This window comes from Abrus precatorius, unplaced genomic scaffold, assembly GCF_003935025.1.
Source record: "Abrus precatorius isolate BTA unplaced genomic scaffold, Abrus_2018 Scaffold11, whole genome shotgun sequence".
Lineage (NCBI taxonomy): Eukaryota > Viridiplantae > Streptophyta > Magnoliopsida > Fabales > Fabaceae > Abrus > Abrus precatorius.
The window spans coordinates 27074048-27354851 of NW_020874303.1; the positions used below are offsets into that span (position 1 = coordinate 27074048).

The 280804-nt window shown below is 31.5% G+C and overlaps 35 protein-coding genes, 1 non-coding gene and 1 pseudogene across 69 annotated transcripts; 22 read left to right on the plus strand and 15 right to left on the minus strand.

Moving 5' to 3' along the window:
* Positions 1–3638: 3638 nt before the first annotated feature.
* LOC113856172 (E3 ubiquitin-protein ligase WAV3-like) lies at positions 3639–8279 on the plus strand. 2 transcript variants are annotated; one of them, XM_027487887.1, is made up of 2 exons: positions 3639–4018; positions 6101–8256. In XM_027487887.1, exons 1-2 carry the CDS (start codon positions 3800–3802, stop codon positions 7979–7981), a joined length of 2100 nt encoding a protein of 699 aa, XP_027343688.1. In that variant the 5' UTR covers positions 3639–3799; the 3' UTR covers positions 7982–8256. The 2 variants fall into 2 exon arrangements, with proteins under 2 accessions (XP_027343688.1, XP_027343689.1); XM_027487888.1 differs by lacking the exon at positions 3639–4018 and adding an exon at positions 4617–4680 and having other exon boundaries at positions 6101–8279.
* Positions 8280–10740: 2461 nt separating this feature from the next.
* LOC113853867 (receptor-like serine/threonine-protein kinase NCRK) lies at positions 10741–16033 on the plus strand. 6 transcript variants are annotated; one of them, XM_027484551.1, is made up of 11 exons: positions 10741–10860; positions 11210–11326; positions 11397–11714; positions 11888–11998; positions 12464–12577; positions 13027–13305; positions 13484–13725; positions 13845–14141; positions 14447–14680; positions 14933–15163; positions 15373–16033. In XM_027484551.1, the coding sequence occupies exons 3-11, from the start codon at positions 11597–11599 to the stop codon at positions 15631–15633; spliced, it is 1887 nt and encodes a 628-aa protein (XP_027340352.1). In that variant the 5' UTR covers positions 10741–10860; positions 11210–11326; positions 11397–11596; the 3' UTR covers positions 15634–16033. The 6 variants fall into 6 exon arrangements, with proteins under 6 accessions (XP_027340352.1, XP_027340353.1, XP_027340351.1 ...); XM_027484552.1 differs by lacking the exon at positions 11210–11326 and having other exon boundaries at positions 10814–10860; positions 11397–11466; positions 11635–11714; positions 15373–16003; XM_027484550.1 differs by lacking the exon at positions 10741–10860 and having other exon boundaries at positions 11003–11560; positions 11635–11714; positions 15373–15965.
* A 3139-nt stretch (positions 16034–19172) lies between these two features.
* On the plus strand, positions 19173–22820 carry LOC113855950 (protein CNGC15c-like). The gene is made up of 7 exons (XM_027487579.1): positions 19173–19296; positions 19445–19994; positions 20087–20299; positions 20600–20898; positions 21077–21188; positions 21548–21784; positions 22152–22820. The coding sequence occupies exons 1-7, from the start codon at positions 19268–19270 to the stop codon at positions 22818–22820; spliced, it is 2109 nt and encodes a 702-aa protein (XP_027343380.1). The 5' UTR covers positions 19173–19267.
* A 13434-nt stretch (positions 22821–36254) lies between these two features.
* Positions 36255–40010, plus strand: LOC113854180 (cytokinin riboside 5'-monophosphate phosphoribohydrolase LOG1-like). Its single transcript, XM_027485065.1, has 7 exons — positions 36255–36440; positions 37082–37179; positions 37261–37291; positions 38012–38111; positions 39403–39473; positions 39584–39727; positions 39813–40010. The coding sequence occupies exons 1-7, from the start codon at positions 36321–36323 to the stop codon at positions 39876–39878; spliced, it is 630 nt and encodes a 209-aa protein (XP_027340866.1). The 5' UTR covers positions 36255–36320; the 3' UTR covers positions 39879–40010.
* A 2258-nt stretch (positions 40011–42268) lies between these two features.
* LOC113854219 lies at positions 42269–48506 on the plus strand. Of its 2 annotated transcripts, none has more exons than XM_027485113.1 (15): positions 42269–42432; positions 43306–43415; positions 43562–43670; positions 43754–43906; positions 44885–44989; positions 45467–45550; positions 45649–45764; positions 45948–46049; positions 46141–46254; positions 46373–46429; positions 46542–46608; positions 46739–46792; positions 47249–47326; positions 47981–48016; positions 48238–48506. In XM_027485113.1, the coding sequence occupies exons 2-15, from the start codon at positions 43396–43398 to the stop codon at positions 48337–48339; spliced, it is 1197 nt and encodes a 398-aa protein (XP_027340914.1). In that variant the 5' UTR covers positions 42269–42432; positions 43306–43395; the 3' UTR covers positions 48340–48506. The 2 variants fall into 2 exon arrangements, with proteins under 2 accessions (XP_027340914.1, XP_027340915.1); XM_027485114.1 differs by having other exon boundaries at positions 47252–47326; positions 48238–48448.
* Positions 48507–51222: 2716 nt separating this feature from the next.
* LOC113855328 (UDP-xylose transporter 1-like) lies at positions 51223–54399 on the plus strand. Its single transcript, XM_027486930.1, has 9 exons — positions 51223–51388; positions 51509–51586; positions 51792–51917; positions 52029–52213; positions 52340–52407; positions 52500–52632; positions 52787–52948; positions 53584–53859; positions 54135–54399. Exons 3-9 carry the CDS (start codon positions 51797–51799, stop codon positions 54237–54239), a joined length of 1050 nt encoding a protein of 349 aa, XP_027342731.1. The 5' UTR covers positions 51223–51388; positions 51509–51586; positions 51792–51796; the 3' UTR covers positions 54240–54399.
* Positions 54400–61985: 7586 nt separating this feature from the next.
* LOC113853772 (protein ENHANCED DISEASE RESISTANCE 2-like) lies at positions 61986–70166 on the plus strand. The gene is made up of 21 exons (XM_027484375.1): positions 61986–62453; positions 62654–62728; positions 62815–62868; positions 62959–63024; positions 63111–63172; positions 63297–63403; positions 63505–63551; positions 63634–63734; positions 64908–65003; positions 65118–65182; positions 65268–65339; positions 65665–65811; positions 65958–66262; positions 67781–67844; positions 67935–68110; positions 68332–68433; positions 68552–68602; positions 68684–68827; positions 69161–69256; positions 69526–69627; positions 69802–70166. Exons 1-21 carry the CDS (start codon positions 62277–62279, stop codon positions 69892–69894), a joined length of 2202 nt encoding a protein of 733 aa, XP_027340176.1. The 5' UTR covers positions 61986–62276; the 3' UTR covers positions 69895–70166.
* Positions 70167–75621: 5455 nt separating this feature from the next.
* LOC113853859 (GATA transcription factor 11-like) lies at positions 75622–79835 on the plus strand. 2 transcript variants are annotated; one of them, XM_027484537.1, is made up of 3 exons: positions 75622–75900; positions 76089–76557; positions 78664–79835. In XM_027484537.1, the coding sequence occupies exons 2-3, from the start codon at positions 76234–76236 to the stop codon at positions 79372–79374; spliced, it is 1035 nt and encodes a 344-aa protein (XP_027340338.1). In that variant the 5' UTR covers positions 75622–75900; positions 76089–76233; the 3' UTR covers positions 79375–79835. The 2 variants fall into 2 exon arrangements, with proteins under 2 accessions (XP_027340338.1, XP_027340339.1); XM_027484538.1 differs by having other exon boundaries at positions 75625–75900; positions 76300–76557.
* A 6990-nt stretch (positions 79836–86825) lies between these two features.
* On the plus strand, positions 86826–90581 carry LOC113853858 (auxin response factor 18-like). The gene is made up of 6 exons (XM_027484536.1): positions 86826–86998; positions 87076–87338; positions 87467–88659; positions 89169–90043; positions 90141–90206; positions 90332–90581. The coding sequence occupies exons 3-6, from the start codon at positions 87559–87561 to the stop codon at positions 90411–90413; spliced, it is 2124 nt and encodes a 707-aa protein (XP_027340337.1). The 5' UTR covers positions 86826–86998; positions 87076–87338; positions 87467–87558; the 3' UTR covers positions 90414–90581.
* A 5308-nt stretch (positions 90582–95889) lies between these two features.
* LOC113856349 lies at positions 95890–96109 on the minus strand (annotated as a pseudogene).
* Positions 96110–97058: 949 nt separating this feature from the next.
* On the minus strand, positions 97059–106319 carry LOC113855000 (serine/threonine-protein phosphatase 6 regulatory subunit 3-like). Of its 5 annotated transcripts, none has more exons than XR_003502814.1 (20): positions 105989–106231; positions 105055–105158; positions 104754–104840; positions 104584–104659; positions 104400–104474; positions 104233–104286; positions 103957–104016; positions 103751–103867; positions 103306–103400; positions 103012–103220; positions 102033–102130; positions 101557–101660; positions 101274–101439; positions 100917–101039; positions 100247–100329; positions 99752–99893; positions 99556–99585; positions 99338–99408; positions 98639–98866; positions 97214–98302 (listed from the first exon to the last, which is right to left on the minus strand). XR_003502814.1 is itself a non-coding variant. In XM_027486411.1 (20 exons), exons 1-20 carry the CDS (start codon positions 106025–106027, stop codon positions 97486–97488), a joined length of 2418 nt encoding a protein of 805 aa, XP_027342212.1. In that variant the 5' UTR covers positions 106028–106230; the 3' UTR covers positions 97214–97485. The 5 variants fall into 5 exon arrangements, 4 of the variants coding, with proteins under 4 accessions (XP_027342210.1, XP_027342212.1, XP_027342211.1 ...); XM_027486411.1 differs by lacking the exon at positions 98639–98866 and having other exon boundaries at positions 97214–97913; positions 98049–98305; positions 105989–106230; XM_027486409.1 differs by lacking the exon at positions 98639–98866 and having other exon boundaries at positions 97059–98302; positions 105989–106319.
* Positions 106320–118544: 12225 nt separating this feature from the next.
* Positions 118545–123426, minus strand: LOC113854931 (double-stranded RNA-binding protein 2-like). Its single transcript, XM_027486274.1, has 3 exons — positions 122970–123426; positions 121287–121506; positions 118545–120852 (listed from the first exon to the last, which is right to left on the minus strand). The coding sequence occupies exons 1-3, from the start codon at positions 123213–123215 to the stop codon at positions 120086–120088; spliced, it is 1233 nt and encodes a 410-aa protein (XP_027342075.1). The 5' UTR covers positions 123216–123426; the 3' UTR covers positions 118545–120085.
* Positions 123427–128556: 5130 nt separating this feature from the next.
* Positions 128557–134560, minus strand: LOC113854591 (vacuolar fusion protein MON1 homolog). Its single transcript, XM_027485684.1, has 14 exons — positions 134154–134560; positions 132505–132584; positions 132306–132377; positions 132125–132164; positions 131762–131863; positions 131457–131578; positions 131111–131243; positions 130944–131035; positions 130600–130681; positions 130450–130514; positions 129969–130265; positions 129770–129861; positions 129231–129295; positions 128557–128864 (listed from the first exon to the last, which is right to left on the minus strand). The coding sequence occupies exons 1-14, from the start codon at positions 134481–134483 to the stop codon at positions 128769–128771; spliced, it is 1668 nt and encodes a 555-aa protein (XP_027341485.1). The 5' UTR covers positions 134484–134560; the 3' UTR covers positions 128557–128768.
* Positions 134561–137411: 2851 nt separating this feature from the next.
* Positions 137412–138260, minus strand: LOC113855413. The gene has a single exon (XM_027487049.1). It carries the CDS (start codon positions 138142–138144, stop codon positions 137683–137685), a length of 462 nt encoding a protein of 153 aa, XP_027342850.1. The 5' UTR covers positions 138145–138260; the 3' UTR covers positions 137412–137682.
* Positions 138261–142502: 4242 nt separating this feature from the next.
* Positions 142503–143152, plus strand: LOC113856053 (60S ribosomal protein L12). Its single transcript, XM_027487675.1, has one exon. It carries the CDS (start codon positions 142523–142525, stop codon positions 143021–143023), a length of 501 nt encoding a protein of 166 aa, XP_027343476.1. The 5' UTR covers positions 142503–142522; the 3' UTR covers positions 143024–143152.
* Positions 143153–145127: 1975 nt separating this feature from the next.
* LOC113856581 lies at positions 145128–145333 on the plus strand. The gene has a single exon (XM_027488454.1). The coding sequence runs from the start codon at positions 145183–145185 to the stop codon at positions 145318–145320; it is 138 nt and encodes a 45-aa protein (XP_027344255.1). The 5' UTR covers positions 145128–145182; the 3' UTR covers positions 145321–145333.
* A 4017-nt stretch (positions 145334–149350) lies between these two features.
* Positions 149351–151098, plus strand: LOC113853540 (aquaporin PIP2-7). 2 transcript variants are annotated; one of them, XM_027483949.1, is made up of 4 exons: positions 149351–149815; positions 149947–150242; positions 150342–150482; positions 150710–151098. In XM_027483949.1, the coding sequence occupies exons 1-4, from the start codon at positions 149503–149505 to the stop codon at positions 150821–150823; spliced, it is 864 nt and encodes a 287-aa protein (XP_027339750.1). In that variant the 5' UTR covers positions 149351–149502; the 3' UTR covers positions 150824–151098. The 2 variants fall into 2 exon arrangements, with proteins under 2 accessions (XP_027339750.1, XP_027339751.1); XM_027483950.1 differs by having other exon boundaries at positions 149371–149815; positions 150342–150486.
* Positions 151099–154375: 3277 nt separating this feature from the next.
* Positions 154376–154877, plus strand: LOC113856453. The gene has a single exon (XM_027488271.1). The coding sequence runs from the start codon at positions 154391–154393 to the stop codon at positions 154808–154810; it is 420 nt and encodes a 139-aa protein (XP_027344072.1). The 5' UTR covers positions 154376–154390; the 3' UTR covers positions 154811–154877.
* Positions 154878–158532: 3655 nt separating this feature from the next.
* Positions 158533–161453, plus strand: LOC113855951 (probable serine/threonine-protein kinase PBL28). Its single transcript, XM_027487580.1, has 10 exons — positions 158533–158630; positions 158694–158776; positions 158980–159102; positions 159668–159898; positions 160003–160238; positions 160377–160503; positions 160580–160651; positions 160734–160911; positions 161021–161153; positions 161223–161453. Exons 1-10 carry the CDS (start codon positions 158533–158535, stop codon positions 161451–161453), a joined length of 1512 nt encoding a protein of 503 aa, XP_027343381.1.
* Positions 161454–163386: 1933 nt separating this feature from the next.
* Positions 163387–167436, plus strand: LOC113854747 (protein disulfide isomerase-like 1-4). Its single transcript, XM_027485938.1, has 12 exons — positions 163387–164002; positions 164147–164276; positions 164423–164588; positions 164682–164800; positions 164906–164986; positions 165662–165748; positions 165877–165951; positions 166080–166148; positions 166234–166314; positions 166394–166528; positions 166704–166760; positions 166910–167436. The coding sequence occupies exons 1-12, from the start codon at positions 163500–163502 to the stop codon at positions 167090–167092; spliced, it is 1686 nt and encodes a 561-aa protein (XP_027341739.1). The 5' UTR covers positions 163387–163499; the 3' UTR covers positions 167093–167436.
* A 3469-nt stretch (positions 167437–170905) lies between these two features.
* Positions 170906–171490, plus strand: LOC113856422 (early nodulin-20-like). Its single transcript, XM_027488221.1, has one exon. The coding sequence runs from the start codon at positions 170956–170958 to the stop codon at positions 171406–171408; it is 453 nt and encodes a 150-aa protein (XP_027344022.1). The 5' UTR covers positions 170906–170955; the 3' UTR covers positions 171409–171490.
* Positions 171491–172263: 773 nt separating this feature from the next.
* LOC113856118 (4-hydroxy-3-methylbut-2-en-1-yl diphosphate synthase (ferredoxin), chloroplastic) lies at positions 172264–178305 on the minus strand. 5 transcript variants are annotated; one of them, XM_027487796.1, is made up of 21 exons: positions 177865–178028; positions 177750–177763; positions 177346–177573; positions 176999–177156; positions 176750–176856; positions 176552–176652; positions 176366–176442; positions 175791–175910; positions 175464–175694; positions 175221–175334; positions 175045–175119; positions 174851–174928; positions 174606–174665; positions 174368–174430; positions 174074–174218; positions 173729–173867; positions 173431–173508; positions 173193–173352; positions 172998–173096; positions 172771–172875; positions 172264–172639 (listed from the first exon to the last, which is right to left on the minus strand). In XM_027487796.1, exons 1-21 carry the CDS (start codon positions 177996–177998, stop codon positions 172538–172540), a joined length of 2388 nt encoding a protein of 795 aa, XP_027343597.1. In that variant the 5' UTR covers positions 177999–178028; the 3' UTR covers positions 172264–172537. The 5 variants fall into 5 exon arrangements, 4 of the variants coding, with proteins under 4 accessions (XP_027343597.1, XP_027343596.1, XP_027343598.1 ...); XM_027487795.1 differs by having other exon boundaries at positions 175218–175334; positions 177865–178026; XR_003502861.1 differs by lacking the exon at positions 177750–177763 and having other exon boundaries at positions 172975–173096; positions 175218–175334; positions 177865–178130.
* A 3084-nt stretch (positions 178306–181389) lies between these two features.
* LOC113854271 lies at positions 181390–185609 on the minus strand. 6 transcript variants are annotated; one of them, XM_027485178.1, is made up of 8 exons: positions 184636–185609; positions 184016–184510; positions 183523–183670; positions 183018–183297; positions 182700–182772; positions 182536–182626; positions 182206–182285; positions 181390–181925 (listed from the first exon to the last, which is right to left on the minus strand). In XM_027485178.1, the coding sequence occupies exons 1-8, from the start codon at positions 184699–184701 to the stop codon at positions 181785–181787; spliced, it is 1374 nt and encodes a 457-aa protein (XP_027340979.1). In that variant the 5' UTR covers positions 184702–185609; the 3' UTR covers positions 181390–181784. The 6 variants fall into 6 exon arrangements, with proteins under 6 accessions (XP_027340979.1, XP_027340981.1, XP_027340980.1 ...); XM_027485180.1 differs by having other exon boundaries at positions 184034–184510; positions 184636–184934; XM_027485179.1 differs by having other exon boundaries at positions 183018–183312; positions 184636–184934.
* A 6447-nt stretch (positions 185610–192056) lies between these two features.
* On the minus strand, positions 192057–194912 carry LOC113855952 (probable E3 ubiquitin-protein ligase LUL2). Its single transcript, XM_027487581.1, has 3 exons — positions 194554–194912; positions 192793–193267; positions 192057–192173 (listed from the first exon to the last, which is right to left on the minus strand). Exons 1-3 carry the CDS (start codon positions 194871–194873, stop codon positions 192057–192059), a joined length of 912 nt encoding a protein of 303 aa, XP_027343382.1. The 5' UTR covers positions 194874–194912.
* A 1087-nt stretch (positions 194913–195999) lies between these two features.
* LOC113854755 (F-box/kelch-repeat protein At5g60570-like) lies at positions 196000–199697 on the minus strand. Of its 3 annotated transcripts, none has more exons than XM_027485954.1 (3): positions 199518–199697; positions 199228–199289; positions 196000–199016 (listed from the first exon to the last, which is right to left on the minus strand). In XM_027485954.1, the coding sequence occupies exon 3, from the start codon at positions 198961–198963 to the stop codon at positions 197800–197802; it is 1164 nt and encodes a 387-aa protein (XP_027341755.1). In that variant the 5' UTR covers positions 198964–199016; positions 199228–199289; positions 199518–199697; the 3' UTR covers positions 196000–197799. The 3 variants fall into 3 exon arrangements, with proteins under 3 accessions (XP_027341755.1, XP_027341756.1, XP_027341753.1); XM_027485955.1 differs by having other exon boundaries at positions 197505–198927; XM_027485952.1 differs by having other exon boundaries at positions 197505–199086; positions 199518–199696.
* Positions 199698–208985: 9288 nt separating this feature from the next.
* Positions 208986–214266, minus strand: LOC113855267 (serine/threonine-protein kinase GRIK1-like). 4 transcript variants are annotated; one of them, XM_027486835.1, is made up of 14 exons: positions 213772–214213; positions 213373–213564; positions 213132–213298; positions 212908–213077; positions 212465–212539; positions 212338–212382; positions 211985–212059; positions 211508–211595; positions 211239–211363; positions 210708–210803; positions 210010–210076; positions 209797–209912; positions 209608–209686; positions 209010–209452 (listed from the first exon to the last, which is right to left on the minus strand). In XM_027486835.1, exons 3-14 carry the CDS (start codon positions 213223–213225, stop codon positions 209292–209294), a joined length of 1191 nt encoding a protein of 396 aa, XP_027342636.1. In that variant the 5' UTR covers positions 213226–213298; positions 213373–213564; positions 213772–214213; the 3' UTR covers positions 209010–209291. The 4 variants fall into 4 exon arrangements, 3 of the variants coding, with proteins under 3 accessions (XP_027342634.1, XP_027342635.1, XP_027342636.1); XM_027486833.1 differs by having other exon boundaries at positions 208986–209452; positions 212908–213298; positions 213772–214266; XM_027486834.1 differs by having other exon boundaries at positions 208987–209452; positions 212908–213289; positions 213772–214212.
* A 709-nt stretch (positions 214267–214975) lies between these two features.
* On the minus strand, positions 214976–221395 carry LOC113855266 (beta-galactosidase 8-like). 3 transcript variants are annotated; one of them, XM_027486830.1, is made up of 19 exons: positions 220659–221395; positions 220492–220587; positions 220202–220314; positions 220060–220126; positions 219894–219986; positions 219544–219687; positions 219326–219414; positions 219087–219192; positions 218884–218971; positions 218616–218734; positions 218077–218238; positions 217635–217837; positions 217450–217544; positions 216952–217061; positions 216669–216782; positions 216273–216374; positions 215926–216137; positions 215503–215839; positions 214976–215421 (listed from the first exon to the last, which is right to left on the minus strand). In XM_027486830.1, the coding sequence occupies exons 1-19, from the start codon at positions 220821–220823 to the stop codon at positions 215314–215316; spliced, it is 2523 nt and encodes an 840-aa protein (XP_027342631.1). In that variant the 5' UTR covers positions 220824–221395; the 3' UTR covers positions 214976–215313. The 3 variants fall into 3 exon arrangements, with proteins under 3 accessions (XP_027342631.1, XP_027342633.1, XP_027342632.1); XM_027486831.1 differs by having other exon boundaries at positions 215019–215421; positions 216952–217052; positions 220659–220952; XM_027486832.1 differs by lacking the exon at positions 220659–221395 and having other exon boundaries at positions 220433–220558.
* A 5133-nt stretch (positions 221396–226528) lies between these two features.
* LOC113855268 (fasciclin-like arabinogalactan protein 12) lies at positions 226529–227493 on the plus strand. The gene has a single exon (XM_027486836.1). It carries the CDS (start codon positions 226582–226584, stop codon positions 227326–227328), a length of 747 nt encoding a protein of 248 aa, XP_027342637.1. The 5' UTR covers positions 226529–226581; the 3' UTR covers positions 227329–227493.
* Positions 227494–229657: 2164 nt separating this feature from the next.
* Positions 229658–230698, plus strand: LOC113854899 (fasciclin-like arabinogalactan protein 12). The gene has a single exon (XM_027486218.1). The coding sequence runs from the start codon at positions 229707–229709 to the stop codon at positions 230562–230564; it is 858 nt and encodes a 285-aa protein (XP_027342019.1). The 5' UTR covers positions 229658–229706; the 3' UTR covers positions 230565–230698.
* A 2427-nt stretch (positions 230699–233125) lies between these two features.
* LOC113854693 (fasciclin-like arabinogalactan protein 12) lies at positions 233126–234183 on the plus strand. The gene has a single exon (XM_027485848.1). The coding sequence runs from the start codon at positions 233189–233191 to the stop codon at positions 234050–234052; it is 864 nt and encodes a 287-aa protein (XP_027341649.1). The 5' UTR covers positions 233126–233188; the 3' UTR covers positions 234053–234183.
* Positions 234184–236488: 2305 nt separating this feature from the next.
* Positions 236489–237470, plus strand: LOC113854977 (fasciclin-like arabinogalactan protein 12). Its single transcript, XM_027486359.1, has one exon. The coding sequence runs from the start codon at positions 236563–236565 to the stop codon at positions 237445–237447; it is 885 nt and encodes a 294-aa protein (XP_027342160.1). The 5' UTR covers positions 236489–236562; the 3' UTR covers positions 237448–237470.
* Positions 237471–240120: 2650 nt separating this feature from the next.
* LOC113854202 (fasciclin-like arabinogalactan protein 11) lies at positions 240121–241316 on the plus strand. Its single transcript, XM_027485089.1, has one exon. The coding sequence runs from the start codon at positions 240220–240222 to the stop codon at positions 241126–241128; it is 909 nt and encodes a 302-aa protein (XP_027340890.1). The 5' UTR covers positions 240121–240219; the 3' UTR covers positions 241129–241316.
* A 3542-nt stretch (positions 241317–244858) lies between these two features.
* On the minus strand, positions 244859–248167 carry LOC113853929 (zinc finger protein BALDIBIS-like). Of its 5 annotated transcripts, none has more exons than XM_027484650.1 (4): positions 247770–247924; positions 247390–247656; positions 246896–247295; positions 244859–246493 (listed from the first exon to the last, which is right to left on the minus strand). In XM_027484650.1, the coding sequence occupies exons 2-4, from the start codon at positions 247541–247543 to the stop codon at positions 245500–245502; spliced, it is 1548 nt and encodes a 515-aa protein (XP_027340451.1). In that variant the 5' UTR covers positions 247544–247656; positions 247770–247924; the 3' UTR covers positions 244859–245499. The 5 variants fall into 5 exon arrangements, with proteins under 5 accessions (XP_027340451.1, XP_027340452.1, XP_027340449.1 ...); XM_027484651.1 differs by having other exon boundaries at positions 244868–246493; positions 247390–247584; positions 247770–248167; XM_027484648.1 differs by having other exon boundaries at positions 244868–246493; positions 247390–247591; positions 247770–247930.
* Positions 248168–259322: 11155 nt separating this feature from the next.
* LOC113855953 (NAC transcription factor 29-like) lies at positions 259323–261078 on the plus strand. The gene is made up of 3 exons (XM_027487582.1): positions 259323–259497; positions 259607–259893; positions 260491–261078. The coding sequence occupies exons 1-3, from the start codon at positions 259323–259325 to the stop codon at positions 261076–261078; spliced, it is 1050 nt and encodes a 349-aa protein (XP_027343383.1).
* A 3246-nt stretch (positions 261079–264324) lies between these two features.
* LOC113855901 (syntaxin-71-like) lies at positions 264325–266226 on the minus strand. The gene is made up of 8 exons (XM_027487531.1): positions 266071–266226; positions 265793–265918; positions 265216–265378; positions 265037–265122; positions 264818–264886; positions 264672–264716; positions 264489–264551; positions 264325–264405 (listed from the first exon to the last, which is right to left on the minus strand). Exons 1-8 carry the CDS (start codon positions 266224–266226, stop codon positions 264325–264327), a joined length of 789 nt encoding a protein of 262 aa, XP_027343332.1.
* Positions 266227–269226: 3000 nt separating this feature from the next.
* LOC113856449 (protein transport protein Sec61 subunit beta-like) lies at positions 269227–269897 on the minus strand. Its single transcript, XM_027488266.1, has one exon. It carries the CDS (start codon positions 269809–269811, stop codon positions 269491–269493), a length of 321 nt encoding a protein of 106 aa, XP_027344067.1. The 5' UTR covers positions 269812–269897; the 3' UTR covers positions 269227–269490.
* A 3610-nt stretch (positions 269898–273507) lies between these two features.
* On the minus strand, positions 273508–273579 carry TRNAP-AGG. The gene has a single exon. It is a non-coding gene; the product is annotated as a tRNA-Pro (tRNA).
* Positions 273580–280804: the final 7225 nt, after the last annotated feature.

Here is a 280804-nt window from a genome sequence, read left to right on the forward strand (position 1 = left end):
TTAACTAAATTTTAATAAACATTTAAAATTAATATTATTACTATTTTTATTTATTTTAAATAATATAAAAATAAAAACATAATTTAAATAATACAAATTATTTTATTATATATAACTAATAAAATATTTATAAAATTTATTAGAATAACATATTATAAATATTTATTTTATTATATATATATATATATATAACTAACACAGAATTTGATTTTCAGGAAACTGAATTATTGATAGAAAAAAATGAAGTATATTCCTGTAATAAAATTACAATAAGTTCTATTTTCAACAACATAAAATAATAACACATAAAATAATTTTACTGTAAAAAACTCACTTAACAACATAAAATAATAACACATATTATAATATTTAAGAATTTAAAAAAGATTTTAATTTTATTATTTTTATTCCCGCACTAATCAAATGCTCTCACCTAAACCATTCCTTCTCTTCCATGTATATTCCTTTCACTTTCACAGCCCCAATTATAAAAAAATAAAATAAAAATCATACTTTTGTGATTGATGTGAAGATTTAATTCTTTTAAACTAAATAATACCTTATAGATAATAAAATACATTTATAATTATTAATTATAAAATTAATGATTAAAATTTTATTATTTTAAAACATATTATACATGTCTACATTTTATGACTTTTTAATGTGTTTATGGGTATACTAAATAAAAATTAAAAAAATATTTTTTTATCAAAATTATAATATTTAATATATCCTCAAGAACCAAAATGATAAGCAGGTAAATTCTTTTAGGTCATAGAATCACTCGTTTAAGTTACAAGAAAATGTTTTGATAATACGTTTATAAGAAAAAATTATAGAAATAAATAAATAAATTTATTAATTTAACTCGTAAAATAAGTGAATATATTTTAAAAGGTAGAATATATAATAAAAAATAGTCCAAATGATACAAACAATCATTCTTTACAATTATATGGCTTACTCACTAGTACTCCAAAGATACTAGTTAAAGAATTAATAAATGAAAAACTAGGATAAAAATATATTAATAATGTCTTTTTAATATAAAACAACATTTTAATCTGATAACAATTGTTTGTGAATATTTCAGCAGCACCCTTTCAAACTAAGTGTATGTATTAGGAGACTTTTTGTATACAAAATTATTTCCCTTTAATATCTACCCAAAAGCAATCTGGTCGAGAACCCATGCCACTTGATAGTTGATTTTGCTATGCAGTTGTAATTGATTGATATGTATCAACTTGTATTTCACAATAATCACTTTTTGAGGTTTTTTTTTTTGTTAAGTGTATCTTATTTCCTGCGTATTATAACATTTATTTTAACTAGATACTTTGTGTTCATATTATAATTAACTCCCTTTTTATTTATCTACTAGAAAGAAAAATTAATTAATTAAAACTTATAGTTAATACTGGTAAGTTTCTTATATGTTGTTCCATTAGAAAAAGAGTCATTTGACATGATAAAAAACATATTTAAAAATATTGAAATAAATAAATTATTTTTCTCGTATATTATTACTTACAATATCAGAAAAATTACATATATATATATTCTACCGTTTTTTAATTAATTATATATAAAAATGTGAAATAGATTTATTGGGAGAAGGAGGTGGGTGGTCAAAGTAACTGATTCAAAAGCTATAAATAAACCAAAATGTGAAGTTTGTATTAATGGAGGGAAAGCTAACGGTAGACACCGCAGCCTGAAAACGACGCAGTAAATTGAAAACCGATAGACTTTACATTCAGTATTATAGATATATTTAGTATTATTTTTAAAATTTTAATTTTTGTAATCTATATAGTAAAGTTAATATATTTTATTTACATAAAATTTTAGTTTAAATTAAAGAAAGATAATAATAAAAGTAATTATGACATTATATTTAAATAATATTTGTTAAAAAAATAACTACATAATAGCAAAAATTAAAAAAAAATTTACAATGTATTAAAAGTAAGGTAGATGTCATATTTATATTAATGATCTCAAAAAATATTAGATTATCAATATACTTTGATTAAATTATAAAAATATAAGGTTTTAAATAAGTGTAATATATTATTTCAGTGACTTATTTTTTCCTGCTGAATCATAATAAAATATTTTTTTATTGTTTTAAATCTGCAGTCTCAAATTTTATAAAAAGTATATATTATTTTGTCCACTTTTAAAAGCACATCCATGCATAGAAAAAACTTACAATTAGAGATATCAATTGCTACAATGAATTCGAGATTTTTTATAAATATTTTTTAAATATATTTTAAATTGACATATTTCTAGAAGTTGTTTTGTTCTCAATTTAAATACTTTTTAAATACTATTTTTTTAAAAATTCAGTTCAATTTAAAATTTGATATATTATATCTATGCAGCGATATACTTTTAAAATAAATTTCAAGTTTAAATAATTTTATTTGAAATTATTTTTTAAATTTTTACGTACCATATTAATAAATACGTTTCCTTAAAAGTTAATATCGATTTTAATTCTGATTTTATATAATTTTAAAATTTAAAAAAATTTATTTACTATTTTATTTTTTAATATTATAACAAATTTATTATTAATAGTCAAGGTATTTAATTTTTAATTCACAAAACATGTTAAATTTAAGAACAACTATAAGAACGCATTTAAGTCAAACAGAAAAGGCCATACATTTTTAATGCCTTTATTAATGAGCATGGGCATTCCATGTAAATACGGGTGGCTGGGAAAAATAGTAATGGAATAGGTCATTCACCGTTGGTGTTTGTCATGTGCATCAAATATTAAATATAAGTTTTTTAATGTGTGATTATAAAATATATTGAAAGTTTAAAATATTTTATTGATTTAAAATTATAAAAATATTTCATGCTTATTTTATAATAATTAAAATATTTAATATAATATTTATTTATATCCTTACGTATATATTAAAAGATTATATAAAATATTAAAAATCTTGTTAATTTAACTGTTAAAGTTAATTTAAACATTTAAAAATATAAATGTTTATTAAAAATAACTAATACAATTTTTAAATTTAATATAATAAATATTATTTTTAATAAAAAATATTTAAAATAAGACAATCAAACTAAAATAAATATTAAAACAAACTATTAATTCACGCTGGTCACAAAGCAGAACACTAAAGGGCAGTTTTGACTTGTAACGAGGGAGAATGTTAAAAGCTGTTTAATTATTATTTTAGAAGTTATTTATTACTTATGAAAGTTTAAAGTATTGAATAATATATTTTATTAATATTTTATAGAGAATATTAATGAGTTTCTTTCAAATAATGTTTAAAATATCAAATTATAAAAAATGTATTTTTTATAATTTTTTATTTTATTTAAAACAACAATACATAAATGATAAATATAATTATTACTTTTATTTCATTGAAATTATCTATAAACTTCTTAAAATTTAATCTTTACTGCTATTAATCTTTTAATATATATAACCACAAAAACATTTAACACAAAACAAATTAAAAAAATAAAATATCAGCAGATTCCTACTGTTTTTCAAATATACTTATAATAGCATTAGGTGTTGAGATATGGTTATTAATTAGCTACAAATTAGTGAATTGTCAACAAACTCTTGCCTCTATCCCAACACCACTCACTGCCCTCTCTCTTCGCTTCATTATTCTCTTCATCCGTTACCTTACTATATCATTCATAGCTCTCTCTCTCTCTCTGTTTCTCATCAATGCTCAGAGCAACCCATTACTCGAAGATCTGATCATCGTTTCGCAAACCCTTTTCGATCAAAATGGGAAGCAAATGGAGAAAAGTGAAGCTTGCTATTGGGATCAACATGTGTGTTCAAGTCCCTGAAACTGTTGAACATTCCTCCGCCTCCATCCCCTCCGCCACCACTTTTTCCGACTGTGTTTCATCCTCCGTCCATTCCTCCGGTTACCGTTCACTCACTTCCACATCCTCTTCCTCTACTCTCCGACTCTCCAGATCCCAATCCAAATACTACAAGGTTTGCATTACCCATTAACCTCTTCCACCTTCATCATACAAAGTTACACTCTTTTTTATTACCCTTCTCTTAATTCGCTTTTTTTTTTTTGCTTTAGATTTATCGTTCTAGATTCTGATTTCACTTTTTCAGTACATGGGGTCTGAAGATCATTCATTCCAATTCTTTTTTTTAAGGCGTGAGGGAGGTTACGGGTTAAGATATATAAAAAAAGCAAATTTTTATTAAAAGTTTAATTATTTAATGTTATCAAAGCATTATTTAATGTGATATTTTATTTTTTAATTTAATATTTTGGGATTACAAAAAAGATAAGCTAAATGTTAAATAGTAAAATAGGCATTAATATATCTGATTCCAATCACTGTTTAGTTGTTTTTTTCTTCTTCTTTTTGTTTTGGCCTTTCTATTGGCTTAATCCTAATATCAGAGTTTGACGTATCTGACTGTTGCGGTGTTGCTTTCGTCTCCATTACTTTGTGTACCATTTGAGGACCAGTTGCTTAGTTGGAAATGATTTGGATCGACAAAAAATAAATTTTGGGGACCCTATACTAATAATGATGGGTTTTGCTGCAATGAATTTTTTTTGGGGATCTTCTAACTCGATGATATTAAATAATAATCTGGACGAGAGCATCCAAACTTATATGGGAAAAGAGGTGCATTGCATTTGAAGCCCTTGTTTTCTGTACTTTTCATGTCTTTCCATGTTTTGCTGAGCACTTTCATGTCTTTTCATATTTTGCTAATTCCCAAGTGCATCCCCTCCATGAAGAGTCAAACACCCTTTAACCGTTGATTGAGAAAATTGAACCTTTGTGAGCAATGAATGAATAAGAATCATCTTTGATTTGTCCTCCTTTTGATGACGTTTTTATTTTACCATTATTAATTGATTTCTCGAAAGGTTCAATGTTACAGTTGCAATTTGCCTTTGCCTTTCTGAAAGTTCTTTGCCGATTGTTTATTTTTCCCTTTGATTATGCTTGATCACTGTTTGTCTTTGACCACTTAACGTTGACTTTTTTTAAAAAAAATTTTGTAGAATTGCCTAGGAATCCTCGAATGTTGGTAATTGGGCATTCTATTTCTACATCTATTCCATCTTTTTATGCACTGGACTTAGTGGACCTGCATTGAGTCGAGACACAAAGGGGGCCAGTGTTGGACAATAATGTAATTTTGCATTTGTATATGAATACTTTATTGAGGCATTGCTCCGATTGGCGGTTTTAAAAAACAGTTTTCTAAATCAAAATAAAAAGATATTAAATAATGAGATTTGATATTTTAAAGTTTAAACAATATTTAATACAGTTATTAGGGAATTATAATATTTTAATAAAAATATAAATATTATTTTTAAAACTTGCCCTGGGTTTTCTTTTTTCTTTAAGCTTGACTAATGAAGCATTGGTCTTGAAGCCATGGCCTTATCGATGGTCATTCACTCGTGTGACCACTTTTTCCTCTAGTGATTTTTTTGTTTGATAATGATTGTAATTAAAAATCGCCAATGCATAAATGAGAGAAAATAATAGATGATGTGAACGAGTACTCGAAAAACGAGTTGTGAATGAAGAAAAAAATATTGTATTTTGTCAATCACCTGTATATACTTTTCAGCTTCACTTTTTAATTTCCCTCCTACCATAATTAATTATAGGTATAGTATCAAATAGCTTTGCAGACAATGTTATCACTACCATAGGTGAGATTTATGTGGTGGTGTAGTGACCAGATGTTGCTACTGTTTGAGCTACCTCTCAAGTCTCAAACATATTTTTAATAGTGTTCTAGATGACATCAACTTGGTTGATTTAGCTAAGCCAGTATCAAAAAATGGTTAGAGATTCACATTTCTATGTAAAGTTGTAGACTTCTAGTTGACATCAACATATCTCTTTAACTCTTCCTCCCTCTTGGTTCAAGGGAAGTTTGTAGAATCTTGTTTGACATCTACTACGAAATTTGTTGATAAAATTCCATCATTGTGTTCTATATCTTGTATTTCAATCATGCTAAATGCCATATTAGCACTTATTACTTTCCTCACATTTTTTTATGCATTATCTGCAGGGGACATGTGCAATATGCCTGACTTCAATGAAAGCAGGGCAGGGACATGCCATTTTTACTGCAGAATGTTCTCATTCTTTCCATTTCCATTGTATCACAATCAACGTAAAACATGGGAATCATATTTGCCCAGTATGCAGAGCAAATTGGAAAGAGGTTCCTTTTCCGAATCCTGCTTCTGATGTCTCTGGTATCCTTCAGAGGATTCCTTCTCAACAAGTTGGTACAAGTAGATCAAATTCATCAATCAATAACATTCCTGAGCCAGCTATATTTGATGATGATGATGAAGTCTTGGATCAACAAACTTCAATTACCCCCATCACGAATGAGGTTGATCACAGCATAATAAGCACAATGGAGATCAGAACATACCCTGAAGTTTCGGCTGTTGCAAAGTCAGACTCTCATAATAACTTCGCTGTGTTAATTAATCTCAAAGCTCCTCCTCGCTCAGGGATAGAACAAAGCAATGACACAAACGACACTAACTCATCGTCCTCTTTGGCTCAAAATTCTCGTGCTCCAATTGATCTTGTAACAGTTCTTGATGTGAGTGGTAGCATGTCAGGCACAAAGATAGAACTAGTAAAACAAGCTATGAGTTTTGTCATACAGAATCTGACTTCATCAGACCGGCTTTCTATCGTTGCCTTCTCCTCCACCGCACGCCGCGTCTTTCCTCTTAAGAGAATGACTGATGCTGGAAGACAGCAGGCATTGGAAGCAATTAATTCTTTGATTCCATGCGGTGGAACAAGCATTGGTGAAGGCTTGATGAAAGGTGTCAAAGTGTTTGATGACCGCAGATGGAAGAACCCAGTTGGAAGTATCATATTACTATCTGATGGACAGGATACATGTAGAGGCTATGAAAGGTCTGACGCTAGACCTTATTACGAGACACTTGTTCCTTACTCCATTCATCGTAGTAATTATGATGGTTTGCATATACCAGTGCATGCATTTGGCTTTGGTGCTGACCATGATCCTATTTCAATGCACACAATATCTGATATATCTGGGGGTACTTTTTCTTTCGTTGAAGCTGGGGATGTGATTCAGGATGCATTTGCACAGTGCATTGGGGGACTCTTGAGTGTGGTGGTTCAGGAAGTAAAGGTAGAAGTTGGGTGTGTTCACCCTAGTCTGCAACTTGGTTCAGTAAAAGCAGGAAGCTACCAAACTAGTTTGACTGACGATGCAAGAATGGCAACAATCAAGGTAGGAGATTTGTATGCTGAGGAAGAAAGAGACTTTTTGGTGACAGTCAGTGTTCCAGTTGATAAGTCTAGTGATGAGATGCCTTTGTTGATAGTTAAAGGTGTTTATAGGGACCTCATCACAAAGCAAATGGTGGGTTTTGGAGACAATAGTGAAGTGAAAATTCAGAGACCTGATGTAGCTAGTGATGTAGTTGTGTCAATAGAAGTAGACAGGCAGCGAAACAGGCTTAGAGCTGCTGAGGCAATGGCTATGGCTAGAGTTAGAGGTGAACGTGGTGATTTGGCTGGTGCAGTTTCTGTTCTAGATAGATGTCAGGCTTTATTGTGTGAAACTATGTCTGCTCTAGCTGGTGATCCACTATGTGTTTCTCTTTCTGCTGAACTAAAGGAGATGATGGATAGAATGGCAAACCGACATGTTTATGAGCAATCTGGAAGGGCTTATGTTCTGTCAGGATTGAGCTCTCACTCAATGCAAAGGGCAACTGCAAGAGGTGATTCCACAGAAAGCACAAGTTTTGTCCATGCATACAGAACCCCTTCTATGATAGACATGGTTACCCGTTCCCAGACCATGCTTTTGAGGACTCCATTATCTGGAAGTAGCACCCCTAGATCTACTAGATCCTATTCTGACCGGCAAAGAAGAAAATGATAATGAAAACTGTGTTTTAAGAATTTCTGCTCAGCCTTATACATACTCATATTTCTGTGGAGAACTTTTAAGTTTCTTGTTTTACCTTGTGTTTTATTATTCCCTTTGGTTTTGGCAAGGTGGGGGGTTATAATGGAAAGTGGAAAGGAATGAGTTCTGACTAGTAATTATTTGTTTTTAGTTGAATAGTACATTTTTGGAGAGGAGGGTATAGCAATGTTACAGTGGAGATTTCTTCATTGCTTTACATATCTACTATATACTTCTGATTCTTTTATTAGTAATGCGCCTTCTTTTGCTCTGCTTGTCTCATTTAGTTATATGCAATTCTGTTTCTTCCAGGTGTATCAATGGCTTGACAGGTTTCATTAGTAAAATAGTATTCTGTTTTAGGTGATTCATTTCGAATCATGCACAGCATGGGATTTCATATACCAGCCACATATAAAATATATTATGTTTGATTCATTACAAGAACCAGCGGTTTTGGATTCTAAATCGATAAAATTATAGCAAAATAATCATTTTGATTTATCTTAAAAAGTCCACTTTGATTTTGAAAAATTTAAATTCACTTTACTATCGCATGTGTTTAGAGACATGCTAGAAATAAATTATAAAAATAATTGAAATCAACTTTACCTTTTCAATGTTTTTTTTTCATACATATATTCGGAAGTTAAATCTGGTCAACATGTTTAAGGGACTAACTATTTATAACTTGGTCAGACTTTATTAGTGCTAACTGGGATTAAGAAAAAAATGGTTCATTGAAAAATGTTTATATTGCACAGTGAATCATGTAAAAGTTGATATACGTGTCTACGTTGATTGCAATAAAAATCAATTTAAAGATTATGGACTTAATTTTTTTAAAAATTTATTTAAAGGGTAGCTTATTTAAGTATTCTTAATAAACAAATAGGTATATGCTAGTAAAATCCATAGCTAAATAAATCAGAAAAACGCCAATTTATTATTTGTTTTTTTAATATTATAAATTTAAATTTTATTTTATAAAAATACTTTTTATAACTTGTTTTCCTTTCATACTGTTATATATCTCATCATTTGTAATTTATAATTTTATATAAAATAAAATAATTTTTTTATTTTAATATTTATTAAATAAAAATATTTTTTACTTCTTCAGTTATTTTGAATCTAATGACACTTATATTATTTAATAACTTTTACAAAAAAAAATTATTAGATAAATTTTATAAAGTTTCATAAAAAAATAAAATAAATATCAAATTTTAAATAATATAAGTGTAATTTGACATTATATATATATATATATATATATATATATCAGTCTTATATATTCGTACCTACATGGTGTGCCGTATACTTTCTAGTTTTAATTTCTTGTCCACAGAAAAAGTTACGAAGCAACAAAAGCCTAACCAGGGGAAGACAGGCCCAATACAAGCCCACCATTAGAAAAGACAAAACCTGGAAGGAAGAGATAACTGGCGAAGCCTCGCTGTTCTTTTTTATTTTTCGGTTGTTTTTGTGCCGACACTCTTATTATGCACTTAAAGCTTTCAAGTGGGCCCATAGCGACAAACAGGCAGATCATTGGGACCAGCGCCTCGTGCTCTTCTTATTATTTAAATGCTAAAAACTATTTTGTTTTTGTAGTTTCATGTTTTTTTTTAATTTATCTTCTATATTTTTTTCTATCAATAATATTTTTATGGGGATAAAGTAATATAAAAAAAATAGCATTACACTCTTAAATGACACACAAAAAAAAGAGTTTAGTGATGCGAAAAAGTATAAAAAAATTAATTATAAAGACAAATAATTATGTGAGAATAAAATATAATTTGTTCCAAAACATATTAAAAATAATTCTGTCAATCCAAACATAATTCAAGTTAATATATACATAATTTATAGAAGTCCTCCTCCTAGCCAAGAAGACCAAGGAGAAAGAGCCCTTTTATTTGATTTATTTCTTTTTCCTTTCTCACTTTTTTCTCATGGAATAAACTAATATTGCAATTGACATAGCCTAATGAATTAAATTTTATACACATGTTCATATAATTCTTGCACCAATAGTTGTTAGAGGGGGGAAAAAGAGAGAGTCTACTATTTGAAATGTAAATGTTGTAAAAATAACGTAACAATTTTTTTTCCCAATGTTTTCGTGACAACTTTGTGTCTATGATGGCTCACCTTGACCTTGGAAATGTGCTTATAGATGAGCATGTGATACATTTTAGATTCGGATTATCAGAAATTGAAGGTGTTAGAGGGTCCCTGTCTCAAACAAAGAAGTTGTTTTCAAAGAGGTGGTAGACTAAATGGTTTCTTTTTGAAGCCTAATTTCCTTTCTTTTTTTGTGTGGATAAGCTTTCTAAAATATAGACCAATCAAAGTTTGTTGAGCCATGCACTTTTCTACTTCTCCAAAATATCATTTGTAATATGTTCCTTTCCATTTGTGAAAAAGTTAACTAAAATATAGGTAAAGGTAATGTCATGTATGCATGATCAAAACATGCAGCTTAGTGAAGATGAGTTCCCTCCCATAGTCCCATTACTCTAAAATTTCACCTACTTTTCCCTTTATTTTATTTTACTTCACAGAGCTAGTTATAATAAGTAACATGTTCACAAAAACTAGCATCATACTTTTAGACTTCAGTACATTCTCTGTCATCAAGCAAAATTTATATTGATTCTGGCCCCACTATTAGAATGGACTAAAGTTATTTAGTAGAAGCATTTGGAGAGTGCTATAGTATAGTAGCATTCGTACTCTAAAAGTAACATCCACTGACTCTGCTAGATATAATAATTAGCCTTTGCCTTCTCTGAGACACTAATCATTCTGCTTTGACTTTCCTGTTTGAAGCTGTCTTGGTAAGCTATGATTTGCACTCTCAGACGAAACTCCTCATTCTCAAGAGTTTGCAAGGGAAACTAGGATGTTTTCTTTTGGTAGTTGTCAAGTTCATTCCATTTGTAGGCAAAAGAAGTTCTTGTAGTTCAGTGCATATATTTATTATATGATGTAACAAACCATCGATGAGTTTGCATGTATAACTTCTCCTATTGTATCTGTTATGTTTAGGCATATATCAGTTGTGGGTTGATGTTCAATTATGGATCCGTGAATATAGTTTCTATTACTCATCCTACTTTAACTGTCCTATGCTACTACTCAGTCAATATAGTTTCTAATTGTGTCATTTTATCTTTGTTTTTTCAGTACTTTGGTGCTTAGGGTGGATAGAATATCCTTAGCTCAATTGTTTGTTGGCTAAAAGTTCATTTCTTCTTTCTTACTGATTCTACCTTATTCACACACAAGGCCCACAAAATTGAGGTCAGACAAAGAAGTTCACATCTACTTATTTAGTATGAAATGATTCCCATTCATTTTTTCTTTTTTGCAGCATATGGATACCTGGAAGGCTGGAACTAAAACCTGGGGGGTGCTGTTTCCTATTTTTATCTGTACATAAGGTAGAATCAGTATTTATAAAATCTTTATCTGTTTGATCCACGGATGAAGATTTTACTCAGGAGAATTGAAGATTGAGTTTGTCCCCCTTCACAGGTTCACCGCTTGATGCCAAGATTTGTGTAGAACTAAATGTTCCTTACTTCCTTTCCTTTACGTGCTTTGTATAGGTTGCAATATATGAGGCCTCAACTCAATATTGTTGTGGCTCTTGTTATTAGCTTGCTCTGGATTCAGCACTCAATTTGTGGTTAGTATAATAATTTATAATGCATTTGGTACTTGACTTTTATGCTGTTACCATTAGTATACCTTGTGTATGATATTGTTACATGTTGCTTCTCATTCATAGGTTGAAGCCAAGTGAGCCATAATACTTCCTATTTTTCTTTGTTGCATGATATTGTTACTTGTTATCAACAGATGAACCTTCTGATACTGGCCTAAACAAGTGGAAATGCAGATGCTCTTCTATCCAAGGGAAACATAAATATTCTCTTGCTAATTGTTCCAAGTCATGTGATTGCCATTCAGGTATACTGGTAATTCTTTATTGGCATGACGACTGTGAGCCTTATGCTTATAGTGTGTTGATAAAAGTTTCCTTTGTTAGTAAATTTAATTTCTATTTATTGAAGGCATTTTCATGGTAGATTTCCAAAAACTAAGTGGATAAAACATGTTAGTCACGGGTCAAAAATCTCCAAATGTAATTTGTAAAATTTCAGGTTTAAAACATTGGCACTTTAACATGAAGAACTCTATCCAGCCAACATTTTAGTTTTTTGAGTTGGGAGAGTAGAGTTGTGGTCATTAATTGATATGCTTAAGGTAGGAATGGTGTATGTGTTTCCTACTTAGGTGAAATAGGGAGATTGTAGTTACAAACAGATATGCTTATGAAAAAAATGCAATATTTGTTCACCATTTTAGGTGACAAAGGGAGACTGTGGTCACATCCTGAATATTTTTTGGTAACTGTTTTACCTTTCCATTTAGATGCTGAAGAGAGTGCATCCATATGGACATGCATATGTGGTCCGAATGGGTTTCCTAAAGTGAAAGCAAATGGACATAACCTTAGTTGCTTTAATGCCTGCAACTGCACCTCGGGTAATTTTCCTTCTTTCTCTTTTACTTTCATCTTGAAATTTCACTTATTGATGCTTTCCAAAATTGATTTAGATGGACAAACGCTAAACCAGTTATTATTATGCGAAAAGAAAAAAAATGCATATTTATATATGCAAAAGACTTGATTTAAATTGCAGTTGCATTGTAATTATAGAAATTGTGCTTGATGCAACCGCTATCATGGTATTGAAACTTCCAAAACTGCAACATTTGGCCCACAATTTCAATTTCTTTAAAACCATTCTGAACTCTCAATAATGGAGGTTTAAAACAAAAATTTCCCATGACATATATGAAGAATGATTTTCTCTTCAACATATTTGTGTCTTATTGGAGATGGCATAAATCCATGCCTTCTTATAGAAATTCAGTAGCATTTTTTCAGATCAAGATATTCAGAATAGTTTATGATTTTTAGTGTTCTGCAGGAACTATCAGGATGCCACTAGGTTCAACTTCAAAGAAACAAATTTCAAGCAATATTGTAGTAGTTATTTTATCAATTTGTGTTATATGCACAACTATTGCATTTCTTACCTCAGTTGTATGTCATGTATGGCGGAGGGAGAGATGTCCTAGTCAATCACCAATGATATCATCAGACAAGGAAACAAGTTACAGTAGTACCACAAACTTAATTAGTCACAGGACTTCTTCAGTTCCAGAAGCAAAAATTTCTATAAATTCTTCTATCAGTCATATTACAGGTAAGTTGGTTTTGCGTTCATTATTCTTTGGAGTCTAATTTCTTAGTTGAAGTGCATTTGTTTCAAGCTAGATGTCCAATTTTATCCACAAGCTCCAAAGTTCTGTTTCAAACAAAAGTAGTGCTATTTTGCCATTATGCTTTGGTTCTTAATTACCCTTTTCTATTTATTTATTTAGGATGCTTTCGGAGGGCCTCTTTCTTGTTTGGGAGCCAAAGAGAAACCTTTCATGGAAATATCATTCAATTTTCGTTTGCTGAACTGGAAAATGCCACTGAAAATTTTTTGGCCTCCAACCTAGTTGGACTAGGTGGAAGTAGTTATGTATACCGTGGCCGGTTGAAAGATGGTAGCTATGTGGCAGTCAAGAGACTAAAAGATCAAAGAGGGCCTGAAGCAGACTCAGAATTTTTTACAGAGGTTGTACATAATCGTGGTCCAGTTTTCTTTGGTTGGTCATGCTATAGTATAATGTTCCATAGTGTCTAGAAGAAAAAACGAAAAAATTATGATCCGAAAACACTCTTTTGTTTGTTCAGATTGAACTGTTGTCTAGACTTCATCATTGTCATCTGGTGCCATTGGTGGGATACTGCTCAGAATTAAAAGGAAAAAATGTTCAAAGGTTACTAGTGTTTGACTACATGACTAATGGAAATTTGAGGGACCGCTTAGATGGAATTTTTGGAAAGAAAATGGATTGGTCTACTCGCGTTACAATTGCATTAGGAGCTGCAAGGGGGTTGGAGTATCTTCATGAAGCAGCTGCCCCAAGAATTCTGCACAGAGATGTCAAATCCACAAACATTCTTCTGGATAAAAATTGGCAAGCAAAAGTACTAGTCTTGGTTGTCTATATGGTTCTAACTTCAAACAAATGGATAATTGCTTAAGAAAAGACAATATAGCTTGATACACGTAGGAATCTAACCAAGTAAACATGGCTTGAGCCTGTAATAAGACAGTGAAAGCAAATTCTAATTTTAGTGGTTTTAACATCTTTGTGCTGTGAAGTTTCTTTTGTAAATTTACGTTAAGTATGTTTCTTGGAGAAATATAAAGTTAATGATTAAACTTTAAGTTTTATTAGTCACTTAAATCATGTGTGCTTTTATAATCCTTTCAAATAATCAATATGCAGATAACTGATCTTGGTATGGCTAAAAACTTGAGAGCTGATGACCACCCTAGTTGTTCAGATTCTCCAGCAAGAATGCATGGAACATTTGGCTATTTTGCACCTGAGTATGCAATTGTTGGGAGAGCCTCTCTTGAATCAGATGTCTTCAGTTTTGGAGTGGTTCTTCTTGAACTTATTAGTGGTCGGCAACCTATACTTAAATCTGCAGGCAAAGAAGAAAGCCTTGTTATATGGGTATGGGTATTGTAAAATTAATTATCCATTATTACACTAAACCTCAATTTGTTCTTATTTGGAGGATTTTCCATGTCCTCAATTTGGTGCTCATATATACTAACATGTAGTTTGGATGATTGAGTTTACTGATAATTACCTGCATCAGTTTGAACTTCCTGCATAGCTTGCTTAATGAATCTATTATTCTACTAAGAAAGAGATTATGAACCTTAAATATTGAAATATATGGCTTAACTACTTCTGTTTTAGGCTGCTACTCGCTTACAGGACAATAGGCGAGTAATTACTGAGCTGGCTGATCCACAATTGAAAGGAAACTTCCCAGAAGAAGAGATGCAGATAATGGCATTCTTAGCAAAAGAGTGCTTGCTTTTGGATCCTGACACTCGACCAACTATGAGTGAAGTTGTTCAAGTTCTTTCAAGTATTTCCCCAGGAAAATCTAGAAGGAGAATAAACATTCCAATGAGCATTTTTCAGGTCCACACATTCACTGTCATGACCTTATTTCTTAACTGGAGTGTTCTAGTTTGAACATGTTTCTTATTTTTCACAATCTTTGGTTAATTTATGTTTTGTTTGTCTGATTGTTACTTTACATCAATCAACTGCCAAACCATCAGCCCATAGCACACAAAATGAACCATATCTCATTTTTATTTTCCTTTTTCATTTCTGGACATGTAAAGGAACCGGAGGATGCAGAGAAGCAAAGGCAAGCTCCATCGAGTAGATTTTTAGCTCATAATTTATTGCCATTGGGTGTTGACCACAATTTTCATGTTGGTAATGAAAATAAAGATGTATATATAGCTTCATTGGGGCATATGGAGAGTTTGATCCTCTCAACTTCAAAAGGTGAAAGCCTGCATGCATCAGAAGACGAAATGGTAGATTTAACCGAGCCTCGTTTTGAATCATTTTTCATGACCAACGTTAATTTCCCTTGATAACATGCTCCTGAATGATGAGCAAAGAAGCAGAGAGCACAAGTCTGAAGAATAAGGAATTTATATTGTGAATTTGTGACTGCTGGTGCAGTCAAATAATCAATATTGTGTATGGTTCAGTCCTATAGGATGCAATCAGATGATGAGTTGTGAATATGGCTTTTCATTTTACTTTAAAAGGCCTTTCACATAGGTGTTGCTTTAAATATGACAGAAATAGATTTGTTGTACAGAAATGCATAGGTGATGTTGCTGGTTGTACTTTATCTGGAGAAGAATCGGATGTGATACTTGTACAGTAAAATTAAACTTGCAATGCTATTTTGCAGTAGCATTGAAGTTTGAACCAATTGAATTGAACTTATTACAGCCCACAAACCTAAATTAAATTTTAATTTTTCTAAACTGTGCAAGATTGTTCATAATAATCTATTTTATTAAAAAATATAAAATTCAATGTATTGATGTTATCAATTGATTAGGTTTGCTGACTTCAAAAGATATTCATAAAGCCAAGACATTTGTTTATTGGTATCTATCTGTCTTTTGATAACATGTAGTTCTTGCCTTACTGGTGTGAGTGTTAACCAATCAAAGGGGATTGATAACACGTGTCAACAGATAGACTCATCAGCCATGAGGTTATCTACATCACTACATTCTCTTATCTTCTGAGTTAAAGAAATTGGAATTGTTGTCAGTGAGTACCTTCTAAAGAGTTTATATGTTAGTTGGGATTTGAATGGTAGATGTGAAGTGTAATTGTGGAATGGATGGTTTGGACTAGTACATGCATGTTACATAATACGAAACCTATGTAACTGAGTGGTAGAAAAGTGATGGATCCACCTCCATCTCCACCTCCACCTCCAAGCACACCGTTGCTAAGTCCAGCTCCACCTGGTGGAGGGTTCTTGGATTCATGGTGAGGAACTTTAACTTCTCTTTACTTAATTAAGTTTTGCAAATGCATATTAAACTAAGCAATTCTTGGTTTGTTGTTTTGGTTTTATTTTATGTCTTCCAGCTTATGGTTTATGTGTTGCTGTGGTCTATTTAGTTGCTGCTTTCCTCCCCTCTTCGAGCCAGGACCTCCTCCTCTCTAATGTTCGCTCCATTGTTTTAGGATTTTCCTTTTCTATGATCCATGCCACAGGGGATAAGACTATTTTGTCAATCTTATAGTTGTATTTCTCATGTTAATCTGTGTCCGGGTTGAAAATAAATTCAATTTCTCCATCGGGTATGTCTCTTATAGATTATTTGAAGGAAAAAAGGTCATTTTCCATCCTCCCCAAGGATCAGCATTATGATTGTAAATTAGTGTTTGTTTGGTTTATATTTTAATAGAACTAATTTTAAATTATGGTTCTCGACAATTCGCATTGTGGTGAGTCGCAACATCAATGGCCACGAGAATGGTTTTATACTCAACTTTGGTTGAAGGTTGGATTAAACTTGATTTGGTTACAGAAACAATGGACATAATAATTTTTATTAACTGAATAATTATTTCCAAGAAATCATATAACTAGAAATAACTTAATGTATCAAATAATCTTTTATCCAAAGCGTCCCTCGTAATGCCAATTTCCCTTTTAATAGAAATGAATTCAGACAGATGACTCACTAATTTACTTATAATACTTCTTTTGATTGGTAATATTAAAAAACAAATTAATTAGTAGATCAATGGCTATTCAAACTTTAGAAGAAGAACTTGACATAGAAAGAAGATTCAAAGAAGAGAAAAGTTAAAAGACAGAATCCAATTTCAGAACTGAATATCTCTTATTAATCTTTTGCTCCTGTGACACTGTAACCCCCACACAGAATCTCTTGGGGTGGAATTGGAATTTTAACCCAACTTGGAGATGAAAATTTTACAAATTTTGAAAATCTTCATTAAAGAAAGAAAATTTAAGCCTCGATTATCTCACTCATTAGTCATTGCCAATTTTTATTATTATTGTTTCGACAGCCGTTCCCTGCCAGCAATTTCTTTTAGACAAAAAAATCTTATTGCAAATTTAATCAATTTTAACTCTTTGTGTAGCTAACGATTTTGAACTATAAAAAATAATTTCACACCGTTGACCATATAAAAATTAAAGTGTTAAAAAATTGAGTATAGAGGGTTATTCTCCCTTGTAACCTTAATGTTTCTCTTAGTTTGAAAGGAAAGAAATAAAAAGAAATTAGGAATAATAATATTTTTTTTATTTAGTTAAAAAAATAATTTTGAAAATAAAAATTATTAGTTTTTATTTAGTTAAAAGGTGTGAAGGTGAGGGAGCATTGAACGCCAGTTGTAGCAACCTGAGCTGGGCGAGTGGATGTGGTGAAGTGTGAGTTACAAGGAAGGAACACGTGTCCAGATTCCATTGCAGCGTACTAACGCAGTCAACTCTTCCTCGGATCGTTCGCACGTTAAAATATGTGAAAGAGATACCAATTTCTATCTTACTCTCTCTCTCTCTTTCCAACTAACCTGTTGCCTGTTTGGTTTACCTAAACTGGTACGACCCTATATGATTTATTGAGGATGAAAATTATTATGATTTCTCTTAGTTGTTTATAAGATAAATATTTTTATTTAAGTAAATTAATTATATTTTATTATTTTATTTAAAACGAAGTTATTTATTTTATGAGATAATTTAAAGAAATTCAAATAATGAATATACAAAATAAGGTGTGGATAAGTGTAACAATGAAGCATAAATCTTATTTTCCCCTACTTCATTGGTAATTGCCAACATGTCAAACATCAACGTTACATTAAAAAAACTGGCATTTGTTTTATTTTATTTTTAGTGTTGTACTTGTTCATTTATACGTTAACTTCCTTGCATTAGTTTTTCCATTAGGATTATTTATACGTTTTTTCTAAATAAATCTCTGTTTGACATGTTCTGCTACATTTAAGGGAAGAGTGACAACTACTAGGAAATGAATATACTACTCTTTATCACTCACTCTGCAACTGGTTCTACTTTGCCTTAATGACCCATCTGTTTTTCAATCCTCAAAGTGGTTTCTAGTTTCAATGAAGAAAACAATACTGGAGCTGCAGATGTGAGAAATTGATTTAATGAGACATGTCTTTGCTTGAAGCAGAGGGAAATGCTCGGGAATCTGTCTCTCCTTTACAATCCTTTTTAGTTGGAACAGTTGTAAGAAACCAAATTTAGCTTTTGTTAGCATCTTCTTTAAATGCTTTTGTGGATCTACACTATGTTGCTATAACTAGTATTCAGAGCAGCTGTTGGATATCCAGTAACATATTTGATAAGAATACAAGTGTCAATGATTAAAAATTTGACATTTGATGTGATAAGTACAGTTGCGGAGTTTATATATATGAACTTATTCTCTGCCTTTACGTAACGAATTTGTTTTTATATTAAGCTAGTAAATTGGAGAACCTTTCTAATGCTTCATCTCCAAGTTGTGTTCTATTCCATTGTTCTCAAAATATTCATCATTGGTCAAACTCGGTTGTTAAATGTCCAACATTCTTTAATGATTGATTTAACAACTGATAGCTGTGATTTAAGATTTAACACATTTTCCTTGATCCCTAGATTCAAAATTTTGATTGAAGAGAAGTTGATACTTGTGGAAAATTGACATGGGTTTTGGTCATTCAAGATCTGAAAGGTTTGTTTAGTTACAAGCTATTTAGTACTTGTTTGGACTATACTGAACTTCTATGCTAGTCCTCAACAATCATATGCATGCTTTGAGTGACTCAATGAATCCATTTTTCATAATTTATTAACTTTTGATTCCAAGTTTCATATTTCAGGTTTGAAGATGATCCTGAACAAGCAAAAGTTCCTTCAAACAAGGGTGACAATGGGATTAAGATTAAATACCACATTGATGGAACACAAATACCCAAGTCTAGTTCCAAAATGGCTCAAAAGAAGGTGACAAGGAAGAAGTTCTTGCAAGCTAGAGTGTTGTCAAGAGTATTCTCAGAGGACTACGAACGAGTAAAGAGAAAAGTATTGGATCCTAGGGGACAAACCATTCAGCGCTGGAACAAGATTTTCTTGGTAGCATGTATAGTATCTTTGTTTGTGGACCCTTTGTTCTTTTATTTGCCAATGGTTAGAGATGAAGCATGCATTGATGTTGAAATAACTCATGAAGTGATCCTCACATTGGTGAGATCGGTGGGGGATTGCTTTTACTTGATTCAGATTTTGATGAAGTTTCGCACAGCTTATGTTGCTCCTTCTTCCCGGGTTTTTGGTAGGGGTGAACTTGTTGTAGGCTATTCTAAGATTGCATTTAGGTACCTCCGAAAGGGTTTTTGGTTAGATTTTGTTGCTGCCTTGCCCCTTCCTCAGGTGCCTTGTTGAAAAGTTTCTTTATTATATTATAAGCAAAATTGTGTTTGCTTTGACATGCTAAATATGCTATTATGTTATGTTTATTGCAGGTGTTAATTTGGATTGTTATCCCAACTCTTAAGGGCTCAACCATGGCAAACACAAAAAATGTCCTTCGCTTTTTCATCATTTTCCAATATTTGCCGAGGCTATTTCTGATTTTTCCACTTTCATCACAAATTGTGAAAGCTACAGGGGTTGTGACACAAACAGCATGGGCAGGGGCTGCTTACAACCTGATGCTTTACATGCTGGCAAGCCATGTAAGTGGATGAAACTCTTATAAAAGGCCTATACATTAGTCTGCAAAAATAAAATAAAATGAGCAGAGCAAGAAATACGCTCTTTAATGTACTTTTTTTTTATTGTTAAAATGTCTCACGAGTAATGAATATAGTTAGAGTATTTCTTGTATGGCTTGGATAATCCATTTTTTTTAATTAACTTTTGAGAGTAAGTTAGGCCTAAGTTTTCTTGAACTAATCAGTTGAAACTTAAAAGAATTAAAGTCCCAAACTTAATTACTCATACCTTTTTTGTTTTTTTCAAATGGGAAATATTCTAAAAAGATTTTAGGAGCTTGCTGGTACCTTCTATCAATTGAACGTCAAGAAGCATGCTGGAGAAGTGTGTGCAATCTAGAGAAGTCATTTTGTGAATATGGATTCTTTGACTGCCACAGGGTTAAAGATGCCCTAAGGATCTCTTGGTTTGTAGCAAGTAATATCTCGAATTTATGCTCACCAAATGATAACTTTTATCAGTTTGGTATATACGCTGATGCCGTGACTTCCCAAGTTACATCCTCTGCATTCTTTAATAAATACTTTTTCTGTCTGTGGTGGGGCCTAAGAAATCTGAGGTAAATCTTATGCACCCTTGTACCTTGTTACCATCTCTACCCTTGAGTTAAGCACTAATAATTATATAATGACCTTGCTAACATTTTAATCTTTCAGTTAGAAACCTTGATAAAATGCTGCCCATGACTAGTACTCTTATTCCTTTAGCATTAATGGTTTTCTGATTGGAGGGTGCAGCTCTTTGGGACAAGGCCTTCTTACTAGTACTTTTGTTGGAGAAATCATGGTGGCCATTGTTGTTGCAACCCTTGGATTAGTTCTTTTTGCGTTGCTAATCGGTAATATGCAGGTAAGGGCGATTAAAGTACGTTTCTTTAAGAATGTTTTGAAAATGTGAAAATGTATTTCCCATACTTCTATTGTTAAGATTGAAAATCAGCGAGCACATCTGTGTGTAGAGTGCATAGTAGGAAGTCTTAATTAGCAAAATTAGAAAATGATAAATGCATTTTAAGCAAGAAACTTGTCCTCCAAAAAGTTTAATAAAGAACTTCTTAAAAAATAAAATAACATAAGCTGACTTTAATTTATGGGAAGAGTTTTATTTATTTTAGAACTTAAACTTTTGATTTTATAAATACTTATTAAGAAATTGTGCCTAAATTGAGATTATTAACAAGGCATACTAATAGAAGGTGAATTTTGCAGACATACCTGCAATCAACTACTGTTCGCTTAGAAGAGTGGAGGGTGAAAAGAACTGATACAGAACAATGGATGCATCACAGGCAACTACCTCCAGAATTAAGAGAGTCTGTGCGTAAATATGATCAATATAAATGGTTGGCTACACGAGGAGTAGATGAAGAATCTCTTCTCAAAGGACTTCCCGTCGACCTTCGGAGAGACATCAAGCGCCACCTCTGTCTTGATCTAGTTCGAGGAGTACGTACTATGAGACATCAAATTTTACTTCTTTACAAGATAGTTCAGCTAAATTCATATGCATGATTACATCTAGAAATCACGGATAAAACATGAAACATACATTTACGATACAAATATATTAAAAAAATGAAAAATTTCAAAAAGAAATGCTAACAATCTTCTAGTCACACTCTTCAGTATACTGTATATAATTCATCATCAAAATATTCATCTAATAAATTACAAGAAATGTGTTGAAAAGTACATTAATAAATCTATAGAACTAGAAGTTTACCCGTTATCTAAAATCATTCATGCATATTAGTAATTAGTGATAGTACTACAATTGAAGTTAATTATGAAATAACTCATTGATTATTAACAGGTGCCGTTATTTGATCAAATGGATGAGAGGACGCTAGATGCAATATGCGAGAGGCTAAAGCCAGCATTGTGCACTGAGGGGACCTATCTTGTTCGTGAGGGTGATCCTGTGAATGAGATGCTCTTCATAATTCGAGGTCATCTTGATTCTTACACCACCAACGGAGGCCGTGTTGGGTTCTTCAACTCGTGCCTCATTGGGCCAGGTGATTTCTGTGGCGAGGAACTATTAACTTGGGCCTTGGATCCACGGCCCAGTGTGATACTTCCTTCATCAACTCGAACAGTTAAGGCCATCTCAGAAGTAGAGGCCTTTGCACTCATAGCCGAAGACTTAAAGTTTGTTGCATCTCAATTTAGAAGATTGCACACTAAACAACTTAGACATAAATTCAGGTTTTACTCACACCAATGGAGAACATGGGCTGCTTGTTTCATTCAAGTTGCATGGAGAAGGCATAAGAAAAGGAAAGAAGCTTCTCAGCTTAGGGAGAGAGAGAGGGAGAATGTGCAAGTTGCTGAGCCTCAAACACCAAGTTCAGGGTCAGGCTTTGTTGGGTATGGAAGGAGTGGTAGGAAAGGTGTTAATATGCATTCTGGGACTGCTTCTTCTGGAGTAGTTAGCTCTTTGCTGAAGCCAGCAGAACCCGATTTTTCTGTTGATGAATAATGCATGAATGTAGATTCTTAACCTAGTCTTGGGGTCATGTGTATTGTTTTTATTATTTGTTCATGTAAATTATAGATAGAATTTTTTGTTACAAATTAAGTAACTCTACTTAATTGGTTAAATTGCATTTTGAAAAATGTTTTGTAGACAATTGAGAAAGTGTTACGCTATTAGAGAGAAAGAAATAAGTAAAAGAAAGAGAAGTGACAAATGTGATAAGTGATATTGAAAGATAAAAAGAGCTATATAAAAATATAAGAGAGATATTAAGATAGCATTTACGTACTTATAAATTATAACTCGTATAGTTTTATCCTCATATTTTACTCTCTGTAATTTTAGTTTTCTTTATTTCAATTATAGGAATTGCACTTTTTCAAGCCACTTTTTTTAAAGAAAACAAGTGAGCCGATGAACTGGCCTGTTTGGCCTGCATGCAAAAGAATTGGTAGGATTTGCATATTTTTAACTTGAAAATGACTTATCTCAGCCTAACCTAACTTGAAAATATATTGACTCATAATGCATATACGCAGGGGCAACTCGAATTGACTACCCTACAAGAAACCTCCACGCATTTGTTTTTTATATGCAAGTTGTCATATAAGCTTTCGCATTGGTTCTTCTCATGGTTTGAGTTCCAAATAGCTTTACTTTCAAATGATTGAGTCCATTATTTTCAGAGCCATGGTTTAGTAAGAGGTAAAAAGGTTAAATTTGCTTGGCAGCACTTTTCGCACTCAGAGATGTTACTTTAAAACAATAAAAGCAAACATAACTATCTTTTGGCTAACTTTAGGAGCCATGAGTTTCACTGTTCGTTAGGCTATCGAGCAAATTAAAGTAAAGGAGTAATTTTGTGAAAAGTTGAAGTTTTCAGTTAACCTATGATCTTCCTAGCTTAGTTTATGATTGCTTTATGTAATATGATTTTATTCATCTCAATTCTTAACACTGTATTCAAAAGTCATAAGGTTTAATCAAAAAATGAATCATTTATTATATTAAAATTACAAAGAGTTAATTGTACCATTCTAGCTATTTGCTAGTTAGTTGTAAGAGATTTCCAGAGTTGTAAGAGATTTCCAGATATAGTTTAGCTTTGGCAATTATACATTAAATATGACTTTTCTCCATGTGCACATATTTTCTACCTGATATAATAATATTTTTTGAGTTGAATGAATGTTCGTTTTCTCTCCCGATTTTGCTCACTTAAATTAAAAAGTGTGATAAACACTTTTGTAATAAATTATTATTATTTGTTAAAATCCATTCTTAAAAATCAGATTGATACTTTTTTGTATAATATTCGTGCTTGTTATTGTTATAAAGGTTTTCTAGAAAAAAAAAGGGAATGATTTATTAAAAGTGGCAATCATTTATATTTCATTCTGCTATTTTGTTGTTTTGTGAATTGTGTAGTTCTTTTCATACCAACAAATGGATTCATGGTGTATGCCACCAACAATACCCGACTCTTTATGTTTGCATGCATATAGAGTTTGGTTGGGCAAAATCATGAATGAGTGTGTCCACCAAAACACTCATCATGTGCATCCCACAAAGATATAGTGCCACGTGAAATTCATTTGTGAAACTTTAGGATAAAACTTAAATATAATATTTTAAGTATTTTTATTATTTATTTAATTATAATTATGATTTTATATTAAAAATCAGCGTAAAAAAATTAATATTGATATTTATTATATTATCTACCCAAGTAATATTCTAATTTTAATTAAAAATAGCACTCAAAACATTTAAGATAATGTCTCTAAGTTTTGTATACAATTTTATACAGTAAGAAGGAAACGCGAGCACAACAGAAATGAATGAGGATAATAATTCGATGCCAATATATTACTACCCAGCTTCTTCAGTGCTCTTATATAAACCTAATCATGTTTTTTCAATTATATAAATTTTGAAAAAGAAAAGAAGAGAAAAGCATGTGCATTTATTCTAACCTTGATTTTTATGTGCCAAAAGTTTTTTTCTTCAAAAAAAATAAAAGAAAAACATTTGTATGCTTTGTTTAAAACAAGATAAATAGGGAGATTAGCTTTTATACCCTTAACCTCAAACCCTTCAAAATTCTTTACAAATGCATGAAGTCTTGCAATGTTTGAAATATAAATAAAAATCTAAACAGAGACATTATTATTATTTTTTTGTGGTTTATAAGAGGAACAGAGGGGGACGCCAATAATAATTATCTGCAGCGCCTTAAGGGCCTTTTCACTTTAATGGGCCATTTGTCTTCTCAATTATATGCAAACCCACTCAACATTTTCCTCTATAATGTAATTTGCTTTGGACCCACTTTGAATATTGACCTGCCTATTGGTTTCAACTGAGATTGCATGTTGACCAAACAAAAAACTCAGATTGCATGACATTTTTCGTTATCCCACGTATGATTAATTTTTAAAAAGTAATTTAAAGTGAAACTCAGCTTAAAATAAATAAGGATATATTTATTTTAAATTTTAATAAATTAAAATTATGACATATTTTAAATTAAATAATACTATACATCTTATTTATTTTATTTAAAACATTTTCTTAAAAATAATTTTACCTAAGTATACGTACATCAACGGGTGATCACTTTAAAATAATATATAGTTATATTTTATATATACAATATATTAAATTCAAACTTATTAAGAGCCAATAAAATAAATCTAAAATGACTTTGTCTAATAAAATATAAAGTTTGAATTCTAAATTTTAAATTCGAAATAAAATTATATTTTTTAGTATATCCCGTTGAGTTTGATATACATCAAGGAAGTTCAAATTTTACTCCTTTGAAGATTAGTTTTACTAATTTAAATTAAATTAATTTTTTTAATTCAAATTGACAAAAATGGTCGCCCACAATGGACTCTAAATAAACCCTGTTTTATCAGCTCTAAACCCATTACAGTTTAAACAAACGAACAAAAACACTAAATATAGTAATATCCTCAGGCATCTTAATAATTCCATGGAGCTTAGCCGGTGTAGTTTTTTTTCCCCCATTATTATATTGAATTTTTTTCAAATTTTATTTTTCATATTTTTATATTGAAATATATTGTCTACTAAGTATATATACTCATGTTGAGTCGAGTAGAATTATTCTGAGTGATTTTATTTTATTTAAGATAATAAAATACTTATTATTAATAATAAACATTATTTTTAAAAAATTTATTAAATTTAAAGAATAATTTAATAAATATTTAATTTTTTATTTAACAATTATTTTAATTTAATAATAAACACGTGAGACATGAAAAATTCTCTAGGTTAAACTTTAAAGCCACATTCATTGTATAAATGCATGTGAACTTTATCATTGACAATGAGCAATGACTTAACCGGCAGGTTAGGGAAGGAAATAGAGCAGAAAATAACGAGAAAGAAAAAAACAAGAGTTGTTAACCTAAGACTCTGTTGTCATAGAATAAATCCATCCTTAAAGCTCGCCAGTGATCCCAGGTGTCCTTCCATTCGTAACCAAATTAAGATGAAGAAAACAATCAATATTGTCCATTAATTTGGATTTTTTTTTCTGCTTAAATGATTTAAAACATTAAGTCATTTAATTAATAATACAATTGGTTTTGTTTTGTTTTCAATGCACTCGTCACATGATTGCTTCTTTACCGCTTGGAAAGTTCAATTAAAACGTATATATTCAATTCAACTAATTTGGCTTCCCTCCATTCCCAGTGCATTTCTATTCCTTTCAATAAACATGATATTGGTAAAATTTCCAAAGGGTGATCTTCAAGAAACTTAAGAGCCATAAACCGTTAAACACCCAAAGTTTTATAATATATTCTTATAAGATTTCAGCTATCATTTTAAAGGTGATAAATTAAGCCTGATCTATTTTTAATTAATATGATATAAATGCTTATTTAATTTTAATGTTAACCCATATGTAGATGTAAAAGAATATCCCTTTACAAACTCCAAATGCTTCTTCTTCCATTGTGGAAGTGCGTCCACAGCTGTCAAAATTGAAAAAAACATCATAGTAACAAAACCCAGAGACACCACCAAGAAAAAGAACAATGATAGCAGCCAGACAACAACCTCTAAGTGGCAAACCATTTTGGCCTCAACGGAAGCTGACTCACCTAAATGTTATCATAAATCAAAACTTTCAACACTCTGCGCCCAACCTTACACGATGCTTTATTGGATTGTACATTTGCACTCACTTTAATAAGTAACACCCAATTTCATCAAACCATTTTCAATTTGGTGCATATGCGCTCTACTTGCTCCAAAACACATTCCATCAGTTGACAAAAAAGTTTCTATCATCATAATTAGCAGTTATTTGTACATTGTCAGCGTCTATGCAATCGAATGCAACACAATGTTCAGATCCGGCAACAACTAACAATTTGATCCCCAGTTATTATTACCTTTTAATTACTTTCTATGTCACATCATTATTTTTTGTTTTCCCTTAAAAAATATAATAACCATGTCAGGTATATAGCAGCGTGTTAAGTTAAGTATTTGAGAATAATTAAAAACAAAATACATGTTTCTCGTGTCTCTCAAATATATCCTAGATCCCATGAGGATCCTTTTGATTGTCTATTTTGAGTATTGGCTGAAAATCTATCTTTTCCATGTTTTGCAACCTCACGTATAAGGTTTTTTTTTAAGTATTACATTGAATAAAATAAGAAGTTTAATGTGATATTGAAGAGTTTTTATTTATTTATTTAATGAATTGGTGTTTTAGGTAATTGGTATTTTTTAGTGAGAAGTGTGTTAGAAAAATATTATCTACTATCAATTTTATTAGGGTGCAATGTGTCGAGTAATAACAGGTGAATAAAGTTGTCAAAGATATGTACATATTATAGAATATCATGAGATGATTCAGTGTCCATAGTGCAGTAACAAGAAGATCTAGCTGTTAAATATGTGGTATATTTTGTGCAGTAGGATTGGACAAAATCCGACCTTAGTCACGCGAGTAAAGACAATTTTTAAAAATAACTAAACTCTTACTTTAATTTTTGAGAAAGTTTGAGAAAGTATTTTAGTCTTTAATATATTTAAAATATCACATTAGTTCACAACTTTATTTTTCATTATTTATTGTAGTTTATGATCTAAAATTTCATTAAAAAACTGTGATAAAAAACTAAGTTGTCATATTAAGTGTCATGTCAAAAGTCCAGTTGACAAAAATATTGTCGTTTGAAAAGTTAACGTGGCACATTTAATTGTCAAATGACATCATTTTGATTGAAACTATTAGGTTTCTTCCTTTCTTCTATTATTGGGGTATCTTGCTTCTATTGATAGGTTCCTTTCTTTCTTGCACAATTTAGATTTTCAACACTTTATATGTCTGGCTTTTTTCTTAACAGGTTGTGAATGTTGCAAAGTTTTGGATCTGTCTTAGAATTTGTTGAACGAGACTGTGCCTTTGAATTTCGATGGTGACACCCCCATTGACCTCTCCTTCAACACCTCATCGACCAGGTTTCTGATTCTGCTATGTTGTTGAACCAAAATCACAAGTCCTTCAATAGGAACGTTGATATGTGTGGAGAAGCAACAATGAATCGGTGTCTCATTCCTTCTTTGTTGTCGTTTGAACCCAAAGCGGCTTCTCCTTCTATAATTGTCGTGATGCTAAAGACGTTTGATTCTCCAATGGCGCCAAGTGAGTCTTCGAAGCAAAAATAGAGTAATCTTTTTATTGTGGTGGGAAATATTATTGGCATTGAAATCTTAGCAATGATTTTCACGTGGACTGGTTGAAGAGAAAGAAAGACGTGTAGAATGAAATAAAGCACGAAGCAGCCATAGCAAGGAGTGAGAGTTCATCATCAACCTCAGAGTCAATAAAGTTTATGAGGTGGTGGTGTTTGAGAAAAAGAGCATAAGAGAAAGAATCCTCGAAATCAACAAGCTTTTCTAATGGTGATATAAAGGGGTGGTAAACTTGAGGGGCAAAGCAGAAGGTAACAAACAATAAGAGAACAAAATGGAAACTTTGGTTATTGTTGATGAGAGCTTCAATCAAAACAAAATCGTTTAACAATTAAAGGTATTACGTTAGCTCCTCAAAATGACATCTTTATGCTAAATGGGCTTAGGGATTAAAATGAATAATGAAGGAGAAAGTTAGAGACTACAGTGAAATATCTCAGATACTAAAATGCTAAACTCAAACTCTCTTAGAAACTAAAATTAAGGTTTAGTCTTTTAAAAATTATTAAACAATGTCCATTAAACATTTAACCTTAATAAGTACTTATTTGATAATGATAAAATTTTTAAAAAATAAATTTACAAAAAAAATAAACGTATAAAAAATTAAGTTTTTTTTTCCAAATTAAATACATGCTAACGTTGTTGTGAATTAATTCCTCCCACTACATAGCATACATTTTAATAAAAAAAATTCCTAACTAATATTAATTTAGACAAACATCGTATAATTATGTTTAGGGATTTAAATTTATTTTTATCAGAATTAGTTTTACAAAAAAAAAAAAAAACTAATTTTATTTAACTTTAAAATAATCAGATCCTCCATCGTTGACTTTAGGGCAAATGATTTTCTGTTCAAAGTAATAGGAAAATTTAGCCTGTCAAACTATTGATTGTTACGTTTGCCCAAAGGGAAAAAAAAAACTAAAAAAACTAATAGTAGTTACCATTTGTTTAATAATCTAATTATTGGTTGTTACTTAATAGTGTACGCGTTGGATGAATTACGAGTTAATAAGTGCATGCATCATGCAGGGTTATAATTAGGTTTGGGGTTTTGAATATAATTAGTGATAGTATTAGTCAAAGAGGGTTTAATCTGCTTTCTATTCGTCAACGCAAAAAGCATATTTAGCTTATTATTTCCCCGTAGGCTTCGTAACATACTCTGTTCAATCCTAACCAAAAAGAAAGCGAAACAGAGACTACAACTGGACGAGGGAAATACGTGAATAAATTTATCTTATATATATATATTTCAACTTAAAAAATTTATTTTTATTAATTATATCAAACCAAAAATTTTTATTCCGCTTTCTATTTCAATATTATTTTTCTTACAAAGAAAAAAAAATTTAATTAAAAAAATACAAAAAATACTCTAACCTATTGATACAACTTGATTACCTTATCTTACATTGTTTCAAGATTAATTTATTCGCATAATTTTTTTAATAATTATTTTTTTTTTCCACTGGCTAGCCATAAATTAACTATGATTTTTCACCTAACAGCTTAATGAATCAATGATGTTAGTTTTCAAGACAAAATTTGGGGGCAATATTTTAAGTTTTTATAGAACAATATTGTTAACAATTAAAGTAAAAAATTACTTCAATAATTAGTATTAAATTTTATTTTTAAACTTAATAATGTAAATTATTAAAATAAAATTTTAATTAAGAATAATATAAAAATACCTAAAATATTATATTTAATTTTATTTTAACTCAAGTTCTAACTTTCGTATTTTGATAAAATTAAATTTATAATTTTTTTGGTTTGATATTAGTGCTTATTAATCAATTTTTAATTTAAAATAAATATTTATAATTTTTTATGTAGAAATATTAACATAAATTGAATATCATTGAACACATAAATCAATTGATAAAAGATCATTTTAACTTAATCTGCAATTGAAATTAAATTTTAGATAACATAACAGACTTAATCAATAAGAAGAACAACTTTACTGCTTATAAGATAATTTATTGAGAGAAAAAATCATGTATTTTATTAGTCTCATTATATATGTATTGAACCATAAAATGAATTATCTAAAAAATAAGAGTGCACTAAGGGAGTTATTTAATGAAAATAGTTTATAAAATTTTAAAGTTTATTACATTTATTTTAATACTTTAAAGCTGCTTGCATGAGGCATGGGGGAGCTGCATGAATACGCAGTGCATGTGATTGTTTCTCATTCACAGAATGGTGAATAACATTAATATCAAGATGTAACGACAAACGGATATGCCAATAATGGCAATGTTATTTTTCCATTTTTCTTTTATTTGGACTTTAGAGCGACAGAAGACAAAGCAAAGCGCAAATAATTAATGGCTGCTCCCTACTGATGGGGTACTGCAAAAGAATGTCTTTTCTGTAACCCATTTCTCACTCAAAATTGATTCAATTTATTATCTTTCCTTCTACCTTTAAAAAGTTTCTTCTGCTCTTTTTAATCAAATTTCTTTCAAATTATTTTTTGTATTATTTTTTTATAAAATACAAAATACAGTATATGTATTTTATTTTATAATATAACCTTCAGGGACCGTTCAAAAAGCACACCCAATAAATACTGATCAGGCATGTTTATAAACGGGGTAACGAAGACTGGGAAGTGAGTTTAAACCACACTGAAAGCAACAACATGCATGTATTCATTGGTTGACCAAGTGGGATTTCCCTCATGAAGACTGGGTTATTTATTTTATATTTAGAAATGAGGCCTTAGAGAGAAGGGGAAGGATGGTGATTTTTTTAATTTTAAATAAATATATTTTAATTTGATAATATTTTAACATAAATATTATTATTATTATTATTATTGTACAATTTTATTAGTTTAAAAACAATTTTTTTATTCTTTCAATAACTATCTCAAACAATTCTTAAGAAATGACACCTTTTTGCTTAACCTATATATGCCATCAATTTTGGATTTAGTTAATCTAAAGTGAAAGATTCAAAAGTAGATTGACAAATTTTAATTGATAATTAATATGTTTTCGTTATAAAATGTTACGTGAGTTAAATTCCAGAGATTCACTAAAGTTAAAGATACATAGAAATTGGTCACATGTAATTAAGGTTATCACATCAGAAATATAATTTAACTTGTATTTTTGTGAGATACAAATTTAATTTTACCAGCTAAACTAACTTTTGATGAAAATTTAATTGATGATTGAGAACTTAATACGTAGATATTTACTACAAATTAAACTGTTAAATTATTTAGTTAATAAATATAAAATCTTTCTTCATCCTCGAAGTGAAACCTGTAATTTGTCAAAATTTCTGTTGTCCCAAACAGCTGAATTTCTGTCCCCTATTATAGCCCCAAAGGAGGGAACTTTTACTTAATTTGGAAACAATAGGGAGAGCCAACAAAGCAAAATAAATTATTTATAGCGACCCAATGAGAAGAGAGGTTGCAAAACCACCCTTGATTACGTATAGAACTTTGCTTCTCCCACCATATTTGTTAAGCATTCACCAATAAATGACGATGTTGGATACTGGAAGCTTTGCTTGGACGTTGATTGAGGGTGAAGTGGCCCTTCAAGAAAATTATGACACACATTCCTCTAAGGACAGATGGGAAGTCGGGGGTTCATGAAGTACTATTTATTTATTAACGAAGTTGACAACCACTACTCTTCTTCACCCATGTTCATTAGCGAAGCTTAGGCCTTGGTTAATTGAATCATCATGAATAACGCGCGAAAGTTTATATACAATTTTTGGCTTAACACATGTAATATGTTAACCAGTGTTACTAGAGTACTAATTAAGAAAATGATTATTTTACTAAAAAGCTTATTAGATGCAACACGGCAAGATTAGTGGTTAATGAAAAAGCCCACAAAGAACTAAAAGCGAAAGTTTGACATGTTTTTAGTTAGGCAGACTTTTGCATCACAGTCCCTGAGACTTGCTATGAAATGGACAAGGTCCATTTGATTAACAAAAGTGACCCCATTTTCTCCCAAATGCTCCGGACAAGGTAGCAGCATGTAAGGATTGGCTAAAACAGTAATTCTTGCGTTGCGTGAGCAATGTGATGAAAGAGATGTGTGCCTTATCCCAAAAGGCAACTCTTGGACAAACGTTTTAATCTCTTATTCAATACAGTGGATTATAATATTTTCATAATAAATTATTATAATAATTTCTTTTAGTTATACCACTTATTATTTTATTTTATTTTCTCCTTTTTTCTTATCTTTATCTAATCTTTATCTAATTTATAAAAATATATGCACGTTTATTGTATAACTATCATTTTCTAGTGAATACGACGGAATGCCGACTTGAATTTACCTCTGCAATATTCATATTCACCAGTTCTGTCCAGAACATGTAATTCTTCTTGTGGGAATGGAGATCAAAAGCTACCACAGTTCTTAAGTGAATCCATTGTCAGACATTTTAGTTTTTTTTTTTTAAATACATTTTTTGTAAAGTATTAAGAATAAGAGGGATGATTATTATACGCTGAGCTTACATAAAGATGTAATATTATTCTTTTATTTATTTGTGGCACAACCCCAGAAGCGAACTAGGTTCGGTGTCCTTCCTTATAAGTGAACAATCTTGGACCCAGCATGGAAATTACCTTCCACATCGATGTACTTCGAAAAAAATACAACTTTATAAATCTGTACCGACAAATCTACAAGGCATGAGGAAAATAGCATTACATAAATAAAGAAAATGGCAAGGGGATATGTAGGGGTTATTAACTTGTACGTGGATGATCATCTGAGTGGGATACCCACCATTTGGTTGCGGAAGGAACTCAATGATTCATTCACTTGCAAATGCACAAGATGATGTCTCCTTGGCAACTGCAACTAAAAGGGCAAAGAGTGAGTGTTAACACTTCTTCCCTCCACCCAAGAAAACTTCGAGAAAGATATAATTAGGGACGAAGAAAATAATTTAATGAATTTTATAAAATTTAAGCCTGATTCATGATAAGATCTTTTAAATATGTAAAAATTTTATATTAAAAATTAACGAGTCTAAATTTATATATAAGTTAATAAATTTAAACATAGATCAATAATTATATGTTCACAAAAATATTACATTAAATTTTGAATTATTATTATCATTACTTAATAGACTTTTTCTTTATAAGCTTTAAAAAAATTTACTTGATTTTTTTAAAAATTAGATAAGCTGTTATATACATTAATTCGACTTATTTAATAAATAAATTTGAAATATATAACTTAAACTTGATAGAGGTTAGATCATAAATCCTTGACAAGAGTGTAAATTATTTAAACCCATGATTATAATAAAACTCAACAATTCAGATTGGACCAATGGTTTATCTACAAGTTTGAGTAGTTTTTGTTTAATTACTTCTTTTATTTGATGAAAAGCCAAGTTCACAAACCTAGAGCACTAAATTAACGACAACCCCCCATTCTTTCATTGAACATATTTATTTGATGAAAACACAATGTAATGCTTTCCCCCAACAAAGGATAAAAAAGTGAAGGCTAATCGCAATTGTTTGCCAACATAATGCCACACATCTTATCTGAGAAGAGATGGGATACGTACTTTATTGCTAATCGATTAACATAGTCAAAAAAATTTGGCTGATTGTAATATATGAGGGAGACAGAAAGGGTAACATCATTCTCGAGTCTGTGACTGATTAAACGTTTCCAAATTTGGTGAAACCAATCTGGTCATGGGTTTTATAGGCGTCGAGTTCTTATTGGCCTTGAAGGTGTTTCTTTCCAATAGGACTCTGACTGCAGGTCATAATTTTCTTCTCAAAGAATGGCTGGGAGTGAATGGCACATGCTTGTTCTTACCACCTATACTCTAGACCAAAGCAATATTGGTGTCAGTGAAGTACGCATTCACTATTTGTCCTCTCTTTAAGCCCTGCTCAACATCTATTATTGCACGGATGAATCCACCAAAACCATGCATCCAAACTTGAGCTTTTAATTAATCCATCTTACACATCTAGTGGGTTAATCAAAAACAATTTTAGAAACTTGTGTGTGGATACTTAGGTAGGGATCAATTAGGAAGCAACAAATGACACATCACTGTAATTTGTTTGTTAACCTTTATGAATTTTCTTTTAAGGATGGCATATGTTGTGCAGACCAAATGGGTATGTAGATATGTAACTGTTTGAATACTCATATTTTTACATTTATGCCTAGGTTACTAGTTATAACACTTTTACATTAAATCTAAATCTATGTCTACATAGTTGTTACATGCACGAAATTTTTTAAATTACTAATATATTCACTTGATAATTTAAAATGCTCCTTAATTACATGGTTAATGCAATATATATTTAAAAATTCCTAATCAGTAAAGTCTTTAAAATAAAGATACCTTGGTTTTAGAGCAGAAAATATACTCATTATATATTATTAACAATTAATTACAGGCAGCTAAGGCATGAAAAGACAATAGAGTATGAAAAAAATATATCTAGGGACAGCAAGGTTGGCCTACGAACGATAGAAAATGAAATGGAGGTGAGTTGCTTCTCTTATGTTTAACATAATAAATCGACGGATAAAAAGTAATGAGTGTTTCCTAGGCATGCATCAAGTTTGTCCGGTGAATGAAGGAGGCTGAGGGTACATACATTACAAAGTGGGTGATGGGTCACCAGTGATCACCACCATGCCAATGCAAGGAGCTTAATGTAAACCTTGTCGAACTTTTGTATCGTACACATTATAATCCATGGCATCATATGTCGTACAAAAATAAGTATTGGCAAATGGCACCACTGTATGTGCCTCTAAGACTTGGAAGTATTGCTATTAATTTTTGATTGTGAAAATATAATTATCGATCGTATATATGTATATATTTTATGTTTTTTTTACGGCATTAAAGTGAACAGTGTGACAGTGGGATTATAGGAGTTGGTGGGTGGGCACGATTAGTTGGATGGAAAAAGGATGCGAATGTGACAAAGTACTAGATTACAAGTCAACCAAGATGAAGATACCTATGGTTGAGCTAGTCACAACGGAATTGACATTGTATAAGGCAAGAACGGTGGAGCGGGAAAGGGATTCACGAGCTGATAAAAAACAGTGCATTCCAAACTGTGCGTTAAGAATTAAAAGCATTTATAACAAATAGATTTATGACAGAGTTGAAGATTACCCATGTTTTGGTCAACTTGCCCTTGCAATTAATTAGCTTACATCTAAATGTACTAGACAGGCCGGCAATGCCTCAAATTGAAGGACCTTAGATAATATGTGTGCTTCACTTGAATCTGACATTTGAAAATTCTAGGATATATATCCTTTAACGGGTTGTTGGGTGGTGGTGTCATTAGTTATTGATATTTGAATCACGAGGCAATAGGGCATCCATTATTCCTATTTCCTCGAATACACATTTTAATGAATAAAAAGGCACAATATTGATCTTGATATAGGACCACGGATTGTGCCTAGTTTTATTTATTTATTTATTTTGATTGGTGGTAGAGACACATCATTGGATCAAGTGTGGCTCACTCTCACTTACGTACACTTGTCTGAGTCAGCGTCATCTTGGGTGATGTTAGTGAGGACGTGTGCAAGCTTATACCTGTGTTGCCGTTATATATAGCATAGTCGTGCGTTTACACCATCAACCGTTCATCCATTTTGTCAAGTTGTGGGACATAGAAGCTGCTCCAGTTTGTGTGTGTGTGAGAAAGAGAAAGAGATGGAGAAAGAAACAGAGATGAAGCAATCCAAGTTCAAGAGGATTTGTGTGTTCTGTGGCAGTAGTCCAGGGAACAAAACTAGTTATAAGGATGCTGCTATTGAGCTTGGAAGGGAATTGGTAATGCCCCTCGTTCTCCTTTTGGATTATTTCTACTCAAACAAATTTTTGGTTCTCTGAAATACTCTTTTTTCTAATGTCATCTTACTTTTCTTTCCATCAATTGGGTTTCTCATGTGCTGCTTTAAGATTTTCCCCCCTTATTTTATCTTCAGCGACAATTGATGACTTTGAATTACGTCAACTATTCTCTCTCTCTCTCTCTCTATTTAACTTTGCTTATTTTTGTTTTCTAATGCTTGTTTTCATTTTTCAACTCTTCTGTGCTTGTATCTTTTTACTGTCTACATGATATTGTGTTATTGATGTAGCTAATTTTACTTAATGAAATAACAATTGATTGTTGTTATTGATATATGTATTTTAACTGATACAGTAGGATTTACAATCCGACATAGCTAACTTGTCTTCTGGTAGGTGTTCTTTGGTGCATGATATGTATCCAATCCTTTCATCTGAAGTGGGGGGGAAATTGTCATCTGTGACACCGTCAAAACTACAACCTTTTTGAAGTTTTCATTTAGTTTCTCGGATTTTTCATGAATTTTCGTGTTTTTGTCTAATCACAGGCATATATAACTTGCTTAGTTTCACTGAATAAGAGTTATTGACATGTATTAATATTCTTTGGTATTCAAAAGGTGTCAAGAAATATTGATCTAGTGTATGGAGGGGGCAGCATTGGTTTGATGGGGTTGATTTCTCAGGCTGTTTATGATGGTGGTCGCCATGTAATTGGGTGAGCATTTTCTGCATTGGTGATGATATATTTATCTATTTTGTTCAACTAAACTAATTTTGGTCTTCATTTTGTCTGCAGAGTTATTCCCAAGACACTTATGCCAAGAGAGGTAATGTCAAGGTGTTTTGGAAGCATTTCATTAACCATCATTCATATTGCAAATAAAAAGAAAATGACCAAACAGATGTGCAGGGGGACACACAGAAAGGGAGACAGAGATAACTATCTACATCTTTTTGGCTACCTTACCACAATATATATGCTCTTCTTCCTCACTTGTTATGCTATTTTAAGTGAATTCCCACCATTCTTTTGTTATCTCAAAATTTGAGTTTCACACTTGTCTTTTGTTGTCATTCAAAGTCATGTGCGGTTCAAATGTGGAACTTGTTGTATAGAGTTCACATTTGAGACTCTTCATAAACTTATCCATTAATACACACCTGGCAAACTGGGGTCTTTCCATCTGAGTCATTTTGTCCTTCTCTCCTAGTTCCATATACCCACTTTAGATTCTTATGGCATTTTAATTCTTATGATTGAAGAAGGTAACTTTCTCAATCTTTCTCTCTTCTGACTCTTATTTGTTTCTTCCCCCGAGGAGAAAAGCTTAGCCTACTTATATTCCATGATTTCCAATTGAGCCCACTTCTGCAAGGACTGCAACACTCATCATTGCACCGCTCCCTCTAGCTAGCTTCTTCCCTGATATACACAACATGGCATTGGCATGCATGATGCATTCTTTCTCTCTCACACACGCGCAAAAGCTGCTTCTACTTTATTATGTATCTGTTTCAGTGATAATTTGGATTGATTTGTGTGGCAGCTTACTGGAGAAACAGTGGGGGAAGTGAAGGCTGTAGCAGACATGCATCAAAGGAAAGCAGAGATGGCTAGGCGCTCTGATGCCTTTATTGCCTTACCCGGTTGGTACAATCTCCTCCCACCATTTTTTTATTCTTAAATGCATTTTTCAATTAATGTTACATGATTCAATATTATTATTATTACTATGCCCCTGTTTAATCAACATCACTTGTTATGGTAGGGGATTAAATATTTTTTTATTAAAAATGTAATGTTTTTTATGTATTGAATATAGTGATTTTACATATTTTTTTTCTTTTCTTTTCTTTTGATGCGTTAACCATTACAAGATAATAATTAATGGAAGGGTTTTTATGTTATGCCTATGTTTAATTGATATAAAATTGACCTGCAAAAATCTTATATTCAAATTAAACATAATGATGTTCGTGGGTATTGTACGAGTATTTCTTCCTTGATAGTGTTACCTCCACAAAATTTGTACATGTGACTAGTCAATTTCAAATCATAGTGTGTTGGAACACGAGAGTAATAAAGCATTAATTGTAAGGAAGAAAAAACCCTTTTTTTTATATATACTTTACTAGGACTACTTAATAGAGTTGTGAATCATATAACTAAATCAAATGAATTTTAATTTCGTAATAGCCTCCATTTTTTTTTTCTTTTATTGATTGTAAATTTATTGTAGCGATGAAAATTAAAATAAAATGAAACTTCTTCAAGAAGTGGAGTATAGAGTATAGACAAACTCCGTACATTATTCATTGAGATTTTTTTAACTCACATGACGGGATGCATCACTTCGATAATGCATCGCATGACGAAATTTCTAAGATGAGATTCAAGTATAAAAATATCAAATATCCGTTCACACGAACCGAGTTCAAGCCCAAAACGATGCATCGTGTGTAGCAAGAATTTCCTCATGCTTTTAAATTTACCCATTTTATAACATGAAAATTAATTTAATTATATTATACCATATTAAACTGACATTAAATTAATTAAAATTTTAATTTGACTCACCTGAAATTAGATTGCACGGTTCATATTTTTGTAATCTACCGTTAAAATTTTAATCACAATTTCATGATGAAAAATAAAAAATTGGCAAACTTTGGACCTTTTTCTAAGCTGATAGCCCAAAAACGATTTGCACAAGTTGCACTGTACAAGCAAGTGGGCTCATTTGATGATAATAATAATCGAATAGTGAGATTACCCTCACAAGCCCAAAAAATATGGTGACAGGCCGTTAAGCCCATCTCCAATTCCCCATTTCTATTTCGATATCTTGTACTGGTATAACAATCTTTTTAAGCGGGCAATGAATGACACCAAAAGAACATTTTTTTAAATATACATGTATCCTTTATGTGCATGAAGGTGGTTATGGGACACTTGAAGAACTCCTTGAGGTGATAACGTGGGCTCAACTTGGCATCCATGATAAACCGGTAAAAGTCTCCCTCAACTTCCATTGCATCACATAATTATAATTATTAAATTGCTGCCTCTTAACAATTTATGGGATACAAATGTGTAAAATAAAGTTTGGTTTTGGAAGGTGGGATTGCTGAATGTTGATGGATACTACAATACATTTTTGTCTTTCATTGACAAAGCTGTGGAGGAAGGCTTCATCAGCCCCACCGCACGCCATATAATTGTATCCGCCCCAACACCAAAAGAGCTTGTCAAAAATATGGAGGTAATAATTGATAACACATTCTTTGTTCTACCTTGCCACAAGCAAATAGCAACTTATGAGATTTTGTTTTATTTTACCCTTACAGGAATATTTCCCACAACACGAAAGAGTTGTATCCAAGGTTAGCTGGGAAAATGAACAGCTACATTAGTCCTCATATTGTGAAAGTTGAGGATGATGGAAATTTGATGTAGAAGATAGTTGTTAGTGACAATGTCAAATAGTTAGACTATTATCTTAGATGACCACAATTTCCTCAACCCGGATTCTTTCTGCTCTTACATTTTCCTTGTTAGTGTAAACTATAAATTTGGCTAAAATCTAGCTATGAAGGTTAACTCTTGTGTCCAATTTGAATTCTGTTTTTCCAATTTTTTTTAAAGACTCCATCCGCTGATCAATATTCAAAAAGACAAAAACAGAGAAATTGAGCAGAGCCTAGAGAATTTAAGAAGGGGTTGGGTGGTGCTCCAAATAATAATAAAGATTATAACCGATTTTTTTCAAAATTATCTTTATAATTTTTTTTACATAATCAATAAATACATACTAGGACAAGCACGGAGGGAGAAATTTATCTGGATGACAGATGGAGGGTCAATTTTTTTAATATAGTTTCATATTTTAATGTTGCAGGCTTGAGCTGGTTTCCACAGAAGGTTGTTGGCCATGTGTATTCGAAATAGACAAGTTTTGTTCAGTTCGATAGTTTATTTGTATTAAAATGTAAACACTAAAATAATAAATGGCAGGATTTATTAATCTATAATGTATTATATCTAAATTACAAATACTAAGCTATAATGAATCAATCATGCTTCTTTTGTTCTCTATTTCTGGAAGCTGTGCTTGATTTGTATGTTTAACTGGTGCCACCTCTGTGCTTGAACCCCTTCTGATTTAAAAAAGTGATGAGTTGTTGGCGATGCTTAACAAAGCGATCATATGCTACCACACATCTGCGAAGAAAACGATAGCTTGGCACATCAACTCATTAACTTTTAGGAAGTACATTAAAACTGTACGAACAAAATACCCCTGCCTGTGATATTATTTGTTAATTTAAGAGTTTTGACTAGTTTCGGGATTTTTGTTAATTTATAAATTTTTAAAGGTATTAATTAATTTTAAATAAGAAATTTTGGTACAAATATTATTTTGTAATAATATTTTTTGTAATTAGTACTTTCTAAAATAGCACTCAAATATCAAATTCAATGTTTTCAATTAAAAAAACATTTTTAAAACCAAGGAGTTATTTGGAAAGGAAATTTTTTAAGAGAAGGAGAAAAGATAAATTTAATGTTTTAAATAAAAATATTTTAAACTAAAAATATAAATTAATACGTTAATATAAATTTAATATATTAATTATGTATTTATCATAATAAATTATATATTTTTAGTTTAAAATTAAAAATATATTCTCTTTTCCTTTTTTTTTTTCAAAATTCCTCTCTTAAATATAGTATCTTTCCGAAGAGAGCTTGTATGACATTATTTATATTTAAAACATTAATGTTCTTAAAAAGATATATCATGTATTTGTTTTTATGACGAATTCATATATTTTTTTATAAAAAATATATAAAAACTTAGATTAAAAAAAATAGAAACTGTTATCAGTTCATGGGTTTTTTTTACAAAACAAAGAAAAACTAATCTCTAAATTAATACTAAATTAAAATCTTTTTTGTCTAAAATATTTTTATCACATCAATGTGAAGTATCACACTTACATGTGCAATACAAATTTTATATTATTATTTTAAAGAAGTATCGCTTTTTGTGATATAATATTTAATTTTTTATATTTTTATTAAGTATGGCAGCTAAAAAGATAATATTTAAATTATTTATATTTATTTAAAGTATCATCTAAGTAATGTACAGGTGAGAGTGGAGTGGGGTGCATGAAAAAGATGAAGCTACATAGTTAATTGGGTGAAAGACACAATAGGTGAGGTTGTCTCGTGATATCATTTTTATTGAAGTGGCGTGTTTATTATCCCTTCAATCATTCAAAGAGGAGTAGAAGACCTAGTCTTCTTGCAGCTATTTGACATATGCGATCTGGACCAGGTGTAAAAACATTAAATGATGAAAGTATATTCATTCTTTGTATCCAATTTGAATAGTCTTAGAATTTTAAGTAAACAATCGTTCCTCTTTTAAATAAATAAATATTATCTTTATAGTTGTTATCCTTACAAAATAATAATAATAATAATATTAATATTAATATTTTAGGAAGTAATATTTATTTTTGAAAAATAATTATAAATTTATATAAATAAAATATTAACATTGACGCGGTAAAACAATTAAAAGAAAATTTAAATTTAATAATTAGTTTTTTTCAATAAAATAAAAAGTGAGCTAACCTGAAAGGCACTTCTGAATTTTCTGGACCATCCGATGGAAGTTGTGAGCTGAGGAGCAGAATCAAACTCATTAGAAGATACACACGTGTCAGCGACATGGCACGATCTCATAGGCCGTTAAAAAAAATAGAGAGAAACGAAGGTGAGGGTAAATTACGAGAGCGGAATTTTGAGTTTAGGCAGCAGAGCCTCAACATTGACATTGACAATGGCCACGCCTCTGTTTGTTCTTCTATGATTCTTCTCAGTGTATAATCGATCGCTCTCTATTGATTCGATCGAGATCGAAGGAGAACCGGAAGCGCTTCTCCAACCGATTCTGTAAGAGTCTCCGAACTCTACTTTTCCTCTTCATGAAGAACGAGTTTTGAAATCTGTATTCCGCTGTAATTTATTGAAGCTCTAGAATACGGCGTCGTGTGCTGTTCTCCCTATCGTTTTACCAGACTGTAGTGTGCCGCGTTAATTAATATGAATGTTTGTTTCTCGTTTTTGTTTGGTTAGATTCTGTGACGCAGATCAACGATGCAATGTGCCTGTGAAATTGCGCACTTGCCTTCTTCGATGGTTGTTTAACGCCATATCAGTTTCGTTTTGTTCGTTTAGTGGATTTTGCTTTTGTTTTTTGGGGGCAACGTGCACTGTGATACGTTGTGGCTTATGATACGGTTTTTCAGTTCTAGTTTGATAGAGAAACAGAATTCGGAATTAGAAATGCTTCGTAGTCAGTAATGACTGTAGTTAAGTATTAGCGCTAAAACCACATTAGGTTTCTCTTGTTTATGAAAATGCTTGATCCATTTGTTTTTGGTGCGATGGTGATATTGACTTTGAGGTTTGAATCTGTCACATCATGCAAAGCCCCTCATCACTTGCACAATCTTTGTAGCTTGAACTGGTTGATATTGTCTTTTCTTTGGAAGTAACTGGTTTCAATGTCTTCAACATATTACTGAAAATCTACAATTACTTTTCATCTTTTTCATCGCACAATTCCTCTCTCTCTCACATACACACACGCGCATGCTCACACACCTTTGCATACACTTGGGTATATCCATGTCTGCCTTCATTTGAATGAGAAGACAGACAGATAGATACGTTCATAGCACACAAATGATAAATTCACATTCAGCTTGACTACTACTCTACATCTACCTGTGTCTTACTTAGTCACTCTTTTGGTTGTTGAAGGATGACATATTTGCGTCAGTGTTTGCATGAAGGTTTGAAGCTTTTCCGGGTGATAAATATCTTGACTTGATTGTGGGTGATACGAACTGGATGGGAATAATGCATCGCAGGTGAGGACAAATTTGCTTTGTAGAGCAACGATGCCTTTCTTTGTTTTGTATCTTAATATTAAGATTTTGTTTTCCGTTTACTCTCACTAGCTTTTTGTGTCAATATAGCCAAAATTCCTGAATTTAGTTTACTGTTTCTTCTTTAGTGCTCTTAAAAGATCAAATGATAGTACCAGGATTCTCATCGCAGCAATTATGGGAACTGCCTTTGGATTTTTTGTTGGTATTTCAATTTCATCCGTCCACTTGACTAAGGTAATATTTGCAACCACAATTCTTTTCAGTGTTGTGTCACACATTTATTGCCCTTTTATTATTATTATTTCTATATCTTGCAGATTAGCTTACTTTCAGGTGTAGGGAATTCTTTAGATGTACCTACAGCTGAAATAGACAGATTTTCAGCTGAAGTAGACAAATCTCCTGCTGTTATTGACGAGTCTTCTGGAACCAAAAATCTTGAAGTCCTAGGGTCAATTAGATTACCAAAGGTAATTTCCAGGCTTATTCTTTACTAGATGTGAATGTATGCAATCATAGTCTCTGAAATTTAAAGCTGCAGGTTTACATTTCATTGGTTGTTAACACAGATACATTTGGTACTGTTCATTTGAACGGTTGAGTTTGATCTTTGTTTCTTCCTTTTCTGAATGGGTACTACTAACCTTTCTCCGTGGCTAATTGTTGAGGTTGAAAAAATCATGAACTAAACCTTCTTGAAAATCCTATTCTATTAAGATTCTTAAGGTATACAAATTGAATTGTCTACTTATACTCTGTTAATGTTTATACTTTTAATTGATGGGTATTTTAAAAATTATTTTTGGTAGATAATTTGTGATTTTCTGTCATATTTGGTTATATTTAGATATGACGTAAAACTTACCAGGTAGAAAATTTGTCAAAAACTTTAATTCCAGCAATGAAGGTAAGTTCGCTTGTTTGTTGAAAATTATGTGAAAGTAAGCTTTTATTTGAACTAATTTAAGCTTATATATTGCTTATGAAACAATGATTAGGTGCAGGTGCTCTTGAGCTTGTCAACTTAGAAAGGTGTCAGAGTGATGGGCAATTTATATAATTAGATGAAATGGTCTATTATGTGAACTAATATCATTCTGTAGTTGTTTGTAAAACAACGATTTGGGTGCCAATATTCACAAATCAGAAGCTTATCAACTTTGAAAGTTGTCAGAAGTATTAAAATTCAGTACTTAAGCAATCTGGTGAACATTAAAGTTGAATGACATTCACCTGTTGCTCATCCATGAGGGATTGTCAAGTGTTTGTTAGGATTAAACTACTTTCTAGAATTATTTTCTGTGATTTTTGTTGGGTGTGATTCTTTCTGCATTGCAGCTATGGATTTCATTTAGCATGTTATTATTACATAATTATACTTGCTTTAGGTTTGCAGCATACTATTTGTCAAGCAAATCAAATCTGATTCAAAACTGCTACTTTCGCAGATACATGTTCCATCAAATCCCCGCGGAGCTGAATCACTACCCCCTGGAATTATTGTATCAGAGTCTGATCTTTATTTACGCAGATTATGGGGTGAACCTAGTGAGGTATATTGAAACCATGCAATAAGTTATCTGTAACTTGTAGTTGTTAACTCTCATACAGTACTGTAAACATGACTCACAATTTGACCGATCAGAAATTGAAGCTAACCCCCAAGTGCATCTCTCTCTCTCATTTGCTAGTGTTGTCTATCATTGTGACACAGCAGGTGTGTCATGGGAAAACAGAGAGCCACATGTAGCATTTTTTTCTTTCATTCTTCCTTCCATGTTGCTCATGATATATCAGACAAATTAAAATTGTCCCATGACACGTGCCCATATTGGTTAGAGATGTGCACTTATCTCAATTATGTCTTTATGCAGCTTTTATTCATGCATGAGACAATTGCATGTGAGTGTGTCAGGAGGTATGCATGTAGATAAGCTGGTGTGGACACTGGAATAGTGCTGACATGTTACACATCTATTTATTCAATATCTATCTTGCAAAATCTTACAATGAAACCATGAATGCTGCAGGATCTGAAGAAAAAACCAAAGTATTTGGTAACATTCACTGTTGGTTATAATCAGAGGGATAATATCAATGCTGCAGTACAAAAGGTTATAGAGATTGACAACATTTATATATGTGAATTTATTTGTATATTTAATATTTCATATTTTATTCAAAAAGTGCTGACTATCATATTGTTCTGTAGTTTTCTGATGATTTTGCCATTTTGCTCTTTCATTATGATGGTCGGACTAGTGAATGGGATGAATTTGAGTGGTCAAAGAATGCAATCCATGTTAGTGCAAGGAAACAAACGAAGTGGTATATGTTTTTCCTATATCCTTTTGAATTTAAATTATGAAAGTATTGAGCAGTTGGAAGCCTATTTTTTTGCTCACATTTTAACTATTGAATTCTTAAAAAACCTTATCATTGTTACGGGTGGTGATCTTACTGCCTCACTCACTTTTATACAATTTTTTTTTCACACTTAATGTTATGCAGGTGGTATGCTAAAAGATTTTTGCACCCTGATATAGTATCAGCCTTTGAATATATTTTTATTTGGGATGAAGATCTTGGAGTAGAACACTTTGACGGAAACAAGTATTATTTTTTTCTGCCTAGTCTGCTCAAATTTGACATTTATGCAACTTTTAGTTTGATTTTGATCAATTAACTGTATTATATTCACCAGGTATATTAATTTAGTGAAAAAGCATGGTTTGGAGATCTCTCAACCTGGTCTTGAGCCCAATAATGGATTGACATGGGAGATGACAAAGAGAAGGGGTGACCGAGAAGTTCACACGTATTCCTTTGGCCTTGCTTTCTTTCTAACTTCAGTCATTGATGTAATAAGGTTCTTTTTATCATGCTTTCAAATGTTTTCTTAGGCCTAACACATTTATGCATGTATTGGCAATTAGGGTTACAGAAGAGAAACCAGGCTGGTGTAGTGATCCACATTTGCCTCCTTGTGCCGCGTATGCTCTCTTCTACCCTGGTTCAAAGTTGAATTTTTGTATTACAATATCATTTACCTAGGCCTTTCTTTTTTTTTTTCTATTAACAATATTATATCTTTTGTTATTTTAGATTTGTGGAAATTATGGCACCTGTCTTTTCTCGTGAAGCTTGGCGTTGTGTCTGGCATATGATTCAGGCATGTTTTATTTTCCATATCACTTATGATGGTTATGGTAACACGCCTAGATGAATGGGTGATTTTTTCTTTTGCATAATATATAATTGTTTTAATTACACTGACAGACTTTCCAAATATCGATTTGTAGAATGATCTAGTGCATGGATGGGGATTGGACTTTGCTCTCAGAAGATGTGTAGAGGTCAGCAGATTCTATCTATTTATGTTTACCCCTTCCAAATGTTGCGATTTTGTAGCCTTTTCATTATTAGCCTTGTTGATAGCTGGGTATGCTTCGATTGGTAATCTATATACATTAATTTTTGCTTGTGTTTTGTCTTAAATTACTATATACATTAATTTGTCAGGAATATTGACGACCAATTGTAATTCTTAAAATGCATTTTATGGTTTTATTTATTCTTGAATTACTCAAAGAGGCTTCCACAGTTCTGTTTATGTCCTTTTCATGTTTATAATGAATCTTCCTCATTTTGTTTTTGTTTTTGGTTTTTGTGTGGACGGCGAACCTATATATTTTGTGCTAAATTATAAAGAGGGGGTTACGAGCTCACAACTCAAAAAAAATCTTCTTAGAACAAGCAATTTGTTTTAGCTTATCTTGCTTTAATTGGAATCCTTTTTTGCATGCTTTTAGCAGCCAGCACATGAAAAAATTGGGGTAATTGATTCTCAATGGATTGTTCATCAAGTAATTCCTTCTCTCGGGAGCCAGGTTAGTCCTCAATAGATTGCAATATATTTAGGGCCGTTTAATTTTAAATTAAATGTGTTTTTATAAATATATGTACTTGTTGGGAGTACATGTAGGCTAATTCTTAACTGATCAGATGGAAAATAAAATGTAGTTACTCTAGTGGTGTTCTATCCATGTGACTTAACAAATTATGTCTGAAAGATATCTAGACTTTGTTGTTTCCAGTTATATTTTTATTTTCCTTTTTCTTGTTTTCCACCTCCTTAACCAAATATAGTTTTGGTGTGAATAGTAGAAGTTGATTCTGAACAATGTTTCAATGAAGTTCATATTGACCAGAGGCTGATATAAAGAAGGTTTTAGTGGGGCGGGGTGGGGGTTTTGAAGGGGTTTATATAAATAAAAAAATAACTAAAGGTGTAGATTGGAATTCCAAAACATTTGGGGGGACTTCAAGTAGTTCAGCCCCTGCTACTGGCATTCAGTCTGAATCTGATAGCCACTATATTTTATCATAAAAACCTTTAGCATTGTACACTTTGCAATGTTGATTATAATGCTTTGATAACTAGAGATGTCTTCAGGAATAACAGTTTGCTATGATTTTAATAAATAGAGCCTTTACTTCTTTTGCAAGAAATTTTGTATTAATTTTCAAATGTAATTTTTCAGGGAGAGGCTGAGAATGGAAAAGACCCATGGGATGCGGTATGTATATTTAGTTATTTACATGCAATAATGCGAATATTTGCATACACAATTGCTCAGTTAGTTTATCTTTTAAGTTTTGAGTTCCATATGCAGTTTTGTGGAGTAGTAAATACAAGAACAGATATATTTGTTGGATTACCATCTGACATTTTTTTCCCCACTGCAACACCCTTTTTCGTAAATAAACATATTTTTTTTGCTTGTCTGGTGACTCTCAGGTTAGAACCAGATGCAGAAGTGAATGGGCCCAGTTTCAAGTTCGCCTAACCAATGCTGATAAGGTTTATCTTGAAGGACTTAAACATAATGGGAAGGGTTGAAATATGGATCATTCTCCCTACTGTACATGTTTTACATACACTAGGTGCTATTTGTTTTGTATTGGGTTTTCCCCTCAGGTGCCGTACGTATTTCTCAGTAATCTTACCGAGGGATTAGTTTATACCATTGTAATTTAAAAATTACTTTTATTATTAAATAACTTTTTATCAAATAATTTTCTTCCAATATTTACTATTAGATTGAAACTCAAAATTTGTTTAGTATTTCTTAAGATGTTTTAAGATTAACGTAATATATATCTTAAAATTTATAAAAATAAGAATCATTTGAATATATTTTTGTTATAAGATTTTATACAAATAATTAATATAAGAGAATGGTTAAATCAATAAAAAAAAAACATTTAATGGTTAAACGATGTAAGAATCTTTAATTTCTGTACCTGTGTTTATTAAATGCACGTGTGTAGTAACGTAAAGGAAAAAGGGAAGCGCCTCGTGCAAGAATCAGGCTTATTGCGGCCTCTGCATGTCGTATGTGCTCGTTTTTCCAGTCAGATCTGCAGCGCCATTCTCTCAGCTATAAGCCCTCAATACGAAGATTTTAATCAGTTACAGTATACATGATATTTTTGCTATGTTTTTATTATTACATCAATCATCTTGTTTTATACTTCTTGTCTTTCCTCTTTATTTGTTGTTCAAAAATTCGTAAAATAAAAAAATGAACAATACTATTTCTCTTTGGATAAGCTGTGTGGGTCTTGGGTTTGTGCATAGCTCTATCTGAAAAAGCACTAACAATTCCTGAATCGATCTTGCGGTTTTTCGGAAACTTCAAATTTTAGGTTCCAGCAATGGTGACAGGTTAAAAATATTCTAAATCCGAAGATGCCTTGGCGTAGAGTAGTTGGAACAGAAGTTGCAAACTGCACTTGGTTGCAAGGTAGAGTAATTTGCAACGTCGCTTCCCATGAGGTAAGCTAGTGAACCCCGTCTCCAAACCTTATTCCTTAGGACCGAGGAGCCCTGTTTTACTACCATTGCCTGCAGCTCAGACATGTGAACCTCTTTTATGGGTTTCAGCTACGGCTTGGAGTTGCTCTATGATTTTAATTGGAGTAGTCTTCGAAAATAGAGGACGATGATGCAAAGGTCAGTGTTGTTACAGTGTAGCGTTATGCTCGAAAGAGTGAAAATTTACATTTAAAGATCGATAGAACGGAAAAGGGTTGAACGACGAGTAACTTTATTAGTCACTTGTCTGCCATCTACAAAAATTTGACACGCATGATTATTGAATATGATTTTTTTACAAACAACCCTTGAAGTTAGTTTTCAAAATTGTATGGTTTAAACATTTTAATTTTTGAATATTTAAAGATTCTCTATTGTTTTTTAGACGTAGTAAAAAAAATATTTTATTTTTGCAGTCACTTTATATTTAAAAAAAGATTGAAGAACATGTCATTTTATAAAGTTAGGGATTAAAAAAGGATTTTTAAAATATTTAAAACTCAAATGTTCAACCTATATAATTTTAAATACTAATTTAAGAATTTACTTTTTTGTAGTCATAAAAAAACAAAGAAGAAAAAGGACAACTGTAAACAATCTAGAGAAAGGTAATGGAAGACAGGGAAAAAAAAAATCAATCATCGAAGATTGATGAACATTCTTTCTTCTTAACGATGGTTCATGTGGTCATGGTGCGGAATCCATTTTACTATGAGGAGTGTTATTTAAATATTTAAAATTAATAATTCATACAATTATTAAATAAGGATATGAATAAAAAAAAATTGACCAAGCTTTGACTTTCTAAAAGGACAACAATTTTGAAACAAAGAAAAAATGTCTACAATTTTGAAATGATAATGATTTTTAAAAAATATTCTGGTAACGTTCCTCTTGCTTGCTAGGTTGATAGAAATTGCAGTAAAAAACACAGTATGTACCTTTTTCAACTTTTAAAAAAAGGTTAAAATTATGTGAAGAGGTAAATTAAAAATAAGAAGAGTTGTAAATTGAAATGAATAGAAACCTACGTATATAATAGCAATTCACTGGTCATGTTTTTTTTATTGTGTATTTTTAGTTCGGACTCACATATTGCGCATAAGCTAATAATCCGATACAAACTAACCTGAACAACACCAAAACAATGGTCTATAAAATCCATAAATCATCTTCAGTCCTCTACTCAAAAGGATAGTCAAACAACACAAAATTTGAGGAAGAAATACTAGTAAAATGTCACTCAACATCTCTAAACTGCATACCACGGTTTTTTGTTAGCTACATTTGATTACATCTAATAGTTTTTTGATGGAGCCAGAAGGAAACAAAAGTTAATTTTGAAAAATAAAATGAAAGTCTCGTATGGCAATTAGGAGTGAGGTTGAAGTCTATTGAATGGGGTTGGAGAGTCTTGCTTGAAATGCCAGATAACTTGCCTAAAAGGAAATGTTGGTTTCACTCACCTTCCTGACTTGTAAGTCAAGAATCGTTTAGTATACAATTTTATGAAAACCATGTGGGACAAAAGAGTTTGGTAATGACATTAGTTATAGAATATGCAGCATCCAATTGGACCTAAACACCCTCTTGATTTTAACATCTTATCTGTCCAATCTTGCTGTTAGCTGCTTTGGCAATTTCATAAAAATGTGATTTTGTTTGTCCACAACCACAAGGACCCAAAGGATAGCACTTGCAACAACACTTTGGTGCATACTACATGGGCATTTTGGTAATTCAAATCACTGTGACAAACCATGTCTTATGTTAATCGTGAATGTGATTTCTATGTGTTGACTATCTTGCTTAAAATGGCCGTTAATTAGGCACCAACAACCCATCAAAAAATATAAAAGCCACAGAATCTTCATTCTCATTCAAGCTTACCCTCCAATCCACACTGTGTCACTCACTCTCTATTCTACCTTTCTTTCTCTTTAGCTTTGACTTCTATAACACAACTCTCCCTGCCTATAAACGCTGCCGTTTAACCTGAGAACTTGGGTGATCTTTTGGAGTTGTAGGAGCCCTTACACCTTCCAGGGTCATTCATCTTTCCATAGTTAAGGTATGTGATGAAATCATGAAAGCAATTAACTTAGTTCTATATGGATGCGAGTTATAACCATTTTCATTTTGTTCTTAAGTTTGTTGAATTTGGTTACCTTATCTTGTGTGATCCTTTCAGGGCTCCTACCACGCAATAACCCCAAGGTCGATCTCAAATTAATATATCATTTATTCCTCTTAATCAATATTAAATAAGGTACAACTTAATTTCTTTACCAACCGTAGAGTAAAGCTAAGGAGCACATTAATGATCACTGAACTATTATGCATTTTAGAGTATCTTATAATAAATTTATAGATGATGTTATACTATTATGAAATTGAAATTTATCAAGGTAACATTGCTACAATTAATAAAAGATCAGTGTATGTCTCATTGGTCTTGAAAAATATGTTGACAGCAAAGATGGGAGAGATGTCAAACTTCCAATTGGGTGTTATTGGGGCACTATTTCTCTCGGTGGCTTCTTCAGTCTCCATTGTCATATGCAACAAAGCCTTGATGAGCAACCTTGGCTTCCCTTTCGGTATTAATCATCTTGTTCCCACTTTAAGAATCAAATAATCTTGGTGATTAATTAATACTCAAATTTATTAGTATCCCCATAACATTAATTTTTTTTCTCCATTTGGAATAGCTACAACGCTTACTAGTTGGCATTTGATGGTCACATTCTGCACCCTTCATGTGGCTCAACGCTTAAATCTGTTCGTGACCAAGTCCATTGACATGAAGACAGTCATGCTCTTTGGCATTCTAAATGGTGTCTCCATTGGATTTCTCAACTTGAGCCTTGGCTTCAATTCCATTGGATTCTACCAGGTTTACCTCAATATTTTGCCATCTCAAATTAATATATCAAGAAATGCACTTCTTTTTTAATTAAATTTTATAAAGTATCTCTAAAATATTTTTTAATTTAACAAAAAAGAATTGATTATTTTGCAGATGACAAAACTTGCGATCATACCATTCACCGTATTATTAGAAACTATTTTCCTAAAGAAGCAGTTCAGGTAAAAGGTTATTGAAAAATATTACGTAGTAGTAATATTAAAATTAAACAATGATCAAGTGTTACTATGAAGCCTTATGCTAATACGTGCAGCCAGAAAATAAAATTCTCATTATTCCTATTACTTGTGGGAGTTGCCATTGCATCTGTGACAGACCTTCAGCTCAATTTTGTGGGAACCATTCTTTCCCTTCTAGCAATCATAACGACATGTGTTGGCCAAATTGTATCCTTTACTATATTCAGTGCTCACTCTATCTTTATTACATCATGTAATTATTATTGTTACTAATAATTATGGTTTAGACTCATTAATTACCTGAATGAAAGCTGAGGAAGATTGGTATTAATTTGGATTCTTAACCCAGTGCTTAATTTAGCTGACCAACACAATACAGAAGAAGCTTAACGTCTCCTCCACACAGCTACTCTACCAATCTGCCCCATTCCAGGCTGCAATTCTCTTTGTTTCAGGCCCTCTTGTGGATCAAATGCTCACCAAGCAAAATGTCTTTGCCTACAAATATTCTCCTGTAGTCTTGGTAAGATTTAATCCCTTCTACTCATTATAATCACTCCATTTCAAAATATTAACAAAGAACTTCTTTTTTTCTTAGAAAACACTCTCACCTAAATACTTAACTATCTAATTTACAATTACTTTATTTTTTTAATATAGATATAAAGAGGATATATTATATCAAATGCATTTTATATTTTGAATCTTTCTAATCTGTATTGTTAGATAATATATTTTAGTATACAAAATTATGTTTGGAGTGCATTAAAAATTACAATAAAATACATTAAAATTATATTTATAAATATTTTAAATTCATTGACTAATGTCTTAAAGACACTAGTTTAGTACTGTTTGATTATTAATAGTTTTGTTATTAAGTTAGCAAAACTAATATACTAAATGTGTGTACATGTAGAAGTATTGACAATGTATAATTTAGTACATTTTCTAATATTCTTTTTATCATTAGTTAAATTTTATTAAAATAGCAATAAGTTTCATGAAATGAAGAATAAAACCCATTTCAAATCACGAGTCTAATAAATTTTAGTTAATAAAAAAATATTTAAAAAGTGATGTAAATATTTAAAATTACCATATGAAACAATATGACTGATATTCTTTGGTCTTATTTTTATTAACAAAACATTTCAGGCATTCATTGTCCTGTCGTGCTTGATAGCTGTTTCAGTGAACTTCAGCACATTTCTAGTAATAGGGAAAACATCTCCTGTAACCTATCAAGTGCTAGGCCACCTCAAGACTTGCCTTGTTCTAGGGTTTGGCTACACATTACTTCATGACCCTTTCACCGGAAGAAACATTGTTGGAATATTAATTGCCGTTTTTGGAATGGGCTTGTACTCTTATTTCTGCACTGAAGAGAACAAAAAGAAACAGTTAGCTAGCGATCTCCCATTGGCCTCTCAGGTACATTTAGGTTTTTTCTGCCCATTTAATTTAAAGTTGAGAATAATTAATTTTAATTAAATCTTTTTTGAGCTAAATATGATTGAGATGGGGATATAATTTAATTTAAGTCACACTTTTTATTAGAACATGAGTTTTTATTGGAAAAATATAAAAGTTAACTTTGTAGCTTTGAAACAAACAATTCTTTCATCCTTCTATCATTGCTTCTTCATTTTTATTTTTATTTTGCTCTTTATAGATATATATTAGAATTTTATTTTTATTTGTTACAGGTTAAAGACAAAGATAGTTCACCACTTTCGGCTGGGAAAAACATGGGTAATCAAAACGAGGAAAATCATGAGCCTAAGAAGTTAAGCAAGGATTCTGTTATTTAAAAGAACAGGCTCAGTGTCTTCTAAGATTTGGTGTATTTTGGGTTTCTTTCAATTTAATTTCTAGGGGAGTTGTAATGAGTGTAAATCAAATTTTGTTTAATAAGTTTTCTGTAACTTCAAGTCAATGCATTCCCTTTACCAACCATATATGTACGTTAAACTACAGGAAATACAGATTTCATTGAAATTGTAATCTTTTAGACATCATTTATTTTGTGATTCGTTGTTCTGTTGATCTCAATAACAATCATAGAAGGTAGCTGTTGCATTTCGTCTTATAATTACTGTGGTCTATCATTCTCAACTTTGTTATGAAAGCTCAAATTCAGCATAGTCTCGATAATATAACTTTATGTCACTTAATCTATACACTCAACGGCAAGTTTACATTCTTTCAAAATTTAAACAAAGATTTTAAAAGATAAAGCTAAAATATTGAAATTATAAGAAAAATATGTATAATGAAATAAATAAACGAATTTCCTATACTCTGTATTTGACGTTTAAATTAAGGAATTAAAAAATTTAAAATAGAAAATAACTGTTATATTGAATTTATATATATAAAAAAAATTCATTACGGAAAAAGTTTTTATTTTTCGATCCATTAATCTATACGCTTGAAAGATAATATCAGATAAAAAAAGAAGTTAATGTTATGGTTACAGTGACATTTGGTGCTGTAATTTATAAACTATTTTGCGGCTATTTAACTTCAAAAACCATGACAAATGTGATCTTCTATTTTCATCATTAATAGTACTTAAGCATTCCCCTTGTTTTTAAGTGTTTTCTCTTGTAAAACTTGAGTTTGTGGAAAAGGCGATACACATTCATTTATTTTGAGGTTTATCGTTAATCCATTGTTCCCAATACCATCATAAGCGATATATTTTTGTGTTACTTTAATACTCTTTGGGTAAAGCGATAAGAATCCAAAGACAATTGTTAATTATTAATAAATAATTAAATTAATTAATTAAACAAAGAAGAGAAACGCAAAAAGATGAGTTACCACTTTGAAAGAATCATCAAACTTAAAAAACCATACAAAAATTGGTGGGCCAATGGTGATTGTGTGTGTAACATGTTTATCATTATAATTAGTTTACAATTTGTAGTCAAACGCTTGAACATTAAGCATCGCAAGTTTAATGGGCTCAGCAAAACCAGCCCAGCAACGTAGTTACCACGTTGAAGAATGAACTATGGAGTTCATCCCTTGCCAACTAATTTCATTAATTAATTATTATAATTATAAATGATAAACGAGTGTTTGATTAGTAGTTGTTCATGGATTAGGTCGGGGAGATAATAAATTGATTGATGAATGCACAATTTAATATCCTTACCGTGTATATTAATTGTCTCATGAAGTATTTAGTAATCAACAATTTAGCACCATACAAGAATAGATTCAGATTCCCCATTTTGTTTACCATAAAGCAAACATTATAAAAAATTGTCACATATATGTAATAATGTATATATAGTTAGATACTTAAAGTCGATGACCATCTGAATTGATGGAGATAATGACCGTTGGTCTACTTGTGACTTCAATATTTTTCAAAGCTAACTCCCTCAGTTGGTAGCTAGACTTTAGTTTGTCAGGGTCAACCTTAATTTAAACCTAATCATCATTAAAAAAAAATTGCATTTGACCTGAACAGATAAAGTGAACTAGGATATATATTATTATGTCACATGGGCTCCTTTAAATTCTTTTCAAATTATTATACTGAATGTTGTGTTAAGCTCCGCCACCAGAAAAAGCCTTTAGCCTCTTTTCAACAAATGGTTTGGAATTCTCTGAACTGAATTGGTCTAAGCTCCTTTAATCAATTCAGATAAATTGAATTGATGAAGAGAGAAACTAGACTCTGGCATGTTCTTTTGCGAAACAGGTTATTTGGGTGATTATATGCAAATATAAGTGAAATTTAAAGAAATCCCTATTACTTTTATTATATATATAAAAACTTTGTTAAAAACATATACTAATTAATGAATTAAGTATTTCACTATTATAATTAACGATTCTATTTATAATAGTTAGAATTACATCGAAAATTCATTCTTATATTGTTAATAACTTAATATAAAAATTATTTTTTATTAATCTAATCGTTGAACTATATTTATAAATTATTTATATCAAATTTTATCAAAATTGAATATTAATAAAATTATTATAAAGAGTCTTTATTTTTATAAATTTTAACAATATATATTACATTAATTTTAATATATATAAATAGAGAATTAAATAATTTTAAATTAATATCAAATTTTACATATATAATTTAATGTAATTGAAACTTTTAATTTAACTATTGGTTTTATGATTAAATTATTTAATAAAAAATTATTAAATAATATAAAAAATAAATAAATATAACTTATAGAAGTATGGTTTTATATATATTTCATAAACTATTCAATTATCTTGATAAACACGTACATTTTTTATTTTTTTAATTTTAAAAAAACACTCTTTTATTACTCTCTGTACATGATAAAATTGGTTCGCAGCTACCCATAATACGTCGAATTATTACAATTAAAAGTACCACATACCTGCAGCAGTTTATTATAACACTTGTTGACATTAATTAGCACGTTAGTTAAAGATAAAATTTGTAAATGCATGCGTATGCTTTAATTTGAGAACTTAAAGAAGAAGAAGTGAGGTAGGTAAGTATCAGAAGGTGAGTGATAACAATGTACTATAATCGATTCTTGCATGCATGCTCCATGCATATGCTTTGAATGTTGTTTCCTTTTGCAAAACAGCTTTTTTATATTGGTAGCTGTATTTAAAGGAGGACATGGCGCAGAATGGGGAAGAGGATATCGATAACTTTGATTTCGATGATGCATGCCAGACAGAGAAGTGGTTATTGCAATTCAAGTACACATCATGACCAAATAAAAACTAGGCCCTACCAAACTTATTCCTTTTTAACAAAAAATTTTAAAAATACTAATGATAGATTTAAGAAACATTTGCTTCTCGTACATGTTTGAAGATACGTGTATATCGATTATGAGATCTTTGCATTCAAAAATTTATACACCTATTCCTACATTTCCATTTATAATAGATGAGAGAAAAAAAAAAGTGAAACTCCCTAACTTAATAATAATAGTCAAATATATTAATGTAACTATTAAATTAAATTTTCTTTTGAATGCTTATAATTTGGGTGAAGGCTAAGTAGGTTAAAATGATAACTCATGAATAAGTAAGTAAGCAAAATAATATGTTATAATAAGTTTTAAAAATTATAGTATTTATAATTAAATTTTTATTAAATTTTGTAAATTTAATATTTTAATATCTTAAATATTTAAAACAGATTCTTTAAAATAATTTTTTAAAATAATTATCTTTTAAGAATATAACTGTTCATCTACATAAAACTTAATTATATTCTTTTAAACTATCACTCTTATATTTGTTTCTGAAATAACTTTAATATTTTTTTTCTATTTATATAACTAATTTGACAATAAATTGAGTAATTATAGCTGAAATTTAACTGATAAAAGTCTAAAAAAAAATATATTCAAAGAAAAAAATTAAATAATCTTCATTTGAAATATTGTTTTAGAACTTTTGTTCAATTTTTACTTGTCTTATTTCAATTTTTTCTCATTTCGTACAAATATATTTCATAAATCTATCATAAACTTAAATAATCATACTCTCTTTATATTATCATACTTTGAACTGTGATATTTGTAATTAAAACTAATTAAATGTAAAAACATTATATACCTATTTCAATTATCTTAGAAATTAAAACTTTAATATAATCATAATAGAAGTAATGACTAAAGAGATATAGTTAAACAATAACAATTGCAAAGAATTAATTCACTATAATTTTGGTTTAAGTCACATATTATTCGTTTAAATGACTTATAGACAGTTATGAACCTATAATTTTTATTAAAATTAGTTTAAGCTAAATATTATTCGATTAAGCAAATATTATAATATCTTGTGTGATTTAAGTAAAATAATTTTAGTGAGTTATTTTTTTCCTATAATTTTTGTTTAAACTAGCAAAAAGTGATTCAAGTTAAAATTACAGAAATTGTACGATGCAAAAGTGATTATTATGCACAAAAGATATGGGGTTTAAGTAAAATAATTCCATTGAGTCATTTTTTTATTGTAATTTTCGCTTAACAAAAAATGGATTAAGCAAAAATTGTGCAACCATTATGCAAAGAAGACATAGGGTTTAAGTAAAATAATTATAGTGAGTCATTTTTCTACTGTAATTTTTGCTTAAACTAACAAAAAATGGCTTAAGCAAAATTTGTAGAAATTGTGCGATATAAAAGCCATTATTGTGTAAGGAGGACAAGGAAAAGATCTAAAGGATATTAAACAATCTATCAATACGAAAGTTTATTTTTGTGATAAAATGAGATTATGTGAGATAGTTGATTTAAAAGTTTTAATTATAAAAATCATTAACTTTATACATAAAATTTGTAAAAAATTTTGAAAATTTTAAATGACATTAAACATTCTATTAATTTAAAAATTATTTTTATTATAAATTAAAATTATATAAGTGCATATAAACACATACCTTCTTAAAATCATCACATAGATACATAATATATACAAGAGACACACCTTGAAAAAATAACATGTTTTAAAGATAAAAAATAATAAATTTTAAAGATATAAAGAGTAGTTTTATAAATTTTTATAAAATTAAATAATAAATATATAAAAATTAATATTATTAAGTTCCAAGTCAAAAATATAAACTGATTATTTTTTTTAAAATACATTTAACACTTTAAAAAAATTCACACTCATATAAGTTAGTTAGAACTTATAATTTATTTAAAAGGTAAAAATAAAATAAATAATAACTAACTTTCAGTAAACTTAATATTACTTGAGTAACTTTTCATAGGCTAATTTATAAAAAATTTATATTGTTATTATTATTTGTTTAATAAAAAACTTTGGAAGCTTTTTTAAAAAAATATATAATTTTATGTTACTGAGTACACTCAAAGTCTACAAAATAAAATATAAATATAATACTGGAAGTATTTTTAACATTGTTATCTAATTAAAACTAGAGTTTCACTTGATAATTTACACTATAAAAGTTGGTTGATAATTTACGCTATAAGAGTTGATGTCCTACTCATGCGTTAACGTAAGTAGAACAATACATAAATTCGTTCACTCTTTTAATGAAAAATCTGTAAGCAGCGGGATTTTCATCTTAAGAAGAATTTGCGTAGCAGCGTGGGTGCATTTGCGTATTTGGTTATCTTGGTCCCATTCAACTACATGCTGTCCTTTTTTTCAAATAAATATAATAAATGACAATAAAATTAAAGATGGACTGATCCATATTCTTCGCTCGCGATTATAACATTCAATATCCATTTATGAAAGAAATATATTTTCTTTTAATTAATTATTCATTTGAAGATATTTACAATTAACTTTAAATATATTATTGAAATAATATTTTTAATAGTTAAACTAAAATATGAAGTTTTTCAAAATATTAAATGTCTATATATTTGTATTTTAGTTATTAAGAAAATAATATGTTTCTAGTTAAATCAATTTCTAGTTTCTATTTTTTTTTTTTTATATACTTATATATACACTTGTAAAACACGATAGGTGATTGCGAGTTTAATACACGTGTTGTAGTTGGGTGAGTAGTTTTCTATTTTATTTTCCATGATTGTGCGCAAGTTGTACGGTTATTTTGACTCTTGGCTATAACTAAAAGGATATTTGCCTTTTAAAATACAGCTTGCACCTATGGTAGAGGTAGATATTAGTTCGGTTCATCCAATCATTTTACCTACAAATAAACCAATTAGATTAGTAAAAGTAAAAATAATTTGCATCTATTGTTCAAAATCCTCGTTAGTTTAAAAGCTTATATACAATATACAATGTCCTTTATAAATGAAAAATGTTAGTAATTTTTTTTAAAATTATTATTATTAAGAGAACCTGTGTGAATTATACTAAAAATCAGAATGGGTCCAAATCTTTTAGTAAAACACACATGAGAATCACTTAATAATTAATTAGTGTATCAAAAATTGTATAATTAGTAATTTTTTCTGTATAATGCTTTATTCTAATTTTTTTATGGTGTATTTCATGACCTAGTTATTCAACAAATTAATGTAATTAAATTTTCATTATATTTTAAATTTTTTTGTTTTAAATATATTAAATTGTAACTTTCATTATTCATTATCTTGTTATTATAATTTCTTTTTCATAGCCTAAGACCATTTCTCACATATTTTTTTTTATATTTTTTTAGATATTTTAAACTAAATAATCTTTTTCAGTCAAATACACAATGAGCAACTTTCCTTTTTAAATTAATGAGTATCTTTCTTGACAAAGATTTAGATTGTAATTAGTTACTTTAAGAGAATTATCTCGATAGTTCTTTCCATTAAACTAAATCCATATTTCGTATCATCATGTAATCTATGCTTTAAATAAAAACTTGCAACTTTATTTATTTATTTAGCTTCATTTTATATATAAAAAAAAAAAACTCAACTCAAAATTACAGTACTATATAGCGATTTATTTATGACGAAATATACAATGCATATTGCCGTCACCGAGAATATTCCTTTTAATTTTATCAATGATTTGTAGGTTTCAGGAAAGAAATACACGGCTCTTAGCATCGTAGTTTTTATTAATTAATAATAAATTGGATGGATAGGTAACGGCGATCTTTGTTACGGAAAATGGATGACGACCAAATCATATACTCCAGGCTACAGCTGTTAACATCATTTTGAAAATTATTTTTTTAACATGCATATAAAGATAAATGATAGTTTTTTATTTAAAATATAATATTTAATATTATCAATATGTTATATTTCAAATAATATTTTTTTATTTTTTAAAAATTTCGTTTAAAAATAAATACATATTGACAAGCAGAATAATATATTCTTCATCATAAGTAAAAGATAAATAATATATATGGCATGGAAAGATACATTCAACAAAAACAGGTTTTTGGATCTTTAAAGGTTTCTGCAGATATATTAATCGGGAGATTCATTCTTGTTTCCATGTCATGGACTGGGGTCAATATTCTTCACCCGAGGTATAAGCAATTTAATATTTTTTCTGTATACTTTAATTATTAGATAAAACATAGAGGCAGTATTTTATTTAAAAAATATTTAAAATTGGGTCTACATAATTAATAATAATAAATTTTATTAAATGAATTCATTATATTTTTATATGTCAATGTAATAAAATTTTGATAAAAAATATAAAATACTTATTTTAAGGACTGAATTTTAAAAAAATTATGGTGTTAATTAATATCATATACATACTGTTTAAAAAGTAATTTTTTATTAAAATCATGTTAAAGATACATTAAAATCCTAATAAAGGTGTATTTATGATTTTTATTTTTAAATAATTAATTAAAATTAAAATTTTACTAAGAACTTATGTGATAAAACATGGATACTAATTATTTTTTAAAATAAAATTAAAAGTACATTTATATTCTTATTAATCCAATGAAAATGGTGGGAAGAAAAGAATAATTAAATGTAGAAGAGTAGAAGAGAAGAAAAGACAGGGGTAAAAACGTCATTTGAAAGGTTGTGGAATTAACTTGACAGGCAATCTTTGTCTCATATGCAATGCAACCCAATAGAGTTACACCCAAGGCACAGCACACACACACCACACGGCACAGCACACACACACCACACGGCACAGCCAAAGCAACCCAGCCAGAGAGAGAGAGAGAGAGAGAGAGAAACAGAAACAGTTGCATTGAGTGGTTGCAACTGCAATCTGCAACTCCATAGAGTTCCCATACCATTCTCTGCTTCAGGGATCGAACCATCAACATAAACCTTCCTCCATATTCATTTCCTTCGATTTCATAAATTCCGGTAACTGCAACGCTCAGATTGGAATGGTGAACAGTGAAAAGTGAATTCGATAAGAGAATGGGAAGTAGCACTGCTACATCGGCGTCACAGAGTGATGGAAGTAGTAGAATGGAAGGATGGTTGTACCTCATACGTTTCAACCGTATTGGACTTCAGTTCTCTCGGAAGCGTTACTTCGTTCTCGACGGTAACCTTCTCCGAAGCTTTAAATCCGTTCCTATTTCTAACAACCAGGTTCGTTTCCAAGCTTTTTTTCACCGATTTTCTTTATTTTATTTTTTAAAATTTAAATTGCTTTGATTCGGTGGCCAATGAAGGTAGATAAAGTTCTGAATTAAGCGATTGATTTGTTGTTGACTCTTTCTGAATATGTTTTGGTTCTGCTTGATCGAGCGTAAGGATGTGAAACCTTTTTTCTGGAACTTTCTTCTCAGGATCCTGTTAGAAGTGCTATTGTAGATTCCTGCATTCGAGTCATGGATAATGGGAGAGAGAGCGTTAACAGAAAAGTATCTGCACTCTTCCGATTTTGATTTGTCTTTGGTTTTGTGCTCAAACCGGCGTGCATGATGCTCATTCTTTTTGCTAATTGCAGGTTTTCTTCATATTTACTCTCTATAACACTTCCAATCACAATGATCAGTTAAAGGTGAGGCCAACTATTATTTTGTTCGGAATACGAGTTTTTTTCGTTATTTGAAATTACACGTTTGAATTACAAAGCGTGAGTGTTGTGTAGTTAGGAGCAAGCCGTCCTGAAGAGGCAGCAAGGTGGATTCAGTCCTTTCATGAAGCGTCTTTAAAGGTTCGTGATCTAAAACGTTTCAAGCAAGTGGTGGAACTGTTTTTTTTTTTCCTGAAGGATGAGACTATTGTTACAAACATGATCAGGGTGCCCCTGATGGAGGAGATGACGCTGTAGGTTGTTCTAAGAGGAGATGGCAATCCTTTAGGTAGACTAACCTAATCTTTAATCGGATCTGTCAGCCATTTATGCTGCAACAAAAGCTTCGTATTGTCTGAATTAACAATTATTTGAGCTGTTTTGTTGATATATTTACTGTGTGATGCTTACAGACTAACTGGATCTACCAGTAGAAGTCACCCAAATTCTGTAGACTGGACACTTTCTTCTTCTGATGTTATTGCCCCTTCACCCTGGACAATCTTTGGCTGCCAAAATGGTAAGAGTTTGATTTGTTGTTTTCTGAATTTTTTTTTATAGTCTTACAAATGTACTAGAGCTAGCTAAAACTGGTATGGATGTTTTATGGGTGTAATGCAGGATTACGACTTTTCAAGGAAGCAAAAGACAGGGATTCTGGTGGGAAGGTTGGCAGAATTTGTTTTCAGTAATTATTGTTTTATATTTATAATAAAAATATAAATTCTTGAATATGGTCCCTATATCCAGAAATGGGATGATCACCCTGCAATAATGGCTGTTGGTGTGGTTGATGGAACTTCAGAAGCCATTTTCCAGACTCTCATGTCACTTGGTCCTTCAAGATCAGAGTAAGTTCATTAGGTGCATGTGATCATCTGGAAGCGGTAGTTATATTATCAAGACAAATTCATATTTGTTGTTTTATATTTTGTTTTCAATACAACTTTGAATCAGAATACTGACATTTTATCTTTCTCATCTTTTTTGCATAATTACTTGTTTTTTTAAATTCTGTTGAGTAGCACTACGTCATCCCAGCGTATTACTTTTATGCAATATTATTCTTACAGTTTTATTAATCTCAACCCTTAGAAGTTTAGAACTCATCTAAAAGTAATAAACTTTTATTGAAAAAAGAAGTATCTGTTATATTGGAGATATAAAAGTGCAGTAAATATTTCTTTTCTAATAATTCTTGTTACTTTTCGTTGCTCAAACTCAATTTTAAGGGCTGAGATTAAAAAATCACTATTATTGTTATTATTATGATTGGATAAATAATGAAATATTATGGTTCAAGAGAATGAAAAAGTACCAGAGACAAACGCATAAAACCAGAACAAAGAAGAAAAGATAATCAACTGAATAAAGCTTACTAATCTCCTTGTGCCCCATCTTGGTTAGCCATTAGCTTATCACCATAACAAAGCTTAAAAGGCCACTTTATCCCATATAACAAGTGACGACAAAGATTTATTGAGGTTATGGCATTTGTCATCATTCATAAGTACCAAATAAAATAACAGCATAATTGCACTTGGCCAAAGGGTCTTTCCCACTTTATTCTCCCTAAAACTTGTGAAATGACATGTGAGAAAGGGCTCCAGAATTCCATCAACAAGTTGATTATTAACCCAAACTGAAATCAAGATCACATGGACTTTTTAATTGGACATTCATGATTCAACAAATTGTTGTTTAATTTTGTGGTCAATGATCCTTGCCATTGGCTAAGGTGAAAGGGAGTGTTTTTTTTTTTTAAAACAAATTGTGTAGGAATATGGGCCTTGTATTGTGTTATTAAATTTAAAATTTCAATTAACTGCAAATAAAAGTTTAGGCATACTTATGTTAGGTTTTAGTGAGGTGGTGGGTGAGCAATATAATTATGATGCAATTTTATAAACCATGATCGTCAAGTGCCTTTTGCATTATTATATTATTGAGGTTGTTACTATAATCCCTGACAAAAAACAAAAGGTTGTTACTGGTTACTATAATCATAAAATACTGGCTTGCAGATGGGATTTCTGTTTCTACAAAGGGAGGGTGGTGGAGCACTTGGATGGTCACACTGACATTATTCACAAGCAGCTATTTAGTGATTGGTTGCCTTGGTAAGACCCAAACCTTAAGTGTTGATCTGACCATGTACCACTACTTGTTTTAAGGCAGTATCCTACCAGTTTTCTAGAGTTAAAAGTTTTTTAATTTGATATAATGTTTTACAGGGGGATGAAACGAAGAGATCTCTTGTTGCGACGCTATTGGAGGAGAGAAGATGATGGAACCTATGGTAGTAGTGAATTATTGAAGAATATATATATATATATGTCATACGTTGTGAATAAAAGTAACTTCTTTGGTTTTCTTTGTCACAGTTATACTTTACCATTCTGTGTTTCACAAACGATGCCCTCCCCAGAAAGGCTACGTTCGTGCCTGCCTTAAAAGTAATGTATGCTTAAACTGTAGAAATAGTAAACATTTCTAGTCCCTTCTTTTAAGCTGGTCTTGTATTTTACCCCAGAATCTTGTTCTTTTCTTTCAATCATCTTTATTCTGAACTTTTAATAATAGATCACTGATTCTTGAATCATCTTCCTTCACTTTATCACTGTTGTCATCATAATATCCAATTTATCTATACTTCAGAACTTATTATTTTGTTCTTTTATATCGTAATGGCTTTGAAAGTTTCTAGGTAGGCAATTTAGTGGAAATAATTGTGAATAAGAGTAGTTGAAGGATGCAAACTTTCATTTTTTTTTTTTATAGGTGGAGGGTATGTTATATCACCAGTGAACAAAGGAAAGCAATCAGTTGTAAAGCATATGCTTGCTATTGATTGGAAATGCTGGAGATCTTATCTTAAATCTTCATCTGCGCATTCCATAACTATTCGAATGCTTGGCAGAGTTGCTGGTAATCTTTTGTTGATAAGTTTATATTGTTATGTAACAATAATTTTCCTGCTGGCCTACATTTATTTTATATCACGGGCTATTAACATAATTAGAAGATTAATATTCTATTTTGTATTTTGCTTATTAATTTCTTTTGCTGTGCAGCATTACGGGAGTTATTTAGAGCTAGACTAGGGAATTGTTCTCCGTCTGATTTTTCATCTGGTGAGTTGACAAGAAACAGTGACCTTCATCTAAAGGAATCGGACATCAATTCTGATAGTCAAGTTCAAGCAGAGGTGAACAATCATGATAACTGTGTTGGAGAAGTAGATCAAATACAATCAGAGCATGCAAGCCTTGTTAGTCTAAATGATGCTGATGATGAGTTTTATGATGTTCTGGAGCCATCAGACTGTGATGAGTCAGAAAATGTATGGATGCCTGAATGTAGTCAGCAGAGGTCTCAGGTAACAATATTGTTTTAAATATTAGCCTTTATTTCAGAGAAAAGAAGTGAACAATGTAAAGTTATAATGCAGTTTGTGTCTTCAAAATTAATATTGAAGGATTTATAGAAGGTATTTCTTTCAATATATATTTGGTAACGATCAATCAAATGCCATGAATGGGCTTTAAAATCTCATTTATTGTTTTCAGTCCTGTATGTGTCTTTTTTTTTTTGGGGGGGGGGGCTGTGTGTGTGTGTGTGGTGGACTGCCTTACTTTAAACATTGCTTTAGCTCTCAATATTTTTGAAGACCTAAGGTTTTATAACAGTCAAGGTGTTGTTTACTTCATAATCTAAAATTAAGTCAAAAGACACCCAGCTATGTGTTTATGGATCGTTGATATGCTCTCAAAGGCTTCAAATCAAAAAGTAGGAGGAAAAATGCAAGTCGGTCCTAGGTGGACTCTTCCAAAGTTGCATCAGGATTCTCCATGACTATGTTTGGAAAGATGGCAAGGGTGGAAGTGGGAAGGAATGGAGTGTCAAAGCTTAAAAAGTGTGTTTCGGAATTAGTTAAAAGGGAAGGAGTGGGGGGTTAGAAATGGGGGGACTCCTAGTCCCTCCATTGCCACTCAAAAAGTTTTAACCAACACCCCCCAACCCCAAATTGGGGTCAAGGAGGGAATGACATGAATTCCAACCCTCTCCCTCATCAAACTTATTAAACAATCAAACAGTGGAGTGTAATGTAATGCATATTCCTTTTCCATTCCATTACATTACCCTTCCATCCTCAAAAATCTCCCAAACTTACCCTAAGGCAATCATGCCAAAGGAATAAACTATTATAGCAGATAAACTAAATGTATAATTCTGAAATCATATTCATGTGAATTTACAAGTTTCAAAAGTCAGAGATAATCTTGAATTTGTGACCCTTTTGATATTGGATCATGTTTATTAATTTATGAATAAGTTGTTCACATTATTCCCACTTCCAATCAAATCATTAATCCTTTGAGATTGTTAAAATGTAATTTTATTCCCTTTCGTTTTATTATATTGTCCAGTTTTGTAAGAATCTTCATAGACAGTTCACATAGTTTAGCAATTTAGCCTTTTAACTTGTCAAAACTCATTGGGTGCTTGATGCAAGCATGTTCACTACACTGCCAAGACATTCCAATTTCCAAGAGTTGCATTTAAAGGCAGGGGCTTTATTTTGGCATATTTTAATTTTTGCATTTTTCTTATAGCCTAGCAGTTAATCTTGCCAAAACACATTGCATGCTTACTGCAAGCATGTTCATTACTGCTCATGACATTCCAAGGTGTGCATTCAGAGTCACAGCTGCATCCAGGCACATTTTAACAGTGTACCTCATAATGCAAATATTACTCATCAGCATTTTTATGATGCTGGACTGCCCATCTTATACTTTTCTCATTCTTTTACCATTTTGCATCAGAAATGTTCAACTTTTTTGTATTTTGACTTTGGCGTTTCCATGTCCTGCTGTGAATTTGAAAATTTCAGGATGTTCGTCATCAGAAGTTATCAACTGCAGCTAATTTTGTGAAAAGATTACATGATCTTGCAGGTGATTTGTATGCTCTTAGATGGCATATTATGATTAACGATGATTTTATTTCTTCTTTGATTAACAATGTCTAGAGGCAATCTGCCGCAGTTCAGAAGAGGGGTTATGTGGACTTGCAAGAGATGGTCAGGGAAGAGAGTATTGCATGCTCATACGGATCAACTCTTCCACAAGATCCTACTTGTACTTTACCCTGCAGTTTGACAGAAGCAGATCCTTCTACTTTCCTGATTCGTGGAGAAAATTATCTTGAAGACCGCCTAAAGGTATTTGTAGCAGCAATGCATCATCGCTTTTATGACAATATTGTTCTCAAACATAATGGAGACAAAAAAATTGCTTTTGGTTTTTCCCAGTTGTGTACACATTTTCTTAAAAATACTGACTTTCAGGTTAACCACATTGTATGCAATAACCTTTTTGCTGTTTTTTGGTGTTAGCCATTGACATATTCATTAATCTCAAACATCTGGGTATTAATTGCTAGGTGAAAGCAAAGGGAACCTTGATGCAAATGGTTGCTGCAGATTGGCTGAAATCTGACAAAAGGGAAGATGACCTTGGTGGTCGTCCTGGGAGCATCGTGCAGGTGATCATTGCCTATGATTTTTTGGTTCTTGACTTTGATTGTATTCAGCCATAGAGTCGCAACTTATGATTTATATTATTAAAAAGATAATGAATCTGATGAAACATTTTACTTGCAGAAATATGCAGCACAGGGGGGGCCGGAGTTCTTCTTTATTGTAAACATTCAGGTTAATTGATAGTCTTGTGTTTTAGGTTGTTCATACATAAATTTAGCATGACTCTAACTTATAGATGTTCCTATGAACCAGGTTCCAGGTTCTACTACATATAGCCTAGCACTATACTATATGATGAATACCCCTGTGGAAGATGCTCCTTTGCTGGAGAGTTTTATCAAGGGTGATGATGCCTTCAGAAATTCAAGATTTAAACTTATACCTTACATATCTAAGGTGAGTAAAAGCTGCAACCCAATAGCTCTTTTATGTATTGTCGCTGAGAAATTGTTCTTTCCCCTCCTTCGGTTCTCTCATAATAAAACAAACAATTCCTTGATCTCATATAGATTTTGTAGATGCATTTTTATCTGAGAACATGCTTTCTTTCTTCCTGGGTTCAGTAATCTGGCTTGAGTTCAATTAATCATTCAATTTTAATTAACTCTCTATATTAGACTCTCTGACCCCAATAACCATACGCATATAGTCCACGTTAGGAAGGCAAAGCGTCAACAATTCTTTGTTTGTTTATCCCCTGGATTGCAAGTGTTGACGTTCCTTTTGCAGGGTTCATGGATAGTAAAACAGAGTGTGGGAAAGAAGGCGTGCCTAGTTGGTCAAGCACTGGAAATCAATTATTTTCAGGGAAAGAACTATTTGGAGGTATATTTTACATGACTATCAGTTGAAAAGCAACTTGTTAGGAAAACCAAGATAGATCGTGTTTGCTATTTTGAGTTGATGCATGTGAAAAAATCTTTATGTTCTCGCTGCCTTGGTGTAATCTCCGGGAAAGAATTATAAATTGTAGAATGAGTCATGGGAATTAATAAAGAATTCGGTTCGATGGATATTCATGATGCATCAAAACATTTTGCTGTCAATCGTCTTTCATGTAATGCTTATCTGGAAATCATGTCAATACATTTCAGCTTGGGGTCGACATTGGATCATCAACTGTTGCAAGAGGTGTGGTGAGTCTTGTCCTTGGGTACCTCAACCATCTGGTTATTGAGATGGCTTTTTTAATACAGGTAAATTGATCTTGTTATTCTTCTTTCCTTTAAATTAATTTTTGGGCTAAAATGCTAAAACTAAATATCAATGATCTTGTCGAAAGAGGCTCCTGTAATGACAATACCAGTTGCTTCTGAACATATTTTTTAGTTTTTGTTCATGAGATAATAATTGCTATATATCTTGTTCAGGGAAACACACGTGAAGAGCTCCCTGAATTTCTTCTTGGAACCTGCCGCCTTAACCATCTGGATGCCTCCAAATCAGTTTGTCTGAAGCCGTGATTATCAATGAGACTCATGACAACTACGTTGTGGAGGGAATTTCCAAGTTGCAAATGTAGATAATTGAAATTTTAGATTCTTATCTCCATAAACTTACTTTCAGAAGCCATTTTTTGTACAATCTATTTGAATCTTGCAGCATTTTATGTGCTGTGAGCATTGTTGGGATGGATGGTGTGTACGAATCTTTGTAAAATAAAAGTTGCGTCTGTTCATTAGAACTGATCTTTTTAATTCCTTTGATTTAAATACGCCGTTCATTCCTTTCGCCTGTTATCCGAGTAAAGATCGAATCAAGCATATAAATCTTTCTTTCTATTTATTTCTTGGAAAGAATGGAGTGTGCTGCTGGGAAGAAAAATTATTTCATATCACGTCGTGTAACTTTTTAAAGGGTAAATCGTTTTTTTAGTTTTATTAACCTCAGCCAGTTGTAAAATTTTTAAAGAATTTTTTATTTTAAAGTTTGTGATTAGATTTTTTAATTTAGGACTACGCAGAATTTGTTTCAGGTTTAGAGCCGAACGAAAATTAAAACCAATCAAAATTAAGTTGCTTTAGTACATTTTTAAAAATATTCCTGAGCAAATTTAAACCAAACTAACTTTAGTAACAATTGGTTGGTTTCGATCGAGTCATCGAATTAACTAGATGTGTGTGTATTAACCTGTAATAATAAAAGTGATAAGATTTAAAATCCAATTTTCATAGTAGTTGGATGTTAATTCTTGACTGAGTAGGCGAAAAATGCATGATCAAGAGGGAATTTTTCATACATATATATGTATAGTGATTGGTTTGAGTTTTAGTTTCTAACGTATGAGTTCGAGAATACAAACTTATAAAACTAATTTATTTGATTCAGTTTGAATTCTTCGGTTCATTGGGTTGATCCCAATCAATAAAAATTCTTGCTCTCGGGGTTCCATCAAATTAGATAAAATGTTCTTAATATTTGTTAAATTACATGGATTTATTTTTAAAAAGTTAAATAGTTAAAAAAAATTATTGAATAATTAAGCTAACATTTAAAATGTATTTATAAATTTGATTCTTAAATTATTTGAATCTTTTAAACATGTCTTTTACTTTAACAAGGATTAAAACTGTTTCGTCCAATTTCATGGAATCATAATCCAGGAAAACAATTAAGATGTATTTAAAAATTTAGAAATGTAATTACAATCTTTAAAGGATTAAGATCTGTTTAAAAATTCTAAAACATTCTAAAAACCAACAAATTAATTTTACTTTTTAAAACAGTGATGTAATTTTATTAAACAAAATGTAATTATTTTACATTAAACATATGGTATCATTTCATTAATAAGTTATATGAAGTATAACGGTCTATTGTTTTATCCGAAATTTTCTCGGATCCCTGTTTATCTTTTTTACCCATAGAAGAGACAAACAGCTTGGACAAGAGGACGTATGCACGCATGTATACAAGCATATTTCACTATAATTTTTGTTTTCTCGTCTTAGATTATATATCAATAACTAAATAGAAACTTGATCATGAAACTATAACTAAAAGCTATCTAATTAAAGACAATTACTAGCTATAATTAATAAAGAGTTTAATAAATAATTAATTATAAAAAGTGTCAAATTTCAATTTTTTTAATCATTAAAACATAAACATACCAGGTGAAAGTATGATTTTCTAATCATAAAATGTGGAAGAACGAGCAGTTGGGCAGAAGTGCAAGTCTCCATCTCCATTTTAATCCTGTAGACTGAAGCAAAAAAAGGCAGCAATTCAGATGTCCAAGTCCATTCTTAAATGTACACTCTCAACTGAACCATCTTTTTTTCTCTTCTCTATTTCTGAAAAAAAAAATATATTAAGAAGACAGGCGCAAGAAAGATTGTAACTAATTTGGATACAAAAAAATATAAATTTATTTTAAGCAAAACTAATTTAAGTGAATTTTGTGTATTTAAAAAGATAAAAGTTGAGTGTGAGGAAAAAAAATAAAAATGGATAAAAATAAAAAAAGCAAGTGTATAGAAATGACCGTGAAGAGAGAGAAGGATGGAGAGTGAGTTATGAAAAAAAAAAAAGAAGATAAATATGAAGTAAGGTGAGAGTGATAAGAAGAAGAAGTAAGGTGAGAGTGATAAGAAGAAGAAATAAGTTGAGCGTAAAATAAAGAAAGTTGAGAGAAGAAGAGAATAGTTGAGTAAAAAAAAGAAAAAAGTTAATTATAAAGGTTAAAAATTAAATATAAAAATTGAGGAGAGAGTGTTAAGCATGAAAAGTTAGAGAAGAAAAAAAATTAATAAAGAAAATACAAAAGCCAAAAAAATTATTTTAAACTAATTTTATATAAAATATTTTGTATAAGTGAAAATGGAAGCAAATATAAAGTTGAGTTACAACACGAGAAAATAGGGATTCATTTAATAATTGGGTGTACTCTTCACCCTTTATAAAATTACTGAATAGATTTATAATACGTTTTGCAAATACTCAGACAATCAGAGACATGCTTTGTTTCCTAGTTTCCTTTCTCTGTGTGACCTGGACTCGTCTGTCATGTCTCTTTATATTCTGATAACTGCGAACTGCGAACTGCGAACTGCAACAGAGATGGCACTAACAAAGCCTCTTCCGTCGAATTGCAGCAGAGATGCCATTAACTCAGCCTCTGTGTCCTTTAGCAACTATGCACTTTTGTTTATTTGCATCATCTTCCCGTTTCTCCTGATCGTAAATGCAACCAAAATAATGCAATGTTTCAAAAGATGTTTTTATTAAAACCATTTCTTACATACTCACATCAATTATTCGCATCAAACCCTGTTCGAGAGTTATTCTAAATCTTGCAATTATATTACCAAAATATTCAAGAGATAATATATTTTAAAATTATGAAACATGTGCACAACCAATACTTGTAGTCTAAAATATATATTAATAGATATGTATTTAAGATAACAAACGGTGCATATAATTCACTTAAAAGTAAAAAAGACAAAAACAAACTATTCTCATGGATTTAATAATAATGTAAAGATATTTCCCAGTATAGATTAATTGAATTAAAATATATTTAAAACAAAACGTGTTTTTAAATTTCCTTCCATCTATTTTACTAATCAAAGGTAGATTTGAATGCTTCTTTGTAGTCAGATCTAACAAATGTTGTCTCTTTTGCTGATCAACGATTGAAAGTTTTCTTTCTTTTGTTTTCTCTAATACTTACTTTTATTTTTGTTTGTTGCAAAGTGTAGATTTATGTTGTCACATATATAGTGTCGTCTCTTTATCAATCAGAATACTTGGCTCTGGATTGTTATTGACGTAGAACTATATTTATATATCATCAGTTTTGCCAACCAAAATTTTTAGAATATTGTTTAAAATATTAATAAATAAATAATTTTTATTAAAAATTATGATAAAGACATGTTAACCATTAATTAAAAAATGCTTTATTCCTTGCCTCTTACAGTTGATAATTGGTTTCTTATTTGGATTTGAATTTTGTATATTAAAAAAACATCAAGAAAACTTACTCTTATGTCTGGTGGGTTTATATGTTTTGAATCGGCTGGCTAATATAATTAAAATATAAAGTTGCACAGTAAAGAATACTATTTATTAATATTTTAATATTGAATCAATCTTTATTTTAATAATTTTTATTTTCTAAAATACAGGTTGTTTCAAAAAAAGTTGATCTAAAATACATTTTACATTAGCAATACTTTATTAAGAATGGTTATTTCAAGACAGCAGGATGCCAAATAATTTTTAAATTAAAATTTTGATAATAAACTAAATTTCACATAAAAATAGTTGAGACTCTATTCAAAATTTATTTTAGGAGTAAATTTCAGTGTGTTATTACATATTTTTGAATGTATGTAGAAGTTAAATAATTTTTACTACAGGTGGACAGAAAGTATAGGAGTATCGTATTTAACAAGAGATAGAAGAATAGTATATTAAAAAAATTATTGACATTTTTTTTATGAAATTTAATAATTAAACATATTTTTAATAAGTGTAAAAAAAATCATTGATGTTTTTTTTATAAAATTTAATAAATTAATCATATTTTTAATAAGTGTGTAATAACTTTAAACGACTTATATTTAGAATGCAGAAAGTATTATAATTATTATAAATTAGTATTACACTATATTAAAAACATTTTAATCAGTATAGATGTTATATATTTAAAGTTTTATTTCATAATATATTTTTATTTAAATTTTATTTACTGATACATCGTATCTTTTAAAACTGTGTTAGTTGTTGAAATATAATCAATTTAAATTTGTATTTTTAAAATATTATAACATCTTTTATTTTATTTATGTAAGATGTAACTTCATCGTCACTGTTATTAATTATTATTTATACATCTTAATTTTTAAATGGTTATTTTTTATGTTTTTTAATCTAAACTTTTCCAAATTGATTGTTTTAAATTTTTTTTACGTCAATTTTGCTTGTTTATCTTAATTCTAATTACTCGTAATTTAACATTTATTTTCACAAGAGACTAAGAATTTATGTTTTTAGATATTGACTCTGCAAAGTTCTTTTAGTTATGTAATTGAGTTAGAATTTTACTTTAAACGAAAATTACACTATATCCATTATACTGATTAATGTAACTATGGTTATTGAAGTAAAAAAAAAAACTGTAAATTGTAATTTCGAGATAATGTGATGAAAGTTTTAGATTACCATAATTACAAAAAAACTCAACGTTAATATTTTTGTCACATAGATGTTGTGAAGAGTGCCTTCATTCTCTTGATCTGACAAAACGCATGGTCCCAGGTTGAATAATAGTCCCATGAATTATTAATATGTCCATTTCTTCTTTTTGCAATCACAATAAAGATAGATTTGATAACATGATATTAATATTTTAAAAAATCAAAATTTAAGTGAAAAAAAAGTTTAAGTTTTTAAACGTTAAATAAGATAATTACTCAAATGGCTTTTAAACTGCAAGTGTTAGTGAAGTAGGTTTTATCATTTATTTTGAGTTTTTAATTAAAATATATCTAAAAAATAAATAAATGTTATGCATCTTAAGTTACATGCAGAATAAATAAGATAAAAAACAATATTATAAAAACATATTTTAAATTTATCTAAACTGTTTTATTTGGCAGTAGTATTTGCATTGATTTAGGGTTAAAAAATGACTCATTTATTTGAAAAAAATAAAATAAAAGATGTGTAATATTGTCGTTGGTCCCGTGTCTATCGTCGGTGATCGCTCAATCAATTTTTGTTTTGTTGTGCAAATCAGTGTACCAAATCTGGAACGATACAATCATTCAAATAAATATTAATTTTTTTTAGATCCACCTATTTTTGCTTTTAAATAAATCGTTTTAGATCTATAGCTCATGCCCCATCACTGTTTCCACCTCATTTGACCAACCTTCTTTATGTTTTTTTCCTTCTCCCCTTCTTGTTGGTGTTGCCATACGACTATATTAACTACGATTCATCCTCGTTTTTACAGGAAAAAAACGTATACAATGTGTATAACATTGCTTATTTCAAATATAGCATAATTCAGAAAAAAAAAATGTTCATAAAACATGTACCATTGCTATTATCCATTTTTTTTCAAACAATAAAAAAGGCATGTGAAAGTTCAAATTTCATTCACTAAAGCTGAAATCTTATAAATTTCGAAGTGTTTACACGTGTAAAAAAAGGAGCAATAAGAAGGAAAAAAAAAATAATGAAAATTTGGTATGAAATAGATGAAAATAATTTAGGAAAGAAAAATATTTATTCAATTCACGAGAAGAGAATGAGGACTTCCGCATAGTAGCAGCGCCACTGGCGCAGAAAAATAAAACCTAATTTACCAAATTCAGACACAGAGATTCTCATTCCTGAAGATCTTGTTATGTGTTGTCTCAAATTTATCCTCAAACTCACCTCTGTCTCTGTCTATTTCCAATTCACTGCAATGTGCTCCATTTCCTCACTCAAGCAAAACCATGTCTGAGGTCCTTCAAAGTTCTTCCTTTATTTTTTTTTCTCTTTCATTTTCTCTTTCCTCTTTTGGGGTCTCTTTTCTTTTTGTAAGTTCAAATATTGAATGCATTTTCTCTGTTTTATCATCTGGGATTTTGTTTTTCTTCTTCAAAATGCAATAAATTGTGAAACCTTAGCTGGGTTTTTTTGCTGTGTGTAGATACAATGTGCATTCTCACTGTGACAAAGTGAATTAGATGATTATCCAAATTGGGGTGTGCAAGAGAACATGCTTAGAGCATACATTTTGAATTTTTGGTGATTTTAACCATGACGAGTATTAGTTTTGAAATATCTTGTGTTTTATGGAAGCAAGGAATGACAATGTTATGTGTTTGATGCCTTTCATGCACTGTAATGTCTTGGAGCAGGATATTGCTAAAATGAAGGACTCTTGGTTTTTTGACAATAATTTTAATGGTCTGTCGGATGAGATTTTTGATGATGTCATCAAGTTTTTTGATTTTCCACTGGAAGATGTGGAAACTAATGCTGCGGAAGAAGACTGGGATGCTCAGTTAAAATCCCTTGACGACCCTCGTTTTGATGTTTTTTCGGTATCATCAGCTGGGCTGTGCGCCAAAACTCAAGATGAAAATCCCCAACTTGGGATGGGTTTCTCTGCTTCTGTGAGTATTCTGTCCACAATTATGGTGTATAGGAATTCACACTTTGATGTCTTTTGCTTTTGCCTGCTTAAATTTTTTTTTGACATATTGACCGCCCCTGTCGCAGTAGTTATGTACATGGAAAGTCACGATAATACTTCAATGTAGAGCTCTTATATTTGATGAATTAACTATGTACACGTTTTTATTTTGTGAATTTGACAATTTTTTATGATTTAGGTCCTGTTTTTAAGTTCAGTTACTAGCAATGGCCGTTTTGCATGATATATATAATCTAACACTTTCTGAATGAAATGTTTTTTCCCTGAACTTTCATCACTGACCTTTGATAAGAAATGTTAATTTTGTTACTTAGACAAGTACGAGTTTTTAGGGTTGGAATTTTTTGCTCGAGCTGTGTCTTCTAAGGAAAACTAGATTGGTGTTATCTAGGAATTCTGACAGATTGACAAAAAGTATCAATGTAATCAAAATATCAAATTACTTCTTGGGTAAGAGAAGAGATTTGTAAAGTGAATCTGGTCTGATCTAGGAGAATTGGACAATTGGTCATTGGTGTAAAAACGTGGAAGATACAGCGGTTAGAGATTCAGTTTTCATGCATTTACTTATTAGCCAGGATTATTGGGTACCTTTAATTGCAACGACATGGCTTCAATGTCTACCCATGAGCTGTTTTCTATAAGAGTAGGAAAAGAGGCAATGCTTTGTGGCAGTGCTCTGAATTCCTTGAAAGTTTGCCGCTAATGTCCAATGACATTACTCATTCTTGGCAGTAGCAGGATATCATAACAAAACATGTAATAGTTAACAAATTTGTCAGAAAAGTTGCTTTAATTCATCTGCTACTACCCAAAATGTCCTGGAGATGCTTCCATTATTCTGTCTGTAGTGCTAAGCCTTGTATGCACCTAAAGTTGGAACTATTCAGGATAGAAGGGAAGAGGAAGGTAGGAAGCTGGTGGTAATCTCTTTCCTCTCCCATTCAGGTTGCAGAAACTCCCTCTCTTGTCTGCATTTTTCAAAGGCATTAGAAGGTTTAGAGAAAGAAAATGGAGAGAGAAACGGGAGGGAAAAAAAAAAAAAGAAATAAATGAGTCATCTGATTAAATTTTAGTTATGTGATGGTAAAGAGATTTATCAATTTTCCGTAATGTCAGGTTCTTAAATTCATTTTTTTTTTGCTGTTGTTGTTTCTCTTATATTATATATATATATCTTACTCATCATTTTTATTCAGTTAAATGTGTTTCAAATGTTTGAATGAGGTCTAATTATATGAACTATATAATTAATTTTCAGTTAAGTTGATAATTTTAAAAAATTTAGTGGACACCATATAGGTGTTTAAGTCTCAACAACACCTTGAAACTCATGCGTTATATTTTTCAGGATGTTGCTCTAAGAAAGTGAGAAAGTTCCAGCAACAATGCTCGGAATTAGTAATAAGTATTTAGTTATTTAGAATGCTGAATAGGTGATGTGCATTCATAGAAAGATGTTAAAATTTACTTTCCTAAGAAGTGGATGGTTAGGCAAGTGCATGTCTTGTGTGCTTCTATTTGGTAAATGGTGGGGTACAGTAATAAATAACTGACCCCTTATCCCAAGCTATTCCCTTGTCTGTATGGATTTAAATCATAGAAACTTCTTGTGTCAGCTGGTCAGGTGGCTGATCCAAGTCGGTTGGGGCTTATTATAGATACTGGGCTCTCCTCAGTGGATATTGTTTGATGGCAATGAAACCAAGAACCATTTACAATCAGTGTCCACTGTTGCACTTTCTTAAGAGACAATACTATTATGATATTCATTTTCTAACTGAAATTGCAAAAAAGCACAAGTAGTTTGAGTGACTAAGCCTCTTTGGTCCATGATATGATGATTTGACTTGATCTCATCCTATAGTTGATAACTTTATATGTTTTAGAGCAGTGGAAGTCCTTTCATGTGATTAACTCTCTGGAGTATAGATGAAATGTTGTAAGAAATCACATAGATTCCTCCTTCACTTATTCAAATAACCACATCCACTGGTGTTGCATCTGATTCTTGTTTTTTCTTTTCTATTTTATTTGTTGGCTTGATGATGGTTTGGCATTGCAGTGTAATGGGATTTCCCCAATAAAACAGCTGGCAAAAGCTCCTGGACCAACATACGAAAAAACCATTTCCCACCAGACTGTCTCTTTCAATGGAAAAGATTTGCATCAATTCCAAACCTACAGCCCAGTTTCGGTTTTTGAAAGCAGTAGTTCTTCCTCAGTTGAGAATTCCAACTTCGATGTACCTGTCATCCTGAGAAAGCGTGCTCGAAGTAAACGCATGCGTCCTTCAAGCTCCAATCCTCTATTCTCAACACCTTTCGTCCTCAGTTCACCAGATTTGCTGAAACATCAAAGGACCACTGCCTCTGAATCAAACTTTGAAAAGGATGTTGCTGGCAAACTATCAGACAAAGTAAAAAGGCTGAGGAAAAAGGACATGTCCCTGCTATCAGGTGATGTTGGGACGACGAAATCGTCGTTACTGGAGTCAGTTGCCTTCAGAAAGTGCATGCATTGCGAGGTGACAAAAACCCCGCAATGGAGAGAGGGACCTATGGGTCCCAAGACACTATGCAATGCTTGTGGTGTTCGATACAGGTCTGGCCGCCTCTTTCCCGAATACCGGCCTGCAGCTAGCCCGACATTTGTAGCATCACTGCACTCAAACTGTCACAAGAAGGTGGTAGAGATGAGAAGCAGAACCATGCATGAGGGTGTTAGGGGTTCAGTGTTGGCTTCATCAAATCTCTCTGGAAATTCTGTAGGATAATATTATGTTGGATTCTATATTGAGGAAGAAACGGTGGTGTCCTAAGAAGGATTCTCCTTGTTTGTTGTTTTCTTCATAGTCTAATGTTATATTATATTGGTTAGCATCATTTGTTTAATGTAAATTGATTGGTTAAATAAAAGTTAGTTGCATCATTCAGGAAAACATAGTGTTGAAAATTCGAGAGGTTGAGAATGGCATGTAATTTCATATGCCAGCCAGCACTTTTCTAACTGGATCGCATCATGCATGGTAGTGGGATTAAATGGTTAAAGTAGGGGCTATATAGAACCTTTGCCATTGCTGTTGCATGTGCTGCAAGAACATCAAATCAAGGATCAAATTGAAGCAAGGACATAATGTCACATGGCACAACGGTGTTGTAGTTAAATTAAAAGCACATGCTTGATTTTTCTTCTTTTCTTTTTGTCATGATGCATGGCTTTTCTACGTAAGACCTGCAGGCTGGAATAACAACGCCTCTCTAGTCAGCTTCAGAATTGGTTTGCCCATACCAAAGCCCAATCTCCAGTGTGGGCTGACCTGGGATTGTTTTTGAAAATATTGTTTTTTTTTTTTGTTATTAGGATTATAATATGTATTTCGTAATTTGTATTTTCTATGTTCAATACATTTATACTAAAACGATATATACGTTTCGTTCTCCACTTTTATATTGAATCAAATATTTTCTTTTTCTACTTAACATATTAAACCATTCATTTGAAAGACGTAACGATGATTAACCGTTCATCATGTCTTGAAACTTTCTTCTAGAGTGTATTATTTCTTCTGTTTAAAGTAAGATACTTAGTATGTATGATTATTTTAAAAAATTACAAAAAAATTGCTGAAAGGTAATATAGAAATATCAAAGATTTGCTCCTCTTTTAGGAGGACCCATGTTGGGAATGATTTTACAATTTTTGGATAGAAGCTGCAAGCGCTAACCGGGTCAATCTAATTGCAAAGGGTAGAAGGCCAATAACTTTTAAGATGCAGCCCATAGTTTACCTTACAATACGACTGCAGCCAAACTAGGACACCAAGAAAAATGAGAGCATAACCCAAACATTATAATAGTTGCATAACTCATTAGGATGCAAAAGTAGTCATGCATTTCAAACTCTTTTTTAATGCCTAAAGCAAGGATTAATCTAACACCCAAAGGGTATTAAAAAAAACTCGTGATGAGATCGAGAATGATAAATTTTTCCCCCACAAACTGTTATAGGAACCTCCCCGCCTACTTGATTTTAATTTGAGGAGTTGGTATGATGTTTTTATTCACCGTCAACGAGATTTCAGAATTCAATCTAGCATGCTATTGTAACAAAGTGTTATACATTGTTTTAAATTTTCACAAGCAGGTTGTGCTCAATGCTTACAGGTAAACCATTCAATGAAAAGGGTTCAACAATTGTACGACAATTGATATGATGAATCTGTTGCTCCTGCTAATGCTGCCGTGTTGGTACATCCGTTATTTTAAAGGATTAATGGCAATGAATTATAGTGGTCCTACGTACTCCTAATTAAGGACCTCGTGTGTCTTTGCCTTTTTTTCATTCTCCCATTGAACCCCACTCCCTAATACCTATTTGGCTATTTACATACCCATCTACCTCTATAGTTTAATGGACTTAATATCTGCCCTAACCACTTAGGTTTAACTACAGTTGGTCGACATAATATGGAAGTACATGCATTAACCCAGTGTAAAGGCATTGATTTATTCCATCCTTGTACCATGCCCTTTTCTTTTTTCACACCAACATTCTACCAATTACTTTTCTATATGCGTAACATCCCACTCCTCTTATGGGATAATCAAGGAGCATGGGATGAAACCATTTACTTTTTCTTATTTCTGTTTCTGTTGATAACATTAAATTCGTTATTTGGTGTCAGACTTTTTTCTGCTGGGTATTTCTATTCAATTCAAACGAAATAAATAGTGTTTTAGGTTGAAATGTACTTAATTTAGCTGATCAGTTCCCTTTGTTCGTAATATTAATTTTGTATTGATTATGTCGTTTTCTTATTTGGTTGAGGACAATCAATAAAATTAAAGTGACCAAGAAAAAAGATTACCACTCCATTCTTCTCTTTCATAATAACAAAACTAAAAGTAATGATTGAGTGGGATGTGGTAGCTACTATTCCATTCTATAGGAACACAATTGAGTTGGGGTTGTTAAAGGAAAAAAAAAGAGAGTTGCAAATGCAAATGCAAATGCAAATGCATGAGTGATATAAAGAATTAAACGACTAAAAGTTTATTCAATGGGTAATTAAACCAAGTAGCAATCAAGCAAGCCCCTGATCCGACATTCTAACTCTCCTGAGAACGAAAGGGAAGTGTGTGTCTCTATCTTTCGCATGAGAGAAACGACACGTGCCAAGTGGTAGTGCGATGGGCCAAAGGGCAGTGCCATAATGGACCAGTGACACTGCCACACTCATTGATTATATTTAACGCTAACGCACAGTTTGGTGTAGTATGAAATTATGAATCACAACTCAGAACAAGGGAACGTCCGTTTTGGCGTTGCAACTTTTTTGTCTCTTTACAGGGACGTGAGCCCTGTGTAAGGCTATGTATTGAAGCTCTAAGTGAATTTATATGAATATTATAAAAAAATTATATTTTTATTAAAAAATTACACGTATTTTAAAAAAGAAAAAAATATCAACAGTAAAAACATTTAAAACATAAATTTGAATTACGAGATGTTATTATGGAGACTAAAAAATGAATGCAATGTATCTGAGAAGAATAAAAAGGAGGAAACAGAAAGCTAGTGACATGATTGAAACAGAAAGAGACAAAGATGGTTAAATGGGTGTATTGACTTTGAGTGGTTGTATTGTAGTATTAGGATTACACTGTGAAAAATTACGTTATTGTTAATTGCTATGTCTCACCCGTGACAGAGAGAACACAGCGACAGAGATTCCTGAGAGGGACTGCGTCCACATCATCATCACCATCATCATCATCATCATCATCATTCATGGCCATGCTTCGTGGGCCCCTTCCTTCATCAATGTCCATGCCAACCAGCCACAGCCATAACCCCTCACACGTGTCTAACCCGCCTCCTGCTCGGGGGGGTTGTTGTCTCTTTACTGTTCCTATTTCTATTCCCATCTGTTTCATTCTTCTCACCTTTCATTTATCCTTATTTTTTTAAATTTATCTTTTGATATTATGTATCCTCTCCTTTCTTATTTTATTATTTTATTTTCATTATATATGTTTTTTTTTTTTTTGCTTTTTAATTCATTGTAGTTGCTGCACTTTGTATATACAACATTTACACTTTATATACATCCATTTAGAAATGTTTTAGACTCGAGAGTTGGAGAAAAAAATAAATATTTTTTATAATTTTTTAAAATTATTGAATCTAATCCGACACTTAATCAATATTTTAAAATTAAAAATCTATTAATAAAAATTACTAAATAATAAATAATAAAGTTAAAAAATATAAATTGATATAATTTGAAAGTAAAAACAAAGTGCTTTTTATTAAAAAGCACTCAACATATTTTGGAGGTGAGCATGAAGGCATAGAGGCAATTGGATCGAAAAGAGTGATTGAATCCCTCTGGTAATGGTGGTGTCTCTGAACTAAAGTGTATTCTATTCTGAGTGCAAACAGCATAGAAGACAAGGAGTTGGGTGGGGAATGGGGAACTGGTCCATGGCAAATAATGTGTAGTTGACAAATGGATATGAAACGTGGACATGGCTATGGTTTGATAAAACCATCCACTCAAAGCCTTAACCTAGCAACCTTTTATCATCAATTATCGTTGTCAGTCTCAGAACACATCAGAGGACACGACAGTGACACCCTTTTGCCTATTCTTTTCAATTCTCTATTTTTTTCATCGTGCCATCTTGTTTTGGCCACTCACAAACAATACAATGCCCAAAGTTTTGCTCTTCTGTCAATTTCTCCGGACCCAATACTCGGTGGGTCCGATTTCCCCTTCAACATTCACAATTCCCGTTAACCTAAGTCCACTCTTCCATCTACCTTTTCGGATATACATGCATGTGCATTTTGAAGGAGCATCCCACCTTAATTAGTCATAACCTAACATTCCTTTAAATAATTAAGCAATTTTTTAACGTGTAAGTGTAATTTTTTGTGTAATCAGTTTTATTAAAAATAATAAAACATCATAAAATTAAAAATATTAATAATAATGGACGTTAAAATTTTAAAAAAAGGTATTATTTTCAATTTTTTAAGGTATATCTTTAAATACACATTAAACGACAAATAAATAAAATATCTTGCTAATTAGTATCTTTAAGGTTATCTGATGGAGTTAAAGAAAATATTAAAAAGTGTGTTAAATTATGTTGAAAATTACATAAAATGTACAATATTTTATATATATATAAATTGAGTTCTTTAATAACACTTTTCAATAAATATGAAGAAAATGTTTATACTTTATAGGATTAGGAGGAGACACAGTCTGATTCTGCTTGAAGATTATTTATCAACAAAACTGGTAAATTCCAGAGGGCATGGACCAGTGTTTTTCTTTTTCTTTTATAAGCAAAAGACTGTTTAAGGGGTACTGTTACAATTACACTGAATTACTAATTACTAATTACTAAGCATTGGTGAATGAACGAGATTCTTCACTTCAGAATATGGACGGCAAAAATGGGAGAATTGTTGAGTTATATGGCCTTTGAGCAAAAAAGATAAGAATGAGGGCCAGGGGGGCTGCCTATACAATTCAATTCTTAAATTATTATCCCAACATTTCTACATTCATTGTCCATCATTTCATCTTCGTGTCTTAATTGTCTTGACGTTGTATGTCGGTATCAATGTTGATTCTTAACCAACCTATCCAATTCTTCTTCAACCACATCTTTTTGGCTGATTTATCAAACAACCCTTTTTTACCTTTTGTTTATAATTATCCTGGTCTCTATGTTGTGGCCCCTTCTTAATATAAATACCAAAACATATATTAAGCTTGTTTAAATGACATTTTAACATTATTATTATAACAATTGACCCTGATTGAATAGAATATCATAGATTGATGTTACACGCAGGCTGGTACTATAGATGTTGTCGATTTACATGCAGTAAGACCAAGCCTGATTGATTCCTAAGCTTTTGCCACAGCATATCAGAAAGTTATTCCTTTTAACTCTTACACGATGCTATAGCATATATGACTATGACTATATGCCCTGACAATGCTTGCTGAAATCGGCTATATCGTACGTGCCGGTTGTTTCCCTTTGTAGTTGTACCTATTGCTTTTGTCGTCTTGTGCCTAGTTATAACAGAAACAGGATTATCTTTCCCTTTTCCTGAGATTTTTTTGGCTTTTAATCGAAGCTTTATTGATTTGATATGTCATCATAATAAAAAAACTAATATTATTATACGTGTACAAGCGACATAATTTTGTTGTTCTGATGGACAATGGAATGTTTTCTACACGTATACATGGAATAATTAGGAGACTTATTATAGTGCAAGTAAATTAACAAGTTATTGGCACTATTTCTTTGTTATTTTTTGTATAAAGTCAATAGGCTCTAAAGAGCAATATAAACTTTGTGTGTTCTCACAATTGGTCATAACCAAACGAGGTTTTGGAAAGCCAAATATAGGCATAAGGGTAGCGTTTGATTAGCACAATCATCCAATAGACAAAAGCTACCTTCACCATGTGGACATCTCCATCTTGCTTGTTGTGATCAATGTCCTTTTCAGTTTCAACAAGCGACATGTTCTCATCTTCACCATTTGTTGATCTCACAAAAAAAAAAAAAAACGATTTCATCAATATCTTAGTTTGTTGACAATTTCACAATCGTTTGATTAATTCCAAATGAAAAATATTGAGTTCAAAATTACAGCTTTTGAACATGGGAAGCTTCACAAAGAAAAAGGGTTGGATGAAGGCTAAAAGCGCCTGTGTCAATCATGCTTCGCAGTAGTAATGTAATCCCTTTCATGACAGATAGAACAGGCAAGTGAAAGAACCAGCCCATGCCCAAGACCAAGAGCATGCGCCACACTTTTGTAATGATTTTTTAACGAGCAATAAAAAATACATTAACAGTAAATTTTATTAATTTATAATATTATGTAATTTTAATAAAAAAATTATTTATTTATGATGAGTATTTATGTGGAATGCAATGGAAGTATGGATTAGACACGTTGATTTATGAAGTATATATGAAAGTCCAGCAAAGGGCATCCATTTCCACGAAGGCTCGCTTTCCAATTAACCTCATCCGACAAAAAAATCGCGGGCCCTCACTTCTCTGGCCACCACATTCACAACCCTTTTGACGCGTGTGATATACGCGCTGCTGCCACTGGCAATGTCATGGACTTCTCTTTTTCTGAAATTGTTATTTAGTAAGGTTTTGATATTATCTGGCTAGAGACTTAAGAGGCAGAGAGAGAGAGAGAGAGAGAGAGAGAGAGAGAGAGAGAGAGAGAGAGAGAGAGAGAGAGAGAGAGAGACAAGTTCTCATTTGTGTTGTGTCTATTATTATAATTATGAATTATGAAATGAAAATAGTAAATGTCCAAATGCGTTTTGTCAGGATATGGCTTAACGCTGCCATTGGCATGCAATGTAAAGAATCGACAATTAACGCTGGCAGCAACACAGGTATGTGGTAAGCGGTAACTTTAACTTTACCACTTTTCCTTTTCCCTTAACTCGCCATGTTTTCTGACACCATACCGTCACATAATGCTAATTACCTTTCTTTCTCTCTCTTTCTAAAAAGAATTTACTACCATATAATCAAAAATTACAAATATTTTTTTATTAAATTTATATTAAACCATATTAAAAATTAAAGAATAAGAGATATCAATAGTTTTTTAATTTTTAATTAATATCTTAAAGGTTCTCATTTATTTTATAATTTTTTTATTTTATAAAAACAATTAAATATTTTATTAAAATTTATAAAAATAACCATATGTTATAAAATTATATTTTATTTTAAATTTTTTATCATATTGATTGACTGAATAATCAATTTTAAAATATAACAGAAAGTTTAGTTATTAATTTATTTATAAATTAGTTGGTAAACTTTTATAATTCAAAGATTTATTAAAAAAATTTATATAGAAAAGTCATAAGAAGTATTATATTATTTTTTGTGTTTACTTTTTTTTGGTCTAAAGATAAGACAGAGCCTATTCTTATTTAGTTATTTTTTTTATCTAAAAGTTTAACATAATTTTGTCTTTATAAAAATTACATTCCTTTTAATAAAAGAATTATTTTGAGTTTCTTAGCGAATAAATTTAAGACGACTTTATAACTATTTCATTCCTTTTCTCCTAGTTTATTTATTTATCATTAACAACATTATTAGATTAAATAAATAGACGCAATGTTTGGTTTGGCTGGCTGAGGGAATAGGCTTCGGTTAGTTTATAGGCTCCGGAGAGTGTCTGTGTCGTTGTGTGTGAGAAAGAAAAAAAGTTGTCCCTTTCTTTCTGTCTCTGAGATCTGAGGGAAACCAAAAGATAGAGTTTCAGCTGAGAAAGGTGAGGTCTTTGCGTGATGGAACCTGATTGCCCAAGTAAGAAGAATCTCTTGTAGTAGTAGCTGAACAGTTTCGGATTGATGAAAGTGAAAACTCGCTGTCTCATGTTTCAGATTCTGTGAAATGAAGGGGTTGTTGTGATTGAGTAACCCAGAAGAAAACCAATTGGGGAAATTCAAAGCCTTTGAATGGGAAAAAACATGATGCAGTTCGGAAACTGAGTGTGCAATCAAACTGCTCCCAGGCGTTAAAGTTTCTGTCTTTCTTCTGTGGGGTTGGAAGATTCGACCCCTGAAACTGTGGAAGCAAGCAACCCAACTTTCTACGACACATTTTCACTCTCTTTCTTTTTCTGCGCATAACAAATAACCGAAAGGTAACACAAAGCATTCTCTCTCAACAAATAACATTGTTTTTACTTTTTGTTTTACCTTAAAAGCAAAATCAATGAAGAAGTGACTTATAAGGTTGTGGTTTTGGATCTCTTATGATTTTGTCTCACAGCATTCACTGACATAGAGAGAGAGAGAGAGAGAGAGAGAGAGAGTCATCAGCATCATCACTGTTTAATCGCTTTGCTTAGTGCTGCTACAACAATGAAGGAAGGTGAAAAGAGCTTGGATCCTCAACTATGGCACGCATGTGCGGGTAGCATGGTTCAGATGCCTCTTGTGAACTCTAAAGTGTTCTACTTTCCACAAGGCCATGCTGAACACGCACACTGCAACGTTGATTTCGGAGCTTCCTTGAGGATTCCACCATTCATTCTCTGCCGCGTGGCAGCTGTGAAATTCTTAGCTGACCCAGAAACCGACGAAGTCTTTGCAAGGATAAGGTTGGTTCCTCTGAGGAATTCAGAGCTTGATTATGAAGATGGTGATGCCCTTGATGGTAATGCTTCACAGGGTTCTGAAAAGCCCGCGTCTTTTGCCAAGACGCTGACTCAATCTGATGCCAACAATGGTGGGGGTTTCTCTGTTCCAAGGTACTGTGCTGAAACCATTTTTCCTCGGCTTGATTACTCGGCGGAACCACCGGTTCAGACGGTGATCGCGAAGGATGTTCACGGTGAGGTTTGGAAGTTCAGGCATATTTATAGGGGCACGCCACGGCGACACTTGCTAACAACCGGATGGAGCAGTTTCGTGAACCAGAAGAAACTGGTTGCAGGGGATTCCATTGTTTTTCTGAGGGCTGAAAATGGTGATCTTTGTGTTGGGATTCGGAGGGCTAAGAGGGGGATTGTCGGTGGGTCGGAGGGGCCATCTGGGTGGAGCTCTGGTGGTGGAAGTTGTGGGCTTGGGCCTTATGGGGCCTTCTCTGCTTTTCTGAGGGAGGAGAGCAAGGTTTTGAGGAATGGTTGTGGGAACTCGGGTTTGAGTCCCGGTGGTGGTGGTGGTGGTGTGAGTGGAAGGGCTAAAGTGAGTGCTGAGTCCGTGAGGGAGGCTGTGACATTGGCTGCTACAAATCAGGCATTTGAAGTTGTTTATTATCCGAGAGCAAGTACTCCTGAGTTTTGCATTAGGACTTCGGCTGTGAGGGCTGCTATGAGGATTCAGTGGTGTTCTGGGATGAGGTTTAAGATGCCTTTTGAAACCGAGGATTCTTCTAGGATAAGCTGGTTCATGGGGACCATAGCTTCTGTTCAGGTTGTTGATCCTGTCCGTTGGCCTAATTCCCCTTGGCGACTTCTTCAGGTACTCTCTCACTTGATTTTGTTGTTAGGAACTTAGGACTCTGCAAATTTTGACACTTTGGATTTTTCATTCTGTTTTCAGTAATCTTGTTTCTATTCTATTTGTTGATAACTTAATATTGAACACTATTTTTTGTCAAGGCTCGTGAAAGATTATTGAAAGAGTATGGTTCTGTTAACGTATGCAAGCAAAACAAAATGCTTAGATTGAAGTTGATCTAGTAAAAGGTTTTATAATCATGTAACCACCCCACCCCCTTTCTTTCTTTTTGTGGGGGGTAAAGCTCTACCTTAATTTCCTTGGAATTCTTAATTCATGCATTTTGTGGTTCTATCTATGCTAATACTCTTATTCCATAGTTTGAAATGCCAAATTTTATTTGAGTTGGAAGGGTTGTTTTTTCTTTTAATGCTTGATTGTACCCAAACCATAGTTCAGGTCAGTTTAATCTTGTAGACTAAAGCTTATGATGCAACAACGTTGATTGATATTTGGCAATATCACTTCAGGTTACTTGGGATGAGCCAGATTTGCTACATAATGTGAAGCGCGTAAGCCCATGGTTGGTTGAGTTGGTATCAAACGTGCCAATCATCCATCTTACACCCTTCTCTCCACCAAGAAAGAAGCTTAGGTTTCCACAACATCCAGACTTTCCCCTCGATGTTCAGTTTCCGATACCAACATTTTCGGGCAACCCCGTTGGGTCTAGCACTAGCAGCCCCTTGTGTTGTCTTTCTGATAATGCTCCTGCAGGCATACAGGGAGCCAGGCATGCACAAATTGGAATATCTTTGTCAGATCTTCACCTTAACAATAAACTGCAGTTGGGGTTGCTTCCAACTAATGTCCACCACCTTGATTTACACACTGGGATTTCTAATGGCAACACCACCAACCATGATAAGAGTAAAGAAAGTTTATCATGCTTGCTAACCATGGGAAATTCACACAAGAATTTGGAAAAATCTGATAATGCAAAGAGACACCAATTTTGGCTTTTTGGTCAGCCAATACTCACCGAGCAACAAATTTTTAGAAGCTCTTCTAGTGATATGTCGTCTCAAAATTGCACTGGGAAAAATTCACCTTGTGATGAGAGCAAGGACAAGAAAAACGGGTTCTTTAGTGACTCCCAATCTTCAATTTCACCTTCTACTGCTGAGTTTTCTTGGCAACTTGGTTTGGACAATGGTCATTGCAAGGTTTTCATGGAGTCAGAAGACGTGGGACGGACCCTAGACCTGTCACGGCTTGGTTCTTATGAAGAATTGTACATGAGACTGGCCAAAATGTTTGGAATAGAAAGGTCTGAGATGTTGAGCCACGTACTCTACCGCGACGCAACAGGTGCTATTAAGCAAACTGGAGAAGAACCCTTCAGGTATCCATTTCTTATTTATGTTTTTTTTTTTTCTCTCTCTTTTTAGATGGATATTTTGTAGGGGGGTCATGTTTTTCTTTCTGCCATCTCATTGCAGTGAATTCATGAAGACAGCAAAAAGATTGACAATTCTGATGGATTCAGGCAACAAAGATAACAGAAGGTGCGACCAAAAAAAATAAAAATAAATTTCTATTAGATATGGTCCTTTGATAACTGGGAAAGTGCTACAAAAATGTTGGTATGTGCTAGTGTATGTAACTTTAATCTTTAATGTCTGTTTTACAGGGTGTGGATTACAGGAACACGGAATGCTGAACGTGGATTGGATGCATCAAATAAGGCGGGTCCTCTGAGCATATTTGCATAACATGGTGACTTTTTAAGATCTTAGAAGTTGAAGGACATAGTTATTTCTCTTTTGTTAGGGAGGTAGGATATGAACTGAAAAACTCTGTTTTCTCCAAGTGTAGAAAATAATGATTATTCCTGTAAAATGGGCAATTGTTATTCTAAATATTAATCAAGATTTGGTTACCATTATCGTTTTTACTTTTCTTTAAGTTGCTGATCCACATCATTAGTTCTGTGTGGGGGAAATTGAATATAATCTGGTGTGTGTGGGCACTCAAAAAAACTGTGGTCTGCCATTTGTTGGCGTCATGGTTACTGTATTTGCATGATGTGGGGTAAAACATTTCTCTCCCTGAGAACCATTTATTGGATCTTATACTATGCGCCCGGTTCATTACACGTTAAGTGGCTTATAATCGATTCTAAACACACGATTGTTGTATCAAACAGATCCTCTCTGCATCATTTGATCCCGGTTCATTTAATTAGCTAGTAGCGCGTTAATTACAGCATTAGATATACAATTAATGTGAGATGATAATCACACGTGGAAACTAAAAATACGTTACTTTAAGGATCAAAGAACTTCTAACAGTGAAATTAATCATTTTGGGCCCTGCAATTTCGTTGTCCGCTATAGCCTGGTGGTGGATAGTGTCACAAGACCAAGTTCTCAACTTGAGCTAAACTTGATGATACATGAATTATATTTAGCGCTTGGATGATATGCAAACTATATTTAGGTTAGGATGGACCAACTCAATTACAAGCCAAAAAATTACGTCAATTCTAATTTCATTAATACTCCAATCTCCAATGATTAAGTGTTTTTATAAAATCTAATTTTAAAAACAATAATATATATATATAATGGACTAACCCAAATACAATCCTGAAATACATCAAATCAAAATTTCAAATTCAAACTAGAATTAAACTCCCTACCACCGCCATTTCACAACCCTCGAACAACGTTTTACGCTATTATGGTTTTCAAGGTTTCGTGCTGAAGTTTTTTCTGCATCTATCTTTCCCCCTTACTATGAGGATTCATTGAATGATAGGTAGTACGAAGAACAGATTAAACGTCTTGTCGAGGCTTCGTTGTTTGCTAATAATGTTAGAATAAGTCCACAGGGGGATCCATGCGATTATACACATTCTGGTTTTTGAAATTGTATTCTAGTTTAGGATTTGACTTAATTATTCGCATTCGGTTTCTAGCTTTTGTCTGTATTTCGATTCTTTCGTATTGGCGAGTAACAAAATATGATTATAGAAAAAATAGTATTTATCAAATATAATTAATGAATCTGAACTAATTATAATGAGTTTTTATTTAATAAAAATTATGTACCTCTCATCATCATAATTATGTAACTCAACAACAGGGATTCAATTCCTTTTGTTGCTGTTAAGGTCTCAATTTTTGGATGATAAATATGAGGCATGCTACTATCTTGAGTTCCAATTAATTTGTTAAGTAATAGATGGAACTGTCTCCTCTACCATCTCTCGATAATGAAATTAATAAATGATAAATAAAGGGATATGGTAAAAATGTAAAAGGAAAAGTTTGTCCCTTGTGAAATTAGAGTGAGGTTACGTGAGTTTGTTTTGGCACTTGGAAGTTAGCACAAACCCGCAAGCTACTCACTTTTGGTGGAATATGTGGGCAATATACCTAAACCCCACGTTGAATTCTTTGACTAGTGCCTCCTAAATTTTCAGATTCAACCAAAGCCAAGAAACTGGAACCATCCTTTTATGTTTTCAATGTTCGTATTCAATCATAAACTTAAACGGTCATCATGTAGGTCCCCTTCTCCTCCTGTCAACAGTGTCTTCTCCCTTTATTGAAGCAAATATTAAAAGATCATCCAACAATTGTCGACGTTATGTTTATGTTTCTATAATAAGGTTTGGTTTAACCAGCAAGACATTATTATAATTAATGGTAGGTTAGCTCCCATCCCCATCACTGATTAGGAGTCAATTTTATAATCATCTTGCAGTTTTTCAAAGAAAAACTTGAAAATATCATTGAACCTAGTCCATGCCAGTAGTATGTATGTTGGTGCCATGGTGGCAAACTGATGAATAATCTTACCGTTTTGGGGTATTTTGATGTGAAGTGTGAACAGATGTTTGGACAAAATTAACAAGTCGTATATATAAATGGTGAGGAGCAAAATTAATTTTGTTACCTCAAATAGTGAAAATGCGTGTTGTGCAAGAGTTGATGAATAATCTTACCGTGTTTGGGTAATTTGGTGCAAAGTGTGAACAGATGTGCAAAGTTGAATGTTCAGCAATAAGTGAATAAATTTATTTTAACCTCTCAAATTGCATGCAGTGGACATTTTAATATTTTATAAAAATTTTATCTTAATTCTTGACTTATAAAAAATAAAGTAAAAGTTATTAAAATAAGTATTCATCTTTACACAGTCAAATATTCATCTTGATTTTGTTAATTATTGTCCTAAGTATAATATTTTTAGAAGTAAATATTAAAATGTATAGTATTTAATATCATAAACATATAAGTCTTATTAATTGTGAAATGGTTAATAGGATGAGAAATAATGAATGATTCAAGTGATGAAGATATTGAGGGTGTTTGGGTTCACAATAGAGAGGTTGGGATCTGAAAAGATATTGTTGTGGCAAATTGACGGGCAAAGTGGGTTTGGTCTGAAATGTGAAGTCGAAAAGAGAGGAATAAAAAGTGTGTATTTGCAATTGCAATTGCATGGGGTTTGTGAATTGAATCCCATTATTACGTGAGACGTTGAAGACTGAGGGTAGACAGGTCCATCCCAATCCCAAGAAAAGCACCTTAACAAAGCATTTTGCTGAGTCTTAAGCCAAAGCCACACGTGGGAGTGGGACACACCTGACCAATAGCAAAGCAAGATATGTATGAGAATTGAGTGTCATTATGAATAACGCAATTCTAAATTTGACACAAACAATTTCACGTGTTATGTCACCGTTTTGATGGCCGAGCCTTTTCCTCATTTTTGTGACGTTTTGGGATTTGACTCCACCCTCCCCCTCCCGCCTACTACACCATTTTACTCCAAATCAATATTAAGGTCCTCAAATTGCCATTGTGAACCATAATTGAGTACACATTGACACTTATCACCTAAAATTGTTATGTTAACTTGGCTTCGTTTAGTCACACATGAATTTAAGTGCCACTTATGTCACTTAAATGGGGATCACTGTCAAATTGCAAATTGCAGAAATCTATGGATGGAAATTTAGCTAAACATTGTGAGTCAAATGGTCAAAGGGGCAGGCATGGGAAGTGTGTGTCCAAATAAGAGGATAATTATGGAGGCATGCCAACGCACAATTTGCAAAGACAAAGAAAACTCGTTCCGAGGAGTTGAATTCCCTTGTTTTCAGTTCCAAAACCGTAGTTTCTGGAACTTGTTTTTTTTGCATTGGGATAGAGAGGCATCTTCTCTTTTCATCATCTCACATTTCAGTGATGAAAATCATGTCTCCCTCCTTCTTCTTTTCCTAAGTAACAATTAATTTCCTTTCTGTAGTTTTATCTACCCAAGGATAATTTCGAATATTATTTACCAAATTTTGTAGATTAAGGTAATATTTTCAAATACAATTGTTATTTATCATAAATTTATTATTTCTCAAATTTCATAATCTTTCCTGATACCAAAGCATATTAGATTAAGAATAATATTTTTTGTTTATTTTTTTACTGTATAAACTCTTGTTTGCATTCATCAGAATACAATAATTAAAAAATTAGTATATAAGTAATTTTTTCATTCTAAAAGTTTTTCTTATAAGTAATTTATTAGTGTTCTTCGTGCCCTCGCCACTATATGGAGAACCATTGATGCCACGATATCATTAACTTGATATGGGATGTAAATTTCATACTATTATTATACTCAATACTTTTTTATATTATTTTTAATAAAAAAATTAGAATACTATTCTCAGATGGAAAGGTAATGAGGATAAATTTCTCATAATACAGTGCAACATTAGTGCAAGTCTCTCCCAATTTATTTTTTCTTTCCAAGAACCGATCTCAATATAAAACCAAAGATCACATGTCTAGACTCTTGGTTATCATTAATCAATCTGCTTTTTGTAGTATATACAAAGCCATTATGATTTATGATCGTGGTGATTACTGTTGTTATTCTCATCAATACAAATGTTTAGTTGATTTAATATGCTAAATCAGAAAGTGAATATATCTCAACGTGGAAAGGTGTATCGGAATTTAGAAAACATAATCATATAAAAATCGCAATTCCCACGTAAGCAGTCTAATCAACCAGTTAAAAAGACGTAACGATAAGCATTAAATAGAAACCATTTCTTAGAAATACTGGATTGGGAGAAAGAAAAAACGTAACATATATAATAAGAACGAATTGAAAGTGCAAAACATAGGGTTAGTCAAATGTGTAACGAATGCATCATGCATGCAATGATCCCATTTGTCAACAGAAATGATGGAAGTTGTGTTAGTCAAATGTGATATTATGAAGAACATGAATAGTTTTGGGACCCCAAAGCGTCAAAGCTTGGAATAATAACCCTACTCAGATCCCTCTCCCATTTTGGAATTGGACATAAAGCATTAAAGTTCTTCTTCATCTTCGTCAGGTCAGGTACTCATAACGGAATTATAATTATTTCATATTTGACACCAAAAGTTAAGATTGAGTTTAAGCACTTATAAATTATAAAATTTATTAAATTTTCACATTTTAATGATAAATAATAATTTTTAATAAAAACTTATTACTTTTAGTTAATTATTCTTAGAGTAACAGTTTTTTCTTTCACTCAGATTGTAATGATTTAGAGTTTCAGAAAAGAATTATCTGTGCCTACAATAGGGTTAGGCCCATGGGCCAAGGCTTCCTTTTTAATATAGTTTTTATTTTCAAATGTACGAAATTATAACTAAAGTTTGTTAAATAAGAAGTAAAACTTACATATATGTATTATATTCAATAAATTTAAAGTAATAATAAAAAATAATTAAAAATATGATAGTAAAATGTCTCTTCGAGGACTAATTGTAGACTGTAATTATGTTAAATTATTTTAAAAAGTCAGCAAATGCTCTTTCGCACAACATAACTGGAACAATTTTTATTATGAGGGTGTTTGTCAGATGTTTATTATTAAAAAAGTAAAAATAATCATACCCGAGATTTTGATTGCTTCAGTTCTATTATCCCTTCAACTTTATTGCGTCATATAAAACACATTCTTAGAATTGCTTCTATAAATTTTACTGTTAATAAATCTCCCAAAGGACATAAATTAACAATAGAACCCTTCATTAATTTATGGAAAAGTAGGCATGAGACGGTGAACTATGAAATATACACATTAGTAGCAAAACTTAATTAAAAAGCGTTGCCATGCATGTATACATCGTGACATTGTTCAGTTGAAGAATTATAATCCATATATAGTAATCAGTTACAATAGAGCTCGAGGCCCATGCCATCGTGAATCTCGTATTCTGAAAGTGATGTGATCTTTGTAAATTGAGTACCATTTCTGAATGCGAATCTTGTCGGGCCGGGTACCCGTTTGGGCCTCCACAAGTTTCTTCAAGTCACCGATGGTGTCATCTTCGTTGCACTTCACACGAACCTTCTTCCCAAGTCTGTCGTCGAGCACCACTTCTATCATCTTCTCCTTTTTTTATTCTCTTCTTCTTCAGTATTCACATTTTAACTTGCTTCAGAGCCTTCTAGTTCTCTTTGCTCATTGGCCCAGCCTTAACTTTGGGCTGGAACCTTCTAGTGCATGTCACATCCTTCCATTCTCTTGGGAGAACAAATTATATTTTAAAACATTAAGATTGTGTGTAAATTTAAGGGAAAATTTTGTTTATATAACGGGATCTTTTATATAATGACACAGCTTTAACTATCCATATATAAATTAGAAATATATTTTGTATTGTATTGTATTTTTTTAAAAAAGAATTTAAATTGATCTTCTCTCTGAAAATGCAACCCTTTTATTTTAATCACAACCCTTATTGAAAACATTTGCTTTATTTGAGAAAAATTAAAAACATTTATGGTTATTTTAAAATTAAAAAAAAATTGATCTTTAAATGGAATAATATTCGTGAGTTGTATTTAACTAGCTTGAGGTGGTGCCAACTTGTTTATAAAATTAGATTACTTCGACAATTATTATATCCAACACAAGTCAAAGAACTGCTGATTTTTTTAATGTATATTGCAAGACAGTTTTACAAATAATATAGAAATTTGTTAATAATAAAAAATATTTAATACAATAAAAATTTTTTAAAATTACTTTTTGTTTGATAATTTGCACATTTATTTCCGGTCCTATATTTCTACACTCATTACAAATTACAATGCAGGAGAATGAATGAATCAATAAACAAATAGTTATTCAATTTAGTGGCATTAAACTCGACTTAGTTATATCAAGTTATGGGGTCATTAAACATAAACTTTAAATTTGCCTTTTACGTCATTTTAGTTATTTGACTTTGCTTTTATGAGCTTTCAGCCGTTTCTTTCTTTTACTATAGGTAGAATTATTTTTTTTATAATACAAATTGACAAATAATTAAACGGGGAAACTTTGGATTATAAAAATATAAATCGCTTTCAGAACGAAAGGGATGCAGATAAACTTTTTTTGGTGAATTTTCACTTGACCAAAGTTTGCTGGCCGATACCCAGCATCCTCAAAATGAATTCAGAAATAAGCCATCTAGCGAACATTTACCGACAGCCGCATACCCGATGGCATTGGCATCGTCAATGTTGAACCCATTATGAAGAGCAGAATAGATTCGATAAATGTGGGAAACACCATAAATCACTTACAGGAAGAGGCAAAACTTGAAATAATAAACAAGCTTAATATCTAATAAGCGTGAGCAACAGAAATAGGACAATTGAAACAAAAATACAGTACATTAATTTGCTGCATACGCCCCTGCGAACCAAGAATAGGGTCCATGGTGATGGTCTAACTTTTCATACAAACAGAAACAAGATTTACTATTATGTCCATCACTCGAGAACAGCAACCTCCTGGTCAACCCTCCAGTAATTTGCATCATTGAATTCCTTCATTCCAGGACCACCCTCCTCGGAATTTTCCTTTTCCGGCACTTTAGAAACCATGTTTCTTTTCAACGGCCCTGCTTCCCCAACTATCCCTTCTTTCAGAGCCTGTTCCATAGCCTTCTCGGTACCTTCTAATTCTACCCCTACAAATTCCACATCCTCTTCGAAGAGCGAAGGTACTGCTACTGATTTTTGACTGGAGTCAACACCCCCCTCAACTGAATCTATAGGTGACCCATTTGATGTAACAGATTCCCCATTTGAAGGAGAACTGGGATCAGGGCTACCTATTTGAGATTTAGTAGAAAGGTTGCTACCAGAATCATCATGATCTATAAATGGATTCATGCTTGAGCCGGCATCTTGTATATCTGATGGTTCGCCCCATCCCACCCAATCAGGCAAAGGCCTATCACCAAACAACTCCTCATTGTCCGATGCCTCAAACCTGAAGAAGCCCATATCATGTGATGCGCTTGCCTTTTCCCCCTCAAAGTTCAAAGTGCCTCCATTCATGGAATCGCTGCCAGTTAATCCACTGAAGAAGTTTGTGCTTGAGCTTGATGTACCATTCAGATTGTTTTTGCTTTCATCTAATTCTTCATCCTCTCCAACGACTACCTCATCATCACTACTATTACCACCATTTGTAGCACCATTCAAGTTTATCTCATCCATCATCTCTGATGAAGTTGTGCCTCCAGCCGCATCACCAATTCTGTCGTCTTGGAATGCAAACCAGTTGGAGTTTGTAAACAGACTACTACCAAAAAAACAAAATCTTATATTAACATTAAAATGTTGAATTAAACAAAGAAACAGAAATGGATTTCCATGAAATTCCAGTATTGTCCGGACAACAGAAGTAGGAGGATTAATAATGCTTTTGAATGTTTTCTAATTTTATCCATACAACATAGAAAGCAAAAACATAAACATCCATAAGGAGATTGTGATTTGTGCATAATACAACAATCATATGTTTCCACTTCCCCCTCATCAAACTTTTTTTACAATAATTTAAACTCTGTACATCTGCCAAATTCAATATCTAAGCATTATGTTCAAATTAACTATATTGCAACAATTTCCTGACCTTGTGTTCCATCCGCTGAAAGTCTGAACGCACCGTCACTTGATGCTGTCTAACTTTATCACACTAATTTTTGTATATGATGGGGGAGAATAGAATAGGGAGGCCAGGAGACAAAGACACACCATGAAGCAGAAAACCAAAACCGAAATATCTTCATGGATTAAAGAAATGAAAGCAAATTCTATTTCTATCACAGGATGTGAACATTTTTAATCAATTACTGTTGTCCTGACAGTAAAAGGAAAAGGTGAGGATCAAATGAAAATAAAGAAATGCCCTATTAGAGGATCTATAAGCAATTCACAAAGTAAAGAAGGCTGATAGAGTACGTTGTTTCTTCAATATCTAGTGCATATCTCATTCTTCCTTAGTTACATTAGAAGGATAGTTCTCTCTCTAATCTCAACTTGATCCTACAAGGCCTATAGTAATATATCATCTTGAAACGTGCATAAAAAATTAAGGACAGAACAGGATACCATGTGGAAGATGAAGTATACAGGACAACTTAGAAACGTATAGGTCATCATAGCACACTAGTAATATTATATCACTTATTTTATTTATCAAATACACCGGTAAATAATGTGTACACACAAAAAAACTTTGCTTAAAATTTAGCCATACTGCTTGATTAATCCGCGTGAGAGATTCATCCTAACAAAATTACAAGTTATGTGACTAAATAAATAGACTCACCTCCCTTGGTCATCACTGAGTCTGAGGGATGATATGACTACTTGAGCAGAGTCGTCATCAAAATAGACATCCTGCAGTTCATACAGCAGAAAAGATTAGTAGATATTTGGTTGACAATTTGACTACATCCCTATATGACATATAAGCTAGACTGGTTCTCAAAATTCCTAAAATCAACCACATTAAATTGCAACGGTTACCAAAAAATAATCTACTACCTCATCATCTCGATCATGGTTGCCACGTTCCTGCAACCAAGCCACAATCAAAACATTACTCAAGCATTTAGTTGCAGCGCCTAACCCAAAAGGCAAACTAGAGAAACTAAAAAGGGACAAGGATTTAAAAATGCACAAATGCACACAAATGGGCAACTATACATGTAGAGGTAAAGAGGGGCCAACAAGTACAAACCTCTTCGTTATCCTCATTCCCATAAATTTTATATCTAAAAGCTTGGCTCAAATTATTTGCTAAAGCTGTAACATCATAGTCCCTGTCATGGAGGTCATCATCATCACTATCCCTCATCCTATCATGTAAAGCAGTTGGTCGTCTGCACAGGAAAAGGAAAAATAAAGAGATAAATCAAAATGAGAAAAAACCCTACATAACAAACTGAACATATAACCAAAACATAAAAGACACAACTGGAGATCACAACTTCACTTAATATGTTATATAATGAAGGAAAAAGTGCATGACAGATCGCAATTGAACTAATAGCATTACAGGTTTATCATAAAATGTTGACCAAAACGGCATATACTCAGCATTACAATACCTAATTGGCTTCCCTTCAACATAGTCAAAATCGTATTATAATACACTTACATCCACCGCTCTATATTTTTAATGTCATTCCCTAAAATCAAGTCCTCCAACCTTTACTACAAGGAATGGTCTTACCCGCAAGCCCAGCGGTGAACATTCTCAACCATGTTACGCTCCTGCAGAACTGTAGTTTGCCATTCATTCCACTCACTATTTTCCTGTAGATGTTAAACATATCAGGTTGAAGTATTTAAATAAAAGTTTTATCCCAAAATAATTTAAAGATTTAAGTTCAGCTTCATGGTCTTATATGCAAGAATAATTTTTTTTTCCCAAAGCTTGGTTAGCTTGTTCATGATTTCATAAGAAAAAAAAAATCAATATATGGGGAAAAAACAGCAAAGAAATATTCATCATAGAGGGAGAGGAAGTCCTACAAGAACAAGCCAAAATGATTTTTGCCCATTGAATAATGGGTACCAAACAATAGCAATAGCTCAGCAGAAAAACCCTCTCCAGAATCTAACTTCTAAACTAAAATGTTAATGTCAGTGTTATTTAAAAAATTACTATCTGAATTAGGTACATCAAGGACACAAATCCTTGATGAAAAGCAAAACAATGGACTTTAGCGGAAGAATCCAAAAGCTTCTTTTACATATGTCTGAGCAAATTTACAAGTCTCTAACAAGGTTCTTAAAGGGTAGAGGCATAATTTACGTCTTTATAGATTTATACAAACAGTAAAAAATACTGTGAAAACTATGAATCTTTCCTGAAGCTATATATATGTTACACAGCTAACCTGAAGACATGTCAGTATGTGGCTACGATTATGTGCCAAGTGAACAAGTTTGTTAACAATTCGAGTAATATGCCCAATGTATCCTGCTCTTGGTGCCTGTTTTCCTGCAGCAGGTACAGTTGGCTGCACAATAACACAATTTAGCGAAGCAGTTCTAATAATCTTGATGACAGTATGGAGATGAAATATTATGCAATTCATATAAGTTCCATTGCTTCAGTCAAGTATGTTTTCTTTCCCTTTGTAATTCAATACAACATTGAAGAAAATCAAGATAACTTGATCTCAACAATTATACAATATACAGTAGTGACCAAGACACAACATCCAATATATCAGTTTGAAGCATCAACTTACCAGATTTCTGTCAGCAGAGAGAATAGAACGTTTGTCTGCTTGAAGAATTCTCCCAATTAAATCACAGTCTCGAAGAAGATGATCGACAATGGCATCAGTTTTGCTCTCCAAACATGATACTATGATACTTTCTACATGATGGTGTAATGAGTTGTTATATGGATACCTGTATTAGCAGGATATTATAAGCAATAAACCAATATTCACACAGATCTGGAAAAGATATCAAGATTTCTCTAAACACATACAACTCTGCCAAGCAAAAAGAAAATTAATTACTTACTCGAAGAAAAGGTCAATGACTCGTTGAACGGTTCCTGTATTGACCATTTCTTTTTCTGCCACTTCATTTCCAGTTTTTAGAATGACTGCAATGAACTCGACAATCTGAAAATAAATTGCAGACAGATCAGAAAAATAACATATTCAAAGCTCATGTTAGTGATACCTTGCATAGGAATACAACAATTGCATAAAGAAGTTTGAAGTACTCAGCAAGGTGAATTTTGGGACAAGAACTCAAGCTTAACTGGCCAAACTGGAACCTAAATTTGGGAACTACTGAGGTACACATCTTTTTTCAGGGGCAAGTTGTCCAGCATTCATTACATGTTGATTATGTTTAATGAAGTTGCAAACATTTATGATAAAATCAACAGCCAAGAAATGTTTGACAATTCAGTGTAGGTACGATACTGCCTAGATTATGGGTACCACAGCAACTCCCCTAGATTTGGTGGGATGGCCATAACAACTAACCTTTAATCGATGCTTCCCAAGTGGAGGTCTCAATTCTCCATATGTTGTAGGCAATACTTTTTCATCGGATGATACATTTAAAAGCATAAGCAATTCACCTGCAGACATGAAAAGCAACCTTATCAATGATGTGATATGGACACTTGAACAAAATTTAACAGATTTTGTACCAAACAAAACAAGATGCGGCACTACCATTTCTTGAATCTTCAATCATGGAATAATCACAAGACACAAATAGCACATAAGACGCACTACCACTCAAACAACCTCAACAGAACTGAAGTGCACACCATATTAACCAATAGTACTTTGATATTTATTGATGACTACAGGAATTGGGAAGGGAGAGACGCAGGGAGCTATAACATTAGGAAACATTCTGGCAAAAAAGAACATATGAACTACAAAGTCTCATATTTACATGTTCATAAAATAGAACTTAAAGCACAGCATATTACAACCTGGTTTATTGGTAGACCTCCAGGAATCTTACTTCTAGAAGTACTCATCCCCTTTAAATAGCCAAACTTCTGATTACTCTAATATTGTTAAAAAAGCATAACTGCCCAACAATCTATATTTAGCTGGACAGAGAAAAGAAAAATAATTATTATAATTTACTATATCAAAAGAAACTCATAAATTCTCAAACAGCAACCTACAAAACCCATAGCATTCATAGCATTACAGAGATAGTATAAAACCCAGTAAACTAAATACATCATACCCCTTCTTGAAGGGCTGCTCTGTATACTTCCGAGGTGGGAACACCTACTTAATATTTTTTTTTATCTTTAATTACAAAATCAAATTAGATACACAACAGACTTCAAAATTAAAAACCCTGTGAACTTTTAATCATAATTTCAGCATCCTATAGTATTCCACAACATTCTGAATAATAAGTAATATAACTCAACCGAAAACCATGATAATGAGTAAAGGATGAACCTAAAAAACATGAATTCTGACTTACTAAGTTTAGGGAGCATCGCACCAATAGTCTCTGGGTTTACAGGAATTGGTGGCTCATACATGTGTTGACTTCGGAATGAATGAAAAAGGGGAGATGATATAGCAGATCTTTTGGGATCCAACAAAGAAATACACACTGAAAGTGAATTTACAAGGCTAGAATTTGATTGGGAATCTTCCAAAGCATGATCCAAAATTTTTGCAACAAAACTGCATATTTAAACATATATGTAATAGTTATTTCAGAGGTACATATTAGAAGAGAAAAAAAAACATAAAACCATGGATTACAGACCTTGGGCTTGAAAGTTTAATTGCTAAAGTAGAGGAGGGATTTCGAGTTATTGTACATAATGTTTCAGCTGCATTGGCATGAACTTCAGGAGGACTCTGGTTTAAATAGGGAGAAAAAATAGTCAGATAATTTGCAACAAAAGACAAGGCAGCAAAGAGCATACAAATTCAAACACCTAAACAAAATTGGATCACTTAATCAAACTTCATTAATTGCATCTTTATGTCACAGGAAAATAAAGGTGTTGGGATGAACTCAAAGCACCATTAGCAATCATTAGTGTGGTCAATGTCAAGCTTGTAGGATACAAAATCCCCAAATCAGACGAGAGTGTGTAGCTTCATGTAATCTCATTCATCACATCCAAAAGGCATAAACCTAATCACACGCGAAACAAGTAAAAGCTGGCTAAAGGAACATAAACCTGGGTAGATGCTTCACTTACCGATGGATTCAATTTATCAACAATCATCTCAAGCAGATTGCTCTCAGCCAACCATTGCATCACATCTATAAAATTGGGATACACGTGGTCATCAGCACCTACTAATCGAACCAAAACCTGTCAAAGAAGTTATCTCAGAATCCATTCTAAACAATCAGCAAGATCTCAAATTTGTTACAATATCTACTGAAAAGATAAAATTTTACCTCCATAATGGATGTAATTCCTATCAAATCAACCAGTTGGCAAAAAACATTCTGATGGGCCTGCAGAGTTTACACAAATTATGACTGAAAGACTTCACAAGGAACACGCACTAACTGTTGTAACTTGTATAGACTAAAAATTGTTTCACATAAAGGTGCGGGAAATAAACACGGTTCGATAGCCAGTCAAGCTTTGTTTTTCTCCATAAAATTGTAAAATATCAAATTGAATAAGCAATCTGCTCTTGTACCAGAGGAGCACATTGTTTTGCTTACTTGAACATAACTCATAAGCTGCACTGTCTTTCGAATCATTAGGCAAACAACAACCTGTAAAATGGTATAGAAACAGGCAAAAAAATAGGTGATTTTAATATAATCACATAGGTCATATTGACAAAAATTCCACACAAACTACAGTTCCAATTTCATCTAACATGTACCTTGCTAAAGTAGCCAGCCAGTAAGGTACTATGTGAACGATTAGGCTCCAAAAAGGAGAATAATAAGTTCATCAGCTGAAATTACAAGAATGCAAAGGGGAAATCAAATAATCAATACAAGTAAGACATTACTATAGGAACTGAAACTAAAAATAAAGTGTCACAAACAGAATGAAGTACAAACCTCTTCTTCATCCACCAAGGTCTTCAAAATGACATCGATTTCACAAGTAAAAATCTCGCAGGCAATGAATGGAAACCTAAATTACAGACAAACAATCAGATGGTTACAAGAAAGTTGAAACATCTAATAAGAAGTTCTTTTGCAACAAATTTTCAGTTACAGCTGCATACTTGAATGCCCGTTTATTTTCAGCATCTTCCGGTGGTTCTTCAATGATGTATCGTAACAATTGCTCAACCTGAGCCTGATCTCTCAAACTAAAAGAGAAAAAAAGTAGCAAATTGTCAATTAACTTTCTGCTGAATCATCTATATGATTGTCTATCCAGTCCATGCTTTTATGTATTTCCGTTTACTTGAAATTATCACCAAAAATAGAAACTGGACAAAACAAAAACAAAAAAAAAAAGGCACAAAGGAGATTGTTAGGAGAATGAAAGACTCCATTGATTCAACTTGAACAGATACATACAAGTTGATTAGACGACTGTTTAAGGCCTTGCATTCTTGGATCACTTCCTCTTCATCCAGCAGCTCTTCCAAAGTGAAATTCTCCTTGTCTAATATTGCCTCCACCTGCACAACACCAGAAATGAAAAAATGCACGACAATGATTACAAAAGGAGGGCAGGGAGGAAGCAAGAAAATAAGCCACAAAATATTAAGCTACTCGAGATTTTGATTCAATTAAGTTGTTCTCTCAAAACTTTTGGCTATCAATTACAAGGCATTCAACCACAAAATTCCACTATAAGCATGCATCATCATACCTGTCAAACGAAATACTGAAACTAAACCATGTTGTCACCAACTGACAGTGACTTCAAATTCAAGTTATCAAAAAAGGTAAAGCAAAAATTTCAAATGAATCACGGGTTACCTCTTTCACAAATTCAAACTAAATTCTCTTTGCTTTACCTAAAGCTGGAGTGTTTTTCATTGATTATCACGAAGACCTTTAAAGTACCCATTGCTGAGAAAGCAATACAAAGAGGCAAATTACAGAAAATCATTAACTAATTAACCAGCTAAAATATATCAATTGTCTTGCCCCGAATTGAGATCCTCCTAACAGAGTAAGCCACCAAAGTAGATTCGTCAAAAACAAACAAGTGATTAAAAAAGTCGCAGTAATACAAAACTCAAAAGCGTGGAAACCTAGAATAGCGAAGGGCGATGGGTGAAATGGAAATTAAGAAAACAAGGCGCGGTTAACAGAGTAAACAACAATTAATTAATCGGTAATTAAAAAAGGAAAAGGAAAAAAAAAGAGAAAGCAATGGTAAATAACAGGGAAACTAACTGATGCTGAAATTATTGAGGGAGAGAGAGAAGAATTGAAGTGCAGTATAAATGCAGCAGAATTGACGCAGTTAAAGTGAAATAGGAAAAGGAAGAAAACTCACAGGGGAGGAAGCAGAGAGAGAAGCGAGCTTCCAGAACATGTGGGAGGAAGCAGAAGGTGGCCGGATCTGTACAGAGAAATCTAGGTGTAGGTGAAGGTGTAAACCCTAATTTTGTGGGGGAGAGATCGAAAAGAAACCGAGCCGTGAAGATCGATAGAGGAAAAGACAGAGAGAGAAAGCCCCAAAATAATCGTAATCGCTAGCGCTAAAGTACTAAACCATAGAAGTAGAACTACGGAATTGCCACACGACACCACGCTTCATAATAATGCTAACTAATCCATGTTTAATTAATAAATAAATTAATTATGCAGTTGCTGTATGTGTGCATCATCATGGATGTACGTCTCATGTTATATTATTACATGTCATGGCCATGGCTATGCCCATATCTTCTCAGTTGTCATTGTCACATTCTCTGTTTTTCGTCAGGTCATACATTTCAATTTCAACTATGATATTTCCTTTCTTTTTTTTTTCTCTCTTCATAAATCGCGATTCGACGCTTCGCTGCATTAAACCGTCAACTGAGATTACCTTGTTCTGAAATTTTAAAACATATCCATCCTTATATTGAAAATTACAAGTTTTCTCTCTACAAGTTGATAAATTTTATTTTATTTATAAGAATGAATGATATAAATTGATATGAAAATAAAATTTTTATTTTTAATAATTTTAATAAAAAATTATATGAGATATAATTTTAAAAATTGCCCAGATTAATTTTATAATATAAAAATATAATAAATAAAAAACTTATCAAATTCTTAAAACATGCTTCTAAACTTAATCGAGAGTTTAACCATACTCGTATAGCAACAAACTATATTAAAGTTGCATTTAAATAATAACTTGTTTAATTTTTTAAAAATAAATTATTATGATAAATTATATAAAAAATTATTCAAATAAATTTAAAATAACTTATGAAAATCATAAATTATGTTTCATAAATCTTAGACAACATTATATAACAATAATATTAAACAACTTGTTTATCAAAAAGTATAACAAAATAATAAAATATTTAAATCAAACAGAAAGAAACAAAAAGTAAAAAAATAACAACTCTAAATATTTTAGGCTATTTTTACTCCAAAATTTATCTGCTACCTCATTTTTTTTATGTTGTGTGAGCTTTTTTTATAACACTTCAAAATGCATTTATTTCACAAGTTGTTTATAAGTTGTTTTATATAGGTATTAAATAATTATAAAATAATAATATTAAACAACTTATTTATCAAAAAGTTGAATAAAATAATAAAATATCTAAACCAAATAATAAATAAATAACAACTCTAAATATTTGAGATTACATTTACTCCGAAATTTGACTACTACCTCATTTTTTTGCTATGTTGTGTAGTTCTTTTTTCTTTTTATAACACTTCAAAATACATTAATAATATTAACAGTGTAATAAATTTTTATATTATTATTTTACAAAAAAATATTATATAGTAAAAAATTATTAATTTTTATAATAATTACTTCATATATATAATATTCATCTTCAATTATTATTTTTATCATTGAATTTTTTTTAATTTAACCCAGTTATATTTAATTTGAGACTTCAGATTAAACTGAAAAAAATCCCAGCCAATTGATCTACCTATTTGGTGGTATAATTATTTTAATTTAGTTCATATTAAATTAAAATTTTAAAAACGATACATCTTATAAAATTTGAAGAGTTAGATTTAATATTGTGTAAATATAAATTAGAGTTTACGATTAACTTAATTAAAAAACAAAAGTAAAGTAAAAAAAAATTATATAATGATTGAATGACCTCACGTTAATTAATCAACGTATTTAGTTGTTAATTTACAACACAGTACAATAGATCATATTTAACATTAAATTTTTAGAATAAATCTCGTAGGTTTTTTTTGTAATTATATATTTTGTAATATCATTAAAATTAATTTTAAATTTCGTATGATGTAACTTTAGTATGCACATCAAATTAAAAAATATCCAAGCAATCAGCTATTAAAGGATCACTGCCAGTCAAAAGGTCAACATTGGGAACACGTGTCAGGTGATGCATCCATAGACTTCTTTATGTCAAGTTTGAAGTGTAACAATCGCTACAAGAAAACTTGGTTATACTTCGTCGGACCGATGGTCATGTATGGATGCATCATCCGTGCATGTTCGTTCCATTGTATCTCAAAACAATTTTGTTGCCAATGTGGTCCTAAAAAGTGTAATGCTATTATTGTATTATTTTTCATATACACACCAAAAAAATTTAAAATTTAAAATAACAAAAAATGTCACAAAAAGAGCACAAAAAGGTTTGGAATGGCACGTGTTTTCCTCTTCGGTTCCTTTTCGAATGGAAATGAAAAGTGCGTTGGCTTGGCTCTACCAGTGATCGAGATTAATAAAGAGCACTAGCAAAAAGCTTAGCGGGAAATACGATTTTTAATTTGATTTAACTGAACAAAGTTAGGGGCAGTTATCATTCGCTTTGCTTAACCTAATCTCCCTTGCATTTATCGTAAAAAGTTTTTTTCTCTCTTTTTTCCCCTAATAGAACACTACAAAAGTGCGCGATTTCTGTATGTACCTATTGGTACGAAGAAATTTGTAAACTGCTTAGTTGAAATTCGTAAACCAAAAATGTTACATCCAGCGTCCTTTAACTATTAATCTTACTTGTAATTAAAATTAGTCTCGAACTAACAATCTTAAATCGTTAATTAATTAAAGTGCAGTCTATCATGGGTTAGCTCTTAAATAATACACGAGTGTATCAGTATATTTTAACCATAGGATATAGTGATACAAATCAATGAACGGTTGAGATTTATTATTGGTACTTGATAATATCTGTTGTAAAATTCGATACGTGGTCCTTAAATGAATTTCTTTAAAAACCTAAACATTGCCACGGAAGAACTGTTCATGACAGTAAAATTTGATGACAGAACCCTTCTCCAATTATTGCCAATCACCAAGTTCCTCACCCTTGTCATATTTTTATTAATATCAACTAAGAATTTGATCTCATGAACACCACCACCCATGATCATCTTGGTTAATTTCAACAGCCTCAATTAGCTAGTAATACATAGCTAATAATCAACGACGAGGGTTTTGTTATTTGGATTTGGCAGAGAGGTAATGCTCATTATTTTCCTTTTCTTGTCTTTGCGTCACATATTACATTTTTATTCATCTTTTTTATGAATATGATTTCACTTCTCTTCTGGATCATCAATTTGGCATTTTCAACCAACATCTATTATCAAAACCTGCACATTCTCTTCATGATAAAACAAGAAGGAACAAGAGAGTGCAATTAGATGAAAACGACAAGGCCTCCTAATACCACTCTAACGAGCCTCTCCTTCTTGCAGAACCTATGAAGATTAATTTACTACTCGTCCTTGATGATGTTAAGTATATAATTTAGAGCTTAATGTTATCGATGCGGAAGTTAATCACAGTGAAACTAAACTCTTTCTTGTAGATTTGTAATAAAAATGTTAATAGGAAGTGACACTAGGATTCGAATAGATAAGAGCAGAGAGGAGGAGCTAGAGACTCTTTGGTTTTTTCCATGATTTGATGAACCTTTGCAAAAGGGATTCTTCTTTTCTAGGATCAGCTTTGCTCTTGAAGCGGGTTTTCTCTCAATTATCGCTTACGATGACGATGACTTCACGTCTTCGACTGATTTGAAGAAGCGCATCAAATTTAGGTAACGGGGTTAACTTGCTAACCCTGTTATTGGTGGCTTATCTCAGCCATTCATTTTATTTATTATGACCTTCCATGCCATTGGGACACTGAAAGTCTGTCAATCTCTATCACAACTTCACAACAACAAAAATTAAATAAACAGGCTACAAGACTTTCAACGACGTGACAAATGGATAAAGAATATTGAGATTAATAGTAAATTAACCTAATATTTTTTCCATCTAGAATGAGTACAAAATAAAAACAAAAATATTAGTCTAGTTCTATCATCAAATTATAAAAATAATTCTAAAATATTTAAAAAATACAAACACTAAAATGGAGTTAACAAATAAAATACTAAAATAAATAATATTAACAATTTAAATTGAAACCTACCAATGAACCTGACTCACTGCATATTAATCCATATAGTTAATGAATAGGGTGAGTCTTGTTAAAAAAAAAAACTCATTTTTTTAACGATTTAACTCATGTAAAAATCACTGAAAATCTTGAATTGGATAACTAATTAAGACTATTGCTGTAGAGATATAGTAGTTTTACAACAAATGAGAAACAATTAAACAATGCTGAAAACTCTTTTCAATAATAATGACATTGTTTGAATCACTGTTGACACGGACTATGGTCAATAATGCTATTAATCATCACACCCAATGCTAACAGTAATTTACGTCCATTGTAATTATCTACAGTAACTTTTGTCTTCATCGTACCCATGTTTCCACTTAGCATTTGCTTGATCGGACACCTATTATAATATATATACATATATATATATATATATAAACTACAAAGTTCTATTGATGCTGGTACACAATAGTTTTAGTGGGTTCATGAGATAGATAAATATCATTACATCTTTATTGATTTTTCATCATTGTAATTATGTTTTTTTAATGTTTATAAATAATGTATATATGCGAGCACTTCATGTGTTAGGTTTTCATAATTTTTTTTTTATTTAATTGTATAACTGTAAGAGTTGAGCTTCTTCAAAGTAAAAAAAAAGATTTTATATATTTTTATTTAAATTAAAACATTTTATAAATATAATTAACTTGAAGTTAATAATAAATAATTTTTTATTTTATAATATTTTTATTTAAAAATGATAGTCCAGTCTTATTATATATAATTTTTTATTGTGGTTGAAAAATATTTTTTTTTATTATAATTTGATAGATTTCACAAAATTTAGTTAAATATGAAAAGATTAAACCATCAAATTAGTCATCAAATATATATTTCAGTTTCTAAATTTTTTAAAAATTTGTTAATTTTTTACTTTATAAAAATTCATTTATTTATTTTTTTATTATTTTATTCTAAAAATAATAAAAATGAATGTTAGTTTTAAGAGCCAAAATATTTTTTTATTTTTAAAAAATAGAATGCATAACTTATAAAATGTCAAAAAAAAAATTTAAAAGTTTACTTTATAAAAAAATATTAGAGTAAAAAAAATGGTCAAAAGGTAAACTAAATAATATAGGCATTAGACTGTTTTTGAGTGACAACAGTAACTAATTTCATGTTGTTTTCCATAACTTTAGTGATGCGTCATTTTCATTGCCTAGAGAAAATAGTGACAAGTCCTTTCTGTTCCTTTATAAAATGAAGAATAATAGAAAAAATTATAAGAGGGAAAATCAAAGATTATGTGTATATAAATCTTTAAAGAAAAAATAAAAAAAAAATAAAAGAGATAGAAGTATTTTTGTGTCTTAAAGTCATTTAGTTTTGATTTCATGATATTTTAATTTTGTCATATTTCATAATAACTAAGAGGTTTTCTATTTCAAGATTTAAAATGTTTTAAAAGTATATCTCATCCAAAATTATTAAATCGCTCATTTAATTAGAATTTCTATACTTATAACTTTTTCTTATCAGTTTTGAACATTATCTATATTCTTTTGAATGTTTAAGAGAGTTATGACTTGTTCAAATTAAAATGTTCAAGTTAATCGAGATTTCATATCAATTTCTAATGTCATATCATACAACTTCATTAAAATATGTGGGATGCAAAGAAAATATTAAACATGCACATCTATGCATATCAGTTTTGAGTCAAATCGTGCATAAGGTTGTGCACTTTTGAATATGAGCTTGTGCAAATCCTTGTTGGATTGTGCGTGTTAGGTTTGATGTGTAAACTATTGCATGGTTAGGCTTAATTTTAAGCATGTTGCATAACTTCTAAACTTTGAATATTTTACTTTAAAATATTCTCAAAAATATCTTTTTTTTAACACATTTTTATGTTAAATGTCCAAACCATCATGCATGAATCGAAACAAGCACTAAACACTCCATTATAATAAAATCCCCAAATATTTTTAAAAAAAATAGGATAGAATGATTTTTTATAAATTATGTCAAAACTAAATTAAGTTATAGTCTATAAGAAAATGACACAGGTCATTCTTAATCTTTATTCTTTTAAATTCCAAATATATATTTTAATTATTTCTTTAACTTTTTTGTAATTTAAAATTTTGACTTTTTAATAGTTTAAAATTTGACTTAAATTGATAAAATACACTTTATCTGCCGTGGTCCACTTATTAATCCTCTTACACCCTTTTTAACATCACTAAACTACCATACAAAAGTATACTTGTGGTTAAAATTATTGCTAATAAACCTTAAGAATCTCCGTGATAAAAAAAAATATTTTAAAAAAATGAAACCATAAAAGGTAAATTAATTTTTATTTAAAATTAATTTTTTAATATTTTTTAATATTTTTTAATTTTTCTTATATTTAAAATACTTGTAGTGCACATTATACTTGTCAGTTTGATATAAAGTATTGCATGCAATGATTACCAAAAGAAATTATGTATGAACAAACTCGTCCGTAAAATTTATTTGTTAAATGTTAAATTTTAAATTAACAATTTGTTTGGATAGTGGCAAAAGCTGAGTTACAATTTATGAGACCAAAAAAGTAGCGAAATTTTAAAATGTACAAATTTAAACAAACACTAACTCATTAAAAATATACACGACCTGTAGAAAATATAATTGGTGCGTAGTGTTTGCATTGTATTCATAAATTTTAGAGGTATAAATGAACTGGGTTAAATTAAATACTTAAAATCTAAATTTTACTTAAAAATATTTAAATTTAGATGTTAGTGAAGTCAAATTTTAAAATTTGATTTTAGTTTATTTAAAATTAAAACAACTTGATCTAAATTTATTTAATTTGTTTTTATAGAATTTTTATTTTTCTTTTGTCAGATGTTAGAGTATTCTTAAATATAATAATTTACTATTTAGAAAAAATAGTTATTTATTTACTGATTGAACAATTTATGGTTCTAATTTCAATAATTTTTTATAATATTTTTCTTATAGTATATCTTATTTCATTTCCTCACCAAAAGAAGTTTAACAACATTGTTTTACACAATTTAAGAAAAAGTAAATATTACTCAACGCTTTTAAAATAATGATTAAAAAACTTTAAAATAAAAAAATTATAAAAAATAAATAATATATTTTTGTGCTACATATCTAACATTGCCAATAGCTTGGAACAGTTCTGCATAGTTTCAGAAAAAAAAAATTATTGTGTTCTCTGTTTTTAAAAAATATATAAAATATTTTTTTTTCATTTTTAATAATTTTTGAACAAATTTTCAAAAATAAATTGTAAAATGTAAAAAATAATTTTGCAATAAATATAAAAAAAATAATAAAACACTTTTTGAAATTAAACAGTGTCTTAACGAATGTTTGGTTTTTAGAGGAGCTGGGAACTTCTTGCTTTTCCAGAAAATGTTTGAATTATCAAAATGAACAATGAAGTTCAGGCTTATCTTAATCATTAATTACCCAGCTGATCATTTTTAGTATATTAACTCGCAGTTGACTGTCCACAAGGCTCACGATTAATTATTGTAAATTTGTCAATGCTCAGCCATAATTTATTAGTTAATATCTGAAAATAAATATAAATGATACTTTTTTGTACATATATTTATTATAATCTTTGGTCTAATAATATATTAACATTTAATATAATCATTATCAATTTTAAATACAGTAGAAATATACTTCTTACAAAAATGCTTTAAAAAATACAGTAGAAAATAGTTAGAAAAGAGCTTATGATAACGAATTGAAGCGCTGTGAAGGAGAAACGATGAATGTAAATCGTGTTTCAGTTCACAACGTTGAAGATGTTTTAATGAATGAAGGTAGAAGAAGTGGTAATAGCAAAGTTTAGGAGTGAGGATGAAGGATATCACAGGCATGCTTATCGCCCTTAGTGGACTATCCTTGCGTGTCTCTATCATGGCTTTCGGGTAATCCTTTTTCACAATTATTATCAACATATATAAATTTCTTATTCAAATGTCTTAGTGTGTTCTTATAAGAGAGTTGATCCATTGGTGGATCATTGTTATTCACATACTTTTTCATAGATTAGCGAATTCAGCAAGTGTAATGATGGTGCATGATTTTCAATTGAATTTTTGTGAGGGAACGACGTATCATGACGTGAAGAAAATAACACTGTCCTAGCCCCGTACGAAACTTATGCTCTGACTTGTTTGTTCCACTGATGACCACATAACTTATATTAAATAAAAGATATTATCTATTAATTTTTGATCGTATGCTTTTGAGTGTATATATAAAAAAAACTATTGTGGCAAGTGCTGAAGTGTATCGCATTCAACAAGGTTTAGAGGATAATTGCTCAAAGATGGGTTTGGGTGCAGTGGAATGCTCTAAAATAGATAGAAGTTTTGGTAAATAGGAGATGTACAACATGTGCTTACTTTTCATAAATGACTTAAACACATTGATGTTGTTCATGTTACTCTTTGGTGCTGAAATGTAGTAATGCGACATCACTATCTCTGCTTACTCTTTATCGAGTTGTCATTCTATCTACAGCTGGTGATGAGGTTAACTAAGCTCTGTCTGACTCACTAATTTTGACACATTTTTGCAATGTAAAATAATTGTCACAGGTTTTGGGGTAATATCCAAGATGCTATTTCCTTTCAATGGGTTGTCATGAAAAAATTTTCACTAACTACATAGTAAGTAATAACCTTATATGTATGATGCATTAAGCACAGAGTTTTGAATTATGTAGCAGAAAATGTATCAACATTTAAAAAATCAGCTCACTCTTAGTTATGCTTATGCTCCCTCAGAAAGTGAACATAAAGTGCAGGAGGGAGGTTCTGCTAGTAAAGTAGAATGAAAACTTGTCATATGACATTTCAAAGACATAAATGTTCCTTTTTTTTGTTTGTTTAAAGAACCATTTAATGCATCATGCCAAAGGGTTCTCACACTCTCTTGGATTAACATAGAAGCTTTAGCACAGAGAATTTTTCAGGGGAACTTACACAGAGAATTCTTGCTTGAATTGACTGCAATAGCAACATCCTCGGGCATCATCATTGAAGCCTCTGCAAGTGTAATATATCAATACAATGGTTCATTTTGTAACACAGGCTAACATAGTAAAGGAACAGCGAGTTGTCTACCCAGTAATATGCAACTTGTTCCTTGAACTATTTCATAAAAGCCATTGAATCAAAACCATTCATCTTAGAAGAAGGCATGGGAGATGGGAATCAGATGAAATAAAGAAGGGTAGAGAAAACTAGTTATTTTCTTGTTGAGCATCACAAAGAATGTAGTTAATGAGCCCTCAAATCAAATTTTAAAAATATTAACTTAGCACAAACATGTCAACCAATAAATTCTTTTAAATAAGAACAAATCAATCTCTGATATTAAAATAGCTCTAACTATCGATCATCTTTGATTATTTCACATACTTTTATACCCCTTAAAATCGATTTTTTTTTTACTCTTTATCTGTCTCATCTTCCACATGACTTAGCATTATCTACAGTGATATCAAATTACCATTTTCAAATACGGGTAGATGCTCATTTTTTTATTTACATTTTTGTTTATTTAGACAATCTGATGTGCTAACAATTCTTGTTTCTAATTTTAATTTATACGATGATAACTTCTACTTTTTGATGTAGAAAAACTATAATTTGGAACAATTTTAAACGTGATGGCTTGTTTTCGTGTAAAAAATAAAACTGTTATCTAGTGAGAGACAGCACAAAAATAATGATTTAGTACGGGTTAGGATTAACTCAAATGACGCTTGTAGATGAAGTTATTTACAATGATTTGAGAGCAAAAAAGCAAAAATTTTATTACAAAAGAAACAATAGAAGATTTATTTTCCCCCAACAACAATAATAATATCAATTTCGTAACTATTTAAAAGTAATATATTTACCGGAGAGTTGGGGTGGAATACGACACATGGTCCCTAAAGAGAAACGTCATTGTGAAAGAGAAAGAGAGGGAGTGGGAAAGAAAATCAAGAACACAGTGCTAGTGGCATATCAATGATTAGTGTGTGGTAAAAAAATGAATGAATAATGAAAAAGGATCATTTTTTTCCTAAATATATAGTACAATGAATGTTGTATGATGAGTTATATCAAAGTCAAATGGGAATACTTATTTTCTAAACTTTACAATAATGGGAAGATTAACATTCTTCCACTTTGTCCCCTTTCTTCTCTGATTGTTTTATCTTTTTGATTCAATGGATGTCCTTCTTCTTCTTTCTACTCCTAATGTGTGGAGGGTTCATATCTCCTTTCCTCTTCGGTCACCCTTTTTTGTTTTGGTGAAAAAAGACCAGGCCAGGGCCTCCCTCTCAAACATCCTTTTGGGCCCTATATCAGGTCCATTAATGTGGGCCATTCCTGTATGGGCTGACTCCTACACAACCCTCATTCTATTTCTAAAATAATGGTTTTTTTATTAACGACCAAAAAAATATGTTGTTTATATTCTCGATAACAAAAATATTATTTTTATTTAAGGGTCCATTTGTTTATATTTTCAAAATGTTTTCAATTAGAGTATATATTTAAGAAATTATAGTACTTACGTAAATTTAAAAAAGTAAAAACTATTATTGCTTTTTTTATAAATAAAAAATTATTAAAAAAAACTTATATCATAAAAACAATTTTTTGAAACTTAATAGATAAGATCTTAAATACACATATATAAAATGTTGACTGTACGGATTTGATATCTCATTCGGCCTCTTTTCTTTCCCTTGTCTTCTTATAAAACATGCTACGAATCTTTCCTTAGATATGGCCTTGCTTTGTTGCATTGAGGGGTTGGTCATTCATTGGTGTCGAGGAACTGGAGACTGTGTCCCATTTAACGCAGCCGCTTTGACACATTCACTTTCCTCTTCACATTGTGGTCTCATGACACCCCCGCTTGTTTAGCACACGTTATTTGATATACCCTTTTTCATATTGATACTCCTAACCTCTTAAGAATGAGTTAAGCACAAATTTTTAATATGGTATTAGAGTATATTCAGTTTGAGTTACTTTCAAACGTTTAGTCTTAAATTAAGGTTTGTTACATCAGTTAAAAATATTCTTATTCTCAAAATGTGAGTTAGATCCAATTATAGTTGATGTACACAACTTCACCCTCCATGCTATCTTTTCACTATAAAGCTCAAAACCACGAATGAATAAAGATGACACTGAAGGGTCTTGGTGTTTATGGATGTTGTCGAAGCCAAAGTATGCTCTTGGTTTGAATGGAGGGCACCACACCCAATTATCCTGCTATATCCATCCCTAAATCCAAGACAAGAAAATTTCTTTTTAGTGCCAATGCATGACAAGTTCCTATTGTATAACTACCTGATGTAAACGTCTAACCTGTAATAAAGATCTGTATAATTGGGCTATAATAAAAGGCACAAGGGACCCGTTAGTCACTTCATGTGAATGTAATCACCAAAATGCTTTGATAGTAAATTAAAGCCTCAAGAATGAAGCAGCACCAAAAGTTCCCGTATAGGTTGTATTATCCTTGTATCTTTTTTTGCTTTCTTAATATCAACAACCTCGTGATCTTATGAAGCAACTTCATAACAACAAAAGGTTCCTAATCAGGGTGCCAGCAAACAAGCATTAAATAAATTTAAAGAGTGACACGTGATTTGAGATGCTCAAGGGAATCTTGGAGGGATCCATGGCCACTCTTCTCCATTTTTTATCTGTCTTGCCCCGGTAGATCATGTTAAATATAATCTCTATTACTGAACCCATAAATAAATCACACAACACAAGCATTCTAAATAAATAATACTTTAGCCTAAAGCATTTTGGTTATAGGTCCATTGTACTTGTTACTCCACTCATCTACCTTTATCCAATGGGAGATTTTTTCATTCCCATTGAAATTCCCTATTTTGCATGTCGTTGAAGTTGTATCGAGAAAAAAAGTTTCTCTTTTATTTACCAATCTTTTTCTGCAAGGCACATCCTAATCAGTAGATAATGATTTTGTTAAACTTCGTACGAAAAAATGCCCTACCAATAAGCAATGCTGCAATAAAATGGCGTAATATTCAAAGTGGAATAACAAAATGGTTTTTTATTTTCATTTCCCAGCTTTATAAACAAATATAAAAACAATTTTTTTTAATTTCTTTCTTATTTGTAAATATTTATGTGCAAATGGAGAAAATAGCAAAATGCTATTTTCACTATGTCCTATATAAATTTTAAAAATAAAAAAGATGACATTTTTATAATTATGTATAAAAAATAAATACATGAAATATTTTTTGAAATAAAAAAGCCACTTAACTTCTTTACCTTAATGGAAGTCAATCAAGTTAGAGAATGAGAATACCCTCTACATTCAAAATCCCCAATCCAGTCGTTAATTTTGTATTTTTTTTTTTTTATGGATATTACATATCAATTATAGGAACCATAGAAGCCAAAAAGAAGTTGTGAATAAAGATGATTATCATACATTATTACTGTTCCTTAAGGAACATATGGATTGGTTTTGATTCCTCAATAAGGATGGATTAGGTTGTAATTTTCGTTAATAAGCCCAAGCAATTGATCAACATGCAGAAGGATAGGGATAAGATGTGGGAGGCATTGTTAGGGAGTACAACCACACAAGACAAAACAAGCTTCAATTACAATAAATGAATGAGAATAACCAATTTATATAAGTTTGGGGTATGGCATATACATGCACTTTCTCATCGTTATGTTTATAGAAAAGAGGGCCTGCGTAGTAATAATTATTAAGTTGGGAGGAAACTTGGTTCAGCTAAAAATTCTGCAGAATTCAAACAAGCATTAAACAAACGCCAACTACCTCTTAATAAGTCATTCTGCAGTTCCATTTAAGTCTCCGACACAGTTAAGGTTCCAGATTATCAGTCTGAGGCTCTGCTTGTTTATTTATGGAATCTGAGAATCGGATCGTGGTGTGTTACAAAGTGACAAAGTTACCGGACTTTGAACGGTATTTCATTTGTTCTATTCAACGATTGGATGAAAATGACTTCACAGATGGAGAAGGTTTTTCTTCTGATTAAATGTAATCTCCCACTTGAAGAGTGCATGTTTCAGTTGGTTGAATAGAACGTGACAAAGATGATGGTGCAAATGCTCAACAAAGATGGTTGTTTAGAAACGATCTCTGTGAGGGAGGGGTACAATTTTAGTCTAAATAAATAAAACTAACCTCAACTATCAGCCTTCATTGAGTGCCACTCAAGATGATGTGATGACCCAGTTCAGTGAAAGTTACAGATAATCCCAAAGACATTGAACTGTATTTTCTATGGAGAACCCGATTCTACTCATGTAGCTCTATTATCTATCGATAACAGGAAAAGCTAACAATCATGGAACGCATAAGCCATGTCTGGTCCGTGTCACGAGTAAGGCTTCTTCTAACTGAGCTACCGTGGGGCAGTGTTCCATTTCTTTTCCACAGACATACACATTCTCAAATCTCAGACAGAATTTGCAGTGAATGTCAGGTAAATAGAAAATAAAGTGCCTATTAGTTTATCATTTTGAAAGATTTATTTTTTTCAATTCCCCGGAAAGGCTACGTGATCATTTCTCCTAAAATAACCTTTCACCAAATAACCAAACATGCTATAAAGCAGCAATTCCACACCAGAGTGGAGCAATGGTGACCACATGAAGAAGCGAGCAAGATCAAGCTTGCCAAATTGACAAGCGCAAGGTAAAAAGATGGGTAAATTTAATGCCAAACGGCTCTTGACTTGAATTTCACAGATATTGAACTGCTGATGCTAATCAACCTGCACCAACTGTCACATTTAACAGGACAAAATGGGGTAAGGAAGAAAAAAGGAAGGGATGATTTAACATCACTCATTATAGGATGAGAAGCAAGCTCTAGATCAGTACAAAAACATGACAGCGTTCCCATTGATCAGACCTACTCCAATAAATTTCAAATTTTCAGCTGCTCCAAGCTCCGAGCGGTCTCTGATTCTGGTGGGATGTTCTCAGTCTTGTCCATCTCTTGAATTTTAATTGGCAGCTTATCATGCTGGCCAGGGGCACTAGGAGCTGGAAGATCTTCTTTATGGATGGGAGCAGGGTCATCCTTTTTTGGTGGTGGAGCAGCATATACAGGAACAGCTTGCCTAATATTGACTGGAGAAGCAACTCGTACAGGAGGGCCCCGTATTACTGGATGGGGCACTGAAGGAGGTGGTGGAAGAGGTGGCGCAGCAAATGCAGGTACTACAGTCCTTATAGTCACTGGAGGTGCAATACTCCGGCAAGATGCTCTCATTTGTCGAATAGGAACATAAGGTGCTGCTCCGGCTGCAGGGAACTTCAGGGGACGGATCCCTCGGCTTTCTAGTGCACAAGACTGTGGTGGCACTACAGAATTGTCACTGGTCACTGCTGCTTGTGCATGCCTGCTTAGAGGACTTTCATATGCTGTTACCAGTGAAGGTTTGGCTCGAGGTGCTGTCTTTTGGCAAATTAGGGGAAGGATCTTGGATGTGGTGGCAGGTGGCGGTTGAGAACTGATTGGCCTAGGATTTTGAATCTGAAACTTCTTCTGAAAGGGAATGGGAGTATTTGGATTAGACAGTGTCATCTTTTCCTTCAGACGGTAGTTCAGTAAAGCCCGTGCTATTGTGATCTGCTCCAGTTCATCATTGTTCTCCGGTTCAGTTGAAGATCTTGCAGTCTCTTTTGCCACTGGTGAGAAAGAAAATTATTGTCAATTCATATTCAATCACTCACACAGGAATCATAAATCAGACTCAGATACACAGAAGACAAAAAAAAGTTGTTTAAATTGTCAAATGGACAGGTATAATTCTATCTGGCACAGATTGTCTTCCAAAAGAAATTATCTTGGCTAAGCATCTAAGAAGTTTTTAGCATAGATTGCTAGCAGACTGCCACAAAACCATTAGATAAATTTGTCAGCCAAATTCATTTGCCATGTCTCTTGCAAGAACAAGAGAAAACAGGCAACAGGCTTGGGTTGGGTTTGTCCAGTGTTCCATTTTGTGATATATGACATGCATTATGCTTTGTTCAGATGACCAATTGATGAAAAGTACCATGTATTTTCATAATTCATAAAAACAATTAAATTTTCAGAGCAAAGCTTGCAAGCCACTTACATTGTTTCAAAGATGACCAAGCTGCCATAGCTGCGTTTTTCTCAGCTTGTTTCTTATTCTTGGCAGGTTCACCAGTAAATGTGATTCCAGCCAGTTCTACTATTCCAGTAAAAACAGGTAAATGTCCCAGGCCTGACCTGAATGTTGTGTAATGAGGCAATGGAGCTCCTACCCTTTGTGCAATTTCCTGCAAGAGATTCTTGTAGACTCCGGTCTCATCCTAAAACAATTGAATGCGATAAGTATATGAACCAAAAAGCTACTAAGGGTGCAACACAGACATACCATCCAATGCAGATACATACACATGCTAACAATAGTAACAGTGATAACCAGGCTAGTTGGATGAATAGAAAACCTCCTTTAATGTGTGTAGGATATTTAATATTTTACTAGGAGACTTGAAGAAAAACAAGTGTATACATAGGAGAAAACACAGTTCCCAGCATCATATACTGAGATTCCTCCATAGCCCATCTCCACCCCCTTCCCAAAAAAATAAAGGAAAAAGAGAATGTGACACAATTACACAGTGAATCAGACAAATTATATTTACAAATAGTTGTTCTTCTTTTCTTTCACATTGGCAAACTGATATTTAAAAAAAGCAATAGAAGTTTACAGCTGGCAAACTTTTTGCAAGTTATACAGCAGAGTAGCATAAAGCTCACTTCTAATTTTAGAAACAAATATTTGTTCTCTTTCATAAAGGTTTCTCACAGAGACTATCACATATTCTGTCATAATCTTAGGTTCAAAAACCCCAGCTTTCCTTTCGCAACAGCAATGATTGGTAAGATCACAGTTCTACACCCACCTGCAACATTTGTGTATTAATATAAAAATAAAAAGGGTAACAAGTTCGCTATGCAAACATCCTAATTTTCTCAAAACCCCCCCTCCCCAACTCAGCATTTGTCATTCGTAACTCACTTCGATGAATCCGATTTAGATTCAGTTGCCCCTAGTCAAATCAATACAACATTTAATTTCACACGAAATGTAAAATTAATCAATATCCGTATTCAAATGTATCTAAAAGGACGGCTAACATGTTAAAAAAGGCCTATGAAAGTGGGAAACATTCCTACTACTACGGTATACTCATGACCTTGCTTCAGTAACATATACAATATGTACTCCTGTAGCTCTTTGCCATAAGTAATTATAAAACAGTGAGAAGATACATCCCATTCCTCCTATGATAGCAAAGGCCAATTAATCAAATCAAAAAAAGGAAAGAACAGTTCAGCACAAGAATCATGTAAAACAGGCCACTACATTGTGCATGTCAGCATCAAATTATAAATTGTGCATATTGTGATGATTATACACATCCATTCTTAAATCCTTTCTTATTCTAACCACGAGATAATTATATTCAAGCCACCCTTAGTCTAAAAACTTCGAAAACCTAAGCTCCTGCCACCATCGCTCACACTGTTCCTACCACCACAAAGCACTACATTAATGAAAAAAGTCCAGGGGCATTTCGGTCATTCCACAACCAAACCGTGCGACGGTGCAAGATAGCACGAGCTTCCACGCACGGAGACCCTGTGACTCACAAAAGAGTCACGGGCGCACGTTAGCAAAGAGCTGCGGCTAGAGCTAAAATGAAGTTAAGGAGATGGAGAAAAGGAAGAAGGAAAACCCTAGAAGCTGCATTGAGTGAGAACTCACGAGGATCTTGGCGGCGAGGGAGTGAGAGGGGCCACGGTGGGAGAGAGAATTGAGAGCGACCTCGGCGGCGGAGTGCTCCGCCTGACGGAGAGTGGAGCAGTAGTGAGGACTCTCGAAGATCTCGCCGTTAAAGTTAACGGTGGCCTTAAACCTCGGCGCGTGATCGGGACCTTCCCGAATGCACGTGTACGACGGCAGGTTGAAGCAGCTCCTCTGTGCCAGCTCTTGAAGCTGGTTCTTGTACATTTTCCAATCTTTCTCTCTCCGGAAATGGTAGGTAAACACAGATCGGGGCAGCTATTTCGGGTCGGACCCGGTTCCGCCGGAAAACCCCTCGCCGGCGAGAGGAATAAGTTAGGGTTTGTGGAGGGAGGAATTGAAGAAGCAAAGTGGATGAGAGAGAAAGAAGAGTGAAGAAGGGAAGTTAGAAGGGAGAAAGAGAGAGAAGAGGGTAATTTCTTTGATTTCTGGGAAAAATCATTAATTATTTATTTATTATAATATTGGAAGGTTATTTATTGCGTTGTTGTTGTGAGTCAACTCAAACGTTAAGGTGCAGCACTGCATGGATGTGATCTTTTTAATACTTTTATGCCATTAATCTTTATTAATTTATTTACTAATCTATCTTATCAATATCTTAGTTTCACCTTCTCCTCGCATCTGCTTCCTAACTTGCATTCAGTGTTCATACTCATTTTCATTTATATTAAATAATTCTAACTCTTATGTTTGTAAATAAATATTTATAAACACTTTTTAAATAATAAATAATGTATCTTTTATTAATATTTACTTTATAATATTTATCCTAACTTAAGTATCTAAAAAAAATTATTTTTTATTAAACAATTCATTACATTGAATATATGAGAATATAATAAATTAATGGAATTTTGTTGTTTAAAAATATTTAAACTTAAATTTTAAATTTTAGATTAATAAAAACGTAACAAAAGAATATTTTATTTACTTCAAGCCTTCAATTTGATTAATAAAAATGTATCACCCTTGAGTTACTCGTGTTTTTGTTGAAATCCTCCTAATTTTGTGTTGGTCTGATTATGTACAAATAAAAACCGAAAAACTAATGTACTTTCGTGCGCTCAACAATCGTCTTACAAAACCAAATCAACTTTTCAAGTTAATTAAGAGACGTGTATTGTATTGGTTAAAATATTGAGTATATTACAATATGTTTTTTCCAATATATATCTGAAATATATTGTCTTTTCTTCTATTTAAAGAGTAGTTCAAACATGTTATTCTCCATTGTATTATGACATATTTGATTGTGAAGAGCTTTCTGAGGTCAATTTTTTTATGCAAATTAGTTTTAATCTCTTGTTATCAATTTTTTAATTTTAAAAAAACATCTTAAACTGAATATTTCAGAATTAAAAAGGTGAGAGTGTTTAAAATGTTAGTTCATTTTCAAGAATTATTAAAATAATAACGGACCATTTAAAGTTAATTACTAAGTAATATTAAATTTGTAGATAGAAGATAGATTAAAAAAAATTGTTTATCACATTTAAGAGGTTTATTTACTTTTAAATCGACTAACCTATGATATAATTTTTAAATATATATTTTTTATAATTGACAAGTATCTTAAACATGTAAAATTTACCCTTTTTTTATTATTTTTATCTAATATTTTTTATTAATTTATACAAATCAATAAATATTTTATTTTATTAATTGTTAGATAAAATTATATATGAGATACTTGATTTTAAAAATTAATTAAATATAAACAGGTAAAACTATACATGCAATTAAAATTTTATAAAATATTTAAAAGTGATTAATTCTTAAAAAAATAATAAACCAATCATGCTAAGTAATATAAGAGAATAATATGTTGTCTTTAGAGATTGAAAATTAAGTATCAATGTGACAAAATAATTGGTATTATTATTCTTAACTGTAGGCAACCGTAAAATCTAAATATCAATAGAGAAAGATGAAGAAGCGCTAAAACAAAAGAACTTACACGTGTCAATCATGTGATTTAAGACATGGAGCAAACATTCAAGGAAAAGAGAAGCTTCCAATAAGAGTAACAGCTGGTTCAATGACACGTGGCAATCATGCATTGTAACATCCTTTGATGGTGAGCCATCCACGAGTGAAGTTCCAACAATAAACTAGAAGTGATAAAATAATTCATATTAATGTTTAATTTTTAAAATTATTTATTCTAAAAAATATTTAAAAATTACACTATTTAGATCAATAAGACAAAGAGGGATTTGAATACAATTTAAAATAAAATGAACATCCAAGTTTCATTCTTAACTCTCACTCTGAATTGCACTATTTAAAACGTCTGTTATTTTATAAATCATTAACATAATTAAAGTTCTAAAACAGTGTGTGAATATAAATTTAATTAATATGTCGAAAATTAAATTTACAGACATCTAATTTTGTCTGCATTTATTGATAATCCTTGTATGCGGAATGACATGTTCATGGTCATGTGCTATAATATAATGGCTATCTGTCTCGTGATTTAAATTGAGTAAGCAACGCATGGCAAGTCGGTGAACACACCTAACAATTTGCATATTTAATTATCGTACTTCAATTTTATTTTATCTTTCATCCATGCCCAATGGATTCGATCCAAGCTTAAAGTGAAACGAACATAAGTTACAAATCACAATTCAAATGACTTGTCGTATTTAATTAATTGTTATTTTATTAAAATATATGTTACTGAGATACAGTTATAAGAGTATTAATTGGAAAAAAAAACTCAGTACAAGAGTTTTTTTTATTTAATTATAAATTATTATATTAATTAAAATTATTACTTTTGATAAATATTAATTTAAAAATCCTATCAACTGTGTATTTTAAATAATTGATTGTATAAATTTATTTATATTGATGAAAATTAAACTATTTCGAAAATATCAAAATATATTTTAAAACTTTTATTGTTAAAAAATTCCGAGTATGTTAACATTCATACAAAATTCTTTAAAATAAATTAAGTAAAATATATTAATTTACATTGTCATATATTATCATATCAACAATAATCATTAGTTTTTGTAATAATTTTTAAAAAAAACATATTTATAATATATTTTAATTAACTGATAATGTATAAATGTTTATATTTGACAAATCTTATAATTGAACTCTGTTTTTAAAATGTTATGCTATTAAGTTGGAAGTTTAGATAATATTTTTCATCTTTAAATAAACATGTACACTTGATTTTTGTAAAAAAAAAAAAAAGGTTTGTAAATTAGTTTTTGAATAAAAAACAACATATTTTTTTTAGTCTTTATACAAAAAATTAAATCTATAACACTAAAAAAAAGTATTATGTGTATGAATAAGTGTAGAATCTAAAATAAAACTTACTTTCCAAATAAGTTGAGAAAAGTTAAAGTAACTGATAATAACTTACGAAAGAATAAATTGTTGACTTTGAACTGTGTCATTATAGTATTGCAATTATGAATATCTTTTTACTAAATAATGTTTAATTGTTGAAGCTGTTTTTCTTTTTGTTTTTTTAGTTTTGTTCCCTTATTCTATAGAACAAATTTATAATCAATTTTATTCAGACGTTTATGTAAAATTATCACGGATGACTTATTTTTATGAATTCCAATTTATAAGGCAAAATCTAATTAAAATTTGAGATTAATAGTAACAGTATATAAACATTGTATAAAACATATATTATAAAAAAATCTCAAAACTATCTAGAGTACAGTAATATTTTTTTTTTTACCTAACACAATATATTGTGATAACAATCTTTTAAACTATATTATTATCCTTTCAAATAAAGCGTCGTCTTGACTTGATATTTTGCCGACTTGTGTGTGCAACCGTGCACACTGCTATGCCTGATGGAGATGTATAATAATATAGCGATCTGAAATGCCTTTCCTCCTTGCGTATAGCACAAAAAGGGTGAGAAGATAAAATAAAATTCGACATTGATTGAAGGAAACTTGATCCTTCATGTTTCTTTGCCATGTGATATGGTCTAGCAGTACTAGTAATGTTTTTATTTCCTTGGAAATGATCCTCTCGAGCTTTTGACCAGCTTAAGCTCACATGCCATATTTAACAATAAGATTTTTTTTAAAAATTGCCAATTTCCATGCTCTCCCATGAATCGGTGTATATACCTTACATTGATTGTTTATAACATAAGAATTAGATAACAATATAATATAACAAGAGTAAGATATATTCTTATTTTATTTTATATTTGATATATATTAAATTAAGAAATTAAAAATATTATGCTATCATATTATATTTATTTATAACTTAAGCTCTCGCAAAATAAAAGTTATATTAAAAAATATTAGATTATAGAATAAATTTATCATATTTTATTGATTTAATAAATGTCACAAATAAGATAGAAAAAAAGGAAAGATATCATATGATAATCTCTTGCCTTATTCTTCAAATATGCCCTTTAATTTTATTAACATTAATTTTTAAGATAATGTTTTAACAAATGGACGAATTGATAAATGTCCTAATTACCGATTGAATAAATATTGAATATATAATTTTAATGGTATATACTATTTTAAACAATACAAATATTAAAAAAAATAAGGTAAATCAAATTTTAAATTAATATAAAATAATTATATTATTTCTTTTGTACAAAAATAACAATAAAAGACAAACAATAAAAAAACTGTTAATAAATCTTCATAAATTGTTAATACATTTTTTTAGATAAAACATTTGGATTAAATTTTTTTAAAGAAATTTAAAGTTAATTGCTTCTAACCATTTTGTGAACAATTCTCACAAACTCTTAGATCAGCCAATTTTTAAAATTGAACGGATGAGACGATTGACCAATTCTCTGTTCAACCAATCGAGTGACTAATTTGATTCACTTTTCTTAACAATGCTTAAAGATAGTTTGAAGCATTTAAATCGATTTTTTTCTTTTAAAAAAATTATTATATTTTTATGTCATAACGATTTTTAATTAAAAAAAAAACTTAATTGCTTAAAATTAACCACAAGCCTGATGTTAATATTTGTTTTAAAACCATGTATTAATCATTGGATGAAATGCGTTGATTACCGAACTTGCACAATCAACATCCCAACCAATCACAAAAAATATCGTCTTACTCTATCACTGTCTTAGTTGACCAAAAAAAGCTTCCAGTCGCACCTCATGGACTGCAGCACAATTTCGGCCCGAAGCAGCGGTGGCACCAAACCTAACGCAGACCTCAGCAACTGTGATGCTGAGCATAAACAATCTCATCATATTCAATGCACACGACCACCTTTCTCAAATCTTCACTGGATAAATTTACAAGCAAAAACTAAAACAAATCAATCAACTACACACAACTGTCCCTCTAAACGCGTCTCTCTACGGAATCAGATCAAAATTTTAATCATGTTAAGCTTAGATGGGACATCATTCCTTGAAAATAATCCACCGGAATCACCGATCGTACCGGTATCGTAAGTGATAGCCAAACTGCGTTTAACATTAGGCAACCATTCTCTTGGCATCTTCAAATATATGTTATCATACTAATTAATATAGGCGCAGGAATTATATCAGCATCTCATGCATTCACTCACAGCTGACGACATAGAATGAAATGTTTTGGGCATAACAGTTGACTAACTAACTAATAATATATAATTTTCTATCAAATATTTTCTTAATAAAAATACATGATGAGAAAATAAGGAAAGAATAAATTCTATAGAAATTTTAAATAAACTTTCTCGTGCATGTTTACAGTATTTGATAGGAAATCACCATGAAAAAGGGCTAGCTCCTAGCAAAAATATTTCATTTTCCACATCTTTTACCCATTGACACACCCGGTTGCAAGTCTTTATTGCCAAGGCCTGCATACCTCATTGTACAAAAAGGTAAGAATTTATCCAACCATAGTGGCACAAAAATAAATGCAATTTGTACTCCCTTCTTTTTCAAATCTTTTCCCAAACAAATGGACCAAAGCCGATTTTCTTACTAATTGTTGCAATCTTAATGACGAAAAGAATGCTAATAAACACCATTGTTCTAATATGAAAATATCCAGTGCTAGATTTCAAACTTAATACTTTTATATCAGATCTTTGTTGTGTGTCAACTATGAATACAGTTGGCTACTGATAGAAAATAAAGTAATTATAGAAGATTCACATTTTTTGTATAAAAGATAAAATAATCAAAATTTGACAAATATTCTAGGAAAGCAAAAACAATACCTTGTCTGCAAGGGGATCAAATGCAGCATAAAGCTCAAAATCCTGTGTTACCCAACAGAGCAGAACTGCCACATAAAAAATATCTTACTAGCCTGATCGCTGTTCAATGAAGCAATCAAATATAATGGCAATCACATCCCAATGCCACTATACAAACAAGATAAATTATACGGAGAAGCAGAACATTCAACAGGTTGAGTTTTCACTAGCATGTTGACTGTTCACACCACAACAAAACATGCATAGATTGGTTTGACTATAATCGGTATAAATCTCTAAATACATCTCACAGAAAACAAGGGGTCTTCCGTAGAATCAATCTTCTGAAACATCTGGGGGATTAAAACTGAGAACAAATACCACCATAAAAAAAAAAAGGATTCCTCACCAACTCCCCTTCTTCCCCATAAGAAGCAAAATGCAGTTTAGAATTGAAAATAAAGAATTGCATCAGGTCATAACTGCAGGCTCAAAATATCATATATCCATCTCATGATGCATTTTTATAACTAGGAAGTATGAATCAAAATATTCGTTACCATAGTTTTCGTCCCTTCTAAACTGAGTTTTGTGTGGTCCAATTCCTTTATCATGCATGGATGAAAAAAGTTTCTGGTAAGCTCTATACAGTCTGCAACAACAAAGGCAGGTTGTGCTTCTGACAAGAACAAAAATGCAAAGAAAAAGAAAAGGATACAGCAACTTAAAAAAGCAAACACATGTCCACAAAATCACTACCTTTTCTGCTGCTTAGGAGTGTTAATAGGTGATGAGAACTCTGAAGATACATATTGATCCAGATAAATGCTGCGGTATACAAAATGCCATAACCCAGCAGCACCACCAATGCCACTACTAGGTTCCCTTAATCTTTCAGGAGAATCTGAAGGAAGCCTGTGCTGCTGGGCCAAATGAGGAGATGATCCAGAACGAGGTAAGGGTGGTAGATCCTCAATATGCATCCCACCATCTAGCAAGGATCTCTGAACTTCACTGAGGACATTTGACTTCAAAAGGACTGTTTCGATACGAATCCTATGAATTGGCAAGCAAATTTCTGAACCATGCAAGCAGGAAAGATATTGCTACATAGAGGGCAAAGATCTCTTTTCTATGAACCATTACTTTCTTTTCTAATCTTATTTTCTTCCTTTTTTTAAAAAATAAAACATCATGAACCCAACAATAACAGTGGTCAGATTATTAAACCATCATTTACCTGCAGTCCTTAAGATGGTAAAATGCCTCAGAACTCGTGGTCAGCAATATCAAGTATGTGTCATCCTGCCACAGATATACATAACGCTCTGTCATTTACAAGATGTGTACAGCATATGGCAAACTGTCAGTGCAATCAAGTCTGACTCACATCAAAAAAGTGGATATAAGCATACAAAAATGCTAAAGGGTTGTATCTTGGCAAGCAAACAGGAGAAAATGCTTCTGATGTCCTGCAAAATTACAGCCCATGAAAGTGTAAGAAAATGCAAAATGTCGTGATAAATCCAATAAATCTGAAGTTCAAATTATTTGCTAATGCACAGGATCTAAGCTGATTTGCTGCTTGTGAATCAATAACAACAGGGTCAAACAGAATGAATGAATAGAAAACTAACAATCAAAGATAAACTAGACTGAATGAATAGTAAACTACATCACCAAACCATCTCTGAGATGCTAGCTGAAAGATAAAATAACGCCACTTCTACTTGCCTAAAGGATTCTGATGACATAACAAAGTTGGCCAGCAGCAGCATATCATCTGGATGAAGAGAGGCTTTCTGAGCACCGACCAGACTGATTACCTGCCTTCAACCTTTTGAGTTATTCTATCATTTTATGTCAGCATATAACTAGACAAATTAAGTACAGTGATAAACCTTGTGTCTGCACATCAGAATTGCAAACAGAACACCAGAATCAGCAATGTCTTGCAAGATAGCACCAGCAGCTTGCCTTGTTGCATATGCAAGAGGTAGACAAGTATAGGCATGAAGAAATGTTGCTGGATTCCTGATATAATCAGACAAATAACGATGTTCAATATCAAAATCTAACAAGATATTGGAAAATCAGGAATATTAAACAAGCATACTAGTGTCACTCCTCAACCCACAAAGAAATACATGGAAGATTACAGAAAATACCAAAAACACCCCTATCTTTTGAGAAAGGATTTTATTATTTCTACTTTAAAACAAAATGTGCTCAGAGCAAAGAACAAACCAACTAAAAGAGTGGATTAGTGAAGAGAAGACATTGTCTGTTCCACCAAGCAAAGGTGTCATATCAAACTTTGGATTCTTCTCAAAACATCTGTTTACTGACTTTGTTAGAATGACAATCATCTGCATATGTATCAATAACAAGGATGTATCATACAACTGCTGGAACATGACTAGTTCATTTGAATTACTAAAAGAGAGAGAACAGTAAGTTGAGAAACAGAGAAGCTAAAGCAGCAGGAAAAGCAAGCAAGAAAAAGAGGGCATTTTTTCATTGGGTAGAGCAGACATCCACCTCAATTATACCTGGCCATAAATAAGCTCCAACTGCCCCCTTAGTGACTCATAAGGCTCTTCGGTGCAGCTGATGCAGACTAAGTAAATTGGTCCTTTAACAAGAAAAACTACCTGCACCATAACTTCAAATTATTTAGTGTCACTAAATCATTGTATTGCTCCAACAATGCTTAACAGATAAAATTCTTTCTCCTAAACCCTGATAACATAAGATGAGAAGCTAATAATCAAACCATATATCCAGAATATCTAACTTACACTTTAAAGCTAAATAAGGATAAAAATATCATTTTCGATAACATAATATTAATTACTGTTTGAAGTGAAGGCTTATAAGGAAGTAAAGCTCAAATGAAAAGTGTATAATCAGACCTGATGCTTTCCAGCCCTCACCCACTTGACACGGTCACCCCTGAAAACATAACAAACAAATAATAGAAAGTAATCTCAAATTATAACCAGATAGGGGATCAAATGTAACTAGGAAGACTGCTTTAATTTGAAACTATCAGGCTATAATTAACCAGGTCCAGAACAAAGACAGTTACAATACCCATTCTCCACAAAGGAAATGATTGCTTGCAAAGTTGCTGAAAAACCCGCAAGTTTGTGCTCATCTCCGTACCTGGAATGAGCAAAAGGTGTGAAACAAGAAATAGAGGAATGGGGCATGAAGTTTAAGGTAGCAATCCTAGCAAGAGATATGAAAAGGAATTGAGGGAAGCTTATGTGAGGAGTTGACAAACACTAACCTAGAATATATGGGTTTGCCAGAATGACTCAGAACAAAATAATGCTTCTTCCTTTTCCTCCATGAAATGGAAGCATCATCCTGCACTTTATTCATTAATCGAACAGAATATGATAATATAGCCTTTACAAGTATCTTCAGAGTAATGCCCTCATAAGGCTTGAATTTAAAAAATGGATGTTTATATCAGCAAAGCTAAAGCATTAACTAGAATTGCCAAGTAACTCAATATCTATAATAGTTTATTGGAATTCAAAATTTAATGCTTGAAACCAAACAAATTTATTCACCATTAAATCTAAGACACAGCCCTTGTTTCCCAATTTCCTATCAATTTCTTATTATTTTTATTTCTACTCAAGCATTTAATTGAACCTTGCAACAAGAACCCCAAGTAAGAGATAAAATACTCGTATGCACCCTCCCAGGCCACAATTGCACATTTGTAATTCTACATTATCGCATAGCATTTCAAATTGTGGACCACGTCACATGATGCAGCTGCAAAATTGCAAATGCGGCAGTGTCGTCCACAACTGTGTCACACTGCAATTTTCATCTGTTTTTATAAGTCACCAAAAATTCTACAATGTGACACCGCAACATAATGAGGCAAAGTGTCACATCATACAGCAATAGACATTAGAGTCCTCACGCATTTTATTCTTCATTCTTTCACTCTTTATTTAGTAGATTTGATGAAAATTATGAAATGTTAGAAGAATTTTAGGATGACAATGGCCTAAGAAACATAGACTCCATCACAACTAATGTAAAAAATGTAAAGACGCCACTATATATAGTGGTGTTCTTGAAGTGTTTATCTATATGAGTCAAGTGTTCAAGCCATATAAAAGTGTTGGCTTAGGTGTCCGAAACGATTAAAAAATAAATAAATTTATAATTGAATATCTAACGAGGAGTGACTACCGTGCCTGAACTAATATGAAAGGTGTCGTACAATGTTCAACACTCTAACACCTCAAATCAAGCAAGAGGGGTGTTCGTACATCATAAAAAATAAAGGTTATCATATATGAAAACATAAAATAAGTTGGTACTAAGATGGCTCCAGTACATGTCACAATGATTGCAATATCTACAGTCGCATTAGCTGCAACAGCGACCACAAATGTAATTGCAAATCCTCGGCACAGAAAGTTGAATTATTTTAAATTTAGTAACGGAGATGTTTGTGGAATAAACTGCATATTGCAGCGTTTAATCTCCGTCAATGAAATATAAGGAACAAACTGTTTTGAATTTATTGCTCTTCTCTTCTAAATCAGCGATAGAATTTTAAAATCATTCATTAAACACTACTTCGTCACAGTGAGTGAAACCAAGGCAAGAAGGAGTACGAAATAAGCAGTAGCTGCATGAACAAATCCAAATTTAGGTTTTCAAATGCTCAAAATAAACCGCAAATGAAGAATGAAAATGAAACCCGAAAAATCCTATACCACAGATGAGATTACATATTAATAACACGCATTTACATTAGCACGAGATGAATTGCAATGGCCATAATTCAACCTGACACCGTAATCATTAAATCACTGGCGAGATGTTCATTTCACAACAGCGATTGAACGGAACAGAGTTTAATTAGTGAGAAAATGAAAGGAATCGTGCAATAAACATATATACCTCGTCGACATGTCGTTTTCCCGGAAGCCACGAGGCGTGAGAATCAGGTTGGGAATCATGGATGGTCATCTCTTCAATTTCGTGGTGAAGGACCTCTTCAGTCTGGGAGACACTTGTGGCGGTGCTGCTTCCTCTTTCGCCGGCGTAACCGCTGCTGCTAGGGCTGGAAGGATCGGAGGAGGGTCGGGTTGCGGATCCATTGGGTTGTTGGTGCTGGGAAGGTTCGGCATCGAAGAGGCTCGGCGAGAGGGGAGGCAAGTTGAGTTGGATGGGAGGGTTAGGATCGTGATCGGAGTGACAGTGCATGTCTGATGAACTCATCTCACTCATTGCAATTCAATCGTGTAGAGAGAGACGGAGAGAAAGAGTTGCTGGTGCTTGTTGCTTTGGCGGAGTCTGAAACAGAGTAGATGCGTCCAGTGTGCAACCCGCCACGAACTGGGATCTATGGGCCGGGCTAACACGTTCACCTTGGCCCAAGCCTGCAATGCGTCACTCGTATAAGAAAGGTGCTCGCGGTTTCCTTTTGGATTGATTCGAAGTGAAATGTCCTCGTTGATCAAAACAAAAAGATAAATAAAATGTCGTTTGATTATATATATATAATTTAAATTTTTTATTTAACTTAAATTTAATGATTTATAATTTATTATTTCATTAGTAATTAAATTTAAGTTAAATAAGAGATTGGAAGAGTTTTTAAAACTTACATTCTTTCCTATATATATATATATATATATATATATATATATATATATATATAACTTCAATTTAAATAATTTCGATAAATATTAAATACAATTCAATCTATTTAAATAAGTTTGCATTCTATTGGATGATTTGGCTTATTATTCTTTTATTTTTATTTTCTTTTATTAATATTGTTTAAAATATTACATTAACACATATACTGTTTCACAAGAAGGAGAAAAATATTATTAAATGACATCGTCACATTACATAATCTAACATTGCAACGTACAAATCTTATATTTTTTTACTAAAATTCATTTTTCATATAAAACATACAAATTATACCACAAATAAGCATGACACGTAATATAAGTTTGTTTTAAATTAAGTCTAAAATATGATACAATCTGATCAGAAAAATGATTTATTTGTTTTTAAGTTTGATTTGTACGGTTTACGTTGATTTAGTTTGATTTTGAAGTCTGTGTAGATCTTCCTATCCGTTGTTTTTTTGACGAATTAGAATGGACGTTGCTTAGAGGACTTTTAAAAGGGCATAGATAGGGTACTTAACAAGATTGAACTTGATTATCTTTTTATCTTTTCATTATAATTTGTGTATGATTTAAAATCTTCAATAAACTTTCACTTTAATTCAAAATCTTACTTTTATTTATTGTTGTTATCAAATATTTCTGTTAGACTCTGTTATCTTTTAAAATGTTTCAAAATTTATATATTTCGTAAAATTTTATGAGATTAATCAAATTAATTGTTTTATATATTTTTCTTCAACGTTCATTGATCAAAACACGATATCTTATTCAAATTTAAAAAACATTTATGAACTTTAACTTCGCTTTTTATATTTTTTAAAAATCCCATCGATCTTATTTTTTTAAAATTACAATCTATTCAAATGTTTTCTTATCTAGTGTGTCTTAGATCCCTAATCACTTAATGAGAAATGAGGTTTTTTTAATAATTTTAAATACATAAACTTGGAAAAATATTTTGGTTTCAGCAATTAAAAAAATACATTAAAATTGAGAAAACAATATTAGAAAACAAAAGTTACACATTAATTATGCCAAGGGATCAATTTTACAATTAAAAATTTTCATTGCACTATTTGCATAAAATATTCGTTATTAACCGATCTTTATCACATTAGAAATACATCTGAGGGAAGATTTAGGCTTTTTAGTATCATTAGGAAAATTAATAATTAAAAATTTAAACTCGATACTATATTATGTTGCTAATTATTTTTAATCCGTAGTTATAACTAATTTAATATACTTTTTTATTGGAAAAATAGAAAGGAATCTGTTACTATTCTTGTTTGAAAACACACACACAAAAAAAGACAAAAATGTGAAACACTTAATACATATCTGGTCAAGTTTGAATACACTTGAAAAATTGCATGTCGTTGACAAAAAAAAAATATTGCTATTGTAATTAAAAAATACAAAATAAATTATTAGTAAAATGGTCAAGCTGACTTGAATTAAATTCAGACTTTTTTTCTTATCTGATTAAGTTTATATAGGTTTAGTCAAATTTATATTAGATTTTTCAGCTAAATTTGCTGAAGCTCGCTACCTGTCATGAGTAGTAATCCGTTTAATCAGCCCTATCATTAACTGTTTAAAAAACTTGGGAAACTTCTATTTATTATTTATTGGACACAAAAATTTAAGTGTTGTGTTTAAAAAACTTGGAAAACTTCACATAGAATTACAGAGATTTTTAACATTGTCTCTATTATCTGTCAACATTAACCATTCCACCGGACCATCCTCTCCACGCGCAACCCCACCTAATCCTCAATCAATAAATTATTGCAAATAACTTTAATATCGATTGAAAAAGAAAGGACACGAAAAATACAGATAAATTGTCATTTAAATTGGACATCTGGCCCCATTTGAAATTGAAGTTTGATTAATGCGACATGCTCTTGAAGACTTCAATTTTTCCACACTGCAGTTATTCTAGCGAGTCTTACACAAACAATATAAACGTTAGATTTTATACAAAAATCCATTTCAATAGTTAATCGACGATCATAAAAAAAGCAGTTATTCAACGTTTGGTCAGGTTTGACAAATATTAAATTAGAAAGCATCTAGCGACCTGTTTGGCCCCACTTCCCAAAATTCAATATAAATCGAGTGCCAGAGGAAGGAACGGGTCCTACTTTTTAATTATACATTTATATTTTGCTCCATCACAAAATTAATGAGCAAATTTCAACCTAAAATGCTGTTTTCAGTGTTTTGATTAGTTACGGGGTCTTTATCAATTGTGGTAGATAGCCACAAGCTTTGCTTTTGGTCCCAAACCCCCCCAATCATTTAACAGCTGCAAGTCCGCTACTACTACAACGGGCCCACCGTTACCATTTCACCATTCTGATTTTGATCACCACAGAATTTGAAAAAAAAAAGAGAGGAAAATATCATAAGTAATATTCTTTAATTAAATTTAGCCTATCATTTTGTTTTTAATGTGACTTTTATTATATATGTTAACAGATGAAACCTCAGTTCCAATGAAAAAACAATATTAATAGTACTCATGGTATTGTATCTGAATTTTGTTATAAAAAAAACATGTAGTTGGATAAGGAACGATGATAAATTATTAAGAAGAAACCTCTCTCTATGCGAATTAAAATCTCATATTCCGATCTAATTGTTACATAGGTGATGATCCGAAAACAAAAATAATAGTCCGCAAAATGGAAAATCTATAAAAGATCTGCCAATAAATCTCATTTCGTAATAGTAAATTAGTAACAATTAAACTACGGTCCTAGGGTGCGTGTCTAGTCTTGGAAGCCGGTTTTGGCCCAAATCGCGTTTCGAACTCTACTGAGATCGCGTCCTTTGAGAGTCCTCCCAACTCCTTCATGCACGGAGAAGGAAGCAATTCTCGTCTTGGCGAGAAACTCGTGCGGAGGCACTCTCCCAACTCCATCTTCTTCATCGCTCGCTGCTTCGTCGTCGTCGTAGTTCCTCCTCCGGCTCTGTCTGTACTCGTCGCCCAATATCTTTGACCAGTCCGGCACGTTGACCGGCAGCGACGCCGGAGCACCGACGCGGCCACGGGAGGAAGAAGAGTTATTATGGAATCGAGAGGCGCGAACGGATTTGCGAAATTCGGGAGAGTTAGCGCGTGCAGAGTTGTAGAGGTCAGATTCGTCGAATTCGAAGGCGGAATCGGAGAGTGAATCTCTGTCGATGATTGGGAGAAAGCGGTAGTTTGGTCTACCAATGTTTGTCGCCATGCTAATCGCGAGTTCGATTTTGATTCGATAACTCAGAGTCTGTCACTTGTGGATTCGTTCTTCCTCTTCGTCACTTTCGTCAACTTTAGTTCTTTCGCTTCCTCTTATTACTCTCATACTCTGTTTTGGTTTGGGTACTTTGATGTGCTTTTATAAAGGTTGGGTTGCTTTTTGAAAATATAAAAATAAATGGATTTTGCTTGCGTAAGCATTTTGGATAAGGTACTGATGAATTTACCAATAGGCCCCGGCATTTACTTGGAAATGTGGGAGGGAGTGGATGGGTGAGTTTGGAAAAGTATTTTTGGGATTGGGTTCAATAAAAGATGGCACGTGCTGAGGGTGTGATGGCACGTGAAGGACCCTCTCTCTCACTTGGATGGAGTGCACAGACAGAGTCCTTGCGTTTCTTCCTGCCAGCTGAGTCCTAACTGGACATCAATTGTCTTCTCAAATGCGACAGTCCATAATCTTCCCTGTTTATCGTTTCTAACTTCAAAATCATTCGCCAATTGTCAATTTGATTCATGGAGCCACCTACCCTTCTTTTTTCTTTTGTCGTTTCTTTCCACTCTCTTTTTCATTTTTCTATTTCTGTTTCAATCATATAGTTTGAGAATGCATGAAATAATTAAACGGTACTCATGAGTATAATTAAATATAAATTAAAGTAATAGTTAACATTAGTACTCTGTAATTTTTTCTAATAAAAGGCGCTTCCTTTCGGCTTAGATCGCAGCCATTAATTACGGTTACGGAGCTTCGGGGTGGCACTCTGCAGGGGAAATACAAGGATTAATGGTGGTGGTGGTTGTGATTTCAACTTTCAAATATATATATTTCTTTAAAACATAAAAATCCATCAAATGTATATCACGCTTTTTTTTTATTATTATAAAGAAAAAGACATTTTGAGCACATTTGTAATATTCACTATAATATTATGTTCCGTTCAAACAGAGATCTCAATCAACACAGTGGAAGTATTTAAAACACAGGATCGAAGCATCTTTTGTTTTTTATTTTTGTACTTCATGCAAGATTAATGATTAATCTTAATCTTGCATGACAATGGTTTATACAATTCATGCAAGATTATCGCGCCCTGTATTGTTTGCCATTTGATTAGCAGCTAGCTATATTGCAAATTGAGTTCGTTGTCATCATCAACTAACATATAAAAAACACAGTTAACACTTGACTTTAATTAAAGCCAGCTCTAATCTGTGACCTAATTTTGAGGATTCTTGTGTATAATATATCAACTTGCAGTTTTTTTATACTGCAATCTTGAATTAAAAAAAAACTATTTATTAATTTTTTATTATATATCTTTAAACATATTAAAAAAATCAATAAATATGCCATATGCCAAATGATACACGTATTAATTATAATTTAACGCATCTCATCCACTTTAGCTCCCCAAGTCGTCGCAATGAATTAAAATAGCTGTCTAAATTTACCTTTAAACGTTATTCTAAAGGCATATCCATTACTTTACTTTTAATTGCAGGCGAGTGCATTGAGAATGTCTCACTTAACTGTCCAAAAACAATATATATAACATGAAAAATAAAATTGCACTGACAATTCATATAAAAACCAAATAACGAAATTCGCATATCACCTTTTTCTCCTTTTCAATTATTTTTCATTATTTTTAATTCAAATAAAATGAAATATAGACTAAAAGATTAAAACAAAAATGAAATTTTGTCTTGTTTGTTATTTTTCTTTTATATTTTTTCTAAATTTGGATTTTTAATAATATACTGTTTGAAAAATGAAGTATAACAAAAAAAAAAAGAAAGAGTAACCAATATTTAAGATAAAAAGTGGTCAAAATATCTTTTTCATTAGTAATTTAACTCTAAAGTAGAATGAATTGTTGACACTCCGTAAAAAAAAATTAAATGAATTTAAATTTATTGTGTTTATTTATCCATTTGTAAGAAAAAAGTTAAGTTCGAGAAAACCAAAGTTGACTATGTTTCTTTATAAATAAAAATTAAGAGAGACGTGAACACACTTTTCTCTTTTAAAAATTATTGTGTGTGTGTATATATATTGATGACACCTAAAAATATTATAGCCACGCAGATGTATAATATTTACACAAACAAACTCTGGATCGAAATGGATAACTTTTCTCTTCTATTTTCCGTTGGACAAGAAAAACGATAGACAACAAAGAGCCTAAGCCACTTAGTGAATGTAGAATTTATATGAATTCCCTCTGTAATAACATGAAATGCCAAACAAACACACTTTTACTCATAGTTAATTGGTGTTTTATATCCTGTTAACAATTCACGATTCGTTGTTCTTATTTTGTACGTTCACATCCTTTATTCTGCGTGCCACTAGGGAAATCAACTTTCAAAAGGTTAATAATCAATATTATATCCTCAAACTCAATGGATTTTGGTATCTGGATTGTATGTTGGAACTGTATTATAGACAAACAGAGACATCCAAATCTACAGATCTCGGTAAACAAACATCATTATAGTGCAGAGTACATCATCGGACAAGTGGAAAGATTACACAGATTCCTCTAAAAAGAAGACTATATTTATTTTAATAGTACATCTTTTAAATTGACGAGCTAGTCTCTGTCAAGGTAGAAAATAAAATGGAACGAAAAAAGGCTAGTAAACTAAAATTTGAAGCGCGATGGTTTCAACACTAGCTAGAGATATTATGAGCATAGGCTTTCTTTTTCATGCCAAAAAATTACAAGATATGTGGGGTATGATACGATTGATTAAAGTTTGGGAGCTAGCTGGTAGAGCCTTTGCTATATGCTATCTATACCTTACTAATTAAACATAGTTATGTGTACTTAATTAGCATGTTGGTAGCTGGATCTAATTATTTCTTTATCAATCAAAACGTGCTAGCTGGTGAGTTTGCCTCTATTTATAGCTAGATAGGCGATGACTTGCAAACATAAATGCGTGCTTCTATTATTATCACTTGTTTAGTTGTTGAATCTTGAAATGGACCCCAACCCTCTCCCCATGTTTATCCTTTACCCACACGAATCTTTATCACAGCAATGCATCAATCTCCACGAATACTCGAATGTCGTAAATTTTAGTGGTTAATTAGTTAATGTCCATTACTGGAAATATTTATGTACCTTGTTACTTCATCAGGTCGTTGTTTTTTTTTTTTTTTTTGTGCTTATAAGTTACATTGACTTTAATATTTTTTAAATAATAAATATATATGTTTTAATTTAATATTCACTTTATAAGATAATAAAAAATATTAAATAATACTATATATATATATATAGTATTATTTAATATTTTTTATTATCTTATAAAGTGAATATTAAATTTATATATATATATATATATATATATATATATATATATTGGTTCTCTTTCATCACACGAATCAGAAATCATACCGGAAAACTTGATACCGTAGAAATTCTGCATGTATTCAGTGGATTCATAACTATTTATTTATTTTCTTATCTCTCAAAACGATAAAGTTGTCACGACGATATTTATTCAATCATAAATAGTAAAATTAAAAAACCCTTAATTATATTTTTAGTTTTTTTTTATTAAATATAACGTGCATGTAGTCTTGGTTTTTTTTATCTAACTATTTTTTTAAAAATAATATAAAAATTTAGTTCAGTTGTCAGTTTTTTTAATGTAAAATACTCAGTTTCTCATTTTTACTCAATATCTCAATAATCTGAATCAGATAAAATATTTTTAATTTTTATTTTGCTTAAATTATGCCGATTTAAGCATAAGTTTTTAATCAAAATATAAATTATGTACGATAATCTCACATGTTCTTTTTTAATTTGTTACAAATTCACATTTTTGTTTACTTTGAATATTTAAAACAATTTCATGTAATAAATTTATCATAAATTATTTAAATATGCGAACAATTTTTTTAATTTAAAAAATAAAATCAATAAAAAACTAGAAAGAAAAAATAAATATTTTTGGTCAAGATTTAAAAAATAATTTAGCCTGTTATTTCGCTTGGTGGAAAAAAGAGGAAGATGCTCATGAGCCCATAGAAACACACAATCAGGTTCGCATCGGGCCGGAGATCAATATGAACATTTAACGAAGCAGATTCCTAAATGGTCCATACTGAGACATTCACTGGCTGAATCCAATAAAAGCCCAAAAGCATGAAAGACGATTCCACCCTCACATTTTTCTCCAAAAGACGCTTCATTAACAGTAATGAAATCCAAGCTTAGCTCACTAAGCTCAGTGTTAAAATAGACATTTCAGGCAAAAACCCTAATGCAGTAGTGCCTAATATAAATTCTGTTTTATACTATCATTTCATTTCTGTGAAACCCTAGTTGTTCTATTCTGCGACAATGCCGCCAAAGTTTGACCCCTCGCAGGTCGTCGACGTTTACGTCCGAGTCACCGGCGGCGAAGTGGGCGCGGCGAGTTCACTCGCTCCGAAGATCGGTCCGCTCGGTCTATCCCCAAAGAAGATCGGAGAAGACATTGCCAAGGAGACTGCGAAGGATTGGAAGGGCTTGAGAGTAACGGTGAAGCTGACGGTGCAGAACCGTCAGGCTAAGGTGACGGTGGTTCCGTCTGCGGCAGCCCTGGTGATCAAGGCCTTGAAGGAGCCAGAACGGGACCGTAAGAAGACGAAGAACATCAAGCACAGTGGCAACATATCCCTCGATGACGTGATCGAGATCGCTAAGGTTATGAGGCATAGGTCGATGGCTAAGGACCTTAGTGGCACTGTGAAGGAAATCCTTGGTACCTGCGTGTCTGTTGGTTGCACAGTTGACGGAAAGGATCCTAAGGACTTGCAACAGGAGATCACTGACGGAGACGTTGAAATTCCTCACGATTGAGGAGGTCTTCTTCTGTTTTGCCTATTTTTTCTTCTGTTTTATTAGTGTTTTTTTTTAAATTTGTCTACATTTCTACATGAATTTTGGAAACTATTGGAAGTTTTGCAAATTTTCGTTTAATATTTTGAGTAATTGAGAGATAATATTGTTGTTTCTTTCTATTTTTTTTCATTTCGTGGTTTGCCAGAGAGCATCTTCGTTTAACTGCGTCGTCTTTTGATTGACATGTTACGAACTAGGTTGCGTTAGATATTGGCCTCCGATCATAGACAACAACAATAACGGCAAAAGCCTTATCCCACTGGATATGGTTGGTTATATGAATTACATGATATAATTTAAATTACATGTTATTTAATTTAAATATTTCATTTGCCGGTACATTGAATTTGAATGCATTCTTGTGCCTTTGCTTCTGTTGTTTTTCTGTTTGTATTCAGTGCTTTGCTGTTCATTGACTTTTAGGGTAGTTAGTATTCAAAGGATTGCCAGTGGCTGTTGAGTATAATGGCACGTTCTATTCATTAGAAGAGCAAAGTGGAGGTTGAGGTACAGGATTGCAGCACTGCTTTATAGTCCAAGGTTACCTAGCTTGGGGAGAATAGGATACTCAAATGGGTGTAGGACTGAACTCGTCCATGTTAGTATCTGGGGTGTTTGGGCTTGGTATCCTATCCTACATGTATTATCATTGCCCACTGGATAGGAGGAATATATCATTTTTTCAAGAATAATTTCCATTTTTGGATTAATGTGGATATTATTGATTATGCAAGTCCTATAACATCTACATAAATTTAACGGTGTAGATCTTTGAGGAAGATAAATTATTTATCCAGGAGCATATATGATTTTAAACAATCAAATCATTTGTCAATGACGTAAATGCATAACGTAGCCCCCCTTTTTGTGCTGTTGTGTAGAGGTTGAGTCGGGCATTGTTACTTTTTATTAATTTCTTATTGTGTGGTCTTGGGCGCATATCAGAAAAATTTATTGATTAAAATCAGACTCGTGATATAAAATACTTTCTTGGATTGGTATTGTGATGTGGATTTTTCATTGTTGAATTTTGATTAAAATCAATTTTCTGCGATCGGATGTATGAAATGTTGGGATAATAGGTGGACTGTCTGTGCAATAGACAAGGGATAGCAATTTCTTAAGATGAATTTTCGTGTGAATTCATTAATATCCATGGATGTGAGACCATCTCCCTTAGACAATTAGACTCCTCGTTTGACAAGGCCATATGGACTATAGAGCTCTGCTATCTTTGCTTTGAAATAGATAAAAGGAGAAGAAAGGATGTTATTAGAAAAAAGGATAGGAGAAGTGGTGAAGTTGTTGATGTAATTTAATGAAAAAAAGGAAGATTTAATTTCTTTGGTTAGTTTTTATACAGGAGTACTTGAATTTCATGTATTATGAGTAAATATGAAAAATACATGTAAATATCCAATGAGTTCACAAAATTTCTTTCATTCATCATCGTTAACAACAACACCGGTAATAATGTATAAATTTTTTTTTATAATCTAATTCTCTCTTTTCCTCCTCTATTGTGCTTCATGACCACGAATTAATTGTATCCTTTCAATTGTAGCAAATTAATTCAGTTGGTTAAATTACAGCCATGAATTGAGGGTGGGTGAACCCCGTTTATCTTCCTTGTTTTCCTCTCTGCCTTCTTTGCAGAACTATTATTTGCTTCCCCATAGAGTAAAAAAACATCATCCGCTCAATCTTTTTTCCTTTCCATCTTAAAAGGTCACGCCAAACAAACCACTGTATGGTGGCCAGTAAATTGTTTCGTGATTTGCTCGCTGCCCATGCTTTGCCTCCATTTGCGCCGTAGTTTCCTCTTGGCCTTTGGTTTACAACCGTGATTCCCTGCTATAAGAGTGTATATATATAGCCCTTATTTCCTATTGCCGATTCATTCATTGGATATAGCTTTTATTGAAAATCTCCCGCAGAAACTTTTAGGTTAGCTTTGTAAGAGTCCCTCAATTCGTTTAGCTTTCTCTCTCTGTTTCATTCAAGGACAGAGAGAGCCAAAGAGATCGATATACAATAATAAAACTTGCGTAACTCCAAGTTAGCCATCAAGCCTAACACTAGCATTCGTTGCATTGAATTCACACAAATAAATCGCGATGGCAAGAGATCTCGGGCATACGATGAAGCCCTGGATTGAGGTTGCACCCTCGCTTCTGGTTTACCCTTGGAAACCGTCCAATACCCCCAAGCTCGAGACCATATTTGAAGAGAGAGATGAAGAATTGGATCAGTAATATGATGGTCTTGCCTACTTTTGATTGTTTTTTTTCTTTATTATTAGGTCAGGGCACCTGTTCTATCCTGGCAGCCCAAACAAGGCCCAATATTTCATATGCGTCCATATTATGTAAATGAATAGAGAGACGTCATTTCAAACTTTTCTAGCGGCAGATTGGGTTATCAGAGATGTCATCATCTCTTAATCTGTTATGGTATGATTATTTATCATACATAAACTGAACTTGTATATACTTTATTACGTACAGTGAGATAATACTAAGCATTTTATAGATTTGGTTGTGCTTGGCACTTTATTGGTTAATCTCTCTCATATAACGTAGCAAGTTAAAACACTTGTTTTAAGTTCTACACCTCTATCTAATTTAGTGTGATAATCATTTCTACGATTTTTCTTTTCTAAACTGTATAATTCCGCGTGATGACCACTAAGCAAATGGTTCTTGTAATGTACTAGTGCTCTCTATTCTAAGGTGGAGTAGAGAAATTAATAGTAACTCGTGTCTTAGAAGATGGTTTGAATTTAACAAAAAAATGGTGGTGCTACCTCAAATTACCAACAGGATGTGGATTCGTCTTTTACAGTATTCTAATTAATTTCATTGATCATATTTTTGAACATATCAAATTATCAGTGATATAATCATGGACCATAAATTTGTTCCACGTTCAAGTTTTTTAACTAGTCAAATTTTCATTTATACGATCCACGGACGGCCCCTAAATTACACTCTTCTCTTGTACGGGGCTAATCTCGAAAAGATTGCAAATCATTTGTAGGCTGATCTTAGAGACTTAAAACATTTGAACTGTAGACTTGTTGACAATTGAAAGAGATACGTGTTTACGTTTCTCATCTCCACGTCCTTTCATAACAATTGTATGCTCTGCTCTCCTTAGAAATGCGTTAGATTACGGAACAAACAAACAACTCATTGGGGAAATATATTGACATCTATGAGAGAATGTCAGAAGAATTTATTGGGAGATAAGGAAAGAAGAATGGAAAATTTGATTCCACTATGCTCGGCTCATGGGTGATCATTTGTTGCATTAATTATATGATCCTTCAGTAGTTTAAGAATATTAGCCAAAAACAAAGGCTAATGACGTAACGTGTTCATATTTTCAAGATGAATAAAAGATATTAAGGCGCTTGCTAACTTGCTGGTTTTCCTAACACACTGAACAGGATGTATATCCGGATTAGCTATTTTATCCTTGGTAAACGAAAGTTCCCAAGAAATTTGGACAATAACTAATGATTTCTATTTTAAAAATGCTTGACTCAAGTATGTGAACAAGTTATAATAAGTTTGGATCATTTAAATTAATTTAATTTTAGATGAAAATATAAACAATAGTTTTTTAAAAATAAATTAAACCAATGATAGACTTACCATTAGAATAATAAAAAAATATTGGAAGGGTTCTGTGGGTCAGTGCGAAGTGACAAATGACAGGCTGACTAATCGAATGGGACCGAAATAGTTAGTCAGCTTTGCATATTGTGATGGCATTCGATATACAAATTAGATATATGGCATAGTCTTATTTTTCCAACCACTCTCCTGACATGGACAACAAATGTGCCATTGAAGCAATGTTTTTAAGCAAAATTTTATGTAAATAAATAGAGGGAGAAAATAATGATGACGACCATTACGATAAGAAATTAAGAATACATAATTGACACGTATCGCCGCCCACCTAATTCCAGTGTATATATGATTTAGTCCTATTCCCCTATTTCAAATATCATGTCTATAATTTAAGAATCAGTGATTTCTATTTCTCACATGGATTTCGATTTTCAAATACCAAAATTATGTTATGGCTCAAAATGCACCACGTGTCCAACATTGTACATCGATTTTAGGTTTATATAATATCACAAATCTTCTTCGTTTGCCTCTGTAAGGTGAGAATGACATTATTTATGGGGTCGGTGGTTTCTTTGAAATTTTTAACTAATAATGAATTTTCATTAGCTTATCTTCGCGTTTCAGCGGTATTCTCTTGGACTGCGGTGTAAATGGGCATTGCTCATTCTGACTCTCATTGTCAAGTTCTTCACCATCGACCAAATTGGGAACATAACCCATTAACTGGAAATTTCACGAAGTAAATCATCAGAGGAATCACAGGTGAACCTGATTATATCCTCAATTGGAGTACGATCAGTTAATGGAAAAGCTATAGATTATAGTTCTTAGGTAGCTGACAGTCCCTACGAACATCGGGAAAGAAAATTATTTCCTTCCATAGGTACATGATTTTGTTCAGGCTATAAAATTAGTGAGTTTTTGTTAAAAAATATTTGTTATATTTTTGCATTATCAATATAATAGATATTTTTCTCAATTAAAACGTGCCATTTTTAATTATTTAACATCAGTCCTTAACATTTTCTATAAATATATGCTTTATGCCTGAATTTTAAGGAATTTGATTTGTGCCAGGGGTGATAACATATGTTCACCTTGTAAATATAAGCAATGTAAAGGGCTGGGAAGAGTACTGATATAATAAAAATAATATATGATTAACATTGTTCCGTATACACATACGAATTAAAACCATGATTTGTTATTCAATCTACTAGTGTGTATTATAATTTTAAAAGATGATAAATAATGTTAATGCATTTTTTGTGGAATAATTTACAAAAAGAAAATGACAAAAAAATGTTACGTTTTATGATTTGTGTGTCTCTGTATTTCAAATGTTATCTTCTGTTTTCTTCACCCATAATTGGTTTTAAATATTCATATAATTTTTTTCGTTTGAAAGTTTGGTACGAACATGTAGGTGATTTTTATATTACACTTGTATAATAACATGTAAACAAAATCAGGTATATAAAATGATTTTTTTAAAATAAAGAAAAGTATTTTGATGTCTTGAAACATTAAAGTTGATTTAAAACTCTTTCCAGCTCTTCCCGACCATCCAAACTCCTTTATTTATTTAAAATATTTTGTAACAACTTGTCAAATGAGACAGCAATGAAACTTGGAATATTCTTTGTTTTATGGTTTAAACTTGTTTTTGTGAGAGAGGATCGAAATAGTGTAGAAAACCCAGCTGAAAATAGTTATAGTGATTTAAACTTTTTAATTAACTACAGATGGTGGCTTTATAATTGTGAAGAGGATAAGATGAATCGCACATTTGTTCAGAGCTCATTTGATTTTAGGTACGTCCAGATAAGTTTATCTGGCAACCCTTCGTCACCCAACAAAAGTGACAACTACTTTTCTTCTTATTTTAATCACATCAACAATTACATATCACTCAAAATAATTAATGATTTGATAGCTTTCATTTCTTTCCCAGCACAAGATACCTTAATGTCTTGCTATTTTTTTATGCTAATATTTCTTAGCCACTAATTACCTTGGAGTGTTAGAAAGTTCTAGCATGATATACATAACTTTAATTTATGTGACAAAATAAAATAAAATAATCTGGACTCTAGAAAACTCTAGTTTTCTATGTGCAATGAGATTATTTGAGATTCATATATTAAAGTTATACAGTATGTTTCAGATTCTTTTATGCTACCAAGTTCAATAGATTGTCGTCAAATCAATGCACATTAATTGATTCAATTTATCCAAAATCAGTGGACAGGAAAAGCTTCGGACCGTTGTAATGCTCGTTGCTTATTTGACTTTAAAATAATGAAATATTATTCTTCATTTAAACGTGATTTTTAATTAAAGAAATGCGAAAAAGAGGTAATTAGTTTTTTATTTCACAATTTACAGACTTGGCAATAATCATATTTAACCGTTGAATAAACAATATATCTTAGGTCACATTATATAAAAAGAGAAATGATAATTGCTTCTCAAAATGAAGGGATATACATAGAAGCGTTGAGAGTGTAAGGTAAGGAGTAGAGTGGGGCCATGCAAGCGAAATCAAGGTAATAGGGCGGCAAAAAAATACGTTAATCATGTCATTGTTGCCACATAATCTCGAATAAATACAAAACCTTGCAATTCTTTTCATGATTCCACAAATCCTTACAATTAATTATTAATTTCATTCACTAAAATCCTCTCTCTTTCATTCCTTAAATACCATCTTTCTTCTTCTCAACCCTCACCATAAACACACAGTAGCTACGCAGCACACTCATTCCTCCTTAGCATAGAACACACAGAAAAATGGCCAAAGACGTTGAGCAGGTCGCAGAGCAAGGAGAATACTCCGCCAAGGACTACCATGACCCACCTCCGGCGCCGTTGATCGACGTAGAAGAGTTGACAAAGTGGTCTTTGTACAGAGCCGCCATAGCTGAGTTCATAGCAACCCTTCTCTTCCTTTACATCACCGTGTTGACCATTATTGGCTACAAGAGACAGAGTGATACCACCATTAGCGGTAACACCGAATGTGACGGCGTTGGGATTTTGGGCATAGCTTGGGCCTTCGGTGGCATGATCTTCATCCTTGTTTACTGCACCGCCGGTATCTCCGGTACGTATAAAAATTATATTCATATTAATAAAGTAAGACATAGTGACTTGAATTTTTTTTTTCAAAACCATATGTTGTATGAAATATTTATGTATACTTATACTGTTTTATGTATTAAATTGGTGTATTAGGAGGACACATCAACCCTGCAGTGACATTTGGGTTGTTCCTGGGGCGTAAGGTGTCGCTTATAAGGGCGTTGTTGTACATGGTAGCACAGTGTGCTGGTGCAATCTGTGGTGCTGGGTTGGCAAAGGGGTTCCAAAAATCTTACTACAATAGGTATGGAGGAGGAGTTAACCTTGTGAGCGATGGGTACAACAAAGGAACCGCTTTGGGTGCTGAGATTATTGGTACCTTCGTCCTTGTTTACACTGTTTTCTCCGCCACTGATCCTAAGAGGAGCGCTAGAGACTCTCATGTTCCTGTAAGCATTCGTTGTTACTTATTTGGTCTTTTTTTTATAAGTGTTTTTCTTACTCACTCAGTACTTAATTAACCATGAAATGAAATAAATAAATAAAAGGTGTTGGCACCACTTCCCATTGGATTTGCTGTGTTCATGGTTCACTTGGGTACAATTCCTGTCACTGGTACTGGCATTAACCCGGCAAGGAGTTTTGGACCAGCTGTGATCTACAACCAGGACAAAGCATGGGACGACCAAGTAAGTGTTTAATTATTTTTTTAACATAATTAAGTTTGGGTGATGCTACAAAGCATTATTATTGTATACTAATAAAGTCTTCACATCCACAGTGAAATTTAAATTTGCTTATGTTGTATAGTTTTTAAATTGAGAGAGATAAAGGGTTATTAATTTTTTTACTTTTTGGCTGAACAAGCGTTATAATTTTGGTAAGAGTAATTTATATGTGTTGTGATTGTTTTCAGTGGATTTATTGGGTTGGACCATTTGTTGGAGCTGCGGCGGCTGCGTTTTACCATCAATATATTCTTAGAGCTGCTGCAATCAAAGCTCTTGGATCCTTCCGGAGCAACGCTTAATTAATGAAGAAGCTTCTTCACACTGGCTTTGCCTCAATTATGACTTGTTCTATGTCTCCCCAAAGAATAACAGTGCCAGTTCAAGTCTGTCTACGGGTCCCTATTGGTGTTCCTTTTGGATTTTCTTCTTAGCCCCTTGGGTTTTTGGGGTGAAAGCCAAATACCGTGGGGTCTTGAAATTGTAGATAAGCATGCTTATGTCTGAGGGTGTATTTGTATCCCTTTTGTTTTTAGTTCTTTTTTTTTTTCAAGTATTTCTCATGTGTTCGTTTTTATATAATCTGGTGCATGATCATTAGCCAAAATTTCATTTTCATCTGAGTGGTGTATTTTATTATCTTCTGCTTTCGCACAAAATTTACCAGTGTCATTGCCTATGTTCCTTAATCATCAACATTGACTTTAGTAATCAAGTTTTCCACACTTAATTATTGCTGCTCCGGTAATGAAATGACTTGTAAGCCCTTCCTCTTATAGCTATTTTTCAAGTGGAATTTTGGAAACACTTGAGTGTGCATCTATGGAAGAACACACAAATCCTTTATTTTAATTCTGATCTCGGAGCAGGGAGGTGTGATCGATTAGGAAGATAACTATTTCATTTGGAATGCTGCACAAGAAGCAAGGTTGTAATTTTCACTTTTGATTCTTTTGTTTTTTAAAAACTATAATAATAATTTTGTCAAAAATTTTAAATAAAAAGTAGTCTAATCCAAATGCATAATTCTACAACTCTCTTTCAGTTCTCTCTCATCTTTTAGAATTTGGTAAAGTGTTATCCTTCATCATAGCCTTTTAGACTAGAAAACGGATAAGGACGAAAGTAAGTGGCGTTTCCAATAGGCAAAAATTTGTTGTGCTTTCATTATCAAGCTACAAGTAAATACGTAACTATAAGCTTCCTGAACCTTCAAATTAAGGAACTAATCATCTCGACAACTGTACTCAAAACATTTATAATAAATTTATGTTTGGATGCTTATCCTAATGTCTTAAACTATTGAGATCAAAATTATATTATCATTGTAAATAAATGCTCCCACCTTATAAAATTATCGGACTCGGTTTTTGTGGTGGAGGAATCGAACATGAGATAAAGCTGTGTTTTTTTTAAATTCATCATAATTGCAAGGAACATGGTAATATAGTATGGAAGAAAATTTTAAAAACGAAAGAAAAATAGTAAACACGCAGGTTGATCATTGAGGATATTCCCTTATTTTGTGCCCACTGTTCATATAATAGATTGATGAGCTAACATATACTTATCTTTGCCATGTTTTATGTCCCTGGCATTTTCTGGCTATTTTGTATGCTCTATGATTTCGTGCACCTTAGTTGTTTTATTTACAATCAAAAGTATGGATTATTGAAGTGGGGTCCTAAGTGGGACAGTACAGAGTAGAGACAGAGATAGGGAGGGAGCCCTCATTGTCATAATAATACTAGTGTTATTAATTTCCACGTTATTTGAGTATTTATGAAATTTGGCATCATTTCATAATTAGTTCTCTGTCAATCTGACATTGTCACTCTCTTTCTGGTGTTTTTATTTTTTTCCCTCCCCTAAGTTATTACTTTTAAGTAAATGTAACAAAGTATTTTAAGAATTTTTAAATAAAGAATATTAAAAAACATTGTTAATATACTTGTTTTTTTTATAAAAAGTTTATTAGCATTTTCTTAGAAGACATTGATTAACAACAACTTTGGTTTTACCTTCAGATTGAATTCGTTTTGTCGAGTTTGGTTAAAGAGTGAATTAGAAAATCATAAATGCCAATAATAGACAACAAGACAAGATGGATGTTGTGGAAACGCTACTTATAGTGAAAACTTCTCTTTTTTGGTGAACTTATGGTGAAATTAAACAATGGATAAATATGGTGTAGGTTACAATAACAAAGTGATGCAGAGAGGCAAAATGCAATGGGATTTTGCAATCTGAAATTGACAATGGAGAGCATTATCAAACGGATATGGTAGAACACACTTGATAGGGGCCCAAGTCCCACATTTTGGGCCCATATCTTTATTTGACAAAAAAAAGATTCAACAGAACACGTGGTATCAGAGTTCTAAAACTTTAGGCCCATAATAATTAAGTTTAGTGGCGTGGGCTACCTCATGATCCCCCTTCCCTCTCAATATGTTATTCATTTTTCACAGATATACTAGTTATATCTCTTCACCAGAAGTTTAAAAAACTAGAGTTATACCTCATGATTAAAAACAAAAAACACAATTTCAGGTTGATCTTGTTGGTTTGATCTTCATAAAGTTTTAAAAAATTCCCGTCATGATGATTATGCTTTTATAATTATTCAACTTTGATAAAATTTGATATAAATAACAAAGATAAATAGATAGTTATACGATAAAAATCACATTATATATAAGATAATTAATGATATATGTTGATGGTGATATGAGTAACATTACTAGTAGAGGTACAAAAGGAGAAAAGGCACAAAGGGTAGGCATGGTTAACACATCATATTCACATATATGAAAGCCGTGCGGGAGAAGAACACATTTATACTATTCACCTCTTGCATGCGCTCTGTGCCTTCACAATTATGTGCCTTTGCTGCCCCTCTAAGCTAAGGTAGCCCCATGCTTTAATTACTTTTCTTTTTCCACGTAGCGAGTAAGCAAAGCTAAATCCTCTCATTAACATAGTGGCCATTGGCATTCATTAAGCCTCTTGCTTCTTTACAATCCATTAAGAGTTCACAAAATTATATTTGACTACTAACACGTACGTGAATAATTAAGGGTGAGTTTGTAACACAACCAATAACCAATGCATTGCATGAATGCTAATTATGCTATGCATATACGCATTACGTAGTGAGGGTTTTACGACAAGTGAATGATTATTGTTTTAACTCTGCGAGGATGGTTGATTTATTATTGAATCATATATCCCCTAGTCCCTAATTACTCGTATAATTGGATGCATTTGAGTAGGGCACATGAACCAAACATTCAGTCCCTCCTCACTCCAATAACAAAATGATAAAATTCTTAGAGGCTATATGACAATTATGCCCAAGCTATTCCAATCAATATACTTATTTTACAAGTACAACCATTTTTCATGCGATCAAAGGCCAACAATGAGAAACAAGAAGGAGAATAAATCGACATGGATAAAGAATTACCAAAAGAAATGTTGGTAAGTTTAGTGGCACTAGAGGCAACATGGATTGGAATAAAGAAGTAGTTAAGAGTTGTTACATCTGTTACACTATCAGCATACCATCAAAAAGAAATAGAAAAAAATTATTGATCAATTGAAATAAGGAATAACATCAAACAAATCTGAACATGAGCAATATTTAACCACAACCGAGGGTAGTGTTGGGATTTGTGAGAATTCAATGTTGGGGTCTTCTGAAAGCTAAGCTCATAATTATGCTTCCCATTCACTAGCCTCCTTTTCCCACACAAAAATTAAGGTCCAAGGAACAACCACTGCACCTCATGACCTTAGCATTATAAAAGCCAATTCGACACACCCACAAGTTTTCATCCCTCCCAAGTCAAGGAGACAAAACAAACATGAATCCCATTGGTTTTTCCCTCCTCTCCCTTGTTTCTCTTGCAATTATCTCAATTGTTATAGCCCAAGAAAGAGCCCCTCATGGGCTTGTTTACGAGAATCCAGAAGCCTTTTCACCATCAGCATATAGCTTCTTTCATCCCAATGGAAGAAAGCCCGAGACCAAAGACCCATGTGCCGAATCCAAATGTTCACCCTTTCCTTTAGCTGCCCAAGTGGAAGCCACTGAAATTCATGAAAGCAAAGCATCAACACCCCAAAATGGAAGGAAACAACTGGGAGGTGGTGGCATAGCGGGCATTATATTTGGTGTTGCTTTTGTTGTGCTTTTGGCAATGGGAATCTACCACGTAAGGGTCACTAGACGAGTCAACATGAGTAGAGCCAAAGCCAATAAAAGTGTTCAACCAGATGTTTGATATGCCTAGTCTTCTATAATTCAAAATCTTACCTTAGATTTACAACAGAACAAGCCATATAATATAATATAATATAATATAATCCCCGACCCTCCACTTCTATATCTCACTTTCTAATTTTTTACTATTTAGTTCCATGCCTTAATCTTCTTATTTAACGTGTGTATTGTTAGCCGTGTATCTACTATTATGACATATTGATAGTAATCAGATTCAAATTTCGATCTTGTCTAATAGTCATCAATATCAGAGGTTTCCAATTTCATTATTCAATGAAGATAGAAAGGCAACATGTGGTGTAAGAATTTTTGGGTTCTAAAAAATATCATGCGCCATGTACACCGTTTAAGACTTTAAAATGTAAAATAAGATCAAGTACTAAGGAATAGCATGCTCGCGTATCATTTTTATAGAGTTCATCAAATAATAAATGCTTTGAAATATATAAATTTCTTTAAAGAATAGAAAATTTGAAATGAAAGAAGTATATGTCAGTGAATTAAAATGAAAGGCGAGGGTCATGAAGATTACGCACCGACTATTAATATAAATGAATATAAAGTAATTTTTTGTTATTGATATAAATGAATTATTCGTGTTTCGGTGAAAAAAAAAACAGAATATAAAGTAAATGAAAAACATTTTTTATTCACCTTTCTTTCTTTCTTACGTCAACTGTTTATTCACCATTCTGAGATAGAGATTGGGCATTGGAAATGGATCTACGGTGAAAGCTTGAGCGTATACGCCGTTGTTTCGGCGTACAGATTCAGATGCAGTTAGCTATTGGGCTATTTTAAAACAAGCCCTCATCACTGGTTCGGCCCAAAAAAATAAACTGGTTCAGCCCATCGTTTTTTATTTGTATCAACGAGTCAATCTGTCTTTTTTTTTTTTTTTAATCAATTGAATAACGAATTAATTTAACGAGGAAATTCATAATATTCCCTCCATTCAGTAGAAAACTAAAACTCATACGAAAGAAAGAGTTTGGGATATATATAAAAAATCTATATCATGGAATTTGAATGAATGTTGCGGTTAGCGAAAAATCTTTCTAATGAGTTACCTAAACTTTTTACTCTTAGTGTTACTCCCTTTGGTTCGGCTATAAGCGTCGTTTAGATGCAAAAATAAAGATAAAAATAGTAGTCTATTATTAGCCATATTCTCACGTTGCAATAAAATATTACTTGATATTTTGTCCCCAATTCTATCCTAATCTAATAGCGATTAATTGTTAGAAATAGAATAATCGAAATGATTCAGTAAAGGAAAAGTATAATTAAACATTGGTTTTGTGTATCTTAATTTTGTGTTTTGCACTAAAACAACGCTTAAAATGGACCAGAGGAAATAATTAAAATGAAACTAATAAATACAAAAATTATTCAAGACATTGAATGTCTCAATATTTTCACTTAATATTTAATTTTAGATAAAAGGTGTGGTGATGTTAGAAGAATTTGCTGCTAAGGGGCATAATCATAATCTTTTTTGTGCAGTGAGGACAAAAGTTTTGGGCATGTGAGTTCCCTGGCAATAGGTACTAGGCAATTGACCAGTGCAGCTCCTTCTTCTCATGTGATGTTTCTCTTCTGCTGAAAAATTTTGACTTACGGTCCCCACAAACACCCTCTAGTCAGCATCGTGTAACAGACTTCTCCATTGAAACCAGAAGTCTCATTGTCCTTTTTTATTAGCATCAAGGATGTTTCTCTCGTGTCCATATCCTTTTAACTCAACATCACTTCTTCTTACCCTTTTACACAGTGAGAGATCATTTTAATAACAACCTTTTCAGCATGCACACGTATTCCCATGGTGTTGTTTTCCGACACACCACACCTTCATTCTCAACTAGTAAACCCAAATCAATCTCAGTATGAATTGTCATTAATGTATATATTTCATTTACAAAGATAGCTATGCATTTTATTTTATACATTTGTGGGGGCTTCTATTTATTCAGATTAAAATAAAATGGTTAAGCCATTGTTTACTATTCTATAGGAAAACTACCATAGTTCAACAGTTCTTCAGGTTGCATTTTCATTAATTATGTATAGGTTTAATTAAAGTCATTATACCTTTCTACTATTCAATTTAAGGTACATCCTAGTAAGGTCAATTAGTCAGAGGGGTCTTTCCAAGGACACGTGAAACAAGATAGAAATTCAAAGATCTCATTCTCAACTAGTCACGACTCACGATGGATATAATGATTTGGCTGCAAGAAGCATCTCCCTGAAAGTATGAATGGGATTGTTTCCACCATTTGTAGTGGCTGCTATCTGAGAAGTGGGAACTCTTTTCCTCCAATACTAATGTGCAAGCAAAACAGTGAATGTGGTCTTGTGTAGGAGCTGGTGCCTTAGAAATAAGCCTTTTACCTTGTACTGTACTGATGTACAGATTCTCTCTCTCTCTCTCCTCTTACTGTTTTTGTTGTGCAATGTTCTGTAAATGATGACCTTCATTTTTTCTTTGAATTATATCTCTCAAATCAGTTATAGATACAACCTGAATTATCATCATAATTTGCCACTTTCTAGTTGTACTGTGTGCTTTAGCCAAACTCTTTCTAGAGATCTAATATTCCATGAGCCTATCCTGACAAAGATCATGTTTTTGGCTTTTGTAGTTTACCTTACTGAGAATCACCACTTTATGCTTTTACCATGGTCCACATTTATCATTTTCTGCTCTCATTGTTCCTTCAAGGACAAACTATGCTGTAATGTGTAATAATAAAATCCTGATTTTGGTTCTGTAAAAAGTAATTAGCCTTTTGAACTTTGCTGAATCTATTTTCAATGCCTTGCAGGTAATTGAGGATGAACCTGGCAAATATTTCTGAAAACCAGTGGGATATACAGGTAAATGGATTTGGGTAATTGAATATATTTTTCTTTTTCTTTCATCAGTGCTTGGAAATCACTAGGCTCTCAGTCCAGGTTTTGAGATTCCTTAGGAATATTTTGGGATTTGAAATCCCATTTCCCTGATGGGGGGCTTAACAAAGTTCAATAGAAACCAGCAATTCCACCTGTCCATTTCAATGAAGACAACCTGTTTAAAGCGTTTTCCAGCTTTTCTTGTTGCCTTTCTTAGCTGGATGTATACTTATAGTCAACCAAGACCACTGTTTGAATTTTTGGGATGCTAATGCTAGAGACTAGACTCTTACTCTAACCTTCCCTTTTCAATCACTTCTATTATTACTTCTCTTTACTACTCCTACATCTCCTTGGTAAATATGTAACTTACTCCAGAAGCATGCAAAGCGTGAGTTCAATTCTTTCTCAATTTTAACCACTATATAAGGCCATTTATTGTCTATAATCTATTCCTATTGTGGCAGTTCATTACATTTCTTGGTATGTTCATTCATGAACATTGTCCTCGGTGCTATTTCTAGTTAATAAGGTTAGTTTACCTTGTGGTCTCTTCATTATTGTATGCTAGTTTTTCTGTAAAGCTTGGTGTTATTTATTTCATGTTTCAGATTTGTTTTCGCACTCTGAATAAGTGTATACTTTACTATGTCTCTTGAAGGGCTCATAAGAATGAGAGTTTCTTCTTAATATTTCATGACTGTCTTTTGGAACTATATATGTAGGCGTGGATTAGGGATTTTTCAGAGGCGAGTTTGATGCCTTTGCTTGTAAAAGCAACAAGCAGAAACTGAAACTGAGAACTCATAAGGAGTTCATAGGGTGATGCATGTTGACAATGCGATTGCTATGGGGTCTAAGGCTGCCCCTACTCATTCTGATTCAACTTTTATATCCCAACAAATCAACCTACAAATTATACGGTAAGCTTTTGCTATTTTTCCTACTTCTATCATATTGATGAACAAGTTTTTTCTATCAAAAAGTTTTAAGGAACTGGAGAAAAAAATGAGTGAATTTGCCATGATCTTTGTGCGTAATTCATTGAAGTTCAAGTGTTACTGGCTTGGTATTCCAATTTGCAAGCTATGAATGAACTTGGGTAGAAGGCTCTAAATTAGACCACTTCAGTATCACCTATGTTTCCGTTTTCTCATGTGCACATTGGCTTTCAAGTTAGATATCATCTTTAGTTTCAAAAGGGCATAGAATATGGGAGAGCAAATTATTTCTCTGGTAACAATTGCTGAATTACACATTTGTTGACTGCAGCTGAGGCTTTGTTCACTTTCAAGGGTTCGCTTAGAGGTCCACAGCAATTCGGATGCAGCATTGTGAAATATCCATGTCAAATGCAATGGCCTTGTCTTGACTGCTATAAACTAAAAGATCCAGGTGCTTTTTTCTTCAAATTCTCTGTAAGCTCCTTCTCTCCTCTCTGAATTTGAGTGTAATGAATAGTGATTGATTGTGAGGAATTGGTAAAACATTGAGGTTCGGTCCAGAATATTTTTGCTAAAAATATTGATCATTCATTATGTTCCATGGAGCATGTTGAAATTTGTAGAAAATAAATGATTAGTTATCGTCATTCCTTACTTCCAATTATACTATTCCCATGACCTTAGTAATTTATTGAAATTGAGTCAATACTAGTGTAAAAAGAAGTGCAACTTAGTGCATGAGACTCTCACCTAGTGAGAAGAACTCGTGAACTCCAGGTCACAAGTTACTATCCTTACTCTTGTTTCTCATTTGTTATAAAGGAGATATAGGAGTCATTGCTATCCATATTTGTTTTTCAATTTTTGTAACTTAAGGTTTGGAATGTTAAACAGTTCATCTGTGTCCTCTTTTGACTCAACAACAAAAATTTTCTCTTTTTACTTTAAATGTTCTCCTTGAAAAATTCCAGCTCAATCATAAGAATGGTAAGAAAAGCTCTCTACTTGAGAAACAGGTGGAATGACAGCAAAGATAGAAGGGAATAATGACATTCCAACTCTCACACCCCTTCAAGAAGTTCAAGTTAAAAAACCAGGAGGAAGAAGGACTGCTTCCATAGTTGGTAGTGTTGTTGCTGCCTCAATCATCATTGTCATTGTAGTCATTGTCTATATCTGCTTGATGCGTGTTAAAAGATTTATGAGGCAAGCATCTGAGACTGCTTCTTCTATGCCTTCTCCCACTTGTAAGTTAATTTGAGCTCCTTTATAATTAATTTTGTAAATATTATTATCTATCCAGAATTCTGATTCATTTCTTTGTGATTACTTTGGTGTTATTTTTTGACAGTTGAGATGGGAAGAGTCAACAACTCGCAGTATGTTAATGCTTTCTCTTCACATTATACGCAGAACACAAGGCAGTTAACAATTTTGGAGCTAGAACAAGCTACACAAAACTTCAGTCATAATAATATTATAGGTGAAGGTGGATTTGGTTTTGTATACAAAGGCTTGCTTCAAGATGGATCTATTGTGGCTATAAAAAGGCGTCTATTTACTGTGACACGGGATTTCATCCGCGAGGTATAAAATATGTAATGAAATGTAGCATTCTTAGTTCCAATATTTCCACATAATTCATTCTACAAAAATCAGCAGAAGCCATTATAAAGGTTTAGAAAGCTTTCACCAAGTATTTTGATTTCTTTCAACTGCTGACAGGTGAATCAGATAGGTCACATTCACCACATTCATCTTGTCAAGCTTATTGGCTATTATGAAGATAGCTATCAACAATTACTTGTTTATGAATATCTCCCTAATGGTAACGTGGGGAATCATCTATATGGTACTCCTCTATCTTTCTCTGAAGTTTGTTTCACCTTGCTTTGTATCTTTTGTGCTTAATGCATGTGGTTATGTAGACAATGAAGGTTTGCCTATTGGAAGATTAGATTTGTGGAGAAGGTTATCTATTGCTTTAGGTGCATCCAAAGGTACAACCATCTTGGCTATGATTTTTTTTTTTTGTCATCTTTGGTATTCAAAACATTAAATTCAGTCTCTACTTTGCAACAGGAGTGGAACATCTTCACAGTTTGGTCCCTCCTTTGGTTCACACAAATTTTAGAACTAGCAATGTTCTGTTAGATGAAAATTATACAGCCAAGGTTTCTGATTATGGATTCTCCAAATTTCAATCAAAAGTTGATCAAGCTGGTTCATCTTCAAATATAGACTGCTTCCTTGACCCAGAGTATGCTACAACTACAATTTTTCCTTTGAATCCAACTCTCTTATTCTTTTTGGATTTTCCTAGTTGATTATTGTTACGTGGGTCTTTAGATTTTGTTTTTGTCTTAAAGGTTGAACTTATCACAAAACTATTCGGAGGAAAGTGATGTATACAGTTTTGGGGTCTTCTTACTAGAGTTGATTAGTGGCTGTGAAGCACATAACAGAAACATGTCACACCCACGTGAAAATCTTGTATTTCAGGTATATCTATACATACATGCTTCTAGACTTGATGAATGCTTACTCATCCTAACTTCAACTAATTTGAAGGCAAAAAATAGCATTGAGTTGGACAACTTTGTTGACGTAACGCTGGGAGACCAAGAAAAGCATGTTGCTACACGAATGATAAAGTTGGCGTTGCTGTGTTTGGATGTGACTTCTCGAAGACCATCAATGGCACAAATTGTGCATGAGTTAGAGCGGATTCAAAGAGAAATTGTTCCTCAATTCAACGAGGAGATTGGTGCAGTGACCCTTGGGAGTGAACTCTTTCAATAAGCAATTTTTTGGTGCACAATTATTATCATTGCTATGGTTGTTGAGGTTAATTGGTGCTGGAAGGATATTCATTTGTAATTATTACATTATTTAAAGTAAATAAAATTATAAATTTGTGCGAAAGGGGTGTATATTTTCAAATTTATCCCACACAATCTGATGATATTTGATCCATAATATTATTATTAACATAAATATCGCATTTATTATCTTTTATTTTAAATTTATTGATACTATAAAAAGACAGTTTTTTCTCTGCTAAACCTGTTGTCTTGAACTGGCCTTAACAGGTTGAAACTCATGCTTATAATCTACAAATAAAATTTTTAACCACTGAATTATTATTATTATTATTGTTGTAAAATAAGCATATTTGAATATATATTATATTATTCTGTTTAAATATAACAAAAAAATTAACTTAATATAACTGAATATTTAATATATACAAGAAGAAGGAGATATTTTAACAAGATAAATTATCATAAAAAATAGAAAAAAATGTAAGTTTAAAATTATAAATTAGTGAAATAAAAGTTGTTATAACACAATTTTAAATTATCTTTTAGATTGTTTATTGAAGCTCAAACTTTCTGTATTTTATTAAAATTTGAATTTGAGATCACAAATTATATTAAAATAACTATATGTCAATTAATTCATATTGTATTAAGTACTAATTTTAAAATTTAAAATAATTAAAAAAGTTTTAATAAACGATTTATTTGTTTTGTAAAAAATGATAAGCTTTCAAATAAAAGTGACAAAATAGGTCAGCTCGTTTTGATTTACCTTATCTGTCAAAAGTCTATTTAAAAATAGATTAACTTAAGCTTGCTTTGTTTAAAAATAAGTTAAATTTTTTAGTTCAGCTTATTTTAAGAATTGGTTGCCCATAAACTAAAAAATAAAAATAAAAAAATTGATGAACTGTTAGATTAATGAGTTAGTTTTAAAAAAATTTAAAATAATTATATCAATAAAAATTAATATTTAATTAATAAATAATTATTTTTAAATTTTAAAAATAAAAAAAGCTCAACAAACTAATCTATTTTAATCTGTTGTTTACTTACATTTTAACAACCTAAAATGGGATAACTTATATAGACTAATAAATCTAAAATATTCAACTTGATTTGCTAATTTTAATGAGTTAAATGAAATTCCGGCGATTCTATATTCAAACGTTACTTTGTTTTAATAAAGATTAATAATGTTCTAAATTAAAATAAAATAACATTATTTTGATAATATCTTTTACAACACTTTATTATATTATTTATTTTATTTATATTTTATCATTTTTATCTATCTTTTATTACAAATATTATTGTGAAAAAATTATATAAAAATAACATTACTGACTCCGGGAACCAATTTTACGTTGTGTCATAATACCTAATTGCTACCCACGGCATTTTCCGTCTAATTTCCTACTACTCTCACTTTTTTGAACTAGATATTCTTTTGTTACTTTCTGCTTGTAATATCTATAAATAAAAATCCAATTAAAATATACTGATAAATATAGATTATTATTCAATTATAAATTATTATATAATTAAAAATTACTATTTTTATGAAAACGTTTTAAAAAGTATAAATTTTAATTAATTAATAGTATAATTTCTTACACTACTAATATATTAAAAGTAAACATGATCAATAACTGAAATAATTAATTTTTACAATAATTACTTTTAAAATAGTATTTAATTAATTAATAATTTAGAGAGTAGGTACAATTAAAGACATGGTAATTCGCTCTGATTTATCAATTTTGACAGATCCCAAAAGCTAACGTACAAAAATACTTTATTTATAGTATATTTATTCGGGCATTTACTTGTGTTAATTTGATTTACTGGTAAAGAGGATACAGATATTTATGAGGTTTAGATTGTTTTGACCTAAGAAACGGCGTCGTAGAGAAGAAGGAGTATTGATTTCATTTCCGTTCCATTGAAAGTCAACTCTGTCTCTCAGTCATACACAGATCTCTCTTCGTTTCTGCAATCTCAATCTCTTCCTTTCACTTCAACAATGCGAATCTTCGTTCTGCTTTCGCTCGTAACCCTTCTCTTCTTCTCCTCCTTCTCTCCGATCCTCTGCAAAGACCTCGCCGACGATGAGGATCTAAGCTTCCTCGACGAACCCGATGAACCCTCCAATTCGCATTACAGCCATGACCACTTCGACGACGATGCCAATTTCGACGACTTCTCGGGATTCGAGGAGACATACAAAGAGCCTGAGGTGGACGACAAGGACGTCGTCGTTTTGAAGGAGAAGAATTTCACCGACTTTGTGAAAAACAACCGTTTCGTGATGGTGGAATTCTACGCGCCATGGTGCGGTCACTGCCAGGCCTTGGCTCCTGAGTATGCCGCCGCCGCCACTGAGTTGAAGGGTGAAAATGTCATTTTGGCAAAGGTGGATGCCACTGAGGAAAATGAATTGGCTCAAGAGTATGATGTTCAGGGTTTTCCCACTATCTACTTCTTCATTGATGGCATTCACAAGCCTTATCATGGCCACAGAACCAAGTATCTCTCTCTCTCTCTCTCTCTCTCTCTCTCTCTATATATATATATATATATATATATATATAATTATTTTTTTTTACTCATTATAATTTTGATTCTTATTGGATCTAACTTTTTATTTTTTTGGATTTAATTGGAATACAGAGATGCTATAGTGACGTGGATTAAGAAGAAGGTAGGGCCTGGTATACACAATATAACTACATTGGATGATGCTCAACGCATATTGACCAATGAAAGTAAAATTGTTTTGGGCTTTCTCAACTCTCTAGTTGTAAGTATTCAGATTTCTTTAAGATAATTTCGTTATATTCATATTGGATTAAATGACAGGCTTGGCTTGAGCTGTGATAGTTGAATGTATGAAATTGTTGGTTTTTATGCTTCGTTATTATTTATTCTGTGAGATATGATGTGCAGGGTCCTGAAAGTGAGGAGCTTGCTGCTGCTTCAAGGCTTGAGGATGATGTCAATTTCTATCAAACTGTGAATCCTGATGTGGCAAAACTTTTCCATATTGACCCAGATGTTAAACGCCCGGCTTTAATTCTGATAAAGAAAGAAGAGGAAAAACTGAATCACTTTGGTTTGTTTAACTTCTCATTCTTAATATCTGTTTCCCTTAATGCTGCCTTCCCTTTTCTTGTAAACTTGATGTATTTTCACTCTGTGTCTTCAGATGGGCAATTTGTTAAGTCGGCAATAGCAGATTTTGTCTTCTCCAACAAGCTTCCTTTGGTAACTATTTTTACTAGAGAAAGTGCCCCATCAGTCTTTGAAAATCCAATCAAGAAACAGGTAGGTACTTATTTTCATGTGTCTTACTGTATTGTAAATTGTAATCTCTTAAGAAAAATATTCTTGATAACTAACATTGTTATGTGTTTGAAACTTCATTTTTAGTTGTTGCTGTTTGCGACTTCAAATGATTCAGAGAAGTTCATCCCAGTATTTCAAGAAGCATCAAAATCTTTCAAGGGAAAGGTATATTTTAGTACAGGCTACTAATTATTACTCTCTGTTGTGTCATTATTTCTCTAGACATTATGCCTTTTATTTCAGAATTCAGAACAGTGCAAATAAAATAAAATTCATTGCTTTTCATAAGAATTCAGGCGCACGGTACTGCTAAGTGGGCTCTGAAAATAGATTGAGGATGGAGTTCATGACATTTAGTTAAGGTGGCATGGGATTGAGTTAAATGGTGGATGTAGTTTTTTTGTGGCATTGTTTTCCAAACTTATACGAACTGACAACTAGGTATAAAGAAGTAGGTTTTAAAATCTAATGTGTTTGCTAATCACTGAAAATTTGAAACCAAGTTCTTATTTATTAGTTTTAGGTCCAAATGAGTACGGGAGAAATTGCAAAACAGAATCGTTTCTAAGCTAACCCCTATTTTGAACATCATTTGAATTTAGCATTTAACTTGTGCCTAATTATCATATCCGAAATTTGTTCTTTCTTTCTGGCTTTGCTACATTTTACTGATAAAACAAATACCATATATCATTTTATGTATAGGAAATACTAAAATTTACCTTTTACGTTTCAGTGATAAAAACTTATATATCTTTCATCCAGCTCTTGCCCCAAAAGGGTACTTAACTACTTAGATTTTGATACTGATTAAATTATGTGTGCAATTATCTGTTGCAGTTGATCTTTGTATATGTGGAAATGGATAATGAAGATGTTGGAAAGCCTGTTTCAGATTACTTTGGTATCAGTGGGAGTGCTCCAAAAGTAATTGTTTCTTCTTGCCCCTTTTAATTTTATTTAAATGATAAGTCTTGAAATTCATGACCTTAACATTTTGTATACTTTAAATCATTTGGAAGTATATTATGTAACCAGTGGAATTTCCAATATAGGTACTTGCATACACTGGAAATGATGATGGAAAAAAATTTGTGTTTGATGGAGAGGTGACTGTTGACAAAATTAAGGTAATATTTTCTCCCTCCGTTAATTTTGTGACCATGTTAGGCGATGTGCAGGTATACTTCTTTTCTATCATTAACAAGGTTTGAAAGCAATTTTTTGATTAAAATTTCAAATCTTCATGTCTTCACAGGCATTTGGGGAAGATTTCCTTGAAGACAAGCTAAAACCTTTTTTCAAGTCAGATCCAGTTCCTGAAAGTGTACGTTATTTTCTTTTCCCCCCAGTCAAATTTGTCCCATTAACTTGGTTTTTCATGTCTAACATGTTTTCTAACTTGGCGACAGAATGATGGTGATGTGAAAATAGTAGTTGGGAATAACTTTGATGAAATTGTTTTGGATGAGTCAAAGGATGTTCTTCTTGAGGTACAATTTCAACCCTTCAAGTTATGAGTCATATTTGCATCTGCACCTTGCTCATGTTTAAAATGCTTGTTGGAGTCAGATCTATGCTCCCTGGTGTGGCCATTGCCAAGCACTAGAACCAATATACAACAAGCTTGCAAAACATCTTCGTGGTATTGAGTCTATTGTTATAGCCAAGATGGATGGAACAACAAATGAGCATCCCAGGGCAAAGGTAAACCCTAATTTTAATCGCAAGCATGTGGAATTGGGTCCAACTCAAGCTAGGTCTTGAATTTTCAATCCAGCATCAAATCAGAAGCCATTATACTATTCATGGATTCATCTGTACTGAGTAATGAAATATGTGAGAATTTATTGATCAATATTGTTTTGTTTTCATTTTGCAGCCTGATGGATTCCCCACTCTTCTCTTCTTCCCAGCAGGAAACAAGAGTTTTGACCCTGTATGTGAAATATTAAACAACAGTACATATTTTATCAATTCAGCCATTCTCGACATGCGTATGCTTCTATGCGTGTGTATGAGATCTGCTTAAGCTTTATCACTGGGTGATTGAAATATATATATATAATTGGTTCATTGTCTCTGCAGATTACTGTTGACACTGATCGTACAGTGGTAGCCTTTTATAAGTTCCTAAAGAAACATGCATCAATTCCATTCAAGCTCCAGAAACCAACCTCAAGTTCTAAATCCGAGAGCCCTGATGCCACAGAGAGCTCTGATGTCAAAGAGAGTCAGAGTAGCAATAGTGATGGGAAGGATGAATTATGAGGAGTTAAGTGAGATATTTTTATTTATGGTGACATAGTTACTGAGGGAGAAAATATCACCTATTTCCTCTCACCCCTGTCCGATAGAAGGGGGGAGAGGGAGTTGCAAAGGGGATAAAGCGAGGCAACATGTGTTACTACCATCAACTTCAATTTTTACAACTGTGGGTATTTTAGAATTTTTGGGTGAGACTTTAATAAATTCCCCTAAATTTTAATAACGAAATTTGCTATGGACCGTATACTTGATACGCTTTTATTTTCTTCTCTGTATCATTATCGATAATTATGTACGAGGAGAAATGATAGATGTCCGTAAAGAAATCTCACTCACATGGCATATGCGGAGATATAGTCATTATACTATTTTTAATTATTTGATAGGGTTATTAATTAGACAGCCTGTGCACGCTTGTTCGTGAGAAAATAATCGTTTGATAATTCTTGGATGAGTTAAAATGAAAGTCTACGCATGTTAATATAAAATAATTGATTAACATAAATTTGATATATTCATTATGTATTTATTATTATAAATTTATATAATTTTTTAATTTAAAATTAAAAAAATGTTCTCTTCTTTCTTTATTTTCAAAAACGTTCTCTCTAACAATCCCTTGATGAACAAACAGTCTATCTGCATTTCTAGTATTGCGTTGTTTGAGTAGTAGACGCACATTTATTCTTAACTCTACACAGAGCAGTGATGAGTTGAAATTTATGTAAGAACTTGTGACTAAACGAAAGTCATGTTAACCACGTTGACATTATTAGGTAAAAAAATAATGAATTAAGGTGTAACCCGCAAGTTAATAATAACATTCTTAGCTCCAAATCAAGTCAGTGAATTCACGGACGCTAGTCATCACTCTTGCTTAATTACGATGAAGAAAATTCGTTTATCAACATAATTGAAAGTAAATTACTTTTCAGGCATGAAATTGAAGCAAACCAGTTATGGGGGGGAAAAAAAATAAAGAATGGAATTGGGGGGAGGGGGAGGAATATGACTGAAAATTTATTGGCAAACCAGTTTTAAAAAATAGAATTACTCATACTGAAGGAGGTTGAGCAAAAACAATTCGTGGGCTTTCTGCAAGAGTCGTGAATGAATTCAGGGGTTTGAAATTTCCAAGAAAGGTTGACCAAAAATATATCCATGAAAGGCATAACAAATAATTTATAACATTTTCAGCACTTGATAGTGGACATTCAAAGATAAAGGTTACCGTTTGCTATATATTTTGAAAAATCACTCTTATAGGATTAAAAAATTACTGAATACAATAATGACTCACATGTTAACATAAAATAACAGACGTAATGCGTTTAATATTTTTTCATATATAAATGTATGCTTCGTTGATATGAAAATAGGTTGAGAGAAACATAATGAGGTAAAACTTATGGATGAATATTGTTTTATATTTATTCATTATAACAAATATATATTTAAGTTGGAATGAAATTAACATTTCTAATTAATTATTCACTAAAAGATTACTTTTTATTAAATCTTTTATAAGATATGATAAAAAAAAGTATATTAAACATTTATAATTTAACGGCATTTTTACTTAAATAATATTTTTTTTAAAAACTATTTCTTAAAATAAGGTTTTTTTAAAACTATTTTCTTGTTTGGTATTTTTTTTCGTCAACTCAACAGCACTATCGCCCATGCATGGACGATAGTAAATTTTTATTATTATTTTAATATATTATCGCTTTAATATGTATGATATTGCCTTAAAAATTGACACGTGTTGAGATCAGACTAAATGAAACGATAACAAAATTTTATTATTATTTTAATGCACTATCGTCGTATAACATCCTATACTCATAATTTTTTATTATTATTTTAATATTATTGTTACAGAATAACCATTAAATATCCAACTCCTCAAGCATTTCAAGGTTTCTAATTGATCTTGGCAAGGCTCTTAGGTTCGCAAAGTTCTTTCCCAAGTTTAATTTCTTCAAATTAGTTGCAATGGGAAACCATTAAATCCCACTTGTCTATACTTGAGTATAGATTCAAGCTCATTAAAGCTAACATCAAGCTCCTTCAAATTGGATAGATTACCCATTGTGGACGGCAATTTCTTAATCCTATTATAGTGCAAAATGAGAATCTCTAACCATTCCAGCTTCCCAATCACCTCAGCAAGGGCCTTGAGCTAGTTGAAATCTAATTTAAGCACAGATAATGAAGAGCAATTTCCAATTGTATACGGGAGTTCCTCAAGCTCGTTTGTTTCAACAATTAAGCTCTTCAACCTGTTCAAATTTTCAATTGTCTCTGGTAACTCTATAAACTCATTTGAACTCAAGTATAGACAAGTGAGATTTAATGGTTTCCCATTGCAACTAATTTGCAGAAATTAAACTTGGGAAAGAACTTTGCGGACCTAAGAGCCTTGCCAAGATCAATTAGAAACCTTGAAATGCTTGAGGAGTTAGATATCTAATTGTTATTCTGCAATGATAATATTAAAATAATAATAAAAAATTATGAGTATCGGATGTTATACATGATAGTGCATTAAAATAATAATAAAATTTTGTTATCATTTCATTTAATTTGATATTCATCTGATCTCGACAAGTGTCAATTTTTAGTGCAGTATTGGACATATTAGAGTGATAGTATATTAAAATAATAATAATAAATTATTATCGTCCATGGGCGATAGTGCTACTGAATTGGCAAAAAAAAATACCAGACAAGGAATTAGTTTTAAAAAAACTTTATTTTAAGAAATTATTTTAAAAAATATATTATTTAAGTAAAAATGCCTAATTTAACAGTTAAATTAATAAAAATTATATATTCTATATTAAAAATATTAAATTTTGTAAAAAATTGTAATCATACATTCATGTAAAGCAACCCTTTCTCTTATAAAACTAATAATTATGCAATCCCATCATTGCTAGCTTTCCATTATTTAAAGCAAATAGACGTTTGGGAAATGTGAGACGACTAGGTTTTATTTTTTTCTGTTTCTTATATTTAGACGCCAAATGTGAACAAGTGCTCATTACATTTGTTAACAAATGCTCTAATCTCATTTACACTTTGTCTTCACCATTCTCAAGTTGGAGCATAGTGGTGTGAGCTTTGCCCACTTTTTATTCAATCGTTGAGGTAGAATAACAAAAGTGTGTGCGCAATAAGAATAAAATCTTTTATTCTCTGTTCCACACATTAACCTCTTTTCTAAATCATATTTTAAATTTAGAGCCATGGAAAATGTAAAGTTTTTTCCTGAATTGCATGAAAAGCAAACATTGCCATATCTTGAAAAACGTTTCTGCATGTGTGTGTCCAAATACATAAACCCCTTTTTCTTAGCAAGTACACTACACGACACCATACCATAATTAATTAATAAGCGTCAACACTCAACACCCTTCTCCATTTCTTTGGCATTTCCTTCAGCTAATGCACTCTAATACGGTAAACCAAAACTCACGCTAGTAATTAATCTCTTCAACTTGAGTATTTTAACAGAGTTATATTTATTGATATTTAAATTTAAAACTATATGTTAATCTATTTTTTAATAAACTTTAATTAATAATTAAGAATATGTTAAAAAATTATTTAAAAGTGTATTTTTATATTTTTATCTGATGGAGGGAATGGCGCCGTCTTTTCCAAATTTTTACAGTGCCACGTGTGGAATTCCCTTTCAAAAGAGAGGGTTTGATATGGAGGTGTTTTCCTTCCCTCTTTCGTTAACCGCTATAAGCTGTGACTTGTGGCACACTCAGATCTACCGTTTCTCTGCATCTTCTGCTTCACACTCTTTCTCTTAAGGTCCACATTCTCTCTTCATTTTTTCCGTTTAACCAATGGCAAATGTAGCATTAACCTTTCTCTCTCTCTTCTTCCTCTATCTTTCACTGCACCTCGCCGTCTCCGCCGATTCGCCACCGTCTCCCTCTCCCTCTCCCTCACCCTCACCCGCCGAGTCTCCTTCTCCTTCTCCTTCTGTGGTCCATGCTCCGAACCCTTCCCCCGCCAGTTCACCCCTAGGTCCATCGTCTCCGCCGGCGCCTTCTCCGGAGAATCGGAGTCCTGCTCCTTCGCCGGCGGACAGTAGCTCAATCAACCACGCCGCGGAGGACGACAGAGGAGAGAATCCTTCTGGAGGAGGAATGAGCGGGGGCAAGAAGGCAGGGATAGCGATGGGAGTAATCGTGGCTGCGAGCGTGATTGTATTGGCAGTGACGGTGTACAAGAAGCGGCAGCAAAATATACGGCGCTCTCAGTATGCATCCGCCGTGAGGAGAGAATTTCTGTAAACATTTGTATCCACCTTTGTATACTCCTCAATACTCTTTCAACTTTATACTGTCATATTCTTTGTTTCTCGCTTCCTAAACTATCATCATTTTCTATAATATTTCCATTCTGATGTATGTATAATCAATGTAATAAATCGATTATTAGAGCACAATAATCATCGATTGCTAATTAGTTACCCAGTAATTCTACTATTTACAGAAAACTTTGCTCCCAACCAAAAAGAAAAGAGAAATCTACCGCCTTCCTTTTGGATTTTTTGCAGTCTTGAATGAAAAGACACGTGTTTTAGCAAAAAGTCTTCTCTGTTTTTAGTTCTGTCTCTCACTTCCTTTTCTGTAAGAGAAAAAGACTTGCAATAGGCTTTAAAAAGCTGAGGAAATAGAAAATCAGAACTCGTCGGAAGACCGAAAACATCGAATCCCTACAGTAACTTAAAGTTGTTTTCTTCTCCTTTTGGGGCTTTAGTCTGCGCGTTTTCTTCTACACAGCTAATAAATTGAGCCAATAACATAAAATGAAATTATAAAAAATTAGCAAACGTCCTTTTCAAATATTAACCTCTGTCTTAATTTTTCCATGGCCAATGACAAACATGGGAACGAATTTCTTTATTTATTGGCTTTTTATTGGTCAATTTTTGTTTGTCGGCTTAAACGTGCGAACGGTTGAAATGTTCCGTTAAGAAATTGGGCCTCCATGGATAACAAAAACATGTTTACAGCAACCAAACGCTAATGACCTTCTGAAACCTGAATGGATCTGCAGTTTAGCTTATATATCTGACCAAAGACAAGTTAATATTCGTTACCAATTTAACATATTACTATTTTTTATTTGCCTTAATAAATTAATTGTGTTTCTTATAAAAGGAACCGGGGGAGTATTATTATTGACGGGAGCAAAGCAATACATTGTTGTCTGTATTCATATTGCAGCTGTGAATTTCCCCACCCCCAGCTTTAATTGGGATCTTTGTTAAAAGGAAAATTTAGCCTTCTCCAGCTATGCTGAAAGTTAAGCTATCAGTGCTTACATTAAATATACAATAAGATACGACAATGATCATCCTATATTGCTCTTGAATCAAGATGGTATTGGCCAATCAGAAAAATTGAGCTGTCCATTTTACTCCTCTGCAGGAGGGTCCACCCAACGTCCGTGCTCTTTTATAAGCTCGATCAAGGCATTGGTTGCATGCTCCATTGCAATTCCACGCTTCACCACAGTCTGCAATTGTAATTATTACATTATACTTAACTGTCAATCAAAATTCATTCACCATGGAAAATTGAAAGCAAGTTGGGCTATCTTTTTCAGGGAGTTAAGCTTTAGTAATTTGGGCTTAAAGAATATGTCACCTTCCCAACATAGAGATCAATCTTCCCTGGGGCACCTCCTACATACCCAAAATCTGCATCAGCCATCTCCCCCGGTCCATTTACAATGCATCCCATGATTGCAATCTGATGCATGTGAAAGTAAATATTGCAAAACACAGATATTTTCATTTAGCGCAGGTGCAATTTACATGGTTTCAATGGAGAGGTAGAAGCATGACCTACAGAGGTAAGGATAAGGTGATTACCGAAACACCAGGGAGGTGTGACGTCTTCTCCCGAATTTGTGCACTTACTTCTTGAAGATCAAACAATGTCCTGCCACAGGATGGGCATGAGACATACTCCTGCAAGACATGTCAGGCATATCAGTAAAAACTAAAGATCATGGCTCTTTCTTTTTCCAATTCGATCTATGTCTTATCTGTGCTTAAACTACATACTGTCTTTGTATTTCTCATTCTGCAGCCTTGCAACAAATTGAAAGATGTATTTCTAAGGAACTCAAAATCCTTGTCTGGGGCTTCCAAAAGAACGCCATCTCCAAGCCCATCGACCAGAAGGGCTCCAGCATCAGATCCAGCACCAATCACTAAGTCATCCCTATAAGGAGAATTGATTGGTTTCACGAGGAATCAGGAACTACATATTTCTTACAAATTACCATAACTTAAAAATTACCTGTGAATCCCTTTTGGAAACTGAATGTGGTGAACAACAGGAAAGTTCAGAGAATTGTCTGATAGATACTCAAATAACCTGACATCAATGTAAGATATCAGGATTAGAGAAACTCTGAACCAGTAAAGATTAATTTTATAGAATCATAAATATAAGCAGCTCAGATCAGCGTAAATAAATATGATTTTACTATTTAGAGCCCAAAAGTGAAGTTTAAAAAGAAAGATCCAGATGTACTGATTGGGTTCACATTGCCAGAATATTGCAACAAATAATTAACCATGCATAATATTCTTACCGCCTTGCTGCATGTACTCTGTTAACTTTGTCTTCTGAAAAAGGCAGGTCATGGAGAAGCATAGTAGCATCAACAACTTTAAGAATTTCCAGTTCTTCATAAGACTCATCGCCTCGTACTGACACAACCAAGCGCGTGCCTAAAAGGTCACAATTGATGTAAGATTAAACATGAACTTTGAAGTGGATGATGAAAAAGATATTATAACAGAAAATCAAACGTTAACAAACTTCAGGAATCTCTATGTAATTTTCAAAAACAAGGTTTGTTTAATGTCATTAAATTTGAAGGGAGGTCCTTGCAATTTATTTAGAATATAGATAAAAAAAACTCAGAGAGTATCACCTTGTGGCAAAAGCTTATAAGCCCCGGTAGATAGTTCCTTCAGGTTTACTAGAACCATGGCATTGGGTAATGGCTTTGTTAGCTGCTCTGACAAAGGAGTTATAACTCCTAAACTAATATCTATCAGTCTCTTGAGAGCTAGTCGCTGATCACAGTACCAAAAATGGGAAAGAGGAAAATAAAATCATCCAACTGTCACAATTTATTGATGATGCAAAAATGGTTTGTTGGATAATGAAGCAGAACAAGAAAATGATTATGTTTAGACTTAGTTGCCAAAGTCAAGGTTCTTACAGCATTGTCATCATCTACTGGAGGAAGTTCCCGCAATAAGATTGAATCTACTGTAGCCAGATCCTGAATATTGGGCCTACTATGTCAATAACTTCTTATTTAAATCCACAAGACATTCAAAAACAAAATAAACGCAATAAGATTGAATTTACTGTTGCCAGATCCTGAATATTGGGACTACTATGTCAATAACTTCTTATTTAAATACACAAGACATTCATCCAACAAAATAACGTACCTTAAATGGCATGCCAACAATGAGTTTGGCAGCAAGTGATTTGTAAAGGAGCTCTGGCATCTATAAAAACAGGGTTTGTCAGCAAGTCAATAACATCAATAACTTCAGAGCGACACTATCCACCTCTACTAATATGAGAAGTAAAGAGAATGAAAATGTGATGCACATAAACAGATAGTGACTGATAGAGAAATTCAGTCAGACAAACATAAGAGAGAACAAGGGAAGAGCTGTCTAAATGATACCTTCAACTGATCCAAGGTGACTGACATGAGAACAGAACCATCCCGGTGCAAGACACCTCTGTAATCCACCTCTTCACCCTGCATGAAGATGGAGAATTTTGTAAGAAATGTTCGGGCAGTGCCAAAACAAGGCAATGTAAAAACAATTTCAGTGTGTGTGGTGTTAAGCATTTTTACAAAGTTTATAACCTAACCTCTTTTTGCACTGGTAATTGACCAGACCGGCGCTGGAAGTCAAAATAATGTCTATGCTTTTCTTCAAAAGGTGCCTGATGGAAGTAGTGCCATTAAAGGTAAGTTCCTAGCATTAGACGTTAGACTTAAGACAGTTTAGGCATGTCAAATTGAAGCATGTTTTGAATCATACCACCCCTTTCTGGAGTTCAGCTGCTCTCATTCCGAGGTTTGCCAACCTTCTGCATGGATCTATCTCCTCCTCTGGTGGTTCTGTGAGAGAAACTCGAATAGTATCGCCTAATCCATCCTAGTTAACAGCATATCATCAAAATACATTGTAAGTCTTCAATGGATGCAACAGAGCATGAAGAATATTTCTATTTTTTATGGAAATCTGAAAATTTTCAATTTAATATGCAATCAATCACATTCATACCTGAAGAAGAGTTCCAATGCCAATTGCGGACTTCATCCTCCCATCCTCGCCTTCTCCAGCTTCAGTAACTCCCAAGTGCAATGGATAGTCCCAACCTTGGACATACATTTCAGCTACAAGTAAGCGGTATGCCTGAACCATGACAACTGGGTTGCTTGCTTTCATAGAAAAAACAAAATTGTGATAGTCCAACTTGCGGCATATCCTTGCAAATTCAAAAGCAGATTCTACCTGTTCAATCATCACGTAGTGAGGACAACTCTCTGGGTGACACACCTAAATAAACAAAAAACGTTTAGCAGAATAAAATGTGGAAGGATTGTTTACCATTCCCCTAGGAGAATCTCCATAGTAGCTCATTATTCGATCGGAAAGACTGCCATGATTTGTCCCAATGCGCATTGCTCTCCCATATTTCTTACATTTCTCAACCAATGGTGTGAAAACCTGGGATTTAGTAAAGCCTAAAATAGGTCAATAAGTTCATATTTCAGTCATGGTATGATCGTTAATTCTAACAGGTATTGTAAAGAAGAACATAAACTTTGCATGGATTAGATGTAAATACAAATAAGACAAACAATATTGGAAAACAAAAATGTTTTGTTCGAACATTTATTCAGCTTGGGTAAAATCATACTCATTTTCTGTTTTCTAGGACAAGCAGCAAAGAATCTTGTAAACAGAATTATATGGTATGCCACATCCAATTTCTGAATATGAATACTCCTTAATAATTTTTTAAGCACATTTATGTAATACATAAACTGTTCCCACATCTTCAGCTAGAACTAAGGATGCATGTATAAGAGATAAGTGATCCTAAGTGCAATGCCCATAAATTAGCATATGCATGCTTTCACTAAAATTTGAGATGTAAAAGAACAGATGGACGGTTTGACCTGTTCAATATGCTCAAGTTCTTTTTGATAGTCATCTTCTGTGTACTCCAATTTCTCAAATTGAGCCCGTCTATCAGCTGTGAACGACCACCATGTTGGATTCAGAATGCAAACCAACACTTGAAAACACAACCAAAAGGAATGAAAAATAAAAGAACACTGATGAGTTAGCAAGGATATGCATACCAAAATTGCCAGGGTTGACACGAATTTTATCAAAGCATTCAGCTACCCGCAAAGCAACAGAGGGAGCAAAATGAATATCAGCCACCAACGGTATGTTGTAGCTGGGAATTGATAAATAAAAACACAGATGAATACATGAACAATAAGGACTTACGGCATCAATTATGTCCAATACAGCTCATTATAATTTGTGCTTACTTTTTCTGCACAAGGGAGTTTTTAATCTCAAAACATGCATCAGCTTCTTTCTTCCCTTGAACTGTTATCCGCACTATATCAGCTCCTTTATCCGCTATTCTCATTACCTGCCAATATCCAGGAGATGATTAAACATAACTACCAAATTCATCAATCAATTGTATTAACAAAAAAGACAATTAAATAGGCATGTCAGTGTAAATTTGCTAGAAGCTTTCGCAATTAGTGCAAGGCAGTCAGTTTTTTAACCTGTTCAACTGTTCCAGCAACATCCTTAGTGTCAGATGTAGTCATGGTCTGAATTCTTATCGGATGCTCACTACCAATAGACACATCGCCAACCATCACTGTCCTTGTTTTCCTCCTGACAGTTTTGTTCAATGATTCACAATACTTTTGCCTAGGGACTGCATTCAAAGTATTATCCATGGATCAGGCAAAGCGAAACTAAAATATGAAAATAACCACTGAAGCAGAAACACACAAATAGTCATTAGAGGTGACATATAAGAATGGAAATCGATGAACAATTTTAAAATTTAAATCATTCAAATAACAACAAAAAAATATATTTGAAGCTACGAAAGCATGCATACCCAAAAGAGGACTTCCCGGGGATGCAGATTGAAGTTCAGCAATATCCTGGCCAGGATTTGAGTTCTTGATAACTGACACCCTTGTTGTCCTTGCTGATTTCATTCTCTTCAAATCGGAAACTCTCACAAAATCCAAACTTTTTGCAAACCCCAAATTGGAATCCCAAGTCTTGAGGGTAGAAAACGAACTAGGCATAGTTCCCGCAGCCATTTGTATAACCTCACAGACTGAAAATTCAAATAAACCAAATCTATGATTGGCAAGCAAAACCATAACAATCACAAAAGCTTCAGAATTCAATCAAAATAAATAGTCAAACGAAATTGTGCTTCTTGTGTTGAACTTCAACTCACTCACACACACACAAACCATTGTTGAATTAAAAACTTGAGGGAAAACATACCAGCCAGAAAAATCCTGGGAAATGAAAGAAAAGAGAGAGAGAGAGAGAGAGAGAGCGAGGAGGAGTCTTGGAAAGTGGTAGTGAGATGTGAGGAAAGAGAGTGAAGTTTGTTTACCTGGTGGAAATGAGAAGAAGGGCGTGCTGTGGTGGTGGAGCAAAATTCAGAGGCCTAATTACAATTTTCTCTGTTGCTGATTTAGAAAAACGAAATTGGTATTTGAAAGCAACAAGCTGAATAAATGAGAACATGAATCCATGACAAAAACATGTTTCATTGGCATGACCAAATCACTGTTATCCATCGCCACTAGCAGCCATACGTGTGGCTTCTGTTTGCACTTCCATTTTTCATTATTTCCTTTCTACCCCATTTTCCTTAGTAAGTGTCATTCAATTCAGTGATTATCATTATTATTTTTAAAATAAATGAGAGAACCACATAAAGAAAAAAATTAATTAATAATTTTAATGTACCAACAAAATACGCATCGAACGTGAAGAACACACACGCCAAAGGTAAACTGAGAAAATTGAGTTTCAAAGAAATTGGATACTTATTTCGAAGGAGTGTGTGTCTTTTACTTTATTATAATAATAAAACAGATAAATTCCAAAGAGAATCTACTGAATACCAAGATTATGACTATTAAGGATATTCCGCCATCGGAAAACCGTTCACAACCGTTACCCAACTTAACTAAGTCCACTATAAAGAATAAAATTGCATTATCCTTATTTTAATAGAAAAAATATATATTAAAAAAGCAAAAATATTTTAAATATTTAGAATTCAAATAATTATTGGGTTTTGAAGTAATTAAAATAACTTAATAAAAATACTAAACATTTCTAAAAATTTGTAACACATTCACTATGCCTCGTTGAATTTGACGTTGACGCTGGTTGTTGAGACGAGTCTCACGAGCCGCTTAAGGTATGTAATTAGGCGTCTAATTAGGGATCACAGTTAGTATAATTTATAAACGAATATATTGTACTATTTTTATATTTATATTTTAAAAAGTCGAAATAACTTTTTACTTTTTATTATACCATTTTTTTTGTTACACATAATTTATACAAACTTTTTACGTGAATAATAATTCTCTTTAAATAATTCTTTGCATATATTTTAGTTTTTTATATACAGTGCAAGTAAATGAATATGGATATTAATATCTATATCCATACCCATAAATTTTTGTAAATATTTATCCATATATAGAATCAAACTCATTAAACAAATATTTATCCAACCTTTTATTAAAAAAAATCTACTTGACCAAGACAAGTAATCTAATTATTTTATAAGAATTAAAATTATATTTTATCTTTATTTAGAATATTTTTATGTTCTCTCTATAAAGTTGTATAATGCTTTTATTACTTTAAAAACATTAAATATTTAAATAATTATTGTTTAAATTAAATAGGAAAATTTAAGAAATATTAATTTTATATATATACACACACACTTTAGAAATTAGTCACATGTATAAAAAATAATAATAACTGACATTTATAGAAGAAGATAAGATTAATGATAATTTATATTTTAAAACTGAAAAATACAAATATATGAAGTATATCTACACGTTAAAGATTTTGATGAATATGTAGTGAATTGTGTTAATTATGAGTTGTAAAAATTAGTAAAATAATTATGACTTCACTTATATATATATATATATATATATATATATATATATATATAAGCTAATATTTTGAAAGGAAAAAATAACTCTAAAAAAGACATGTGATATACGACTTTCAAATAAATATCTTTTTAATATAATAATGTTATTAAATTATGTATCTTTCTAGCTAATCTTCGTAATAAACTATCATTGTTACTCAAAAAATATTAAATTATTTTAAATTGTTATGATATTAAATACATTTATTTTTATTTGGTTTAATTACTTCTTTAATCTATATACATGACACTTATTTTTAATTAGTACTCAATTAAACAAGTTTTTAAATGTGTCTTTATGGTTAAGATTGTTCTCAATTTAGCTTATTCCTTTTTTTCATGCAGGGAACAAAATTGAGAATGTAGGTACAGACTAAAGTTCAATCCTTACAAGTATTTGCATTCATCATTTATCTTACTCTACTGCTTTTACGATTTTACTTTCAGTTTTGATTTCATACAAACTTAAAATAACCGATCTTCAAATTTCTAAGGTGTTAAAAAGGTAATGATACTGTGAGGGTGTTTATGAGTCTAAATTGTAAAAGAAATTGTCGTTTACAAGGAACTTATTAGGCTTAGAACGTACAGCATTGCGTACGAATCACTGCTGATTTAAGTAGTCACTATTTCAATTAAAAAATGCTTTTCCAAGATGATAACCATCTCTTCCTTTATAATTTTAATTAACAATTAAAAATCTGTTAAAATGAGTGTGTTCTTCGAATATCAAATATATATAAAACAAAAGGCAAGGTATGGAAAGATCTTGAACTGGGCACTACACAAAACCTGTAGTTGCAGGGCCAATCTTATTATCCATATTCTTCTTGCGAGAGGCCATTCTCATGCTGAAGCAAAAAGATAAAAACAAGTTAACATTTTGATGGAATATGACGGCATACAAAGCAATCTTGGGCATGAAATATGAAGGTGGAGAATGTTATGAAAGTTCTCAATTTTGTTTTATGGAAAGTTAAAGAAGGCCAACAATATAAGTGGGAATGAAAAGAGAGGAAGAGTGACTATCCTATGTAGCATGTTATGTCATTCCAACTACCCTGCCACTGCCTCCATTCGACCAACCTTATCCCTGTCAGTATGCCAACAATGCAACGATGTTTTTGTCTACTTTCTTTTCCTCTTTTTTCTTTTTACTTTTTCTTGATCAAATACTTTTGTTTTATAGTATTCATCTATATATATAATCTTTTAAAAATTAATAAAAAAATTGTTCAAAAGATGTAACATTCTTTAGATTTTTAAATAAAAAAAATCATATTTTTATTAAACTTTTTAAATTAGATTTGTTATAAATACTTTTTTTTTCTTTGTGATGCGTGTATAAAACCTAAATTTTGTTCTAATTTAATTCAAGTTTAAACTTGATATACTAAATCTCTCTTTTTGTATTGGTTTAATGACAAGTACACTTAAAAATCATTGGAATTAGATGGAAACTAACAATGTTTTTAAATTCTCATTTGAAACCTCAAAAACGGTATTAATCATTTTAACATTAATAAAAAAATATATTATTTAAAAAAAAAAAGAAATTACGAAATTAAGATACATTTTGACAATGGAGATGATACATGATATCTTGCACGACTCCACGCAGATCAAATAAGATTCATGTTTGTTTTTTGGTCTAGATTTAAGATTCATGTAAGCACTGCATAAATAAAGTTTTTTAAACGAATTTCTACCCATTATTACCCTACAAAAACTTACAATTTGTATGTCTGGGCTTAAAAATTTACATGAACTCTGATCCATGGATGGGTTAGCTCAAGTCTATAGTGAAATGGACCAACTTTTATTAAAAATTATAACAATAAAATGCTTAACTTTTAGGCTAACTCACGAACCATTTGGCCTGACTTAAAAATGGGTTGTTAGTATTTTCCTTTTTATTAATATTGATGTGATAAAAACTGCCCCTCAAAAACTACGATTTAGTACTTCAAAAATGAAATTCAAATACACACTAAATCGTCACTACTTAAGTTTAGAGCATCACGTCAACATATTAATATTTTACTGCACAAATAAGTTTTTGTCAATCTTGTATCTCACCAAGCAAAAAAGCAGTCCAGAAACAGTATTCTTGTTTTGCTGTGGTGAAATGCTTAGTACAATGAAATAAACAAAAAAACCATAGCAAGAGAGAGTGTAGTCCTAAGCCATCATCTATTGCGATAATATAAGCTGTACAATAAAGTGTTTGTGTAGATGTACACTAGTCAAATCCTTCCAGAGCTTTATCGCCTATACAATGACAATTGACAATTGACAATCCCCTCAACCAACGCGAAAAAAGCCATACAAAGATCAATTCAGCTTTGACTCTGCTCGGATAAAGCCTGCCATCTTCTTCTCCATCTTGAAAACTCAACAAGAATTGAACTTCCACTCATCACTACACCAAACCCAGCAAATGTTGCTAGAAGGATTGACAAAACTGCATGCTTACCAACCTGCAGTTTTACCATCAAAACTTGAGCGCACAGAATTTCATAGAAGTTGTATAAGTATTAATGTCAAAACTTGAATTTTGATCCATTTGACTATTTTCCTTTTGGTGATAAAATGTTCGGGTGAAATAAAGGTTGTCTCATTCTATGATCAGCGAATGTCACATTCCAGTGGTAAGCTGGATTCAGAACCAACTTTTGATGCCTTTGACTATTTATTTCTCAAAATAATATTATGGTGTCAAGTAAAAATAAGAATTTAGCTCAAATCAAAAAGTATTACCAAGGAGTAAAATATATGAGCGAAGAGAACCACCAAAGCAAATTGGACAGATGCGTAGATCCAGATGAACCTGTTCTTAACTGGAAAACAAGGTTAAAAACCAGTTAGGTTTGCATATTTTAGAGAAACCCATCCAAGCATTAACAGAATTAGCCAAAACAATTTTGGTGTCATGAATAAGAACTCTACAAATTAAGAATCATGTTATAAATTAATCACCAATGGCCATATCATTTTAGATCATAGGAGCTTCTATAAATAATGCTTACTGGTATAGTGATATGTCACCAAATTATATTTGTAAACTAAGCTATGATGAGTTACAATTACCCATAGTTGATGATGTCACTGCGGAGAGTAGACCCAATACACAGGAAAATGGAAGAGACATGAAAATTGCTTTGGTTCCCATTTTTCCAACCTGCAGAGAGTTGAATAACTGAGGATATATAGAATTGTATCCATGACATATCTGATAAGACTTTTATTCTCACCAACAGCTGCTCAAGGAAACAGAAATAGGCAAGCATGCTGACAATAACAAGCACTGGGAGTTCCTGCCAAATCCTGTCAAATCGAGCAGACAAATTAACGTGTTATGTGTAACAATAATTACAGTACATGAAAGACACAACAAAAACACTATTCCAGGCTGGTTCATGATTATTACCATGTTGATTTAGTATGATTCTATAAAAAGGTTGCTCATAAGATTCTATTATACTCATTTAGCTCCCAATTGAAAAGTAATGTCATGACTCATTCATTGTATACTAGTACCAATGTTTATAAAAGAAATTAACTACACATGCCTGTAATCATCTTCCGGGGACCTTGCTCCAGTATTCTGCGTTTGAACACTACGGATCCTTAAGAGAGTGACAGGGAGGTTCCTAACCTCCTCCTTGCACACATCACAGGTCTTGTTACCCTTGATACTAAACCATTTAACAGCACATTCTTGATGAGCCAGAGCAAGTTCACCTTTGCAGCTGCATTCCAGCTTGAATGTCTCACCTCCTTCACATAGACCAACCAGACAAATTCTACACACGGCTTCCTCTTCAGCAATATCTTCACCGTCACCATTTTCTGAACCAGGAAAGGCTTTAAAGTTAATAACTTCATGTGGGGTTTGAAACAATTTGTTATGGATTTATAAATTAAACTAAGATGCCTTCAATGAATGTGGGAAATTTTTAAGTGCCAAGAAAACAAAAAACAGATATAATGTTAATATTTTTCCTAACTGTTAATTGGACATGAGAATTTTATTATTTTTAATGAGTATTTACGTAAGTGCTTATAATAAGATACCTGAATCCTCTGTTGTTTCGTTCACTTTCTTTACTAGAGGGGTGGAAGGAATAACGCGGAAAACCGAATCCATTCTCCTTATTCCTTTATCTTTGTCATTGACAGGCACTGAACGAGAGCGAGCTATCATCCCCTGGGTCTCTCGTCCCTGCAAAAGGACCAAATATGTTAAAGCAAAGGGTAAACATCTTTACGATGTTAGAAATACCAGAAGTGACATTAGCAGAAGCAGAGTAACCATCGAGCTTAAAAAAAAGCATTAAATAAAGAATTTTTAAACCTTGGTGTTCATCATTGCAATTTTTTTTTTCTCTTGCTTCTAAGACCTCATGAAACAACAATTGTAATTTCAGTGGAAGAAATTAATCCAGCAAATATTTCAATCCTTAAGTTCATTTTTTTTATTAGTGCAAAACCAAGATGCCCATTAATCAAGTACATATAAAGGAGTCATTTTTATAATTTATTGCTATGTAAACGCTTGAAATCTTACACATGGAGAACAACCAACAATTCCAGCTAGAGCAGAATCTGTGTTGGCAAGAGCAATTTCTTCTACAGGTAATGATGATGCCCTCTTAATCTTAGGAGTGAATATTTTTGTGAGAGACACTGATCTTGAGATTGAAGACTTTTCTTGAAGGCCTGAACAGGAACCTTCTGGAGTTCCAGTTATAGCCTTTTCAATATCAGATGATGTTCGATTCCTGAAGTTGAGCTTTGGTAAGATGTTTCTTATGGAAGATTTGGCTCTTGAAGCTGAAGGGCCTGGGTGATTTCTGATTGGAGCATCAACAGAACGAGAAGTGACAAGAAAATTCACTCTCTTATGAGTTGGAGTAGGACTTGGTGTGAGTGGCATCCTTATTCCAACAAAATCCTGAGAAGGCTCTTCTAATGTAGTGAAGGGTATTTCCAGGTGAAGATTCTGTTGCTTCCAATGATTAACATGTGAAGTCTCATCAGTTGCCTCTATTGGATCATCAACCTATAAAATAAACAAAACATGGACTTGATAAACAACTGATGTTGGCTAATTTAATATCACAATTAGATAAATTAAATATTACAAACTTGGCTAAGAGAGTGGGAAAACAAGAATTTAGTAAGTACCTTGCGAACTGGAAGAGAAAGTGTTGGCTTGCACGAAGGTGCATCTTGTTTTTGCTCAGCACTCATTTTGTGGTGACAAAGGAAAACAACAACTTGGAACTAACAGAAATAATAGTACTAGCACTTAGTTTGAGTAGTTTGTTATTGCTTAGTGCATGTGTTTGTGAGTTGTGAGAGAAAAACAGCTTAAATTGGGTAATAACAGAGATAAAGTTGAACATTTATGAAACAAGGTGGGAGCATGTCGTGTTCTCACTCCCACATACACTTGCTTTCTCCACTATGCCCGGACTCTCCGCTTTTGCATTTGCTTTTATAGTACACACACTTATTGCATCAAAATAATGCATGTTAGACGTTGCTCATTTGCACGCCATATTAAATTAAATAGGTTCAATTTTACTGAAGTTTATTTAAAATAATAAGACATAAGATTTCGTTTCTGCAATCTTCAAATTGTGTAGAAAAATTAGCATTTTTTTCAAATTTGCTCCACAATCATCTGGGTAAGATTTGTGTAAAATTGTTATAATTTGTAAAAGTAAAATGTTTAACAATATGTCGATGAATTCTAAATAAATAATTGTTACTTTTAAAAAACGATTTGGTTTAAATTGTTTAATACTTTAAAAAATCAACAACCTAATTCCTTTTTGCATAACTTTATCCTTATTTTCTGTTATCTAACAATTGAAACGAGAAAGAATTAATCCAATAAGATTTGGTAAAGTGACTGAAATATATGTTTTGTTGTGGTCTTGAAAGTACATGTGCTAATGACTGGAGGCAAGAACAAAACTAAAAAGCATGAAACGTTCGAGAACATGGAGTCTCTGAGTGGTGTCTCTCCACTTCCAAGGTGGGATGAGGATGCATGCTTGTGCATGAGGTACTTCAGTTACCCACTTTGCCATATTTTTAGCTTATTTTTCGGATGATTGTCCAAATCCCTTTGGATTCACGCAATTCCTGTGAAATTTGTTCAGACAACTATGGTCTTAAGAAACTGTGGGCACCGCTTGTTCTTTAGTAAGAAGATAAAAGAAGCTAAAGGAGTTTCATTTTTTATTACGATTAAAAACGAATGAGGAAACATCATTAAACTCAATCTTCGGATACATAATGAAAAAAAAAAAATATATTACTTGGTGTACAATAGAGATTGACATTTATGTATTTTATACTTATTTTATTGTTTGTCTCAAGTTGTTATTGTTAAGTATTCTAAATACTTTATAGATCTTTTAAGATATGTTCAATAATATATAATGATAATTTATATATAATAATTTTTATTTAAAATATAAATTTTAATATATTTATATCATTAACTGTTGTATTTTTAATAAAAAACTATTATTATTATTATTTTGTATACTCGTGAATACACGCTTAAAAAAATAATAGGTAAATTCTATGTTATCCTGAAAAAAATTTTAAGATACAGTATATAAAAAAATTTAATCAATAATATATAGATATATATTTAAATAATAATTTATTATATTCAAATAAGTTAAAAATATTAAATTTTTAAATAAAATTAAGACACAATTAAAATTAAATAAATTAAAATAAAAAATAAAATAATAATATTATATTAATATATTATGTTATAATTGTTTTATTTATAATAAATGAAAATTATTGAAATATAAATTTTATTTTATTTGAAACTAAAAATTTATAAAAAATAATATAATATATATATAATAAAATTATATAACAAATAATATAAATAATATATTTTTTTAACTTGTTATAAGTTTTATTTTTATTAATAAATTTTTTTAACTAGAATATTCATAAAAGAAAAATTTAAGTACCAGAATACACACTAAAATAATATATTACTAATATTTGATACTCATTAATTGATGTCAACAGTAATGAAAGCCAATGCAATGTTTGACAAAACAAAAACATTGAAATGGTTACTTCCTGCATGTACTGAATGATTCTAGAGAGTTCTTTCTGTATGAGCTATGAATAGGGTAGGTTGGAAGCGCTTCTATAGTTTTATTTGGATACTCTTTCTTTAGCAATTGGTCTCAAGGGAAAATTTGGTGGAATGCTTCAAAAATAATTGCCTCTTCTCGAATTTGTTTAGGTTACGACATTTTTTAATTTTATATTTTATAGTTATCATTATTAACTTTTCATTTTATTTATAGATATTTTATTTTTCATATTTTTTAACTTTCCAAACTTTTTGAAAAAATTTGGTTATTTTTTCCAAAAGTCTTAAACAAAATATATCAATCAAAAGTCAAATGTTGATTAGTTTTAAATTCACGAAAAAAGAAAGAATATTTCGGTACACACACATTATCTTAAAGGGAGAAAAATAAAAAATAAGTATGAATATTTCATAGTTTATGATTATCCTTTGATTAGTTGGACGTAGTGTTGAAAGATGAAAGAGGAGTTGGACATAAGTATTTTGAGTGGATGGCTATATTTCGAAAGAATGGATATATAATTCTTGAGACTTGTTGCTTTTCTCACGACTACTTGTGGGGCTTGTGGCTTTAATGCAACGAAAATTAAAGAATTGAAGAGCACCCTTAACTTTCTCCTTGGGAAAAGGCCATTCAAGTTATAGCAAGCAACCACTTTGATTACGTGTTAGAGACGACACACAACATTCGAAGGGTCAGAATACAAGTGTACGAGTCCAACAATGTTAAAACTGATGGTGACATATATTTTGGTTCATAATTTGTTCAATATATTTAGCGTCCTTAAATGTGCCATGTCATTTGAAACTCAGCCAATGATGGCTCATTGCCACCGACTCAATTCATTTATCTGACAAAGAAGGAGCAAAGGACGATTGCTGAGATCTCATGCCACCATTAATGCTTTTGTTTCCTTTTGGTTAAATAATTGCTTTTTAATTATTTTTGTTCATTCCCATTTATAGTTGAATCCTTTATGACCTATTTTCCTTCTTCGTTTGCCCGTGAAACCACCTATGATTTACCATCATTATTGCAACAAGCAATCACACTGGGTTGCTTCTCGAATGTGATAAGTAATGAAAACTAAGGCCTCTTTCATTTTTAAAAAAGTTCATTTTATAATAAGACTACTTTAATTGTATTTTTATTACAAAGCTTATTAAATTAAGTTTAAAAGAGATATTTTTTTTATAATTTATATAAAAACTATTATTATTTTTAAATTATAAGAGTCATAAATCATTTTTCTAAGTTCGCTGTAAGTTATTTCAATTGTTCTCTTAATTTATAATAATTAATTAAAAATTAAATTATTAGACTTATAACATCATTTTTTGAGAAAAAAATATTAATATCAGTGTTTAGAATTAACTTTAAATATTTGAAGTCATAATTTTTTATTAAAAATATAGTCTATGAAAAATTAAAAATATTGTGTTTTTAATATAAAAATATTATTTTTATATATTGAAAATTAATTTTAAATTTATATTCATAAAAATTTAATTAATAATTATAATATATTTTAAAAGTTTTTGTAACAAGAAAAGTGTTGTTACACTCATCTAATGGCTCTTAATAAAGTAGTTATTTTTAGATACGAAAAATATTAGTAATGCATTTTTTAAGACACTATTAACTACGCGTTAAAATTTATTAAAATTTTAAAAAATATTTTTTGTTTTTAAACTAATTTTTTTAATTTTTTTAATAAATTTAACTAATAATTAGAAGTATATTAAAAATATATGTTTTAAAAACTATGTTGTTAACATTTCTCGCTAAATCTATAAGCAAAACAATGGGATCGAAGATAAAAATAAAAAATAAAAAACTTAGGTAATGTAGTTATAATTGTATACTTTTTTTTGTTTTTACTGTAAATAGATTTTAAAAAATTGAATGCTGAGACTCACAATTGTTCTTTTTTACTTACAGAACAATAGCATTGTTGCTGCTTGCAAGCAACCATTCCTCCGCGTAACTTCAACTTTCTCAAGAATAAAAAAACTTTGATAAGAACCACTTTTTAAAGGTATTCAAAAAGTATCTTTATCTCTATAATTAAAGAATAATTGTATCTTTATCTCTCTTTAATTTTTTTTATGTGCAACAATTGTTTGTATAAACATCTCTTCCTTTTTTTACACAATTCTCATTCCCTTTCTTATTAACAATTCTATTCTTATGCAACATTGCTTAATTTTAAGTAATTCCAATTAAAGATGTTCTAAAAAATTAAATAACCCTTTACATGTACGACTCCATTTACTAAGTGTTTTGAAAGTACCAACTTTAAAATATTTTTAACTATTTAAGCACAAGCCTTAAAATGTTATATGTTACATTAAATGATAATTATAATTAAACTAAGTGAAAATCAAAATTTAGTTAAAAATAATAATTAATATTTTCTTAAGTTTTTTTAAATAAGACATGCATAACTAAGAATAATACAAGCAGACTTATTTTATGATGATATACGAGAAAAACCTTTATAGGTTGGGTAGTCCCCGCAATTTGTATACATGCATATTGTTATTTTTTTTCTTTGGTGATTGATATTTTAATATTTTTTTTATTTTATTGAAGTTCAATCTTCTTTTTTTCTTTTTCTTTTTTTATCTATTTAGCTTAGATTATAGATAATTGTTAAGAGTTTTATCTCATAGAAAAATTTATCTGTTAAAAGTAGTAAAAGCAAGTGTTTAAAAAGTATTTGAATTTTTCTACTTTAAAAAGACTCATTTAGTCTCTTTATAATTTTTTACAATAAAATAAAAAATATTAACTACAAGTAAATTAATTAATAAACTCAAATAATTAATGATTTATCTACAATTTTATAAATAAATTAATAAAACAATCATTTATTAATCTTTCCACGCTTAAATTTTGTTTATTCTTAAGCAATAAGTTTAAGTGAAGAAATACTCGTGGAAAATATCAAAAGATAATTTTTCTTAAATTGTAGAAACAAATAAATATAATTATCTCAAAAAATTTAAAAAATCAAAATAATTTTTTTATAATATTAATAGATAAATAAATATGTTTCCAGTTACATTCTTAACAATTAATTCATGTGTATTTTTCAAATCGTGTTTTAAGAATTAATTAGCATCAGAAATAAAAGATATAATAAACATGTTAAGTAGTACCATTTGATTAAAAAAATTAAAATACTTTATCAAACATGTACTATATTATACTCATTTTTATCATTTGTAATAAAAATAATATTTATTATTTTCTCAAACAATATCCTTGAACTCTAATAAGTAAAATAGAAACAAAACTTTGAGCTTTTTTTTTCCATCAACACTCACTTTTTAGAATTATCTCTTTACAAATACATCATAAAGATTAATTTGATCGTGACACCATTATATAATGACAAGACATCGATTAATTTAACTTTCATCACATATAAGGTGGGAAGGCATCACGTTCCTAATCATGACTACTAATTATTTATTTGTATACCAACTCAACTTCATATTAGCAAAAGAAGGGGAAATTAAAAAAATCATTTTCATTCAACGTGGATGGAATTTGCTCGCCAATAAATCATAATCTTTCATTTATTTATCATAAAGTGCACCACATTCAATTACTAATACTATAAAATAAGCAGGGTTCATAAAGCTAAATGTGTGAAACACATGCAGAAAATTTTCACGCAGCTGAAGCTTCGAGTAATTAGAGATCCAATTAAATATACGATGTTATTAACTATAACCTTTAAGATTGAATTTAATCATTTATGAATAAAAGTTTTTTTTAATTATATATTTATTATATTAAATTATAAATATATAATAAATACTTCTCTTATTTCAAATAATGCATAAATTTTTCAGATTAAAGTGACCTCTACTGTAATTTAAAAAATGACAAAAAAAAATAAAAATCAAAAGGATGAACATTTGACCATAATTTAGCAATCAGATTAATCCCCTAATAAAAAAAAAGTCAGAATACGTATAATGCTTCATCATGATGTATGCAGCAAAATGGAAATCATATTCAAGACCATGCTCGAGTAGAAGGCACTAAAATAAAACGTTCGTAAATTTAATAAGTTTTATTTATATTTATTTTTAAAATTTAATAATAATAGCATATATGTATATGTACATATATATTAAAATTATAAAAAAAAATGTTGTCACGGGTTTTTTTAAATACTTTTATTTTATTTAAAAAGAAAATTAACTTTTAACTATATTAAAAAGGATGTTCCTATCATTAGTCACTTTTTAAAAATAACTTTTGAAATATCAAAATATATTTAAAATTACTATTTCACTCAATCTTTTTCCCTGCATTTAACCTCAATCCATCGACGATAGATCTTTTAATATCCAATTATCTGGGCCTACTACTTAACAAGATTTGGACATTGTGTGGCCCAGAAAACTTAGAATTTAAAATATATCAAATTATGTAAAATAGTAAATAATAAAAAATATCGTACAAAACATAATAATTTTTCTATAAATAAAAAATAATTAAAATATTTATCTATTTTTGTAATTAATAACTTCTTTTATGTTAGAATTAATATACAACTTTATTTTATTATAAACATTTAATATACCTAAAGTTTCTAGAACAACCATAAAATATAATTTGTTGATAATAATAACTATCACACAATTAAAAAGATTTTAATATAGATAAATAATCATACCACTAAATATTTTTATTTTACATAATTAAACAATCACAATAGGTAAAACATTAGAATTTTTATTCTTTAGAAAATCAACTATTTTATAAACAAATTCTTCCTATAAAGTGCAAATAATTATCTGATTCTTACGAAACTCATCTAAGATATTTCCATTGGATCATCTTTTATCTTTTATATGTTTAAATTCACTTGGCATGCTATGATTAGTTAAACACTACATAAAACTCAGATAGAAGAGTCATAAAATGAAAGTAAAAATAAAAAATAAGTATATTGTGATTGAGAGAAGAACTTGAAAACAAAATATTGTAGATTACACAAGACACACGCATCAAACAAAAAGGTAATTGCATATATATCATCGGGAATAAAATATTGTTTTTTAAGAAAAAAATCAAATTAAAATTTGGAGTGAAAAATGATGAAAGTGGAACAATATTGTTTGAAAATGTTAATTTCTGTGTGTAAAGTTAATACTCGTATGTTTTGAAACTATGTCCATCGTAGCTAGCAAAGTGAAAATTCAGTGGAGAACACAATAAGCAATTGGCTAATAAACATTGTGCATTGTGGAAAATTTCATCCTCAGACAAGACTCATGCACTGTTTTTTCTTACATGGCTATATTGTTTTGGTTACAACTTGTAACACTTATTTGCAATATCTAAGCCAACAGAGGAGAGATGTGTACAAGTTGAGGCATAGGTGTACCTCTTAATTGAGAAAGGAACAAACATTTTGTAGAATTTAGAACTTCATCAGTCACCAAATCCATCATTTACTTTAATTTCCAAAAGCCTCTCAATTGGATGCCGACAAATGGGGCATTTGGCTGTATGAACTTTCAGAAGGCTGGCACACCCACTGCACATGCACTGCAACCAATATCATAAGGCAAAATTATCCAAATCAGGAGAAAGACAAATCTCAATCACTCAGCATTATCACTGTCAATTTAGCATGAATGTGGGCTCAGTGAACCATGTGGAAACATCATGCATCAAATAAAGCATATCAGTGCAAATTGAAAGGGTAAAATATCTTGCACCAAATTAAATTCAATCACAAGTTTTTGACAGCAATCAAAGAATAACACAAAATAATGGTAAGAGTCTAAACAAAATGCAATAACAATTGTAACATGCATTTCTAATTTTAGAGTGAAATCTGCATACTAATAACACAAAATAATGTAGTGTAAACAAAATGCAACAACAATTATAGCAATGCAATTTTAATTTTACTAAAATTAACACGAATCAATTACCAAACTAAAACTAAGTGCATGTTTGGATACAAGTTTGAATTGCCCTGGATTCACGTTTATTTAATGCTACTAGTTGTAGTTTCTAGGTGAATCTAGCTTTATAGGTCTTTCAAGGTATTTTCAAACGTTTATTTAATGCTACTAGTTGTAGTTTCTAGGTGAATCTAGCTTTATAGGTCTTTCAAGGTATTTTCAAACACACTGCAATAAGTAAAAATGAAAAGTACCATGTGTCTGCAAGGGAGCACAGTTATATCTCGTGGCTCTGACAGACAAATGACACAATGTCCACCAACTTCATGTCCATCAACATCACTAGCATTCCCAATGCCATATATCTCATGCAGTTCATACCTCTTCCCACTAACCCAGAGAATCTGTTTCATTACTCGGACTTTGTACTCACCTTTCTCTCTCTTCTCAAAACTAGCCAAAGTAATTTGAGAAAATGGGTTTCCATCATTTACATAATGGTTTAATGGTCGAGCCTCAGCCTTCAGCACAAGAGGATAAACTGTTTCACCTTCTTTTGTTAGTTTTATCTCCTCTAACATTGAGATTTCAATCCCAGTTCCAGAAGGTTGTCTAAATTTCTGACAAAGACCTTGCTGAAAAGGCATTGAAATTTGTTTCAGCAAGCTTTTCTTCACTGCTATCAGCTTACCATCTAAAGTTTCCTTGGCAAAAAACATTACTGTAATGCTGTTGCAGGGTAAAAAAATCACTCATAAGCATTAAACAAATGAAAGAACAGAGACACAGATAGAAAAAAAAATGCCATATGCATCATATCAAATGTAAATATAATATTTATTTAAGAATGAGAGTTATCTCATTTTCTTATAAACAAGAAATGCAAAATTAATGAACAACGGTATTTGATAATGGAATGGATTACTTATCAAGCAAGGCATGCAATATAACAAAATTTTCAAACCATGTTTACAATGTTCAATAGCTGATGAGCTCAACAAAGTCTAGCAGCAATAGCACTAATAAATTAAAACCATTGCAGTAAGAAAACAATTTAATTATGATTCAGGGTTAGTGTAAAGGAATTTTACATAATCATCTCTAAATGAACTTGACAAATGACAACACAGGAGATGTCGAAGTCATTAAATGATATGTTAAACATATCAGAAGTTTGTATATAAAATATCTATATTAATTGGTAATATATCTATATGAGGAGGAAAAAAAAAATTTAAACAAAAGTTACTTAAATAAAACTGAAAATAAATATTTAAGAATAATAATAACGCCCTTAAAATTGTGATATGTGCTACAATGAATTTGATATGCGAAATTATTGAGAGAATCTCATAACTATAATTATAATATTTATATATAATAGTAAATTTCTTTTATCATGTAACCTTTTTTTTTAAAAAAAAATCAATTAAATTATTATTTTTAACTTTTTCATCTATTTCATGTATATGTTTCTTGGCTTTTCAGGTTTTCATGTTTTCAACATTTCAAGTTTTGATTTCAATTTTTTTCCTAAATTTCTATATAAATAATAATTAAAAGTACATTAATTTTTAATATATTATAAAATCTATTTCATTATTTATATTAAATATATATATATATATATATTACTAAATATTATCTTTCAATTATTTATTCATTCTATTATTTTTTTTAAAAATTGTGTGATAAAAAAACTTCTAAATGAGTAAATTTGAGAACACAAACAGTCAATAAACATATATAAATACACAGATAAATAAATTAAAAAAATTATAAACACTAGTTAATTAGTATTTGTATCTACCGATGGAAATAAGTAAAAGCTGATAAGTCAGGCAAAGCACTTGGATTAAAGTAAAAGTGGTCTACTTATTGAGAGCTTATAGCAAGAGTTGCTTTGCATGAGTAATGATAAATGAAGTTGACGAAGGAGTATAACATGATAACAACATAGGAAAATTGAATAATAAGATAAGGAAGGAGTGAAGTGGGGGGTGATAGGTACAAACCATCCAGAAGCAGTGGCATCAAAGTTGAAAGCAACAAGAAAATCGCCAGGGTTGTGTTGATCAGGCTCCATGTGAAGTGTCTCCTTCTTGATGTTCACATCATTCCTGATGGAGATAGTTTTCTCATGCTTAAGCTCACAAGTGAATTGGGTATCAACCAAAGTGGTGGTAGAAGAAAACGATTGTGGGTATTGATGATAAGGAGGAAGAAGGGTATTGGGGTAGTGAGGAGGGTGAGGTGCAAAGGAGTAGTTTATCCCTTGTGGTGTTGGGTTCCTCCTCCTTCTCTGTTGCCTTCCACTGCTTCCCATATTCCCCATTTTCTTATTACTCAATTCTCTGTTTCTTTCTTCGCAATTTCTCCTGCTTTAAACCATCCAAAGAGATTTCCTCTCGTTTACTTTGCTACACTTTAGTGTCACAAGGGAACATAACTAAAAGAGTGGACGAGGAAGATGTTTTAAAGTAACTTTGTTTTTCTGTGGGAACATAAAAAATTTATAATTATGATTCGAGAGAATTTACGTATAATAGGATTTAAATATATAACCTCATACTAAATATATTCACTTCACATGATGAAACTTTATACTATTACGTATACATCTTTTGAGTGTGGATGTATATGCTTGTTTAGTTATTCTCTTATCAGTCTATTTGTATAATATTGTTCTCTCTTTGGTGAGTTCCCTTCAACTGGTTACGTGAAATTGGAGAAAAAAAAATTAATGAGACTCTAATAAGTGAGAAGAATAGTATTTTGGTTGTTAGGTTTAATTAATATGAAAAAAAGGTAGAAGAAAGAATAAATTCATGTGGAATCTACTTGAGACTCTAATAACCTTGTCTTATTTTGTGTTATTCCCTTCTCTAACTTGTTTCTATTTTTATTATTATTGTTGCGTGGTCGTTACAAGGGTATAACTATTTATTTGAGAAATAAGTTATTTTAGTTTTTATTTTTACATAATTATAATATAAAATTTTTAAACTATATTACTTTTAAATAATAATATTTTATATTTTATTTTATTTTAAATAATTTATTAATTTATAAATTATGATAATATTTTTAATTTTATTTTCATTTTGAAAATTTTAATTAAATAAAATGAAATAATATAAATAAAAATTAAGGTGTTGCTCTTGCTACAACGAAAGAGAGAGCGTGTATACTAAGGATTTGTGAAAAAAAAAAGCGATAAATACAAAAATATAATAAAGTAAAAATGATAAAAACAAAAAATAATAAATTAAAAGCTTATAAACATAAACGCTAAACTTAGAAGTTAAAAAAATAATAAAGTAATGCTTCAACAAGTTAGTTAAAGAATATGTAAATTTTAAAATAAGTCTATTTTGGCCGGCCTAATTTTTTAAATTAGTTAAATTAATTAAAAATGACTTTTTTTTTCAATAATTAGCAGTTTTCTTTTTGGTCTACAAGTTATTCTTTTTTTTTGTCATTGTTACCGTTTTTTAAAAAAAATTGCTGCTTTATTTTTCTTTTCATCAACCGAACCTTAAAAAACACTGAAGGCGAGAAGCCCAAAGACGACACAACGGGCAGAACCTAAAAAAACGAGGAGCCCAAATCAAAGGTCCAAGGAAAACCAACCTACAAAACACTTTAAGCAGCAAGTGCTTTGACAAAAAAAAAAAGAAAAAGAGAGAGAGCAGCAGTGTAAACAAACAGCAAAGACGAAAGCAACGTCACAAAAAAAAAGAGAGTGGACCAAGTGATTATGGATGTGTTTGAGAGTTAAGTTTAAGAAGAAAGGGAAATGTTTCTTTTTTTTAATTTTTTTAGAATAATAGATAGTATAAACTGAATGTAACACTTTTTTTTATTTACTTTTATAAATATAATATAACTCTCTTAATTTGAAAATAAAATACCGACCCTCTCTTTTTTTTCTCCTTCAAAATGTAATTTCTAAAATACCCCACAAAATAAAAATAGTAATAAATGCACACTCCATGCTGAAAAAGAAATCGTAGAAAAATGATAGAGTAGTTGGCTACAATCCCTTTTGATTAATTGGTGTTGTATATCATTTTCTTCCTGGGAGTAGATTGTTGATTGCATTAGTCATTTTTATAGCAAAAGATTCAAATGAGAACAACTTTTGGCAAAGTAAAAAAAAAAAAGTAGGATAATTCAAAATGTCATCTAATGACACGAAATAAATGAGTAAAATGCATGTGCAATTATCATTAATCAATAAATAAAGTGGGCATTACAGCGAGCCTTCTTGCATAATTCACTCAATCAAGTTGTTGGTTAGTGAGGGAAGAGGTCAAGCTAGCCATTCATCTCAACATCAAATTGATGATGAAGGGTACATGATGTACTAAGGGCTGTGAATCATTAAATAATGGGTTACAAACGTAGAGGACCAAGGAATCAAATAGAGTAATGAAGCATGGTCCCAGTTAATCTTCCTGACTAAATAAGAGAAATCATTTCAAGGTCATATTGTTGATAAAGTGTACACCACACATAAAATAGGAAGATGAAAACTAGACCTTAATCTAGCAAGTACAGCTGGACGAATAGACAAGGTTTATAAACACATTATAGACCTGAGGGGACCTCGTTTTCATATTGCATAAAAGAGATAAAACCAAGAAAATGGCTTAAAAAAACTTGGTAACTTTGTTTTCACCTGTGCTTGTAATATAACATTAAAATTTCAAGCCAAATGCAATGATAGATTGGTGAGAGAAATATTAGAATCAATCTCTATCATTTGACTTCTCTGAGCACATTTGCTACAAGCCTACGATTACCCACAGAAACTCAACTCTTAAAACTCTAGTTAGATGAACAGTTTGAGAACCCTTTCCTTTTCAACACACAAACACAATATTTCCTAAGCATGAACAATGGACACAAATTTGGACAAACATGATATATACATGGTTGAAGCAGCAAGCAATGGGCATTAAACAATGAAAATTCCTTCATTTATTGGTTTTACATAGTTGGCTAAAATAGATAACAGAACATATATGTGTAAGCCTACTCAGTAATCTCAAACCAATTTAGAATTATGAACCATGATAGTGAGAAATACATCCAAATAAACCATGTTAAAAGAAAGAAACCAAATTTGAAGCTAGGTAAAACTATCCCAGCAAAAATTAACTTAGTAAATGAGGAGATTGAACATGGAAACACCCTTCAAGGCTAAGTCAGATTGTAAATACCAGCATCTTCTGTTGAGTCCATCTAAAATTATCTCAACAACCCATAACAGCACAATTATACACGAACACCCCGACATGTTCTTTCACACCAAGCACCTTCCAGTCTATGGTGCCATTCATAATCCCTGACTTAGGACACCATGAATTTAGCACAATAGCTTCACCTTCTGGACCCCTTTGTCCACCCACAACCAAAAGTTGCTCTCCACAAGCCTTGAATGCCAGGCCCCAGCCATTAGACGAATCTGCCCGGACTGGAAGCCTTCCCAATTCATTCCATGTGTTCTTTTCCTTGTCATATTTCTTCACCATGTTAGTTCGATGCTCAACTGCATATAACTGATTATCCACAACTGCCACAAGTGGAGGTGCCTGAACACCCACATTAACATATGGATACATGCCCTCTATTTTCCGCCAATTTCTTGTCCTAAGATCGTATTCCTCTCCGCAAGTTAATGAAACAGTTGTACTTGACATTCCACCAATCACATAGAATTTGCCGTCCATAAAAAAACCAGAGCACAATCTACGTGGCGTGTGCATGTTCGGCAAAAGTTCCCACGTACCTGATGAAGAGTCATACAACTCAGCTGATTTCAGAACATTTCCATATTTATCACTTCCACCAGCAACAATAGCAACTGAACCAAGACTACTAGATCCAAACAAACAGCGAGGTTGGTTCATCTCCTGACACTTGTCCCAACCTCGACAAATCATGCTATACTTCCAAATAGCAAACTCCATCAATTCCCGACCAAAGACTAACAGTTCGCACCCCACGGCCAAGGACTCCTTGTCTGCATGGTTAAAGCACTCATCACAAGGTATCTTAGGTAATGCCATCCACCTCTTTATCTTGGGGTCAAAAGCCACCCATCCTCTTGGATCACAAACCATATAAACCAAATGCTCCAAAGCTCCCAACTGTTTCCTAAACTTATATAGATCCCCACTTTCAATCAGTTTTTTGAACCTTTTATTAATCCGTGATAGCGAACCATAATCGGATACACTGACCCAAGCAAGACAATTGAGTGCAACATCATCAATAAGACGAGGGAGAAGCGAATCATTTGGTCCAGGCCTAGAAAAACCATCGTTCACTCCTTCCCTCCCATCCATTCTCAGAAAGTTGTTCACTTTCTTTCCATCCTCCTGCAAAGAACAATCTAAACGTAATTTCTTTGTCATGACAAGGAATCCTCAGTGCATCCCAACAAAACCATAGCAGATGGCAAAACAACCTTCAAAGGCAGAAGCAAAAACCACTGTTATTTTTATTATTCCATTAATTCCTTCATGTCCTTCTCTACCCTCAAAAAATAAATTCATTACAGCATCAGCATGCCACCAATGTCTATCTATTTGTTCTTTCCATCTATTAATTAACAATATGCAATTGCCTTATACTTAAAAATCACATCTTTAAGAAAGAGAGAAACAAGAGTGCAATACCAAATGAATCACCGACAGGATTTGAAACTCTGTCTGATTTCAAGCCTCGGAGACAGAACCACCTGCAAAATTCACAAGAATAAGAAATGAAAAAACCTTTGATTGAAACGGTGAAAGCATGCTAAAAAATTAAATTTGACCAAAAGGGTGTCCTCTGATCCAATTCAAGCAGCAGTAGCCGGATTCGGATCCAAATAAAATCATTATAACTAATTTTTTTTTTTTATAAATAAAAAAATGATTTTGAGATAGGGGATGAGTGGAAACAAAAATGCGGCAGAGGGAGGTACCTTGAAGTGGAGAGAAAGGGGTGGATCTCAGAAATGGAGGAACAGAATTAAGGTGGGTGGCGTCAAAGCATGTTGCCGGAAAGAGGAGGTGAGTGAAACACAGACACACAAAGTGGGCTTAGATAACTTGCAACTTTGGACACGGAATGACTAAGGTACTATGTGAGTTATGACCTCTTCATCTTATAAATACACCAACTCAAACGTGTTTTTACTTTGCCCTTGTAGCCCCACTTTTTCGTGTAATTCCATATTATCCCTTTGATTGTCTCTTTTTTCGTTCAATGTTTATCCTATCCTTTAAAGAAAAAAAAAAAAGAGTGGAAAAGAATAAATATAAATATAGAAATTATGTAACCTTTTTAAATGACAGTGTGAAATAGCTTCACGCATAAGAAATTTAACAATGAAAAAGAATATATAATGTTAATGTTTTTTTTTTAGACTTCACGAGTTTTCCCAAATTATTATTTAGGTGTGAAGTTAATCTTTGGTTTGAGATATATAAATTATCATTTTCACGATTTCTTATAGGGTCTTCAACATTTCTCATTTTAAAGTTTTTAATTTTTATTTTTTTCATGAAATTAAGCTTGAGTATTATTAGAATCTTCCCTCATAAATTAAGCAAGTTTCATTTGGACAATAGCATTTGCTAAATTGCTATCCATGTCTCTAATTTATAAATCAAAGGAGCGTTAGACAAATTACACATTTACCTTTTTTTTTTTGTAGTTAACTCGTATTTATTTAAGATGTATGGTGAATTTAAAAATAACTTTGTATTATGTAAATTACAATTTATTATATATATATATATATAGTATACACGGTGCAACAATAAGTGAGTGTTTTAAATACATGACAAATCACACATTGAGTCAGTTAATAAAATTATTTTTTTGACAAAAAAAATTGGTGTATAAGTTTTTTAAAAAGAATATATTATATGTTTGTCAATTTGTATATTTATGTTAAAATAAATAAAGAATATCAAAGGGTATTTAAAGTGAATTATGATTATAAAAGGGAGATATTAAAAAAAATTAATACATGCATAATTATTGAGTAATTTAAAAAAATTATTTTTTAATAACAATCTTTAAGAACTTTAAATTAATAATCAATGAAATCGAATGAAATAAAAAAAAAAAACACCAAAATAAATGCAATTAATATAATATAATTTTGCTAACATTAATCTTACAATATTGAAAATTACTCAAGTGAAAATGTGTTATTGTAAGAAATGAGGATAATGAACACACTCATTTGTTTGTACTGTTGTAAAGACTGGATTAAAAGTAAGCCTTTATAATTGAGTTAATGATATGATATATAGATACTTTTTATAAAGCTATAATAGGATCTCGTGGAATAAAAAAAGAAAGAAAAAACGAAAAGAGAAAGGTACAGTTAGATATCTAATGGTAGTGAAGTTATTATTTTGTTACAAAATAAACCAATTTTTGTAGTTGAGATTCTCTGTGATTTTATTTTAACTATAAAGATCGTGATTCATTTGTTTTGATCATGGATCGTGATCATTAACCTACATTAAATTAACTTAATAGTAGTACTAATTAAAATTGAAGTGGACGGTTTTCAAGACCGAATTTAGGTTCACAAACTTTGCCCAATTTTGACCTGGTTAACTTTGTAAAGCAGCTGAAACTTGACTGGGTCAATAGTTGAAGTTGCTGAAATAGTGGGCTTGATTTGATTCAAATTTCAAAACATGTGTTGTTGATGAATACCATAAAACCTTCTCTAGTCAGCGGTCGTAGTGGTTAAATTGTTGTTTCACTAACATTTGTCCTTTCACCAACGTTACATGTTTGGTACTTAGTAGGACAACATATAAGTGAACTAACCCACAAGAAACGTCACCAATATTGCTAGTTCAATTATCATATTACGGCAATTAATATTAACATATCGTAGACATCATGTGAATAGACTAGACAATGGCCAGTTTTTTACTGATTAGTTTGGAATCAAGAGTGGAAATGGAAAGTGTAATGTTTGAGCTCATGTCCAGTTATATTTTTATAGCTATTAGGTATCTATAAAAAAAGTTTTTGAGTTATAAAAAGAAGTGTCTTAGATTTAATAGAAAAAATAATCAAAAAATATTGACTATATTCAAAATAAACAATCTTTAAGGACCCATTGACTAATGAAACAAATTTTAAAAATAGTTATTATATAAAAAATATCAGAATTTTTAATATTTTTTTATCTGATTATAAGTTGTGTTTCATTGCTTTATTAATGGTTAGTCTTAAATTTTTGTTATTGATTTTGAAACTTAATTTAAAGATAAAATAAAAACGAATGTTTAAAATTCATTTCATATTCTGAAGTCCTGACGCTAATAATATGATGTTTAAAAAAGTCATCAATAACATCTGTAGAAAAACATTAGTGTTTTATTTAGAATTATTAGTATCATCACTAAGAAACTTGTCTATATTAAATAAAATAAATTATAAATCATGTTTATAGAAGTGTAATTTTCAAAATTAAAGATAATCTAATTTAAACATAAATATTATTTACCTATCTTCTATTAAATAGCATTGTAATTAGGAACTGGGGTATAACATATGGGATTCAAGTTAAAAAAAAAAAAAAAACAGCTCTTTGATAAATCATGAAACTAGGATAGGGACAAGGGAGTATTAACGTGGGAAAAAAAAGATTAAGAATGAAAACTCGATCTAATCTAATCAGCACCCAAATTTTGACTTGTCGATATCCATATTTCTTCCTCTTTGGACAATAGATCGAGTCTCCATTCCTTTGCCACCCCAAATAGATATCCAAAATGTCTTTCTCTAAACTTGTTTTCCTTTTCAGAAAATAGAAAACTTAATATGTTTAGGTCTTTGTAAAATGAACCCCAAGTTGCCACCTTTTTTAGTAAAGAAATAAACTTTGATAGGAATTGGTCATTGGAGCCGACTAAATATGTATATATTTTGATGTATTTCCATAACTTAGAAATACAGTTTTGTTCACTTTTTTGTTGAGATCTCAAGAAAGTTTTGATTTGTTTTCTTCCTTTTGATCAATAGAAATTTCGTTGTTTAATTTGAATTTAAACTGCAAATAGAAATAAAAAATTTCTCATTACTTGGAAGTTAACCTTAAATCAACAGCTTCATACGTATGAACATAGAGATTAATTAAAAAAATTAAAAAAATTTATATAAACTAAAAATATATTTCAATTTTTTAAATATATATTTTGTGCAAATTCTTATACAAAATATTGAATATGCGGACTCGATGACTTTAAATGCATTTTATTTGTGGGACTTGAATACAGATGAATGATAATTAAGATATCCAAATATAGTTTCTGAGGTGAATAATTTAAAACAATTTTTTTTAATTGTTGAGTATTTAAAACCTCTAATGTAAAAGGAATTAATAGGTATTAAGAATCTTTTAATTCTAACATATAGAGTACTCAAATATCGCAGACTCGTAAATGTAATACGCTCTTGGATCAAACTTCGGCTCAATTGTGTTGGATTTACTTGGCCTCTCTTTATATTCTTTTATATTGTTAAGTATCGTTATATTAGAGAAAAATGTTTTTATTAAATAATAATTTATCATAATTAATTATAATTTTAATAAAAAGTATATTTTTAATATAATTATACCATGTTTCTTAATAATATAAAAGAATTTAAATATATATCCAACTTTATATATTTTATCTAAAATAAAGACCATGCGAGATATTTAAGAATAAAATATACTCAAGAAGCTACCATCCAATTTTCATAGAATTATAATAACAAGAATAGAGTATTATTATTATTATTTAAAACATGATAAACTTATCCAATTAAGTGAGAACAAGCGTGATATGTTAGATTTTCTTTTGGGCATCTCATGGCTTTAATAATTAATAGATTTTGCAATTTGATTTGAAATAGCATGGGAAATAAGAATACAGTATGCTGGTCGCCAGAAAACCAAGTAAAACACGAAGCCCCAAAATTATAATTATGCTTACATTATTGTGGCACTTATTAATTCGAAATTCGAAAAGGATAATTTGTGCCTTTTCTTTCTAATTTATTGAGAATATTTTATTCTCATAATTGAAGCAATAGTTTTAATGTTCAATTATATTTTTTAAAGAAGTAGTTTTCATGTTTTTTCTATTGCTTTTACATTATTTATTTCTTTATAATCCGAGTAAGTATTTCCATATTTAAAGCATAATAGATAGCTTTTTGAAAAAATGTGAGAATTATACCAACTAATATTTTTTATATTTAAAATATTATTTATTATCTAATCATTCAATCAATTGGTAAAATATTATTCTAATTTATAATCTTAAATTTAAATTCCAATAAAAACAATTATATTAAATATTTGAGAAATAACTTTGTTAATTTTATTTAATTTAAATACAATTGTTTCCAATATTTTTTTGAAAATATTTTTATTTATAATTTTATTAATTAAATTTTAATGTGCAAATACAAATAACGAGGTAAAAATATTAAAATATACCATTTAAATAAACTTAAGTATATAATAAAATTAAACGATTTTGGGCCAATTAATAGCTTATTTTTTACGTGCATTCATGTTGAAAAGCTTGATGGTAAAATCTATATTTGACTAAATCATAAAGTTATTTAACCTCTTTTAATATCTTTCGATGATTAAATAGCTGAAACAATGTTTAAGAACACTGTTTTCTCCTGCATTATTGCACCTCTCTTCTACTAGAAAACAGAATAAAAATATAAACAATAAATGAAATGTTATCTCAAAAAATTTAATATGTAATATGATTATTTTATAAAATAAAATAGAAATGGTTTAAGAGCAAAAACGAAAAGAAAGAAAGAAAAAAAAAAAAGAAAAAGAGAAAGTATATGGATGAGGTTGACTGCTGTAATGCTATCTGGGAGCGATGTGAAGACATTAACGATAACATCAATTTGGCGGCGTTTATTGTTTCTTTGACCTTTTCAGACAAAAACTGAAGAAGTTGCTTCCTACTGCACTCTTTATGTTGTTTTTTTTTTTTTAACTCGGCCTCACATTTGCTACAGTAGACCCAGATGTACCCAATCAGTGCTTTTTCGTTGCTACTCAACCCCAAAGTATGTAATATGTAATATGTTATTATTTTATATAAATTTACAAATAAAGAAGTATGTAAAATAATTAAAAAATATATTATTATATTTTATTTAATATTTTTATTCAAATGTTTTAAGATAAATTACATTCACACTCTTTGAGATTTAACAAAATTTTACCTAATACTCATCTTAGTTTCATAAACCATCGCTAACTTTTTTTTTTTTTTTATGTAATTATATGTATATCATGGGAGGTTAAAATAATATAAGAAAGGAGAAAAGTATCAAATTAAATTTTATTAAAACGCAAAGAGTATAAATGTAATTTGTCTAATATTTATATATATTTTTAGTTTATACCAATAAATAATATATCACATGATAAATGCTAAAAATATATTTTAATATATTTTTAATTATTAATTAAATTTTATTAAATTTTAAAATATGAGAGACAACTATCAAATTAATAATTTAATTATAAATTTTTTAATAAATTTTAAACAATAACTAATAATGTATTAAAAAACTGTGTTACTAACATTTTTTATTGCATATTTATTATATTTTAAATAATTTTTGAAAAAAAATTTAGATTAATAAAATTAATTTAAATGATTAAAAGACTAAATCCGAGTAATAAAATTAAAATACTAACATTACACATATACTAAAATATGGAAATTAAAAATATGACCAATCCTAAATATTTTTATTTGATTAAACAATTTATGTATAAATAAATATTTTAAGAAAATTTAAATAAAATAATTTTATATTCTTATCAATTAGTAAATGTTTACAACATTTATTTACAATTTTTTTCATATATTTGTAATAAATTATAATTTTTTTTAATTTGCTTTAATACATTTTATGAGTTAACTTATAATATAAATTTGTATATAATAAAAGTTTATTTAAGCCATTTATCCAAACATATCCTCATATTTTTGTTGTTATTGGATTTTCTTTTAGGTGAATTTAAGAATAAATATCATTGTTATTCTTAAAGTACATTTTTCAGCATACCGAACCATTATCGTAGGATCGAGTTATTCAAATGTATTGAAATTGACCTAATAACTATTTTATCACATTATAAGTATTTTTATACATGCAGGAATGATTTTGTTGGGAATGGGAATACTGTAAAATGGTATAATTAACTTTTTAATTGCTTTTTTTATACATACAATTTGCATTCAATATCTTATAAAAATTACTATTTTATTAGAACTTTTTGTAATCCATAATTATACATCGACAGAAAAAAGGGAAAACATACAAGTGTTTGAATGGTGATACGTTCCTTTTGCAATATAAAATTTCTTAAAAAGACTATTAGACGCTCCAGAACCATATTTACCCAATAATCATGCAGACAGAAACTTTCTGATTGGAGATCGATCGATTGCATCTCTCTACTTTGAATCCTTCAATGTTTCTTCATACTCTACAACAAACCACTTGATTTAGATAATTTTTTTATTAGTCTTGATAGTTTAGATAATTTTTTTATAAATATTTTAAAAAGGGAATAAGGACAACTAAATTAAATTTTTCCTATAAATAAACTTATTTAAATTGAACTTACGTGTTGAGCAAATGTAATATATGTTTAGAAATAGTTTAAAAATTTTATGAATGTAAACTTACAGAAAAATTAGAACTAAAAGTGAAACCAAACATTCTATCGATCTGAGTGGCATGATGAGTATGTTAATTAAAAAACTAAGCATAAGTACGGCAGAAAGATATAAATTTGGATGAAGTGAAGATTTTATAGTAAAGATGGATCCCTATTATGTAGAATGATGATATTTGTTTGAAAGGGAGGAATAAGTAAAACTAACAGCAACAGGAGAAGGTGGAAGAGAATCTAATACGTTTTCTTTATCCCGATAAAGAGCCATCATCCATGTGAATGCGAACCAAAAAGAAGAAAACCTAACGGGATATAGCCTTCATTATGCCACTTGTCGACCCTCAAAAGCCTTATAGTTTTTCTGCAATGCCACTATCTGATTCTGAAAACGCAAGTAAGAGTGAAATCATCCATCAAACTCCAATTAAACTTTTTAAAATGTTCAAGTATTATGTCCTCCCTCTTATTTTAAAGGACAATGGAACATTTTATTAATTCATTCCCATATAATGCATATCCAGCTATGATGGCGATACAACAACTGACTATAATTAATATTTTTAAAAAACAAGTTCATTGTTGAGCATTGTGTGGGTTGGGATGGGGGGGGGGGGGGGTTGTTTCATTTGCAATTATAAAATGTGTTAAAAATACTTTACATTGTTTAGTTTTTTCTTTCTCTCATAATATAGTTGGAATATGTTAAAAATTTGTATTTTTGATTTCTTAATCATTATCTTAAAAATACTTATTAGCTTTGTTTGGATTATGGTTTTAGATTTTAAAGACAACTAAATCAAATGCTTTATAGTTACAAAAACAAACGTTTATTTAAAGATCCTGGCAAAAATTTAGTGTGTTGGTTTTTGTCTCAAACCATCTAAAGGTACCTCTTTTCTACAAAACATATTCGCGCTTCTCCTATTAGATGCATTGAAAAACGTGCAAACATAAAGTTAAAACCCTAAAACCAAACACAAGTTTATTACTCATACAAGTTAAAGTTAAATAAAACTATTTTAACTTGTTAAACATTTTTAATCTAAAACATATTTTATTAAAATATATATTTTATATTTAAAAATGCAAGAATTAATCTTTAACCATAAAGCAAACAAGTCCTTAATGATCCATAAGGTTTATATGCTAGATTATCCGTCATAATGTGTTGTAAAAACAAAAACCCTATCATTTATTGTACTAATTCTAATGAGAACATTACAGACCACATGTTTGATGTTCATATCCCGTCGATTTTGTTCAAGTTTCGTTTTCATATCAACGTCACTCCTGCATAGAACAACTTTATTCTTTCTAATAAACAAAGTCAAAAACTTGCTCTGCTGCACCAAATGTCGAGTATTATGTAGTGGAACTGTAACAGCTCTTAAATATCGTACTTGTAGCTGCAATCGTAACCATTGTTTACTAATATTCAAATGTTCTTTTACATAAAAATACAATAAATAATTAAATAAATGAAGGAAAAACACCTGAATTTCGGGATTCAATTTCCCAGCTGGATCATAAGTGAGGAGCCACCGAGAGTCCGAGATTTGATGAATAGTCAATTGAAATCCACTGACTATAGTTGACAAATTTTATTTTCTAAAAATGAATTTACATGCCACGGTGTATAAGGGTTGTTAATATATTTCTTATTTATTTTTAAAAGACTATAATAACAAACATTAGAATACTTTAATTGTTAAAAAAAACAAATGAGTTGTCATTTATAATATATTTAATTTAGTAAAATTTAATCATAATATTAATTTGATGCAAACTATGTTCAGAGAGAGTTGGTGGGCTGACACAAGTCATGTCAGCCAGTGACTGGTTGACATGATTCCTTTTATAATGTACTTTCACTTTATCGCTACAACATCACTCACATACATACATTATTTCTGAAATTTCCCCCTATTCTTCCATCAATCTAAACAGCTTTTATTTAATTCCATTCTATCGTTTCTTTTATTCCTTACACTTTGCTGTATGCATTGAAGATATGCATCAAATGGTAGATCCTACTAAATAATAATTTTCTTAGATGATACCCATTTGCTTCATGCACCGGCTCCGGCTTGTTACTGGCTAGAGAGAGGCGTGGAGAATTGGAATTGTTAGTTATAGTTGAAGATCATGAAATTGACCAAAAAAAAAAAAAAAGAAATTGCAAGTCAAATAGTTAAAACCTAAATCTGAAAACAATGGTGTGATGACAATACTGACAAAAAATGCCTCTATTTTTGTCTGTTTCCGTGGATGAACGAGACTTTTGCTGAAGAGTACTACGCGTTTACGACAACGAGAACCGAACTGATGCAACGAATAAGAACTTTATCCCATTATTATAATACTTGCAATAGCTTTTTGAGTTGGAAATTCTCGGTTCTCATCTAAAAGCAGATTAAAAGCAAGTACAATGCCAGTTGCAATGCCCATGTCAGAATTTAGCATTGAAAAAAAGTAGCTTATGCTCATTGCCATGCTTAGTTATTATCGATATATTGGAAAACTATACAGTTGGGTGAAACAGCACTTGGACCCGTTGAGTTTTGGCAAGAATACGGTGCATGAAAAAGACCTTAAAAGCTTCATGAATTAGATATTCAAAGCCTAAGATCAAGCTTCGCGTGGATTGTTCAGTCAGCAAACATTCTTTGAATTCTAAGCAAAAGCATATAACAAAACACTTCACGGAATGTATATAAAGTATGAATCGAACACAATTCAGCACGTGCTTGAGCAAAAAAAAACTCATTCATTCTATGCGAAAGAGCCGTATACAAGACCTCTTAAAGTCCGTATACACCAAATGTTTCACAACATAAACATGAATTGGCTACTTATGGTCGGCAACATGAACCGTATGTTCTTAAATTCCAAAGATTTTTTCTTTCAAGACTCCCTCTGAAATCATAACATATCACCTCCTTGGGGTCAAAAATTAATGGGCCTTTCCAGTGTACATAAAGAAGTCCAATTTTTTAATCATTTAGTATGGGTCAAGCAAGCATTATTGCTCCCATCAAAATCTTCCCTCTCCAGGCTCTTGCGTTTGCACCAACACAAGTAATCAGGAATTAGCCCATCATTTCCAATAATCCATTTATGCTCAGCAACATCGCCCAATGTCATCCGTAGTTCTGGCTCTGCAGAACACAAAGTTCAATTGAGAACAATAAAATGATGGGCCTCCAAACTAAAATTAGGATGACAGAAATTTGTGAGCAGGGAAAGGAAGAGCAAAACATAACAAATTGAAATGGAATATAGTTATGTCCAGGAAAAGTTGAATACCATATACCTTTGCAAAGTAATCCTTCTATCAAGTTCTTCAACTGGGGGTTAATGTCATCTGGAAGAACTAAAGGATCATTCACTATCTGGGTAAGGAAGAAAACAGCATGCTCAGATTTCTGTGGTATAGGCTAAAAACATCATAACATGAATTTTACATAATATTATTAGAGTAAGAAGTTGATATATGACTTACTTTGTCATAAGTGTCTTGAAGTGTGTCACCGAGAAATGGGTATTCACCCAATATCATACAGTACAAAGTAACTCCTACCGCCCACGTGTCTGAAGCTTTACCATGATAAGTAAGGCCTGAGTGATGTCAACAAACAAAACTGTAGTGAGAATGTGGACTTTCATAGAGTCCATGGAGCAAAATATTTTGCAAGCTTGAAAAGAAATCTGTAACCTAAACAACACTCTGGTGCAGTGAAAACAGGGGTTCCAGGTGATCGACGAAGTTCATCATTACCATCCTGCAACATGAAACCAAAGTATCAATTCCATATTAGTTGCTTGGATATATCTTAGTACACATGTAATGTAATATCTCCAATATATCACAGGAAGAAATGTGGAAGGGGTAAGTAAATGTACTCGGGGATGTAGAAAACATTAATTAGATCAAAATATAAACCCTATGATTGACTAATCATTTTGAGGAAAAATCCCAACTTCCTAGGCCTTTACCACCACCCTTGGATTAGCTAAATTCTTCTATTATAACTTTTATACCATTTGTTAGAAGAAAAATTTTATGTGTTTATAGTCAAATTCAAATTTACCGTGTCATGGTGAAGTTAGAATCGCGTGAATTTGCACAGACATGATATTAGCATGATCAAGCAAATATTAACAAGAGGATTATATAAATTATGTAATTAAAGCATTAATGACTTTCAACTTTCAAGTGAAGTAATGACAAGATACATCCACCAGCTTTCATATTTTTCAACCAATCATGTTTCAGTTTCACACAGGAAAAATTTACCATGATTGCCATGCTGTACATATCAATTTTCACACAAAAGATAATTCCAGAGGCTCAAAGTAAACTCACTATCTCTAATCTCATTTAAGTACCACTAAGTTCAGTAATTCCATTACCTCAAAGGCCTGGCTGACACTGAAATCCCCTATCTTTACTGTGCCATGACGAGTAATCAACAGATTGTCAGGTTTTATATCTCCATGCACTATATTCTGCTTTCAAACAAATGAATATAGAATCATCAGTGTCATAGTCAAACAATTTTAAAGAATGTAACATGAATGACCTGGGCATCTATAATAAATGATATGTAGTTTATAAAGTTTTTAAAGCATGCATAACTACTATCATGTATTTCCTTGATATACAAAAACGTACTTCAGACAACTTTAGACATATACCATAAATATTAACAACTGCATATAGACAAACAAAACTAGTCATAAGAGTGCAAAGGATAGTGCACATTAACCTACAAGTTACACAAGCAAAAAATTGTTTCAGTGTCTACTTTGGTTATTCAATTCATTAAAATGTGAAATAAATCAACTACAATAACTATGAAAACTATAGGCGCGTGTGTGCATGGGTGTGAGAGAGGACTGAGACAACATTAATCGCAAAAAAGATTGGTTGAGAGACAATACATGAGCATGAAGATAGGTTAATCCCGAGACTATATCACGCAAGTATTTCCTAGCAGTCTCTTCACCTAATGCACAAGGACGACCTGAACCCTCACAAACCCATTTGCCTTCCACATATTCAAGTACTGAAGAAGTAAACATTAGCAGTTAAGCAAAAGAACTTACTGAAGATTCTTATTCAAACTGGAGGCTCAAATACATATATAGCAATTTCAGGATAAGCAGTCATCACAAAATAACAAAACCAAGAAGCAGCTAGCCATGAGTACCCATGTAGAAGTCATCCGACTCTGGGTCATCAATCACCTCAATTAGATTGACTATATTAGGATGTTCCAGCATTTTCATTATAAGTACCTGAAAATAAAGTATTTGTATCTAATAAAAATACTGCAGGGACAGCAAAAAAACAAGTTAAACAACGTAATAACTCACAAAATGAACAACCTAGGACACGAAATCAATCATAGACCCGTGGCATAAGAAAAAAAAAAAAGTCATAATAGATTGCAAAACATTGGCAAAAAAATATTTCTATTTTCTAAAACTGACCTATATGCATGCGATGGTATAAAAAGAATTGCAGATGACAATATATTCCAAAGGAACAGTAAACATCTTGGAGATGCAAATTAAGTAGTAGTTTCATAGACTGTCAGTGGATATAAAAACTGCCAAATGAAACCTGACCTTGAAATGCCTATATTGTTCATCCAAAAGAAGCATAAAATAGAAAGAAATTATACCTCACGTAGAACATCAGTCATGGCAGTCTCAGAAGGTGCAACTCGAAGCTTCTGTAAATGAGACTTATGAAAGGCCTGCGGTTCAAAAGAGTTAACCTCAGTAAATGACCAGCTGAGCCCTATCTTGTGACAATAACATAGCACACATGCACCTCGCAGTGAGCCTTTGATTAGTTTTTATGTTCTTTTCAGTCTCCCAATGTAAAACAGTTGGCAATTTCTCAGTCACACTAGCTAGTCTAACACTCCTCTCATGTCACACATTCAAATTATCAGGAACAGTGACTACTGCCCTGTTACAAATGCTGCTATTAAGAAGTAATCTGCCAGCTCACACCAAAATGTGTCCTTACCTTAATTGCATAATGCTTTTCATCGACAGAACTTCGATAAAGAGCCTGCAATGCATATCAGGAAAGGGGCTCAGGAAAGCGGATCCATTGAGAACAGAGAAAGCATAATTTCACGAACACTGCTTACCACTTTGCCATAGCTTCCAGAACCAATTTTATACTCTCGAATGTACTCATTTATCATCTTGTTCCCATTTTCATCCTGAGGGGATGAAAAAGTTCAAATGAAGGTTGTTATTAAAATATTAAAAAAAAAACCCATTATTACAATAAAGAGGTTTTGCCTGAATACAAATAACCATTCAGATAGGCTTAGACACACTTAAAAGACAAGCAAGTCAACACCAAAACTAACACTTAAAATTTATGGTTGCAAGTGAAGTAACATAGAACAAAGCAATAATAGGAAGTCTGGATACCATAAAGTTATCAAAATACAATAATTTCAGTTTTCACCAATAATGAACTCACGATCACATGCATACCGAAACTAGCCAACCAGGTCTTGACATTTCATTACAAACTGAACGAAACTTTATAGCAAAAACAAAAAAGCTACTCCTACAGTACCTCTGAGCGAACAAGTTTGTAAGTTTCCTTGACAGGAAACGGCCTACAAATCATGCCATTTTCTGCTCTAAAGTTCAAGATTTCCTTGGAACGGTTGTGTTGAGTTAGCATCTCATTTTCATCTCCACTGGCGGTGTTACTTGTACCCTCACTATACGAGGTCTCATCACCTTCAGTTTCTCCATCCAATAATAGCCCCTGGGACAGAAAATTGCTGATGCTACGTTTAGCCCCTCGTCGTTTTGTTTTTTTAATGAAGCCGAAGCAACCCCAGCAGCCAATCATCTTGGAAAATGAAAAACTCCTATATTCTCCCATCACAGCATCAACCTGACTCACCTCAAATGGCCAAAGCAAATGCCCTAATAACTAAGTTCTCTCTCTGCTGACCCTGCAAATTGTTTTCTTTCTCATCAAATGGTTGAAAAGCCAAAACTGCATGGATTACGCACGAAACAAGATTACCTGATACGAGAGGAAGATAAGGGCCTCAAGCCCTCTTTAACATTGCTATTCTAAAGGATGCCACTCAGCTAGATGCAGAAAACGCCTAGAGAAATTAAACCCACTACGATTCACACCCAACATTGTGATAACTCCAGTTTATAACAAATGTTGCAGGCTCAGCCCACAACTCACCACCAATAATTCGTTGACCTTTTGCATAAACAGGAACAGGAAAAGATTAAAAATTAAAAATTAAAAGGTAAAACTAAAATAAAAGTTACCCTCTATTTAAATAATATTGAACATTGGGGAAAAAGAGAAAATAGACAAAGTTGCAGATAGAACACCTGCTTCAGACGCCATCAAAGAGAAACGTCAACAACAGAGAATATTATAATAGAAAACTCAGCAATTTACCTCCTTTTTTTTTTCAAGGGGAAAAATCAGAAAATGGAAGAACCCTATCTCTGCGGCTCCAAAAGCCAGAAATTCCAGCACGAATTGATGGCCTTTGGAGTAAGACTTGGAACCCTAATTCCAAAATTCAAGCGAGACCCCGGAAGCCGATGGAAGGAAACGAAAACCCAATTGCAATTGCGATTGCGAACGGGGAGGAAAAAGCGTTGGAAGGAGGAATGGGAATGCAGAAAAACCCTAGGTGGAAGAAATCAATTGCTAAGGAACGAGAGAGAGAGAGAGAGACCAAAATAATACGGCGAAATGTGGAAGGGCGAAGCTGAAAAAACCGAGCGGTTGCATAGAAATTAAAAAAAAAAAGATTCTATAAAAGTTCAATTTTTAGGAGGAATCGAACAATGGTAACAGGTTGGCCACGTTGGGATCGCTCATTTTCAAACTATTAATACAAATTGTATAACTGTTTCTAGCGTACGATTACCCTGATATCTCATTATTAGACTCACTCCCTATAAATGCCATTTTATAGCTAAAATAAAATATTAATACATTATTATATAATTCATTGTTCGTATACTTAATATTAATGAAATAGAAATAAAATCTTTTGTTAAATCTGTTGTTTTAGTAAATGCTGGAATAGGATCGTTCAATTACAGAAATCAAAAAGTTTTTGTTAGGGTGATTAGTTTTAGTAACCTTTTCATGTTTTATAATCAAAGTTTGGTTTTAAAAAGTTGATGCTAAGATATTATTTGTTATCTAATAATAAGCGAAGTTTCAACTATTTGTTAAGTTTGTTATGCAGGAATCATATCAAAACCTTAAATTTATTGACGTTGTGGCATAAAAAATTCGATGTTCTCTCAACCATTTGCTCAATACTGATATCAATCATGACAAAGAAGACATAGTCTTCATGAATGAATTGTTGACATGCTGTGTAATTCGATTTCTGCTTTGCGGGGTATTTGTAACCCCTATCCAAGACAAACGCAGGGCCTACCACAATGTTTCCCATGGAAAATTGGTAACAACTTTCTCAAAATCTTATAGTGGTCTCATGCACTAAAGTTTTGCCGTTATTCCTCAATAATGGAAATTTCAATTTGTCTGAAAAGGCTCGCAATTTCTTGATGACACATTAAATGTTGAATTGATTTACGAAGTAGCACTTGGAGAAGCATTGGGTTGATTCGTATTGATCAAACTCTATGAATTTAGGAAGCTTTACATCCTTTTCCAATTGAGTCAAATTTTACCATACAATAACCTCAATCAATACAAGAGTTGGGAGAACGTTATCTTGCAAGTTTGGAACCAACCATTCTTTTCAGTTAAAAACAAAAAATAAAAATACCATTTATCACGATTCTTACATCAGCCTAAGACTTTTCTTTTATTGCAAGTGAGACTAGATTGCTTCAATTGACAATTTTTTCCTGGATATTTCTAGAGTACAATTCTACTTTGGCATAGAAGGAAGCATTTCAACCAAGAGTTTGAAGCACTTGGGAAGTACTCTTGAAGCAACATGTTTGTCTATGCACAAGTAGCTTCAACAGCTAAACTCTTTGCCACTCCTCTACAAGGGTCTCCAAATTTGTCAGTTGATACACCAACACTACATCTGCTTGATCCAATGCAGGCCTGTTTTAAGATCATTTGAGTTAGCTTAAACCGAAGTGAAACATATCAAAGTAACTGGGGAAGGAGGAAGCTAGATAACACCTTCTGCACAATGGATAGAGCCTTGTTGCTGCTGCAGCGTCCATGGTAGAAGTTTCCACAGGTTCCAAGGGGTGTTCCATAGCTTGCAAATTTAATGGAAGAGATGACCTGGTTATGATGAGGGCACTTGAGTGACAGTACAGGCCCTACTTTTCTTCCTGATTCTGTATCTGAGTTCCACAATTCTACAGGTGGTGGGTGAGAATCAGATACATGTGCACACAAACTTTCTATCTGTTTTGTAGCAAAAGATATTTGTGTTGGATCACCACCACTTTCCTCAAACAATACAAGTGTGTTTCCATCTGGTTTCAACCATGACCGCGGTACATGGTATCTGCAGGATTAGTGTCTCAGTGACATCATAAACTCAAGATTATTCTTATTTGTCAACTTCTCTCATTTATGATATCTAACACTTACAATGACTGTGATGGTTTCCCACAATTCTTGCGACATTTGGATGCGTCATAGTGTCCTCTATAATTGCATGAGTCCGTGCAACCAGCATTTGAAGAGACATATGTAGGCCAGTATCTCCCAATGCTTTGTCCATTCACCCAAGCCTCACCTTTTCCCATCCCAGTGAAGTCAATTGCAACTGGGTTATTGCCAGATGGAGCAGCAATGCTTGTCTAATCCAACATGTACTACATTAGTTAGTAGCAAATATTTTCCTACAGTGGCATTCCCTTAATTTTAATTGTTATGTACCATCGCAACTTGATGATAACAGTTGTAGACACTGCTGAAAACGAAAATAAGGTTACCTTGTACCAAGTCAGTGGTTGGTTCTTAGGAAGGGTAGATTGTGAATTCCACTGTCCAGAACTTCCACTAGACAGACCTAATTCTTCACCTTTGAGGCCAACCTGTATCAAGAAAATTAAGACCGCGTTCTATGACTTAACCAAAAAGGAAATATGGAAATTTAATTGACGTAATTTCTAAATCTTCAGGTTCTTGAAATAAAGAATCTATACTTGGTTTCTTTTTGCATATGAACTTACTGATTTATAAAATCACAGGTGGCAAAAGAGAAAATCAATGTGACATAGACATAAACGTTTTGGATAAATTTAAGTATTGCATGAACCTTATCAGTGCTTACTTGATGAAGTTATAGAAAGGAGAACGAGTAGTCTTTAACCAAAGCAAAGGCTTACCTGATATGTCCACTTCTCAGAGGCGAGATCGAGAGTGTTGCCATTCTTCAAACCTTTCAATATCACTGGACCAGTGATCCCCGCTCCCCATGTGTCAAAAAATGCTCCATAGTTCTGATGCGTATATGGTTCAATTAGCCAATTTAGTAATGAGATAAACCACTGGTTGAGTAAGCTACATCATGTGGAATAGAAACCAACAAGCCAATGCATAATTGCATACTATAAACAACAATTCCTCTTTTATAAATGCTTATATAAACTATAGTCAGAAAAGCTGAACCTGAAGGCCCACAGTTAAACTCAGGAGATCAATTGTATTCTTTCCAGCCACTAGTGTGACAGGGATGTCCACGTTGAGCTTAGATTTGCCACTGTTGCCTGCTTGACTCCCTGATAATTTTTTCATAATAATTTTAGTCAATTCAAGAGCTTAATTTAAAGAATGAACTCTGAGTGACTGTAACTGATCTTATGTTCTTACTTGATTTCAAATTAACCTTGATTTTATTTTCCCACATCTTTAAAGCGATTCAAAATTTTCATGACAAGCGGTGCCCAAAATTACAATTCTATTAGAACTGTGTTTCCTTTTCTACACACGAGGCAAGTACTAAATGTTCCATGTAATTTTGGTGATTTGATTTTTATCTGCGTGATCTATACAAGGACACACAAATGCATAAAACATAGGAACACATGAATATTTAGGAAGAACATGTGGAGATGCAAAATTATTCAGAGATATGATCAGTTGTCATTGCTTTATTTTTCTATTTACCTGCAAGCTTCCCATTGATGAAAGCATGAAGGGAATGACCAAGTGATTCAATGTGAAGGACAGCTTGGGAACCAGCATCATCCTTGAGATCAATGCTTTAAAAAAACCACAAGAAACATGTTATAAAGGAGCAAAGAATTATAGGTCAGACTAAATATATTTCAACCTTGGATGGCTATATCTACCTTAACGAGTACCACAAGTAATCACTTTTATCAGCTGTTGTATTTATTTGCTCCAGTAATCCAATTTGTGAGAATGCATTGGCCTTTGAAATACCCACTGGTTCACTTATCCAACTCCATCCTGAACTAGAAGCTTCTAAAGAACCAATACCTTCTTTTGAAGACTCAGCTGTGAAGCTTGAAATTGCAGATGCAGAATTAATCTGCCAGACAAAAATGTTATTTTACTACATGCTCCGTACTTCTTGGACTAGAAAATAACAGAAAAGATCTTGACTAGAAAGATAAATCACAAAACAAATGTTAATTACACTTTCAAATTAACTCCACTCAATTAAACTATCCATTTTTTACTGAGACAACAACTAACACCGCATTTATTGTCCAGGAACCACCCATTAGTGAAACCACATAAACATGATCTGAAGTTGGTGAGTCAAACCTTTGCAGTATTAAGCACTACATTCTTGCAGTCTGGTAAGATGCTCACAGACCATGCAGGCAAGTGATATGAATTGCCACTGAAATTGACTGTTACATCAGATGTGGTGCCCACATTGGCAAGGAAGGCCGCACATACAGATCCTGTCTTGTAAACTGCAGCCTGGGGTTTAGATAATAAAAGATACATTATGGAGAGACTAACTCATAAAGCACATAAAACATAGAAGGTAATGCAGAAAGATAAACAGACAGCACCATTAAGCAGCATTTTACCGCAAACAATAAAAAGCATCACTGAAGAAATTGCAAAGGAGGTAACCAGAGAAATCTACAACAATGACCCATTGTACTGACCGTATGTCAAAATTCCACTCTATGCAGGGCATTTTCCAGGGAAAGAAACTCTCAAATTTGATAAACTAGGAGAATTTCAGACCCATAATAAGTTTATCCTATCCAGAAATTCTATCCTAAGACATCGAGAAATATGCTTTAGATGGACCAAAATTTTTAATACAAAACACTTAATAGTTATACCTCTAGGTTTGGACCGAGGGATGTAATTGTTGGATCAGTAGCTACTAATGCTTCTTCACAAAGCTTTATGGCTTTATGAACATCTTTAAGGTGGCCCCACTTAGGCTGTCTAATAATTCCTGCAACATACAATAAAGATTTTGAAAAACCCGCACAAAACTGTCAAGTGTAAGTTGTCATATGTAAACAACTAATAAACTGAGCATACAGTACTGTTTATTTATCTTCTTCAATGCATATGGAATATAAAGGTTGAAAGAAAGCATACCATACTCATCAATTGGTGCATCATAATCGTAACTTGTAGCAATGAAAGGGCCACCAGAAGTTCGGTCAAAGTTGGTCCCTCCATGGTACTGTTTCAAAGCAAGCAATCAAAATGGTGACATTATCAGCTCATTTCCTCTTAGTGAGGGTTGATCTTTTTTGTTTTCTCTTGAAGTATCATATAACGTAAGCCATTTGCATTACCATATAGTAATTTTGAAATGTTCCTCCTCGCTGGAAAAAGCGTGCCACGGCAAATGCAAGATCTTCCACAGGTCTGTAAGGAACGGAACCACCAAATGAAAGAAACCTACCATTCCAAAGAATTCAAATGATTAAAAATAAAAAAAAGGCAGAACGTGATATGAGATACAAAACCAATCAGATCACATTTCGAGGGTCATTGAAATAACTAAATGATTTAAATAGAAAAGGACGCTAACCATCCACTCCAATTCTCAGTCCACATTTTTGGTTTTGTGTTAGAGTTTGGTGTAAATTGATCGCAGTAAAATCCATTGCATGTATTAATCTGCGGGTGGTTACAGTAAAAGTCAAGAAAAATGAATATTGTTCTTTTCAGCAACACAAACAATCTAGTAAATCTAGTAAAACACAAACCATGAACACTTAATGTTGACATAAAAAGTAGCAAACTTACAATTGGATCTGGAGCATTTGCTTGCTGGCACATGACCCAGGGAACCCCTGTGTCAAGAGATGTAGCCATTGTTGCTGCCCAATTGATGTACGATTTACCAGCAGAACCGTAGGCCGAATCAATGTTTCCATACTCATTTTCAATCTGGCATGGCAAAATACAAATATTCTCATATTAACAAGTATAAGCTTTTAGCCGAAAAAAAAATCTAGAAAATATAATAATTTATAACTGATTCAACATCTAGATGTTAACAATTTCTTTTAAAAAAGAAAACACAACACAAAAACTGACGGTGTATTGAACAAAAAAAAAAAAAAAACCATTTTTTATTAAATTAAAAAAAAAACCTGAGATAAAATAACAGGTCCTCCCTGTGATGCATATAGTTTCTCTTGCTTGATCATATCCACAATTTTAGCAGTGAATCGCTTCATTTCTACCTGAAGACAGAGTTTTATTGCAAGTGAACTCGGATCCATGAACTATAGCATGAAGCAGAAGGATGAGGGTTACCTTGAAAGGTTCATTATCAGTTCGAAACTTAATTCCCGGAATAAAGTGCAGCCAAAGAGGGAAACCACTGTTGAGAAGTTAAAGCCCTCGATTAAACTTGAATGCCACTCGTAAAGAAAACACAGAAAGGACCAAACTTTACCCATAGTTCCATTCAGCACACACGTATGGACCAATCCTAAGATGAACATATAGACCCGCTGCAGCCACTGTCTGCACGAATTTCACCAAGTCCTTTCTGCCATCAAAATCATACTGCCAATAGCCCAATACCCATTTGATGTTCACCGATCAGCGTTTTCATTCAAAACCAGAAAAACAGAAGTATTGAGCATTTCATGCTTTCAATTCAACTATCATGTTCTATACTCACAAATGCAATGCTGAAAGTCATAGACTCATTAGAGTATGAAAAACAAAAGGGAAAAGAACCTGGCCTCGAACTGGTTCGTGTATATTCCAAAAAACATAGGTCTCAATCACATCAAGTCCTCCATCTTTGGATTTCTGAATAAGGTCTGGCCACATCTGCAACAACAAATCCTTACCCTCTTTAAGTTCATTACTTCAGAGAGAGAGAGAGAGAGAGAGAGAGAGACCTCTGGAGTACAACGAGGATAATGAATAGAACCAGAGATGAGAACCCTGCGCTTGCCATCAATGAGCAATGCTCTGTGATCATACTGCACATTGGCGCAAAACAACGTGGGCGCATAAATGCCGAGGAACCAAAGCAGAACCAACACAATCTGGGTCGTTCTCATGGCCTTTTTGGGTTCTACAGAACAAAGAGAACCGAACAAAACCCACAAGAGAAGGAAGGGACTTTTTCAGAGCCAAAGTGGCAACAAATAATGGGGTTGCCTTGCCTTGTTAAACTTGCTTCTCTGTGTTTCAGATGCGGGGGAAATGTAATTATGAATGAAATGATGTTGCTTAGTGAACATAAAAAAAAGACTTGGAAAGAGGGAAGGGAATCAAGTGTATGAAGAGAAGAAGAAGAAGAGTGAAGAGTAGAGCTAAGGAGCTATATACGTGTGAACAGGTGTCAGGACAAAAAAAAAAAAGGTTGTCGGTGATGTTGTCGTGTTCCTCTGTTCGTTTCAATGGTGGAGGCTAAAGCAGAGTGGAAAATGGTATTTCTTGAAACAAGAGAAGTGAGATGTGGCAATGATGGAATATATGATATGACTTTGGCCAATAATGTGATGAGTTCCTCAATGCCCAGATTTGGCACATCGACAGTAAGACATGGCTATGGACTACGGAGTCGGTTTGGTAGGGGAGACAGACATAAACACAGGCCAGCAGCTGTAACGACCAATAACATGTTTCACACATATAGGCCGTACTTACCTCAATCTTCTTATAACTAATTATAATTGTTCTTCATTTTAAGTAATTGATAATAATTACTACTTATAATAACTTAATAAATATTTTTAATAAAAATTTATTAGTTTTAATTTTTTTATTTTGTTTAAACTGAAGATATTTTCACTAGAATTGACGAATAAAGATCTATTATATATTCCTTAGTTAAGTGGCAATGTATCACAACGGAGCCGGCCAACTGCTAACTACTTACTTCACCCGCATTACACCCATAATTATTACTACTTTTAATTTTTTATATTTTAATAAATTATTTATTTTTATTGTTATTATATAAATTAATGAATTATTATTATCTACAATTTTTTTAATAATTAATATACGTTTACTAGAAGATAATATACAAGTGAGATATTAATTAAAAAAGCAATAGATAAAGAAAATAAATAGAAAAATAAGTATTTTTTTTTATAAAACCGAGTACAAATATTTTTAAAATAACAAAAAAATACTAGAAATGTAATTACTTATTATTACGAAAAATCTAAAGATATTCATTTTAAAATTTGAAAAAAATACATTACTAATTCGAAAAGTTGAAAAAAAGAAGAAGAATAGCACATATTATTATTTGTAAACGACTAAAAATTGAGAGATTGAAGTATTATGAAAACTGTGTGTGTGTGTTTTTGGATAGAATGATAGATTAATAAAATAATGGGTGATTACTTATTAAACGATGGATTTTATTTTTCTACTGTAACGTGGGCTCCCAACATGGGAAAAAATTGTCCTCATAGAGAATAGACGTGACATTTACAGAATGTGACATTTCGTTGGAGTAAATGCATAGCAGAATTCAATGGTTGATTACTTACTTCAATTTCATCTTTCCCACCTAAATGACAAATGAGTGCCTCCTTTTCTTTTTCCTTCTTTTTCTTTTCCTCTTTCTTTTTCTCAGAAACTTTAAAAGATTTATTACTTAACCCTCTATTTAGATAGCTTTTACCTAAATAAAAGGCAATTGTTGATAATAGGTTGCCTTAACTCCAATTTTAATGGATGGGGAATTTCAAAAGTTAGAAAATTTTAAAATATAAAAAATGTGAATATATCTTTTATTTTTATTTCAATAATCATAATTCGACGCAATTTCACCATGAAATAATTTAATTATTAACGATTTATTGTTTGATTAATCTTTTTTGTACTGCTTGATTTGCTTTTTATTATTATAGTTTTAAAAGATTAAATTGTAAATATTAACGTTAGACAAAAGTTATACTAACAAAATAAGGCTAATTAACAAAAAATTATTAGTAAATATTGTTTTTTAATATTTGTAATTTTGAAAATAATTTATTAGTAGAAGCAAAATAAAGGAGTATATAATATAACTAAAAAGGTGACAAAACATGAAAATATAAATAAGATATAGTTTAAGGGCTAATTAACGAGGTATATGAAGAATAAACAAAAGAATAAACTCGGTAGCCATGCATGTCATCAATTGTGATGGTGGAATCATTCAACAATTACAATATCATTCTTTATAAAATAAAATAAAGTTCCATTGAAATCGTGTTTGATTGGTAGGGGAATTGTTCAAAAGTTTAGTAACCCATGCATAGCCAGCAATGCGACGTGCATGGAATATTCTCTAACTCGAATTTGTAAGCGATAATGAAAGAGATTAACTTGCAAAGTCTTTGATTTATTAGCTCTACCGTAAGATAACAAACTTGAACATGGATTAGTATTTCCTAACATCAAGTTATTCGGGTTGATACTTCACTTTTACATGCACCTAAAAAACACGTGAGGGACCATGAAAGCAACACAATGCGTAACACTCGCCCACAACAATTGAAGAAACTTGGCCATTGACAATCGATTCTCACTTCTTATTCATCACTAATGTTTGATTTTGCTACATTCAGAACTATAGTTTATACGTAAGACAAGGAAGAAATTAGATTTCCCAATTTCAAAGTGAGTTCACAACGTACGTGAAAAGTTATAATTACCGATTCAAAATCCATCAATTAAAATTTGAGGAAGATATATCTAAATTTTAAGACATATTTTATTAATTTTTAATTAACCAATTTTACTTTGTATTTCTTAAATTGTATATAACTCTTATTTTAAAAGTGTTAAATCTCAAATAACCGCTTTGATCTTGATGACATAATTTTTAAAAGTTTATTTTTCTGAGTTAAAACTTTGAATCAAAAGCTGTATAAAATAAACTTGATGAAAATAAAGTTGAATAAAAATTCACAGTTAAACGAATTAAATTAACATACGTAACATTTAATTTATAAGAGATAGAAAAAATTAAACAGAGGTGTATCTTTCAAAAAGGTTATACAGTAGCATCTTGACCATGGAGTTCTCAACTCCAACTAGCCTTCTAGAGAATGGGCGGTGCATGAAAAATTTAACTTTCGCTTTATTTACCTCAGATTTTGCTCGACAAAGAAAAAGTCAATGATATCATGATACATTAATGCAATTGCGGAGGTTAAAAGTGTAAATGAATGCCAGTGGAAAATCATGGACACTAATATTTTTCTTATGTGCTCCAACTTTTCAATATTAGAGAAGTACAAGATGTGGGTTCGTTTTCTATATGGCAAAATGCATTTTCATGACTTAAATGCCTGTTCCATCGAGGATGAAACGCATTTACAAGATGTAGCAGTTGTCATTTTCCTTCTTTAATTCTGCTTTTTCTTCATTAATGTTAGTGCTAATTAGAAGATGCTGATACTGTCTTAGGTTGCGTTTGATGCACGTTCTATTTATAGTAAGGTGCAAATCTTATCTTGTGTTTAATGGAGCAGCCAAACTTTTGCTGACTATAAAATAACCACAAGAAGTTCATTTCAGTTTCAGTTATGTTTTTACTTTCAAGAAATATGGCATAGTTTTATATATTTTTTTTGTCTGGGACCCATATTTTTTTTTTTCCAGCATTTGAGGTTGATGGCATGCTTTCATTACCTTTTTTTCTTCTTTTTTCAGAAAAAGATATTCATGGTGAGTAAACATTAAGCAAGTGAACCTAGCATGGATGCTAATGCGCTTGCAATGAGTATCACGTGACAGAACTGCATTGCTTATACATTTGTAGGTTTTAGACTTTGATGATTGAATAATATAGTATCATCATATCGAAAAAAATTATTTATTAAATTTAATTATGATGAATTTTTATTGAATAAAATTTGTCTTTTTTTTTTCATACGATAATATTATACTATTTAACAACATGAAATATCAAATTAGTAGGTTGTAAAAAGTTAAATTTCATTTGTTAAACAAAATATGTTGGCCGGATATTAAATTGCTATGGCCGCAACATTCTGATTGTGGTAGCTGCAGCAACTGTATTAGAGGGTGATTACAGATTCCATTGATTGCAGTTAGCAACAAGTGAGAACCTTAATTTGGAAATTTAATTTCGCCTGTAATTAGGAAAGAAGATTATTCAGAAACCAGACCCTCTGTCTCCAAAAACTAGGAAGAATTGTTTGGAGCCACCATACTGGATATTCTGAAGAGTCACAATTGATAACCCATGCACACACAAGTAGAAGCTTGTGACCGAATTTCATTTTATATGAACCCCTTTTTAATTAAAATGAAGTGCCTGTGAAGTGTGAACCCTGTTTTTCATGATTATGACAAAAGTGGATCATTTCCTATTCCTGAATTATAGGACATTTCATATGTCCAATAATGATGAGTACTTAGTACTCATATATTACATGATAAACTTGAGTCATTCTCCCTTTAATTGTAATCATATTTTAATATTCAAGAATAAAAGGAGGGAGAGTCAACTCTATCTCTTCCTCACTCATACCCCCAAAACAACCATAACTTCAGCAGGCTTTTACAAGTCCAGGAAAAGATAAATAAATATCCATGAATGAGTTTCCTTAGTTGAACAGTCAAGATCAAGTCAAAATAAGTATTTGTTGCGTTAGTTTTAGGTATCTAATTATTGTGAATGAATCCTCTCTATTCCTAAGCAAATGGACACTTGCGGATTAAAAATTTTAAATGTATTGTAACAATTTTGATGGTTAGATTAGAAAATTAAAAAAAAAAAAAGGTCTAAACTCTTGCTATATTACTAGTTATTATTAACTTGTGATGTGTTAAGGGGAGGGAAACACGAGTGTAATTTTTACGTATAACAGAATTGAAATTTTGCTCCTTATATTTTATCTTCTTCTAACTTATCAACTTATCACTGAGCTATCATGCATGATCTGTTACTAATTTTAATATTGGTTGTTCAAGCTTTCAAATCATGTCAACCTCGACCACATTGGTTTATGGGGCGATGGCCCTGTACATACCATCGGCTTGGAGCTCCACAATTAGTGAGTTTAAATTATAAATATGAGTTGTCTCTAATAAAATTAAGATATTGTATTAAAATTATATTAATTTCTTAATCATTTTTTAAAATAAAATCTCATTAATGTACCAAGATAGACAAACTCTCGAAAGAAGCATTTAACAATTAGCTAGCTAGCACTTCCTTCTTTGAACATACAGGACAAGGAGTGGATAAATTTTCTCAATTAAAGCAAAAGGCATAATCATAAAGATGACCCACTAGCATTGAACACCGAGCAAGTAGCAATGCATTATGCATCGTAGGTTAGAGGCAAACATCCATGGGGGGATTGATCAAGAACCCAACTCATCACCCAACTCAAATTGTCATTAAACTTCCTCAAACTGGCAAAATAAAAAAAAAAGGGACTTGTTCCTTAAGACATCAGCAAGCACTTGATTCTCTTACCTATTTCAGAACAATTTCAGCATACAAGTAAATGCTACGCAATCATGCTCATCTTTTTCTGCCCGCACACACCCACTTGAGATCCCACTGTTTTCCTGCCTTCTCAAGCAAAATCCAACTGGCTACTACAGAACTATCTCTCCATTGACACACCACCTTTCAATAATATCCAAGCAGATAATTAATACTAACATAACAGCTAAGGTTTGCTAACTAAACATTTCACCTACCATCAACATAATCCCTTTGAATCCTCAATAAATAATTCACTCCTTCCCTCACTCCCACATCAAGTACCACTCTTCCATCCTCTCCTTGAACAACTACACCCTCACTTGCTACAAGTGAACTAAAAGATGGTAACAATGAAGCATTCTCTCCTCTCTCTCTCTCTTCTTGTAATGGTTCTCTTCTACTCCACCATCACTTCAGCTCAAACCCCCGCCCCATCACCTTCATCAGCTCCCACAGACATAATCAGAATCCTCAAAAAAGCTGGTGGATTCACCACTCTAATCCGTCTACTGACCACAACCCAAGTGGCAACCCAGATAAATGCCCAACTGCTCAACTCAAACAATGGATTAACATTGTTTGCACCTAACGACAATGCCTTTTCAAGCCTCAAACCTGGCTTCCTCAACTCACTAAATGATCAACAGAAGAACGAGATGATCCAGTTCCACGAGTTACCCACATTTGTTTCCATCTCAAACTTTGACACTTTGAGCAATCCAGTGAGAACACAAGCTGGTGATGACTCGGATAGGTTGGCATTGAACATAACAAGTTCAGGAAACCAAGTGAACTTAACCACCGGGGTTGTTAACGCCACAGTTGGTGGTAGTGTATATTCTGATCATCAACTTGCGATTTATCAAGTGGACAAGGTGCTTCTTCCAAGGGACTTTTTCGTTCCTAAGCCTCCACCACCGGCTCCTTCACCAGAAAAAGCTAAGGCTTCTGCGAAGAAAGCTACAGAAGGTCCTGCATCTGCTGCGGATAATGACTCTTCTGACGCGAGTTTGAAACAGAAGGAGAATGCCGTGTGGGTAGTGACTGTTGCAGCGGCTGCAGTTGTGGGAGCATCGTTTTCATTGTGACAATGAAAGCTTTTCAACACGTTACCAACTATGTGCATGAACTATGGTACTTTGGGGTCCAATGTTGTTGTGCTTCGTTAATTTCTACCTTTGATTGGATTAAAGAGGAATCGTGAAAGCTTTGGTAGCTCTTTCCAATGATTCCTTTCTTTTCATTTATTTTCCCCCCACTCTTTTTACGAATGGAGTCAGTCTGTGGTGAAAATTGCATTAGATTTTTAAGGCTTTTCTTTTTCTTCCTTTCTTTATTTGTTCATATCTTATGCTATATTGAGAATTTTGTGTTCTCTTGTAAGTTGCAATTAAAAAACTTTCACGTTTCAATAGAAAATACGACAAAAGTTTGTTTTTTTTTTTTTTTACGAAATTGATTATTTTTATCCTTCCATTTTTAGTGAGTACCTTTTATCTAGAAGTAGCTGGAAACTCATATGCTAGTACACTTGCCCTGTATGCCCCATCTCCATGAAAGTCTTAGCCAGTGCTTCTTTCCGCCTTCCAACTTAATAGATTCTCTCTATCTCTATTTCACTTTCACGGGTGAGTATTAAAACGCCATAGGAAAAGAAAGGGGTTAGCTCTTAGCTCGCTGGTAGTACTGATACAATCAATATGTACACACATATTAGTAAACTAAAAAGCAGAAAGATCCTTTCAAAAGGGGGTTGGATACTCACACTCGGGAACTTTTCCCAATCTCTCTTCAAACTTACCTTTTCATTAAGGTTAGAACCTTCCTAAAATTCTGGAGTTTCCAGCTATGCCGCACTCTCAAATCCACTCATAAAAGCATAGCGAGAGATACTTCTGATTCTTTCTTTTCTTCCTCAGTTGTCGAGGAGTCAGCCTTTCATTAAAAGTAATTTTACGTTGAACATTTTTCAGGTGAAAATTTAGTAGACCCAACTTTAGTATTTTTAGTTTATTTTTTTTATAAGTAGCAAAATTGATGCTTAGATACTAATCATTTGGGTAGGGTGTGACAAAGAAGAAAGAAACAACGTAAAAGGAAATAAAGTAGTAATGAGAAATTTTAGGACTGGCTTGTTTTAGAAAAGTTTTTTTATAATTAAAAATAATATTTTATTTTCATTTTTTTAGAAAATTTATACAAGAAATAAAAAAATTATTTTATTTTTGTTATAAATCTTTAAAATAGGGAAAAAACGAAAAATAAAGATGAGAAATATTATAATCACGGTTCCATTTAAAAAAAAATTACTTTACCTTGAGACACCATCTTTCCGTAGAAGCGAGAAAGAATTTTAGACCATGGCATTTACCCCTTTTTTCATTGGATCTTGATTGCTACACACAATAAATAAATAAATAAATAAAAATAAAAGAATACTGAGACCACACACACAAAAACTACAAACAATAAAACTGTAGCTAAGTCCTTATAATCAATTTAAAGCTATTTATAGAGACCAAAAACTCGTTTAAATTTGTATATGACTACATTAAAAACACAACATATGTAAGTGAATTTAGCACGTATATTTCTGTAAAATAGATGTAATAGACGTATGTCATTATTTTATTTTAATTTTAATCTTTTACTTTTCCAAAACTTCTATTAAATTCAAATATTATAAATAATTTAAGTTTCATATAACAGATAAAATAACTTTTATTCTTTGAACAATGATAACTTAATCACATTTATTTTTTAATTTATACTAATTAGCCAATAATACATATATTTACTAAAATCAGCAGTTTTTCAAGTAAAAGCGAAGACTTTTTTGACAACCATAGAGTGTATATTACCTTGAGAGAGACGCGATAAGAAGACAAATAAAAATGATATTCATACACTCACCGAGTGTGTGTGTGTATATATATAGTGAGAGTGAGAGAATTAAAAAAAAAACCTGAAAATATAATAACATGACGTGACATGAAGAGAACGATATAAAGAAAAATGAAGTGAGAGGGAAGTAAAAATGCTGTAGGTATGTGTTATGTCGTTACTGAAAGGGTAAGGGTCAATGGTGCGGAATTACTACATGTCTTGTATTAGTGCTGTTCCTTGCTACCTTCATGAGGGCTTCTCTGTAACCTGTTTATTGTTGCTTCCCATCACTTTCTTTGCACTAAGATTTCAGAAACAATTACGTAAATATGTCCATTTATTAATGTAAAGCATCAATTAAAGTTTGGCATAGATGCCAATAAAAATAAGATAAAAAATCATTAATCTCCATGAGAGGTAATCTATACCCAATAATACAACTACAATTATAACGTTTCACCTAACTGCCATTTCCTTAGTCTCAATATAAATCGCTCCCCTCCTCACCTCCAACACATCAAACATAAACATACTTCCACAATCACCAAAGCCAATTCAATTACCATTTACCAACTGCAAGATGAAGCAAGGTCTCTTTTCCTTTGCTCTCCTCCTACTCATGTTCATGCTTTCTTCATTCTATTCATCCACCACAGCAGCACAAGCACCTGCAGCTGCACCAAAAATTTCTCCAAAAGTTGCACCAGCCCCAAAGGCTAAAGCGCCTTCATCAAAACCTTTTGTCCCCACATTACCACAATCTCCAGCAGACGCCTCTGATTCAACCCCTGATGACATCACAAGGATTCTAAGGAAGGCCAAAACATTCACCGTCCTAACACGCCTCTTGAAAACCACAGAAATCATGAACAACGTCAATTCACAACTCATAACAACAAAAGGTGGAGGCTTAACAATCCTTGCACCTGATGACGCTGCCTTCTCAAACCTCAAAGCAGGCTTCCTCAACTCTCTAAACGAAGGCCAAAAGATTGAACTGTTGCAATTCCACATTCTTCCACAGTATGTTTCCAGCTCTAATTTCGATTCTCTGAGCAACCCAGTTCAGACAGTGGCTGGTAAAGACCCCAAAAGGCTGCCACTGAACGTGGAGTCATATGGTAGCAGTGTGAACATATCAACGGGTGTTGTGAATGCCACAATAACAGGTGTAGTGTACTCAGATAACAAGCTTGCCATATATCGTTTGGATAAGGTGCTGCTTCCTTTGGATTTCTTTGTAAAAAACGCTCCAGCTGCAGCTCCTGTAGAGGCAAAAGCACCAAAAGCTGATAAGGAAAAATCAGCTTCAGAAGATGAGGATGAGAACACACCGGAGCAGAACAAATCTGGGGCAGCGACTTTAACTAGTTTCAGAGGAACCTCAGTGTTGTCCCTTGGGATAGCTTTCATTGCGGTAGCAACGTTATGGACTTGAAAATGATGGTATTATATCAGTTATCATCCATATGGCAGCTTCATCGAATTTCTAAGTCAGGAGTTTTTCTTTGTTTTTCTTTTCCTTTAAATTTTGCTACTTTTTTTGCTGTGGATTGTATTGGCGTTGCATTATGAAGGGGATGGATCCTTGCGGGACTTCCTTTTTGAATTTACTGAGTCTAAATTCTGTGTTGATTTTCATTCTGTCTCGATGACTAGAGTATATACAAAACAGAATTTCATAAAAAGTTTTTAGTTTCAGCATTTACATTTCAGCAACGAAGTTATATATTTTATGATAAAAGTAAAAAATAAGATAACGGTCGCCATGAAATATTAACAATTTTCACGAAGTCGTAAATAGCTTGTCAGTAGACATTCTTTTATTTAAAAAAAAAATTGTCAAAGATGATCCCGTTTGATATTCTCAATTTGGACGAATGTTCGTTAATTTATTAAAACAAAAATCAAAGCAGAAAAATATACTTAATCATTTGCATTTTGGATATGTAAATTTATATTAAGCTTAATTACATTTTTATTCTTTTTTAAATATCACAACTTTATTTAGTTCTTATTTTTAAAAAGTTAAATTTTAGACCTTTGTAAAAAAAATTCACAAAGTTCCTCTATTAGTTATTATTTTTATAATTATTATGTTTATTAAGTGTTTAGACAATAAGAGATTAAATAGAAAATTTTATAATTTTTAAAGAATTAAATAAATAATAAAGTTACACTTAACAAACAAAACAAATTGAACACTAGCAACTGGACTATATGTAAAACAATTTTCTTATGAAGATTTAATTACAATTTTTAAAAATAAAAACAAAATAAAAAAGTAGAAAATTTAAAGGAACCAAAACTAAAATTAAATTGTCCTATTCAATTTTAATCTTTTGTTTGGTGAGTTAATGTAATAGGGTAAGTTTGTATCATGTATTTATCTTATTTTCTTATTTATTAGTTTAGAAAGTTATCTTAAAGATGCGTTCAGTAATACATAAGTTAGATTAGAGAAAACTTTCCTTTTCACCTCGCATCATGCAACTTCTTTATTCTACAACTAAGTAACACTATAATTTTTACTGTTGTTATATTGCATACTTTTATATATCATTGTTTTTATAATTATTATAATTATAATTAATATTATTATCAATATCATTGTAATTACAAATACAATTATTACTATTTTTATCTTTATTGTTATTATTATTATTATAACTATTGTTATCACTAATAAGATTGTATCACCAAGTTTTATTGTTATCTTCATTATATAGTTGCTATTATCTTTTCTATGAATTTTCATAACAATAATTTTCTTATTTATGTACATTTATAATATTATCTACTTGATTACGTGATGTGCATCTATTATATATATATATATGATAAAAATTCATCTTTCTGTGTCTTTTCTATTACTTTTCATATATTTTAATTAAATACATCTAAAATCCTAGTTTATCTTTAAAAATATAAAATCTAATAACATATTTGATTTCTTTTTTAAAAAGAATTTTTTATTTTTAAAAATAAAATACAGTATAAATTTGTATTCTGTAATTTATTTTTAAAAACAGATTTTTTTTTAAAAGAGTAATCAAACATACTCTAATTTTTTAATTTTTATATATAAGTGTTAAAATTTTAATTCAAATTAATTATAAGATTAACTTAATTTAAATAATTATATTTGAGAAAAATAAAAAATATATATAAATAAAATAATGGGTAAGTGCGACTGAAAGATTTTGATCCATCGAGGGTGACCCGTTTTCGTAGTATTTGCCTGTTGGCCTTTATTACCTAAATGAAAAGATGAAGAATAACAAATTGAGAGGAACAAACTCATCTGAATCCGTGAATCATTTATATTTTCCCTTGTTTTAGTTCTGAGTAGAGGAATGGAAAATAAGATGCGATCAAAATCGTGGGACAGTTAAACATAACGTGCCGCTCCCTTCGAATTATTTCTGCCAACGTGCTTATAGACCTTATGGTTTTGGATTCCTTTGTAGTCATTTAACAGCATGGCAGAGGTTTTACTTTATTAATGATAATTTTAACCAAAAGTTGATCCAAATAATCATTTTATACTATCCAGCAATAGTAGCTATATATAGGGAACTTACAACTGACCAAAAAAATGCGAAATTCAGCATAGTTTCACCCTATTATTTTAGGGAAGTTCCCTGTCATCTATGAGGGCTCCTCTGTAACCTCTCTCATTGTTTCCTTTCGCCTGTCTCAATCTTTGCATAAAAAATTCATTAAGCAATATGTTATTACATTCGCAACTCACCACATCTGAACTTGATATTGTATCAGGAGTTATGTATTGCAATCTAAAGCATCGTTAAGGTTTGACATATATGCCTGCCAGCAACAATAAACTAAAAAGTATCCTTAATCCTCGCGACAGATGAGATATACCTCACAACCCACAAAGCACAACTTTAACATTCTACCAACCATACTTATCATTTCCTGCACCCTCTATATAATCCCTCTCTTCCTCGCCTCTCACATATCAAACACACTTTCAAACCATATTTCCACAATCACCAAAGCCAATTCAATCACATACACCCTTCCATTACCAACTACAAGATGAAGCGAGGTCTCTTTTCCTTTTCCTTCTCTCTCCTCCTACTCATGTTCATGTTTTCTTCATTTTACTCTTCCTCCACTGCTGCACCAGCACCTGCAGCTGCACCAAAAGTTCCTCCGAAAGCTGCACCAGCCCCAAAGGCTAAAGCGCCTTCATCAAAACCATTTGTCCCCACATTACCACAATCTCCAGCAGACACCTCTGATTCTACCCCTGATGACATCACAAGGATTCTAAGGAAGGCCAAAACATTCACCGTCCTAACACGCCTCTTGAAAACCACAGAAATCATGAACAACGTCAATTCACAACTCATAACAACAAAAGGTGGTGGCTTAACAATCCTTGCACCTGATGACGCTGCCTTCTCAAACCTCAGAGCAGGCTTCCTCAACTCTCTAAACGAAGGCCAAAAGATTGAACTATTGCAATTCCACATTCTTCCACAGTATGTTTCCAGCTTAAATTTCGATTCTCTGAGCAACCCAGTTCAGACAGTAGCTGGCAAAGACCCCAAAAGGCTACCACTGAATGTGGAGTCATATGGTAGCAGTGTGAATATATCAACGGGTGTTGTGAATGCCACAATAACAGGTGTAGTGTACTCAGATAACAAGCTTGCCATATATCGTTTGGATAAGGTGCTGCTTCCTTTGGATTTCTTTGTAAAAACTGCTCCAGCTGCAGCTCCAGTTGTGGCAAAAGCACCAAAAGCTGATAAGGAGAAATCATCTTCAGAAGATGAGGATGAGACAACACAGGATCAGAACAAATCTGGAGCAGTGAGTTTAATCAGCTTTCAGGGAACATCGTTGATGTCCCTCGGAGTAGCTTTCATTGCAATGGCAACATTATGGAGTTGAGTTGAAGACTGTCCATTTGGCAGCTGCATGTGAATTTCTGAAACAAGTTTCTTTTTTTAATCCCCTTTAAATTTTGTTCAGTCTTCTCTTTGAGTATTTCTTATGTATTTGGGTCAATATATGAAGATGGTGGGAACCTTGTGTATTTCTTGGAAAAATCTTTGATTGGCTTTGAGTAATTTGATTCAATGTATCGTGTCAAAAACAATATCCATGGATGCCCAAGAAAGAAAAAAAAACCATAAAAAAATATTTGTGCTCGCACCCATTCATCTATTTCTTCGCTGAGTGGGATGTGGAAGTTTGGCATTTGGAAGGTTTCAAGGTTGCCGCGAGTGGAGTCCAATATGAAGTTCATGAGACTATTAAAGTTGAGTAAAGTGGGTTACTCAAGGAAAAATGAATTTACTTATATAAAACATTAAAAATAATAGCAAATAACAGAGAAGAGAAGTTGAGGGGCAATAGAATAAATTTGAAAGTTTTCGCTAGCATATACCTCTTAATGATACATAATGGTCTCAAAGTAACTTTCTAAGTCGATTCCTTACCAGAGTTTTTTTTTTATATATAGATAGATGTCACTAACACCATGTTTGATTGGGGGTGCTATTCCTTCATATCATGTAAAACTTCACTTTACATTGCATTTTGGTGTACCCTCTTCAAGGACCTTTTTTCTGAGGTCGACACCTTTGTTATCATGTTAATTAGGTATATCTTTGTTTCACATTTACTTGTTGGCTCAAGTCCAATATTGGATTCATGATGTGGCACACAAAGAAACGTAGGTAGAACCAAAAATGTTTATACCGATATTATATATTTTATCGAATAACTTCCTTCTTTTTTTATTATATAAAAATCTCGTTAGTTTTTTTTATTTTTCTTTTCTTTGGTGTGTTAAAGCCACGGGGTTCCTGGAAATAAATTATGCTCAAAAGTTATTTACGTAGCATAAGCTTCACCGATAAAATCTCTGCGTTGATATATAAAAGCAAATCAGATTTATGAAGACTCCTGTAACTTTTTTTTACTAGTTATATATCTTGTTAGTGAGCTAAGACCTTCCACTCCAAACGCAATCTTGGTAACTTTTGTTTGGGCGTACGAGTTTTACAGCCACAAAACCTCCAAAGAAAAGTGATATAAAGGCAAGTGTGGGTTACACACATATAAATCCATTCAAAATATAGTGAAATTGTGTAACACCAGAATGATATTTTTCCGTTAGGAAAAGAAAATGAGAAAAGTTAAGAAATGGGTTCAAAAGTACTTGAAAAATATTCTTTTAAGTGGTCACCGGATTTTTTTATTTTCAGAATATAGCACTATACTATGCTCATTTCTCTAAGGGGATATTAATGAGAAAAATAACAAAAAATTATAAAATTTCTTTTAAATGCTTACTACTAATAAACTAGCGCTAATATTATATATCTTTTAAAGATTCTAATCATTGTACTTTCTCTAATATTTTAAAGATTAAAAAGTATTTATTTTTTAAAATAAATCATTAATATATCTCTTAATATAAAATTAATGACAATTGTTTGACGTAAAATTTCTTCTTAATTTACAAATTACTGTCAAACTTTCTTTTAATTTTCAAGAATTTTAAAAGGGTGGATATAGAATGATTTATAAACAGAAGCAACACATGCATGCATCTAACTTACGCCTATGGAAAAATAGGCCTACGTCACATAGAGCTCGCACTCTGTTTTCCCCTCCTTCTCAAGCAAAACAAAACAAATAAAAAATTGCCCTGTGGTTTCAATCTTCACTGACGCGCCACCTTAATCTCCTTGCCAGATAACCACATACACCTCACAAAGCTCCATTGCATTCGATTCTCCTCTCTCACTGTGCTTTTCCTGTCCCTTAAACTGCTTTATCATCGAAACTACTCTCAACCACATATCCATCTTATTGATGAAACACTTTAATCAGAGTTTTATTATATCTTCCTAACGATCCTCTTATTATTTTATAAAAGAAGAACTAAATAAAAATATATTATTTTATTATTTTAAAAATATATAAAGTATTTAATAATTTTTTATAATAATTAAACAATTTGAAGTCACAATAATTAGTAGAAGAAATTGAAATTACAATTTTTTAATGTAAACAAGCACACAATAAAAATTTATATAAAATAAATTTGTATTAAAATAATAAAATATTACAAAATTTATTACATTAATAACCTTAAATATATACTACAAATTTTAACGATATATTTTTTCAATTTCTTAATGTATAATTTTAATCCCACGTTAAAAAAAACTAGAATTATTCCCTTGGTTAATTTCCCAATTTAAGTACGTTCAAAAATCACAATGAATCAAACCATTTACCCGCCAATCATTATCAGCAAACCACAATAAAAACCCTTGCGCCATTTCTCCAATGCATTAATCAAACACTCCTTGCAAGTAAGTACTACTCCTACTATTAGATTTCCCTCCCAAATACACCATCACAACCTTCATTGACCCAAAACGATGAAGCAACCTCTCTTACCCATCTCATTATCACTATTACTCTCCCTCTTGTATTCTACTACTTTAGCATTAGCAACCCAATCACCTTCTATTGCACCAGTGCAACACATCCCTACCCCACCAGCTGCATCCCCTACAACTACAGCACCACTGGTTCCCACATTACCCCAATCACCAAGTGACAACACCCCTGACACTGGTGGAACCAATGACATTGTGGGAATCCTAAGAAGGGCAAACTCGTTCAACGTCTTCATCCGCCTCATGAAAACCACCCAATTAGTCAACCAACTTAACTCACAACTCATAACCATAAAATCTGGTGGCTTAACCATTCTTGCACCAGAAGACAGTGCCTTCTCAGAACTCAAACCAGGCTTCCTCAACTCTTTATCTGATGGCAAAAAACTCGAACTCCTTCAGTTCCACGTTCTTCCAGACTATGTCTCTAGCTCAAACTTCGATACCTTGACAAACCCTGTGAGAACACTAGCAGGAAATAAACATGGGAAGGTGGAACTAAACGTTATAAGTTATGGTGGCAGTGTGAACATCTCAACGGGACAAGTGAACACCACAATCACTGGCATCATATATACGGATAAGCATCTTGCTATTTATAAGGTGGGTAAGGTTCTTGTTCCTTCAGAATTCTTCCCTACCAAGACAATAGCGGCAGCACCTACTTTAGCACCGGCACCAGCAACCGATGCGGCTATGGCGCCTAAATCTGATAAGCAGAAGCCCTCATCCTCTGAGGATTCCTCGGAGACGTCGCAGGTTGTTCCCACTGAGACTTCTGGCGCTATGAGAAGAATAAGTTTTTGTGGAACCTTGGTGTCCCTTGTTCTTGGTGTTGTCTTCGTGGCAGTGTTTACAAAATGAATTTTTATTGATTGATGTATCTAAATGTGGGGCATGCAAAATAAGAAACTGAGGGGGGATTATGTTTGTCATAGTGGATTGTTAGTGCATTATGAATTTTATTATGAATTTATTATTTTATTCTGATAAACGAGTTTTATCTTACCTTTTCGCTTCTATGCATGTTTGTATCTATGTGGTTGTTGTCGTCGTCGTCTTCTTCTTCTTTCAATTTATTACTTCCTTAATTTAGAACATAACATACAGACTTAATATTTATTTATAACTTTTTTTAATATAGACTTTACTGGTATTTAATTTTTCTTTATTTATGATAAATGTGTAGAATATTTGAAAATTGTGTAAGAGTAAAGACATGATTAAAATGAAGACAATTAATATTGTCTTAAAATTTTTAAATGGATAAATAAATTTCCTTTTAAAATAAATTTTAAAAATGAAAGAGAAGAACAGAAAGACAAACAAGAAAAGCAAAAAACAAAAAACTAGATCCGAGAAGCTTGGAACCATTTGACTTTGAATGACTAACTTGAGTCCCGAAGCCAGTTAAAATCTTATTGAGTTGAGTACTTCCTTAAATTTTTAATATTTAATTTAAAAGATGACATATTGATTAAATATTCATTTATAATTAAGGTTATTTTCAGTTTTAAATACAGCCTTTGCGGGTATTTAGTTTTTCTTCTATTTATGATAAGTGTGAAAATATTTAAAAATTATGTAAAACTAAAGACATAATTAAAAGGAAGACAATTACTATTTTCTTAAAATTTCTAAATGGATAAATAAATTTCCTTTTAAAAATAAATAAATGAAAGAGTAGGAAAGAAAGACAAACGGGAAAAAATAAATAAACTAGACCCGCGAAGCTTGGAGTCATTTGACTTTGAGCAACAACCTGAAGTCCCGATCAAAGCCAATTAAAAGCTTATTGAATTTGTTAATTGCGCAAGTCATCCTTCAATATTCATAATTATGAGGTTTGATGGTGATTATTTGTTAAAAATAAATTGACTAATTAAGGTAGTTTTGAGAAGACAATTTTCGTAGAAATTATATAACTAGTATAAATATTAAATTTATATTAACAATATAATATACTCCCTCCAGTCTTTTTTATAAAAAATAAAATGGAACATTTTTTTATTCTTATTATAAAAAATAAATGATATATTCAAGAAGTATTAATTATTAAATAAAATTATATTCTTTTTTTATTCATATTATTAATTGTACACGTTATTAACTACAATATTTAATATCATGAGTATTTTTAAAATAAAGTTTATATTTATAGAAAATATAAGTGACTTAATTATTTTTCTTGATCTTAAAGATTTAATCTTTTATTTATTATAAAAAAGATTAGAAGTAGGATCATATTAACATATTTGATAGAATTACTAATAAAATTATTTATTAGTAATGAATAGCAATATTTTCTTTTTTCTTCTCTTAAAATTACTACAAAAAGATTATATTTCTTAAAAGAAAATTAATTAATTGCACGAAATGAACTTATATGTAAAATCTTAAGATTTTTGCATCGACTATTTTCGCTCATTTGTTAGGATATGTTTGAGAGAGAATTTTTGGAAAAAAAAGGAAGAATTATTTTTTAATTTTATATTAAAAGAATTATATATTATTTAAGATGATAACTATATTATTAATACATTGAGTTTTTGTTATTATATTAATTTATATATTTTATTTTTAAAAATTATTAATTTTAAATATATTTATTTAAAATATAAGAATAAGTTCTCATTTCTCTTCCCCTCTAAAAACTCTCTCTCAAACATATCCTTAGACTCTACAATATTTAAGTAACAAATAATGAATGTCAACTTCTCCATAAATATAATTAGAATAAATAATATCTAAATTTTTATCTTTCTATATATAAAAAGTAGATATCTCATCTCTTTATCTTTATGCATATATAAGGAAATATGACAGAAGAATTCTAGGATGACAATTATATAAATTTATAAATAAATTTAATAATATAATAAAAATATACACGACTCTCTATTGGTGTAAAGTGTCTACATAATAATCTTTTAATTTTTTCACAACACCTCAATTAAAGATCATTTCAAGCCCACTTGGACTTCGTAATAAGTAATAGTTCTTTGCCAAATTAATAGGAAGTAATAACAAATACAAAAAACGAATCAATTTGATGAATATCTTTTTAGATATAATTGATCAAAGACGAAATGGCTCTGCTACAATTCTAATAGTTCCTCAATCCAAATCTATACCTCTGTCAGACAATGACTAGCAATTTGGGAATATCATTTTCTCCTCATTGATACAAATTGCATAGCCTATATATTTAGAATCCTACGGCATCTCTCAAATTACGTTTTTATATATCCATGCATCTAACTGATGACAACCCGCGATGTAACAATGTGAAAAGAAGCTCAATGTTCTTGACAACACTTTTCTATCTTCCCACTACCAAATTATTCATAATTGGTTTCTGAGAATTGTAATCATGAATGCTGCGCTACCTTTCCATCTGATAGGTAAGGAAAAGCTGTGTTGGAAACCAATCCATTCTTTCTAATTAAACTCCCACCTATAATATCAATCATCATTCCCTCCCAATTTGGATATAAAAAGGAAGCCACTTTGCCCTTTGTCCTCACACAATAAAAGCAAGAAACTCTCAACTCAAGTAGCATTCTTTATTTCTTTATCTCAAACTCTAATCTTTTTAACAATACCTTACAAAAATCAAATCATTCAACCGCCAAAATGACACTGAAAAAAATTATCTTCTCTGCCTCACTTTTACTACTTCTACTCACCTTGTTCTCCACCACATCAGCTCAAAAACTATTATCCCCTGTTCAGCCTCCACTACAATCTCCTCCAACCCCAACACAACCACCGCAAGCTCCACCACCGGCGGCAGCGCCTGGAATGAGCACGGTTCCCCTGGTACCTGTCTCACCCGACGGTGCCCCCACACCCTCCATCCCAAAACCCCCCACCATTGACATTCTCCAAATCCTTAAAAAAGCCAAGAGATTTTCCACTCTCATGCGTTTGCTAAAGACAACCCAATTGATGAACCAACTCAATTCACAACTTGCAACTTCAAACTCTGGAGGGTTAACTATGTTTGCCCCTGAAGACAGTGCTTTCTCAAAGCTAAAAGCAGGGTTTCTAAACTCTCTCAATGATAGGCAAAAGGTGGAGCTTTTGCAGTTCCACACTCTCTCTTCATTCATCTCTGTCTCCAACTTCGACACCCTCACAAACCCGGTTCAAACCCAAGCCGGCGATGACCCCAAAAGGCTTCAATTGAACGTCACCACTTACGGTGGCACCCAAGTGAGCATGACCACCGGTGCAGTTTACGCCACCGTGACGGGTACCGTGTACGCGGATAACAAGCTTGCCATTTATCAGGTCGATAAAGTGCTTCTTCCACTTGATTTTGTGCTTCCTAAGGCTAAGGCCCCGTCACCGTCACCGGCGAAAGGAGTTTCACCAAAATCCGATAAAACGAAGTCGTCTGAAGATGAAAGTAAAAATGATAATGGTGATGATGGGGTAGTTCCTGTGGACGCTAATTCTGCAGGTTCTATGATGGGTTTCAACAAGGTGGAGATTGTAATGTGGGTGCCTCTTTTGTGGGTTCTTGGAGCCACCATATGAATATGTTGTTCAGTTTGTGATTGTTTTTTGTGCACATTAATTTCGGAGTTTGAATTGTTTGTAGCATAGGATGTCGATTGAGGACAAAATTCTGCAATTGCTTGTCTTTTTCATTTCTTGTTTGTTGTGTCAATTGAAATGCAATTTCTTGTGTCAAATCATTTAAAAAGAGAAAGTTACGATAGTTTGGACCCGCAGAGTGGTTAGATATATAAAAAAAAGTTATCTTTGTGGGATCCTTACCCCATGAACGTGGCATTTTTTATTATAAAAAAATTAAATACAGCATTATAGATATTTACATAATAATAATTAATATTAAAATTTTACCCATCAGCATTGACATATTTATTAAAGTGTTTATAAAATAATTATTTTCCATTGAATAACCACCACTCAGGTACTAGTTTACTACGTGTTTAGATCATCTCCACTAAAATATTTGCCCAGCCAATAATATCATACAAAATATGAGTACTTGAATTATTCATTGCACAACAATTAAGAAAAGAGAAAGTATATAATAGATAGATTAGATTTTGGCTGCAGAGAAATTTCACTGAACAGACAGAAGAGAATCCAAATCCGTTTTACCATATACGCTTTCATTCTGCTCTTTACGTATATTTCAATCTAACAGTGCATGAATACATGGCGGTAGCTTTATTTGAACCAAAGAAACAAATAAAAAAAAACACAAAAATAAATCACATGGTTCAACGGTACACATCATTACATTTTTTAAATAATAAAAAATTAATATAATATCAAACACATGATATATGTATATATATTAATTATAATAATAATATATTATAAACTCAACGAAATTAACTTGTTTTAAAGTTTAAAATACGTTTTCCTGATATATACTATCGTGTGGTTTAGCTTTAATAATTTTTTTGAGTTTAATTTTAAAACACTATAAATATATAAATATTTTTATACTGTCAATCAATTAAAATAAATAATATTTAAAGAAGTACAGTGACCTTGGAAAAAATATTTCATTCATAACCTGAAAAGGCATACTTACAAAAGAGTAATTTTAGTATTGTAAACCATGAGACGTGAATGAAAATTTACATGTATTAATATTATGAAAGAGAAAATTAAAAGTATTTAAAAATATTATAAAAAAATAATAAATATTTAGATAATCTTTCTTAATGTATTTTTTGTCTAATAAAATTTAAATTATTGATAAAAAAAATTAAAAGTATGTACTAACAAATAATACAGTGTAGATACGTTTGTATATTGATAGTATATATTAAAATTATATGCTATGAAATTATTTATTAATATATCATATCATATTATTATAAAATCAACACACTTATGTTAAAAATTTAGTTTTTATTAAAAACATGTATTAACTGAAATTAATCTAAAATCATTAATAAATGATAAAAAAAATTGCAGTGAATTAAACATTAGTTGTACACTAATCGAAAATCAAATACATATCGAACCATGAATCCAATCCCAATCGTAACACCTCTGGTCGATCCTCACAGCAATTTCATCCACCTTCATAATATAAATGAATATCAAAGAATCCATATTCTTCACCAACTTCGTTGCACTACTTAATTCAAGCCCCCACACCATTACCCAAATCACATTATACCTAATTCATTCTCATTACCCTCAAAATGCATTGCATTTTCCAACCTAAAGCACCTTTGAACAATATGACAGGCAAAAGATGAAGCTTTCAAAGTTCCACACGATATATCTTCTTAAGGATTCGATCGGTGCGCCAGTCATAATGGTGTCCTTCTGGTGAACTCTTATGGCTCTATGTAACTTTTCACCTGCAATTGTGGCTGCAGCAACCACAATGACATGAGGCTCAAATTGATCTTTAGAAGGGTCCAATATTTTATTATTTTGTTCTATTCTATGTTTTGTTCTGATCTGTTGGATTAAATGGTCACCGCCGACTTCTCTCTAAGATCAAGTTACGGAATCAAATTTTCTTGTCCAGTCTGTTGTCATCTTTTTAAATGGTGAAACAAGTCAGAAAAAAAAAAATCTTCTAATGATAGTAATTTCTTGCTTAACTAGTTTTAGTTTTATTGGATCTCCTCGACATTCAATTGAGAGGATAGAACGAAGATTTAAATACTAAAAAAATTTTATGACAAAATTTATGAGAAGGAAATATGCTCCTTGACAGAAGAGTTAAGAGTAGTTATAGAAATTATTTTTATTATTTTTTAATCTTTTATTATCTCTTTAATAATATGTAATTAGCTTGCCGTCTATAGCAATGAGAAACCAAGGGGCGTCAATGTTTTTTATCATGTTGAAATATCAATGACAATGTTTTGCTTTATAAGCAAAAATTGTACCTTAATCAAAAATTTGTATTTTTATTGAACTCTCATTTTAATTTATAAAATAATAAATATTAATCATTTTAATCTTTAAATTTTTTAAAATGTTATATTAGTTCTTAATTTTTATCTTTATCCATCACTTTAATTCTTAAAATCATACATTGTTAATGCATAATAATATCATTTTTTGAAATGTTGAATGCTGAAAACGAGAATTTTCTTTTTTAGTATTTGCTTGTTACTAATATTCATTAGACTATATATTAAACTTTATGATCTTCTGGTTGATAGTTTGATATTATATCTCATCAATATTAAATATAAGAAGTGAAAATTTTCGTTACTTTATATATGGCGAGTCATTATACATAAAAATTGTTGGAGACCTTCGTCTCTAATATTGTAGGAGGTTAAAAAACTATTAAAGGATGAATATAATCTCTCGTTTTAAAAGATTTTAGTCATGCATGCAGAAGATTGAAGACTTATTATTAAAAGATTTTGTTAAACTTAACTCTTAAACTGAAGATAAATAATTAATAATAATAAAATTTTATTAAAAAAATATTTATTATATTTTTATAACTTCAATACAATAACTTTATACTTTTTTTATAAATTTTTTTTATTTGTGTATGTTTAAATTCAATCTAAAAACTGAAGTTAACAAAATTTATTATTAAAACCGTAACCTACATCAACGTCTTTACTTTGTATGTTCATAAAAATAATATACTCTTTAAAGTTTTCACTTGAGATTTATATTTTGTGTTATGTTCTTTTTGGTCATGTATTCTTTTTTCTACTCTAATTTAGCATGTCAAAATCATAAATATTTCTTTTCTATTTGTCATATATATAGGTGCATGGTAAAATAATTATGCCTAAGAAACTCATAAACTTATGAGTTACTTGCGATAAAATTTTTTAAAGAAAAACCAAGGAAGTATTTGATTAAATTCTGAAAATAATTTACCATATAAATTACTTTAACAAGTTTTGTAATAAACCTTATCAAAATAAGTTTACGTAATATTTTTTAATTAAATCAGTACTTAATTAAATTATTAATACAAACACTTTGATATATGTCGGTCAATTTTCCATGATATTAATCAATTGTATATGGCTTATGGAATGAGTGTAATTATATTTATATTCTTATAAAGTAAAAAGAGAGGCGAGGGGGAGAAAAATAAGATAACTATGAATTCAAAAATTGGTTGAATGAATAATAAAACTACTGAACATATCAATTCATTTAACTGTTGTCATTGCATTGAATCACCGGTAATATATATATATATATATATATATATATATATATATATATATATATATATATATATATATATATATATATAACAACAAAGTTGAAACAGCTGGAAAGAAAGCATTTACCTCTTTATATAATTTTTAATTTGAGGGTGGAAAGCAGTTCACGGCCTCCAAAAGGTCACTGAAAACAAATTAAAGGTAGGTCATAGCTAGCCACCATATCTGACGCTGTAAAGTTGTATCAATGTTAGAGCATGGACTAAGTTAAAAAGGAAAAATAAAATTAGTAGCACAGTGCTATTTTCTTCTACGACATGCATGGAGGAAAGCGCTTTGTATGTTTCTGCTTCTATAACCTATGATACAATATAATTAACTAGGGGAAGCGATAACATAAAGAAAAGTAGGAAATTTCTTTTTTAACAATATACAACAATAAGCATAGAATAATGGAGAGAATATATATTGTCTGTTCCAAAATGCAATGGCCCCCACGTCCCTCACGGGATGTCTTTATGTTATCGATTTCATCATGTGATATCTCCCAGCTGTTTTACTGTGCATGGCTCCGATTCCGAGTTGACTCGATCACTTGCATGCTACCTCGCTCTAACTCAGTATCAGGCCCCAAATGTCATCGTTATATCGTGAATTGTGGTACATTTCTGCTGCTGCTAACAGCTATGTATCGTACAACGTTACTAGCTTAATTCACAGCTATTTCAATACATGCAACTCTATCATATCAGTAATGTTCACGGAACTGGCTTTGCAGGTTCATGAACTGATTTTGCTGCAATGTTCTGCTTAATGAATCATCTCCAACGCCCATGAAGTCTTTGGTCAAGTGGTCTTGATTGTTTGAACTTGAATGCACTTGCTCGTCCATTATTGGTGCTTGTCCCCACTGCCACTCTTCATTGTTACGTGGCATTACCGTATGATCCAAACCCTTCGTACTAGGCAATGAAAACCCACCTCCAACGTTGGTGCTTGCTTGGGAATTCACCATATGGTTGAAGCTGTCACCGTGACTTGCATGCTTGAAAATTTTTTGAATTTCAACAACGTTATTATTACGGTTGTTGATGGAAGTGCTTGAGATATTCGAGCCCAACAAGCCAAAGGCATTGTTTGAGGTGTCGAAAGGTGAGTTACCATTGATCCTCGAAGATTCGATTTGGGCTGCTTTCTGAAATAATGGAGTAGCTGACATGTGACTTGGGCCTCCATGTGGGTACAAAGAGCTCACGCTATGCGACAAGTCCCTTTTGTTTTCTTCTTGTTCTAGCTTCAGCACATGTGGCATAGACACATTAGCACTTGTAAATGATGCTTCTGGGTGACGGTAATTCAACCACTGTGCCTGTGGCGATGTCCCAAACATGTTTGCTTCAGGCATGGTTGTTCCAGTTCCTGATGAGAACACACTTGAGTTGCTTGGAACGTTTAGAGGGTGATGAAGTTGAGGATTGGCCTGGTCCAACCATAGTGGTAACCTTAGCTTCTGGTCATGGTCTGCATCCGTAAAATTTCCCATGAATGGTTCTGGGCCTGGCCCACCAAATTCTTGCTGAAACCCTTGTAATTGTAAACCCTGAGGCATCATTCTCGGTGCTTGAGCGTTGATCAGAATATCGTTTCCAAAGTTTGATAAAACTCCTGGAAGTGAAGTCATTCTCGCACTTTGTTCCGCCATGGCATCACAAAAGGCTCTATGCGTCACGAAGCTGTCCTTCCTGATTTGTCACAGAAATATACACCGATAAAAATTAATTAATAATAAACATTCTCAATTTCACAAATCAAAACATTAATTGGGTTTGCTTCATGTCCCGCATGCATTAAATTCAATGAACTAGGGACATTTTGATATTGTATCACACGTTAAATAGTTGGACAAAAAAAAAAAAAAAACTTATTACAACAAAGCATACATTAGGATGTCATGTGTTTTTCTCCTACAACAAATTTGTAACACATCAGTGTATATATACAAAGTCTAAGATGAAAACAAATTTGAATGAAGAAGATTATTAATTCCAATAAAGACTCGTGTTGAAGAATTAATTAATAATTAATGGGACTCCCAAGCTTCATACATTGAAGCTTGTAGTAATATTAATTATAGTATAACCTACCTGGAGAATATTGTACCACAGTCACATTTGTACTGTCTAGTCCCACAAATCTTGTTATGGGCCTTCCAGTCAGATTGAACTGCGTATTTCTTGGAGCACTTGTCGCACTTCCACTTCTTCTCACCGTGCTTTCTGCTGAAGTGCTTCTTTATCCCAGTGAGGTCTCCAAGGGCTCTACAAGGGTCATGGTGCACGCAGCTTTTTTCTGGACACACGTACACCTTCTTCCTTACCACCTCTTGCTTCGATCTCTGCCGCAGCTTCCATGGCAGATTGTGCCCTCGCCGATGCAGCTGCAGGTTCTGGTCTCTCTGGAAACCCTTGTTGCACACTTCGCAGATGAATCGGTTCGTTGCCATCAGTGACTTTGGCGACAGAGCAATCACTTCTGCATCTGGATCTGCTTTAACCACCCTCATTATTTTGTTAATTGTAAGTAATTACCCATGAACTAAAAGAAAGAAAAGGATTGAAAGAAAAGAACTTTGACTTGCCTGGTGTTCCGGGTAGACTTCTTTTTCTCTTAACTGATGGATTTGAATTAGGGTTAGGATTAGGGTTTGAGTTGGAGTTTGGGTCATGAATTTGAACCATGGAGCCTCTGAGGTTGGAATTGGAAGGAACAGAAATTGCTTCTTCAGACATCATGCTTGAAACCGGAGGAAGGAAATTGGAGTGTCCTAAACTAGCTGCTACCTTGCAAATTCCAAAAGTACTAGCTAGCTAAAAAAGCTTTGAATCACACAAGCAAGGCACAGGCACTACTAAAACAAATAATGTTCAAGAAATTAGAAAAGAAAGCTATTTAATTATCATTTATTTAATTTTCCAATTTGAGGCAAGAAAAAGTAGAAGAAATTGAAATTGGTTTTACATGTGAATCGCGGTGACAGCACAAGTCTTCAATTTGGGTTGAGAAGTGATGCTTTGAAAGAGAGAAGAGAATAATAAAATTTTTGGCCAGTGTTTTACTCCTTATCAACACGGCTGCTCTGGGTGTCAGTCAGCCATAGACTAAGTTGGACCACTTTTCTCTCTCTCCGTCTCTCGCTTTCTCTTCCATATATACTATCAATTGCACGATACATCGCTAATCAAGTAACAGTGTAATTCTACCAAGTCAATTAAATGAACTGCGGAGGCAGTTCGTACTGTTGTTTGAGTTAGACCCAGCAAGCACATGCATTGGTTCCAACTTACCTCTATCTATCTTTAGTTTCTACATCCATGGAGCATTACTTCACCTTCCCACTACCTAGTACAAATGTTTTTGGGAGACAAACTTTTGTAAATCTCATGTATAACTAATGCTTTTAAGACATTTGTTGTATTTTTCTGAAAATATTATTAATATACGTTTATTGATATTGATAATATATTTTAAATTTTGAGTAATATATATATTTAAAATAATAATTATAAACATACTCCCAAATTTGTTTCAAATATTAATGTTATATATATAATTTTACTTAAAAAAATTGTTCACATGTTATTTTTTCATTATTTTAGTTTCTTAATATGGTAAAATTTTAAATTTTTGAATAAGTAATTATAAAAAATTGAGAAAAACTAACTAATATAGTGAGAATGTACTCTTTGAAGTGCCGATTAATTAATTAATATATGATTTATATAAAAGATGTATTAATATTTATTTATCTAGTATATTTAAATCGAATATGTTAAATTTTTAGTCTATTATGAATAAAAACACCAAAATTAATGAAAAATGAGTTAATTAATTACGTGATGGGAAAGTAATATTTAGAATAGCATGAAAAAGTAATTAAAAATGACTAGACTCTTCTTTAAATATCAAACTCAATAGGCAAAATTTTTTTATGTTAATATTTTGAAAAAAAATTAATATTATTATATGTATTTAAAATTGATTGTTTTATTAAAAATTTATTTTAAATATAATTAGTATTTCTAATATAAATTATTTTTGTATCTTTTACATCGGCCATTAAGAATAATGTAAAGAAAAAATTTAAAAATGTTAAATTAAATAAAAATATTTAAATACTTTTAAAGCCTTTGAGCAAGATTTATTTTTTAATTTAATCCCTGTTTTAATAAATCAATCACGACTTTATTCAAATTAAATTAACGAATTACTCCTCGTAACCTATCATAATATGTCACACCTCTTCAATCTTTTCTACTATAATATTTATTAACCTCATATTTTTCTTTCCTGTCCTTTCACATTGTATTTTAGTATTATAAATATTAATTAAAAAGATCATACAAAAATTAAAATAAAAAATCTTGGAAAAATGATATAACAATTAGGATGTTTTAAAAATATTTTTTATTTAGGGACTGATTCACAATTTTTTTTCATACGAAGGCCAACTAAGAAAATAATATATAAACTTAAAAAAATATAAGTTTGCAAAATGGAACTCTCTTTGTCCTTATTTGGCTTACCATATCTATTTCTGTAATCAAATTTCAAGTTAAATTTAACGCTTATAAATTTGTTTTTCTAAGTCATGAACGCTTATAATATTTTTTCAAACCAGACTAATGCACATTGAGTGAGTAAAGGACTTGAATAAATTTTCACTTGGAACAAAGTTGATTCCCATAAATAGAGTGAGAGGCCATTAAGAGGTTGCTGATAGGGGGGTTTTACAGGCAAGTTTGAAAATGATTATGGCATAATTGCATTATTTAATTAAGAGAGAGAGAGAGAGAGATGACTGGTTGGGGAATGGGAGCCCACAAAAGTGATTGTGAGAGAGAGAGAGTGAAAGTGTGGTTAGTAAAATAGGAAAGGCACGAGATGACTGCTAACTCTTCATGTGTCTCTCTCTCTCTCTCTCTCTCTCTCTCTTCAACGCATGTTTATGTTTATGTTTATGTTTATGTTTTCTTTCTTAAACGTTGCCATCACTCTGTATCTATCGCATTGCTTCACATTTTTCCATAAATTCGTCCCTTCCCGTGGCCCCCATCTTTCATCCCAATTCTTTAGCTTCCCTTCTTTCCACGTCTATTACAAAATTATACAAATTTAAAATATATTACACTCTCTTCGTTTAAGAAATGTTTAATAAAATAAACTGTGTAATATATAAATGATAAAAAGTTATAATATAAATATCTTAAAATTTTGAATTGAATATGGTATTTAAGGTTATTTATATGATTTATTTATGAGTCTTTGACGGAGATCTTTTGATATTTTAGTCATATTCTTTGTACGTACATGTCATAATTAATAGTTGTACACGTTGAAAAAAAACATAACAATTTTGTGTCATGGTTAATTATGAAAAAAAAAGTATCCCATTAAGTAAAAATAGAAAAATAGAATAATTTATAAGTAATAATAACATATATTTCAATCTTTTGAATTTTAAGTTGGATGCGATTTATTAATGGAGTTGTTTGTTGTGTTTTAGTTTTAGTTTTAGTTTTAGTTTTTATATGTCTTAACACTTTTTTTTATTTAGAATGTAAAGTTTTTTTAAATAAACATGTATTATATTTTTATTTATTTTAGTTAAAATATAAACTTTTCATTCCATTGGAAACTGATGTAATACGTATATTTCTTAAAAATTTATTTATACTTTATCCTTTTTTATTTGTTAATTTAAATTTTTTATCAATAATTAAAAAAAATTATTAAAGTTAAAGAATACCTAAGAGTCATACCTAACTTCAAAAAATTGTGAATCACGCCACACATACACATATTTTCAAAGCATCTGATGTACAAGTAATTAGGCATATTTGAGGATCCACTTCAAAGGTACGGGTAACACTCCCTAAATTTAAGCATGGTTGGGTCGGAAATCACCATATTAATAAAATATTAACATGTCTTTAAAAAATTGTAGTATGTAATGATTTCTGATCTCTAACAAAGGACAACGGCAAAACCCTACAAATCTTCCCAATTAAAATGATCACCTTTGTGAATAATTAAATACACATACATAACTTTGTAAACAATGATTTACTCAAAAGTTTTGTAAAGACAAAATATCATTAATTTCAGTTATGAGTTTCCTGAAGACAGTGTTGATTTAGAGAAAATCATTAAATTGTTAATTTTTACATGAAAAGAATAAGCTAATTGGTCATTTCACTAGGTAAATAAAATAAGAATAAAGGGATAGACAATCAATATTTAAGAACAAAAACATACGACGACTCGAATGCAAAGAGAAAATTGTTATTAACGAGAGTTGAGAAGCTTTGAAATAATAGAAGAATAATATTAGAGGGAGTTCAAAGGATGAATTTGAGAATCAACCATTGAAAAAGATATTGCGTTGAGTTCAAATCTATTTTCAAAGTCACTTTTAGAAGTATACTTTAAAAAATATTTTCCAAAATAATTTTGATAAACAAAACAAATCAAACATATTTTAAGATTTTTTTTTCAAGATATAAAATATTACTAAACTGATCATCTAATCTAAAGTTGGTCATGTTAATTCGCCTCGAGTTAGAATATGTAAGAACTAACTTTATCTAATCTGAATAATTTCCATTAGCACAATCATTATTATTGAATTCGACTAAGGTCTACGGAAAAACCTTTCAATACTTAAGCCATTTTACACGAAATCAAAATCAAAGAATGAATTTATATCTACACCAATAAAAAAAAAATGCACAAGTTTTATTCAAGATGATATATCAAATCACAGAATCGTACAGAATTAGAACAAGCAAGCAAGAAATTTTGTTGAATATTAAAACTTGCTAATATCACTTTTCAATATTACCATTTTTTAAGACGCTTCTTCACTTGAGCGTCAAATCAATAATTTGGAATTTTCTCGTGTAAAGATAATGGCTGCTCCGCGTTTTCATGTTTTGATTTTCTGTTATTATACATATATGCTACTGTGTTCCTTTTCGTCTGTGATATTCCTAAATTGGTTATTTTAAACACATAATTAATATTCATGTTCAAGGAAAGAAAAATTTTTATTTATAAAGATTCTTACTAAACTTTTATAGAAAAAAATAGATTATGTCTTTTCAAAGAAAAATATAACTTAAAAACTAGTATTATAGAAATATCTTTTGACTAAAATGAAAAAATTTTAAGTTCTTATACTTTGATAAGTAAAGACATAAAAATATCTAAGTTCTAAAATTTCATCAAATGAACTACTTTTTGACATATTTTTATAAAGACTAACAGAAGAGTCACATTCTTTGTTGAAAATAAAGCTACATTTCGAAGAGTTTTAAAAGGTTATAAAAAGAATCTCATTTTTTACTAAAAAAAAAGCTTAATTTTAAGAAATTTTGGAAGATCTTTAGAGGAATCTTAATTTCTGTTGAAAAGAGAATTGATTTTTGAGAATTTTTTAAGCCCCTGAATTAAAAGGAGCTCAAAACTTGTCGAAATAGAGATCGACAAGAAAAATTATTTTAAGCCCATGAGACTTAATGAGCTCATAAATTTTTCTCATAATTGGTCGACGACAAGAATTGACAAGAAAATTATTCTAAGTCTACAAGACTAAACAAACTCATAGATTTCTCCCAAAACTAGTCAAAAAATAGGAACTGACAAGAAAATTTATTCTAAGACCACGAGACTAAATAAACACAAATTTTCTTCAGAATTGGTAAAAAAAACATAGGCTATTATTCTAAATTCACAAGAGTTTTTGATAGGTATCCTCAAAATTTGTCAAAACATTAAATGACAAGAAATTTATTCTAAAGCCCAGATGCAAGATGGAACCCAAGAGGTGAGTAAACATGACAAAAAACTATAATGTTTGAAGCAACTATCAAAGAAACGGTTACCAGTAATTAACATTAGTTGAAGATCAAAGAATTGTGGGCACAAAAAAAGGATCGTGGGTAACAGCAATTATTGAGAAGGCAAGATCATGAACAGTTATGGATAACGGGTGACAATAATTGAGAAGAATCAGTAAACCATGCACAGAAGGCAGTTACCAAGAAGAGTTTGTGAAAGAAGAAGAGAGGTTGAGATACACCACCGCCTATAAATATCACAAAGCTTCATATTTCAGGGAATAATTTTTTGCACCCAAACATTGCACTTAAACTCTTTGCACGCTAAAATTTTGCACCTAGCCAAAAACCAGCTACCAAGAGACACACGGTTGTTGTTGCTCATTACTAAAGTTGTATGTTTATTTTTTCTGCAATTTGTTTTCAATCTCCAATTTCACTTTATGTTTATTCCTGCAATTACGTCTTTGTTTAGTATATTTCTGTAAATGTTTACATTCAGGTTAATACTATTTCTATTTCACTGTTCTACTATTCCTGTTTAAATTCATGTTTTACGTTTTTTTCAATCATTACCAACGCCATCATCCCTAGTAGTTAGCCTTCATCGTTTCATTAGAAGTTGTGCTTATGGAACAGTGATAGAATCCTAGAATATGTTGACAGGGACCATAGTTACTTTAAGGCTGAAGCTCATGTTAGCAGCTTGGACAGTAAAACTTTTGACAAGGCCTTTACTGATATTACCACTCAAGATGGAGAATGTGGGCGGCCTATATTTTACCACGAATGTTAACTTGAGGGCACCATATGAGATCAGATTGGATCCTTCGATAGGTTTTTAGAGCTTTTAAGAAATATTGGAGGCTAAAGATAATGTAAAAGATGAAGCTTGAAATGAGCTTTTGGGCTCGAATTTCAGCTTACGTGGCCGAAAATAAAATAAAATTAGCTCTTGAAGTCACTGAAGTTAGGGAGTGGATGAATTAGATTCGGCCATGGGAGAAAATTCACAAAAAATTGAAGGTAAAATAGTTCAAAAAGCCGTTGACTCAAGACAAAATAACACTTGATGACAAGATGGTTCTTGAGATCAACATGATTGAGAATTCGGCTTATTTAGCCGAAAGAAGAAAAGCAACTTTGAAAGCTGCCAAAGATTTAGAGGCCAATGAATCATATTCGGCCAATGAAAACATAGAAAATTTGGCTTGTTTAACCGAAAGGAGAAAGACAGCCTTCGAGGTAATGGAGATGGACCAATTCTTGACCAAGCCTCAAGAGTTGTTAGCAGTTGAAGAGATCCTAAGCACAGGACAAGAAGATTTGGTCTTAGAGACCGAAAATCAAAAAATTCGGCTAGATTATATCTATGATGATTCGCAAATTGGTTTTTGAGAATTCATCTCTAAGAGAACAGAAGATGGAAGTGGAAGATCCTTTGGAAGAAGTGAACCTTAGAGATGAGAAGGAGTCGAAGTTAACTTACATCAGTAAGTTGGTTGATATAGAGTTGAAAGACCAACTAATCAAATTACTAATGAAGTTTAAAGATTGCTTCGCATGGGATTATGACCAGATGCCCTTTCGAGAGAATTGGTTAAACATTGACTTCCAGTTCGACCAGCAAAGAGGCCAATGAAGCAACCATTAAGAAAATTTGCGTCAAAGATGTTGTCAAAGATCAAGCAAGAGATCGAAAGGCTCCTTAAAGTCAAGTTCATACGAACAGCCAAGTCTATATTGATTTTTAAAATCTAAACACTATTATACCAAAAGATAAATACTCCATGTCGATAATCGATGTGTAACCTAAAACTCTTTGCAAGCTAAAACTCTGTACATAGCCAAATACTAGCTACTAAGAGGCACATGGTTGTTGTTGCTCAATACTAAAGTTGTACATTTATTTTTTTGCAATTTGTTTCTAATCTCTAGTTTCACTTTATGTTTGTTCCTACAATTACGTCTATGTTTAGTATATTTCTATAAATATTTATGTTCAATTTAATATTATTTCTATTTCACCATTCTACTGTTCCTACTTAAATTCATGCTTTACAATGTTTATTAAATTATTTTAATTACAGCAGACTTAAAAAAATTTAAGAGAACCTTATTCTTGAATTGATTTATTTACATTATGTGAATTTTCACCGTAAATAATACCATAAACGAGTTAAATAATCAGAAAAAAAAAATTTACTCTCGGAATTCAAGTTTTAATAAAGTAATTATGCTAAATGATCATAAAAATAACTTTGTTGCTCATAATCATCATACTCAATTTAAATAACACACGTAATATTTATTTTAAATTTTTAATAAATAATTAGAAAACAATCTTATTATCTGGTATTGAATTAAAATTGAGGACATATGGAATTTTAGGTATGGTGTGTGGATATTACTTGAATTATAAGAGGTGCACGTGAACTTGATCAAACAGTGAATACGAAATTAATAAACAGTGAACTTGATCACAGCCTCACAGGACAATAATTTACCAAAAATTGAAAAAAAGTCGCAAGACAAATCCAAATCTAAAGATCTGATGCTGCCTCGACCACATACCATATTGTATTGAACTCTTTTTTTAGATGTTAATATCAGTTTTTATATGATTGAGTTTTAAAAAAAATTATTAAAAAATAATCATAATGTTAATATACTAATTTTTTTTACTACTTAAGCGTCAAAATCTTCTTCGCTAAAAAAAAATGTCCTTGATTCTTTACGATGATGTACACGTCTTCGTCATTTCCCTGTATATTTCTCTGTCGAATCAAAGAAAAATATTTGAAGAGAGAGAGAGTAAACTATATCTTATTTGCAATATTTTTAGTATTTTTTAATGGGTAATAATATCACATTATGGGCCATAAATGTGAAATGAATGGAGTGAAAAGAAAGATAAAATAAAAAATATATAAACTATAATATGTAATGTGATGTAAAAAAAAAAAAAAGAATATATTTTTAAATTATCGCTTAATAAGCGTTACGCGCAAAGCTAATTTAACGTATGGAGTCTTGATAACAGTTAACAGGAAACGAGTGTGCCACAATATCAATTGAGAAAGATTTAATATTTCATGGATATGTTTAATGAATAAAAATTTAATATAATAATTGTTTTATTTTATTTTATTAACTAATTCTCCGAAAATACAGTTAACAAAATCCATAAGCTCTGTCCCCTCAACGTAAAACCTGTGGAACACGCACCAATACAGCGATATCTTATCTCTTTGCTAGTCATCATTATTGTCTAATTTTGCAATAATTATAATTATTCATCTTTTCAATGTTAAGAGAATATCTATGCCACGAGTCTCTATGTTTGAAAATATATACAATAAATGCTTTGTACGGTTGCAAAAATGAGTATTTTATTTCATGTTTTTACCCTCTCTTAATTTAGTTGTAGAGTATTTTAAAAAGAGAAAATTGGTCGTTTGAGTTTTTACATTTGTATTGTTCATTCTACTCACCTTATATGCCTAAAAACAAATAAAAAATTTGGACAGAAAAAATAACGAAATAGCGACTAAAAATAAACAAAAGGATTAGCTGTGGATCAAGTTGGTATGATGAAATTGGGCTTAAGTGTGTTTTTCCTCTGGACCCTGCATAAAAAGTTAAGGTACGGCACGTTAGGATATGGATAAGGGGAAAATATAAGGAAAAAAACACATGGTACGGCACACACACACTTATATAATTTCAACAATTAATTGATAAATATTATAAATGGAAGTGATGTTCATTATGAAAATAAATAGATATTAAGTTGAGAAAGCTATCAAATTACTCCATTTCTTATCTGTTGAATATGACCATCCTCACCTCTTAAAAAAGCAGTGATTAAGATTTGGAATGAAACGATCATTTTACAATTAAAGCAAAGTAAATAAGAGTATTGTGAAGGATTTGGTCGCCAACAAAGACATGGGTCCCAAAAGAAAAGGAGTTGGTATAAAAGTTTGGAATATATTTGATCAATAATGAGCTCGAGGAAATGTAATGGAAATTGGAAATTGGAAATTGAGAGATTTGAGGTTCCAATTATGAGTTGTGTTTTGGCGTAGACCTCAAATTAGATGCTTTCCAAATTACAATAGCCGATCAAACATATATATGCAATTCATATATGACCATGGACGATGCACTGTCATATACATTTTAACACAATTTTGTTATGAAACTACGTATTTATCTTTTATTGGACAAGAGTTCAATTAATAATTAAAGAAAAATAATGGACTTAATGAAAGATCATCCGATGGTGTATATTACAGTTTGGAATATAATTATTATGCTTTTGGTTGTATATAAATCTATTGATAAGGTATAATATAACCTGTGAGATGTCTGAATTTATGATTTTTAAAAGTCACAATTAACTAAGTCGTCGCATGTGAATTTATTATTACGAAAAATATTGTGAGAATATAAAATAAAAATAGCATTATTCATTTGATAATCCGTACCCCCAACGTAATTAAATATGATTAATTTGAATTTCATTTCATCGTAAATTCAAACTAAACTGCATGTCTCCTTCTTATTGGAGAGACCGAGATGAACATGAAATGCTCCTAGGAACTAAGTTTTAGCGAAATATGACAATCAAAATCGATTGGAACTAGGTTTTATTCCGTCAACGTTAATCTGTGTATGGATTATTACCACTTATGCCATATATGTTCCAAATCTAAAGCTGCTTTCGCTGCTCCCCATCAAACTCTAAACCTGGGTTTCATCGGTTTGTTTGCAACCAAAATGCTTTTGCAAGTTTCAAGTTTACTCTTTCCCCCGTTGCTTTTGATTAGCTCTACTTTTGTTTACAAGATTCCAATTCTGCGTGACTTTTTCAAACAAAATCTTGTGTTATACTTCAAACTTTCATAGAAATCTTTATAGAAATAACAAAATTTTCTATAAGTTATAAATAATTTATAGTTTTTTATTTTTAAAAAGTCCTCTCGTTTATCTTCTAAAAAAATTGAAAAGATAAATTATTTATAACTTATGAGAGAATTTTATTAACTTTTACTAATTTTTCTATAAAATATTTTCTAAAAATTTACTCAAATTGGACCATTATATTCTTCTAATAATCTTCTAATGTATATGTTTAATAAAATAAGTATAATGTTTAAAAGCCATGTATTCATTGATTTAAGTTGTGGTGTAGTCCCCACGTAACTTGATTTATGAAATGGTTTGAGTGTTTGGAAGATGTAGTGTCATTTGAGGATGAGGGAAGAAAGGACAAAGCTAATATTCGAATGAGGAAGTTTCAAGGCAGTAAGAAGACTTGACATTTGAAGAAGGGAGAAGAAGCTTTATTATGTCTTTGTAATAAGACAACTCGATAAGTGCTCCAAGGACAGTGGCTTAGCGCAGAAACCTATGTTATGAGAGTCACGAACCTCTCTAGAGCATCTTTTAATTCTCTCTCTCTCTCTCTCTCTCTCTCTCTCTCTCTCTCTCTCTCTTTATTTGAATAAGTTAATTATACACCTCAACTTTAGGACTAAGAAGCGAAAAGAACAAAAAAATTGTACAATAAACAATATAAAATGATAGAAAATGAAATGAAAATATTATGCACATATGTAAATGTAATTTTTTTTTTATGTAGAGCATCTTTAATACTTGGGATACCGTAGTAGAAAAAAGACTCGAGTATGGTACTCCCTCCATTTCAAAATTATTATTTTTTAAGGCTGATGTATACAAATTAATTTTTTTAGAAAAAAATTCAATATTTGATATTAAATTTATTTATCGCTAACTTCAAAATTTTGAAGTAAGTATCACGTTATTTTAAGTAATAAAGAAACTTACACCTTAAGGTCACTCTTCTAGTATTAGTCCCCTCATTAACATTGTGATGAAAGAAGATTTCACCTTTTTACTGAACATTTTTGGAAAAGAAAAGATGGGAAAGTAAAAAGGTTCAAATTTAAAAACTTTTTAGTTGATTTGCCAAAGAAAAAAGAAAGAAATCCATCTGAAAAGCACTAAATTTGAAGAGGGTTCTATAACTTGGCAAAACAAACAATAAGAGAAACAAAAAGGCCAAGCCACCCTTTCGATTTTCTTTTTCTTTTGGGGGGTTAGCTATGATTAATAGCTATTTAAATTGCTCATCTGTATTATGTAATCCAATCAAACAAGTAACTTATCTTCACCCATTAATCTGCTTCATTTTGGATACATTTTTCTTTTGCACAAGAGTACTATCTACAATACGGTTGAGAAAGTGACACTGACTTATTATGTCACAAAATCAATTTTAAATCTTAATTTTAATTTTGTGCAATGCTCAATTTATAGCAGAACTACTATGCATTGTGCTGATGAGGTGTTAAGCAGATCATACATCATAAACATCTCTCATGCGCAAGTTGATAGCTAGTACGTAGGTGAAGGTCAATTCATTGAGAAAAGCCAAATTGATTGGTTTCTCTGTCTTCTTCTCTCAAACTTTACATGCAACTAATTGGTTCCTGTCCCTAATATCTTCTCCATAATGTCAGCATCTGCATGGTACTAGAGCCAATATATAATGTGGATAACACTTTACTCTCTTATTTAAAGCAACCCAAATTGGTATCATCGGCACTTGTTGATTCCTTTGTCAAGAACAAAGTATTCTTTGATGGAGGGAGTTCAACATGGCTCTAATTACTCTTTTCCACCTGGTTTCAGGTTCCATCCATCGGATGAGGAGCTCATAGTTCATTACTTGCAAAACAAAATCACCTCACGTCCACTTCCAGCATCCATTATAGCTGAAATAGATCTGTATAAGTATAATCCATGGGAGTTACCTAGTTTGTTCTTTGCCATCCACTCTTTGTATTTACTAAGTCTTGCTTATGATTGACTACAGTTGAGAAAATTGAATGTGATTTTGTTTTTCTTTTTGTTGTGAATGTGCAGATAAGTCGTTGTTTGGGGAGGAAGAATGGTATTTCTTTAGCCCAAGAGACAGAAAGTACCCAAATGGATTGAGGCCAAACAGAGCCGCAGCTTCTGGATACTGGAAGGCAACTGGAACTGACAAGCCAATTATTTCTTCTTGTGGGTCAAAGCGCATTGGGGTGAAGAAAGCTTTGGTGTTTTATTCAGGTCGACCTCCTAAGGGAGCTAAGACGGATTGGATCATGAATGAATATAGATTGGTTGACACAGCCACCAAATCCTCCAAGATAAAAGGTTCCATGCGGGTGAGTGTTCATGTACACAAACATTTTCTTCCTTAGGAATATGATTTTTAGGAGCTTTAAAAAAGTGGTTGATTAAAGTAGGGAGATATCAAACTAATTCTAAGAGTTAACAGTTTTTCTTTTTCCCACATAAACAAAGTACCTTCAGGACTGAATTTTGGTATTTCTTCCTTCACCACTCAACTAAAAAAGCTCATGACAAGGCCAGTTTATCAACGTGATGTAGTATAATAATAATAATTCTTTGATGAATTATCAGAAAAGTAGGTTTAACTCACTTCAAAAGGTTAACTATAGGAAGATGTTTACTCAAGTAGTCTGACCATATTCTTAGCTTCCATGAGATATTTTAACTAGAATAGGATGGGCCTGGCAACTTCTCTATGCCATGGAGAATTAGATTTATGGTTATCAATAATGCAATATATTAATGGAAGACAAAAAAAATCATTTTATATTAAGCAAAAAAGTTTAGGATTATTTTTGTACTAGGTAACGTGCAAATCTTTTTATACTATCTTCACATGTGCTCTGAAACCGTGATCCCTTACTCGTAGTACTTGAACTCGATGCAATAATACTTTCTTGCTGTCTTAGTTGGATGACTGGGTACTATGCCGGGTTCGACATAAAGGCTACACATCGAAGATTTTATATGAAAATCAAGAGAATCTTAGCGAACTAAACTTGCCAGAAAAACTAACGAGGAATGAAGAATACGCAACAAACACAAACTTTCCCTCTGACATGATCACTGATTATCAGTACAAAGACTATCAGATCATAGCCTCTATTCTTGTTGGTGGACCTATAGCTCCCACTGAAAACATGTCAAATCTGAGCTTCAACGGGTGCAAAAGCAACAATCTAGATTCAGTTTATGAAGATGGTTTCAACAAAGTGAATTCTCAAGCCACAACTCCTTCTTTGGACACTTACTTCAACTCACTGACTAGAAAATCTAACGAAGATGATCCGTATGAAAATCTCATTTCTTTTAACAGGAAGTTCAACACTGAGATCAAAATAGACGAATCGCCTGAGAAAGTGTTGACCACTAGAGAATTGAACTGCTATAACCGAAATCAGTCTCAAGATCACATTTTCAATGGGAACCCACAAGATCCTAGTATCAATTTTCAAGAGCTAAACGAATTAGCCTTCACTGGCAGGTACCCACAGTGATGAAGGGACTAACTATAAACGGTCAACGACCCTTTACTTCACAGGCATATTTTCATGGATTATACAACTTAAGACGGAGTAGAAGTAACGGGAAGATGATAGGCTCTCAATATTCGAACGAATTATTGCTCTATTTCTTTGTGCATGATTATAGTTATTGCTAGCTGCAACATGGGCAACAACTAGATGTAGAAGTTACACATGAAGTTCCTTAAAAACAATGTGAATAATGCCCTTGTCAATTAGCTTCTTGAGCGTGCAGTTTCAGTTCAACTAGAACTTTATCCTACCTAGTAGTGAAGAAATGTAGATAAAATTTGCGTGTTATTTTCAAAATCATACTGAAGAACTAAGCCAATTGTCATTGTTATGTACCCCCTTCCAATTTCCAATACAAAGACTTCACGTTGAACAAGCAGAAATTATTATGAACTTGATTACATAAATATACGTGCACATCAAAACTTTCACATTACACTTGTGTCGTGTTTCAGCTGCTGGTTTAGAATAAACTGGTACATATGCTGCATTGCACGAGCTTGTTTTATTTTTATTAAATATTTATTTTAAAATAAAATATATATAAATATAATAAAAAATTATTATATTAAATATAATTATATTAAAAAAATTATGAAATACTTCTTTATATATAATATTTTTTTTGTATATTTTATATTTTTGTCATCATCTTTAATGATAAAGATTTTTATTTTTTATAAATATAATTTTTTTAATTCAAAATATATTTTAGTATTTGAAGTACATATTTAAATATAAAATATGGTAAATAATCATTAAAATAATTTAAATCAATAACATTTAAATGTTGAATAAAATCTCATCATATTTTTATAAAAATATTTGTGTACAATTTATTTGATATTCTTTTTCCTATATTTAGTATTTGACATTGAATTTTTCCAAAAATTTCTATTTATATAATAAATTTTAATAATTTTTAATAATATCATTCATAACAATTTTGTTACTGTCATTTTTAATATTATATAACTATAATTCCAATAATTTTTTTTATAAATAATATTTAAAAATAATAAGTATGAATTAATTATAATTTTATTTTTTAAGTTATACAAAATATTATAATTAATTTTAATAAATTTTAATTTAATTCAATTTTAACTTTATATTAGTATCTTCATATGTATTATAATTTAAATATTAAAATATAGATTATATTAAATTAATCAATAAATTAATTTAAATCAATATCATTCAGATATAAATATAACTTAAAGTAAAGATATACTTTTTCTTCAATTAAAAGGTAACTCAAGAAATTTATGAGATTTTTCTTTTTTCTATTTTCAATATTTTATAATGATTTTTTCTAAATTTTTTATCCTGTAAGTATACTTTTGTTATTAATTCAAAGTATATTTTAAAATTTTAGGTACACATTGAAATATAGATTATATTAAACTAATTAATAAAATAATTTAAATTAATATCATTTAAATTTAAAAATAACTTAAAGACAAGATAAAAAAAATTTAATTAAAAGGTAACTTAAGAAATTTATTAAATTTTTTTTCTATTTTTAATATTTGACAATGATCTTTTTAAAAAAATTTAATATTTTTTTTAGAAGTTGTCATTCGCAGCAACTATAAATTATAATAAAATTTACTTAAATACAATTCAATGATAATAAGCATAAATCAAACAGTTTCAATTCATAAGTTATAAAAAATATTATGATTAATTTTAATTAGTTTTCATTTAATGCAAATTTTAGTGGATTTGTTTATAAATTTTGTTATAAATATATAAAATAATATATAGATTTATTATTTTTATATAGAAGTGACTCTAAACATTTTAAATTTTAATGAGCATAAATTTTATTATAAATACATAGAATAATAAGCATGTGTAACCTATAGAGTAATAAATATAAGCAAAATATAAAAATGACTTTTATACTTCTCAAATTTTAACAACAATAAATTTTATAAATCTTGTTATAAATGCACATAATAATAAATAGGTATAGTCAATTTTATATATATATATATATATATATGACTTAATACTTTATAAGAAAAAGTTGTGTGAGGTTATTTAAGAATGATGTTAAAGGACAAATGTGCCAAATATCAATCTTCTATGTGCATACAGAGACTTTCATGCAAACAGAAATAGTAAGCAAAGGTACTTATATAGGAAAGAGTGATGGCATATCCAATCATCAATACATCAAAGTATTACAAAGCACAATGGTATAATATATGTTGCCATCCTCCAGCAGTTGAACCGTGATGTAATGAAGGATAATTACAAGCAAAGCTCTCAGATAGTCCAAGGATGTAATACCATGTTACAATCGAACGTCGGAGCAACAAAGGCAATAGTTCCATATCTACTCACCTCAGTGCGCTGAAAGAAATAGAAAATATTGTGTATACAGGAGAAAAAAGAGTACATGGTTAGCATAAAATTAATAAAATATTAACATCCCTCACATGTTTTCTTATAATGAGAAAGTCGCAGATGAATATTTAACGTATCAGTTATATTATCTATACAGTACCAATCGTATAATTACAGCAGAAAAAAGACCACGTTAACAAGGCCTATTCCTGTTAATTGGCTTTAAATCAACTAAAGAATGTGCATCCACCTTCCCACCGTCATAATAACAGGATCAACTAGTATATAACAAAAATTATCATATGACTGCCAAATCGAAGTAGCAAAAACTTCCTATACAGTTGTGCAATGCAAATGATGATAATGAGACTATGCAGGCTAGTATTACTACTGTAATCAAGGAGATGTCAAAGATTTTTACAGTTTATTCTAATAAAGGGTGCCACACGATACAGTACAAGAATAACAGGTGTGTAGGCTGGCATATGTCACAAAATCGTAGATGGATGACCTCACTTAACTCTTCGTAATGGAGCAAGAAAAGAATATCAAACTGGGCATCCGATGCTTATCTATTCATAGAGCTGCCACTTTTTTATTTGGACCAAACTAGCATCTTGCTTTTGATGCAAGAAACAAAGTAGTGCGCTAAAAAGAAATCATGATAAATAGTCTTGTAAAAGTGCATCACTTAGTGGAGTGGTGTTTGATGTATAACATGTGAATCAAGAAGTCATTTGCAGAGCTCAATAGTGAAAGCAGATTAATAAAAGAAAAAGTAAATTTTGGATAACAAAAGCAAATATTTTTGTCACCGACCATGTTTTGAAATGGGGTCAAACATAGAACTTACTTGTATATATAGAGAGCGATTCCCAGAATAACACACAGCAGAATGATGTCAATGCAGAAATTTCTACTAGACCTCATCTGGAGAGGAAACAAAAATTGCAATTCAATGGAAACTTGGAAATTTTCACAGAAAGGAGAATACAATGAATCACGTCAATTACCTGTGTGAGAGTTTTCTTCAGCCTTACGTTGGTGTTTTTCACATCAGCTGTTGCTCTATCCACCTGCAAAATCAGGCCATGCACAAAGCACCATATTATGCATTTTTGACATACTTGAAAATTTATTTCTGAAAATTATCTATTTGAACATAGAAAACAAGATTGAATGAATATCTCTTTCACCTTTGTCTCAATTTCATCCATTAAAGGAACTTGCCTATCCATTTCCTGAACACAGTTGGGGTTAGAAAAGAGCAAATAGTTATACTCTTAATCCAACATCTTTCAACGGAATCTCTAAACTGAGTTAGATGCAAAACACAACAAACCTCATTCATATCATGGGCCAGATTCTTCAAGGTATCCAATCCCTCTGATATAATATCAAGCCCTTCATCCTGTACAAATAAAATTTTGAATCATCTAAGACTGTAGATCAAATAGTGGCAAATACCATAAAATAACTATGAAGTATAAACCACAAGAACTTCTTAATTAAGCAATTAGCATAAACAAGGTAATTGAAATACAGAACGAATCTTGCATGCCTGTTTCATCTTGCGCATTTCATACTCATTTCGGAACTGATTGGATTCTTCACTTTGATGGAAATATTCACTGTCAAGTCGTTCCCCTGCAGTTGGGAATGAGAGAGAGAGAAAGCCATAATTAAAAATCAATTCAAATGTTGCTATTAAATGGGTCTAGTATAAGCAACACTAATCACCTGATGAGTCAAACTTGATATTCTTAGAAGACGAGGAAGCTGCCCATCCTCCAGTTTCACTAGCAGCACCGAAACTACCATCTGGTATTGCTTGGATTCTCTCTGGCAATGCAAGAACAAGATCCTCACGAACGGCCATGTCCTCTTTTGTGACACCTTTAACCTGTAAGTGATTGTATTAGATTAGATTTTCAAATCCAATCACAACCCTCCTTTCCAGTAACAAGGTTTGAGTAGAAAGCATGTATATGACTCGAGACATGGATACAGTACGACATAGATGAGATACAACAAATTTCAAAAATTATACGACTATAATACAATGCATAGAATTAGTAAAAAATAATATAGAAATACAAATTTTAACACGAGAGAATTTTTTTTATTTTAGCATATGTCATTTTTGACATGATAAAATGGTAACATTTATATAACTATTATAGTATTCTCATCACTATTGATATAAAAGTTTAAAAAATATAAACAAAATATAAGTAAAAGTGTCTATAAAGCATACATAAATACGTATTTTGAAGTATTTGTGCTTCCTAATCAATAGCTATGTAACGAGGTTCACCTTCTTGTGTGCCAATTTGCGCAGTTTAGGAACTTCGTCCATGAGTCTACCTTTGGTTCGACGAACCTCTGCATTCAAAGCCGCAACAACTGCCCTGTTGTTCTCCGTGGAAGCAGCCTCGGATTTCTGCATTGAATTTTAAATAGGCACTTTTCAATTTCAAAAACTACAGCAACAAAATGGTGCTTCCTTAAAACTACATCGTTTTCTTCTGTAGTTTACATTATTGAAGCCTAGAAAACAAGAAGGAAAGAAAAAGGAGGGAAAGAGATTGGAACTTTGAGAGCGGCTTGAATGTTGGATTCAACTGCTGCATAGAGGCGAGCGAAAACGTCATCGCCATAGGCATTGAGCTCGCGTTGCTTATCGATGTCGTATTTGTCATATTTCTGGCAAATTTCGTCGACACGAACGAGAATATCGATTACGGACATTGTTTTGGTTTCTCCTCAATTTGTTGTTTTGAGGGGGGAAATGAGGAAAACAGGGTAACGTTGTCGGATGAAAGTTTTGTATCTGTTTGTGTTTGTGGCACATAACAGAACAAACCAGAACAGTTATTCTGCATTGTTCAATCTCAAAGCAAACAAGGCGTTGAACGCAAAGAACGCTACGCGAAGCTATTTTGAAGACGATAGCGTGGCAATGTCAATGCATGCCTGTCTTTTGACTTAGTTTAATTAGTTGTTACGAACATTTCCCTGTTTTCCCATCTTCACTTTGCCTTTCATAACTTTTAATTAAAAATTCTTTACTAATTATTTAAAATTAAAAGCACTAATTAATAAAAAAATTAATATAATTTTTATTATAAAATAAAATTTATAAAATAAGACTCATTAAATAAATAATAGTGTTTTATAAAATTAATAAGACTCACTCAATCACATATATATAATAGTGTGAAAAAGGATACTCTTATAATATTTCTCTGACCAGCAATAATTGGATAGAAAAAAGAAAATTTGAAAAATAAGTATAAAGTCACAACTCACAAACATATCAATTTTTTGTCATTTTCTTCTTTTTGTAAATTGTTTTATAAAAATATATATCAATAACTTATAATGTTTAAAAAACATTTAATTATTTAATAAGAAACTTTTTTTTGAGAGGGAGGGATAGGTTGAAATCCTAAATAAATAACATTTTGAAATGCATGTATTATTTGTTTATCTATTAGTCTTTCATGTTAGTTGATATTATAAATTATAAAATTTTGATCGTAAATATACAGGAATTTTATAGAAATAAAATAAAATAAATTATATATATATATATATTCTAAATTGAATAAATTTACGTAAATGTCTTTATTTAGGTTATATAGAAGTTAATTTTATCAACTTTTATATAAATAAAAATTAATTAGCTTAATAATGTTCAATTATGTCTACTACTGTGAAAATCAATTTAAATCGATTTTATTATTACTTGCTCGTTAAAAGTCTATTTAAATTCACTTGTTACTAGTGCTACATTAAAAAAAAATGGTTATAATAGACTTGTTACTACTGTTACACATTGGTTACAAAAATGTCCATTATAATCAACTTTGTTGCTATTACTACACACTCATTACAAAAATGTCTATTATAATCGACTTTGTTACTATTACTGCTTGTTTATTATAAAAGATAATCAACTTTACTTCACATGTTTAATCTATAAGAAAAAATCAAGACTATAAGTCCAATCTAATATCTTACTTTCTATCAGCAATGTATTGAGAACATCTCTATATCGTCAGCTTATACATGACGCATTAATATTTGTATCAAAATTATTTATGGGATCATTCCATTCCTGATATCCACATGTCCACCATTGACTAAAAGATCATCACACCCTTCATCAGAATGACAAACAAAATTCCATCACAGGTAAACCCTCCTTGAACCTTGAAATCCTTGGTAAGACCAGAGTTAAGAGCATGTAACTTTAAATGTATGTAGTGCACAATGTCAAGTTGTCACCAAATAAGAACACTTTGCCAAGGATAATGGGCCACCAAACAAGAACACCCTGCCAAGAATCATCTGCTCTGAAAGTGTAGGTTCTGTTGCTTTGATTGACGAATATAGCAAGTTAGCCTTAGCAACAAGATTATTCAGAGAGTTATGATAATCTGTAGAGTCAGTTTTCATCATCTATTATTAACCACTATCCCATTAAAAAAAATTAAATCAACAGTCAAAAAATGTGGAGAAGTCATCATTCAGCTTTTTTGAAAAGTCATATTTCAAATGCTTCTAAACAAGATATGGAGGATATTAGAATCACCCAATCTATACATGCGAAATGTTCATAAATTATACTAATAAATTGAAAAGTAAAAGAAACAAAATTTATAGAAAAAGAGAAGTATGATATAAGAGAGGCAATAACAATAGACCCCACAAACAAGCAGCCACAGTCTTTGCAGCCATGAATTATGCTCTCCAATTCATCCCTGTACATAACATTTTTTTCTGCAACCTACTCTTTACCATTTTTATTTTCACAACTTAAATATTCATAACAATTGAAAGCGAAATGGAGAGACTTTCTCCTCTACTCTCGTTTTGCTGCAACCTACTTTGTTTCTTTCGATGAAATAATATTAATCGCTAGAAAGGTCGCAGTACCTATGCGTTTGGGACTCCAAAGATAGGTGGCAACGACCCTTCAGGGCAGGTGGCGGGTTCCCGTATACGCTTCAAGTTCAGGAATAAAAATATATTAAAGGATTAAAAAGCAGAGTTTTCCCGTAGTTGAAACATTACTGCAAAAATTTACTATTTGAAAAAAGAAAAGGAAATTTATAACAAGTAACTTGACGAAAAACGATTAAAATTTACTTCATAAATAAGCAAAGTAATAAAGTGAAAGTGAAGTAAATGAAAATCGATTAAAATTAATTTCTTTATAATGAATAGCAATAACAACAAAATCAATCTAAATCAACTTCTACATTAGATATAATCGTAAATCATTAAGTTAAATTAAAATTATTTTTTTATTTACAACAACTCACGAGGGCGCAACTGAAATAAAGGCAGCTGTTCTCTACTTCTCTATGAGTCTTAAAAGAATATTTTTCTTGACCCAAAAAGAAAAAGCGAATAGTTTTCAATGAAAATACCTTTTAAGAGGAGAAATTTGGAAAGAACATTGATCATACAACATAATCTCATCAATTATCGAGCACATCCAATAATGATGGTAGAAAACATCAAACTCGTGGTGTTTAATTTAAAATCTCTCCCCGGATATAATTCAATTATCGCAAGATGGAATCATTACAATGTTTTTTTGTTTCTTTTAATATGCTCTGAAACAAATTATGCATTCTAAGATCTCAACTTGTTTTTTATACTCGGAATGGAAAAATAAAAATAAAAAACGAATATAAAAACTAGCTACACCCACATTAATATTTAATATATAACTGAAAAACATAGCGTTAGTATTTAATAACAACGAAAAAGAGTAGCCACCTCACCAAATATTACTGTCCTTAAAGAATATAAAAACAGTATTTTCACAGAAAAAGCCAAAAGCGATTTTCCTTCAACAACAGTCAATGGGAAGGGGAACATAAAACGCAGCGTTGAATTACGAAACGGAGAACCGAAAATCAAGCGCTTAGGGCACAGATCAGAACTACAATTACAAATCCAAAGGGGATCAGAAACGATAGCTATCGGATCCTAAAATCAAACGCCAGGACCAGATTTGTAGCGGTAGAGTTTTCCGAACACGTGGAGGGCCGTGACGAAGCCGATGAAGCAGAGGCTCATCACAAGCACCACCGTCGGCGAAATCTTCAGCCCCGGGGCATCGTCCGTGTAGAACCTCAGCATGTTGCTTCCGGCGCCGGCGCCGGCGCCTCCTCCGACACTGCCGGAGTTGTTTCCTCCGCCGATACGACGGCGGCGCATGCCAGCGGTGGCGGCAGCAGAGCCGCGTGGAGCCACCATTCCTGGTCGCGTGTTGGTGGAAGTGGAGGACTGAGACTGAGAAGCACCTTTGGCCATGTGGCAAAGATGAAGTGTGATGGAAACTGCAGGAAGGAAAAGAAACAGAGAGGAGTTGGAAAATGCAGAGTCAAAAAGAAAACATGAGCAGTGAAAAACAAGGTTGCAAATTATTATAAATTTAGGATGGTGTCGTCAAAATAAAAAATTATATTCCTTAGTATTTTGTTCTTATCCTACTAGTATTTTCAAAATAAATAAAAATATATAAAATGATAAAATAATTATATTATTTTAAAAATATTTAGCAAATAAGATATAAATTAATCTTATTTGTTTATTTAATATAAATTTTATTATGTGAGGAAAGATAAGTTAACAATAAATAAAATAATATTATCTAATTAGTTATCTTAATATTATTTAATGTAAATTAAGTTAAAAATTTATTTTATCTTTATTTTATCATTTTTAATATATAACTTTTATATTTTATCTTTTCTACTTTATCATATTTATCAAATGAAATTTTTTAAAAAATTATAAATTTTAGTATAATTATTTTTAATAAGATTAATTTTAAATTATCAAATATTAAAACATGTATTTAAATTAATTCAAATCAATTTTTTTAACTTAGGTTTTATAACTTTAAAATTAAAAGGGATTAATATTTTAAAACAATACAGAGATATATGAAATAAGATAGCAATTGCGTTTTTCAAAGTATTTTTTATTGATTTATTTTAAAAAATTAAAAAAATTAAATGAATAATTTTAAAAAAATATTTTAACTTTAGAAGTTTAAATAGGTTAAGCCGAAACAAGTTTTGCAATGTTTAAAGCTGACTTTGAATTCTAAATTTGATCTGTGTACTTAACATGACTCATCTTTAAAGTTTCATTCTATCCTTTTGAAAGTATGATTGGCTTAATAAATTTATCTAAAATTTAATTTTACAATAAAGTCTTTTAAATAGACAAAAAATATTTTTAAATAAATTAATAAACCTAATTTTTTACACAAATCAGTTAATTAAAATATTTAAATAAAATAAGTATATAAATTTTAAATATAACAACAATATGTCAACATAATAACAATAATAATACTGTTATTGTATATTTATTTGAATATACTAACTTGTTATTTTTTTTAAATAGAGATTTAATTTTACCTGTTTAATAAATTAACTTTATCTTTAAGTAAGATTGATGTATATTAAGTCATATTTTCTTGATAAGTAGCTAACTTATTTTCATCTTTATTTAATTTTTAAAAAATAAACAAACTACATAAAGTGCATAAAAATTATATTGTTAATATTTTTTTCAATAAAATCAAATATTAATAATATATCAATAACTAAAAAGTTGAACTTATAAAGAGGAAAAAAATTTAGCAGGTTTTTGGCTTACAAGTGGTACCCTTCACTTCAGAAAGGCAAAATAGAATGATAACATTGATATTGACATATCCTCTTTCATTTATCTTATTAGGTCGTGATTTGAAATTCGGCCTCCATCATAAATATCCGTCACAAGGTAACCTTTAGGCATAAATGAAAATAAAACTCTTTTGTAAAAGGGTTTAAAATTTTTTATATTTAATTTAAATTTAATAACTAGTAAAGTAATAAATTATAATCCGTTAAATTTAAATTAAATAAAAGATTTAGATTAAATATTAAAATTTTTAAACTTAAATCAGTATAAATAAATTTTATCTCTTTATAAAATTATATATATATATATAATAAGATATTTTTATATTGATATAAATTTAAAATTTTTATATTTTATCTTAATTATTTATTTAATTTATATCTAATAAATTATAATTTATTATTTTATTAGTTATTAAATATAAATTAAATAAAAAATATAAATTAAATATAAAAAATTTTAAACATATATTAGTATAAATTTCTTCTTTTACATATAATGTTGTGTTTTATCATTTGAATTTAAATATTCATTTATTTTCATAAAGTTTGACGTTAAATAGTATTGTTACTCATAAGTAAGGGATAAGAATGTTAAATTTCGAAATAAATGAATTTTAAATTTCATTATTTATCGATTGTTTACAACAGACATAAAGTAATGTGTCAATTACTGGCTTTTCTGCCACTTTAATGGGATCAAAGGTCAACTAATTTCCACCCACCATAATTATGCCCGGTACTCTCTTACGCATTTTGAAGCAAATTGACGGTTGATTTCTTAACTTGTTATTATTACATTACTGATTCGTTTGGTATTGTAGCTGCACGTATGTTAAAAATAAATAAATTATTTTGTCTAACACAAAATAAATTATCAACTGATATTATAAAAATTTAAACGTGTCATTATTTTTATAGATACCACAATTTTTCTACCAAATTTAATTCATTTTAACGACTCCATTTATAAATGAAAACAAAAGTTAAAAAAATGTTTGTTATCCAGTCATCAAAAATATACTTAATCCTTAATTGATTCTACCTTATAACTTATTTTGCCATATGACTAAAATTGCTATATGTAAAAAAAGTTTTTGGGAACAGTAATTATCGACGAAAAACCCTGAGTGAGAAGTGCGGAATCATACATGTATTTTAATTGACAATATCTCAAAGTCTCAACATTGGATATCAAAACTTCAGTATAGATCCAATTAATTCAATTTTTATGAACCTAACAACACAATTGCAATATAACTTAGAAGTAGGAGTAGCGTGTACATGGTTGAGGTTGAGCATAAATGGAATTGAAGAAGAAGAAGCTAGAAGAGGGGTTGGTGATGGGGTCGAAGCGGTGGACCATGCGTGGCACGAAGACGCTGTGTGGTGCGGTCATGATTGCTGAGGTGCTTCTCTTCAACACGGGGAGTTATTGCAACCCACGCCACCGCCACGATGAAGCACACCGTCGCATACCAATGTTGGGTCAACCTTCCAAACAATGCCTCAAACATCTCTCTGATTTGCTACTGTTTGGGTGTGCGTGCAATAGCATCATTATATGATATCCCCATGCAGCGAGAAGGAACAGACAACATAGAAAATTGAAAAGTGGGGCGTCATCTGAATTTTATTTAGGGTCACACGTATCACACAAAAATCAATACCTTAAAACCATGGGCTGCAAGTACACAGCATGTCGGCCACCGGATAACTCTTGGGTTAATTTTAATTAAATCTAACTTGGTTTCATCTATGTTATTGTATTAGTCTCTATGCTCCTTTTTATAAAAAATAAAATAAATATTTTTTATTCTAATTTATTAAAAATATAAAATAAATTTAAGATACATTAATTAATAATTTTATTTATTTATTTTTATTGTTAAATGTAAAGAAAAATGTTTTTTATACAAATTACCAATTACAGTATTTAATATTATAGATATTTTTAAAATAAAATTTATATTTATAAAAATATAACTGATTTAATTATTTTTTAATTTTAGTGATTCAGTTGTTTGTTTCTATAAAATATTTTTTTCTTTTATGGTTTATATATAATTTTAAATTCATAATATTAATTTTAAGATCTCTAAAAAATAAATAAGATGCATTGAATTTTTTTAATTTGCATAATATTGCATATGATAAAAAATAATAAATATAAAACAAAGACTAAATAAAACAATAAATGGACTCTTCCGCTCTTGAAAAAAAAAAGGGCTTACTAAATGATCCTGTGGGTTTACAAAATAGCTGTGTCTGAATGCAAACATTTTTGGCAGAGACAGAGAGAAAAAAAGTTGGGGCATTCCGAGAATTGAACTCGGGACCTCTCGCACCCTAAGCGAGAATCATACCACTAGACCAAATGCCCATGTTTGTATTTTATCTTTTTGTTAAATTTTAATTGGATATCTACCTACTTTAAAGTTCTTTTTACTTAAATAATTTTTTTTATAAAATTATATAGAATGATTGTCCAAGTCATATGTACCTACATCACTCTTCCTCTTAACTGGTTGATCAAGTGTGAAACTGTTGTCATCTACTCAAAGGATATAATTGAGCATGCAATTGAATCTATGTGCCAATTTTGTTAGCCCAAAGTTTACAGAGGCTTCGACCCACTTGGCCAGCCTATTATTAGTCAAGGCAGATTACATTTTAATGGGAAAATCATAAAATTTATTGATTAAATTTTATCTATTCTTAAATTATATATTGATTAAACTATATATGAAATTAGAATGCACTATCTTAAAACTTGCTTAATCTCGTGGTATGTTTAGATTTTCCGTGGGAAAGTTCCAAGTCATGGTTTGGGTAAAGGCTTTGTCTCTTGTATCTTTTCATAAAACATTGGTTTTAAGGTTCCAACATAATCCATTTTCCAAGCAAGTATTCCACACGGGCTGTAATGTTTTATTTCTTAGGTTTTGTAGTATTGCTCTTGAATTTGCTAGATATGTATTGTTATTTGTAAAGTCTTGGTTCTTTGATGTTGAAGGTACTTGCGCATAAAGAACGACATTCGTCATCTTCATTTTTGTACTTTCAAAATTAATAATGTTCGTACAGTATGAAAAATTCTGCAAATTAAATACGATGTAGAGAAATATATGTGTGTCAAAAACATGTTATCTTAATTTATTGGTGTTTATGCCTCAATATGTATAATAAGGACGAGAGAAAAGGTTAGAAATTAAAATTTGCTTATGTTGGCGATGTTATCTTTAAGTTAAACGTCTATATTCTTGGTGAAGTTGATTTATGAAAACAAATAATCCATCCATGACAGAATAGTTGAAGATTGCGACCAAATGATGGACTCTGATGAATATGCACCAATTGCCATTAGACACGTATGTCCTATTACTGATATAAGATGTATTTTAATTTAACATTTGGAAGTTGATGCTCTAACAACCATTTCATTGTCTTTCATTACCTGTAGTCACTTTGAAAGGGTCATTCTTCCCTTCTGTGTCTGGAATTAAGGAGATTTATGATACAAACTTTGTTTAGAAGACATTCATATCCACCTTTTTTTATGAGGTTTTCTTTCACATTTTTAGTTCAAATTAATTCTCGTTTCAGACTCAATTTAATCACTGAAATTTGCGGAACTTTAGTTATTACCACCTTTTGTTTTTTGGGTCAACAAGTTTATTACAACTTGAACCTTTTTTTTTTGTCAATATTCATTGGATTGAGAAAACAGGCCCCATGACCAACAAAAGGCCAAGGCCAGGCCCAAACAAGACAGACGTGAACCACTTGTTTGTAAGAGTATTTGTTTTTGGTCGTATGTGAGAGTAATTTTAGCTTGGTTATAATTTCGTTGACCAAAAACAAATACTTACTAATAATTTAGAATCCTCGATGACTAATAATGTTTTCTTACTCAAAATGTGAGCCAATCTTTATCTGTAATAGTAATGGACAACGGACTATCACATCTGTTGACACCCTATGGAGGAAACTTTTCAAGTTAGGGAGATGAATATGATATATTGTCCAATTGGGAGATTACACATAAATTTGATCATTTTAATTTATAAATATTTCAATAGTATTAATACTTGGTCAACATTCTTCATCTTTCCATGACATTATATCACCTATTTTTCTATCTCTTTTTATTATCTCTCTCGGTGTATATATTCAAAAGGAGTATTTATGAACTATTTTTTTATAATTTAAATAATTTAGAAATAACATGCAATTAACATTTGGTGTGTCACAAGAAAATTCTTTTAATATATACACACACACACAAATAACATTATTGTTTTTTAAATTATCGATGTAGATTCCTACCAATTCGATCAACCTTATGTAAGGATTTAGGAGTCTTTTAACTCTTCAAGCTGAAAAGAACCAAATGAGTAGGTCCGGTTTGATTAAGATAACCTTATCACGATTTAGTGGTAATGAAAGCTCTTGAAACATATCTAAATCCCAATCCAATTAAATCTTTCATCTATAATTATGCTTGCTGAAAATTAGTATAATATCCAAAAGAGAGATAATGACTCTAGGCACCTCTTTTCTTTCTTGATGTTTCGTCCAAACTCAACTTTGATAAAAGCACCTGTTTATAGCCGTGATACCCCAATTGCAGGTCAGTAATCATGGGGATACCCTTTGTCTCCCATGATGGACCCACCAGCTCTTTGTTTTTTGGAACTAAGCAAAGCATGGGGCACCTTGACATGCCATACAGTCCCTCATTAGACACTAACACCATCCACCAATCCTTGCCTAGACCAGGGTTTATACCATTACTCATATAACTATCCAACCAATTATGTTACTTAAAAAGTTTTTTATATGTATTAAAAAACGTAGAGTTAACAAGAGCTATAGAAATTCCATGGTAATAAAATATTTCTGAATTCATATATGGCTTCAAGTCTTCAACTAACCATCTGTGTGGGTTTTCTCTAACAATTTTACAATAATAATTCTAACAGTTTAAACTAGATTCTATATTTTCAAAAAGTACTCACTTCTTTAAGTTTCGATATCAACATATAAATATAAGATGAATGGTATATTATCTTCCAACATTTTCAACAATTCTCTCAATACCTTGTAAAAAATATTGAAAAACTGTTTTTAAACGTAAACAGTACAGTATTATTAAAAATTACAAAAAAAAAAGTTATTATAAATATAAATAAACATGAAAGATATAATGAAATAATATACACCCAGACACACACCAACAATATTGGAAAGCAGACATGGACATATGATGAAGGGTACGATAAATGCGGGCGATTAAAAAGACTAAAAACTAAACAGTGAAAAGCTGCTTATTGCCAGACAAAGACAGAATCAATCCACCAGACAAAGACACATTGATTAAAGTAGAGAGAGAGAGAGAGAGATTTATGTATTGCTTGTCAAGCATAGGTTGAAGAGTTGTGATGATTCATTTGGTGTGAAAATTTTGAGTGAAAAGTATTGGTTAAAGGAAGGGGGGGAAGAAAAGATTGATCCCTTATTTGATAGGAAGGAAAAGCAGGAATTTGGATGGTTGAGAATTCATAAGTCACACAATTTCTCATTTCTCCTTTTTGGGAAAGATTGAGAAGGAATCAGTGAAGCTGGTCAGAGTTGACATGTTTTTCATGCATCCATTTTAATAATAACACATATTTTCATCATACGTTTTCATCATAAAATTGAAATGCCATGCATTCTCTCTTCTTAAAATTCTATACTAAAAAAAAAGTCATATTTAGTCTTACATAGATATTGATGCTGATTACTACTAATTAGTAATTATTGTCCTATTCATGTTTGTGTGTAGTGGTGTTTTTTATTACATAAGGGGACACGAACATAAAACAATGCTCAGCCTCGCGCACTCTCTTTCTCTGACTTCGGAGTTTGGAGTGCAAGGGATTGAAAGACGCTTGTGCTGTGTAGCTTTAATAAAGTGCTTCGGCATGTCAATGTCTGTGTCACAATGTTACCTAGCTTTCTACCCAGAAAAAGGGTTCAGAGAAAACCACAGGGGAAAAGAACCAATTTTACTGCCAGGGTGCCACGTGCGCGCTCAATAAACATCCTTAATTTTCGTGAAATAAGAAATAGAGTGACCAAATCCACATCATCATTCGACTTAGTAATTATTACTGTTTTGTGTGTTAATGCAGCGCATCAGATCATGCATTATTCCTTGTTTAAATTGTTCCAACCAATGAAATGCAATTCAGATTTTTATATCCAAAATGTTAATCAATATTTTCAAGATATTAATTAAGAATTTAAATAATCAAAATATCATTAATATGTTTTTATTATAAATTTTAATTACATCAATTTTAATATTTTTATATTTCATATTAATATTTTGTAAACGAAAGAATTTATGATTCATTTATTATTAAGATTTTGTTAGCTTACATCTCCCGATGATTAAAAATAGTGAATATAAAATCATAAGCACGAAATTTGATAGACTAAAAGTTACATTTTTATTAATTTTACAAAACCTAAAATATCTAATATTTTTAAGATAATGCTTGAATTATTATTACATATGGTACAAATAAAAAATTATAGGCAAAAAAAAGAGCAAAATGAACTTAATCATGAAAGCGTCCAACTTTTCTTTTATATATTTTAAAAAGTAAATGAATTTAAATTACCTTCGCTTTCGGTAAGAAAAGATTCCTTAAATTGCAATATTCATCATTAATTAACAGTGGGTTTAACTTGAAATGTAATCAATACTTGCATTGATCCTCTGTTTTGGAAGAAAAATAAGAACCCTTTTAATATAACTTTTGAAAGGTGTGTGTTTATATATTTAACGAATTCTAAAAATTTGATAAAGGGCGCATGCACTTAAAACAGATGGAATCTCTTCAAGAACACTGTTATTGTCAGTATCCTGATTCAAGATAAAGGTCACAAGAGAACCAAGACAAATAAATAAACTAACTTGATAATATATATATATATGCTCTGAATATCAAGCATTTGATGGCAGAGCATCTAGTCTAATTATTGTGTAGCATTTTGTGGTGCTATTCTTTGCTTCTTTTTTCGGTTTATACATTACATCCAAATTTCTGAAGGCCATTTATTCGTTGATAATGTAAATTTATTACTAAATACGTGATTTGATTCAATTAATTTGAAGAAATAATAAAATATTTATTGTCGGTGACACATAATCAAGCAAAATTTAATTGATCTATTTGTTTTCCTTTCATGCTCGCATACCAAAAGAGAAATATCAAGCCAAGTCCAATTTCAGTCAATATAACCCACTTTTGATGTGGACTTAACCAACTTTTTTTATGAAACTCGCATGACTTTAGCACGAGGACAGACAAACCTTTAAGTCACGTCCATATCTAATTGTCTACTATCCATTTGTAGGCATGTGAAGATATATGTATATTCTGTGGGCAACTTTTAAATGCACTACCCAAGTAAAATAAGAGTCATTCATTTCTTTGTCAAATCTAATGCTCAAAATGGTAATCAAAAGAACTTGAAAAATTAATTAATTAGAATTATATTATGCTGTTGCGTGTATAACTACTTATTAAGAATCAATCAATCGTGCTATGAGAATTACTAATATGATTGTGATAGTCATAATCCATTCCTTACAAATATGACAAAGTTAGAACTTCGAAAGCATCGTAGCTTTGATGGACACTTACAGCTTTTAGCAACTTGAAAGAGTATATAACTCTGCAATGCAAACATATTTTGAACAGAACCCTACGTATTTATACAATACAATGTATCTTTACTATTAAAGAAAGAGCACTAATTTCGATTTTATTTCGTTGCTTTCATTTTTTCAATAAGAATAGAAAAATATTCTAACATCTTAATGTTTAGTTACTTCACACTACCTTCTTTCGTGATTCATTATCAATATATATTTTGCACACTCTTATGCAGATATCTATGATCAAGTTACATTTTTTTCATTTTTTTAATTTTAGATTTGTCGATTATGACATATGATTGCGTACGTTAACGCTTTTTATGAATAATTATTTAAGGAAAATAAAAGTGAAAAAGTGAAATTAACCCGTGCATGCCAATATTTTAATTAATATTACTTTATAAAAAGATATGACTCTAAGCATTATTAGGATTTAGGGGCCACTTATTACAGAAGTGTGTTGATTATGTATGCACGAGGCGACCCTGAAGGGCTAGCAAAGATACAACAAAGTGATACAGTTGAAAGGGAAAAAAATGTTGTAGTTCTCCAAAAGCTCTTAAAAAGTGCTAATGTTTTAGTTTATCTTTATTCAAACAATTCTTATCTCGGTGTCTGTGAATAAGCTAGGAGAAAGAAAACTAAACCTCTTCTAATTCAAGGGCCAACAAGATAAAACTTTCACATTCATGCATAAACTATTGATATTACTATTAGTATTAGTGATTTTACATCTATTTGACGTTTTACCTACGAGAGTGAAGGGTTGCTGTTGAATCCAACTCAGTAACTCGTGGGTTTGAATTCAAAACCTGCAAATTACTCTAACTCTATCCTATATATCATCATTATTTTACACTACTTAAGCAACATGTGGTCAACCAATAAATCCAAGTTGACCATATCCTAGTTTGATTTTTCCATTTATTTCCTCAAAGAATAAAGATGTGAACGTGCTTGACATAAAAAAAGATGTGTGGTGTAGTTATTATTGATCATACTTTAGCATAAGAAAAGTAGCATTTAAAGATCCTGTCGTATTCTTCTTATTTCAATAAACAAAATTTGCAAATTGTAATGTCTATTAAGCTTTATATGTGAAAATGAAATTGAAAAATGATTATTTGACACTGTAATTGTAGGCTTTCATGTGTCAAATAGGGAGAAAAGGAGAAGGATTAAAAAAATTGATAAGTAATGCAATAAAAATATGCCTTAATCAAATAATATTTTTTTTAAACATAACTATTTTTGTTCTAATTCTTTTAAGATTTTATTCAATTAAAATTTTGATATTCAACAAAAAAATATGTAATTTTAGTTTTTAATAAGAGACTAAAATCATGTCCTTTTTAATATTTTGTAGACACTAACATTGCATAAAACTTTTATAAGGATTAAATAAAAAAATGATATTTTGAAGGAACAATAAAACTTAAAAATAAGAATAAGAACATAAAAAATGAATGAAATTGATTGTTTGTTGAAACGAAATTGAACTGAGATTTGACCCCCTGAATGTATGCTGATGCAGAGAATGAATGGTCTATTTTGGGGAAGGTAAAAAACAGTGAACAGATGAAGGAAAGAGAGAATGGAGAAGCGCGTGAGATTATGAAAAAAGGGAAGAGGGATGAGACGGGAGATATGTAAAGGAGTGACTGTTATTGCAGACACTCTTTTCTCTCTCAGCAACTCATTAGGAGTCCTAACAACTAACAACAACAGTTGCTGCCAAACCAAACCCACACCACTTTTTCTCTCCTCCTCTCATTTAGTTTATTATTAAACCAGTGTTGATTTTCGAAAATTAAATTAAAAATAATATAATAAATATTGCATTGCAAATTATTTTTAATTTTAATTGTTTAAAAATAATGTTATACAAAAA

What these genes read in the sequence shown, in the direction of transcription:
- LOC113856172 (XM_027487887.1), top strand. Translation starts at nt 3,800, where the DNA reads ATGGGAAGCAAATGGAGAAAAGTGAAGCTTGCTATTGGGATCAACATG. An exon ending in CCCAATCCAAATACTACAAG is followed by an intron (nt 4,019 to 6,100) that starts GTTTGCATTACC and finishes CATTATCTGCAG; the next exon opens with GGGACATGTGCAATATGCCT.
- LOC113853867 (XM_027484551.1), top strand. Translation starts at nt 11,597, where the DNA reads ATGTTCCTTACTTCCTTTCCTTTACGTGCTTTGTATAGGTTGCAATAT. An exon ending in GATTCAGCACTCAATTTGTG is followed by an intron (nt 11,715 to 11,887) that starts GTTAGTATAATA and finishes TGTTATCAACAG; the next exon opens with ATGAACCTTCTGATACTGGC. An exon ending in GTCATGTGATTGCCATTCAG is followed by an intron (nt 11,999 to 12,463) that starts GTATACTGGTAA and finishes CTTTCCATTTAG; the next exon opens with ATGCTGAAGAGAGTGCATCC.
- LOC113855950 (XM_027487579.1), top strand. Translation starts at nt 19,268, where the DNA reads ATGGGTTTTGGTCATTCAAGATCTGAAAG. An exon ending in GGTCATTCAAGATCTGAAAG is followed by an intron (nt 19,297 to 19,444) that starts GTTTGTTTAGTT and finishes TTCATATTTCAG; the next exon opens with GTTTGAAGATGATCCTGAAC. An exon ending in TGCTAATCGGTAATATGCAG is followed by an intron (nt 21,189 to 21,547) that starts GTAAGGGCGATT and finishes TGAATTTTGCAG; the next exon opens with ACATACCTGCAATCAACTAC.
- LOC113854180 (XM_027485065.1), top strand. Translation starts at nt 36,321, where the DNA reads ATGGAGAAAGAAACAGAGATGAAGCAATCCAAGTTCAAGAGGATTTGT. An exon ending in GGTGGTCGCCATGTAATTGG is followed by an intron (nt 37,180 to 37,260) that starts GTGAGCATTTTC and finishes TTTTGTCTGCAG; the next exon opens with AGTTATTCCCAAGACACTTA. An exon ending in TGCCTTTATTGCCTTACCCG is followed by an intron (nt 38,112 to 39,402) that starts GTTGGTACAATC and finishes ATGTGCATGAAG; the next exon opens with GTGGTTATGGGACACTTGAA.
- LOC113854219 (XM_027485113.1), top strand. Translation starts at nt 43,396, where the DNA reads ATGGGAATAATGCATCGCAG. An exon ending in TATGGGGTGAACCTAGTGAG is followed by an intron (nt 44,990 to 45,466) that starts GTATATTGAAAC and finishes TGAATGCTGCAG; the next exon opens with GATCTGAAGAAAAAACCAAA. An exon ending in TCAATGCTGCAGTACAAAAG is followed by an intron (nt 45,551 to 45,648) that starts GTTATAGAGATT and finishes ATTGTTCTGTAG; the next exon opens with TTTTCTGATGATTTTGCCAT.
- LOC113855328 (XM_027486930.1), top strand. Translation starts at nt 51,797, where the DNA reads ATGGGAGAGATGTCAAACTTCCAATTGGGTGTTATTGGGGCACTATTT. An exon ending in ATTCCATTGGATTCTACCAG is followed by an intron (nt 52,214 to 52,339) that starts GTTTACCTCAAT and finishes ATTATTTTGCAG; the next exon opens with ATGACAAAACTTGCGATCAT. An exon ending in AATATTCTCCTGTAGTCTTG is followed by an intron (nt 52,949 to 53,583) that starts GTAAGATTTAAT and finishes AAAACATTTCAG; the next exon opens with GCATTCATTGTCCTGTCGTG.
- LOC113853772 (XM_027484375.1), top strand. Translation starts at nt 62,277, where the DNA reads ATGGGAAGTAGCACTGCTACATCGGCGTCACAGAGTGATGGAAGTAGT. An exon ending in ACAGGGATTCTGGTGGGAAG is followed by an intron (nt 63,552 to 63,633) that starts GTTGGCAGAATT and finishes CCCTATATCCAG; the next exon opens with AAATGGGATGATCACCCTGC. An exon ending in TCTTTATTGTAAACATTCAG is followed by an intron (nt 68,603 to 68,683) that starts GTTAATTGATAG and finishes CCTATGAACCAG; the next exon opens with GTTCCAGGTTCTACTACATA.
- LOC113853859 (XM_027484537.1), top strand. Translation starts at nt 76,234, where the DNA reads ATGGAAGCAAGGAATGACAATGTTATGTGTTTGATGCCTTTCATGCAC. An exon ending in GGATGGGTTTCTCTGCTTCT is followed by an intron (nt 76,558 to 78,663) that starts GTGAGTATTCTG and finishes TTGGCATTGCAG; the next exon opens with TGTAATGGGATTTCCCCAAT.
- LOC113853858 (XM_027484536.1), top strand. Translation starts at nt 87,559, where the DNA reads ATGAAGGAAGGTGAAAAGAGCTTGGATCCTCAACTATGGCACGCATGT. An exon ending in CCCCTTGGCGACTTCTTCAG is followed by an intron (nt 88,660 to 89,168) that starts GTACTCTCTCAC and finishes ATATCACTTCAG; the next exon opens with GTTACTTGGGATGAGCCAGA. An exon ending in ACTGGAGAAGAACCCTTCAG is followed by an intron (nt 90,044 to 90,140) that starts GTATCCATTTCT and finishes ATCTCATTGCAG; the next exon opens with TGAATTCATGAAGACAGCAA.
- LOC113855000 (XM_027486408.1), bottom strand. Translation starts at nt 106,027, where the DNA reads ATGTTCTGGAAGCTCGCTTCTCTCTCTGCTTCCTCCCCT. An exon ending in CCTTGGTGGATGAAGAAGAG is followed by an intron (nt 104,475 to 104,583) that starts GTTTGTACTTCA and finishes TTGTAATTTCAG; the next exon opens with CTGATGAACTTATTATTCTC. An exon ending in CTCAGTGATGACCAAGGGAG is followed by an intron (nt 98,306 to 99,337) that starts GTGAGTCTATTT and finishes TTTTTTTGGTAG; the next exon opens with TAGTCTGTTTACAAACTCCA.
- LOC113854931 (XM_027486274.1), bottom strand. Translation starts at nt 123,215, where the DNA reads ATGTACAAGAACCAGCTTCAAGAGCTGGCACAGAGGAGCTGCTTCAAC. An exon ending in CCCTCGCCGCCAAGATCCTC is followed by an intron (nt 121,507 to 122,969) that starts GTGAGTTCTCAC and finishes CAATTGTTTTAG; the next exon opens with GATGAGACCGGAGTCTACAA. An exon ending in TTGGTCATCTTTGAAACAAT is followed by an intron (nt 120,853 to 121,286) that starts GTAAGTGGCTTG and finishes CTTTCTCACCAG; the next exon opens with TGGCAAAAGAGACTGCAAGA.
- LOC113854591 (XM_027485684.1), bottom strand. Translation starts at nt 134,483, where the DNA reads ATGAGTGAGATGAGTTCATCAGACATGCACTGTCACTCCGATCACGAT. An exon ending in GGCAAACCCATATATTCTAG is followed by an intron (nt 132,378 to 132,504) that starts GTTAGTGTTTGT and finishes TGCTCATTCCAG; the next exon opens with GTACGGAGATGAGCACAAAC. An exon ending in ATGTCATCAGAATCCTTTAG is followed by an intron (nt 130,682 to 130,943) that starts GCAAGTAGAAGT and finishes GTAATTTTGCAG; the next exon opens with GACATCAGAAGCATTTTCTC.
- LOC113855413 (XM_027487049.1), bottom strand. Translation starts at nt 138,144, where the DNA reads ATGGCGACAAACATTGGTAGACCAAACTACCGCTTTCTCCCAATCATC.
- LOC113856053 (XM_027487675.1), top strand. Translation starts at nt 142,523, where the DNA reads ATGCCGCCAAAGTTTGACCCCTCGCAGGTCGTCGACGTTTACGTCCGA.
- LOC113856581 (XM_027488454.1), top strand. Translation starts at nt 145,183, where the DNA reads ATGGCAAGAGATCTCGGGCATACGATGAAGCCCTGGATTGAGGTTGCA.
- LOC113853540 (XM_027483949.1), top strand. Translation starts at nt 149,503, where the DNA reads ATGGCCAAAGACGTTGAGCAGGTCGCAGAGCAAGGAGAATACTCCGCC. An exon ending in CTAGAGACTCTCATGTTCCT is followed by an intron (nt 150,243 to 150,341) that starts GTAAGCATTCGT and finishes AATAAATAAAAG; the next exon opens with GTGTTGGCACCACTTCCCAT. An exon ending in ACAAAGCATGGGACGACCAA is followed by an intron (nt 150,483 to 150,709) that starts GTAAGTGTTTAA and finishes GATTGTTTTCAG; the next exon opens with TGGATTTATTGGGTTGGACC.
- LOC113856453 (XM_027488271.1), top strand. Translation starts at nt 154,391, where the DNA reads ATGAATCCCATTGGTTTTTCCCTCCTCTCCCTTGTTTCTCTTGCAATT.
- LOC113855951 (XM_027487580.1), top strand. Translation starts at nt 158,533, where the DNA reads ATGCATGTTGACAATGCGATTGCTATGGGGTCTAAGGCTGCCCCTACT. An exon ending in CGTGGGGAATCATCTATATG is followed by an intron (nt 160,504 to 160,579) that starts GTACTCCTCTAT and finishes GTGGTTATGTAG; the next exon opens with ACAATGAAGGTTTGCCTATT. An exon ending in TGCTTTAGGTGCATCCAAAG is followed by an intron (nt 160,652 to 160,733) that starts GTACAACCATCT and finishes ACTTTGCAACAG; the next exon opens with GAGTGGAACATCTTCACAGT.
- LOC113854747 (XM_027485938.1), top strand. Translation starts at nt 163,500, where the DNA reads ATGCGAATCTTCGTTCTGCTTTCGCTCGTAACCCTTCTCTTCTTCTCC. An exon ending in CAGATCCAGTTCCTGAAAGT is followed by an intron (nt 166,149 to 166,233) that starts GTACGTTATTTT and finishes ACTTGGCGACAG; the next exon opens with AATGATGGTGATGTGAAAAT. An exon ending in CAAAGGATGTTCTTCTTGAG is followed by an intron (nt 166,315 to 166,393) that starts GTACAATTTCAA and finishes TGTTGGAGTCAG; the next exon opens with ATCTATGCTCCCTGGTGTGG.
- LOC113856422 (XM_027488221.1), top strand. Translation starts at nt 170,956, where the DNA reads ATGGCAAATGTAGCATTAACCTTTCTCTCTCTCTTCTTCCTCTATCTT.
- LOC113856118 (XM_027487795.1), bottom strand. Translation starts at nt 177,998, where the DNA reads ATGTTCTCATTTATTCAGCTTGTTGCTTTCAAATACCAATTTCGTTTT. An exon ending in AACTTGAGCATATTGAACAG is followed by an intron (nt 175,911 to 176,365) that starts GTCAAACCGTCC and finishes ACTAAATCCCAG; the next exon opens with GTTTTCACACCATTGGTTGA. An exon ending in CACACCTCCCTGGTGTTTCG is followed by an intron (nt 172,876 to 172,997) that starts GTAATCACCTTA and finishes CACATGCATCAG; the next exon opens with ATTGCAATCATGGGATGCAT.
- LOC113854271 (XM_027485179.1), bottom strand. Translation starts at nt 184,701, where the DNA reads ATGAGTGCTGAGCAAAAACAAGATGCACCTTCGTGCAAGCCAACACTT. An exon ending in CGAAACAACAGAGGATTCAG is followed by an intron (nt 183,313 to 183,522) that starts GTATCTTATTAT and finishes TTAACTTTAAAG; the next exon opens with CCTTTCCTGGTTCAGAAAAT. An exon ending in CTCATATATTTTACTCCTTG is followed by an intron (nt 181,926 to 182,205) that starts GTAATACTTTTT and finishes GTAAAACTGCAG; the next exon opens with GTTGGTAAGCATGCAGTTTT.
- LOC113855952 (XM_027487581.1), bottom strand. Translation starts at nt 194,873, where the DNA reads ATGGGGAATATGGGAAGCAGTGGAAGGCAACAGAGAAGGAGGAGGAAC. An exon ending in GATGCCACTGCTTCTGGATG is followed by an intron (nt 193,268 to 194,553) that starts GTTTGTACCTAT and finishes ACCCTGCAACAG; the next exon opens with CATTACAGTAATGTTTTTTG. An exon ending in TGCTCCCTTGCAGACACATG is followed by an intron (nt 192,174 to 192,792) that starts GTACTTTTCATT and finishes TATTGGTTGCAG; the next exon opens with TGCATGTGCAGTGGGTGTGC.
- LOC113854755 (XM_027485954.1), bottom strand. Translation starts at nt 198,963, where the DNA reads ATGACAAAGAAATTACGTTTAGATTGTTCTTTGCAGGAGGATGGAAAG.
- LOC113855267 (XM_027486833.1), bottom strand. Translation starts at nt 213,225, where the DNA reads ATGGGAGAATATAGGAGTTTTTCATTTTCCAAGATGATTGGCTGCTGG. An exon ending in AAAAGCATTATGCAATTAAG is followed by an intron (nt 212,060 to 212,337) that starts GTAAGGACACAT and finishes TTTGAACCGCAG; the next exon opens with GCCTTTCATAAGTCTCATTT. An exon ending in GTGTCAGCCAGGCCTTTGAG is followed by an intron (nt 210,077 to 210,707) that starts GTAATGGAATTA and finishes TTCATGTTGCAG; the next exon opens with GATGGTAATGATGAACTTCG.
- LOC113855266 (XM_027486830.1), bottom strand. Translation starts at nt 220,823, where the DNA reads ATGAGAACGACCCAGATTGTGTTGGTTCTGCTTTGGTTCCTCGGCATT. An exon ending in ATCCTCGTTGTACTCCAGAG is followed by an intron (nt 220,588 to 220,658) that starts GTCTCTCTCTCT and finishes TTGTTGTTGCAG; the next exon opens with ATGTGGCCAGACCTTATTCA. An exon ending in ACTGAGAATTGGAGTGGATG is followed by an intron (nt 219,193 to 219,325) that starts GTTAGCGTCCTT and finishes TTGGAATGGTAG; the next exon opens with GTTTCTTTCATTTGGTGGTT.
- LOC113855268 (XM_027486836.1), top strand. Translation starts at nt 226,582, where the DNA reads ATGGTAACAATGAAGCATTCTCTCCTCTCTCTCTCTCTTCTTGTAATG.
- LOC113854899 (XM_027486218.1), top strand. Translation starts at nt 229,707, where the DNA reads ATGAAGCAAGGTCTCTTTTCCTTTGCTCTCCTCCTACTCATGTTCATG.
- LOC113854693 (XM_027485848.1), top strand. Translation starts at nt 233,189, where the DNA reads ATGAAGCGAGGTCTCTTTTCCTTTTCCTTCTCTCTCCTCCTACTCATG.
- LOC113854977 (XM_027486359.1), top strand. Translation starts at nt 236,563, where the DNA reads ATGAAGCAACCTCTCTTACCCATCTCATTATCACTATTACTCTCCCTC.
- LOC113854202 (XM_027485089.1), top strand. Translation starts at nt 240,220, where the DNA reads ATGACACTGAAAAAAATTATCTTCTCTGCCTCACTTTTACTACTTCTA.
- LOC113853929 (XM_027484650.1), bottom strand. Translation starts at nt 247,543, where the DNA reads ATGATGTCTGAAGAAGCAATTTCTGTTCCTTCCAATTCCAACCTCAGA. An exon ending in AAGTCTACCCGGAACACCAG is followed by an intron (nt 247,296 to 247,389) that starts GCAAGTCAAAGT and finishes TGGTTAAAGCAG; the next exon opens with ATCCAGATGCAGAAGTGATT. An exon ending in TGTGGTACAATATTCTCCAG is followed by an intron (nt 246,494 to 246,895) that starts GTAGGTTATACT and finishes GTGACAAATCAG; the next exon opens with GAAGGACAGCTTCGTGACGC.
- LOC113855953 (XM_027487582.1), top strand. Translation starts at nt 259,323, where the DNA reads ATGGAGGGAGTTCAACATGGCTCTAATTACTCTTTTCCACCTGGTTTC. An exon ending in TAATCCATGGGAGTTACCTA is followed by an intron (nt 259,498 to 259,606) that starts GTTTGTTCTTTG and finishes GTGAATGTGCAG; the next exon opens with ATAAGTCGTTGTTTGGGGAG. An exon ending in AGATAAAAGGTTCCATGCGG is followed by an intron (nt 259,894 to 260,490) that starts GTGAGTGTTCAT and finishes TTGCTGTCTTAG; the next exon opens with TTGGATGACTGGGTACTATG.
- LOC113855901 (XM_027487531.1), bottom strand. Translation starts at nt 266,226, where the DNA reads ATGTCCGTAATCGATATTCTCGTTCGTGTCGACGAAATTTGCCAGAAA. An exon ending in TGGATGAAATTGAGACAAAG is followed by an intron (nt 264,552 to 264,671) that starts GTGAAAGAGATA and finishes CTGATTTTGCAG; the next exon opens with GTGGATAGAGCAACAGCTGA. An exon ending in TGAAGAAAACTCTCACACAG is followed by an intron (nt 264,406 to 264,488) that starts GTAATTGACGTG and finishes TTTCCTCTCCAG; the next exon opens with ATGAGGTCTAGTAGAAATTT.
- LOC113856449 (XM_027488266.1), bottom strand. Translation starts at nt 269,811, where the DNA reads ATGGCCAAAGGTGCTTCTCAGTCTCAGTCCTCCACTTCCACCAACACG.